Source organism: Leopardus geoffroyi, chromosome C2, assembly GCF_018350155.1.
Source record: "Leopardus geoffroyi isolate Oge1 chromosome C2, O.geoffroyi_Oge1_pat1.0, whole genome shotgun sequence".
NCBI classification, from domain to species: domain Eukaryota; kingdom Metazoa; phylum Chordata; class Mammalia; order Carnivora; family Felidae; genus Leopardus; species Leopardus geoffroyi.
This window is the reverse complement of record NC_059333.1, coordinates 21,172,056-21,460,413: the sequence shown is the minus strand read 5'-3', so window position 1 is coordinate 21,460,413 and position 288,358 is coordinate 21,172,056.

The following is a 288,358-nucleotide window of genomic DNA, read 5'->3' as shown; positions in this document are numbered from 1 at the left end:
ATGTTTTTATGGATTTACAAGTGGAGCCTCCAAAATGCTAGAATAATTAAGAGACAATGGAAACAGTGCACCACCAAGACAATGATACGTTTTTTTTTTTTTTATATGGAAAGAACTCTACATAATAAAAGGGATGATTTATCATGCTGCCATACAGATTTGTTGGGTAATGATACATATAACAAATTTGCAGAAATGTAGAATGCTATGAATGTTTCCATTGTCTAATTAGGTTTAAACATTAAATGACTTTTGCCAAATCCAGACCTCATTACTTTGTTTTTCTGCTTCACCTCTAATCTTTTCTAATATATAACACTTTAAGAATTAATGTTAATATTTTCCTGCTAGTATTTTCCCATACTATTTTGTGCCCGGATGGTCTAATTGAGAGTTTCGTGGTGGTATAGGTTTCCTCACAGTGACTGAGAGCACTCAGCATTCACTAAAATAGCATGTAATCCATTGCAGAATGGAATCTATTTTTCCTTTACCTTGACGATTTCTTTCCTTCTGACTAACAGCTTCAATGACATGCCATGATGAAACAGAATATTTATTTCTCAAAGATGTCTCTATTTCTGATTTTGTGTCAGAAAATCTTTGTCCATCTCTAATTACTAAGGAGTTCCACTTCAGAGGAGCATAATAGAGCCCGGTGGTATAAAGGTAATAATATCAGTAACACTGATAATAGTTGCCAAAGTAAATATTCACCAGGAATAAGCAGTAGAGATTTGTCTTTGTAATAGATAATCAGGTTCCCGTGATGTGCAGGAAAAAGTATCTGTCTCACAGTATCTAGAATGCTTGTATGATCAGCACTTGGCAAAACAGAGCTAAATTTCAAATTATGGTAACATTTCAAATATTAATGATGTGACAAATGCATAAAGGTGTAGAGTACTTGAGATTGGAAACTACAAAGAAAAGATAAAGTCCAAAGAGATGGACTTCTAATTTTTTTTTAATTTATGAAGGATATTAAAAAAGACAAATAAAATAAAAATAAAGATCATACCTATTATTTGTACACTAGTGATATTTGAATTTACATTTACATATTAACTTCAAGCTAAGACAATATAGTTTAATAGTTACAGCATTTACAAATGAATAAAAAATTACAAGACAATTCAGTAGATTTTTTTTTTGAAAAGCAGTGAGGGTATTATGTAGGTAACTAGCATAAAAGTCACCAGGGGACTAGAGCTAGCTCAAATCAGAGATATACATGATTTACTTCAGCCCTATTGAATCTATATCTTTCAATGTGGAAGTAAGATATCCAGGGGTGCCTGAGTGGCTCAGTCGGTTAAGTGTCTGACTTTGGCTCAGGTCATAATCTCATGGTTGGTGGTTTGAGCCATGTGTTGGGTTCTGTGTTCACAGCTCAGAACCTAGAGCCTGCCTCAGATTATGTGTCTTCATCTCTCTCTCTCTCTACCCCTCCCCTGCTGGTGCTCTGTCTCTCTCTCTCAAAAGCAAATAAGCATCAAAAAATTAAAAACAAAAAACTAATAAAAAAGATATCTAGATATTTACCTGTCCCAGATATTTGTATACCTGTCATTACTTGAACAACTATTGGGTTAAGAATTTAAAAGTTACCAAATTACAAAATATTGTCAAAGATTTTAGGAAATTACTATATATCACAATAAAATTAGAAAATGATAAGTAATGTAACAGCAATGAAACTATACTAGCAATTAAATTGTAAAAGTTAAATATATAGTACATGTAGTATGGCTAAAGGTGTGCTAAAAATCAGGCACACTAAATGAATAGGGAATTTTAACTGATACAAGCTGTCTCTATCCATTTAAAATATATATTAGGGGCACCTGGGTAGCTCAGTCAGTTAGGCTTTGCAATCTCCTAGCAGGTTGCCTGTGATGCACATTGCGTTCTAATGTAGTGCTTATTCAATAATAAAACTGATTTATTTATTTCCCTTCTACCTTTGTGGAGAGGCTTTATGGTTTGGGAGGACATTCTGATTTTAATTATACTTTCTGCAACATTTCCAATGGCTAATTAGTCTCAGCTATTTGCATTATGACATAATAATGGTGAGTTAGGGGTTTTGTTTTGTTTTGTTTTGTTTTGTTTTAATATCCTGAACCTGCTATTTATGGAAAACTCCAAAGTTTCAAACATTTCCAAAATGTGACCTGTAAAAACTATCAGAATCTGAATACGCATCATCTTAAGTTGCTTTCATTTTTATTTTTATTTTTATTTTTATTTTTATTTTTATTTTTTTTAGTACATTGGTTCATGTAAACATAAGGCAATGTCCTGGGAGGGGGTGGAAATGAAATTTCTTAATATCTTAATAATTCACAGAACCTAAAATATAATACTTTTTTTTCTTAATAGCTTAATAGCTACATAATTGTGATTCATTCTAATATTTTTCTCTGGATTTACTTTAATTTTTTGTACCATTGTTAGTAATCAGTGTATATAATTCACCAAGGCAGCAAATATAATGCCATCCTAAAAGATCAAGTGAAATAACTTGAGACATGACTTGATCTGGTAATTATTTGTCACTTTTCATTATATTTGAGATAATATTATAGCTCTTTAAAATTAATATTCACAAAGAATTAGGGACCACAGAGGCAATAACAAATAAGTTCTTTTTTTTTTTTTTTAATTTTTTTTTTTTTTTTTTTTTTTTTGGGACAGAGAGAGACAGAGCATGAACGGGGGAGGGGCAGCGAGAGAGGGAGACACAGAATCGGAAACAGGCTCCAGGCTCTGAGCCATCAGCCCAGAGCCCGAAGCGGGGCTCGAACTCACGGACCGCGAGATGGTGACCTGGCTGAAGTCGGACGCTTAACCGACTGCGCCACCCAGGCGACCCCAAATAAGTTCTTTAAAACAGAAAAAAGATGGAAGTCACAGAACTCTGGATATTAATTAAATGTGAAGGCCAAAATTATTTTGTTAGCATCATAAACCTAAGAATTTGGCAATTGCATAACCAGAACGGCATGGAGAAAAAACAATACTCTTCAATTATACACTTCATGTTTCTGCCTCTTACATATAACAATTCATAAAATATGTGCGAATGACCAATATTATTTCTAATCTATGAATGAAGTATATGCTAAAAGCAAAAAAGCGTATGTTTAAGAGTTAGAATGCTAATATTACGGGAATTAGTTCCATCTTTCCTCTGTTATAAATAACTGGATATTGTAGGAAAGACATGTTCAATCTCAGCTCTTCCCTTCCACCCGCTCCCCTGATCTTTAAATGACTTACCCAAAGAAGTTAGTTAGATTTAAGAAGAGAGTTTTAAATGGATATTTTTCAGGGTCCCTGGATGGCTCAGTAGGTTAAACATCAGACTTCGGCTCAGGTCATGATCTCAGGATTTGTGTTTGAGCTTTGCATTGGGCTCTGTGCTGAGTGCTCAGAGCCTGGAGCCTACTTCGGATTCTGTGTCTCCCTCTCTGTCTGCACTCCTTCACTTGTGATCTGTCTCTTTCAAAAATAAATAAACACTTAAAAATCCATAAAATGAATAAATGGGTATTTCTCCTTATAACCTTCTAAAGATGCTTTATGTATTGCTGAGAGAGTAAAATATAGTTGTATAAAAATGTTTTTAAAGATTTATCCACTAAATATATTTATCACCCAAGACATACCTCTCAATGATGTTTATTTTGTTGCTCACTGATGTTCACACGCAAATCGATGTTAATTGCTATTTGATGAAACTAATCATGTCAGAAATGAGTCTCTAAATTTGAGTTTGTGAACTTTTACAATATGGTAAGTAAAAGAATCTTCCGACAAAGTAATGAACTGATCAAAGAGGCAGTAACCCTAATAACAGCGATGATTAGATAAATTATATTTACCAAGGGACTATAAATAATGACACTCAATAAAAGTAGAAAATATTTAGTCACACATTTTTTTTTCTTTTCAGAAATAAATTACAGAATGGGATAGTTTGGAATTCATAAAACCATGGTATTAATTATGACCATAGTTTTTGATGGTTGAAGCAGAAACCCAAAATAAGAGTGGCTTAAACATGATATTTGTGTCCTCTCCCATTAGGTCATCTACATAGAGATATTCAAGACTCTTATGAAAGTTAAATTTCACAAGGTTGTCCAGGGATTCACACTCCTGCGATGGTTTTCCTCTGTCATTCCTAGTATGCTGCCCTCATTTGCCCAAAGTTGTCTTATTTGCATGTGCCATGTAGCAAGATAGAGGAGGGGAGGGAAGCCATTCTTCCTTGAGGAAAATACCAGCAAGTGAACCACAGTACAATCTCTTCTATACCACTGGCCAGGTCCTAATCATATTGCCATGTCTATGATCTCATGTAAGAGATAATACGGAACAAGATCTGATTTTTGTAGATAATAATATGGCAAGTGCTTCCCAACTGCAAATTTATATAAAAACAAAATAGGAAAGAAAGCAAAAACAAAAGCAAACGACCAAGAAGATCTCCCCAAAACAGGTCTCTCAATACCAAAAGGAAAAGGAGGGAAAACTGAAATTAAGCAAAAACTAGCAATCTCTAGGACCAGAACAAGTAGAGAAAATACTGAAATAAATTACTTGTAATTTATGTGAAAATTCAACAAAATTAATTTAATACAGTGCAATGGCTTACACTAAGTACCAACATATATTTCTCTTTCAATGAAAAATACTGAAAGAAATCCTAATTTACAGATAAATTCTAAATTACAAATATTCTGAAATGTCTTGTAATAAAAAAAATGTGACATATGGCTCAGAGGATCAGAAGATATTAGAAGATATTTTAGAAACAATAAAGATGAACAATTCAGGTAATATTGTTCAAGACGTGACATAATGATGCATTATGATTGTCAAAGTGATGACAATTTTCTTTACACTGATCACCAAAATGATGACTAAAAGTAGAATGCAACTGAACTTCATTATATGAGACATTTCAAAATATAGTATTATGTGTTTTAATGTAAGTATTATAAAATTGTTGAAGTAAATTAAAAGTAAAATTTTATATGAGGCATTTATTTAATCAATCGGCTTTGTAATAATAATAAATAAAACAGCTTTGTATAATTTTTGTCTCCTCTTTTGACAAATGTGTACATATGTGCAATTTGATTCTTTACCATAGCATAGGGGAAGAATACTTTGGAATAGTCATGCTGAGTTTTAAATCGTTATATCAAGATTATTGCCACATCAAGGTCACTTTCCCTCTAGTGCCTCTCTGGGAAAAGCAAAGGTAATTTTCAGGGTGAAATGCTGTGTGTTTTGATATGAAGTAGATTACAGGTTTTATTCATTTCTCAAAACTCATCGAAGCTTACATTTAAAATCTATTTAATTTACTTATGCAAACTAAAATTTAATACAATAATTGATTCAAGGGGGAGGAAACACAGTTTTATAAATAAAGAATTTGCTATCTCATTATATATATAATTTAACTCTAAAATTCTGAGGCACTTTTCTCTTAAATAATATTATGTGAAAGGTAATATATTATTAAATTTTATAAAACATGTGAAACAAAATGCTCAAAATCATTCCTTCATAATACATTCTATTTCATGAAAATATTATAATTTGAATGTTATTTATAAAAACAATAAACATTGCCAAAAACTTTTCAATATCATAAAGCACTATTATTATATAACAGTATACAAAGTTTTCTGGTTGTAACAAAAGTATTTTATAACAACAAATTTAAGCAAGAAGTGAACAAGTGGATTAAGTTTTCTGACATTGCTTATCAACAAACACCCCATGTAATGCTCATTATTCGAGGAAGTTCTGATATGCCTCAAGGATCTCAAGTTTCCAAACCTACCACACTCATATAGAAGAGATACATTTGGAAAGTGGTGTTATAATGTAAGAAAATCTTTAAAAGGAATATTCTACCCTTAAAAATGTCCTGACTAGGAAAATAAGAATCTGAGGTAATAGATTTATTTAATAAAGTTAATAAAATTTTACCAGGCATGATGTTATGAAGAATTACAATATAATGATAGTTCCACTTAATGGTTATATATAATTCTTGTTTTTTTTTATTGAATCAATAATCCTTTAAAATGTTTAAAACTATACTTACTTCGTTTTAATATTTATTATGGAATATAATGAATACAATATTTTATAAACTGGACCGTCATTAAAATCTGGTCTCTGGAGTTAATTTCATGCAGTTGCCATGTAGGTAAAGATAAACTATAATGAGGTCCTTAGGTAATTTCTGGAGCTAATTCTCTCTGGAGAGCCACAGGATAAATTGACCTCATACAGAAATATTCTCTATATTATATTGCATGTTAACACTACTGATGCTTAACCGCCCACAGAAAACACATTATATGAGAATAAACCATCAGTAATTTAGACCCCTTAATAGTCTACTTTACATAGGTCAACATTTTTCAGAGCACACTGGTCATTTTGGGCAGAAACATAGATGAAAACTCACACCAAATTAACATACTGTTAAGGACCACATATTTCATGTAAGTATTCAAAATATTTTAAGGACCTATCTACTAAGAGTCAGACAATGTTCTGATTGCTGTGAACAGACCAAAAAGCAAAAAAAAAAAAAAAAAAACAAAAACCACAAAAACATATCCCCTGTTTTCATAGGCATTGCATGCATGAGAGAGGGAACCAAGAAATTAAAAGAAATGAACAATAAATGTGCAATAAGTCAGATGTAGAAGTGTAAGCAAAAAAATCAAGATGAAAAATGTGGGAGAGTAGTGGAGGTATTATTTGTGAAAACGTGTCTGATTAAGCTAAGAAAGCAGGCGTGCAGATATCTCGCTTACAATAAAAATGTATTCTCACACTCAAGCATATGCAGGCTTCCTGGGGTTCAGCTGATCTAGTCACATCTAGTTTGGGGTTGACAGAGCAGTTCTACCTCAGGCTGAAGGCTGACTGAATTTGGCTTCTGTCTGTAAAATGGGTCTAGGTTGGCTTCATTACTTCCTCTTTGGACCAGGCATGTTCCCCTCAGGGCAAATGACAGATGGGAAGTCAGATGACAGGACATAATTTAGGCCTCTCTTCTTGTCAAATATGCTCAAATTCACTGGCTAAAGCATGTCACACAGGCAAATGTAATATTAATATGGGAAAGAAATATATTTAACCCACAATGGGAGAGCACTGCAAAGCAACACTGCAAAGGGTATGAGTTTATTATCCTGTTATACAGAGGTCATCATCTGTGGCTGAGAAAGGACAGGATCTTTGGACCATGGTCACCACTTTGTATTTCATTCTGAGTGAGATATGAAACTATGATAGAATTTTGAGCAAGAAAAGGCTGTCATCTGACTTATGTCTCAAGAAAATCACTCCGATCGTCTTTTGAGGAACAGACTGTCATGGAACAAGGGGAGAAGCTGGGAACCTTATATTAACCCATGTGAGAGGGGGACCAAGCCTAGGACCAGGGTGGGTAATGATATAATTAGTAAAAAAAAGTGACATTCAGGATATATTCATAAGGTGAAAATAACAGGATTTCATCAGTTTTCCACTCAACAAATATTTGAGTGTTAACTTTATGTGTCATTATCACAAGTACTTTGGAGACATCAATCAACAAAACGAACGATAATGACTAGTAACATAGAGCATTCTAGTGAAGAAAAAAATGTCAACAAGAAACAGAGTGGTATGTTAGAGAGTGGTAAGTAGGAAAATAAATCAGGCAAAATGTTACCTGGATATCTGGATAAAGAGTTCACAAGCAGGTGTAAAAGTGCTTTGGTAGGAACACACTGTGTTACTGTTGGGGGACAGATGGGAAAATCCCAATGAGCACAGTGAACAAATGGTAGAAGAGCCTGATAAAGAACAAGTTTTCATAAAACCAACCCATGGATGGCCATGCAGTTTGTGGTAAGTACTTTAATAGTCAGGGTTCGCCATAAAAAAGAACCAATATAAACAAGGATCTAATCTAAGGAATTGGCTCATATGATTACGGAGGCTGAGAAGTTCCACAATCTGACTTTGTAAGCTGGAGACCCAGGAAAGTCAGTGATGTAAATTCCAATCTGAGCTCAAGAATTAGAGAACTAGGAGTGTTCATGGCCTAGATTCCAGGCCAAGGGCAGGAGAAAACCAGTCTCAGCTCAGTGGTCAGGCAGAGAGATCACATACTCCTACCTTTTTCCTCTTTTCTATTCAGGTCAGAACAGACTGGATGATGACCATTCATACTGGGGAGGGCAATCTTTTTCAGCCAGGCTACTGATTCAAATGCTAATCTCTTCCAGAAACACCCTCACAGATCCATCTAGATAGAATAATATTTAGCTAAATATTTGGGTATCCTGTGGTCCAGTCAAGTTGATATAAAAAATTAATCATCACAAGCACATTAGCTTTTCATCTGTATGAGATGAGAAATCATAGAAAGTTTTTTTTTTTTTTTTTCCTAGAGGGTCCATCTGGGTGCTATTTTGGGAATAAAAGGATAGTTTGAACTTCTGTTTCAAACCAATTTGAACCAACCATCAAAAATAAACCGATTTGGAAAGTATGTATACAAAATATAGCCCATAGGTAAGAGGTTTGGACCAAAATGGTAACAGCGACTGTGGCTATACTGTGGATATATTCTGAAATAGCTGTGACAGAATTTTCAGAAAATATCATATGATCTATGAAAGAAAAAAGGAATTAATAATGACATCAATGTTTTCCTTCTGAGAAACCGGAAAGCTGATGTTACCATTTGATGACATGGGAGGAGGAGATTAATTGGATATTGCTTTGCTGTTTGTGGGTGAAGACAGAGAGCCATAGTTTTTATTTGGACTTGAAGTGATATCATTATTAGACGTCTAAATGAAGATGCTACTGTGCGAGATCATCTGCATAATGAGAAGTACATACAGAGGTAACAGAGTCTAACTGCTCAGTTCTGAAGTACCCCAAAATTTAGACATTAGGAAGACAGACAAGCTCTGCAAAAGGAGAGTTGTGGTGGGCCATTAAAAATTGATACCACATTTTATAACTTAGAAAAGTTTAGGTTAAAGTTTTGGACCTTTGAATTCACTCTAAAAAAAAGTGAGATTTTGTTTACTCTAATATCAAGTTCTGCACAATATATGACATAGATGTATCATGTCATCATTCAACATGCCACAGAAAGCATTTCCAGCACTGATTTCTGTCTTAACACCGTATTTTTACTTTGTGTTTTGCTTCTTTATACCTGATATTTGTAAGCTTTTCAGCAATATTCTATATAAAATCTGGAATTGGATTATTGGAAATGCACATCCCATTTTCAAATGCAAATGAATAGGAACTATTATTTGGTTAACATAAAAATACATCATAACCATTTCAAATTGACTATTCAGTCTTAACATTTTTATCTCTATCACTTTTATTACTATTAATTCATGTAAATTCATATGAGTTAATTAATTACTATAACATCCTACGTTTAACAAATGCCCACTTTCTACAAGGGTGGCCTGTAAACTTCAATCCTTCCAGAGTCCACTTTTTACAGAGAAAATAAATACTTATCTCATCCGTTGCCTTTAAAATCTCACACTTAGCCCTTTTTATTTGCAATTGGACTTTTTCAGTTTTTTATTGAGTCAATATTAACTAGTGTACAGTATTTTCTTTTTAACTTTACTGGCATTTCCATTACTTATTTCTGTGTAACAGAGCTTCCCAAAATTTAGCATCTTAAGACATTCATTTTAACGTACGCACAGATTTTGGAGTCTGGGATTTAAAAAAGGGCCAGTGTGAGGATCTCTTGCCTCTGTTCCATGAAGCTAGAGGCCTCACTGGGATTCCTTAAAATTCATTAACAACTCATCAGATGGGTGAGGACTTACCTGGGTGTATCCTGGATATATATCCATTCACGTGCCTGCCCTCTGGCACTTGTAGTTGCCTGGGACCTCAACTGAGGCTCTCAGTCAAAATACTAATACATGGCCTTTCCATGTGGCCTGAGCTTTATTGCTGTATGACAGCACAATCCTTCTTACAAGTTGGTTTAGGGCTCCAAATACAAGTATCCCCAGAAAACCAGGTGGCAGCTATATTTCCGTTTATGACCCAACCTGAGAAGTCATGCAGGACTTACTTCTGTAGTAACAAGACCCTCCAGCTTTACTGGTAGAGAACATAGGCCTCTTCTCTTTATGAAAATAATATCAAAGCCACATTTAATTTTTTTTTTAATGTTTATTTCTTTTTTGAGAGACAGAGAGAGAGTGCAAGCAGGGAAAGGACAGAGAGAGAGAGAGAGAGAGAGAGAGAGAGAGAGAGAGAGACACTGAGTCTGAAGCAGTCTCCAGGCTCTGAGCTGTCAGCACAGAGCCCAATTCTGGGCTCGAACTCACGGACCACGAGATCATGGCTTGAACTGAAGTCAGAGGCTTAACTGTCTGAACCACCCAGGTGCCCCTCAAAGTCACAGTTTAATAAGAACATGTGGCATGGGCGGTATGGCAGCCAGTTTTGAAAAATAAAATCTGCCAGTCTCCCCTCAGCTATAAAATTGTACGTCTCTCCTACGAAGCATATACTCATCTCCTCCTTCATTACAATCACTGTAGCATTAGTTCAAATTTGAGAATTAAACTAAGTTTTCAGGAACAGACAAATCCATTCAGGTGAGGTGTAACCGGGTGCAGCTCAGTTTCTCTTAATCTGTGGACTTACGAACCGAAAAGAAAAGGTATTTCTCTGCCCCACCACACACATCATACAACTGCGTCATAGGCCCTAGCCATCACTGCAGACATTCTCAGTTTAAAATGGGAAAACCAGGAGGCCCACAGAAACCACTAGTCCCTAGTAATCCTGGAATAAATTTGGGCACATATTTCATTCAGATTCGGGCGCAGTTGCAGTGTTTGGGAGTTGTTCCCTATGGCTTTGAATCTGCCTTTTAAGCTTCTGATTCCACCATCTGAGTTATCCTTCCTTTTCAATGAGAAGCGGCACATACATATATATGGGTAGCTTGTTCAGTGTCCCTTTTGCTTGTAGAAGTTTGAGAGTCAGAAATACTTCTTTGACTTGATCTCATTTTCCTTTGCATTTTTTTTTTTCAGGACTAGCTTGATGCAACCCCTTTAAAAACTTTTGTTTATGTCAATTTATAAATCACTCCATAGGTAAGAATCTCACTGTCACATCTCAATCAAGATAATCCCCTGTGGATTTGGTCTCCCAGTGGTACTGCTGTGAGACGAATCTCTTAAGATTCTTAGAGTCCTCTTTGTTTAACAAAGACCTATGAGATACCCCCTTATGATCCTTCGAGGGTCTTTTGTCTGTAGGAAACAACATTTTACATTTTTTTTTTTTTTTGAGAGAAAGAGAGAGAGTGAGAGCCCTCAAGCAGAGGAGGGGAAGAGAGAGAGGGAGAGAGTCTCCAGCAGGCCCTGCACTGTTAGTGCAAAGCCCGATGAGGGACTCCATCTCACAAACCGTGAGATCATGACCTGAACTGAAACCAGTAGCCAGATGGGTAACTGACTGAGCCATCCATGTGCCCCTCACCTTAGCTCCTTTAAGGTTTTAATGTAGAATCTTGTAGTTCTACAATGGATTTAATCTTTGCCTGGAAGCTATTTCTTAATCTGAGAATGGTTTGCCATCTGGAGTGGTTGGCAATAAGACGCAGTTTAATTTAGAATTCTACAAACTCTCACTCTTAAAATATTGAACAGTTCATACCTCTTTCTTTCACTTTCATTTAAAGGCAGATGAAAAAGCAGGTGGCGTCCTCAACCATTTGCCTAGCGATCTCCTAAGTTAGATGGTTAATTTCATTAGATATGTTTTCTATTTGCACATTAATTCAGGCAATAGTGATGCCAAATATCCTGGCACTGCATAACAAGTGCCCCCTTCCCTCTCATTCCCAATGCCATTTTCCTTAATATTCTTTAAACTTTTACCAGTAGGCTTCCTCAGGCCATTTAGATTTCACTAATACAATTCTGAAAACTCCTTAGGCTTTCATTAACAGGAATACCTCAGGGCCTCAAACATGTATTAGCGTTTGATTGTGGTAAATACTAATGGCAGTTTCATAACTGGCTAATTTATTTACAAGTTCATACCAAAGACTCCAAATTTCTCATCTGAAAACAATCACCTTATGCTTAAAGTTACTGTGGGTTAGCATTTTGGGGGAAAACAAACAAACAAAAAAAGCCATAGGAGTTTCCATCCATTCAATGATATTAGGAGGTACCCTTGAGAGGCTTCAATTTTGGTGCAAAGGAACCACGCAAGGGCATGTCCACTCTTTTGTCTGGTGGTTGATGCTGGCAGGAATTAGGGGTTCCTCTTGCTTTGTCAGCCAGAACACGATTTCACATATCCTGGGCCTCCTCATAGCATGGTAGCTTTGAACTTCTTTCAGTAACACTAGTGCTCAAAAAGTCTCTCGTGTCCCTTATGTAAACCCAGCCGAGATGACTAATGTGATATTGGCCATAATCAAAAGCCTCATACTCAGATTCAAAGGAAGAAATAGAGACCTTCATGTTTGGATTGGAAGAATGTCAAAGTCACATTGTAGGAAGGGCATGTGGGATGCGAGATATGCTTATGGTCATATATGTCCCATACATGCAATCTGTCACAGCTGCCCAGCTCCAATTCTGTCTTCTCACAGGGATTATATCACCTAAGCAAAGCTGCAGAAATTATTGTTTCTCGAACATGTGTATTAGTGAGGACATTTTCTCTGTCTTGCAACATTAAATTTGCTGTTATCTATAAGCTAGAAGTTTCTTGGCACATTCCATATCATACCACATAGAATGTGAAACACCAGGTGCATTTTTTAGTATTAACTTCTGAATTAGTTATGTCTTTGAAACTATTGATCAAAGTAAAATTGCTTTAGTCTTTATAAATTTGGTGGTTAATTTGATGTGTCAATTGATTGGACAATGGAGTATAGAGACATTTGGTCCGACATTATTAGGAGTGTCTGAAAGGATGTTTTGGAATGAGATTAACATTTGAATTGGTAGACTCAGTAGAGTGGGTTTGAAAACCAGAAATGAACAAAAGGGCTAAAGAGGGAAATTTATTGGCTTGGGCTGAGACATCTGTCTTCTGTTCTTGGACTGCAACTCACATGTTTGACTCTCCTGTTTCTCAAGCCTTCCAATGTAGACTGGAGCCTAAACCATTGGCTCTCCTGAGTTTCCAGCTTGCTGACTTCTGATCATGACTTCTCAGCCTCCATAGTCATGTGAGCAATTTTTTTTTTGTAGTAAATCTATCTCTGTCTTTGTTTCTCTATCCCCCCCACCCAGTTCAATGAATATAGACATAGATAGACATACAGATATGTATCTGTATGTAGATATCTGTATATAGAGATATAAATGTAGACAAATAGAGAAATAAATAGATCTGTTGGTTTTGTTTTGTTTTGTTTGTTTCTGGATAACCCTGACTAATACAGTAGGCTTGAATAATTCTAGGAGGAGAAATGAAATCTCTTAAAAGTAACTTATACTAAGTGTATTTTTAGAATCATGAAGAAAAATAGTCATCATATTTTTAATTGTCTTGAGGGAAATAAAACCCAGCCTTACACAAATTGAAAAATATTTCATTCCTGTCATTGTGAAACTGTTTTTTAAAAGCTATACTAGACTAAAATTGATATTTTTAGCATTGAAAACAAAGTGACATTCATTTTTCAGTTTTTTTTTTATTTTGGGAATGATACACAAAATAATTTAAAGAGAAATGTTATGAATGTACATTATTCCACATATGTTGCTCTCATTTGGAAGAGAAGACTATTTTTACACTTAGCAGCAGCTCACTGACTTACTCTATGAGTGACTAGTAATAGCTAAAAACTCAGAGTATATGATTACCATGTGAGATTCTACCCAAACTAGACAAAATAACAACACATAGACGAAGAACCAAATTTAGGAAATAGTGAATTTTTATACATAGGTCAATATAATAAATCAAAATTATAGAAATGAGAAGAAATTAAATAATATGTAGTTTTTATTTAGTATAATAGATTATATAATGTTAAGTATGTATTATTCACACTTTGTTAAGCTCTTTATAAATATAATACCACTTAGTTCATATTAGCCAGTGTTAGCAAGTGTTACTAGTATTATCTCCGTTTTACATATGAGAAACTGATACATTAGGAGTTTATTGAAATTGTCCAAAACAACACAAATAACAAGTAGCATTTTATCTTAAGTGCCCAGAATATACTCTATTCCTATAGTTGTATGGGAATCTTGATAATTGCTGAAATAACTTTTATTTCTAACAATTGAAAGAGAATATTCACAAAACTTGATCATGTTACCCATTGCTTGTAACATTTTAGTAGATCCTCATTGCTTACTGTGGATGCAAAGCCTGAGTGCCACGCCTGTTCCAAGTCTCAAGCTTCAGTTAATATGCTGCCATGCACTTCTCCTGACTCATGTATATTACTCTTTTAACATCTTTTTGCCTATAGTTCCAATACATATTTTATCCCCCAAATCAAATAAAAATTGAATGAATGAATGAATAAATGAAGCAACCCAGGGAATGAAGAAACTATGCAATTGAACCCTGAACAACATGGCTATGAATTGTGTGGAACCACATATATGTGGATTTTTTTTCCAATAAATACAATACAGACTATAAATGCACTTTCTCCTCCTTGTGATTTATGTAATAACATTTTCTTTTCTCTAACTTATTTTTTTAAATGTTTACTTATTTATTTTGAGAGAGACTGTGTGTGTGTGTGTGTGTGTGTGTGTGTGTGTGTGTACGTACACGCATGCAAGCTGGAAAGGGGCAGAGAGAGAGGGAAAGAGAGAATCCCAAGCAGGCTCCACAGTCTCTGTGCAGAGACCAAGACGGGGCTTGATCTCTTGACTCGTGAGATCATGACCTGAGCCAAAATCAAGAGTTGGCCACTTAACCAACTGAGCCACCCAGGCACCCCTTCTCCATTTTATTTTATTGTAAGAATACAGTATATAATCCATATAATGTAGAAACGTGTGTGTTCATTGATTATGTTATCAGGAAAGCTTCTGGTCAATAGGAGGCTATTAGTAGTTAAGTTTTGGTGGAATCAGAAGTTACACGTGGTGGGGAGGCTTAGTCAGTGAAGTGTCTTACTTTGGCTCAGCTCATGATCTCATGGCTAATGAGTTCGAGCCCTGCATCAGGCTGACAGCCCAGAGCCTGGAGCCTGCTTTGGATTCTGTGTCTCTGTCTCTCTGACCCTCCCCAGCTCATGCTCTGTCTCTGTCTCTCAAAAATAAAATAAAACATCCAGATGGCCAACAGACACATGAAAAGATGCTCAACGTCACTCCTCATCAAGGAAATACAAATCAAAACCACACTGAGATACCACCTCACGCCTGTCAGACTGGCTACAATGAACAAATCAGGAGACTATAGATGCTGGAGAGGATGTGGAGAAATAGGAACCCTCTTGCACTGTTGGTGGGAATGCAAACTGGTGCAGTCGTCTGGAAAAGAGTGTGGAGGTTCCTCAAAAAACTGAAAATAGATCTACCCTATGACCCAGCAATAGCACTGCTAGGAATTTACGCTAGGGATACAGGAGTGCTGATGCATAGGGCACTTGCACCCCAATTTTTATAGCAGCACTTTCAACCATAGCCAAAATATGGAAAGAGACTAAATGTTCATCAACTGACGAATGGATAAAAAAGATGTGGTTTATATATACAATGGAATACTACTTGTCACTGAGAAAGAATGAAATATGGCCATTTGTAGCAACATGGATGGAACTGGAGAGTATTATGCTGAGTGAAATAAGTCAGTCAGAGAAAGACAGAATACCATATGTTTTCACTCATATGTAGATCCTGAGAAACTTAACAGAAGACTGTGGGGGAGGGGAAGGGGGGAGGAAAGTTACAGAGAGGGAGGGAGGTAAACAATAAGAGACTCTTAAATACTAAGAACAAAGTGAGGGTTGATGGAGGCTGGGGGAGAGGGGAAAGTGGGTGATGGGCATTCAGGAGGGCACCTGTTGGGATGAGCATGGGGTGTTGTATGGAAACCAGTTGACATTGACAATAAATTACATTTAATATAAAAAAATAAAATAAAGTAAGAAATTACATTTTTTTTAAGTTATACATGGATTTTCACCTATGCAGGGCAATCAGCACTCTTAATTCCCATGGGTTGTTGTTGTTCAAGGGTCTACTATAGTTCAAAAAGAAATAAGTAGATTTCCAGTGCTGACGAGAATGAATCTCATTTGATTAGAATGTACCTCCCATCAGAACCTACTCAATCTTCCTCAAATGTGCATGCAACACACATAAAAACAGTTTCATATGTCCCTACCTTAATTTCAAATCTCAATATGTTAATTACTGAAATTATACACTTACATAGAAAGTTTTTAATTCAATTTAATTTTTAATTTCTTTTTGTTTTTAATTTGAGAGAGAGAGACACAGTGCACAAGCAGAGGACAGGGGCAGAAGGAGAGAGAGACAGAATCATAAGCTGTCTCCATACTGAGTGTGGAGCTCAACATGGGGTTCAATTCCATGACCCTGGGATCATAACCTGAGTCAAAATCAAGAGTTGGATGCTCAACCAACTGAGTCACCCAGGGGCTCCACAGATTTTTTTTTAATAAAACTTAATGTAAGTCTCCATTATTCTATGACAAATAGTTTATTCACAAAATGTACAAAAATCTTCAGACCTAAGATTATTTTGAAAATTAGCTGTATGAAATTTTAAGTACTTTTTATATGTAATTCGCTCTTGAGAAGGCTATCAGGAGCTGTGGTTAAGAACACATGGTCTTTGAAGTAGGTATACCAGGGTTTAAATCTATCTTTTCCACTTAATAGCAAGCAGTATGTTATTTGGCAATAAATAAATAGCAAGTAGTTATGTGGACAATAAACTATATGGACATTGTAGATTTCCATCATTAGATGAAGTATTTAAAAACCCACCAAAAATGAATTAAGATTGACAACTCTTTAGATGTTATAATTAAATATTGCTTGTAAACTAAAATTTTATTTGAAGACTTCATGTAAAAATCTGGCTTAAAATTTTCACACATATATAGCTGTTTTATTTTTTAAGGAACAATTTTATTTTTTAATTCTCAAAATCAATTAGAAAATTTGGAAGCATTAATCATTTTTAAATGTACTGTTTAGCATCCACAAACCATATTTATAACAAATGTAGTTATCTACTCTTCATTTCAATCATATCGTAACACATTTCCACTATTATCTTGTGCTTTAGGTTCTATTATTTACCCTTAAATACACATTAAAAAGATATGATTATTTATATATATGTATGTGTGGTAGTCTACCCAAAACACAGAAACACCAACCGCAACAACCAATGTGAAATCTTAATGTTAGAGTTGGAAGATTCCTGTCCTCACGCTCACCCTAAGATTTAGGACTGGTATTGCCTCTAGACTCATCTAATCAACATATGAGCCCCTAGATCATACCAGTCATTGTTCTAGATGATGGACAAAACTCACCTGTCTTCAGGCAGCTAATAGTCTAGTGGGAAAATACATATTGGAAGAAAATAGATAAAATAATTTATTAATTTATATGTTAATGATTAAAAAAAATCCAAGAACTGGATTTGGAAGCTTTTGGGGTTCAATCGTTGACATTTAATGAAGTAGTCAGGAAAGATCTTTTGAGATAAGGGAGCAAACCAATGGGATACCTGACAAAGAGTTTCTGAGACAGAGAGCACTAGAGTGATAGAGGCCCTAATGTGTGAATTTGCCTAGACCCTGCCTTAAGTAACCGAACGCGAATGGTAATCGTTATGGCTGGAGCAGGTTTGTAAAGAGATGTAGCAGTTGATAAAGAAAGAGAAAGACCAAGAGGTCACGTGATATTGAAAGTGGTATACTATTGCAATAACTGGTTTCCTTAGAGAAACAATAAGCTACTGGAACATTTTGATTAAAAAACTGGTGATAATCTGACTTAAGCTCTCCAGCCATTGGATTGAAGACAGATTGAAAAGGATCATGTACAAAAGCAAGGAGATCAATTAGGCAGATATGATAGTATTCCTAGGTGATGTGGGCCAGGTTGGTAGCAGTCAGGGAAGTGGGAATGATTCTGAACATATTCAAATGGATTAATGAGATGACAGTAGTCTCTAATAGTTTGGGGAGTATCAAAAGACATAATGTGCATAGAGCCCTTAGCACAGCGGTTGGCAATAACAATAGATTAATGAATATTTGTGAGTGGTGGTTAGTAATAATTTTGGATTGATAAGGCCACAAAATTTGGATCTGCCTCAGGAAAAGTTATAACAGTAATAGTAATAGAGGAAAAAAAGAGGAAAGGGAGGAGGAGTAAAAGAATAACACAGCTTGTGAATGATAGGGCATACTGGACATACTGTGCACCAAAGCAAAGTTTTTAAATGGCTCAAGAAAGATATGTGAGCTATAAAAATAAATATGCTTGTTTGCAGCTTCTCCAGATCATAAAACATTGCTGAGTAATGTTTAAATTATTATTAATCAATGTTTATGAAGATGAGAGTCCTCTGATGAATTTTGCTGAAAATTAGTTAATAATCTTTTTCAAGTTTAATGACATATAAAGACTTTTAAAGTCTACTAGTTTACAAGAATTAACGCAAGTACTCATGGTGGAATCTGCTTGATTGTCTAGTGAAATCATGGGCTGATCATTGGGGATCTCTTCAAAATTTTACATCTTTCTCAACTACTCAGTATGTGGATTAGCCTATCATCAAACACTTTTACAATATGTTAAATCGTCTTTCAGCCACAGATGGCAAACATTATTAGCAAACATACCATTGTAATGTGTCAAGAAGGTATTCGGAATAACTTTAAAGTGTATTGATGATGTTGGTATATAATATCTTATGCCAATTGATAAATAAAATTGAATTAAGGAGTACAAGGGAATTATATAAGCTGTTTTATACATAGCTTTTATTTTGTTTCCTTTTCATAACAACTGAAAGGGTAGCGGACATAACTAAGAATCTTCGATTGATTAAATGTTCAAGAAAGAATGTGGGAAATCCAGGAAAAGACACGATTATAAAAATTATAGTCTTATATCCTTTTCAGAAGATCATTTTTCTCTTTAAACTGTTATTTTATATCCTTTTATCTCTCACTGTCTCTCTTCTTAAAGGGAAGTCTTTTTTTTTTCCTTTAATTTTAGAATGAGAGTAAGAGAGCGCAAGTGGGGAAGAGGGAGAGAGATAGAGAATGTTAAGCAGCCTCCACAGTCAGCATGAAGCCGACACAACCCTAAGATCATGACCTGAGCCAAAATCTAGAATTGGATGCTCAACCAACTGAGCCACCCAGGCGCCCTCTCAGTGTCATTTTTAAATAAAGTATGGTTCACATAACATTTTAGTAATTTCAGGTATATAGTATAATGACCCTATTCTATATTTGTATATGTTGTGAAATGATGACCACAACGTCTAGTTAATATCTGTCAACATACTTAGTTACATTTTTTTTCTTGTGATAAAGACTTTCAAATAAACAACGCAGTATTATTAACTATAGTCATCATGCTGTATATTATTTTACTGTCGTCTTTAAGATGCTTCTTTTTTTAGGTGTTTAGCAATTTTGGTTTGTTTTAAATGATGTAGCTATCGTATTTTTCCTAAGAGGCTATTTTGTACAAGAGCATGTATTTTATACAACTCCTCTCAAAAAATGCCAAATCAAATTGTGACAGCCATTAATAATTTTTTAGTATTTGTGTTTATCTAAGAATCTAGTATCTTCATAGAATGTATATAAATTTTGGCTCCCTCAGGGTTGTTCTTTTTTACATCATTTCAATTCTCAGACCAGTTCACAATGAAGAATTTGCAAACAGGAATAAGTGTCATACCCTACACAAATTAAGAAAACTCAAAAATATAAGAAAGGACGAGGAATGTAAAATAACCTTGTCCCTCCTTAGTCCTATAGGGCTATCTGTTAAGATTTATATTAAAGCCTTGAGCTATTTTAATATATTCTCAAGTTTAGGAAATTTTACATGATATTTGTATCAGGTTGGTCATTTTACTAAATATATATCTGGGTATTTGCTGGCTATAAATTTAATGTATTTTGTGGCTCCCTTGATCCATCAATTGTACATGGTTTAGCAGGTTTATAATGAACAATTACACAGAATTTTTAAAACTTAGTTTCTATCAAAAAGAAAATGAAGGAATTTGAAAGCAAATGCATGCACAATTTATTTATTGGTCTTCATAATTCTCTCAAGTTTGTAATACACTTTCTGTAGCATGTTAAAGTAAAAAAAAAAAAATACAAACAGCTTTCCAACCAGTATTGGAATTAAAATTAGGCATAATTTAACCTGATGCTCTTCTATATTATTTGATAAACTTATCTACTGTGTCAAATCGATTGGAAAAAAAGGACTATAAAGGAACACTGGAGCCATCGTTCGGCTATTTCAACAATGATCTCAGTATCTTAAAGAAGTTAAAGCTACTCAGATTTGGAGGAGTAGAAATTGTGCCAAGCCTTGTTGAGGCAACTATTCCACTGAGTTATATGTACAATCAGTGAAATGTCCATTGTCACTAATTTTTTTTAAGTACATTACCACTATGTTTACTCATGAATTTTAGGAATTTGCCACACAAACCTTAAAAAAGTAAACATTCAATTAGACATCTCAATATTACTTTAACCTCTGCTTTCATTTTCTGAAGATAATGAAAAAAAAAACTATAATGGTCTAAATGTGTCAATTTGCTATGCCATCTGATAAATTAGACATATTTCCCATGACTATATAATCAGAGATATTCACTTTCTATACTACTTCCTGTAGGATACAGAAGAGGCAAGAATTAAGTAATTATATTAACAACTGTCTCTCCCTTCTGAAGTGTGGTCATATCTTATGGAGAGAAAAAGAGAGAGTTTTTGTAATATACGTTTTTATGTTAAGGTGCATGCCATGAATGGTAGGTAGCTCATAATTAACTCACTTATACGTATTGGTTGTCCTCTAAATTAAAATAATTAAAAATAAAGGTATAGCTGTAAGTAATCATTATTAAGTAGTAACTTTATTTTTTTTAAGTTTAAGGATTTTTATTTAAATCCCAGTTAGTTAACCTACAGTGCAATGTTAGTTTCAGGTGCAGAATTTAGTGATTCATCACTTACATACAAATCCAGTGCTCCTTACAAGTGCCCTCCTTAATACCCATCACTCATTTAGCCCATCCCCCCGCACTTCCCCTCCGGCAACTCTCAGTTTGTTCTCTCTAGTTAAGAGTCTGTGTTATGGTTTGCCTCTCTCTTCCCCGCCCCCCATGTTCAACTATTTTGTTTCTTAAATTCCACAAGTGAAATCACATGGTATTTTTCTTTATCTGACTTATTTCACTTAGCATAATACCCTCTAGATTCATCCATGTCATTGCAAATGGCAAGACTTTATTCTTGTTATGACTCAGTAATAATCCATTCTCTCTCTCTGTCTCTGTCTCTCTCTTCTTTCTCCATTCATGAATTGATCGACATTTGAACTATTTCCATAGTTTGGCTATTGTTGATAATGCTGCTATAAATATTGGGGCACATGTATCGCTTCAAATCAGTATTACCCTTTGGGTAAATACCTAGTAGTGCAATTACTGGGTCATAGGGTAGTTCTGCTTTTTGAGAAATTCTATACTATCTTCCAGAGAGGCTGCACCAGTTTTCATTCCCACCAACAGTGTGGGAATCTTCACCAACACCTATTGATTCCTCTGTTGTTAATTTCAGCTAATCTGACTGGTGTGAGGTAAAATCTTATTGTAGGTTTGATCTGTACTTTCCTTGATGAGTGATGTTGATCATCTTTTCATGTGTCTGTTACTCATCTTTATGTTTTCTTTGGAAAATGTCTATTCATGACTTCTGCCCATTTTATACCAGATTGATTTTTGGGTGTTGAGTTTTATAAGTTCATTATAGATTTTGGATATTAATCCTTCATCAGACATGCCATTTACAGATATCTTCCCCCATTCCATAGGATGCCTTTTAGTTTTGTTGATTGTATCCTTTGCTGTGCAGAAGCTTTTTATTTTGATGAAGTCCCAAAAGCTTATTTTTTCTTTTGTTTCCCTTGCCTCAGGAGACATACATGGCAAGGAGTTGCTATGGCTGATGTCAAAGAGGTTATTGCTTGTGTTCTCCTCTAGGATTTGTTATCTTATTAAGAAAACAACATAGCTCCAGAGATCTTGGTACTCAAGTCTACTATGCTTATTTGTTTCATGCTTTTAGTCTTCCTGTAAGCTAATTTATTTGCATACTATTTTTGTTTTTATTCTTGTAGGCAGCTTTCTGAAACAAGGATGAAAAGTATATGCACCATACACACATAGAGACATACATTCATGAATACATACATATACTTATTTAGCAAGTACTATGCAAAAATTAGCCATTTTAGGGGTGCCTGGGTGGCTCAGGCAATTCAGTGACTCTTGATTTCAGCTCAGGTCACGATCTCACAGTCATGAGATTGAGCCCTGCGTCAACTGAGCTCCACCCCAAGCAGGGAGCCTGCTTATGATTCTGTCTCTCCCTTTACCTCTTCCCTTTCCTCTCTCTCTCAAAAAAAAAACAAAAAAACAAAAAAACAAAAAAACAAAAAACAAAAAAAAAACCCAGCTACTTTTATTCAATCCACACAACTTATAATGAGTTAAGTATTACTAACTCCATTGTACATATGAGGAAATTGCAGCTTGGGAATGTAAAACAATCTGTTCAAAGTCATGCATGGAAGTAAATGGAAGTAAAATGGAAGCAAATGGGTTAATAAAAAAAAGTTCTGAATTTTTCAGGGACATTTTTATGCTTTACATTTTATTAATAATAGATAAAACCATTGTCTCAAGCTTAGGGAGATTTAAGGTTACATCTGAGATGGCTTTTTCTGTTCTTTTATTTTGAAGATTATTTGCTATGCATACTCAGGTATTTGAATAAAGAATAATTTGATTCTTGGGCTGCCTGGGTGGCTCAGTCACTTAAGTGTCCAACTCTTGATTCCAGCTCAGGTCATGATCCCAGGGTCATGGGATCAAACCCTGTGTCAGGCTCCATGCTGAGTGTGGAGCCTGCTTAATATTCTCTCTTTCTGGGGGGCGCCTGGGTGGCTCAGTCGGTTGAGCGTCCGACTTCGGCTCAGGTCATGATCTCACCGCTCCTGAGTTGGAGCCCCGCATCGGGCTCTGTGCTGACAACTCGGAGCCTGGAGCCTGCTTCGGATTCTGTGTCTCCCTCTCTCTCTGCCCCTAACCCACTCACATTCTGTCTCTGTCTCTCTCAAAAATAAATAAACATTAAAAAAAATTAAAAAAAAAATTCTCTCTCTCTCTCTACCCCTCCCCTGCTCGCAAGAACACTGTCTTTCAAAATTAATTAATTAAGAAAAGAATAATTTGATTCTTGTAAAAAGTACCTGAATATAATAAAGAAACTAAAATGGTGATCTAATATAATAATACGTATGAAACATTTTTCAGAGAAGAAATTTGAACAGAAGAGAACATGAAATCTCTGATGTATGACAGGAAGAAGAAGGAACTCAATGTTTATTGGGAAATGGGAAGAAGGTGCTTTTAATTGCACGAGAGCAAAGATATTTTTGTTTTAATTAAGCTGTGCCATGAGGCTTCACTTCCTCCAGATTGTATTGATGGTCCGTCCTGGCTGACTACTCCGGCTTATCATACTCATTGCTCTTTGAGTTTTCCCTGGATTTGCAATCACCTGGAATGGTGTTTGTTTTTCATGCTTCCATGTAAGAATGGAACCTTAGAATGTAACTAGGCTAAAGTGCGGTTACTAAGATCTCTCTCTCTCTTTTTTAGAGTTCTGTTAATTTACTTAAGACAATTAACATATTAGTTCTCAGCCCAAAGGACTGTAAGACATTAACACCAAAAGGAGATAAAACAAGGAGTCAAAAACCAGCTATTGGAACAGACCCCCAACCCTGTGGTCTGGGCCAGTGACACTTCCTGGGGGTCCTAGGAAGAGACAGGTCCCAGAAGCAAAGCTCTCCATCCTTGGGTCATCAGTCCACCTGGAGCCAAGCCAAAAGGGAAACCTGGACAATGAGATACATCTATGTGCTGTCTACAGCAGATCTGATGCCCAGAGGGAGCCGTGCAGTCATCACCAGGACTGAACACGTCATCCATGAGTAAATTAAATAACCTAGCCCTAAAATCACTAGCAAGCACAGCATTACTGCACCTCCCCCAGGAGCAGGCAGAGACCAAAATGTAGTGCTTAGAATAAACAGGTGACCCCACTTCTAATGCTCCATAAGGAGGAACACAAAGGAATGTCAGTTATTGCTTTAGGGGAGAAAGCAATTGTCTCACAAGAGGCTAAGATCTTAAAGGAAGAATGTTAATGTACCTGGTGTCGCCAAGTTCAGGAGTTTCTTCTCCACCTTTTCTGAAGGACACCTGCTGCTTTACCAAGGTCTTATTTCCAAGGCAGGTGTTGTGGAGAGGTTCACTCCTTTCTGAGATACGATTCTACCCTTAATACTCTGAAATCCTGCTTTTCTAGACTCCAGAAGCCTGGTTCTGGAAATCTAAGTAGAAGGGTCATGTAGGAAATCTTATCAGGAGAATAAAGTTCAGGAAATGATGAGGCAAAGTAGATCTTAAGAGTATTTACCTCATTTATATAAGTTGATTGTTACCATGAATTCACAATGTAATTAAATGTTTTAATATACTATGTTGGATTTTCAAATAAAGAAATCATAAAAAATTAAAGTAATTGACCAGACTAGGCAGAGGTATATTAGCAAATGTATTTAGTCCTCGTAGAAAAAAAGTAACTGGATTTCCGTTGTCTCAAAATTCTGTCCTCCAATGGCTCTGTTAATTTTACTATTACATGTTTAACACCTATGGACAATTTATCTTACACAAATTTATAGCAATTTTGGTAAATAAACAAAATCCTCCATTTAATCAGTGAATTATTGAGTCAAATATTTTGGCCATGTGTGACAGCGCACGTATTTTCTAATGCAGCAGCCTGACTTCACTAAAATAAACCAAATTATAGAAAATGAAGTTCTACATATACTGAAAAAAAACAAGCTGTACGTGACACACAATTTATTTTCAGCAAGAAAGCTTTTGGCCATTTTGTTCCTATAAAAAGTCCAGTGGGAGAAATTAAATTATTGACCCTGAGGCACTTATTTTTAAACGGAAGAGTGAATTTACCTTCCCAACCATTAATCAACGAGAAGAGGGTGGAACTTTAAAAGAAATAAATTTCCAAAGCAAACCTGAAGATTGAAGTACTCCCCAACCAGCACTATGATGTTAAAATAAAAATGGCCTTGCTTGTGTGTAGTCTGCCTTAAATACCAGCTCCAGTAAACTATTTTGGCAAGGCCATCATCATAAACAGTGACAGTAGGAAATGTGACTCTTCATCTTCTCTCCAGATTATTTTCCTGCAACAATCCACTGTCATCTGAAGGCATATTTCATCTCTTGGATGAAGAAAGAATTAGAAAGATGTTTCTCTCTTGCCCACATCAGAATCTATTTAAAATAACAAATGAGAGAGACAGAGATAAAGCCAGAGACAGAGAGAAACAGAGAAAGAGAGAGAGGAAGAAAGAAGGAAAGGAAAAAGGAAAAATGATAGTTTAAGAGGAAAAAGCTGAAGAATGAATGAAAGAGAACTGAAGTATCTGGAAATAAGTGTGTAAATAGAAAAAATTCATAATTTTGTATGGATGTACCATATTTCTAAATATAAATAAATAATATATGATATAGTATTGAATAGCAGGCAAAAACTCTGCAAGTTGAATAAACCAAAAGAAACAAATATGATACAAAAGAAATAGCCATATAACATTCAAATAATTAAAAGGAAACTGACAGAATTTCAGTTTTATTAGTTCTTGATTCACAATTTCCAGAAATTTCTGACTTCCACAAAAAAAGATCCTGATTCTTAATAGAAATACCCCTGATCATTTTCATTCTACTTTGAACAAATAAAACATTTCATATCTCTATTTAATTCTCTTTCCCCTTTTTCTCATTCTTTGTTAGTTCTTGACTGTGTTCTAGCTCTCCCCGCCCCTGCCCCCGCTCCCACTTAATTCAATTAAATTATTCTCTTTTCCAGTAAACAGAAGAACTAGCATCAAATTTGGTCAATGAGAAAATCCAGAACATCATGGAATACTAAGGCTGTGATGACCAATCATGTCAAATATATAGACTAGGTAATACTGTCCTAGCATATAATGATATGGTTACCTATTGTTAAGAGATTAGGAGATTAGGATGATTCAATCCAAAAGAAAAGTTAGGGGAACTAAAGGCTAGTTACAGGATTGTACTGTAGACCCTGAATGATGTAATTGAATATATCAGTAACTGGAAAATGTTTATACTGAAATGAAAAAAATGATACATATCAAATATACATACAAACGCACTTCAACACATTTAGCAGTATGGCATAAATATTTGTTAGTGGATAATTATTGAAATTCTGTCAGCAGAGACCCAATTCTTGACATTGTGTTTAAGAATTTGGATTTGCCTGTTAGCATCTAAAATAATATATTAAACTTGGTCTAATAAATAGAATGAGAATGCAGGAAGAGAGATGAAAACAAGATCATATATCTTATCAGTTGTTTTGAAAGAGTGAGTGAAAGCGATGTGACATATTAACATATTACCATTGAGTAAGGAACACAATAGCAGTAGGACACGAAGGTAAAACATTTGAAACATTAAATGTCACTGGTGATCCTAATCATAATCCACTACCAATGGCTTCATCATAATGCTTAATATGTATGGAACTAAAAAGGTTCAGCTTAACCCCAGCATTAATATCAAAACAGTCTTTCATTGTTTTGAATTTTCACAACCTTTGTACTAACGAGGTGGTTCAGTGCAGTGGCCTTAACTACAAAGAGAAGAATGAACAAGTACTCCACTGTTTTCACAGTCCCTATAAAAGATATGGGTATGCTGAGTCATTCATTTAGGTAAATCCATCCCGTCCTAGTTTTCTAAGGAGACTGTCCGTTGATTTATATAAAACACGGGTTTCTCCTGTTTCATTCCTGTTCAAGAATTTCTTACCGTAGCCTTTGTTTGATTCTATGAGCTATCCCATATCTTTCTCATAAATTACTTAGTTTTGCTAAAGATAGTCTGATCTGTTTCTGTAACTTGTAAACAAATAATTCAAAAAGACACAGACACTATTTATTAGTTATCATTGATCTAAGGACTGCTAGAAGAGTTGTCATCATAGCTCTGTATAAGCAATTTGCTTGGGGAAATCAATGCACTGCTTTGCCTCAGGCATAAAATCAGATTAAAAAGCAAGCTGGTGGGAAAGTGAATGATCTTTTTATCCTTTCTTGAATTATGATGGTAAACAAACAATCAATTTTCTTATCAAATGATTATATAGGACAGTTCCTATAAATCTGTTATTTTATTGATATGAATTACCTTGTAGAATACAGCAGTAAGCCACAACTATGAATACAATTTGTGAGCTCTTGGAAGGTGAATAGAAATACTGCACAGAATTCGTACCTAATACCTTCAGCTCTCACTTCAAGCCTTCAAAATTCTCTCACCTATCTTCATTCCCATCAGGCAACCATGTTTTTTATTTCACCATGAAAATAAAAGTGAAGAGAGGGCATTTCTATAATCTCTGGTTAGTCTATCTACCCATCTACTATCTGTCCCCATGTATTCTGCCATTTATTCACTGTTTTGGCTCATTTATTCATATTCTTCCTTTTATGTGTTAGACCTCTGACCCTCTCCTATCCCTCAGGTCACCACTCCAGCAATGCTTTTCTCTAGGCTGTAGCATTGATTTTCGCTTTCTTCTTTCTGCCAAATACAACCAAAACCAAAACCAAAAACATTCAATTGACTTGATTTTCCCCAGTAATCACTATTTCTTTACTTCACTTTACAGAAGTCTGCTCCAAAATAGTTTCTATTACTTGCTGTTCACATTGCTTTTCTTCAGTCCTTTCCTGAACCACTTCTGTTTAAGCTTTTGACCACACCCCTCCATGGACACTGTTCTTGTCAATGTCACCAATGATCATCTGTTTCTAATGCCTATTGAGCAGCTCTCCATGCTTCTCATTTGCAATCTGTCCACAGAATTTAACACAAATCATCAGTTTCTCAGCTATGCACTTTCTTCACCCATCTCATGAGAACCACTCACCTCCTTCAGTAACACTCCTTTCATCTCTCATTCTTAGATTTGTCTCCTTGCTTTGATTTGTTTACATTGGAAAGTTCCAGGACTGAGTCTTTGGATCCTTTATCTTTCCATACATACTTCTTTTGTGATATCAAACAGCTTCATTGTTTTATTTATATATAATTTTTTAATGTTTATTTATTTTTCAGAGTGAGAGAACATTCAAGGAGAGGAGGGGCAGAGAGAGAAGGGGGGCACAGAATCCAAAGCAGGCTCTAGGCTCTGAGCTGTCAGCACAGAGTCTGACATGGAGCTCAAACCCACGAACCCCAAGATCATGACCTGAGCCAAAGTCTGAAGTTTAACCAACTGAACCACACAGACAACCCACCCACTTCGCAGATGATTACCAAACATATATCTCTTATGTGGAACTTCACCCAGAACTCCAGTTGGCATGTCCAATTGCTTCTTGTGAATTTAAACCTGAATGTCTAATAAACATGTCAACCTAAAGACAACTAAAGAACTGTACCTGTGGACTTTATTCCCAAACCTGCCTCTTCACAGTCCTCCCTATTTCATTTAATACCAACTTTTTTTTTTTCTTAGTCCTCAGATTTTGAGAGACATAACTGGCTCATCTTCCTGTCATATCCCATATTTGATATTAATTTAATAATTAATATTAAGTTGTTCATATTTTACCACTTCACCTGCTATCAGCCAAGGCCAAGACTCCAAAATTTCTATATTACTTCAGTAGTTTGCAGATTACTTTCCCTATACCTATCTACCTTCTCTTTCTTTTCTCAACACAGCCACTGTAGTAAACGTGTTAAGACATATATCCAATGTCACAGGTTGGAACTCTTAATAAGCAAATTCTGAGAAGGAACTCACCATGCAGTATGATTATCAAGGTGTAGACTTCTCACTAATACCTGTGTCTGAGAGAGAAAAGCAGCAGGGTGGGCAGAGGGAGAAGGTCAAGTGTGAGGAAAACACAATGACAAAGATAGGCAACTCCTCTAGGAACTCTGGATCTGGAAAGACCTTTTAGAGTTATCCCAAAATGTCTCAAGTTGAAGCTAGAGGGAAATTCCTTTGGGCTGCACCTTGAGAAGGGCATGAATTTGGTCATGGAAGCATTCTGTAGCTCTGAAAAACTATAAGAATCTGCAAGGTAGAGGATGTCGGTATGTCAATAGTAGCCCTGTAGCTGGGGCAATAAGACCTTCCCTGAAGTGCGAAACGGTGTATGTATCACAATGGCCCAACACATTTGCGTCCAATGACTTTCACTTCCTTCAAAATTGAAACCATAGGATGTACAATGGTTTTCTATAGCCTACAAAATCTGGACCTGCATTGGACGTTGGTATCCTGTGTCATGGTTCATCTGATCACTCACACGACTGTAGGTTTATTGTCCTCTGCTCTTGTTCCAGCACACCAAACGCACTGCCACCTGAGGGGCGTTGCGATTCTTCTTCCCCCTGTCCTACTTGAACCGCTTTTCTAGTTCCTTATCTCCTTCACCATTTTACTCAAATATCATGCTCATTGTATTCAAGATTATGACCACCTGGCTTTAGTTCTCCCTCTACCATGTTTTATTTCTACACACACACACACACACACACACACACACACACACACGCTATTTTGTAAATTGTCTTTTTATACTAGAGTGTAAACTCTAGGAGGGCACACACTTGTTTGTTTCTTTCTTTTTTTTCTTTTTCCCATTACCCAGTCACTGTAATCGGGATTATTGGCACTAAGTCATCTTTCAATAAAATATTTGTTAAATTAATGTATAAACCCATTGAGGAAAAAAATCTAGCCCAAAATATCATGCATAGGATACAAAAAGAAATATGAAATGAGATTTTCCATATTCTCTTGTAAAAGTTCATTCTTTTCCACCACTTCATTTAGATGGATTAGTTTGTGTGGCATATTAAACAGTTAATTACCTTTGCGATTTTATTTTAAAAAAAATCATCACAAACTAATTCATGAACAACATTTTTTAATTCTTACTGTGAGCAAGGTACTTTGCAAGACACTCAGAAAGGGGGATATTATTGCCTCCTCCTGGTATCTTTATCATCAACAATAGTAGTTGTAGTAAGGTGGGGGAGCATATAAGTCACTGGTTCATAATACTGAGAAGTGTATTAATTAAGAAGTAGGATGAAGTATGGCTGGAAAGACAGGTTAAAAACTAGATGAGAGTGAGAGGGAAGATAGGTAGGTAGATAGATGATAAAAACGGAAATATATGTGTGATGGAAATGTTATTCCATCCAAGTTTTTACCATAAAATAAATTATTATACTTTCAAAATAAATAATAAGCAATTCAGTTTTTGAAATTAGTGAATGCACAGGTCCTAAAGAATAAAGGCAGGGGTGCCTGGGTGGCTCAGTCAGTTAAGCGTCTGACTTCAGCTCAGGTCATGATCATGGTTTGTGGGTTCAAGCCCTGCGTCCGGCTCTTTGTTGATAGCTCAGAGCCTGGAGCTGACCCTCTCTGGCTCTGCGCCTCCCTGGCTCTGTCTCTCTCTATCTCTCAAAGATAAATAAAACTGTTTAAATAAATGAAAAAAAAAAGAATGAAGGCAAATGATGATTTCTACAAAACTTCAAAAATTTAATTTCATGTTTAAACACTGACTATATTTATGATTATATTATATAATTGTGATTCCTGGTTGTACATGGAAATTACTATTAGCCTCCAGTAAGGATTACTCCAATAACTACTACAATATCTATGAATGTGAGAAATATGTGGCAAACTCACCACACACAAACACACACACATATGCACAAAAACTAAACTTTGTGTTTGACCTATATGTAGATTCTAGGATATAGTTTAACTAATTATAAAAGCCACAGAACTTGGAAGAACAATTTTGAGTTCACCATAGCTAAGCTTTTAAAAGCAAAGAAAAACAACAAATTTGCAGAATGAGAAATCTCATTGTCTTTCTCTCCAACTCTCTATTTTGAATTGGAAACTCTGGAGCTATAGCACTCGGGGAAAAAAAAAAGTATATAGGCATCACTCAGATATGTGGGAGCTTCTTTTTGAAGTGACCAGAATATGTTGAGCTCACTTCCTATAACAAATTGCTATGTAATGGCTCTCACATCTCTGGTATTGGTAAAGAAAATTGTGTAGTTCTGTGTTGAATGAATAAGTATTTTATATAGTAACGGAAGAACGGTCTCACTATTGAGCGAGGTGACCTGTATAACCATGCTTAAGGAGGACAAGCAGTCACTGAAATCACTCTTACTCCATAGACTAAATGTGTTGCATAATAAATTGTGGTTAATTATTCACCTTTTACGTGACCTCAGAAATGCAAAGCTAACTAGAAATAGTATTTTTTCCTTATTTTCCCTTTGTTTTATGGCTAAAAGTTGGTTAGGATTAAGGTTGAAGGACACAGCCTTGGAAAGGAGTGAAAGTGTAGTGATGAAAAACATGGCAGTCTGGAATAAGAGATCTTGTTCTAATTCCGGTGGCATCCTTTACTTCTTTACTTTCTTGTGTGAAAACATGTTAGCATCCTTGCAGCTCAGATTCCTCATCTGTGATACAAGCAAAAAAATTACATTTAGGTCTTTGGGATGTTAGGAGATTCAAGATATTAGTAAATGTCAAGTAAATTGCTGTGAACAATTTCTAGTAATTGATAAGCTCTCATCAAATGTTTATGTGCCAAATGTTAGATACCTTAGGGATGAAAAAGATTTCCTTGTCAGTTAAGTGGAGCTCCATGAGGAAGTGGGATAGGTTGCATGGACAAGAATCATGTTCCAGTTGTAGAAACAGGATGGCAAGTTAAGAAGCATCCATATAGATGAGAGTAGGAGTAAGGGAAAATGAGTCACTAGTTGATAGAACTATAAAAGGAGGGGAGAGGGGCGCCTGGGTGGCGCAGTCGGTTAAGCGTCCGACTTCAGCCAGGTCACGATCTCACGGTCCGTGAGTTCGAGCTCCGCGTCGGGCTCTGGGCTGATGGCTCAGGGCTGATGGCTCAGGGCCTGGAGCCTGTTTCCGATTCTGTGTCTCCCTCTCTCTCTGCCCCTCCCCCGTTCATGCTCTGTCTCTCTCTGTCCCAAAAATAAAAAAAATAAAAAAACGTTGAAAAAAAAAAAAAAAAAGGAGGGGAGAATGTGAGAATTCTGATGTCTCCTAGCATTTTGGCTTGAGGGGTACTAACAGAGATGACAGATATATGCAATTATCAAGGAGGAAAGTGGTCGGATATAAGGTTGGAGAAGTAAGCAAGGGTCAGAGTGAGACTTTGAATGTGCTAGTTTTCATGCATGTGGCCTCAAGTCAGTCCTATCAGTTTCCTTCAGTGAGTTTTAACTTCATAAGCTTATTCCTGCCACTGAGTCTTAGGATTTTCTCTTGCCACCCTCCAGAATCCTTCATTCTAACTCTTGGAATGGCTGCTTCTTGTCAGTTAGGTCTCAGGTCAAAATGTCCCTAACTGTGGCTGTGCCTGACCTTATTACATAATGATGTCTGTCTTTGCAGTATCTTCTCATCTTTTTAGATTTTCTGCCTTTAACTTATTGATATTTAATTTTTTTTTCACAGAACCATGGATAAAAAATAACCAGGCCAAGTAAAAGCATTAGTTTGTGATAAAGTCCGCATTCTTGTGGTACTACAAGATATATCCCATTCCATGACAAATTTGAAGCAGGCTATGAGGTCAACTGGTGATACTATGTCCTTTTTTTTCCTTTTTATAACAAACATAGATTTTTACTATGTGTGACTGGAATATTATAGAATCCGTGCATGTTTCACACAGTTTGAAAAATGTATATTATCTTCCCATGACTACCTTTCTGTCTTAAAAAAAAAAAAAGAAAAAGAAAAAAAAAAACTTACCTGACTAATTAGAATTTAACTTTAATATGTTTTTTTCATGGAAGAAAGAACAATTATATGTTTTTGACATTCTTATTTCAAAACGAACTTTTAAGGAGAGCAGCATACTGGTTCTTAATGATTTTGCACAGGTTTTAAAGAACTTCCTGTTAGGATAAAGATTTATAAATTTAAAATTTGTTCCCCTGATGTCTGCAGGAGTGGTCTTGTATTAACCTCATAATGCATTTTAAGGAGATATTTGTCCCCAAAATGTTGCTTTGGAATGTATAGAAATTTATTTTTGCGTTGCCTGTTTTTTGCCTCCAGAATAAAGCTTTATTAGTGAAATAACCTTACTTTATTTAATACTGCTTCCAATAAAATAGGAAATCCTCACACAGATTTTTAACGTTTATTTATTTATTTTGAGAGAGGGAAGGAGCAGAGAGGGAGGGAGAGAGAGAATCCCAAATGGGCTCTGCGCTGACAGTGCAGAATCTGACGTGGGCTCGAACTAAAGAGATCATGACCTGGGCCAAAATCAAGAGTTGGACATTTAACTGAGTCCCACATGTGTCCCAGACATACTTTTTGAATAAACAAATGAAGAAGTAGGGCAAACAAGCACGGCCTGTAATGCAGTAAAAATAAAATGGGAGAGAAATGCAAATGCCAGGAAAATGCAAATTCTATTAGATTTTGAATCATGTTCAAGACGCCGGCTTGCAAACATGATGGAATAATTCATGGAAGAAAAAGACTGTCCCTCACGATGCCTAGGAAAAGTTCAACTGCCCCTCTAAAGAGTGGCCTTGACAGAGGCGGCCCAGATCTACTTAAGAAGGAAGCCTAGAGGGATTAAACAATCTGAGAGCAAAGAACCTCGGAGAAGTCAGCTGGGAAGACTGCTGTCTTCACATTTGTGGAAGCTCAGATGCAGATCTGGTCCGGGAGGTTCTCTGGCTGCCCCTGTATCTCTCTAGCCAACCGCAGCTGAATTCTCCCTATGCTTTCTCTCCAAAGGGTGTTTGCCAGTGTGGAGGTCCGTGTTCGGATTATGCATTCTAACATATGTTTCAGACATGCTTATAGAGTTTTCCATTCTTACCATCTGAAAAAAGGAAACAATTGCTTTTCCTTGATTATCCCTATTTTCATCTGTTTGAAAACAATTTGGAATTATTTACTGCCAAGGAGAGAGAACTACGGAAGGCTCATTCTGTTTCTCGAATCCGGTTTTTCTTTTCTTTCAGAATGTTCCCATTAAAAATTATTTTCATAGTCTTAACTGCTATAATTTCATTTCATTACACTCCACCCATATGTTCAAGGTAATACATTCTGTAGACTATTGTCCATTGGAATAACCACCTTTCCCATTACTCCTGAGCATACCTAAAATATGAAACAGACTATATCATCCTAATTTTTTGCTACCTCTTTTAATGCAAGGATTCAAAAATATAAATGTATTCAAAAAATGAAGTTTTACATATATAGAATATGAACGTAACAATTCTCCTTTCTTCAAAATTCAATCTGGATCTCCTTTTTCCTTCATTACTTTGGCTTGAATCAGGTGGATATTCTTTTGCAGATTCCTGCCAGATTTCCCAGAGTATTCTCTGGGACCCAAGGACCAAAGTCCTCTCCTCTGGGTATGTATCAATCTTATTCAATTTCATCATCCCATAAATATCATCATAGGAGTGCAAAGGGTGCTCAGATAGGTAAGCATCTGACTCTTGATTTCCACTGAGGTCATGATCTCACAGATTCCTGAGATTGAGCCCCATGTCGGGCTCTACGCTGAGCATGGAGGCTGTTCCAGATTCTCTCTCTCTCTCTCTCTCTCTCTCTCTCTCTCTCTGTCCCTCCCCCACCACTCTCTGTCTCATAATAAATAAATAAATTTAAAAAAATCCTCACTTTATGTCAGCTCCTGATTTGTTTCGCAATGCACCACTCATACCTACGGTTTTAGCAAATGGAGATGGCAAGAAATAAAAGTCAACAAACAAACAAAAAAATAATTTCTCAAACACTCAGATTGCTTTTCTTTCCTTTTTTTAAGTGATAGTTTCAAACCCTTAGACTGTATTTTTCTAGATCCCCACAATTAAAGCTACAGTGTTTTATTCTATAAGTAGTATCTTCATGTAAATCAGACAAGCAGATTATAGTGAAGTATACACTATATCAGCAGGATAAATATGTGTTTAATCAAATTAAATTGCTTTGGATTGGGCTGAACCTATACTTATGGTAATGATTTGGAAGTTCCATGTGAAAGATAGGGAAACTAATTAATGAAAGGTTGTGTTTCCCCCTGAAAATTCATTTGATGTGTTCAATATTCTCAAACTTTAAAAATTTTTTTTTTCAACGTTTATTTATTTTTGGGACAGAGAGAGACAGAGCATGAACGGGGGAGGGGCAGAGAGAGAGGGAGACACAGAATCGGAAACAGGCTCCAGGCTCTGAGCCATCAGCCCAGAGCCCGACGCGGGGCTCGAACTCACGGACTGCGAGATGGTGACCTGGCTGAAGTCGGACGCTCAACCGACTGCGCCACCCAGGCGCCCCTCAAACTTTTAAATAGAGTCTGAATATTCAGTAAACTATATATTTGCTTAAGGAATCACTCATGTAAAACATCTTTTGTAATTTGATTTAGGAAAAAAAAAGTTTTCTAAAACCAAAAATATGTTACCAAAAATGTCTGCATTGTTTTTTGTTGAATTTGTAATTGTAAGCATCTGCAATATGTCAGTAGGATATGTTTGAATATTACTGCCAACTTTTCACAGCCTACTAATTTTGTGAGTAATAAATATCACACTATTAATTAAATCCTTCAAAATATGAAGATTTCCATCAATATCTTTATTTCCTACAATTTAAAATTTTAATTGAATCAGAGAGAATAATTATGATTTGTGGGAAACCCCAGTTTTATCATTTGCAAGACAAATGTATCTCACAAATGAATATGGGACTTTTTCTATGTCGAATAGCGGTATCTTCTCAATCTCTACATTTTTCTTATTTTGGGGAAGGATAAATTCTTCCAGAAAAATTTGATAACAGGTGTCACATCACTACCAGAATGTATACCTAGTAGTGTCTTGATCTGTCACTTGATCTATGCCACTTTCCTAACATCTGGTAAATCACTTTTGTGTGCTTGGTCAGGTTTCGTAGTCTACAGTTGCATCAGCTCAAGTCTCTCTGGAACTTGGTCAACTCATTCAACCATTCTGTGCTTTTATCCCCTTGCAAGAAAAAAAACAGAATAATGATAATACCCATTTTATTGTACTATTATGAAGATTAGATAATATGTGTGAAGCACTTAGAGCAGAGCCTCTAAAATAGCAAGTAATTTATGAGTATAGCTATCACCGTAATCTCTATCTCAATGTTCCAGGTCAGGCTTTATTGTGTCTTATTAAAGTTGCAACAATAATTGCTCAGTGGACCTCTATGCTCCCAGGATTAAGAAGTTCTGCTATATAAGTAACTCATAATTTAATATTTTAAAAATTAAAATTTAAGTACATTACTTAAATGCAAGTAAATGATTAGAAACTTCAAACATTTGATTGAAAAGAGTAATTTTTTTTCAACAAAGTCTTGGAATACATTTTTTTTTTAAAGAATTCTTTTTCTGTTATGTTACCAATGCATTAATTTTGTGTTATGTTACCAATGCAGTAATTGTTGTTACTAAATAGTTATGAGCCCACAAACAATTCCATGTCCTAAAGAAAAGTGTGTCTTTTTAAAGAATGGATAGTGAAGGCCTGCTTCCAAGATTTATGAGTATTAATAAATTTATGAATTTTCAAAATAAAACTCAAAGCAAGTTTTCTTTTAATCCGCACTTAGTGACTTTATGTAACTATTATTATTGTTGCAATCGTAGTGTTATTATATCAAGTGCACCTTCACCAAGTGCTATGTTAACTTTCTAGAACATGTTTGTTTATATATAAATTTGTATCAGGAAACTGGGTGTCTTGTGTTGCACAAGACCAACTCCCTGTGATATTAATATATCTATTAATATAGTTATATTTGTATAATATACATATGTCTTATATATGTGATTCTGGAAAAGATAATTGTGCATTAGGTACCATCATTTTAGTATACCACAAATGAACTGAAAAGAAAACTTAAAATGAAGGTCAATGATGGAAGATTTCTCTGAATAATTGTTTTTTTCTTTTTTAAGATTTATTTATTTTTGAGAGAGAGAGAGAGAGAGAACACACAAGTAAGGGAGGGGCAGAGACAGAAGGAGACACAGAATCCCAAGCAGGCTCCAGGCTCTGAGCTGTCAGCACAGAGCCTGACGCGGGGCTCCAGCCCACAAACCGTGAGATCATGACCTGAGTCGAAGTGGATGCTTCTCCCAGGCGTACCTGGAGAATTGCTTTTAAGGTAAATTATATCACAATTGTTTTGATTCACGCCACCTAAGTTTTTCACATCCATATTTTTTCAGTTCAACTCAACCTGTAATTGTATCTTCTGTATTTTAGAAATAAAGAAGATTGTTTAAGAATTATATTTATTGGTTAGGAGCCAAGATGGCGGAACAGGATGGAAGCTTTTTGTGTGTCTCGTGTCCATGAAATACAGCCAGACCAACACTTAAACCATCCTACACACCTAGAAAACCAATTGGAAGATTAACACAACAATCTGCACAACCTGAACCACAGAATTCAGCAGGTACGAGACATGAAGAGCTGAACGTGGGGAGCAAGAAACCCCAAAAGGTAAGGAACCTCTTTTGCGGACAGAGAGAGGACAGAGACTGGGGAGGGGGGGAGCATATGGGAAAAGCACCTCTCCCCAAAAGCAGCTGGAGAGAAAGTGGAAAATTGGAAAGAGCCACAGGGACTAAACTAAAAAGGGAGAAAGGAGAAAGGAGAAAGAAGAAAGGAGATGGCTTGAACTCCATTAAGACTGTAAACAAGGGGAGTACAAAGGCTGCGACTCCGCAGCTCCCTACCTGGTGGTGCTCTGGTGGGAAGAGCGAATCCCCAGGAGCAGAGTGGGGTCCGGGAGGTTCTCGGGCCACACGGGAAAAGCGGTTCCACTGCTGGAAGGACATTTGGTAGAGACTGTTGAAGCCACCTGGTCCCAGCAGACCCCGGAAGGCGGCCACATTCGCTGGTGCTGGGGCAAGGTCTTTAGGGTGAAGCCTGGTGCCAGATGTGTGTTGTGATTTTCCATAATCCCTGAAACGCTGGCTGCTACACTGTCTCCCGAACTTTTTCTGGGGCGGGCTGGCTCCTGGCCGCAGTCTCGGGGCACCGGCAGCAGCAGGGTCCAGCGGGCGTTCCTGGCTGCAGCCGACATGCGGCCAGTGCTGTTTCCGTCCGTGCTCCGTGAGACCCTCTCGCAGAGGGGCGGGACAGGTCAAAGCCGCAGTCCTTCAGAATTAAGGGGCCGGAGAAAACACCCACATCTGAGACAGAACTCGGGAGAGAGGTGCTGCCTGGGGCCTGGTCACGGAGAGTGGAAAAGTGGGGAATGGATGAGAGCTGAAGACGGAGGGCCGGTGCATGATTGCTGATCCAGGAGAACAGACTGGGTGGTGCCATTTTGCACAACTCCTGCGCATGCACACATGCACCTACAAGAACCTCAACACACCACCCCAGTAGGCTAGCAGCGCCATCTAGGGGAGAGAGGAGCTGTTACATCAAGCCCTGCCCAACTGGGCCAACTTCGCCCTTCAAGAACACAAACCGCACCACCAGCTTAGTTTATGGGCTATAAAGCGCTACATGGACTGACCTCTAGGGGAAAATAAAGCAATTTCAGTCCTACTTCAATCTATTAGCAGGATCATCTATTCAATTTTTTTCTCTCTCTTTTTCCTTTTTCTCTTTTACAATTCTTTTTCTTGAATACAGAAAGAGAAAAACCTCATGTTTATTTTCAATTTTTATTAAAAATATGTTTTTATTACTATATTTTTTACATTTGTGTAATTTTTTTCAAATTCTACCTTACTTCTATCATTTTATTTTAGTCTACTTCAGTGTACTCACCTTTTCAAATTTTCAAACAATTTCCTTTTTTCAAATTTCTTTTTCTTTTTTCTCTTTTTCATTTCTTTTCTTTTTCTTGAATGCAGAAAGAGAAAAACATCATTTTTACTTTCAATTTCTCTTAAAAATATTTTTATTTCATTTTTATTATTATATTTTTTGCTTTTATGTAAATTTTTTCAAATTCTATCTTAGTCCCATCATTTTATCTCAGTCTACTACAGTGTATTCACGTTTTCAAATTTTCAAACGATTTCTTTTTATTTTTTTCTTTTCTTTCCTTTTTTATCTTTTTTCTCTTTTTAATTTCTTTTCTTTTTTCTTAAATACAGAAAATGAAAAAAATCATATTTCTTTTTAATTTTTATTAAGAATATTTTTCTTTATTTTTTTCTACTTTATTCCTTACTTTTGTGTATGTTTTTTTTCAAATTCTATTTTACCCACATCATCTCATTTTAGTCCACTTTAGTGTATTCATTTTTTCAAATTCTCAAACGATTTCCTTTTTTTCCTTGCCCTCCCCTTTTTTTTCATTTTTCTAATCTGTCAAACCACTTTCAACACCTAGATCAAAACACACCTAGGATCTACCATCATCTATTCGATTTGTGTGTGGTGTGTTTAATTTTTATTTTTAATTTTAACATTTTTTTAATTTTAATTTTTTTAATTTCAATTTTTCTACCTCATTAATTCCTTTTCCCCCTTCAAAATGGCAAAATGAGAGATTTTCCCCAAAAGAAAGTATGAAGAAACGATAGCCAGGGATTTAACCAACATATATACAAGCAAGATGTCTGAACCAGAAATTAGAATCACGATAATAAGAATACTAGCTAGAGTTGAAAACAGATTAGAATCCCTTTCTTCAGAGATAAAAGAAGTAAAAAATAGCCAGAATGAAATTAAAAATGTTATAACTGAGCTGCAATCATGGATGGATGCAGTGGCAGCCAGGATGGACGAGCCAGAACAGAGAATCAGTGATATAGAGAACAAACTTATACAGAATAATGAAGCAGAAAAAAAGAGGGGGATTAAAGCAAAAGAGCATGATTTAAGAATTAGAGAAATCAGTGACTCATTAAAAAGGAACAAAATCAGTATCATAGGGGTCCCAGAGGAGGAAGAGAGAGAAATAGGGGTAGAAGGGTTATGTGAGCAAATCATAGCAGAAAACTTTCCTAACCTGGAGAAAGACACACACATCAAAATCCAGAAGCACAGAGGACCCCCATTAGATTCAACAAAAACTGACCATCAACAAGGCATATCATAGTCAAATTCACAAAATACTCAGGCAAGGAGAGAATCATGAAAGCAGCAAGGGAAAAAAAGTTCCTAACCTACAAGGGAAGACAGATCAGGTTTACAGCAGACCTATCCACAGAAACTTGGCAGGCCAGAAAGGAGTGGCAGGATATATTCAATGTGCTGAATCAGAAAAATATGCAGCCAAGAATTCTTTATCCAACAAGGCTGTCATTCAAAATAGAAGGAGAGATAAAAAGTTTCCTAGACAAACAAAAATCAAAGGAGTTTGTGACCACTAAACCAGCCCTGCAAGAAATATATGGATATATATATATATATATATATATATATATATATATATATGTGTGTATATATACATATATATATATATATACTTGTGTATATATATATATGTGTGTGTATATATATATATATATATATATATATATATAATCCGTTACTGATTATCAGGGATATTCACTCCTGGGTGTATATATACACAAGTATATACACAAGTATATATATATATATATATATATATATATATATATATACACACACATATATATATAACACACACATATATATATATTTTGAGTATTATAATTTTATTTTATTTATTTAATTGATTAATTTATTAATTTGAAAGAGAGAGAGAGAGAGAGAGAGCAGGGGAGGAGAAAGGAGAGAAGGAGACACAGAATCTGAAGCAGGCCCCAGGCTCTGAGCTGTCAGCACAGAGCCTGAGGCGAGGCTTGAACCCATGAACTATCAGACCATGACCTGAGCCAAAATCAGATGCTTAACCAAGCCACCCAGGTGCTCCATAGTATTATAATTTTAAATGCACCAAGAAACCATAAAAACAATTGATTCCAGAGAGGTGAGCACATTTCAGAAGTTAGATGATAATCTAAGGTAATTTCCCTCCTTTGTCTCATTATCAGAAAAGTGTTAGATATATACAAGTGTACTGGCAACTACAAAAAAATAGGACAACTCTTTGCAAAAGGCTGGAAGAATTTAATCCAACTACAATGGAGCTGGAACTGGTTTGAAAAATAGAGTTTGCAGAGTACCTGTATCCAATTATGAGAATGTGAAGAGCATTCTCATAGTCAAATAGTCAAAGATTAAGGTTAATGAAAAAAGAAGATAGCCATATGCATAGACTGAAGTATTAAGCTTGGAAATAAACATAGACTTAGCTCTTCTTCCTATTCTACCACCTCCATTTTTCTATATATATGATTTCTGTCACTTGATTTCCAGCCTGCCATGATGCTATAGGTAGAAAGAGATTTACAGAATGTCTAATCTTCTGTATGCCTAGTGAAATGCCGCAGATAAACGATTGCTCAGAGAGCAGAAGGAGAATAGATTGTGCATATGTTTTGAATGTTAAATGAAATAAATACCTGCAAAAAAGAGTAGCTAATCAATACTCTGTTGGAAAGAAGGAAGGAAAGAAGGAAGAAAGGCAGGCATGGAAGGAAGCAAGGGAAAGAGAGAGGGAGTGGGGAGAGGGAGGGGGAGAAGGTAAACAACTGTTTACAAAAAAAAAAAAAAAAACAAAGAAAAAAACCGGTTGAGTAGCATAAGCAGTACATCTAAGGATAGATTATAGGCTCTCTCTTCTTGCTAGTTGTATCCTTATGAAAGTCCAATGTTTGTTTTGATACATTATGTAAATTTGGTACAATATTTTGTACCAAAGAAGCAAAGAAGTTTAGCAGTTTTGAGGATCAATTATTTCTCTATGCAAATATACTCTGCATTCGTATATTGCATATATCGATGTGTATGAAAGTATATATTATTCATATACACATTTTTGTATAACCACTATGCAAAAAGTATTGCTATCATATCTTCATATGGGGTTCCGCATCATTGCATTGTTTGCATATCAAACTGTCATTAAAGTGAAAGTTTGATTTTAATATAATTGTGAATATATTTGGTCATAATTAAGGTGTCATTTTGTTGTTAGTGAGATGTTTTTTAATGCTGTTTTTGTATGCACAAGTATATTGATTGCCCCCAAATTTATTTATTTTCATTTAAAAAAAATTTTTTTAATCTTTATTTATTTTGAGAGAGAGACAGAGTGTGATCAGGGGAGAAGCTGAGGGGAGAGAGACACAGAATCAGAAGAAAGCTCCAGGCCCTAAGCTGTCAGCACAGAGCCCAACATGGGGCTTGAACTCAGGAACCATGAGATCATGACCTGAGCCGAAGTCGGACACCTAACCAACTGAGGCACCAGGCGCCCCTATTTCCAAAATAAATCTTCACTTAAAATACATTTATTTTTCCATGATATGTAAATGAAAATAGTAAAAACTCAAAAATAATCTGTTGTGCTCGAAATCAAAAGTAATTAAGAACAAGTAAAATAAGAAACATAATTATTAAAACAATTATGAAAACAATGCTGATTTGTTTTTATAAGTGAAACATAATCCACATATTCTTAAATGTGTTTAGAATAGCCTATATTGATTATTTAGAATTTTTTAAATGTTACCTTAAAAACATTGTTTTTTTTATAAATTTTTTTTTAACATTTATTTATTTTTGGGACAGAGAGAGACAGAGCATGAACGGGGGAGGGGCAGAGAGAGAGGGAGACACAGAATCGGAAGCAGGCTCCAGGCTCTGAGCCATCAGCCCAGAGCCTGATGCGGGGCTCAAACTCACGGACCGCGAGATCGTGACCTGAGCTGAAGTCGGATGCTTAACCGACTGAGCCACCCAGGCGCCCCTAAAAACATTGTTTTTAACATTTATTTATTTTTGAGACACAGAGAGAGACAGAGCATGAGCAGGGGAGGGGCAAAGAGAGAGGGAGACACAGAATCCGAAGCAGGCTCCCAGGTGTCAGCACAGAGCCTGAGGTGGGGCTCGAATTCACAAACCCCAAGTTCGTGACCTGAGCCGAAGTCAGAGGCTCAACCAACTGAGCCACCCAGGTGCCCCTAAATGTTACTTTTTTTTTTTTTTAACACTTATTTATTTTTGAGAGACAGAGAGACAGAGCATGAGCGGGGGAGGGGCAGAGAGAGGGAGACACAGAATCGAAGCTGTCTCCAGGATCTGAGCTGTCAGCACAGAGCCGGAAGCAGGGCTTGAACCATGAACCATGAGATCATGACCTGAGCCGAAGTCAGACACTTCACCTAAGCCACCCAGGCACCCCTGATTATGTAGAATTTTAATGTTAATTTATTCCTGCAAATGAATAAGCATTCCAAACATGAAGACGTAATACGTATTTTTATATTTTTCATGTAATGTGAAGATACTGAAAGTTATTTGGTGTGCATATGTATGTTGTTGTTTTCCTCTTAAAAACTGCTGCATTTGCAGCCTTTCTTTTCCAACCCTAGCTCATGTCAACACAGAGAAAGTCAGGCCACTACCAAGAGAGACATCAGAGAAGTAAATTTATGTTGTTTGGGTTCCAAGGGGTCCAGGACTTTTCATATACCATAGAGATGGGGAAAATTGGAGGTTGACAACTTTTCTGCAGCAAATATATTTTCTGCACACACACACACACACACACACACACACACACACACCCTGTCTATGGTAAATGAGGGATTTGAAAGAAACTCAGAAAAAAATTGGGTAGAAGATGGGCTTTGTGTCTTGTTTCTACCTTCACTCCTTTTTACGTGTGAGCAGAGAATAGTGTGTGCTTACATTCTCAGGCAAGAAGCTGGAATATTTGAGAAAGAAGTCATCGCATGGTGGTAAGATAGTGTGCCACAATATTAGTGGGTTCTCTTCCTCTGAGTTTCGGGAAAGTGGCTTATTCTCCAGCCACCATACCTTCAGATGTTAGACTAGAGATGGCTTTCAGGAGTCAGTCTGCAGATAGGGTAGGGTTACCGCATGAACGACCTACCCCGTTAGGGCAACTCTGACATCCAATTATATGAGGGGAAAAACTTAAACCTGCAAAAGGCTAATTTTAGTTGAATTTCATTTGAGACAACTAGAAAAAAACTTTTTTATTTACGGAATATTTGGCTCAAATTTTAAAAATTTGCTGCACATGTTTTAGGGAATAAATTTTGTTTCGTGATAACACTTTTGGAGGTTTATTTGGAATTGGAATATTTTACCTTTTTATTATGCAAACTAACAATAATTTTACTAATTTTTTTGCTTAATTTTACTAATTAAAAAAAAACTATTATCTTTGCTTGTACAATCTTAGCATTAAAATCGTGTTAGCTGATAATTGTTTTTATTGTTTGCCTTAAACTTTAATTTCTATCCTAAAGTTTTTAAAAATGTTTTGTTGAGGTCCACCTGGGTGACCCAGTCGGCTGGGCATCTGACTACGGCTCAGGTCATGATCTCACCCTTGTGAGTTTGAGCCCCGCTTTGGGCCCTGTGCTGACAGCTCAGAGCCTAGACCCTGCTTCAGATTCTGTGTCTCCCTCTCTTTCTGCTGCTCCCTAACTCGCACTCTGTTTCTGTCTCTCTCCAAAATAAATAAACATTAAAAAATTAGAAAAAGAATTACAGAAAGAACATGTTTTGTTGATATTTGATAGGTCAAATGTTTCACACCTTTATGTTCATATTATTCATTATATGTCTGGGTATTTTATGCTATAACTTACACTTTAAAGTCAAATTGACCCTGCACCTACACTCTAATGAGTACAAACATCCCTTGTGTTTCTATTACAATGAGGTAAATAGGAAAATCCATTTCTTCCTAACACCCCTTATTTTAAATGTGGTGATGGATTTTTTTTTTTTTTTTTTGCTTAAAGGCTTTTGTTTTACAAGATGGCTATGCCTATTGACCCTCAAATACTACATGTTGAATTGGTTTTCTATCTAGAGTATCATGCTTATGCCAGAACAATTATAAGCATTATGCTGGGTAATTTTCCGTCATCTATAGGCTCTAGACCACCAAAGATACATTGAGTTTGTGGACCTGATTAAGAAGCAAAAGGCTTCATTGGATGTCATTATGTTAGGAAAGAAAGAAACTGTTAATGGTTAAGTCATGGGAACAAAAATTAATATTGTCCCTATTGCTTGAGTTGTAAACCACTGGCCCAACTCCATCTAACCCGTAGAGTATTATGTATCCCTAAATGCAAATGTATTTGGTGTCAACAATTACAGACACTGTGAGAAATAATGTGAGAAGCATGAAAATATCATAGAAGATGCGTAAAGGCCCCAATTTTTAGTGGGTCTATAACCTTAGCTAGCCACCCGATCTGTTTATTTTCTAACATCTTTGAGAATCAACTTACATAAGTATGGAGGTCATTTATAGGTGAATACACCTTGCAGAATGGTGAAGCATCAGTATATCTCTTACTCCTGCTGAGTTTTCCATAGAGTCAACAGGTTAATGTCTCTCTGACTCAAGGTTGTGAATGCTCATCAGTAGACAAAGGATACTTGATTGTAAAGAAAATTGATGAATGAGCAAAATGTATTTCCTCAAGTACTGTATGTAAACCTAAACCCACTGGGATTTCCTTAGAAATATCTTGATTTTATTGACATTTGACGAAGATAATGCGATATTCAGATCAGTAGACTTCTTATCCCACAGCGAGTCAGTGAAATTGAGCTTTCTAGAAGGCAACTGCAGACTCAGGTAATTATTAGCCTAGCCTAATTGTTGCAGCTGAGAAAAGTCCCTGAAACTGAAATGATCTTTCTTTTTTAGTGTTAAACTGCCCTAATAATCACCTTGTCTCATAATAATATACCGTATTCTGTGCTATGGAAAACTGTTTTCTCAACAGTCAAATTAATGTGTATTGACTCAAACTATGTTTAATAAGACTTAATATCAAATTATAAACAGAGAATTTCAATCATGTAAACAAAAGCAATGTTATCTCTTTTTTCCATCAATGATGTTTTCATTATTCCAAGGCTAACCTCTAAATTTCTTAGCATAACTTACAAGGTCCTGGATAATACGTCCAGAACTCTCCTGTGTCTGCTAACCAGAGCTTCACTGACTGACCCTTAGGACTTTTGAACTTGATGACTTCTGCCTGCCTCAAGATTCTGGCCATGTTTTTTTTTTTTTTTTTAACCTAGAAGAACCATCTTTCCTCTTTGCATGCTTCATACTCATTGTTTAGGTTCCACTATATCTAGTTTTCTTGATGTCATACTTTCAAAGAAACTTGTCCACGCCCATGGGCTCTCTATTGTACATGTAATCAATACTCTAATTTTTTCAGAGCATTTTTACAATTACTTTGTGTGAAATATATCACTTGGAGGAAAAAAATCACTTGGGGGCAGATATACTTTAGCAAGTTGAATAAGCATCTATAGTATTTTTGTGAATATTGATTTCATACTTTTTATTCCCATAATACACTAAATTCTAGGAATCTAGGAGTAATGTTTGCTTTTTCCAGTGTATCTCTAGCTCCTAGAGCAGTGTCTTACACACAGACAACATTTAATAACATTTAATGGATTAATTCAATAAATCCATTGAAATACATTAAAATAGTATCACATCTTTCTAATTTGCTTATCATGAACGCTAATCAGAAATAAGAGAACCAAATTCTACTTAGTTTACCAGCATTCAGCCTGTTACATATTGAGTACTCCAATTTACTGACTAGCAGAGGTACCAAAATAATATTTCAATTACTCACAGCTTCAATATGAGTTTGTGATGAATGCTGATAGATGATATACACATTTTACTAACACCATGATTGGGCAAAAAATGACCAGAATGGCATTAATGCAAAATGTATCCAAAAGGTTAATGATTCTTTTGGAAACATAGGCATAGATTTTTAAATCAAGTACTCCAGATAGTTATTTTTGCCATTTATACCAATATTTAAACTTAAAATGTCTAACAGAGAATTATTTATCTTTTAAAATTTCCCTTATAGAAAAGTCATTATTAAATTTAAATGAAGATAAATATAGGTGTATGATTAATGTAGTAAATGTTTATTTTTTTTTCTAATGTAGCTAACTTCCATGGATAGAAACAATTGACCTAAGGCACTTTTAACATAATTTATATCCTGCAATCTAGATTGCAATTCAACATCATATTCTAAGCATCTTAAAGTATACACATCTTTCATTTTGTTGCCTTGTCCCTGATTAGAGGCCACGCCAATTTAACAGCTAAAATATAGTGGTGATCATGAATCACATGGTTATCAGACAGTTTTCTATACCTATTTGTCCAAAGGGGAATCCATTTCTCTTTGGGCTACATTCCGCACACATGGAAAAAAGCCAATCCACTGCCCACGTCTGTTAATGAATTTGAAAATTGCCAAAAAGAAAAATAAACAGATACAGAACTAGACAGAGACATTTATTCATTATAATTCATGGTGATAATTTCTGTAGCATTTTAATATCAGCTGCACAAAATCATGGGTGTATGTAATTTCCTTTAAGCTGGTTACTAAATATCATAATTAAATGTACATGTTTTGCTAATTTAAAGAGAGCAGTGTTATGTTTTCTATGGTAATGCATTTTGTTTCTTTTTTTTACAGCTATTTTTCTTTTTCCTTTTAAGTTTATTTATTTTGAGAAGGAATGAGAAGAAACAAGTGGGGGAGGGGCAGAGAGAGAAGGAGAGAGAGAATCCCAAACAGGCTCTGCACTGTCCGTGCAGAGCCCCACGTGGGGCTCGAACTTATGAGTCCTGAGATCATGACCTGAGCAGAAATCAAGAGTCAAATGCTTAATCGACTGAGCCATCCAGGAGCCCTATATAGCATTTTTTATTTGCTTTATGCATTGGTGCATCTTTTTTCCAGTTTTACATGGTGTGATGTTGAAATAGTATTCATTTAAATTCACCAACAGAGAGATCATAAAGTAACCTCTGTCAAAATTTCCTTGTAAAGTACTTTAAATATGAAAAGAAAATTGGCATATCTCAGGATATCTTATTTTAGTAAGAATATAGTTTTTCCCACATGTAAGTTTTAAGTTCCCACTTACATAAACACCTGTTCTGGCTGTTGTTTCCAGTTTAATGAGTTTGGGGAGGTTTATATCTCTAAACTGAGAGTAGTTTTATCATTTTGACATTTAATTTTGTTTCTCTTTTATAAATGTCTTGTAAAAAGAGAGTCATTTAGCATCTGTTTGGTTATCTACCAACATCTGTCCTGGTTACCCACTGTAACAAAAAGTACACCCTTCTTAAATCACAGATTGATTTAGTCTTTGAGGTGGTATTCTTAATATCACAAACTTTTAGTGAAATTAATGTAATATGTTTTTATGAAAAGAAATATTTTCTCTTATTATATGCATATAATATAGTGCATTATATATATATTATATATATAATTACAGAGAGAAAATGTTTATTTGTAGTGACATATATGTTATATATGCATATATATAAAGTATGAATTGACTTAGAGAAATGATTATATTTGAATCAATTACTCAGAACGCTTAGGTAAGATTCTTCCTTCTGAAAAAAAAAAAAAAGTAGAGTTGGACATAAATTTAGCAGTGATTAGTTTGAATACTCTAAAGATCAGGATCTTCCTATAAGATTCAGTTAAAGATGTTCAAAAATAGGAAACCATCAGACTAACTTCTTTTCCAAATGAGGTACTCAAAAAAATCACCTTCTATAAAATGCATTCAACCTTCCTCGAGCCAAACCTCTTTCACTGAGACTTATTTATAAGACACTCTGATTTAGAAGTGAGCAAATTGAGAAAGAAAGCTCTAAGGAGAAGGGAATTAATTTTTGGCTAATTTAAGAGGCATTTACATTTCAGGAGCAGCTGTGGTTTGAGTTTTGGGCACAGAAGAAGAGGCATCAAGAAGGCCAGGAGCATCAGGGACGGAAGCGCTTGTCTCTAGTGCTCAGTGAGGTAGTCTGGACATAGGGACACTTCCTTCCAGGGCAGTTTTGTTTTGTTTTGTTTTGTTTTGTTTTCCTCCATCGTGCTGTTGAGTTTGAGGCTGGTTCCCTGGCCCTATAAACAATTCCACGAGCTGTTGTTTAATGAACTATTTTTCTGCTTAATTTGCACATCCACTGCCTTTGGCTGCTATTGAAACCTTGAGAGATTTGGGAGAGATAAACAATGAACAAATACATAGGTCATGTACTGTCAGGTGTTTCTGTGTGTTGTGTAAAAATAAATCAGGAAAAAGAAACAGAAAGTGATGGGGTTGCAATTTCAAATAGGGAGGACCCAAAAATATTTGTATTTTTAGAAGCTTCAGTTTCATATAAGAAGGCAGTATTTGAAATGATTTGATAGAAGTTTGGGAGTGAGCTCTAAAATATCTGGAGAAAAAGCCTTCCACATTCAACTCACAGAAGTGGAAAGGCCCTGAGGCAGAAAGGCGTTTAGGGTACAGGAGAGGGTACATGCACATGGTGTTCAGACTACTTTTCAAATGATAAAAAAAAAAAGAGTAAAACAAAAATTATAGCTGTATTATGTATATTTAGTGTAATATTAACCTTTGTTCAATTAAAAAGTCATGACATCCTATGCAATAAATATTACTTCTGAATAACAAAACTAAAGAAGAAAATTAAAAGTATCAGCACTATATTTAGTATAAAGTATCTGTCATTTTATATAGCAAAACATATACATCTTTGACTTGTTTTTGATTATATACTAATTAGTGTTTACTGAGTCCTTTTTTATTTTTTTTTATTTAAAAAATTTTTTTTTTCAACGTTTATTTTATTTTTGGGACAGAGAAAGACAGAGCATGAACGGGGGAGGGGCAGAGAGAGAGGGAAACACAGAATCAGAAACAGGCTCCAGGCTCCGAGCCATCAGCCCAGAGCCTGACGTGGGGCTCGAACTCACGGACCGCGAGATCGTGACCTGGCTGAAGTCGGACGCTTAACCAACTACGCCACCCAGGCGCCCCACTGAGTCCTTTTTTTATTCATGAAACTCATTCTATTCTGGACCTGATTTACTTGTAAATTGATATAATATTCACACGAAATACTAAATTTGGTGTTAAACATTCCTTTTAATTGGTCCAGAACATACTTCAACAAAGGCTTAAAAAGCAAGTGTTAAAATGAAAAGTGATTTCTGGCGTTTTATACGACAAAAGAAGATATCTTGGAAATACTGTTTACTCCTGGGGAAATATCAGGCACAAGTGAAGAGCCTTCAAATGGTGAGATGTAGAAATTGATCGATGGTAGATGAGCAGATAGAGTTAATATACATGGTGTCATTGTTTAACGCTATTATTAAAATTTAGTAAGTCTACGATTTTACCCGTTTTTAAAAGAAACAGTGAAAGGCAAAACCCAATACAAAATTAGAAATATCATAACTGACAGCACATATGGAGTTTGGGGGTGGTCTTCATTTCTAAGTCTTGTGATATAGACAGGAACTGGTCGGGGGTGGGGGTGGATTCTCTTCTCCTCTCAGCCTAACTGCCCACTATCAGTGCTGTAGCTGCAGCTGAGACCGTGGCTAAACAACAACTACAGTAACATAAATACATTACAATTTCCAAGTTGAGAAAAACGTAAAACTAAAATCTGACTTGGGATTTTAGGATTTTAGGATTTTGGATTTTGGGAAAGCCCACACTTACTTGACTCCTAATTCCTCATGATCCTGTGCTGATAGTTCCAAAGTCCCAACTGCTGAGCTCCTGTCTTTCCAAACTTCTACAGAGAGACAAGTTGCTTGCTCATATATATATATAATATATATATATTATATATATATATATGTATATATGTATACATATACATATAATATATATATACCACATTTTATACTCATCCTTTTGAAACCTGAGGATAATCTTCCCAGTGAAATTGATGCAAACACATAGAAGCAAGCTTCTTATGAAATATATATCATGGCATTCACATTTAGTCTCTCTTATGATTGAATATAAAAATTAATATATACTTTTACTCCGTTATACTTCAAAACATTATAGAAAACTTGAGAAAAAGTTAAATTAGTCCTAATTAATCCCCTTATTTTTTTAAGGGCAGTTTTTTTGAGAGTATAATTTTTCTGTCATTTTTAAATGTCAAAATTTGAAACTATTTTTAATACAAGAAACGATGTTATATTAGCATCCCATATACTTTGAATTTTTATGATGATGGCAAAAAGAAAAATAACAAAAAAAAATAGTGCTGGATCAAGAAAGTGAGAAGATAAATTATAAACCAAGGGAAATATTTGTCAGTGATACATCTGATAAGGCATTGTTATCCAAAATATGCAACGACCTTTTCAAGGTTAAAAATAAGAAAACAGAAGCACCTGGGTGGCTTTGTCGATTAAGTATCTGACTTTGGCTCAGGTCCTTATCTCATAGTTCGTGAGTTCAAGCCCTGCATCAGACTCTCTGCTGTCATCACAGACCCTGTTTGGGATCCTCTGTCCCCCCTTCTATCCCTCTGCCCCTCACCTACTTCTAAAAATAAATAAACATTAAAAAATAAGAAAACATCAACCCAATTAAAAAAATAGGCCAACGATCTTAAATTTTTTTATGTTTATTTATTTTTGAGGCAGAGAGAAACAGAGCATGAGTTGGGGGAGGAGCAGAGCACAGCTGGGGAAGACACAGAATCCGAAGCAGGCTCCAGGCTCTGAGTTGTCAGCACAGAGCCTGACACGGGACTCAAACCCACCACCCCACCAACTGTGAGATCACGATCTGAGCTGAAGTCAGATGCTTAACCGACTGAGCCACCCAGGCGCCCCTTAAATAGTCCAACAATCTTAATAGACACTTCCCCAAAGGAGATATACAGAGGGCAATTAAGTATATGAAAAGATGCTCTATATCATATGCCATTTGGAAAATGCAAATTAAAACAACAATGAGATACCACTGTGTACTTACTGGAATGGCAAGTATCCAGAACACTGACAATACCAAAAGTTGGTGAGGATTTGGAGTAACAGGTGGGAATGCAAAATGGTGCAACCATTTTGGAAGACAGTTTGACAGTGTCTTATAAAACCAAGCATATCCTTCCCACATGATCTAGCAATCATGTATCTTGGTATTTACCCAAATGGGAGAAAACTTTTGTGCACATGAAAACCTGCATATGAGTGTTTAGAGTAGGTTTATTATAATTGCCCAGAGTTGGAAGCAATCAAGGTCCCTTGGTAGGTAAATGAATAAATAAACTGTGGTACATACAGACAATGGAATATTATTTAGCATTAAAAAAAAAAATGAACGATTAATCCACAATAAGACATGGAAGAAACTTAATTGCATTACTAGTAAGTAAAGAAGCCAATCTGAAGTTAAATTATATACATTATATACTATATAATTATAAATTATAAATTATATAAATTATATACTATATAATTCCAAGTATATAACACTCTGGAAAAGGCAAAACTATGGAAACAGTAAAAAATCAATTGTTTCCAGGAGTTAGGAGGGAGATAGGACTGAGTAGCTGGAGCACAGAGAATTTGTAGACCAGGGATACTATTCTGTATGATACAGCAGTGATGGATATATGTCATTACATATATATGTGTGTGTATATATGTATATATGTATATATACATGTATATATGTATATATACATGTATATATACATATATACATATATACATTGTCCAAACCCATGGAATCTACAATAAGAATGAGCTCCGATGTAAACAATGGACTTTGTGTGGTAATGATGTGTTAATTTGGGTTCATTGATTGTACGTGCACCAGTCTGATGGGTGATGTTGATAATGGAGGAGGCTATGCATGTAGGTGTGCAGGGGTTATAATGGTAAATCTCTATACCTTCAACATAATTTTGCTTTGGATCTCAAACTGCTCCAAAAAAGGCTACTAAAACATGGTGCAGAAGAAATAAATACTTTCTCAAACAAACAAACAAAGGTTAAACTAGAACCCTAAGTACCAGAACTGCTAAGTTATTTCATCACATGAGAAAAGAACTATGTTATATACCATTTTGCTGTTCACAGTTTGTGATTTTGAATTCATATTGCATATTTACTTTGCCCTTAAGTAAATAAGATTATTTTCAGCAATATATACTTTACTATTACTAGCTATAAGAGCAAGAAGAAAGCACTACAAATCATATTTTAAGTGTAGTGCTGTCTTCACAAAAGTATTAATAAAATAATGTAGTAGGTTTTCCAGCATCTTATGGTTTCTGCTTAACATGAAAGAGGGGAAAATTGTTTTCTGATATATCTAAAGAAGTATTTCCCACAAAATTAAAAACTTATTCCTCTGATCAAGTCTTATCTTTAGCCACAGTTTCGTAAAAACAGTTTTTAGCAACATACATAATAGTAACTTTAAATCTCTAAGTAAAATTTTTTACCAAATTATATTATTAAAAAATATCTGCTCAATGATCATTGCACTAACAAATCTACAATTTTTATTTTCCATTTCTTTAATCAAATGCCTTGAGCACATATATCTTTCAGAAATTCTACCACTTTTTTGTGTAAAAAAAAAAAAGAAAATAATTTCCTATTCTATCCTGTATTGTTACAAATCATTAAGGTCCTAAGCGATTAAAGATGATTCTAAGTCCTGCCTTTATTAAATACGATGGTTGATTTTCATGAAAACAGATAATGCTGGTTTTCTTTTTCAGTAGTGTTTATAGGTTAATTGTTGTCTATAAAATACACAGTTAGAAAAACAAGAGGCTATCCCTTGCTGATGTGGGAAGGTAGTTGCATTGCCAAGCATTGAACATGATCCATTTATTCCTCAAGACCATAGGCTTTCTCTGAGATAAATCTTTGCTTGGGAAGAGAGCTGCATCTTAAGATGTTGAAGACTTTGTCATTTTCAAACATACTTCACTGTGATCTCTCAGATCATGCTGACTTCATTACTTCACAATGTGGAAAGCAATCTAGTATGGTGATTCAAAGAAAGGTTATTACATTAGAGCTAAGCTACATTTCGGTAATGATATCACTGACATCTGAACCTCTTTTTTTGCCAAAGGAATATGCACTCAGATGCCTTTCAGAATGAACATAGGCAAATGTTATTTCCTCTCTATAGTTTTCTTTTTTATTTTTTTTTAAATTTTTTTTTCAACGTTTATTTATTTTTGGGACAGAGAGAGACAGAGCATGAATGAGGGAGGGGCAGAGAGAGAGGGAGACACAGAATCGGAAGCAGGCTCCAGGCTCTGAGCCATCAGCCCAGAGCCTGACATGGGGCTCGAACCCACGGACCGCGAGATCGTGACCTGGCTGAAGTCGGACGCTTAACCGACTGCGCCACCCAGGCGCCCCTATAGTTTTCAAATGTATCAACAATGAAGTCAGTTTTCTTCCATTCTTCTTGTGAACACCACCATCACCCCTGACCCCACTGACTTGATCTCGTGTTTCCTTACAGCTTTCAGTATGGATTTGATTCTAATATTCAGCTAAAACTTTTCTGTTGTCCTCCCTGTTCTGTAAAATAAACAGAAAATAAGGATTAGAAACAAAATTAAACCTGATGCATAGAGAAATACCACTGCTATACTGTCCATGTTTGTTAAAGTAAAACCAAAATATGTACATTAATATATATATATAATATATTAATTTTTTTCTCTTTGACATTTTCAAACATAATCTAGGTTTTATATGAACACAAAGAGCTGTCCACCATCTTAAATACAGGGCTTTTCTTTTTTTAGGCCCTATTAATGAAGAACTACAGTAGTACAGTGATACTGATTAAAATTTATGTGTCTGTTCTGTAGTGCTTTCCTTTATCAGACACTCCTTCATTGCTACAGGTCTCTTGACCTCACCTGTCTCTCATCCTGGCTACCACAGTGCATGGGGTCCAGTTAACTTTATGGGAGCACAACCTGATAGTTTTCTCCCTTCTCTTCTTTTCCTGATGCTTATCTTTGGTACCATATAGCCTCCCGTTCAGTGTCCACATGCACAATTTGGAAATGTGAGGGAGTTAATGAAAACCTTTGACGGATGGCAGCTTTTAGATAAGACATAAATCTCAGCCCTCCCCCACAACCCATGGACACTGTAGGTAATCAGTTTATTTAGTTTCTTGGATTGTCTTTGGGGATCATGCAATCAGTATTAATGATCAGGATTCTGGAATGACCATGGCTGTCCCACTTTTCCAACTCTGTTCCTCTTCTTCACTACTACTAGCTTGGAAATTGTACTCCTTATTAAAATAATAGCTTGTAAGTCACTGCCCAAATCTCTGCTTTCTGGATGATGCAAGCTATGCCTCTATTTATGCACGCCAAATCACTAAGTTGAAAACATTATTTGACTTTTTTTTTTTTTCTGACAGTACTTTCAGAAGTGAAATTAAAGGAAAGCTGTTTCTTTACTTCTTTTTTTATTTTGTTCGGTGTCTAGATTTTCCCAAGATAATTTAGAAATCTATATTAAATATATGTCTTTCTATGACTGAGCCACAATCTTTTGGCAAAGATGTACCTGATTATACAAGGGTCTCTATTTACTTTATACTTGTAAACAAAAGAAGTATGAGCAAAAATATTAAACATATCTTAATACAGGTATAACTTTATCAATACAGATTGTAATGTTGGAAAGAAGAAAGTTGAAAACTAACTTAAATTATTGATATATTAAGAAACACGAAAATAAACTGCTTAATTGTAACAGATGAAATGGTCTATGTCTTTGAATTTGAAAAATATTGTGTATTTCTAACAAAAGACAAAATGTTGGGGTGGTGGTAATCCTGTCTCAAGATCTGACCTTGCACACTATTTATTAAAATACATATTTTCCCATATTCTGAAAGCATTATTCATTTGCACACATTTCCAATTGGAATAAATGTTTTTGTTTTTGTTTTTGTTTTACCATACATGTGTTGGAATTAAAACCCATGAATCATTTTTCTGGAGTGGGGGAGTATAGCTAAAGAATGTAATATATTTTGAGAAATAGTTACTGATTTTGGTTTTTTCTTTCTAAAAAGTTAGGAATTTTTTTCCTAATTCTTTGTCTTCCCAGAAGTGAGCAGAGGTCAGACAGGTTTCAAATCTGTTACCAAGAAAGATGAAAACATTTATAATTTTCCCTATTTTATATAAGTTGACAATGAAAATTAAAACATTTCTCCCCATGGAATGAGATAACTTTTTCAAGATGGCCAGTTAATTAAATATCTTGAGGTCATTTGAAGAATTGGAAATCTCATTGGCCTTCCTCTCATGCTTCCATTTATTAATGATTCCATTTCTCACAATTTTCATCTTTTTTTCTTTCTTGCTTCTGTTGTGCTATATTCACATGGCCAATAATATATATGTTTTAGCTACATGAAACAAAACCAGGTCATTTTTTACCTCATTTATAGCCAATATCAGATAATACCATTCCTTTCAACTGTAAGTGGGCTACATGATCTCCATCATTAAGAGAAAAACGGAGTGAAATATCAAATCAGAACTGGCCATGCCTGTTATTCATATTGCATTCTGTTAAAAAGTATACTCAGTTTTAAATATTACTTCAATATGCTTTGCCGGATATTTCTCTGGAGAGAAAAATTATAATGCTTATTCAGTTCTTGGCACACCCTGTTTCCTAAAACTGAACTAAAGAAAAGAATTGTAGCGGCCGTGCATTTATTTGACAAGCTAATTGAAATTGCACAATAAGTCAGTCTGATTTCCAAGGACAGAGAGGTTAATGGAGTGTGCTTCTCTGTGCTGGTACAATAGCTCCGTTTTCTTTACTGAAATAACTGTGATTTCCTATATTAGTAGTTACATTATTCAAGCAGCAAGGATGTATTTGAAAGGAAAACTTAATCATTATAAATAAACCCATTTGGGGATATACAGTTCACAAACTTATTCTGAACACATAATGTCATGTCCTTGTCAAATAATACAAAATACACAGTTCTTATTTTCCCTGTTAAAGACTGTTGTGATTTGAACGTAAATGCATTTAGTGGGACAACACAACCAGAGAGTGTTTTAGACAAGTGGTATTTAGTCTATTACATTGCTGCCGTCACTGAAAAACACTAGACCTTTTTTTGAATACAGTTCAGCTCTGGTTGAAAATAAGCAGTTTTTCCATATGAGGATGCTGTTTGAAAATCAGGTGGCCAGAAAGTGAAGTTCAACTGAGAAATGAATTTGGGTCAGGAAAGGGCAATACATGAGCACAGACTTCACTCTGACTTTTTTAAGGTTGTGGTTTTTATGCTGAAATACGAAAAAAAGAAGACTTTAAAAAGTTGAGAGAAGAAGAAATGCAATCATTTTTGATAATCGATTTAGCGATGCCTAATGTACGTTTAAGTGTGTTTATAATGTCTGTAAATTTCTCATCACTCTTGGATTTATATAAACATTTAAAAATAATATTTACTATGTTTTCATTAAAGACTAATGCAAATGCTATCATGTATTTGTCACTGCAAACATTTATTGGGACCCATAGCGTGGCAGGAATTACTGTAGATCTTGCAGACTCATCACCGAACAAAATAAAGTTTCTCCTCTTATAGAACTTGAGAAGAGACTATAAGTGAAATGAATAAGCAAATTGAACCCCAATATGATGGTACCAGTTTAGTGCTAAAGAGAACAAATGAGAAGGAGAAGGAGATATGATAGATCAAAACTGCGAGGAGTTAGTCAGGTAGGTGAGTAGGTAGCTCCATAGTGAGTACTTTCTTTTTTTTCCCCCAATTTTTTAAAACCATTTATTCATTTTTTGAGAGAGCATGAGTAGGGAAGAAGCAGAGAGAGAGGAAGACACAGAATCTGAAGCAAGTTCCAGGTTCTGAGCTCTCAGCACAGCTTAAACTCACAGACCACGAGATCATGACCTGAGCTGAAGTCGGACACTTAGCCAACTGAGCCACTTAGGTGTCCTGTAGTCAGTCCTTTCTTTAGAACATCTAGAAATTGCCCCAAATCTCCTATTATGATTCATTTATGGTTTTTCGCACCCATACTGACAGATATGAAATACTTTAAACACAGCATTTGTTGAAATTTTTCACTGAAAAATGATATTTCTAGCCCTTCATTTTTTAAATTCACATTTAAAGATTGTATTGAATAATGTAACTTAATTTAAAGCATGCAATAAATTTCTGAGTTTCTATACATCGTTTCTAATTATATTCCATACATCTAAATACATAATACTACATCTATATTATACTATATCTATAACAATCTAGACTTAATCAACAATTTTATGATTAAGAATTAAAAGAAAAAATTTTGTGTAAATTTCTGATTAGGAAAAATAAAGTGATATGATTGGGGCAATGTATACAATAATTTTAATATTTTGGTACATATTTTCAAGTTGATCCACAGAAAATGTGTATCAGTTTTATTATTACCAACAGAGCATGGAAGTGTTTCAGTTTTTTCACCCTCAATAAGAGATAGATATGGAGCGACTGGGTGGCGCAGTCGGTTGAGCGTCCGACTTCAGCCAGGTCACGATCTCGCGGTCCGTGAGTTCGAGCCCCGCATCAGGCTCTGGGCTGATGGCTCAGAGCCTGGAGCCTGTTTCCGATTCTGTGTCTCCCTCTCTCTCTGCCCCTCCCCCGTTCATGCTCTGTCTCTCTCTGTCCCAAAAATAAATAAACGTTGAAAAAAAAATTAATAAGAGATAGATGGTACATGATATCCTCAATAGAATGAAGAACAATTTACTTGATTATACATGCTATCTGTTTTTTCATATTTTAAAATTTACTGATTAGTATCACTCACCTACAGAAAATCCATAAGACAAATGAATGGTTTAGTGAACTTTAATACTTTGAAAATCAAGGATAAGAGACAGAATTTTGTGTGCCCCCTTGGAAACCTTCAATATGCCCTTGCCAGTCTCCAGCCTTTTTCTGCTAAGAGTAATCGCAAACCTGGTTTCGCAGTAAATACTTCCTATCCTTTCTTTATAGTTTTACCATCCAAAAGTGCACCCTTTACCACTACAGTTTAACTCTGCTGTGCTTTTTCCTTAACATAATCTTAAACTGTCTAAAGAAATTATATTTAGGTTTCTTTGCAATTAATTCATTGAAAACCCATCATATTTGTTCCATATAGAGTTCCCCATTCTAGATTCCACAAATTTTATCTACACTATAAACTTTACTATGATTCTCTCTTTATAAATTGATAATTTTCTTGAGAGGCTTGTTCAGAATCAGGTTCAATATTTTAGCAAATCTGATTGCCAATTTTAGCAAATCAGTAAAGACAAGTTTGCGAGCTCAAAATTTCTTTAGGGTGACCCCGTCAGGAGAGACCTCACAATACAGTGAGATTTACCTCCAGGAACTCAACCAGGTTCCCACAATAAACATCAGAGGAAAATCTCCTTCTGCTTCCTGCAGAAAGCGAAGAAAAGGGACCATTTTGAAATATCCTAGAGCACTCTGTTTTTTCTTAATGAACTCAGTACTCAAGGGAAAATAGTTAATGGAGAGCCTAACCTTCTGGGATATTATCAAAGCCTAATCGACCTAGGGGAAGGGAAATACCCAACTCCAATCTGCTCTAGCTATCTTGTCCCACCTGAGAGGGGAGGAAAAATACTTGTGAAGTTTACAGCCCATGGATGCACACTCACTAAACAGTGGAGATGTAGTCACAGGAAAACAGAAGGCTCCCCTCCCCTCACAGCACACCATCACATGCTAAAGGCTTATTAGCAGCAGTTTCTTTTACCCACATTATACCTGGCTATGAAGAAAAAAAAAAATATATATATATATATATATATTTATTTATATTATTTATAATAATATAAATATAAAAATATAGTAATATATTTATATTTACTATATATATATATATACATATATATATATATATATATATATATATATATATATATATATTAAACTAAAAAGCAAAAAACACAATTTGGAGTGACAGAGCAAGCATCAGAACCAGAGATGGCAGGGATGTTGGAATCATCAGACCAGGAATTTAAATTGGTTAATATGCTAAGGGCTCTAGGGGTGCCTGGGTGGCTCAATCAGTTGAGTCGGTTTCTTGATTTCAGCTCAGGTCATGATCTCGCAGTTCGGTGGATTGACCAATCCACGTGGGACCCTGCACTGACAGTTGGGAGCCTGCTTGAGATTTTATCTCTGTCCCTCTCTTTGCCCTTCCAATGTTCTCTCTCTCTCAAAATAATAAACAAACAAACAAACATTAAAAAAATATGCTAAGGGCTGTAATGGATAAAGAGCATGCAAGAACAGATGGGCAATGTCAAAAGAGAGATGGAAAATCTAAGCAACAACCAAAAGGGAATGCTAGTAATCTAAAACACTGGAACAGAAATGCGGAATTCCTTTGATGTATTAATACACTAGACATGGCTGAGGAAAGAATCTCAGAGTTTGAGGATATCCCAAATGGGTGGTATCATTTCTTCAGCTTTGTTATTTTTCACAATCGCTACTAATCCAGATACTTTAAATTCTTTAAATTTCTATATAGTTTTAAAAATCATCTCTCCAATCTAAAAACAGTCCATTGAATTATTTATTTATTTATTTATTTTTAATAATTTATTTTAATGCTTATTTTTAAGAGAGAGAGAGAGAGTATGACCAGGGGAGGGGCAGAGAGAGAGAGAGAGGGAGACACAAAATCTGAAGCAGGCTCCAGGGTCAGAGCTGTCAGCACAGAGCCCGAAGCAGGGCTCCAACCCACAAACCAAGAGATCATGACCTGAGCCAAAGTCGGTCGCCTATGGGACTGAGTCACTCAGGTGCCCCAAGACTGTTGGGATTTTAATTAAGGCATTGTGATACCCAGAGATCATTTGTAAATAATTATTAACAACAGAATTATTTTCTAATCAATAAACATGTATCTATTCTTTCATCAATGTATTACAGTTTTGTTTTCAGAGAGAGAGAGAGAGAGAGAGCAAGGGAGGGGCAGAGGGGAAGAGATAGAGCATCTTAGGCAGGCTCCATGCTCGGTGCAGAGCCCCACATGGGGCTCGGTTTCACGACCCCGGGGTCAACACCTGAGCAGAAATCAGGAGGCAGATGCTCAACCGACTGAGCCACCCAGGTGTCCCAAAGTATTAGTTTTAATGCAATGTCTTAGATTGGTTTTGTTAGTTTTTACTTAATTTCCATATTTTAATGCTACCTTAAATAGCACAAATCTAATTCATCTCTAAATGCTTATTGCCAATATAATAGAAACAAAGTTGACATTTTTATATAGTGTATTTGTGTCCCATACTTATTTGTTCCAACACTCATTTGTATATTTCTTGCTATTATCTATGTATATAACCTCTATATTCTACAAATATATTTAATTACCTGATAGATTACTGAATATTTGATAATCTTACATTTATAGCAGATCCCACTTATTTTTCATTTATGTTTTTATACTTTTTTCCTTTTCTTTTATTACTTCATTTTTGCCAAATATGAGTATTTTTTAATATTGCACTTTTGTTTTCATTGAAACATAAGGTATATATTTATTTTATTTTTATCATGTTATCCCAGCCTACTTTTGAATATTATACTAATTGTATACTGTTAGGAAAATTACACTAGTATTTATTTTCTTTCCCTCCTACATTGTGCAATATATTCACGCAGTATGTATATATTATAAACTTCATGATGAAATAATATTTTTGCTTTCAATTCTAAAATGTCTTTTATAAATTTAATAATCATTTTACATTTTCTCTATATATTTAGAACTTTCTGTGTTTTTTATTTCCTTACAAAGTCGTGAGTTTCTACCTGTAATAGTTTTCTTTTGGCCTGAATAAACATACTTTATATTTTTTAAATAAGTTTCAGGTTGAGTAATTCGTTAAAATATTCTGTCTGAAAATGTCTTTAACTTTTATTTTTGATGGAGAGATTAACTTAATGTTCTAGAGTGATAGTGTAGTGTTTTTTCTTTTTCTTATGTCTTCTGTTTTCCCTTTTAGCACATCATGAAGCATTCCATTTTCCTAATATTGCATTTTTTGATGATAAATCTGTAATTAATTTTATATTTGTTGACTAAGATAATGTATATTTTTAAATCTTACTGTTATTAATATTTCTCCTTGGGGCGCCTGGGTGGCGCAGTCGGTTAAGCGTCCAACTTCAGCCAGGTCACGATCTCGCGGTCCGTGAGTTCGAGCCCCGCGTCAGGCTCTGGGCTGATGGCTCAGAGCCTGGAGCCTGTTTCCGATTCTGTGTCTCCCTCTCTCTGACCCTCCCCCGTTCATGCTCTGTCTCTCTCTGTCCCAAAAATAAATAAACGTTGAAAAAAAAAATTAAAAAAAAATATTTCTCCTTATCATTGAATTCAGTGGCCTAATTATTATGCACTTTTGTGTTATTTTCTTGGGTATATCTTATTTTGGTTTCTTTGAACTTGAGAAAATCATTGGCCATAATTTCTTGGACTTATTTGCCATGTTTTAAAATGTTGATGTTCAGGGGACACATGGGTAACTTAGTTGGTTAAGCATCCAACTTTGGCTCAGGTCATGATCTCATGACTCATGTCAGGCTCTGTGCTGAGAGCTTGGAACCTGGAGCCTGCTTCGGATTCTGTGTCTCCCTCTCTCTCTGCCCCTCCCACATTAATTCTGTATCTCTCTCTCTCTCTCTCTCTCTCTCTCTCTCTCAAAAATAAATAAACATTACAAAAATTTAAAATGTTGATTTTCAGGATAAGGTGACATGTTAATGGATATAAGTGGATAACTAACATTTACATAAGGATACAATGCAAAACCATAAATTTAACAATGAAATCTGAAACATATATTCTTATTGACCTATGGAAAACACAAGATGTGTTTTTTGCTAAAAAATGTAATTTAATAAGACAAGAATTTTAAGTGGAACATACCCTTATTTAATCAATTGTGTGCAAAATTAATAAATTTCAAACTGTCTTTGTTTAAAAGTATAAAACTCTCATAAGTAAAATAACTTGAGAATGTTGATCCTAGGTTAGTAAAACATCATTGCTGAAAGCTAGAAACTGGGTATATGCAGAAGGGACTGATAAACCTGATTGTCTTCCATTCATCCTCAATTAAATCTTATGTTAGGAAAAAACATTGCAGTTCTAAGATTCAAAATTTCCTCTTTAAATTCAAAAGAGCATTTTAAAAGACAGTTTTAATTGTATTACTACACAAATTATATAAAGTGTAATTCTGTACAGTGTTAGATGCTGTATTGATCAAATGATAAAACACAGTTAATGTCATGTGAAAATAAGGTTGCTATGACAACCATGCATTTTAGGAAAATCCTAAAGGATAAGTACTGCTACAAAACTCTGTGCAAACTAGATCTTAATTAGAAGCCTCTAGGAAGTCATAAAACTTTTGGGTTTTCTCATTTTAAATATTTATTTTATATATCTGTCATGAAAAACATTAGAAAAGATTTTCTGTCCTAGTTGATGATATTTATAAAGTATTTATTCTTCAAAAAAGAAGCCACTCAAAGATATCAGAATAAGGAAAAAAATTAGGCCCACTATGTTAAGGAAAAAAAAGGGTCTTTTAAGAAGACTAAGTTTTCTTTAAAAAAAATATTGCGTTTGTGAACGGTGTTTATTAAGCTTAAATAAAGTGGCATATCTATCCAGGTGAATACATGACTATAATCTTAAAAACTTTTGAAGGGAATAAGTAATATAATAAAATATATATCATAAATGTTTTTAATATAACATTTAAGCTCAAAATAAGCGTAACCTACACCATGTTAACTCTTATGAAAACATTACGGTAAGTGAAATAAGTCAGTCACACAAAGACAAATACTGTAGGATATCATTCATATGTAGAATTTACGAAAAGAAAAGCAGAGGAGAAAAAAATGGAAGAGAGACAAAGAAACAGAATCTTAACCCTAGAGAACAAACTGATGATTATCAGAAGTGGGGGGGGGGTGCAGGTTAAATAGTTGGTGGGGATTAAGGAGTGTACTTGTGCTGAGTACCAGGTTTTGTATGGAACTGTTGAATAACTATAGTGGATACCTAAGACTAATATTACATTGTATGTTAATCAGCTGGAATTGAATAAAACCTTAAAAAATTTTTATGACAGTATACAATAATCTAAATGATTTCTCCCTTGACTTAAAATCCTTAAGACTAACTGTTGTGTTAATGAACTAAATTAGGTAGGTCCAAGTAAAAATCATTGTGGTGTTAAAAATATGTATCAGACATTATTTAAGAACACATTAAATTAAAAAAAAATGTTTTTGTTTCTACCTATTACAAAAGCAACTTTTCAACATATTTTATAATGCTGAAATTAATTATTAAAGTATATGTATACATAAGTAGCTGCTTTTTAAAAAAACATGTTTACATACATTGTGCTATACAATTATCTATAGCATATTAATCAATCTACATTGTGTCCCTAAGAGTTTATGTTTAACTGATTTAACAAATTTTTGGCATTGAGCTATATATACTGTCAATTTGGAAAAATCAAAGATTTGTGTTCTCAGAGGTTCAGAATTGATAATTCTTGGGTAGAGACCTAAAGATTGGGTTTTTAACTAGTATCCTAAGTGATTTGATGCAGGTGATGAGCCGGTCACATTTTGGAAATCACAGCTAATACAAAACTGCCTCAGTGTTGTGGTTTTGTTTAAAAGTAACATAAGGGTTTTATTAACATTACAAAGTTTATTAAAAACAGAAAAGTAAGAATGTTATATAGCAAGATCCAAAGATAGGTAGAATTAAATAATTAACCTGTGGCTTATTATTTACTTACATAGTTTAAAAATTTGGGGCGCCTGGGTGGCGCAGTCGGTTAAGCGTCCGACTTCAGCCAGGTCACGATCTCGCGGTCCGTGAGCTCGAGCCCCGCGTCGGGCTCTGGGCTGATGGCTCAGAGCCTGGAGCCTGTTTCCCATTCTGTGTCTCCCTCTCTCTCTGCCCCTCCCCCGTTCATGCTCTGTCTCTCTCTGTCCCAAAAATAAATAAACGTTGAAAAAAAAATTTAAAAAAAAAATATATAATTTATAAGTTTTAGAAAATATATCTTATACACGTATTAGCAACATAGACAAATTGAGAATTATCTCTTCCTCACTCTGGTTAACAGAGAATGAGAAGAGGGGCACCTTGGTCTGATAACTGCAAGGAAATGAATTCTCTCAACATCTTAAGGGAGCCTATATATGGATCAATCCCCAGTTTAGATTCTTATGAAACTGCAGCCCTGAACGCCACTGAGTTTAGCACCCGTTGAAATCCCGAACGGAGAACCCAGCTAAGTCGTGCCAGATTCCTGAGCCACAGAAACTGTGAAATAATAAAGGGGTATTGAGTGAAGCCACTAAATTTGTGGCAATTTGCTCTGCAGCATAGAAAACTGATACACAGATACATATTTTTTTCTTTTTTCTTTTCCACTTTCCAGTGGGTTGTCTTTGTTGTCAATAACTCCAAGGTTACGTAGTATATGAAGTTTGAGAACACTCACTAAAAGTCTCTGATTAGCTTTGTTAGCGAAATAGGCCCAAATCAAAACTAATCACCATGCTCAAAAAGACTACTCTGAGAGGCTAACGTGTGTGTGTGTGTGCATGCGTGCACTTGTTTTTATTTTTATCACCATTGTTTTAAGGGAGGCATAGCCATGTGACTATATCAGCAGGTAGCACAGGTGCATTTTGTTAAAGGAAAGGTACTAGGAAGATAGATCAGGAAATTGTGCTCAATAAAGAGCATTTAAGATAAATATACTTAGCATTAAGTAAAATTATTATTTTTAATCAGTTTTATTAGAACCCAAATATGATAAAAATGAAAGGCAACTTATTGCTCTAGCTGGATTTAAGGAAATATGTTATTTCATTGTATCATTGTACCATGTAAGTGTATCATGTGTTTTTCATTCCTATTTTATCTTATTTTCAATTTAGGACAAAAAAAATTAGAAAAATACATGACATCTGCTTTTTTTGCAGCGGCTTCCTAATATAGAAATTTGGGGAAATAAACTAAATTGATGAAGCATATGACATATGCTTGCCATCCAATGTTTTCTTTATTATCAGTCTAGCATTTTAATTGGGACTATATATATATATATATGTATGTATATATATACATATATATATATACACATATATACATATATATATATATATATATATATATATATATACATATATACATATGTATATCTGAAGAAAGGCTTTTAATACAGAGATTCATATTGGCTACAAAAATAAATAAGGCAGTTACTAAGAAAGTGTTTTATTATGTTTTTAAGCATACTAGATTTTTTAAAGACTATACATCAGATTTGTTTTCATATTTGTGGGTCCTGAATGAACTCAAAACTGTTCAATAGTTGATGCTATGTCCTCACATCATTAACATTCACTAAAAAGCCAAAAAGAAGTGGTATTAAAATTAAGTTAGACAAGGGGCGCCTGGGTGGTTCAGTCGGTTAAGCGTCCGACTTCGGCTCAGGTCACGATCTCGCGGTCTGTGAGTTCGAGCCCCACGTCGGGCTCTGGGCTGATGGCTCGGAGCCTGGAGCCTGTTTCCAATTCTGTGTCTCCCTCTATCTCTGTCCCTCCCCCATTCGTGCTCTGTCTCTCCCTGTCTCAAAAGTAAATAAACGTTAAAAAAATAAAAATAAAAAAAATTAAGTTAGACAACAGAAATTTTGGAAAAGTCTATTAATATGTGAAACTGGGAAAACACCTGCATGGGACATGTAGATGAAGCAGAACAGCTTTTATAGAATTTATCCCATGTTTTGTGCTTTCCTAGGTATCAGTGTAGACAAAGTTATAATTTATCCTGATCCCTTTTCCCAAGATACACACATTATTCACTGACAATAGAAGGCATTATCCAAGTGGGTTACACTTAAGTAGTGTAAAGGGAAAAGAGGAGAATATTTCTTCTTCCATGAAGTTGAAGCAAACTTTACATTAAAATAAGAAGAAGAAGAACTATAACTGGATAGTTCTTCTTCATGACTTCAAAATACTCAGAGCCTTGTTTATTCCAACAGACTCTGGCAACCAGCTCTACCTATGCCCCAAGTTCAAGATACAACCAGATGTGCTTGGAATTAACATTCAACCAATTCTCAGTTAGTGGGCCAAAATGAATGCACAGCAGCAGACAATGGCAATGTGTTAGAGTCAATAGCACAACCGTCCAAAACTTACCCACAAAGGCGTGTTGTCATGAATGCTCAGAAAAATGGACTCAAAATCATGAGCTGGCTCTCACCCCAGAACAAAGAGATCCCTGCACCTTTTCTCAACACCTGGTGTTGGAACACAGACTCAAACGAAGGATGCCAATGTTTGGAGCTTAGGCCGCTTTTCTCATTAATATCTTTAGTAGAGCATATATATTTAATGGTGTATTCAGTATGGTCCTGGTATTATACTGGCTCCAGTTCTCTCATCATACATTTAATATGACTGAATCCCTGAAATAGATGCAGATTTATGAAGCCTACTGAAAGAAAGAAAGAAAGAAAGAAAGAAAGAAAGAAAGAAAGAAAGAAAGAACAATGAAATACGAGATTTGGACAGAACTTCAAAGCTAAAACTTAAAATAAGAGAAAAAGGAAGGCTGGCCAAAAGAATCTGTAGCATGAGATATATCAGAATATTCAAGAAAATAAAGACTCACCTGTGAAAAAAAATTACAAAGACAGGAGTAAAAACTTAAAAACTTATTGTTCTATGAGATATGAGATGGTAAGACAGATGAAAAGGAATCACACAGGGGTGCCTGTGTGGATCAGTTGATTAAGCATCAGAGTCTTGATTTCAGCTCAGGTCATGATCTCACAGTTCATGAGATAGAGCCTACATGGGGTTCTGTGCTGACAGTGCTGAGACTGCTTGGGATTCTTTCTCTCCCTCTGTCCCTCCGCCATTTGTGCTCTCTCTCTCTCTCAATATAAATACATAAACATACAAAAAAGAAAAAAAAAGAAAGGAGGGGAGCCTCCATGGTTCAGTTGGTTAGGTGTCCAACTCTTGATTTCAGCTCTGGTCATGATCTCACGGTTTTTGAGTTTGAGTCCTGCATCAGACTCTATGCTGACAGTGTGGAGCTGGCTCTAAGCTGACTCCTTGGGATCCTCTCTCTTTCTCTGTCTCAAAAATAAATAAACTTATGAGGGAGTGATATAAAAATTATGAGGGAACATACTCATGAGAAATTCTATAGAAATCAATAAACATAATCTAATGCAAAGTTAAAAATTACATTTTATCAGTTTCTACTTTAAGAAAATGTTAAAAAACAAAACTTAAAGTAATTAAAATAAAAAATAAGTGAGAGATTATTTGAGAGACATGGACTCAAACGATATAACAAAATTAAGTATTAACAGTGTCAGCAGATATATTCATGGAACAAAATATTTATTAAAGGACAACAAAAATGTGAGTGGTAATAATCTTGGTTTACAAAAAAGTAGATGGATTGGGCACCTGGGTGGCTCAGTTGGTTAAGTGTCCGACTTTGGCTCAGGTCATGATCTCACAGTTTGTGGGTTCGAGCCCCGCATCAGGCTCTGTGCTGACAGCTCAGAGCCTGGAGCCTGCTTGGGATTCTGTGTGTGTCTCTCTCTCTACCCCTCCCCCACTCACACTCTTATTCTTTTTCAAAAATAAACATTAAAAAAAATAAAAAGAAAAAAGAAAATGGGTCTTCTATTATTGACTGCAAAATAAAATAGGGAAGTTAAAGAGGAATGAGGAAGTAGAAATAAAAAGTATTAATTTTTATATGTCAAGTTATTAATATTCACTTGACTATTAGATTAAAGGATTATAAAAATACATGCTCACTTTTCTGTTTAAATGTAGATCTATACATGCAGGATAGAAAATGTCATACAGTAAATGGTATGACAGTAGGATAAATTGGTAAAAAGTTATTCAATTTCCATAAATAAATTCATATCCAACAACAAAGTAAAATATTTTATACTTCTAAATTATGTGTACTTTAGTTAGCAAAATAATTAAAGCAAAAATTTAAAAATCTATGTGAATAATGTGAGACAAAATAAATAATAATGGGAACTTTTAATATACTTCTCTAAAGCTTTGATGTGTATAAAAGGGAAGAAAAAGATATAAATGAAGTAATACCATCATCATCATTATTGTCATCATTGTTGATGACAGTTCTGCACAGATTGAACAGAACAAGCATAGCTCTGTGTCATCTGAACACATCATGTCGTATATGTCCAACGACCATCTTGTGAGGTCAGTGATATTAGCAATTACATATGATCATTTTACAGATGGGGATACTGAGACTTAGTGAGATTAAGCTTCATCTAAAGTAACACCATTTTGTGGTTAAGGTGCTTGCCCAGATTTAAAGGGAAATTTAAGTCAGGTCAGAGAGTATAATGCAGATGTCTATGATCTCTAGAATATGTTCACTTTTGTTCTAGTGTCAAAGAAAATTGTATGTTCTAACAGGACATAACACATTGCCTCATTTTTAGCATAATACCATAATTAGATTTATTTTAAAAACATACTTTGTGTCATAAAACACATAATTCAAGGTAAACAAGAGAAACATTTAATGATTTTAATAATTTTAAGTGGCTGTTTATTGAATAATCACAGCTTATAAGGACGTTTCTGTGGAAGGTCCTTAAGATGACACATATATCAGAAATTTATACCATATGGAAAACACATAGACTTTCAAGGTATTTTGAAATAAGTCGTTATAGAGAAACATCTTAGATTCAGTATTAGTATATTAGCTTCCTAGGGATGCTGTAACAAAGTATCACAAACTTGGTGGTTGAAAACAACAGACTTATTTTCTCACAGTTGTGAGAGCTAGATGTCTGAAATCGAGATATAGACAAATGCTCCCCACGAAGGTTAGAGAAGAATTTTCCTGGCCAGTTCTTAGCGTCTGATGATTACCCACAATCCTTGACACTCCTGACTTGAAGATGCAACACTCCAATCTCTGCCTCTTCTGTAGCATCGTGCTCTCCCTCTATGTCTCTCTGTCCTATCACATGACTTTCTTATAAACCATGAATATATACTACAGTGGACATAAAAACATTGCACAGGGACAATGGCTTGTAGGTCATTAGACTTAGGGCTCGTTCTAATCCAGTGTGACTTCATCTTAACTAATTACATGTTGCAAAGACCTTATTTCATTTCCAGTAAGTTCACATGAAATATTGAATGGACATGAATGGGGGGCAGGCCCTTCTTCTTTGTACACATGGTATTACCTTCTTTTGAGGAAAAATATTCAGACAATTATGCTCTTTACAACAATGATTTTTATTTTTTTCCACCTAAAATATTAATGACAATTAATGACAAGGAGTCATTAATTTATCAAAGAAAAACCAGTAATTAAGATGGAAACAGTCAAAGCTCATCCACTTGAAACAGGGTTCTGGGTCTGGAACCCTCACTCACAAAAGCTTACCTTCAGTTTGAAAGTCTTTACATATGATAACACAAAAAAGAAGATAAAGCAACAAAAAGATATAAGACATTTAGCTTGAATCTTAGCTTGTAGAAGATACAAGTACTTAGCACACAAAAAAGAAGATAAAGCAACAAAAATATATGAGACATTTAGCTTGAATCTAGCTTGTAGAAGGTACAAGTACTTAGCTTGAAACCCAGTGTGTTGTTAATTGGATTAATGTTAATCTGAGGAAGAGAAAATACTTCTGAAATATTGTAGAAACTGAGATTTTCTTTTAAAGTAGTGACCGATTTGCCAACAAGAATTCTGGCAAACACAAAATTAATAATGTTAGCTACTGTGTCTTTTTGGCATGAAATGATTCTAGATTATATTACAGACATTCAGTCGTACCTTGGGTATTTCTAGAAAGTAATGAGAAAAGTCATTCAAGGATATTTGAAGAACCAGAGATCAGAGAGCAAAAACCCCTTTGATCTTCCTTTGAGCAAACGAGATATCAACTTGGCAAATGTTGCTACAAAGTGCAATAGCAATCCCATTAACCAAAAAAGAAAATCATCTATGGGCATGATGCTCAATAGGAAAAATAGGGTTTATTATCATACAACCTTAATAACAAGTCAAGGTCTACCAGAAAGCTGAAAATCAAGTGGATCATACAGCCTTTCAAGTCACTATAGAATATAACTTCTGTCTGTCGGCTTTAAAGTTGTGTTACAAAATTAATGAAATAAGTTTTTAAAATGAAATGATCGATAATGTTTTATGTAGTTTAGTGACAGTCATTTGACATTAACTGATAATAAGAACATTGGAACACAATAATGGTTCATCAAAAACGGTCTTGTATCCCTTAATAGCCGTCAATGTGACAATAGCCAAGAACATAAGCACCATTTCCAAATGAATACACGGTGATGATCGAAGTCTCTGATTAACTCCAATCTCTTACATTTCAAAATCATGATGTATTTATTACAGCAAGGGAAACATGTACTATACCATTTTCAAAGTACAGATTAATTTGTTAGCTTGCTGTTTCAAAAAGTTCCATGTATTCATCCATTCATTCAGCAAATATTCTTTGAGTTCCTACCAGGTTCCAGTCAGTATTCTAAATGCCAGAGATACCTGAGTGAGGAGCACAGATAAAAATATCTGCCTCATGGAAACTACATTTCTGTATTGCAAGCAGGTGATAAAAACAAGATATAAATTGTATAGAATTATAGAGGTTTGAAGGACATTGAAAACACTGAATCAGAATTTGGGAGCTGGCTGCACAGCATAGGTTAATGTAAATTCCAATAAGGGAGAAAGCCTCACTGAGAAGATGACATTTGATCAAAGATACAAAATCGGTGAAGGAATGAGCTGTTTTATGAGACGTCTGTGGAGCAGCATTACAGGTGGCAGTAGAAGTCCTGAGTGCTTAGAACAAAGTCCATCCGTGGTGGAGGGGGGATGATAAAAGATGAGGTTGGGGAGATGGCAGAGTGCCAAGTCATGGAGATAAAGCTATGTGTTCACGGTCATCCAGCCAATGGCAAATACTGAATATACCAGGGTGTCATAAGTTATGCTACCCAAACAGCTTGTTTTCAATAAAATATTACATTTACTTCCAGATAATTCCATCTATAAATATATGAGTATAGAAAAGTAAGTACTCTAGGAGCGCTTGGGTGGCTCAGATGGTTGGGCATCCAACTCTTGATTTCGGCTCAGGTCATGATCTTGCCTTTTGTGAGATGCTTGGGATTCTTGCTCTCTCTCCCTCCCTCTCTCTCTCTCTCTCTCTCCCCACCCCTAACCTGCTTGTGCACTCTCTTTCAAAATAAATAAATAAACTTAAAAAAAGTAAGTGCTCTATAAACATGTTTCTTTCCTTTATGCTTGCAAATTTTTTACAACAAATTTACCTGTTCTATGCATACAATATGATTTCCTCTAACTCAGATACATAACAAAAGATATTTGATAGATGTAGACATTTTTGCATTGCTATAATTAAAAGTATTTTAAAAGGTTGTTATAGGGATACATAGGACTAAATTCTGGTGCAATAGTATCAAGTAACGTAGTTGGTAGTACCAGGCCTCCAACAGAGTCTTTGATGAGCTCAACTCTTTGCGTCAACACCCTGGTATAGTTTTCTCCACATCATACCAGGTTGATAGGTGTGGCAAGAAGCATATGGAAGATTTAACAGTATGTCACTCCTCAGGTTAAATTCTAACATTCTGAGACTTTCTTATCAGGCTTACTCTTGTTCTTGCTCTCACCAATCACTGTTGAGAAACAAGCTTCCATATTATAAGCAATCTTATGGAGAAACTTACATGAGGAAATAAAGCCTTCAACCAAGCACCAAAAAGGACCAACCCTGCTGAAAACCACATGAAGGACCTTGGAGATAGGTTCTTCATCTTCAGTTGAGTCTTGAGGTGACTGAATCACCAGCCAACAGTGTGGCTATAATCTCATGGGAAATCCAGGTCCAGAAGTCCTCAGCTAGGCCACTCCCAGAATCTTGACCCTCCGAAACTGTATGACAAACAAATGTTTACTATTTGAAGCTGCTGTTCCAATAAGCTACTGCTTGTGTCAAAACAAGGTAACATTAGTACATATTTTGGTATTGGAATTTGGGCACTAAAGGAGCATGCTTGAAATATGGGGGTGGCTTTGAAACTAGACAGTAGAATTTAAAGAGAATTAAATTAGTTGAATTAGGTTAGTCGACGCACTTAATAGAATTTGTATGGTCTTTGATAGGGCTGTAGGAGAGGATTTATAAGAAATTAAAAATAGAGAAAGGGGATTATTGTAGTGTGGTAGCAGAAAGTTTAGCATCACCATAGTCTACTATCAGATAGGAAGCATAAGACGTATTATCAGGCTAAGATAGTCAAATACTGAGAAAGGATTAAAGTTTTTAACCTGCTTTCAAGCTAATACATTGGCCTGCCACCATCTCAGTGAAAGTTGAAAACATCAAACTCATGTCCGAGACAATGGACTTATTTATTCAAATTACCGTGTATACCACAAGCTTCATATTTGCTTCAATTCTCCTTGCTTCTCGCATCCCAGGGGAAACAAAATGGCTCAGTGGCTGGGCAGAAGATTGCACGCGAATGGGATTTATGTCACAAATGAGGAATTACAAGCTTAAGAAACTCCAATCTTGCAAGAGGGCTAGATGCTAACCTCAGTAGACAGAATATTATCCTCCCTCTAAGAACTCCAGAACCTGTGAATACCTTGTGTTTTATGGCAAAAGGGCCTCTGCAGGTGAGGTTACATTAAACATTTTTAGATAGTTGAAAATATCCTGATGGGCCCAAAATAATTGGAAGGATCTGTATAAGTGAAAGACTTAAGCAGAAGACTCTGTGTCAGAGTGACGAAGCATGAGGAAGCCTGGTCTGGACATTGTTGGCTTTGAGGATGGAAGAGGTTCGTGAAGCCTGAAAGTCAAGAAAACAGATTCTCACCAGGAAATTCCAGGAAGAAGCACAGCTCTCCTAATACTTTGATTTTATCCCAGTGAGACTCAGTTCAGGTGTCTGACCTCTAGAAGTACAAGATATTATATTTATGTTGTTTCAAGCTACCAGATATGGTAATGTATTACAACAGCCAAAGGGAATTATTTGATTTTGGTGCCTGAAAGTGTTGTGTTGCTCTAGCAAATACCTAAAAATGTGGAAATGATTTTTGAATTAGATTAGGAGCTAGAAAAATTTTGAGAAGCATTCTAGAAACAGCATAGATTACCTTGAGCATACTGTTAGTAGAAATATGGAGATTTAAGACTCTGGTGAAGGTTCAGAAGAAAGTGATGAATGTGTTATAGAAAACATATATCACCTTATAGAATTTCTAAATCATTGTGAACAGACTGTTCATGGAAATATATGGACATTAAAGGGATTGCTGATAGAAACCAAGAAATGAGAACAATGTTATGGGAAACTGGAGAAAAAATATATTTGTTCCTCACAGAAAACCTGGCTGAATTATTTCTTGCAGTTAGGTGCAAAGCTAAATTTGTAAATAAAGAACTTGGATATTGAACTGAGAAGGTTTCCAAGTGAAGTGTTGAAGATGTGGCATGACCGCTTCTTTCTGTTTAGAGTAAAATGCAAGAGAAAAAAGATACATTGAGGGAGGGACTATTAGCAAAAGGAAACGGCACCTGATGACTTCAAAAATTATCAGCCTATCTAGATTGCAAAATATGCTAAATTAGGAGGTTCGCTCTGGGGAGAATGTGTTCTAAAAAGAATGCCATGAGTATGACCTAAAGGATCCGCTGGTGCTTAGGAAGGAACAAAGGTCAGAGTGCTAATTCCCACCTTCTCTGTGAAGGTGCCTGACTCATGGATCACCTCAGCTACTGGGACAGAAGCGAGGAATCAAAGATAAAATTTTCAGGAAATGTCTGCGGTGGAGCCTTTTGTCTAATAGAGTGAATCTCCATGATATACATGAAAAACTCACAAGGGTGGTCCAAAACCTTTTACCAGCAGAAACACTGCTAGCTTAGACCAGAAGAGACAGACAGAAGAGAAACCAATTAAAAGGAAGCTGTTAATCTCCCAAATTCTGTAGCAGGAAACAGACATATAAAATCACCCAGCTGCAAACTTGCGCTGCACTTCTAAGAAACAAAAGATAACTGAGAGGGCAGAGGAACAAAGATCCAGAGAGTAGAGCTGAGAGCCAAAGAGGACTCCTAAATTCTGAAAATGTGCTATTTACCTGGCTGGATTTCAATGTCATGTGAACTGGTGACTCCTTTTTTCCCCTTCCATTTCCTTTTATTCTGAATGGGATTGTCTTTGCCCCTCCCACCACTGAATTCTGAGAGGATATAATTTATAAAATAGAAGTAGAATCCTTGGGGGTCCAACATGTAGACAATGGTAGGCAGAATAAGTCGCCTTGAAAACATGCTCGTGGCCTAATCCTTAGAATTTGTGAATATGTTACCTTATGTAGCTGAAGTGACTTTGTAGATATAACCAAATTAAGCATTTCGAGATGGACAGATTATCTTGGATTATTCTGGATTATCTAGGTGGGCCCAGTGTAATCACATGAACTCTGGAGGCCAAACAGTCAGTGTTACAGTGATGGAACATGAGAAAATATACATATATATATATATATATATGTGTGTGTGTGTGTGTGTGTGTGTGTATGTATATTTATGTATATGTATATGTATATGTATGTATATGTATGTATATATGTATGTACGTATATTTATGTATATGTATATGTATATGTATATGTATATATATGTATATGTGTATATATATATGTGTAGGTATATATGTGTGTGTGTGTGTATATATATATATATATATATATATATATATATATATATAATTTAAGCAACCAAGTTTGTTTCAGCAAAAATAGGGAACTGATACGCAAACCTACAAAATATTTGCCACAGAGAGAGACATGATATTTATTACCCTGGACTGCAAATCTTGGAGGGAGAGACTATCTCTGTCTTCCAAGCACGGCTGCTATGCTTATATCCTTGAAAAGATGTTGGGGCACCTGGGCGGCTCAGTCAGTTTAAGCATCTGACTCTTGATTTTGACTCAGGTCGTGATCTCATGGTTCATGAGATCAAGCCTGCATCAGGCTCATGCTGACAGTGCAGAGCCTGCTTGGGATTCTCCCTCTCCCTCTCTCTCTGCCCCTCCCCCACTTGTGCTCTCCCTTTCTCTCTCCTTCTGTCTCAAAATAAATAAATAAACTTAAAAAAAAAAAGATGTCAAAGGTGCAGGAACACTCAGATCCATGAGGAATTTTCTCCCAATGGAGAGATTTCCACTCATGGTTTTGGAAAAATGCTGCCTGGTTTCCTCTTGTTGCTTATAGGAATATAGCAGAAGAATGAGATTTACAAAAAAATAAAATGCCATGAAGGTTTTGAAAATTGTCAGGATTTTCAGATGGCAAAGTATATGACACTTCTGAGGAAAGATCAAATTTAGGACACTGCTAGAAAAATACAGATCAAAGCTAAGGCTGAAGATGTGACTGAACACCTTTTGTTCAGACCTCTGAAAGATCAAAGGTTACATCACACCAACGACCCTCTAAAGAGATAAAACATATGCCACATATATCTCTTCAATCAAACATTCGAGCTGTTAAGAAACTAAGGGTCATTTTCCCTCAGCGTTCCCAGATGAAATGCAAAGGAGAGAAGAGATTGTCTCCCAGAGATCGTAAATGCAGCTTTTCTCTGATGGTATGAACTTCAGTAAGATTCACAACCTTTCAAAGGAATTACATATTGAGAAATAGTACCCACTCGTGACCGAAAAGTCCAGAGAAAGTACAAAATGAAAAGAAGCCTTCTGACCCACAGATGTTTTACTGATAGTTAACAGACTAAGAACCAACAACACATGCAACCTTTCCCGAGCAAGGAAAGAGGGTTTAGAGTGGAACCAAGAACTGAGAAAAATTATTTGGTGGCCTTGAGACTGATTCACAGAATGCACTGCATTTGCTTAGCTGAATTTTTGAAATGTTTTGGACCTAATGTCTACATGTTCCTGCCATTTTCTCCCTTTTTTGAAGATATTATCTTTGCTAATTCCAGCATTATAAACTGGGTGTACCGTGAGCAGATAATGTGTCACTTTAGTTTCACATGTCAAGAACTGTATTCGAGGGGCTACACTCAAGCAACCATACACAAGGAGCGCCATCACACTGGACCTGATTTAGATACAGGAGTCTGGGGGCAGCTGGGGTCTCCGTCGGTTAAACGACTGACAGGCTCAGGTCATGATCTCATGGCTCATGAGTTTGAGCCCCATGTCTGGCTCTGTGCTAACAGCTCAAAGCCTGGAACCTGCTTCTCAAAGCCTGGAGCCTGCTTCAGATTCTGTGTCTTCCTCTCTCTCTGCCTCTGCCCCACTCATGTTCTGTCTCTCTCAAAAATAAATAAACATGAAAACAATTAGACACAGGAGTCTGGATTTGAGCTGATGTTGTCGTGGGATAAGACTTCAATGGGGCGGGGAGGTGCTTGTGAGGAAGTGAGTGTATTTTGCCTGTGGGAGGCACATAAATCGTTGAAGGCCAGACAGGACTGTGGTAACCAGTGTCCAGTCTGGCCTTCCATGATCCCTGTGCTTTGGTCTCACACCCTTATAGAGTCCCCTCCCTGTTTTACTGGGGTTTGTCAATCTGCCAGATAGCATATAACAGAATATTGCACGTTCTGTCTCTTCCTCCTTCCCTCTCTCTCCTGTTGTACTCTACAGCAGAAATAGGCTATCATATTTCGAGCAGACATGTGCGGAGACCCATGTAGTAAAGAACTGAAACTTCCAGGCAGAGTGGCTGAGGAACTAAGGCCTAAACCCTCAGGTGAGTGAGCAGAAAAGCAGATTCTGAACCCCCAGCTGAGGCTGGAGACGGCTGGTGCCCCAGCTAAGAGTTTGGCAGGACCTTGTTCCAGACGTGGAGCTAAAACCAGCTCGGCAGCTGCTGGATTTCTGACTGTCAGAAAACTGCGGGAGATAATAAACATTTGCTATTTTAAGTAGCAAAGTTTCGAGATAATTTGTTATGCACCAATAAATAACTTAGGCAGTTTTGGTTTTGGTTTTCCAAATTACGCTGCTTCGAAACAGCAATTTTCACTTTGAGAGAGGTATTCTCAGACTTATGAAAAAAGTGAAAATTCAAAATACCTTTCAAATGATAATAGAAAATGTTATGCTAAATATGTTAGACCAATAAATATCAAATTATACCTATCCAGGGCAAAACTCGATCAAGCATACAGGCTATTAGAAAATGGGTTAGGGAAAACAATCATTCTAAATTGCACTGATTTCTTTTTCATTTTTGCTTTTTATTTGCAATCATTTGTTTTTGTATTGCTGATTTCATTCTTTTCTTATCTGTGAATTAAAAAGTAAATAAACACTAAACTGCTGAGTACATACATGAAAATGCGGCGTTTACCTGCCTTCACTTAGAGGAAAGTGATAAAACACACGTAAAGTTTTTTGGATACATTTTCAACTCATTGTTTGAATTTTAGGAAAAAGTGAAAGGTAAGTTCGTGTAAAATGGAGAATCATATCAATAATTAATGGTTGTATTAATTAAAAAATTCATCTGTAACCTAAAAATAAAATGATTATTTTGCCACAATTTATAATGTAGTTATAATAAAGAGAAAGTAAAGCAAGAATTTTAATATTAAAAATGTATTTTTTTCTCTGTGGTAATAATTTACTTGGACATTTCTAATACTATGTATAACTTTCAAAACACGGAATTTAGAAAAAAATTGCAGTTACTTTTCCTATTAGATGCCATGATTTCATTAAAGTTGTTTCAACTGCATCTTAAATTCACTATAATGCAATTCAACTGTCTTTTTTAAGATGGAAAAATGACATATGGAAATAGTTAAGTGATTGTCAAAGCACAAATGCTATTTAATGTCAGGGGGACAATTTGAAATATTACTTAGTTTTAAAGATTTCTGCTCTCTGCGGCACCTTAAGCGCCTACTTCGGCTCAGGTCATGATCTCATGGTTCATAGGTTCAAGCCCCGCATCGGGCTTTGTGCCGACAGCTCAGAGCCTGGAGCCTGGTTCGGATTCTGTGTCTCGCTCTCTCTCTGCCCCTCCCCTGCTCATGCTCTGTTTCTCTCTGGCTCTCAAAAACAAAATGTTAGGGGTGCCTGGATGGCTCAGGTGGTTAAGTGTCCGAATTCAGCTCAGGTCATAATCTCACAGCTTGTGAGTTTGAGCCCCACATCAGGCTCTGTGCTGACGGCTCAGAGCTTGGAGCCTGCTTCCGGTTCTGTGTCTCCCTCTCTCTCTGCCCCTCCCCTACTCACTCTCTCTCTCTCTCTCTCTCTCAAAAATAAATGAACTTTAAAAGAATGTTTTTAAGTAAAATAAATAAATAAACATTAAAAAATTAAAATATTTTTGCTTCCCTAAACTGTTTAATAACTTAGAAACTAATTCAGACAAACTCATAATTTTTTCTTTAAAATTTTTTTTTAATTCAAATTTCAGTAAGTTAACATAGAGTGTAATATTAGTTTCAGGTGTACAAGATAGTGATTCAACACTTCCATACAATACCCGGTGCTCATCACAAGTGCCCTCCTTTATTTCCATCACCTATTTTACCCATCTCCACATGTATCTCCCCTCTGTACCCATCGGTTTGTTCTCTATAGTTAAAAGTCTATTTTTTGGCTTGCCTCGCCCTTTATTTCCCCTTTGCTTATTTGTTTTGTTTCTTAAATTCCACTTATGATATATGGTATTTATCTTTCTCTGACTCATTTCACTGAACCTAATATAATCTAGCTCTATCCATGTCATTTCAAATGGCAATATTTCATTCTTTTATATGGCTGAGCAATATTCCATTGCGCATGTGTATTCCATTATATATGTGTAGGAATATATATTCATTTCACATCCTCTTTATCCCAGTGGATGGACACTTGGGCTGTTGTCATAATTTGGCTATTATTGATAATGCTGCAATGGCTAACAGACACATGAAAAGATGTTCAACATCACTCATCATCAGGGAAATAGAAGTCAACACTACAATGAGATATCACCCCGTACCTGTCAGAATGGTCAAAATCAACAACATGAGAAACAACAGGTGATGGTGAGGATTTGGAGAAAGGAGAACCCTCTTTCACTGCTGGTGGGAATGCAAACTGGTGCAGCCACTCTGGAGAACAGTATGAAGGTTCCACAAAAGTTAAAAATTGAGCTACCCTATGATCTAGCAATTGTACTACTAGATATTTACCAAAAGAATACAAAAATACTAATTGAAAGGGATAAATTCACCCCAATGTTTACATTCATACTTCTTTAGAAACCCTCTTTTAATAAGTTTCCAGGATTGTAAAAAATAATCCTTGCTTTGTACTTCCTTATATTTTAAGCAGTAGTGAGGTATTGAGTAGTGATGTATTATAATTAATACATTATAATTAATTAATTAATTCATACAATCTAATTAATAGTGATATAATATAATCCTTATATTTTAAGCAGTAGTGAGGTAGTGAGTAGTGATGTATTATAATAATTAATACATGTAAAAATACAAATGGAAAAGCAATTAAAAAGAATGAAATATTTAAGTCACATCATTTTAAATTAAGTTTCTGGTGCTTTTATAATGAAATTTCTATATTGATAAGTTAAAACTATAAATTTTTCCTTTGCTTATATCTATTATATGTAATTATGTGTAATTAATTTACTGATTCTATGAAATTATTTCTGTATTTGACAAAAGCAAAATGTTTATATATATATATGTATATATATATATATTTCTGTTGCATATGTGTTTATAGTTTCTATATTTCTTAATTAAATAATTAGTAATATGTTGTGCAGTGTAATTCTGCTGTTTTGTTTAAACTGTAACTAAATATCCACCTGCATATGTTAGGGGCACCTGGGTGGCTCAGTTGGTTAAGTGTCCATCTTTGGTTCAGGTTATGATTTCACAGTTCGTCAGTTCAAGCCCCACATCTGGCTCTGTGCTGACAGCTTACAGCCTGGAGTCTGCTTTGGTTCTGTCTCCCTCTCTCTCTGCCCCTCCCCCACTTGCTTTCTATCTCTCTCTCACTTTCTCTGTCAAAAATAAATAAAAATTAAAAAAAATATATCCACCTGTATATGTCAAATAATAGGTAAATTCCTCACTGCTCTAAAATGACAGCCATTTCCAGTTATAAATCCCTACATATAATCAGATTCTTGGTTTTGCTAATTACTTTTCCATTTGCAAAATGCCTATTTCAAATTCAAATTTTATAAATAAGTGTGTTTTAAAAATAGTTTCATTTGGCAGTGCAAGATCTATTCCACATCTTTGTTGTTGCCCTGGAAATCCTTTTATAAAGTTCTCCATTTACTTTTCTTATCTAAGTTTGGAAATACTTTCAAGTGGAAAATAAAATGACCCGAAAGGCTTTATCATAAAGGCTTTTAATGCTCCCTGGACCCAATGCTCCTCTTCCTCCAGGGTCATGGGTTGAGGGTAGCATGTGGCTAGATTTTTGCTCCTTGGAGTTAGAGCTTTGTTACTATTTCTTGCCAATCACCTTTGTCCAAAAATTAAAATAGTCAGACCTGGTTTGAAGCTTATAAGGTCATTGGTGAGTTCTACCCTGTCTTCTTCCCCTGTTGCGGTTCTTACATAAGACTTCATGTTGAGCAGAATGGACACAAGAGCAAAGACCAAATTGTTGGATTGTTATACATAGAATGGCTTCCCTGGATGGCTTGCCAAGCCCATATGATTGGTATGAGAAGATTTTAAACCTTTGTTATAGATAGTTTTGGTAATTCTCCATTTGTATAGTTTTGTTAACAATAGACAAAATGCCAATCAAACTGAGAAGAAAGTTTAGACAAAGAAAAAAAAAATACATGCCTTCCCAAAAAATAATGTTAGACCAACTAAATACTCAAATGAAGAAACAAAAACAAAACAAACAAGCAAACAAAAAATTTGAGCTTTATATCATACTATATACAAAAGTTACCTTGAAAATTATCATAGACCTAAGTATAAACACTCAAAAGTTAAGGTTTCTGGATAAAAACATGTAAGAAAAATCTTCACAAACTTGAGGTAGGCAAGAATTTATCAGACAATGGTAAAAAAGAATTAAGCAAGTAATTAATTAACTTTGAAATTAGTCTTCACTAAAATCATTTTTTAAGCATACTGTTAAGAAAATGCAATGGCAGGGGAGGAGTTAAGATGGCAGAGCAGCATGGAGACCCTGAGCTTGTGTTGTCCATGAAATGCAGCTAGATAAGCACCAAAACATTTTAAACACCTAGGAAACTGATCTGAGGATTAACACAATAATCTGCATAACTTCAGCCACAGAACTCAGCAGGAATTCACCCCAAAAGAAAGAACAAGAAGAAATGACAGCCAGGGACTTAATCAACACAGATATAAGCAAGACGTCTGAGGTAGAATTCACTTGATCTTCGCCAAAAGGCCAAGAAGCGATTGAGGTAGAATTCAGAACCACCATAATAACAAAACTAGCTGGGCTGGGCTTGAAGAAGGCTAGAATCCCTTGCTGTGGAGATAAAAGAAGTAAAATCTAATCAGGACAAATTTAAATATGCTAAACCTGAGATGCAAACTTGAATGAATGCCATGATGGCAAGGATGGATGAAACATAGCAGCAAATCAGCGATATAGAAGATAAAATTATGGAGAATAAGGAAACAGGAAAGAAAACGAGGGAAACAAAAGTAAAGGAGCACAATATAATATGTAGAGAATTCAATGACTTATTAAAAAGGAATAACATCTGAATCATAGGAGTCCCAGAAGATAAAGAGAGAGAAAAAGAAGTAGAATGTGTATGTGAGCAAATTATAGTGGAAAATTTTCCTAAACTGAGGAAGGACACAGATATTGAACTCCAAGAAGCACAGAGAACTCCCATTAGATTCAACAAAATAGACCATCAACAAGGCATATCTTGGTCAAATTCACAAAATACAGAGATAAGGAAAGAATTATGAAAGCAGCAAGGGAACAAAAAGCCTTTAACCTATAAGAGAAGATAAATTAGGATTGCAGTAGACCTATCCACAGACATTTGGCAGGCCAGAAAGGAGTGGTAGGATGTATTCAACTTGCTGAATTGGAAAAATATACAAGCAAGAATTCTTTATCCAACAAGGCTGTCATTCAACATGAAAGGAGAAATAGAGTTTCCCAGACAAACAAAAACTAAAGGAGTTTGTGACCACTAAACCAGCCCTGCAAGATATTTTAAGGAGGACTTTTGGGTGGAGAAAAGAAGAAAGAAAACAAAAAAGGCCCAAAGCAACAAAAACTAGGAAAGTACCAGAGAACATCACCAAAAACACCAACTCTATAGGCAATACAATGACACTAAATTTCTATCTTTTTCCGTACTCACTCTAAATGTCAATGGACTAAACGCTCCAATCAAAAGACATAGCGTATCAGAATGGATGAGAAAACAAGACCCATCTATATGCTGTTTACAAGAGATACATTTTAGATCTAAAGACACCTGCAGATTTAAAGTAAGGGGATAGAAAACCATCTATCATGCTAATGGTCATCAAAAGAAAGCTGGAGTAGTCATACCTATATCAGACGAACTAGATTTTAAAATAAAGACTGTAACAAGATGAAGAAGGGAATTATATCATAATTAAGGGGTCTATCCACTAAGAAGATTTAACAATTGTGAATATTTATGCCCACAATTTGAAGTACCAAATATATAAATCAATTAATCACAAACATAAAGAATCTCGTTCATAATAAGATCATAATAATAGGGCACTTCAACACCCCACTTACAGCAATGGAGAGATCATCTAAACAAAACATCAACAAGGAAACAATGGCTTTGAATGACACCTTGGACCAGATGGACTTAACAGATATACTCAGAACATTTCATCTTAAAGCAGCAGAATTCACATTCTTCCCGAGTGCACATGCAACATTCTCCAGAACTGATCACATACTAGGTTACAAATAAGCCCTAAACAAATACAAAACAGTTCAAGATCATACCTTGCATATATAAAGAACACAATGCTATGAAAATTGAAATCAATCACAAGAAAAAAAATTGGAAACTCAGCAAATACTTAGAAACTAAAGAACATCTTACTAAAGAATGAATGGGTTAATGAAGAAATTAAAGAAGAAACTTAAAAAGTATATGGAAGCCAATGAAAATGATAACACTAGAGTCCAAAACCTCTGGGATTCAGGAAATGCGGTCATAAAAGGGAAGTATACAGCAATCCAGGTCTTCCTAACGAAGAAAGAAAGATCTCAAATATACAATTAGCCTTACACCTAAAAGACCTGGAAAAAGAACAGCAAATAAATATGAAACCCAGAAGAAGAAGGGAAATAATAAAGATAAAGGAAAGAACAAAGAGCAGAAATCAATGATATCGAAATATAAAAACAAACAAACAAACAATAGAACAGATCAATGACACCAGGATTCTTTCTTTGAAAGAACTAACAAAATTGATAAACCCCTAGCCAAGAAATTGGGCAATCTGAAAGAAATGGACAAATTCCTAGAAACATATAGGATACCAAAACTGAAACAGAAAGAAATAGAAAATTTGAACACACCCATAGCCAGTAAAGAAATTCAATCAGTAATCAAAAGCCTCCCAACAAACAAGAGTCTAGGGCCAGATGGCTTTCCAGGGGAATTCTACCAAACATTTAAAGAAGAGTTAACATCTATTCTTTTGAAGCTGTTGCAAAAACGGAAATGGAAGGAAAACTTCCAAATTCATTCTACGAGGCCAGCATTACCTTGATTCCAAAAAGAGACAAATACCCCACTCAAAAGGAAAACTATAGATCAAATTCCCTGAGGAACATGGATGCAAAAATTCTCGACAAGATACTATTAAACCAGATCCAACAATACATTAAGAATTATTCACTACAAACAAATCGGATTTATTCCTGGGATGCAGGGCTGATTCAATATCTGCAAATCAATCAGTGTGATACGTCACATTAATAAAAGAAATGATAAGACCCACATGATCCTCTCAATAGATGCAGAGAAAGCGTTTGAGAAAATACAGCATCCTTTCTTGATAAAAACCCTCAAGAAAGTAGAGATAGAAGGAGCAAACCTGAAGATCAGAAGAGCCATATATGAAAGACCCACAGCTAATATCATCCTCAATGGGGAAAAACTGGGAGTTTCCCCCTAAGATCAGGAACATGACAAGGACATCCACTGTCACCGCTGTTATTCAACATATTGTTGGAAGCCCTAGCCTCAGCAATTGGGCAACATAAAGAAATAAGAGGCATCCAAATCGGCAGGAAGATGTCAAACTTTCACTCTTCTCAGATGACATGGTACTGAATATAGAAACACCAAAAGACTACCAAAAACCTGCTGGGACTGATACATGAGTTCAGCAAAGTCGCAGGATATAAAGTCAATTTACAGGAATCAGTTGAATTTCTCTATACCACTAATGAAGCAGCAGAAAGAAAAGTCAAAGAAAAATCAAGACAAATGAAGGAATCAAGTCCATTCACAATTGCACCAAAACCATAAAATAGATGGGAATAAATCTAACCAAAGAAGTGAAAAATCTTCTTTACACTGAAAACTATAAAAAGCTTATGAAATCAATTTAAGAAGTTACACACAAAAAGAAAAGAAAAGAAAAGAAAAGAAAAGAAAAGAAAAGAAAGGAAAAGAAAAGAAAAAAAGGAAAAACATTCCATGCCCATGGGTTGGAAGAACAAATGTTAAAATGTTGATTCTACACAAAGCAATCTTCAATGCATATTCAAAGCAATCCCTATCAAAATAACACCAGCATTCTTCACAGAGCTAGAAAAAAACAATCCTAAAATTTGTATGGAACTGGAAAAGACCCTAAATAGCCAAAGCAATTCTGAAAAAGAAAACCAAAGCTGGAGGTATCGTAATTCCGGACTTCAAGCCATATTACAAAGCTCTAATCATCAAGACAGCATGGTACTGGCACAAAAATAGACACTCAGATCAATGGAAGAGAATAGAGAACCCAGAAATGGGCTCACAAATTCATGGCCAACTAATCTTTGACAAAACAGGAAAGAATATCCAGTGGAAAGAAGACAGTCTCTTCAGCAAATGGTGCTGGGAAAACTGGATAGCGACATGCTGAAGAACGAATCTGAACCACTTACTGGCACCATACACAAAAATAAGCACAAAATGGATAGAAGCCTTAACCATAAGACAGGAAGCCTAGAGGAAAAAAATGGCAACAACCTCTTTGACCTCACCCATAGCAAATTCTTACTTGACATGTCTTCAGAGGGAAGGAAAACAAAAGCAAAAATCAATTATTGGGACTGCATCAAGATAAAAATCTTCTGCATAGTGAAGGAAACAATTAGCAAAACTAAAAGGCAACCAACGGAATGGGAGAAGATATTTGCAAATGACATATCAGATAAAGGGTTGGTACTCAAAATCTATAAAGAACTTATCAAACTCAACACTCCAAAAAACAAAGAATCCAGTGAAGAAATGGACAAAAGACATGAATAGACAATTTTCCAAAGAAGACATCCAGATGACTAACAGACACATGAAAAAATGTTCAACATCAGTCATCATCAGAGCAATACAAATCAAAACCACAATGAGATAACACCTCACATCTGTTAGAATGGCTGAAATGAACAACTCTGATAAAAACAGATGTTGGTGGGGATGTGGAGAAAGAGAAACCCTTTTGCAGTGTTGGTGGAAATGCAAACTGGTGCAGCCACTCTGGAAAGCAGTATGGAGGTTCCTCAAAAAATTAAAAATAGAACTACCTTACAACCCAGGATTTGCACAACTAGGTATCTATCCAAAGATACAGGAGTGCTGATTCAAAGGGGCACATGCACCCCAATATTTATAGCAGAACTATTGATAATAGCCAAAGTATAGAAAGAGTCCAAATGTCCATTGACTGATGAATGGATAAAGAAGATGTCATGTATGTATACACACACACACACACACACACACACACACACACAATGGAATATTACTCAGTAATCAAAATGAATGAAATCTTGTCATTTGCAACAATGCGGATGAAAATAGAGTGTGTTATGCTAAGTGAAATGAGTCAGTCAGAGAAAGACAAATATTATATGACTTCACTCATATGTGGAATTTAAGATACAAAACACATAACCATAAGGGAAGAGAAGCAAAAATAATATAAAAAACAGAGAGACAGAGAGGAAGACCAATAATTTAAAAACTGAGAGGGAGACAGAGAAAAAATAATATAAAACAAAGAGGGAGACAAACTGGGAACAAATAAGTATAATATAGAGAACAAACTGAGGATTGCTGGCAGGGTGTTGGGTGGGGGGATGGGCTAAATGGGTGATGGGAATTAAAGAGGTCACTTGTTGGGATGAGCACTGGGTGTTTCATGTAAGTGATGAATCACTAAATTCCTGAAATAATTAAAAAAATAAAAAAAGGAAAGAAAATGTAATGGCAAGACAGAGTGGAAGAAAATCATTGCAATACATAGATCTTGTAAAATATTTTTATTTATATTAAAAAAATAATAAGATAAAAACAGAGAGGGAGGCAAACCATAAGAGACTCTTAAATACAGAGAACAAACTGAGGATTGCTGGAGGGATGTGGCGGGGGGGAGGGGGTTAAATACATGATGGGCATTGAGGGTGCTTGTTGGGATGAGTGCTAAGTACTATATGTATGTGATGAATCACTAAATTCTACTCCTGAAACCAATACTAATTAACTTGAATTTAAATAAATGGGGAAAAGAGGGATAAAAAGGAGGTGTTTAAACTTAACCGTAAGAAGACATAAGAATCTGGTAAAACTGGCAAGAGATTCTAACCTTTAAAAATAAATTCAAATAGAGGCGTCTGGTTGGCTCAATCGATTAAGCACCCAACTTCAGATCAGGTCGTGATCTCATGGTTCCTGAGCTTGAACACCACATGGGGCTTGGGCTGACAGCGCAGAGCCCTTGTCAGATCCTCTTTTGCCCTCTCTCTCTCTGCCCCTCCCTTGCTCGCGTGACACACACACTCACTCTCTCTCTTTCTCTCCTTGTCTCTCAAAAATAAACATTAAAAAAATCCAAATCTCTTTATGTTGCCGAAAGACTACTCTTAACTCAACAATGTAAAAGAACAAATACTGATACATTAACAATATAGATGAAACTCAGAAACATGTTGAATGACAGAAGCAGGACTGTGTTTACATGAAATTCTAAGAAAACAAAGTAAGAGAAAGATGCAGATAAGTTATTGCCTGAAGCAGAGGATGAAAGTACTGACTTCAACTGGTAGGTAGCAACTTTTTTTTTTTTTTACTATTTTTTTTAATTTTATTTTTTATTTTTGTAGGTAGCAACTTTCTGTGATGAGTTGTTACGCATATGCTCATACTTGTCAAAACCCACTGAACTGTGCGTTTAACATGGGTGCACCTGTAAAGATTCCTAACAGAAAAAGGGTTTCATCTATCTTGTTAAGACCCGTTACCCCCAATATATCCTTGCTGAATGTATTTTTTCATGAATATTTCTTAGTCCTGCCATTAAGAGAAGCTTAAGCTTATTTCATATCAGAGAATGAGCTCTGTAACATACATTGTAACCCCTTCATTTCTAGAGCTTTGTTTTGCTCATGCAGGGTTTACTGTAAGGTCTTAGGCATCATATGTGAGAATTGTTTCTTCAAGGAAAGAACAGCAAAGATAGAAAGGAAACACTGACCCAAAGAATTTAGACATTGAAATCATTTTCCCATTAGCAGGAGAAAAAGAAAAGAAATCCCTATGTGAAATCCAGTGCAGTATATAATCAAAAGGAAAACTTTATTCAATGAGAAAAATGCTTTGTTTTTAATAACAAGTATTGTTATTGAGAAATATTAATATGTGTATTATACTTTAGAATTATTTTATCACAAATCCTTAAAATAATAAAAAGTTCTTTTTTTAATGTTTATTTATTTTTGAGACAGAGAGAGAGCAGGAGCAGGGAAGGGGCAGAGAGAGAGGAAGACACAGAATCTGAGGCAGGCTCCAGGCTCCGAGCTGTCAGCACAGAGCCTGATGTGGGGCTTGAACCCACAAACTGTGAGACCGTGACGTGAGCTGAAGTCAGAAGCATAATTGACTGAGCCACCCAGGCGCCCCAAATAATAAAATGTTCTATTTAAAGAGATATACTCTACACATCTGAGAGACTCAATTTTCGAGAAGAACTCATTCTAAAACAGTGACACACGTAAGTATAAAAATACATTTAAACATTTAAATATATTGTGGAAATCTTGGTTTATCAATGCATAAATATATTACTAAAGTAATGTTAACTTGTCTATGTGAAGTTCGTTTCCCTGTGTGTGGTCAGTAAACTCTGGAAAAATTAGCACCACGCAACTAATGGAAATGAAAGGTTGTATGTTTCAGCAAACTAAGTATAGCAGACAAGTCAGGTGACTGAAATTATCTACTTTATTAAAATAATGGATGCTTCATACACAATTAACCTTTTCAAAGTAAATGATATGATGATCCAAAGACAGATGATGACAAGTGAAATGTTAATCATAAACTCTTAGGATTTTGCTAGAACTCTCTTTGATGAATATGTAAAGAGCATTATCATTAATTAAGAACTAGTTTAAATGAGCTCTTATTTGAACAGACACTGGTTTTCTCAGACCTGGTGAAAAACATACCCTAATGCTTCTGTGCATGGTGTACATTTTCTTAATAAGGAAAATTAGAGAAGCCTAAAAGGATGACAGTAGCAAGACCCCCTGGAATTCCTTCCTTTCGACCAGGTGATTCTATTCCTAACAGGTGGCAGGAAAATAGTGTACATTGGAGTGTTTAATTCCTTCAGGCATGTGGGGAAAATAAGTGAGGCAAAAACTCATCGTCATGTAATCCCTGTTCCTTGTGTTATTATTTAGGGTGGAGCAGGAAAGGAGAATTTGCTTTTCAAATATTCCCTGTCAACTGCAATGCCAGATAAGAAAGAAATGGAATCAGTTAAAGAAGTATAGAGTTATTAGTTACTGTGTGTTTTTCAGTTTACATATAATCATCAGATATTTCCCAGGCTTTTAATATTTCTTATTTTATATTTTCAACGTGTTAAAGTTTGAAAATTTCAGAGTCAATATTGAAAATTGTTTTCTTTAATTTCAGAATGCAGTTATCCCTTTATTGAAGAAAATCGTCCTTCAAAAAACTGAACATATTGTGTTCTCAGTTGTTTCCCTGAGTAGGAATAAGCACCTTCCTACAGATGAGATGTGAGATGAAAAAAATTGAAACTCCCTTTAAAGGGGCAAGCTGGTTTCCTTAGGATATGAAGCTTGAAGTAAAGAGAGATTTCTACTTCTCTCCCTTCTCCGTCTTTTACATGGAAGTTACACAAATGGGGGAGGGACAGAGAGACAGAGAGAGACAGAGATAGAGACAGACAGAGACATTGAGAGACAGAGAGGGAGACACAGAATCTGAAGCAGGCTCCAGGCTCCAAGCTGTCAGCATAGAGCCTGATGCGGGGCTTGAACCCACAAACCGTGAGACCGTGACCTGAGCTGAAGTCAGAAGCATAACTGACTGAGCCACCCAGGCACCCCAAATAATAAAATGTTCTATTTAAAGAGGTTTATTCTAAACATCTGAGAGACTCAATTCCTGAGAAGCACTCCTTCTAAAACAGTGACCCGTAAGTATAAGTGAGGCAAAAACTAATCTTAATGTAATCCCTGCTCCTTGTGTTATTATTTAGCATGAAGCAGGAAGTTACTTGTGTCCAGAGCATAATCTGCCCCTACATCGTCCCTTTCCTAAAGGGACTCAGCCTCATAATTGAGATGTTAACACCACACTGCAGGCTTCACTCACTGGATTTCTCCTAAGATAGAACGAGTTGTTAAAGAGCCACTTGCCTTCTCTTCTGCTGAACACTAATGACCCCATCCTCATGTATGCAGAGGGCTCATTAGAGGGCTCATTAGAGGTAGAATAAATGGTCGATAACACATGTCTTATTTGTTTTATTAACATACAAAGAGAAGAACAGTATTTTTTTTAGTAACGAGATCCAAGTAGGTATTTTCGAAAGCCCATCATGATTTTACATAATTTATTTCTTGCAAAGTTTTTAAGGAGGATGCTAATACTTCTATTTGCTAGGAGATGAACTAGTTGTAGAAAAATGAAGGAAGAAGACCACAAATCGAACAACAGTTTGTAAGTGAAGGAGGGGGAACGTTGAACACTGTCCATCTGACTTTAAAAACCTCGTATTTTCAACTATGTAACAGATGAAGCTATAAAGTGTATCCTATAATGAAGATGATGCTAGCCTTAATGGAGTTTTCCTCCCTGTACAGAGAAGTGTCAGAGAAGATTTCAGAAAAGAAGTGAATTTCACTCATTCTCCAAGCTTATGAAAATTGAACCAAATGGAGAAGAAAAGCCTTATCTACATAACCTAAGAAACAGGTCAACCTTTCAAAGTACATTAAAGAAATTTGCAAAATCTCCTATCAGGAAAAGTTTGAAACCCTACAAAACACCCAAGGTAGTTTTTAATGTGGATAAATAGCCATAAAGCATGACTTATCATCATAACAGTTCTCCCTAAGTTAATTTACACATTTAATATGATCCTAATAAAAATACCATCAGTTTCATTTTCTGGAACTAGGAAATTGATGTTGAAGGTTTTATGAAATAATAAAAAGCAGAATAGCTAGGGAACTCTTGAAAATGAGGAACAAGGATAGGAGAATAATGCTATTAAAAAGATTCTATGAATAAAACAATGTATCACCTGGCACATGAATGGATAGTCAGCCTAGTGGAATAAAATAAAAATATCAGAAATTGATCCAAGCATATATGAAAATTTAGTTTGTGATAAAGGTAGTGTCTCAAGTCCCAGAGCAAAGAATGATTTTTCTTAATAAATGGCATTGATACAATTGCTAAGGCATTTAGGATACAATAAAATTAGATACATACCACATACCAAACAGAAATAAACTTCAAAAGGATGTCATACAAATATACAAAGTAAAACTATAGAAAGTACTGGAAGCAAACTGAAGTCATTTTTTGTAATTTGCATGTGAAATAAAACTTTTAAACAAACAACACTTCCAAAGCTGAATGCCATTAAAAATAAATTTGATTAATTCAAATGTTACCAAAAAACCCTCCAACTTTTACATGGCAAAATAAGAAAATCAGAAGTAATATCAAGGTCAAAATAACAAGCGACATATATCAGATAAAGATTTATCTTACCAATACCTAATAATTTTTCAAAGTCAAAAAATTAAAAACCTTTCCAAATGATATGAACAGATAATATAAAATATTATGATATGAAAACGGGTACAAAGGTTTAAACAATGGGATTTTAACCTACACTGAAATAGCATTTCTCATCTGAATTACAATAATTCGAAATTTGATGGAATGCTGTATTGGTGAAATTAAAATAAAAACAGCCACTCTTTTTTTTTTTTTTTTTAATTTTTTTTTTTCAACGTTTATTTATTTTTGAGACAGAGAGAGACAGAGCATGAACAGGGGAGGGGCAGAGAGAGAGGGAGACACAGGATCGGAAACAGGCTCCAGGCTCTGAGCCATCAGCCCAGAGCCCGACACGGGGCTCGAACTCATAGACTGCGAGATCGTGAGCTGGCTGAAGTCGGACGCTTAACCGACTGCGCCACCCAGGCGCCCCAAAACAGCCACTCTTATATATTGCTGCTAGGAATAAGGAATGGTACAATTCCTATACCTGGGAACATGGCAATATACATTAAAATTAACCCAGCAAAGCCACTTCTGGGAACTTTTTTGAAGATACACCTTAAAAAAAACCATGAAATAAAATCACAGTTTTTAATTGTCACCTTATATATAATGTCAAACTGTGGGAAACAGTCCTAATACTTACACGTAAAATGTAGCTAAATAAACTAAAATAGGGGCTCCTGGGTGGCTCTGTCATTTAACCAAACAGACCTACATCGGTTAAGCACCTGACTCTTGGTTTCGACTTGGGTCATGATTTCACCTGTCGTGGGATTGAGTTCCATCTTGGACTCCACGCTGACAGCGTGCAGCCTGCTTGGGACTCTCTCTCTCTCTCGTTCTCTCTGCTCCTGCCCTGCTCTTTCTTTCTGTCTCTCTTTACAACAACAACAACAACAAAAAATAAGTAAACTTGAAAAAGTAAACTAAAATACATCCACTTAATTGAGTACAATTCAGCGATTAAAGGAAAAGAATGAAAAAAGTCTCCAGTCACTGTTGAACGGTGGAATAAGCATGTATTTTTGGTAATAAAGAGGAAAGTGCAAAACAGTATATGTAGTGTGCTTTTTATTGCAAAGAACTTCTGTGGGGCAAATAAGCACAGGAATGATCAACCAGAAGTTATGAAACTTGATACCTAAAGTGGATGGTTCATGAGGTTGGAGATACAATGAAGTGGAAGAAGCTTCGAGTTCTGATATCATGTTGCTAATTTACATGTTTCAACAAATATAAATTAATAAGGAATGGAAAGAATATTTGAAACTGCAAAGAGAAACAAATGAACCAACTGTGTATCAAATTGATAACATAAAAACGGTGAAGAAAAAATAAACTAATACGAGGGGAGGGACGTTGACATGTATCCTCAGTCCCAAGACAAAAATAAAAATGAAGGGAACACCAAATATATTTTGGAGTTATATTCATTATATTATATTCATTAATTTGGAGTTGTAACACTTCTCAAGTTAGTGTTTTTTTTTAATTTTTTAATTTTATTTTTATTTTGAGAGAGAGAGAGAGAGAGAGGGAGAGACGGAGAGAGTGCGTTTGTGTGGGAGCCAGGGAGAGGGGCAGAGTTAATATATGTGGAATCGCTTTTTGTAAATGTTCTATGATTAAAACATAAAAGCCACACACCTGCTTAACCACATTTTGGTAATTTTTGTAACAGAATCATTTCAACCTAAAAGCAGGCATTTTGACACTGTTGTGTTTCACATTTTACCCATGGTGGAAATCAGTCTGTTTGCTTCCTGAAGAAATTTACTGACTGACTTTGTGTAAATGTTAAGGTTTTTTTTTCCCTCTGTCTCTCTCTTTCTGTGCAAATTTAGTTTATTTGAAGTCTTATTTTTTATGTACTCTGTCCTCACACACTTAAGTAGATCTGAAAGTGCAGGGAATTGGTATTAGGATGCCAAGTGACTTTTTTCTTTGATACACATTGAAATAGTTTCTAGGGGTGTGAAATTATAACCTTGATGGTTATTTTTTACTCACCATGAACATTCCAGAAAACTTAAGTTGAGGCTTATGGCTCCATCTGCCAGTGGACTGTTGACTCCCTGAAGGAGGGCATGGTGAGAATTGCTTCATTTCTCTTTTGATTAAAATGTTTCATATTTTCATCACTGAAGATTGAAATTTGGACATCCAGAAATCACACACTGTGATTTCTCTCAACAAAGAGGTCCAGTGGCAAAATATTCATTTCTCTTAAGAGTTAAAGGGGAAAATTTTCAAAGAACTTTGAAATTCAGATTAGCCTTACTGAGGCAAAGTGTTTTGAAGAAAGATCGAGTCCTCTCATTCCAAGGTTATAAGCCCTGTGATAGTAATACCAAAAACACGAGGAGTTTAAATGCAGCTGTCAATCAGTTCTGGTTTTAGATTGTCAAACCTATTTACACAGAAGCTAAATGTCTACTAACTGCAAATCAGCTAGGCTTCCCTTTTCTTTGAAGGCTTGTTGTGCTTTATCGTTTGTATCCTACTCTCTGTATTTACTTTTCTTTCTATATATCTTCCTGTTGCTTTTAAGTGTACAAAGAGACCTAACCTCTCCTAATTTGTAATTCATAATATTAACTGTTGAAGAGAAAATGTGCCCCAATTGTTTTCTTGGATAGACCTTGGTAATGATGCTTAATATATTTTCTAATCTAGGTTCATGGGATTAAGCCTGGGAAAAGTAGAGAATCTCATAGGATTTCTTTTGTGTTTGTATCTAGTCTCACAATGATTATAATAGCTATTTTGCTTTGCTATGGCAAGAACCTATCCCGTAAAATGTAGAATTGTCCTATAAAATGACTTTGCAGACATAATGTTAGTTAGTTTGGTCTGTCACAAGCCTTTCTCTTTAATTTCCCTTTTTTTCCCCCAAGTCTTTACCTTTAAATATTATAATACCCATTTAACAAATGCTAATAATCAAATCCGCCTGAAAATATTTTACACTATAATAGGGGCACCTGGCTGGCTCAGCTGGTTAAGCCTCTGACTCTTAATTTCAAGTCAGGTCATGATCTCATGGTTCATGGGATCAAGCCCCACTTCAGGTTCTATGCTGACAGCATGGATACTTAGTGCATTTATTTTTAAGTCACATTTCAGTATATAATATGAATACACCTCTTTCTCCAAAAGTGGCCTACCAGAGGGTCTTCCTATCACAATACTCTACAAGGTGTTTTATTTATCAGGCTGCATCTTTGGAGCTTTAGTGATTTTTTTTTTAACAATGAAAAACATAAGGAGAAGAATAGGAACTAGAAATCTGGAAAATGAAAGGAAGGGATGAATTTAAAATATCAAATATAGACATATGGTAAAAGTCCAGGAGAAATGGGAAAGCCACATAGCTAGGGGTTGGAAGAAACTGTGGGGCAAGGAAGACACAGGTGCCAGAGAATTGGGGGTGAGAGGGGAGGTGCATCGACTTCACCCCAGGAGAGTAATGGCATTTTTCATGACTTCAAAGAAATTCACGTAAGAAACATGAAACTTTTTTTTTTAAATGAGTGCGATGACAATAATGTTTCTGTCATCACTAAATTGGTTTATGTTCATTTCTGTGTATAAAGCAGGTTCAGCCCCGTGACCTTCACCTCAATTATTTCCTCAGAGCAGGAAAGGATAGCATAGGATTCATATAGGTCTAAATATAGATGTTGTTGGGAAGAAAAGGGATTTGTTAAATCACTTCACTATCTATTTAACTTGTCAAATAATAAACCTAGAAGATGGAAGCTTGAATCCTTTCAAGGGGTAAAGGATTTTCTATTTTTATCTAGAAACCTTTGCTATGAACCATCTCGCCATCATTGTCGAATGTTATCGTGTCATTATTAAATACATAAAAAAAGAAATATACTCAACCAGTTTGGCTCAGGATATTATGATTAAGAGAGGAGGAAAGAGGAGAGGAGAGGAGAGGAGAGGAGAGGAGAGGAGAGGAGGGGAGGGGAGGGGAGGGGAGGGGAGGGGAGGGGAGGGGAGGGGAGGAGACAAGAGAAGAAAGTGGTGTGATAATATGTGAAATATCCATGTTTCTGTGTACTTCCTGTGACTTCTCTGTATCACTAGAGTTATTATTGAATTAATTAGTTTAATGGAAGGAAGGATCTTCATTTAAAATGGAAAGAAGGGGCGCCTGGGTGGCGCAGTCGGTTAAGCGTCCGACTTCAGCCAGGTCACGATCTCACGGTCCGTGAGTTCGAGCCCCGCGTCAGGCTCTGGGCTGATGGCTCAGAGCCTGGAGCCTGTTTCCGATTCTGTGTCTCCCTCTCTCTCTGCCCCTCCCCCGTTCATGCTCTGTCTCTCTCTGTCCCAAAAATAAATAAACGTTGAAAAAAAAAAAATAAAATAAAATGGAAAGAAATACTTGATAACAGGTGGACTTGTGTAAATGTGTGTGTATATCCGTGTTTGTGTATACTTGTCTAAGTGATTTGATTTGGCACAATCTGAGGCTTTCCCATTTGAGTTTTTACATCATTGTTTACTTTGGGAAGTGATTATTATTATTTTTGCAAATATTTCTCTTCTACTTTTTAAAATAGAAAAATACTTTCTTGATATGGGTAATGATCACAATCCTGAAAGAAGCTGCACAATTATAGGGCATTGTAACACATCAAAGACAAAAAAACAAAATACAAAAAATGAATAAACAATAAAACTGTTAACTTTCCAGAGAGATAACCACTGATTATCTTAAAAGAAGTATGTATGAGGAACAAACACAGAAATGTTGACTACAAAAACACAACTAGAGTAATATTTAAAGTGTATCACAGAAAATAAAATTCAACTTAGAATTACATATGGCGTTAAATGATTACTTAAATTACAATGAAAAAAATAAAATTTCAAGTTAAAAGAAATACTTAGAAAATTTACATAAAAATTCCTTTTGAGTGGATTTTAGAATATTATAAGCAAAACAAAAAATAAACCTTGGGAGAAATCACTGTGATATGGGATAGTAAGAGAAAGTAAAATTCTTAGTGAAATGTGTGGTTACCTGGATAAGATTTATCAGAGAAGGTAGAAGAGAGAAGGGAAAAAAGGAAGAGGAATGTATCCATAAAACTAGAAATTCCAAAGGATACCAATAACTGGCAACTGCCTGGGAGTAGAAGGTAAAGAAAGCGTGTGCTAAAGAATGTGTGTGCTTTCTTGTTTTTTTTTTTTTTTTTTATTTATTATTAGTATTTTATTAGAGAGAGAGACAGAAAGAGAGAGAGAGTGCAAGTCGGGGAGAGGGGCAGAGGGAGAGAGACAGAGCATCTTAAGCAGTCTCCACACTTAGCACAGAGCCTAACAGAGGCCTCAATCCAGCACCCTGGGATCATGACCTGAGCCAAAATCAAGAGTCGGACACTCAACCGACTGAGCCACCCAGGCTCTCCAGGAAAGTGTGTGCTTTCTTGTTTGAGTATATTTAGATATTGAGTTAATTTGTTTTAGGCAAATATGCCAAGTCGCTGGTTTTCTTTTAGAGAAAATGCTGCACTAGACTTTTTATTTACAGAGCTATTATTATTTAAGTACTCTGTAGGGGAAGAGGTTAACGTATAGGTTTTTGTCCACTGGAGATGTAAATAATTTCCTTCTGGTGGAACAGATATTTCAAGAGGTTATGGTTTATAGTCCTATAATTCATGTTCTGTAAATCAGAATTTCATATAGTCAGGAAGCCTACAAACCCAATGATGGCTGATGCTTTACTTTGCCTTCCAAATATTGTGCAAAATTTCTCTTCAAGTCTAACCCAGATCTGTATAGAAAAGGAGATTCTGTGGAATATCTTTCTGACGTATATAAGCTGATACCATCAGGGAAGTAAACTAATTAACTTTATATCATTCACGAGTAAGCTATACTTAAAAAAATTTAATTCTAATATAGCTTGTTTATTTTAACGTAGGTGTGCAATTTCTGAAATGTCAATAGTATTTAATATTTAACTGTAGAACTGTGCTACTATTCATTAATTTAAAATATTTTCACAAGTACCCTGTGCTCTTTAAAGTGATTTATATTAATATTATGCACACTATTAGCTTTATTCATCTATCTACTATGGCTCAAAATAAGTATCTCAATTAATCAAGTGGGATGTGAATGAACATTGTGCGTCAAAGACAACAATCAGCTAATTATAATATTTCAAATGAATAGAATGTTATTTGATATCATTAGTAATTAGGGAAATGCAAATTAGCTCACGAGATACTACTTCCTATGTAGGAGGATGGCTATAATCAAAACGACAAACAATAACACATGTTGACGAGGATGTGGCTAAACCAGACATGTTGTAACAAGAGCGTAAAATAGTGCGACCATTTTCAAAAGCAGTTCGCAGATTTCTCTAAAAGCTAAAAGTAAAACTACCATATAATCTAATAATTCCATTCCTAGGTATCTGTCAAAGGTAAATGACAACGTGTCTACAAAAAGACTGGAGTGAAAATGCTTAGAGCAGCATTATTCATAAGAGAGAAAACCTGTGAACACAATATAGAGAATTTGCAAAGAATTAAATATCAGCTGGTTGATAGATAATATGTAGCATATCCATAGCAAGAAACATTATTCAAAATTGAAAAGAAAACGATTGCCTTAAGGATGAACTTCTAAACACATCATGCTAAGTAAAAGAAGCTGGATACAAGACCACATATTCTATAAATCCACTTACAGGAACTATTCACAAAATGTTTAATAAATTAGTGACTGCCTGGGTCTGGGGTGGAAGCAAGAATTAACTGCAAATGGGAAATCTTGGATAAAAACATTCTGAAATAGATTAATGGTGATGGTGTAATCATTCAGTAAAGTTACTGTAAATTCTTGAATTGTTCACAAGAAATGATTAATTGTATAATATATAAAATACACCTCAGTAAAGCTGTTTAAAAAAAAGAATTAAAAAATCATGCCTGGATGGGGTGCCTGGATGGCTCTGTTGGTTAAGGTTCCGATTCTTGGTTTTGGCTCAGATCATGATCTCACGTTTCGTGAGTTGGAGCCCCCGTGTCAGGCTCTGTGCTGACAGTGCGGAGCCTGCTTGGGATTCTCACTCTCCTGTTCTCTCTGCCCCCTCCCCTGCTCTTTCTCTCTTTCTCTCTCTTTCTCAAGATAAATAAGTAAACAAAAAAAAAATTATGCTGGGAATATTTTCATGTTATATTTCTTTTTCTTCTTTAACACCAGCCTACTCAAGGTGGAAATGTTAAAGTTTTGAAGAAACATCAAACTTGTTGCTCTAATCAACACTCATTACTACCTTGCTACATCATTTATACATTGACAAGAAGACACCACTATATATTCACCTAAATGAAAAACAAAAAGGACAAACCTCCAACAATACCACAATATTGCTATTGAAAATAGGTGGATTGTGTTGTATATAAATTATATTTCTATAAGGATGATAAAATTGCCTCCCCAAACGTCTTCACATTACCAGTTAGAATTTACAAGAAATTTTTAAAAATAAACAAGAGAAAAAAAACATATAGATCAAAGGAAAATAGGCAAAAAATATATATATAAACAGACTGATTACACACAGAAAAAAAATGAATAGTGAACAAGAATATGAAGACATACTTAACATGGATAGAAATCAAAGAAATGTATTTTAAAACAAAAGTGAGATTAAAGTTCACATTGATATGATTGGCAAAATTAATTCAAATATATTATGCAAACATATGGAGTGTTAAAGAAAGTAACAAAGGTGAAAGGAAGGTTTGATTATCTTAGAATGGTATAGTGTAATCATTATATAAAGTAATAGCAAATAATTTAGATAAATTATGAATTAATGTAACAGGTATATAATTAGTCCTGAGCTTGGATATTAATCACAATACTGTTTGCATTTGTGGAGAACCAAAGCTAACTGTAAGACTATCCCAGGAGGAAAGAAAAAGTGAAATATTCTGATACCTCATTGACTCCATGAACTATGTAAAATTTAAAAGCAGTAGCCTATGAACACAGATAAACATGTCACTGTTCAAATCTTGAGAGGCAATAAATTCATTTTTTTAAGTTTTTTTAATGTTATTATTTATTTTTAAGACAGAGAGAGACAGAGCATGAGCAGGGGAGGGGCAGAGAGAGAGGGAGACACAGAATCCGAAGCAGGCTCCAGGCTCTGAGCTGTCAGCACAGAGCCTGATGCAGGGCTTGAACTCACAGACTGTGAGATCATGACCTGAGCCTCATGACCTGAGCCGAAGCCAGATGCTCAACCGACTGAGCCACCCAGGCGCCCCGAATAAATTCATTTATATATTTATACAATTTATATAGCACAAGTTCATTTATACTAATTAAATGACCTGCACATATAAATATTACTTTTTTATATGACTAACTTACCAATTCAATGATCTATATTAAACACGTTAGAGCATCAACAATATGATGAGGGGTGGGAGAATGGACCTAGAAAGCAGTAACTATTAATTTTCTATTGCTCTGGTAAAAGTACCACAGTTTAGCAGCTTTAAACAAAGATCTGCCTAGGGTCTCCAAAGGCTGAAATCAAAGTGTCTGTAGGGCGCACTCCCTGCTGGCGTGCCTAGGATGGAATCTGTATTTCCTTGGTGACTCTTGGCTGGGGTTGCTTCTCACCTTCTCCAGGCTGCTGCTTGCAGTCCCAATCTTCAACTTGGAAGACAACAACCCTAGGCCTGAGTTTGTCCCAGGCTTTTTTAGGGATCAAGTGATTAGATTGGGCCACTTTGACAATTCAAGACAATCTCCCTGTTTCAAGGTCAAGAACTTTAATTCCAACCATGGAGTTGTTTCACAGCATACCTGGACTAGTGTTTTACTGAATGACCAGAGGACAGGGATTTGGGGGACACCTTTAGAATTCTGCCTATCACTGTAACCAATGAAATATTTTTTTTTTTTTTTCAACGTTTATTTATTTTGGGACAGAGAGAGACAGAGCATGAACGGGGGAGGGGCAGAGAGAGAGGGAGACACAGAATCGGAAACAGGCTCCAGGCTCTGAGCCATCAGCCCAGAGCCCGACGCGGGGCTCGAACTCAAGGACCACGAGATCGCGACCTGGCTGAAGTCGGACGCTCAACGGACTGCTCCACCCAGGCGCCCCGAAATAAATAAATTAGAGAGGATGCTTGTAGGAACCATTGCTGAGAGTGCACCGTGGTTCAGAATTAAAACAAACAAACAAACAAACAAACAAACAAACTAAAACTCTTCACATTTTATCTGGGTGTCTTATAAATTTTAAGAATAATTTTCATATTATAAGTAAAATATATTTTAAATATGTAAAATTTTAAATGAAATTTGGAAAATATAGAAAAATACAGGAATAGAATGTAAAAACTACAAGAATAGAATGTAAAATCTCCTATAATCCCATTCAGAAATCATACACTTATCCCAGTGAATCTACTGGCCTATCTCTTACCTCTTTCTCTCATAGTCTCTCTGTTTCCTTTTCACGCTTTATCATCAGTCTCACTCTTTTGCTCTCGCTTTTTATTCTCCATCAGTATACAGATGGAGATATACACAATTTGGTTTCCTGAGTTTTCAGCATATCAGAAACACTTCTCATGATGTTAGCTATTCCTTTATCTTTTTAGGAAGCACATAGCATTCCGTTGTATGGCCAGACAACATATTTTTAATAATCATGATTTAGCATTTTTATGTTTTCCATTGTTTTTGTAACTCCTCCAAAGAAAAGCCTTTCATACATATTTAAAAAATTAAAAAATATATTCCCTAGAATTATTTTTCATTTCACTCTTCATGAACAACCCTGGATATCCCCCTGCCCCCCATTATTGCTTACCTAATACAGGTAAAAACAGTATCTCTTTTATTTTAATGGTAATTTTTTATTCATTGCGATGTTTTACATGTTCAAAATCCTTTTTTGAATTGTTGCTTTTTCATATTTTATGTGTTTTTTTTTAACATGGGAAGTTTCTTTAGATATTTAGTGGAGTAATACCTTAGATTAGTGGATAGATACAAAGCTTCACTTAATTTATAAATCAAATTAAGTATATATGAAATGATTTTTGTTTTTGCCTGGAGTTTTCAAATGTCTGTAATGCTACCTAATTCCCACAATATAAAAACTTAGTATCTGTTCTCAAAATGCATGCAGACTTTTGTTAGTTTTGTTTTTTATACTTTGGACACGTTATAATATACAAATGTACTATTTTGTCAAATAAAAATTATGTGATAAGTAGCATTTAAGAAACTATCTGCCTCATAAACTAATTTAATATCTAACCAATAAAGTTTTAGGGCTTCAAAGAAACAACAATCAGAGATAAGGTATTGGGTTTTTTGTTGTTGTTGCTTTGTTTTTTAAAGTTTGTTTATTTTTGAGAGAGAGAGAGAGAGCAGGGGAGAGTCAGAAAGAAGAGATATACACAATTTGGTCCCTGAAAGAAGGAGAGAGAGAATCCCAAGAAGGCTCTTCACTGTCAGTGGGGAGCCCTATGTGGGGCTGGAACTCAAAACCATGATATCACGACCTGGGAGGAAACCAAGAGTTCCATGTTTAACTACCTAATTGACTGAGCCACCCAGGCGCCTCCCAGAGATAAAGTATTGTAATGATAAGACATAAGCACTGGAATCTGTCAGGTCTGAGTAGATTGTTCTTGCACCATTTCCTCTTAGAAACAAGTTATCCTCCCTTAGGCCTTAGTTACCTTATCTAAAAAAGAAGTGATGTTCCATTATCCAATTGTTTAAATGAGCTACATATGTGAGTGAATGATACATAAAGGAAATTAAATTATGTGAGTGATGAGCATGATACATAAAGGAAATGAAATAGTTTATACACATACATTCAGGATAGATAGATAGATAGATGATATGTATTGTCTAAATTCACTTACATTTCTTTCATTCAAACAAAAGCTACAGCAAAACAAAACAAAACAAAACAAAACAAAACAAAACAAAAAACTGGGATGTGACTATGTAAGACTATCAAGGCGACAAAGACAACACTAATCAGCATATCCTACCCTGGAATGCAGTACTCTCCAAAATATTTGGAAAACACATTAGGGGCAACCTGCCTGACTTTTTTTTTTTTTTTTTTTTTTCAAAGTTTATTTATTTTTGGGACAGAGAGAGACAGAGCATGAACGGGGGAGGGGCAGAGAGAGAGGGAGACACAGAATCGGAAACAGGCTCCAGGCTCTGAGCCATCAGCCCAGAGCCTGAGGCGGGGCTCGAACTCACCGACCGCGAGATCGTGACCTGGCTGAAGTCGGACGCTTAACCGACTGCGCCACCCAGGCGCCCCCCTGCCTGACTTTTCAATGAGCATAAAAGGCCCTTTAACCTCTGCAGGTTTCCTCTTCACACGTATTGAAAATGCTAGTGTATTTTTGGTCGCTTCATATGTAACATGTGTCTTTATGCTCTGCTATATCCCAAGCTGTATCCTGTGGGATCATCCCATTCCGGAGCAAAGAGCGCCATGATTCTAATCTGTGTGTATTTACTAACCCTCCCCATGGGTTTGCGTATGTTGGATACTATGGTGTTTTAGATACTGAGTGTATGGAAGCGGGAACACAAACAAAATATTGCTATTCATCAGGTTTGTTTGTGAAATTACTCAGATATAAAATAAATTACTGGACTGTGGGGGAAAAATGTAATTGAATAAAATGTAATACAGGTATGTATTTTGCCTGAAACTGGGGTCATGGCTTGGTATGTAGTACAGTAAGTAAATAGTCTTTAAATTAAATTTTGTCTAATTTTATTAGTTTTTGAAATTTGTTTATACATAAAATTTTTCCAGGAATGTTTCCCACTTGTGTTCATTCTCTAACATCATTTTTCTCATATTTATATCGCCTTTTTATTATGTTTTTAAAACAATATACATTACAACATTAGTAAGTTGATATACCATTGCCTACACTTACATTATGGAATTATATTGATATATTGCCAAAAATGCCTTTATATCCATGTCTATTCGGTTCATATTTATATATTGAAAAATCTTTTAGTATAAATCTTTTTCAACATGAATTTTCTTGTTAGAGTCTTCCCAGAGTAAGATATTTTAATCCTGCAAAATTGGTATTTTACATAAAGGTATCCTTCTGATAAAGCCATAGTTCTAGGTTATAACATCCCATCTTTGATGTAACTTTAAAGAAGAGATCATGCTGTGAAAAAATAAAATCCTTGAAAATGCTTCATTAATTTGTTCCTTTGAGGTCATTTATATTTGCAGTTTATACAATGGGGTTATCTTTTAAGCAGAAAGTTTGATAACACCTTCTGCCAGAATGACCTAATTCAAATCTGGAAGACAGTTTCTTTTAAAATGCCAAATGAGCCTTTAACCTTGACCCAGGACAGCAGCCCATTATTTTAAGTCTGACTGTTAGAGCCCGTGCACAGTATTAACTTCATGTTGTGACAGGTTTTTATGCTGCTTTAGTGAGAGTGGATAATATGTTAACACAAATCTTAAGTAAAAAGAAAAACCATAAATTTGGTATTACATACCTTACTTTATACATATTTACAAATATTTTATAAACATCAGTCACCTGTGAATTGTGGAAAATTACATTGCCTATCTTAGAGAGTAATTGGTGAGATTAATGAACAAATATCTAAGAAGTATCTAGAAGAATAAGAGTGTCCCCAAAACAATTTACTTGTTTAAATATTAACTTGTATATTTATGTTAATGAATTATGGGAATGAGGCAAAGTAGGTGTTACTGATCCCTCTCATATCATAGGTCCTAACTTATGATCATGATTAGGACCTATGATCCTAATATAATTTTTCATGTGATGTATTAACTCACAATAACCCTGTAGAATAACTATTTGACCTATTTTACAAATTAATAAACAATAATGACTTAGTCCTGATAAACAAACAACAGTAAGTAATAATGATGTTGGTCACCTGCCCTAGAACGTTGCAGGGTTTCCGCGTCTTGAAAGCTATGCATAATAATATTGAAAAGTTCTTTATCTTTGGGTCTTCTGAAAACAAACACAAATTAATTAGCAATAAAAGACTTCAAAAGCAGAATGAGAACCCTAAAATTATAACTTTGATTTTACCTCGCCAAACCAATTGCAAATCATACCCAGTGATTTCCAAATCAAAGCATCAGGCAGTCAATAAATTATGATGAGGAAAATTCTAATTAATTTAGCTTTACTGGAATATGCCAATTGTATAACATATACCATATATATCATCCCTAATGGCTTCTGAATTAGATCATAAAATCAGATCGACAATATTCCATGTAAAGGTAAAAAGTTCTCACATAAATTTGATCATGTTTATTGGAAAAAAGTTTCTTTTTTTTTTTTAAGTTTTATTTATTTCTGAAAGAAAGAGGCAGAGTGCGAGCAGGGGAGATTCAGAGAGAGAGAGGAAGACATAGAATATGAAACAGACTCAAGACTCCGAGCTGTCAGTACAGAGCCCAAGACAGGGCTTGAACTCACAAGCTGTGAAATCATGACCAAACCTGAAGTCCAACACTTAACCAGACTAAGCCACCCAGGCACCCCTTGGAAAATATTTTCTAATTAGACTTTACATTTGAATTTCAAATTTAATAATATTACATAAAAAGATAAATTGTCAGGACAAACGATAATTTCACCAAATTACAAAGTCATATGCAATAACATAATTTATTCCTATCTCATTATTTCTTAATCTGTTAGCTTTTTCTGCCTCTAACTCAAGGTGGCTCTTTACCATACTATCATGAAAAACAAAACAAACAAAAAACTTGACTTGCAAAAAGGAAAAAAAATAAATGTTCCATTGCTTGCTACTTAACCAATAGCTGAGAAAAAAATTTAATTTATGAGGGAGCACATTTTGGTGGTGTTAAATTTTCTCACCTTTGGTAATTCTATTCCACTCTACTCAATTAATTTGGTTTTGAAATCTTTTTAAACGTGTATTTATTAACATCTTTCCTGTGAATATTTCACCCTGGAATAGGAAATGTAACCAAGTAGCAGACTATGTATCAGAATGACTTAGCAAATACACATAGTTCATAAGTATCTCATAATAAAAAAAAGCCAAAAGAACATCTATCTAGATATTCAGGTATAACATATATTGTTTTGAATACATGCATTTGGAATAATATCTTATTTTATTTTTAAATGTTTGTTTTTGACAGAGAGAGAGAGAGAGAGAGAAAGGGAGAGAGAACAAGCAGAAGAGGGGCAGAGAGATAGGGAGACAGCGGGTTCAAAGCAGGCTCCCCCCTGCAGCAGCAAGCGTGATGTGGGCTTGAACTCACAAAGCATGGGATCTTTCCCTGAGCTGAAGTCAGATACTTAATGCACCGAGACACTCAGGAGCCCAGAGATAATATGTTAGTGGTTATTGAGCTCTGGGCATTGAAATCTTTGTTTCCATCTGTAAAATTCAGTTTATATTCAAGATAAATCACTCGCATCAAAGGTAATTGATCTATCCCCACCCTTTCCTTCACAGTGTTTCTTAGATGTACAAGTGTCAAAAGGAAACATAACACACATTTCTGATAGATGCGATTGATGAGAGGGATCAAAGAGGGGAAAAACATTTTCCAATGGACAAGAATATGGGTTGTTTTGTAGCCATAACGTGGTGGTGATGGAGTTGGCACAAAATGGTGAACACATGATCCGGGAGTACCCATTAGCAACACATTGGTCATCAGTTGTAACCAACCAAATAATGCAAATATTTTGACATTGTATCAAAATGGAGACAAGTGATGACAGGCAGTCGGTATCACTTCCAATACTGATTAATAAAAGCAGATGGAACAAATAGATCTGCTTTCTCTACTAAATATTCAATAATGAGTGAATAATTAGAAGCATCTATATAGATGGTAATGCAGAAATGTCATTAATCTGTCTCCTCCAATAAAAATACCTTTGTTTCTTCCAACCCTGATATACTTTCTTACTATGGGAATTATTTTATGATGATATTCATGGGAGGTTATATTGATTAGTATATTGATTAGTATATTCATTTTTTAAATGCTTCCTTTTAATTTTATTTTCTGGTGCTTTTAAAACCATTAAGCTCTGTGTTTGTATGTATATTTGTGCGTGCGTGTTTTCACAGATATGTAACTCGATAATCCTGCCTAGGACTCACAATAACACAAAGTAGCTAGGACCTGCTTAGAACTTTTATCTACAATGTCATGTTTCTATGCATTTGAAGTCATTATTTTCTATTGATAAGCCCCCTAAGCATATTCTTGCATTAAGAGCACTCCAGAATAATCATGCTTTCTACTTACAAGGTATCACATTTTTTCCCTGTATTTTCCAGCTTCATTTCTTTCCCTATATTCTTTGATTATCTCATATGTTTGCTGAACAGTTGGCCTCCAGGAGATGGGTGAAAGTCAAATGACTTTTGGAATTGACTCACATTGACATAAGTCTTCCCACATTGATGCCGACCAGATTAGTTCTGTATCATTAATTATGATATTTACAAGCTCATTGTGATGGATTCTGGTTACAAATTATTTTATACTTCTCACTAAGAGATGAAGTCTAATTTCCTTACCTGTTACCCTATGCTGGCCTTAGTAACTTGCTTGACCAATCATGTGGTAAAAGTCAACTCCAGGCCTTCTGAGTGTAAATCACACAAAACTGGAAACTACCATCTAGACCCCTAAAAAGCTTCAATTTACAAGCCAAGAGCAATCATGTAAGTTCAACTAACTTGATGGAGAGACTACCTAGAGAGGTCCTGAGGTGTCACAGACAGGGAGAGGGACCTATCTGAGTCTCGATTTCCGGGTAACTGCTCGGTAGTTGAGGAAAGTGGTTTTAGAGCCCAGAGGTCATCTTTAAATGAAGTGTCTCCTAGCAAAGCCCTATCTGAATTATTTGCCCACAAATACATGATATACAATAAAATGTTTTTAAGTTTTACAACAGTTGCTTATACAACTATCTGTGAACAAAATGGTCATAGTACCCATTCTATAGTTGCTGAAGGCTGTCTTTTCCAGTATTCAAATCTCTATGCTCTCAAATATTTGAACATCTATCTTTGTATAGTCTTGATTCCTTAAAATTTAAATACTTGACTTATTTTTCTAGTTTCTTAGAGCCCACATCCCATCTTGTCAACCACACACATTCTGTCAAATAAATTGAACACATCATCAGGGGACTGAACCAGGTTCAAATATAGATGTGTTCTTGGAACTGATCTAGTACTTTTATTTCTTTATGTCTTAAGGAATTGCATTCTTAATGACAAGTACTACCCATAGAGTGATGGAAGACTGTTGATAATTTTGAGGATATAGATGTCCACTTATATATATTCATTTATTATATTTTTTTCAGAATACTTATTGTACATTACTGGAAACAAAAGCCTGAGTTTTGCCCTGTGGTTTCAGACTCCTGTTTTCTTTTACCTTGTAAGATTCTCATGTGTGTTTGTGTGTGTGTGAGTGTGTCTGTGTGTGTGTGTGAGTGTGTGTGTATTCATACTTACACTTATGCACAATTCACACATACTCCTCAAAGATACAGGTGATCCAAATTGTACGTGTGAAATTCTGTGGAGAATAGGAGAAATGAGAAATAATCTGATGGTTAATTTCAAGTATCAATTTGACTGGCCGTGGGTGCCTAGATTAAACATTATTTCTGGGTGTGTCTGTGAAGATGTTGCCATATGGGATCAGCATCTGAATCAGTGGATTCTATAAAGTAGATGACTCTCTCCTGTGTGGGTGGAAACCATTCAATCCATTGATGACCTGAATAGAACAAAAGGGAGTGGAAGAAGGAATTTACTCTCTTTGTTTCTTGGCTGCCTATTGATCTGGGACATCAGTTTCCTGCTCATATACTAAGATTTTTAAAAATAAAGTTTATTTATTTATTTTGAGGAGAGAGAGAGTGAGTGGGGAGGGGCAGAGAGAGAGTGAGAGAGAGAGAGAGAGAGAGAGAGAGAATCCCAAGCAGGCTCCTCATTGAGCCGGACTCAGGGATTGAACTCACAAACCATGAGATCATGACCTGAGCCAGAATCAAGAGTTGGACTCTTAACCAATTGAGCCACCCAGGTGCCCCATCCTGTACTAGGACTTATATCTTCAGCTCTCCTGGTTCTCAGGCCTTTGAACTCAGACTAGAATTACACCACTGGTTTCCTGGTGTCTAACTTGGAGAAATTAGGTCATGGGACTTCAACGCCTCCATAATCATATGACATCATGTGCCTCCATATATATGGAAACTTATCTAATTCATATATATATATATATATATATATATATATATATATATACACACACACATATATATATAAATAGATATATATATATAAATAAATATATATAAATATAAATATATATGTATATATATGTATATATATATATATATATATATATATATATATATATCCTACTGGTTCTGTTTCTCTGCAGAACACTGACTCATGCAAAAATGTCCAAATTTAAGTGTAGCAAATGATACTTATATATTAGGATAGTAAAGATCAAACTTTAGAGATAGGAACAGGAAAGGTAGTGCATATATTTGAGAATAAAATGAGAATAAAAACACAAGATGAAGGTATTAATTCGAGATAACCATAAAAAAGGAAATATCCAAAATTTCTGTAATCTATCAAGATTCACACTTAGACACAAACACACACACACACACACACACACACACACACACACACATGTTTCATAGAACACTAAAAACAGAAACAAGTGAATATTGCTGGATGTGGTAAGCTATAACAGAAAGAGCAGAAGCTAAGGAGTCAGATGAAATTTACTAATCTCTGGGCCCCTGGGTGGCTCAGTTGGTTAAGCATCAGATTTCTGATGACTCAGATTACAGGTTATTACCCCGGGTCATGGGATCAAGCCCCCTTCCATTCACTGAGTAATGGAGCCCGTTTCAGATTCTCTCTCTTCCTTTGTCCCTTCCCTGCCCTCCCCATCTCTCTCTCCCTAAAATAAAAATTTAAAAGTAATAATTAAAAAAAAAGACGTATACTAGGCTCCTAGACGTATACTAGGTTAAAGGCTTGTTACCTTTTATTGTCTTCTTCCTTGTCTTGGAAATATGATATTTATAGCAAGTTTATTGAATTTTGAAAAGGATTAAATATTTGTATAATGTGCCTTTGATTTAAATTAATTAAATATGAATTGATTAGCGATTCCTACCATGTGCCTGGCATAAGAAATAGCGGAGGACCAGATAGTCATGTTTCCTGCCTCAGAACAGTGTATAATCCATGCTTACGAGTCATATAAGAATTAATGCTGGTTTATTTCCAGTCTTAAATCTTTATACGTATTTTATTCAGAAAAAATAAGTTATGCAATTAATTAAATCTCATTTTTCTCTGAAAGTATAGAGGGCAGGGTTTTACCTATTTTACAAAGTTGTTATAAGCCGGTCAGTGTCTCCTACTTACTCTTTCATAAGGGCAGATCTAGGGTATTTACTTATGAGTCAAAATAATTTTTAAAAGTAGAAGATATTCAAAAAGTGTATTTTGTATATGTTCTTATTTAAATTTCAATATAGGCTCTCATGACAAAGGATATCTCCAGGTATCTGAAATTTTTCTCTGCCAGATTTGATTTAGTTTATGTGATGGTATTTTATGGCTTCCCAACGTCGACTAGAAATCATTTTCAAAGTCATAGTAACTTATTCTAACTAATTCTGTCATTTATCATCATTTTAAGTCTCTCTTGAGTAAACTGCAATTTGTAACAAATTGTACAATATGGTTTGGGGATGTGTCGTATTGTCTAGTATTGTCTAGAGGAGGTTAAAACACAGGCTGTCAAACTCTTTTCAATTAGGATTTTGTGTAGGATATGAGTTACAGTAAAACCATAAAATAAAATTTTGCAATTGACTTGAGAGAAGAATAAGAATTATTGTGCAGGCAGTTTGCCTAATATGGTCAGGCTTCTATAGTTTCATACCAAAATATAAAATTCACCTGGAAATCTAATGTTTTAAGTTTATTTAACACCATAGAATTCTATCCTGGGTAAAAATAATAAATAATTTGATACTAGAATCAATAATTTGATTCAATCAGTTCAAAATTCCCCCTAGGTATTTTAAGTTATTCTTATCTTGTATGATTCTTAGAGTTAATATGGTATTTTCCTTTCCTCTTTTTTTTCACAAATAACAAATATCACATATGTAAGACTGCTGATTTTAGTTGCTTTTCTTAAAGTTTATTTATTTATTTGTTTATTTTGAGAGAGAGGCTGTGTGAGTGGGGGAGGGGCAGGAAGAGGGAGAGAGAGAATCCAAGCAGACTCTGCATTGTCAGCACAGAGCCCGATGCAGGGCTGGAACTCGTGAACTGTGAGATCTTGACATGACTGGAAATCAAGTTGGATGCTTAACTGACGGAGATACCCAGGCATCCCTCTGCTTTTAGTTTTAATGAAGATTGAGGTTTCTGATTAAAATGGAATAGGGTATGAGTAGAATGTTACTACCTCCAATAGCTGCAAGAAGACGTAGTAAATAGTAAAAGTATCATCTGCTTTTAAACAATAAAGAGCTTTATAAGGATCAGGACCCAGAGACGCTATGGACATAGATACAGGATGCTCTTAAAATTGAGCTGAAGGCAATACATCTCCCTAGGGGTATCTCCCAACCGGGGCTTGTGTTAGAGACTCAGAATGAGCAGTGGGTCTCAGTACATTCTTACCGAGGGAGAGAAGAACTTTTGGCAGTCTCACTAAATGGGAGTGGAAAAACTGAACTTAATGTGCCCAAATAATTGGCTGAATCCTGCTTTGTCCCGGCCTCAAGGATTTGTCAAATTCTGAAACTGTGCAAGGTAAGACTAAAAATTTAAGCACTAACATAAGTACTAAAGCGAGTTTTTCAAGCCAAAGATTAAAAAAAAAAGCCATTTTATAATGTAAACATTATCAACCCAACCGTAAGATATGACACTCCAAAGTCGATATAGACCCATTAATATAGTTTCAAAATACCTTTAGCAAAATTTGACGGTTAAAAGGAGGTACAGGCAAACCGTGATCAGGTAGCAATACATTAGCACACCTTTCTCAGTAGCGAAGATAACGAGACAGAAATGTCACTCACTACATTGTAGATCTGACCTGATTATCTAATTGAGCAAATTAGTATGTATGTATTCACACTCATACACACACATTCACACACACATGCATACAATGCTTTTATAGTACTACACAAGATAATGAAAGAATTCATATATACATTTTTAAATTGTATTGGGAACACTTACCAAAACATTTACCAAAATCTGTTACACAGGGGGCCATTAAACCTGCAATAAAATATTCCTAGTGTTTTCTCTGACCTCAATGAAATTAAGCTAGTAAACAAAACACAAAATATGCAAACTAAACAGTAAACTTCAATAATGTGGTAAGTTAAATTGTCACCTCCCAAAATTCATATATTTTAAGTCCCAAGCTCATAACTTTAGAATGTAACTACATTTGGAGATAAAATCTTCAAAGGGGTAATTAAGTTTAAATGAGGTCACATGAGTGGGTCATAGGGGTATGACTGCATTTGAAAATAGGGCATTTTAAGAGGCAAATTATTTAAAATGAGGCTAATAGAATGGGGCCTTAATTGAAACTGGCCGAGTCCTCAAAATATATCAACCAACTGGCACCTTGATTTTGGACTTCCAACTTCCTGAAGCATGAGAAAATAATGTTTTTGTTGTTTGACCCACCCAGGCTGTGGCAATTTGTTATGGCAACCCAGGCAAACTAACACAATGAGATTGAAAACCAAGAAGAAATAGTAATAAAATTAAAATAGAAAATTAAAATTAAATGATAATAGTAAAGATATGACATTAAAGATAATAAGATGATGGACATTTAGGCTCTTTCCATAATTTGGCTATTGTTGAAAGTGATGAATGGATAAACAAGATGTGGTTTACATATACAATGGAATACTACATGGCAATGAGAAAGAATGAAATCATGCCATTTGCAGCAATGATGGATGGTACTTAAAGGTATCATGCCAAGTGAAATAAATCAGTCAGAGAAAGACAGATACCATGTTTTCACTCATATGTGGATCCTGAGAACCTTAACAGAAGACCATGGGGTAGGGGAAGGGGAAAAAAAAAAGTTACAGAGAAGGAGGGAGGTAAACCATAAGAGACTCTTGGATACTGAGAACAAACTGAGGGTTGATTGGGGGTGGGGGAGAGGGGAAAGTGGGTGATGGGCATTGAGGAGGGCACTTGTTGGGATGAGCTCTGGGTGCTGTATGGAAACCAATTTGTCAATAAATTATATTAAAAAAAGATAAGAAGATGAAGCTAAAGCAGGTTTTTGAGGGAAATTCATAAGAAAAGTACATTTATTTAAAAACATAAAACTGAATATCAATAATCTAAGCATTTCAAATAAAAAACCTAGAGAAAGCATGTAATAAACAAAGAAAATAAGAAGCCACGAAGCAGAACAAATGGATATCTGTCTACCTACATATCTATTTATCCATTTATGTATTATCTGTCTATATCTATCTGTCATCTATCACCTATATTACAGATTAAACAACGTAAAAGTTCTTTGACCATATTGACACTGATAATACTTTATCAAGACTGATTAAGAGAAAAAATAAGTGAAAAAACTACTAGTTTCAGGAACTAGAAAGCAACTTCTTAATAGATCTAGATCCAAAGAGCATATTAATGGCTTATCTGAAAAATTTTAGGCTAAAACTAAGAATTTAGACAAAATAGACAAATTCTCAAAAATAATACTTAAAATCAATTGAAGTTGAAACGAAAATTGTGTAATCAAATGTTTGTTAAAGAAATGAAATCCATTTTATAAAAACTTACAAAAAGAAAACATTAGTAACAAATGTTACTATACATAGAAAAATACAACACAGACAAGGACATTACATGAAAGAAGATTCACAAACCTATTTGTCTATCATTAGAATAGATTTGAAATCTCAAATATTTGAAAATTTAATTTAGTGATGAGAAAATTTGATGTTACAATGGAAACTAAAGATGAGAGCATAAATGTTGGATTGAAAATACTAGATAGTACAGATATCAATTAATTATCTCCAATTGTTATAATGGGCTCAATAAAATCCCAATCAAAATACAACTGAGTATAGAAAGATTCAAGTTTGTTTCAAAACGTATAGGGAAATGCAAAGTGCTGCTAACAGCAATGACAGTGTTGAAAAACATAGAAGCAAGAAACTTCCATAGCCAGACATAAAGCTATACTAACTGAGATTTTCCATTAGGAAATATACAGACAAAACAATGGGGCAGAACATAGACCCACTATTATTAGATCTGCTAGTATGTCACTTGAATTAAAACGAGGATAATATTACAACCTCATGAGCAAATTATTTTTTTAAATAAATGGCAGTGTGACAACTAGATATCCATAGAGAAAAGAGAAATTCTTGAACTCTAGCCCACACTATACAGAAAATAAACTTGGATGGAATATAGACCTAATTATGCAACGTTAGTGATAAAACTTCAGATAAAATGATAGTGTGGTATCTTCACAATCTTGGGGTAGATTGTTTTTTAATGAAACCGAAGATACAATGTACATAGAAATTTCACATACATTTTTCAGAACACCTGCTGTGGGAGGGGCAGGGGGAGATGGAAAGAGGATCTAAGCAGGCTCCGTGGTGATGAGCTTAAACTCACGAACAGAGGGACCATGGCCTGAGCTGAAGTTAGACGCTCAACTGACCGAGCCATCCAGGAGACCCTAGACTTTTTTTTCTCCCCAATTCTATACCTTGATATTTTATTCCCATAGCAGGTGTTCTGAGAAACATATTTAAATTTCCATGTAGATTGTTTCTTCTTTGTCTCATTAAAAAATAATCTACCCCAACATAGTGAAGATACCCTACTATCATTTTATCTGAAGTTTTATCACTTACATTTTGTAATTAGGTCTACATTCCATACAATTTTATTTTATGCATACTTTCTACCTCTCAAAAATAAGCACTTAAAAAGAGTCTCATTCTCAGCAACAACAAAAAATTTACAAAGTGAAGAAGCAAACAGTATGGTCCCTAAGCCAGTCACAAAAGATCAAAAACTGTTATTCCACTATTTGAGGTACATAGACTAGTCAAATTCATAGAGATAGATAGATGATAGATAATAATAATAATAATAATAGATGATAGATAGATGATAGATAGATAGATAGATAGATAGGTAGATTGTAGAATGATAAATTTTAGGGGCTGAGGGAGAAAGGCAACTGGGTGATAGTGTTTAATGAGTACACAATTTTAGTTGCAGAAAATGAGACCACTTTGGAGCTGGAGAGGCGAGAATTGCACAACAATGTGAAAGTACTGAACACTATTCAACTGTCCAATTAGAAAGAGTTAAAATGATAAATTGTGTGTTATATATTTTACCCACAGTAACAAACAACAGAGCAAACAAACACACTAAACACATGCACATGCACACAGACACGCACACACTGACTCTCATTTGCTCTCTAATTAAAACCCAAACTCCTTTTGACATTCGAAGGAACAACACACCTCTCTAATATAACTTTGTAATTCTCTCTTTCCCTTCCTATTCTCTGTTTCTGATATGTGGGGAGTTCTGTCTCATGGTTTTGTTTCATTGTTTTCTCTTCCTCAAGTCTATTTTGGGGGTGGGGGGGAGGGTTTCTTTATTTGCCCCATTCTCAATCTTTAGTGCCAGCTAAAATACCATTTATAGAGGCACCACCCTGATAAACCCCCTCTCCTACTTCCACAAACACACACCGTTCTCCCACTTCGCATTAAAAAAACACACATGCAAAGAAAACAAAACAAAATAAAACACAAACAAACAAACAAAACCACAGCGCGTTAGGTATTGCCTAGCATTTTTTTCTTTACAGTGTTTACCACAATGCAAACTGGTTTTTGTTCATTTCCTTTTCACTGATTTTTTTTCTTCTGTAATCTGAATAATACCACTAAGCCTTGGAATCTTATTTATCGCCTTTAATACAATATCTTTACACTTAAAAAGAGACTGCTAAAGCATATTTCAGAAACTATATGTTGCACAAATGGCATTATTTGCCATAGGTTTTTATTATGTATCAAACCCATACTTGTTTGTTTTGGAAACAAACATATTCATTTCTTTGTTTCTGAAACTGAATATATCTAATATGTTTCTGTGTTTTAGCTCTTTGTTTTTAACTGACAGACTTTTAGTTATATATTTTTAACAAAAGTTTGATTTAATCAGCATTAATCTATCAATATGAATAATGAGATCTTAAAATTAATGTTAGCTTATATATTATATACATATACATATATAATATATATGCATATATATTATTTTTAATATATGTTCAATATTTTTAGTATTTATTTTTTTAGAGAAAGAGACAGAGTGTGAGCAGGTGAGGGGCAGAGAGAGAGAGGGAGACACAGAATCTGAAGTGGGCTCCAAGCTCTGAGCTGTTAACATAGAGCTCAATGCTGGGCTCGAACTCACCAGTGGTGAGATCATGAGCTCAGCCGAAGTGGGGCACCCAACCTCCTGAGCCACCCAGGCACCCCTATATACTTTTAAATGTTTATTTGTTTTGAGAGAGAGAAAGAGAGTGTGTGCCCACACATGTGGGGGGAGGGTCAGTGAGAGAGGAAGAGAGAGAATCCTCATCAGGCTCCACACCATCAGTGCAGAACCTGACGCGGGTCTTGAAAGCACAAATCATGAGATCATGACGAGATGGAATCGAGAATTGATCGCTTAATCAACTAACCACCCAGGTACCCCAATGCTAGATTATATTTTAAAGACAACCTGACTTAAAGTTCATATCTCTATCATTCCAATCTATAAAAGGTACTGGATACTCAGAATATATACTATATATATTACTATATACTATACTATACTATATACTATATATACTATATATATGCAGTATATATGCCCTATATATTATATACTATATATGTATATATCTTATTTTACTTAGTGTATATTTTTTTAAAACACATGAAAATTGATTTCCTCTGATCTTATATGTATATATACAATCTTCATAAAACTACTTTTCAGGAAGAAAAAATGTGAATGTCTTTTCAGAAAGGAAAAGTACTAAGAAATCACATTTTATGTTTGTCTTTTGAAATGGAACTGATTTGGCATGTTTTATATCGAGAATGGGGTCACAAACTCATGTGCCTTCAGATGTCATGTATATTTCTTCAATCTATGCATGTAATACACCAAATCATGACAACAGTAGTGATCTAATTGTAGAGAACTGAAGAGTACATAATTTACTGAAGTTATTTCTGTTTATTATGAATATTCTGCTAAGTAAAACATGTCTTGGGTGCCTGGGTGGTTCAGTCGGTTGAGCGTCCAACTTCAGCTTGGGTCATGATCTCACGGTTCGTGAGTTCGAGCCCTGTGTCGGGCTCTGTGATGACAGCTCAGAGCCTGGAGCCTGCTTCAGATTCTGTGTCTCCCTCTCTCTCTGACCCTCCCCGCTCACATTCTGTCTTTCTGTCTCAGAAATAAACATTTTTTTTAAAACGTTAAAAAAAAATGTCGATAATGTCTTCTATTACATCTTTACACCTATATGTATATATAGATTAACAGAAAAATTAACAAATTTTTGTATATAACTGCCACTTGGTGAATGTACTACATAGCCTGTCATATAGTAAATTGTAGGTACCAACCATTATTATGAATTGCAGAACTCATATTGGAAGAGTAAATACTCTTAAAACTTTGTTTTAAGCATATCTTAACAAAACTTTAGCTCATAATACATAAAGGCAGTACTAAACATGAAGTTTTCTTATACCTGAAATTCTGATAAGATGTTGCCCACACTGATATTAATTTTCCAAAATAATAACTACTTAGATATCAAATATAAGAATAAAAATAGTTGCAGTAACTTATTTTACTATCCTCAAACAGCATTTAGATACTACAACATGTTGTCATTCTTGAGACATGCTGGTAAATGAAAGCTATCTTATGAATGAGTATTTTCATGGATCAATCTTCCAAATTTGAAATGATTGCTAAATTATTTAACTGACAAGTAGGCCATTTGTTTATCTTGGAAAGTAGTTCATTTTTCTTTAATGCTTCTCGATTCATTTTTGTTCTAAAAATATTTCAAGAAAAATCAAATTTTGCCTCTTTATTCTGTCAAATTACTGAAATTTATCCAAGTTCCAGCTGCTTGTAATCAATCAAACTCCATTAAATGCTAAAAATAACACTTTAATACTGCTTATTTTCTCTCATAGATATTTGCTATAATAATGTCACTTTAAGAAAATATCTTCTAATTTTCCTTCTTATAAAAAAAAAAACCTCTTCATAATTCCTTTTTATTGATCTATGTGAGATTCATAAAGCAGCTGCCTATCATATTTGCCAGACCAAATGAAGGTTTATTTTTATTTTTTAAATGTTTATTTATTTATTTTTGAAAGATAGAGAGAGTGCAAGCAGGGGAGAGATGTGGAGGGGTGGGAGGGGAGTGGGAGGGGTGAGAGGGGTCGGAGGGGAGTGTAGTCAAGCAAGCTCTTCACTGTCAGCGTGGAGCCCCACATAGGGCTCATTAGCCTTGAGATCATGACCTGACCTGAAATCAAGAGTCAGGCACTTAACCAACTGAGCCACACAAGTGCCCCCAGATGAATGTTTAAATATCCTTTATACTGATATATTAATGGTTCAAAACATGATAAAGATTTATTGAGATTCTAATGAGTACTTTGATTTTTAAAGAAAATACTGCAAGTCCATAACTAACAAGACATGTGTATATCTATGTCTTGAGTTCTAATACATATATATACATATATGTATATATACGTATATATACGTATATATACATATATGTATATATATGTATATATACATATATACGTATATGTACATATATGTATATATATGTATATATACACACATATATAATTAAACTAAATATATATCTAAAATATATATGTATTTATTTATATATATATAAATATTTATTATATATAATATAATATATATAATATTTAACAAATAGCATAGTATAACAATGGCTCCTATCTGAAATGCATTACTTACCAAATATTAAGATATGTTTAAAATTAAGTATAGTATAGGAAAATATGTAGTAAAAGAGATCTTTAATATATTCTATTATATTTATATACCTATACATCAAGATTAACAAAAAAAAACAGGACACACACACATATAAAGTAAAATATGTTTATAATATATTGTTTACATAGATATAGCTAGACAGATCTACATTAACAGAAAAAGTTACATTATAAGAAGTCACAGTTGTTATTTGATAATTTAGATATTTAGTCTATTAATTAGGTAAAAGTCTGAAAACTACACAAAGCCAATAGATATGGTCTGGAGAAGAGACGTGGTGAAGACAAATTTTGGAGAGGGCATTTGGCTTCTATAGAGATTTGAATCTCTGTGGGGCTATCACTACCCACTTTGCTTCATACCTATTGAAACAAATTTAGGAAATCACCAAGAACTTGAAGTACCTATACATTGCCATCTGGAGAACACCATGGAATGATGCCTGACTCATGCCCAAGACAATCATAGGAGTAGCTGCTTTGGGTGGGTCTGCACATTCAGAGGATGTGGGGCACAGATAATGGGTCGTGAGAGGTAGAGACTCAGCTCAGACACTTTAAGAGGAGTCCAAGAGAACCACAAGGAAACGCAAGGAGACTTCAAGAGAGAGGGTCTATGTGGAGAGGATAATAGTGATGCTGGGGACAGGTGAAATGTTCCTTGATTTCATCACAGACATTGGGAACACAGGAGACTCTGAGAAGCATCTCCTTGAGTCCGTGAGAGAGGATAAATTTGGGGCATCTGCCAGTGCAGAGTATGAAGCAGATTACATAATCTCCCATTACACACTGGGAAAGAATGTCCCTTCAACCCTTTCTTAACCTTTAACACTGGCTATGTGTCAACATAATGTATGGTTTTTTACTCACCTTAAGTGACAAGTCCTAATCTTGATTTAGGAAATAAAAGTTCCAGTCAAAATTAGTAACTCATATTTCAATCTCTACTCAAAAATAAGAATTATTTCCCTCTCGATTGCTTACCAGTCGTCCATGTCTCCTGCTATCAAGATTTGGGCTGGAGCCAAAATAATGTCACAATAATGTCTGTACTTGGTTGCTTAGCTCATTGGGATGGGAGACAACTTCATATCCCCACTGTGACAGACAGAATAATCACCGTCCCAAAATGCCCACATCTAATCTTCAGGAACCTGTTAACTGGTTACGTTCTGTGGAAAATGGCCTTTGGAGATGCGATTAAGTTGAGGATCTTGAGATGGTAAGATTTTCCTGGATTAGTATGTAGTCACAAGGGTCCTTGTAAGAGGAAGATGGGAGGGTTAGAGTCAGAGAGGAGATGCGACAATGGAAGCACAGGTGACGGCCAAATAGGTAGATACAGATATTGCTATGTATGCACTTACAGAAAGAGAGAGAGAGAATAGATAGAGGTCAGGCTTTGAAAAGGCTGCGCTGTTTGAAGTGGAGTAAAGGGACATAAGCCAAGAAATCAGGTGGCCTCTAGATGTTGACAAGGCATGGAAATGGATTCTCCCCTAGAACCTCCAGAGGGAATGCAGTCCTGCTGACCCACTTTACACTTTTGACGTCCAGAAGTGTAATATGATCATTGTGTGCTGTTTTAAGCCCCTAAATTCATGGTAATTTATTATAGCATCACTGGGAAACTAATAGATCCGCCCACCAAATTTTAGAGTTTCAGTGGATGGTTAAGTGATAAGGGCAGAAATGAAGCCTGGAGCTAAGAGGGACACCGTCTGGTAGGGCCAACTCTAAATAGCTCTTTCCAGGCTTTCTAAATGTGAAGTGTCCTTGGATCAGTGTCCTGAGCTACAAAAACTCTAATTTTAGTCTAAATTCCAGCACACTTTCATCCATCTTCCAGTACAAATGTAAGGAACGTATCGTGAATATTTAGAGACTTCCATAGCTGCCAGAAACTTGTTTCAAAAGACGCAGAAATGCAGCCAGAATCACAGAAGCCTTGTTGGTTTTGAGTCCAAATGGCCTCAGAGGTTATTTTCTTTAGATTGTTCATTTGGCACTCCAGCTTCTGGTAATCAGGTGGCTGCCATTGCTGTAACATTTTCTAAAACAACCGGAGACATGTTGGCCCGGCTCCGATACAAATGTCTCTTCCCCTTGGGAGAGAATGGCGTCTTCTAAAATAACTTTCATCTTCTGCTTATGGCGACGCAGCACTTTTATACGGATCCTCCTTCCTTGGGCCAGTGACCATGCTAACACCTGTACAGGCATGTCCTATTATATAGTTTTATTTGGGACGGTCTGGACTCTCCTCTCCTGAAATAAGTTTTTTCTGGACAGTCCATTTTGTTTTGTCTTGCTTGAGACTGTACAGAGTGTGATACAAGCACGTTGCATTATCATTCTTGTCTGCCTCTTCTAAGGATTCTCTTAGTACTCCTAGAAGATTATAACATCATCCCTAGAGCATCGCTGGCTGCATTCATAAACTCTTACCTTCCTTTTGCTGGACACGCAGTTTGCAAACATTCTGGAGTTACCCCTCGAAAGCGACCTCGTCACCGTCCGTTGGAATTCAGCAAATGGACAGTGTGCTTTGGAATCCCACACTCCTCCCTGCAAACCATTTTCGACAGTGCCATCACCATCTGTCAAAATAAACTGACTGCAATTCCAAGAGTTTTAATGGGCTCATTATGCAGACCCTCCCTAGCCTGAAATTTTAGCAAGCCCAGATGCAGGCCCTATATTGAATGGGTACAAATCACAGTTTACAAACTATGGGAGATGAGATGTAGTGCATTATTTTCATTTTTATTTTTTTTCTGTTAGTCCATTTAATCTTGGCTCGAAAGCAAACACGACTCCAGCTGACAGTGAATTCAAACTCTGTCATTCTAGGGGCCGTCTCTGGGCTGAGTTTTGTTAATAAATCAAAATATTATATGGACACAATTACTTCCTTGAACAGAGCTCTTCCTCCTTCTAAGAGTTGTGGTTTTGTATTACAGCATAATGGTTCTATAAAAGGCTAATATCCGAAGCCTGTAATTATTCTAAACCTCTGTTACTAAACCTTTCATCTTTAGTTCAGTGAATTTGTTCCAGATGAGGGAAGGGCGTATATATCAACATGCTTTATACATTGTGGCACTTAAGATTTTATTTGAAGTTACCTATTTTAGACGACAAAATTAATTTCATAGGTGAATAAAGTGAGGCCATACTATTATGATTTTATGTGTCTATTGAATCCACAAAATCTCCTTTCGCTCCCCATAGGTATCATATGAACTAAAATTTAGCCACGAGAACATGCAATGCTATGTTCATCTCTGTCCCCCACTGGAAAATGTTTCCCAGGTTTCCTCATCTCTGTCTCCACTTGTGACACCCGTGCGCATTTTTTAGGCTAATGAACAAAATTTAAAAACACACTGAATTTGAAGTATATGGAAAAGCCCGTCCTTATCACTTTACCTTTTCCTTCTCTCTTACCTTCTAGTGATTCTACCCCCGCCCCAAATCGGTTCTTGTATTAGGCTCTGCTTCCTGGGGAGTGAGGTGAAGACACAGGGGTTTGGTATAAATATTTCAACTTGTTGCATTTTACAAAAATATTTACCATTCCACGGCCCGTAATCTTAATGCCAAAATTCCATTAGGTTATTAGCTCCCACTGTGAAAACTACAAGATTTCAAAGTGTGTCCATTCGAAAAAAATCTCTTCCCAGTATCATTGGATATGGCTGTGGGGGAGGAGAGGGTTGCTTAGAATATGTTCACTCTGCTGCTCACCCAGTGTCAGAAGGGCACTGTGCTTTTCTATTACCGCCGTAAACTGAGCCCTTAACACTCTGTTAACATAACAGATGTTACTGCTTTGATACATGCATACGTGGGAAAAATGCCCTACTCCAAAAATGGCTTCTCTAATTTCTCCCTCCACCCACTATGTAAAACTATTCTATGAATTAGCATTAGGTTCATTCAACAGAAACTCCAAATGATATGGCCTTAACAAGATTAAAGTGCCCTTCTCTTTTATATTTACAAAGGAAATCTAGTCCAGTTTTGCTAAGGACAGTTGAGACAAGTCATCTGAAAACCAGGACCCTTCTACCTCAATGCTCTACAGCCTTCATTCTTAGCAATAAGTTTTCCATCTCATAGTCCAGAATGGCTGCTTGAGTTCCAGCCATCGGAGAACATTCCAACCAACAGGAAAGAAATGAAAAAAGATACAATGTGTTTAATTCTACCACAAATATTCACTTCCCTTGAACTCCCTATGTGACCCTAGTCCTGGACTCTGTATCTTTTATGGGAAGTCGATTGTCTAAAATTTCAGACCTGGTCTGAGAAAAGAGTAGCAATTTCCGGACACTCACACCAGAATCTAAGTCTCATGATTCTGTCTTTGACTAGAATTGCATTCCCTATACCTGGTCTGGTACAGAAAAAGAGTAGTTGGGAGGTGAGTGGCAGGATGGAGAGGTACAAATAAAAGAAATTAAAAAAAAAAAACTTTCTCAGCAAATATTTTTAGGGCAAATATTTTATTTTACACTGGAACCAGATATTTTGGAAAAGTTCAGATATCGGTATAATAGTTTCACAGCTGTAATGTGTCATTGAACCACTTTAACGTCAGGATGTTCACGTTATTCAGGCAAGGGTTTCCCAGACTTGTGAAGAATGGGGTACATTGTCAGCTTAGATGATTGATTTATTGATTTACTTCTTACCACATATATTTCCTCATATATGTAACTTTATTGGGGTGCTGCTGAGTTAGTATAACTTAAGTCAGGCCAGGTTGGTAAGCTTTCGAAAATCTGAAGATAAAAACTCATCCAGCTCTAAATGTAATTGGTAATGTAAATGTAAATGTAAAATGTAATTTCTTGGTACTTAACGAGGGGTGCATTCGTTTTTTATTGCTCGTGTGCCTGCCTGAACTCCAGCTCCCAGAAAATTGTTTTCAATGGCACAATGATAGACCTTAGGCATTTTCCATGTTGAGAAACTCTAAAGGAAATTCTAAGCCCTTGAAGTTAACAACGGTGCAAAAGTTATGAGAACTGGTCCCTGACCAGAGCTATCGAGTGAACCTGGACTGAAAAAAGAGCAGAGATGTCTATGGGGTAAGCATTCATGGTGCTGAGGAATCACTGGGAAGTCCAGTTCCTGAAAAAAATGTGTTTGTGGAGGAAAGTAATGCAGGGGCTTAACTTCTGTGCACTCATTTTGCAATTATCTTTGCAGCATCCAACTCACACATAAAAGAATTTTGCTTTTCCGTAGAAAGCTATAAATTAAAAGATGGGAGTGTGTTCTAAATGGTCTTCTAGGAAACAGACTTTTTGTGATAACCTGGGTTTTGCATAGTTAGTTATGACAAATATTTTCCATAACATCAAGGCTTTAAAAATTCTCCTGTTGCCTTTATTGGGAAAAATAAAGCTGGCCTCAATATGCATGCACACATACAATAATATACAAGCAAACATTTGTTGCAGATGATCAGAATATCTTTTTCTCAGTTCTCATGTTAAGATAAAGAAGCTGGGAAACCCCAGACAATGATCTTTCACATATCTTGTCTGGGAAAAGAGAATCTATTTTTGCAAATATTCATGCATGGCGGGAAAGTATAAGGCAGATTCTATTCAGCTGAAGTTCTTTTATCTTACCAAAGTGCAAAAGAAATTACAAAAGGAGCCGTAAAAAAGTCTTAACGCCGTGCTTATATCAGGTCTAATGACTGCACCAAAGGGTTTCTCTGCGAAGCTCACCTTCCGTGATGCTCTTTCTTCCTGCTATGGACTATTGCAGAATACTGACACATAACAAAGAGGCTATGTGTATCAGAGGCTGGGAGGTAAGGTCACATAATATTTAAAAAGTAATGTTTTGACAAATTTCATAAAGCTTCTGGCAGGGGAGACTGGTCTTATCACACCCCTCTAAGAGATAATTAAAGATCTGATGCTGCGGAAACATTATGTCAAAAACAATGGAGACCTGGACGGGTTTGAATTCAGGTTCTGTTACTTACTAAGGGAAGCAAGTGGCAAGTTTTTCTCTGTTGTTTGTTTTTTGCTTCTTTATTTCATTGAATCTAACATTGTTGTCATTTGTAAAAGGAGCATAAGAGAATTAAATAATCTATTTAGAGTCCCTGTCATAGCTCTTCTTCCAAAATATTTCTTCAAGAAATTATGAATATTGTATTGTTGACTATTGTTACATTAAGTTTTTAAGTTTGAATTTAAGCTTGTCATCATTTTCTAGTTGGTAGAAATTAGGATAGAAGATGAATTGTTAGGATAGAAGATAGAAAATTGTGGGAAAATAGGTTCAAGAATTCCTTATGCTTACATAAATGGGTTAAAAAAACTTAGGGCAGAAAGCCTCCACCACGGGGTGAATACGCCCAAGGTTAGCTAGCGAGACATTATAATGGGAACATGAGTACCTCGTTATATCACCTGCAGGAACTTACTTTCCATCCGATGCCAAAATACTACTGTGCTTTGATCACAGACTGCGCTTACCCCCCAGACCCTTTGCTTCTTACATAAGTTAATGATTACTATCAGATTGTTTTCTTCACGTTCACCATGTGTGTGAGATCTTGATAGCTCAATAAACATGGAGACGAAACCCCTGTTCGGGGCTCTTGTCTTCTCCTGGACATTATCCTCTGTCATATTCATTTCTGCATCTGTTCTCTTGCTGGACAAGAGAGAACTCCAGACTCAGTCTGTGACAGAAAATGATCTATGAAAAGACTCCTTTACAACAACCATGAAGTAAGCTTTTAAATCTTTCACAAATTCCAAAATAATATCAACATGACACACATTAATTTTGCAGAATAGAAATATGGTCTTATAACTCAAAGGGATCTTTTTTTTTATTTTTTTTTAATTTTTTTTTCAACGTTTATTTATTTTTGGGACAGAGAGAGACAGAGCATGAACGGGGGAGGGGCAGAGAGAGAGGGAGACACAGAATCGGAAGCAGGCTCCAGGCTCTGAGCCATCAGCCCAGAGCCTGACGCCGGGCTCGAACTCCCGGACCGCGAGATCGTGACCTGGCTGAAGTCGGACGCTTAACCGACTGCGCCACCCAGGCGCCCCAAAGGGATCTTAAAGATAAATTATATTCTTCAAATGCTACACAACAGAAGAGGCATATGATGAGGAACATACCATCAATTCTGTCAACCAGCGTCGAGTAGGTTGGTGCCTAGTATTGTATTGTTTTGAAAATACAAAACTATATAGAATGTGACACTTTTCCTTAATTAGTTCATATAATTATTAAGAGAAAAATTCAGAAGTGTAGCCCATATGCTTCAACTGGACCCGATACTCTATTGCTCTCATAATATTGTATGAGGAAAATAATTATCTTAGTTGGTCTTTAAAGAATACTAACAGATTTTAATCTTTAGTATGCTCTTAGAGTAGACAAATATTTTGCTTATGACACCTATGAAAAACCACGTGTCCTTTTTCTCACGTGAAATAAAATAAAATATTTGTGTTTGTTTTAAAAATAGAATTATATTGAAAACACTTGTTTACAACACGGTAGAGATTTGTACTCTTCATAGGGGAAAAGATTTTCGAAGTTAAATTCTTTATTGTTACTTGTTGTTAATGAGCGTATACGATTTCTAGGTTAACTGTTTCGATTTTAATATATACTCAATTTGCCTATCTTGATGGAATGCAGTGTGGTTTTTCAGTATTGATGTGAAAGGAGTAAAATGATATAAAATTTATTTTTAAAAATCACTTGATTCAAGTGTGGTCTTTGTTAATACAACTTTATGTAAAATATAGGTAGAAGTTTACAAATGCCACTAACATTTATTTCAAATAAATAAATGTTAGAATATCTAATCGGTCAACTTAATGAAATTAATTAACTGTGTATAAATATTCTGCAGAATCTGTGCAGGAATTTTAAAAAGACTTCAATTATGGGCAAAAGATAAATTTTGAATAGATGGGAAGATATAGAATTTCCCTTGCGGGAAGTAGTATATATTTCAGATATGATAGTTCCTTACAGATTGAAGCATAAATATGGTAAACTCAAAATCGAATCATAAAATTATTTTTGCAAAAATTGATGAAATTATTATAAATATTATTCACAAAATTAGTGGGTGACACATAGTAAGAACATATTGGTAACAGGGTGGTAAGGAGGTCTTGCATTTCCAAACATTAAAATTCTTTATAAATCTAGAATCATTTTAAAGTGTTGGCATTTGTGGCATTTGATAAATAGATAGACAAATATAAACAAAATCATCCAGAATAGGTATTCATCTTTAATTTATTATGTTATACTTGGAACATCTATTATTCAAGAAATCTCACCAATACAACTTCTATACTTTTCTCCAAATTGAATGGAAATGTAATATTTATGTATAGTTAAAAATGGACTGTGTAGAAAACCTTTGTGAATAACACAATAGCAGTTTCTTCCTGTTTAATAAAGATGGTATTAAGATTTGCAAATTGTATTTGAAACAGTTAACAAATGGCGTATGACTGTGTTATACTCCAAAATAAAATTCAGTTGGGATTTACAATAATTAAAAATCTTGTAGCATAATTAAATAAAAATCATATTAAAGAAAAAGCCATACAAAAAATTATTATAGAACAAACAGTGGTGGAAGCTGGCAATAGATTTGGTTAGGGCTTTTAAGAAAGTATGTACATGTGTCTTTTTTTTTTTTAATTTTTTTAAATGTTTATTTAATTTTAGCAGAGTGTGGGCGGACGGGGGGGGGCGTTTAGAGAGAGAGGAAGGCTCAGAATCTGAAGCAGATTCTAGGCTCTGAGATGTCATCACAGAGCCCAACGCGGGGCTCGAACTCACCAACCCTGAGATCATGACCTGAGCTGAAGTCGGACACTTAACCAACTGAGCCACCCAGGCACCCAGTGTCTTTCTTGATATAAGAAACTGCTGAACCTGTAAGCACATTGATGACTCAAGTAGCATCACTCTTTTTTTTCTTTCCTTTTTCAAATTTTATTTAAATTCTAGCCAGTTAACATAGAGTGTAACATTGTTTTCAGGGGCTGAATTTAGTGATTTGTCACTTACATACGACACCCAGTGTTCATCACAACGTGTGGTAGTGGCATCTCTTGAATGTTGCCAGTACACAGATCTATTACAGGGCAAGCCTATGACTCAGTCACAACTATGGGTATCCCTGCAAAAGGTAGAATCAAACAGAGAGGAAAAGAATATCTGCCCCAGTATCACAAATACGTGTATGGAGATGAGAGAAAAAGTAAGGATGTGAGTTGCCTTCCAACCTCCACATCTGTTGTGATCCTGCATCCTAATTTGAAATTACATTTATCATCTCACCAGATTAAGATGTGATTAGAGGATCCCCACAAGGTGAGCACATTGTGGGGTCCAGAGGGAACCCATGGACCCGACTCCAGATCAAAAGCTTGCTCTCGGTAGACGTGACCTTATTAACAGAAGCTGGCTTAAGTACTCTTACTCTCACAAAATCAATCAGAAACTTTTTAAATCTTTTCTAGAAGAAGAAAATGTCATGAAGATAGAAAAAGTGACTAGTTTAGAAAAAATATTCACCTTCACAAGAATTCAGTGGCTATATGACTTCAATAAGAATTCAAAGCCTATTATTACTAGCAAATAAGCATGAGAAAAAAATTACCACTTTGAAATTGAGATTATAAGATTATAAATTAATGAGGAATAGTAAGTACATTATGATGTTAATACTGTGGGAAATTGAATCTGTTAAGTCTGTACAAACATTCAGAATGCAGAAGCAAAAGACAAAAAGTGAAAATAAAGATAAGGTAGATGATAGATACAGAGAAAAGATAATATAAAGATGTGTTCATTCTAAAAAAGAGCCTAAATGTCCAACAACTGATGAATGGATAAAGAAATTGTGGTTTATATACACAATGGAATACTACGTGGTAATGAGAAAGAATGAAATATGGCCTTTTGTAGCAACGTGGATGGAACTGGAGAGTGTTATGCTAAGTGAAATAAGTCATACAGAGAAAGACAGATACCATATGTTTTCACTCTTATGTGGGTCTTGAGAAACTTAACAAAAGACCATGGGGGAGGGGAAGGAAAAAAAATTAGAGAGGAAGGGAGCCAAACCATAAAAGACTCTTAAAAACTGAGAACAATCTGAGGGTTGATGGGGGGGTGGGAAGGGGGGTGGGTGATGGGTATTGAAGAGGGCACCTGTTGGGATGAGCACTGGGTGTTATATGGAAACCAATTTGACAATACATTTCATATTAAAAAAACAAAAAGATACCGGAATAGAATGAACAAAGACAAAGAATGAAAAAAGACAAAATAATAATTTGGGGGCTGTAGAGGAGACCATGAAAAGGTCTAAATCTGTATGTCAGAAAGGGTTATTGCAAACCAGGTGAAATTAGTAGAAGGAAATGAAAAGCTAGATATTTGCAGACACAGTTCTGGCATTCCAAAGATAAAGAAAAAAAAACCTTAAAAATATACATATTATGAATTACTTACAGCTGTTTCTTGTACACATACCTCTACTGAGAATTTTACGTTCTTCCTACTTGTTTTTCTTTTTTATTATTTTCTTCCCTATCCAGTTTACCTAGATTCTAACTACTAAATGTCTCCACCCCTGCCAGGGTCTTAAGTTAGCAAACTTCTCATTTGGAGAGCTACAAGCATCACAGGTGAGCTTGCCAGATCTTTGCAGGACCCATGAAAACCATCCTACATGTTATGACTAGATTACACATTTAAAATTCACCCGAAGAACCCAGTATACAGCTACTCAGTGACTCTCTGTGGTCTTAGGATAAAGTTAAGCATCCTTACCAATGGCCTCTGACCACTCTCCAACTCCTTTGCTTGGAATTGCCATGATGTCCTGTCCACATTTTCTTGTGTTACCATATTCTTTCTCTCCAGGGCTTTCCATACTCTGATCTTTCTACCTAGGACTTTTCCTTACCCCATTCTTCACACCTATCAGGTCAATTCCCCCTGAGATCCTTCCCGAACAATAAGTATTGGAATCTGTTCCTTCTGCATGCCCTGTCACACTTGTACCTACTTTTCAGTTGTTTTTCTTTCTTAACCTATTACAAACCCACTGTCTAGTTCACAAAAGACACAATGTTGAAAGAATGATTTATATTTGTATTAGTGTTGTGTTTATCTCTGGGTATATGTAGTTGTGTGTTTATATGTGTGAAAGAGACGGAGATAGAGACAGAGAGAGTATCGACCTACTATTTCATCTATGACTATTTCTGGGTAGTGAAATTAGGGATAATTTTTATCTTCTTTTGAAACCTTTCTGCATGTTCCTTATTTTCCATAGTTCATATGAATCACACTTTATTGAACAAATTACTAAAAGCTTTGGGGAGAAAAATGCAAGATAGTGTGACATTCTCTATTTCTTGAGGTCAGGTATTAGTTTTCTATTGCTGCTATAAAATCTTACCAAAATTTGATTGCTTAAAACTTTATTATTGTACTGTTCTGATGGTCAGAATTCTGAAGCATGTATCACTGCACTAACACCAAGGTGTAAGCAGCTTGCTAGTTTTCTGTACACTTTAAGAGGTAGTCCATTTCATTGCTCATTTGGGTTTGGGGGGAGAATTCCATTCACACAATTATAGGACTGACATCCTCATTTTTGTTGCTAACTGTAAACTGAGAACTATCCCCAGTTTCTAGAGGTCACCATATTCGTTGGCTCATAGCTATCTTGTTCACAACCAGCAATGGAAGATCAAGTCCATTCACAATGCATCTTTCTGATTCTTCTTCCATTGCCGTATCTGTTGATGATGACAGCAAAGAATGGTTCCCTGCCTTTTAGAATTTGTGAGATTGGATTGGCTCCACCTGGATAATCTAAGTTGAAGATCTAATTAGACAATCTAATCTAGTTGAAGATCCTTAACCATATTCACATCTGCAAACTCCCTTTATGCCAAGTAAGGTAACCTAGTTACAGAGTCTGGAGGTTAAATTATAGACATCATTGGGGGTCCGTTAATCTTCCCATCAAAGATGGCAAGTCAGTTATTCAAACTACATTACTTGCTTTCTCAGTTTTAGTTATTGAAGATCAAATAAAGGTTTTACTGAGTCTGTCATTGCACTTAAATTTTAACATTTATAACAGGGGAAATATGTAGTGAGATTCGATCAAAAATACATATATTGATTCCAGTTTTTAGTACCATCAAATCTTCTGAAGGCAAATTGGATCACCCATTTAACAAAAATATCATGTAAAAGTTAGTAAAAAAAAAAAAAAAAGGAAGCAATGCAATCTTTACTTATTAACATTGTTGTAAATCTATTAAGGAATTCTTGATTTAACACGTCAATGATTTACTATTTTTTGCTATCTCACTTTTCATTTCAGTTTGCAGTGATGCAATTTTTTCTTTATCTTTTATCATGATACTAATGAAAGATTGTTATAAATCATTAGAACAATCATGGTCAACAGCAGCTTGAAATCTTCCTTTTTCATTGGTTTTGCCCTTCTAGTTCCAATCGTTATTTTTTCTAGGTCTAATAAAATATGTTTATTTCATTTTTCTATAAGGAGAATTAATTTCTCTGAGTGTCTTATCTTATATTTCAGATTTATTCATTATTTTCTAAAGTTTTTCATAACTTACATATGAAATTTAGTGTCAAGGTGACTAATATCTATAATAATAAAATCAGACATCTTTTTGCCAAGAATAAAGAGGTTTCTTTTCTTTGTTAGTGTTAAAGCAGTGCCAAATATTATTGTGAGTTCAAGCTACACGCAGTGTAATTATCCTTTAATACCATTTTGTCACAAATGGCAAGAGAGTAGTTTATATGGTTATTTTTCTGGTGATGTGCTGGGGAAATGAATTATAACATAAATCAATATCTACTTAGAAAATACTCAGTTACATTGTTGTACACATAATACTATAACATATGGAAGAGAAGCAAGATGTAACAGACCTAGGTTTTAATATTTCTCAGGTCTGTCAATTCCTACTCATTTTTACCATTCCATTCTTAGTTTCTTTATCAGGTAACTATTGATATTAAGTGACAGTGTCTTTTTATATATGTGTAGTTTCATTCCTGCTAGGTTTTCTCTTCCCACCTCTTCCATGTTACCAAGGTGTCTCCTGTCCTTTGCTGATAGATGGTGGACAACCCACTTCTCTTCCTTCTCTGTACTCTTCATAGTCTTGCCCTCAGTAACTTCATCCTCCTCTCTAACTTCAATCATATTATGTCAATGATTCTGTAATTTGTATCTCCCAGACTTGTAGTTGTCCTGATCCACATGTTCAACTGCTATGTTGACATTTCCACTCTAACTTGAAGTCCCAGGAATACCTTAGACTCAAAAATTATGAAATAGAGCCTATTTTCCTCTTCCCTAAACTGATTTCAGTGATGCTAATAACAGTCAAGGGCACCAGCAGCCATTGGTACAGCATGCAGACACATAAATCATTCTTGGAAAATCCCTCTCCCCTGTGTTTTTGAAGTCTGTAAGATATTTTCAATTGTATTTCCTAAATTTGTTTGAATTTATCCACTTTTTTTTAGATTTTCGTTTAATCTCCATTACCACCACCTCTTACTTGTACTCTGGAAGATTCTGCAAAATAATCTCCCTCCATTCATCTGGAGCCTCTTCCAATCCTTTGTCTCCACTCCTGATAGGGTTTCATGTTTTTGTTGTTGTTTTTTAAATAAATTAAATTGGATTAGGTGTTACCTTTCCTTCAAAACCCAGTTCATCCTCTTAGGTTCTTAACATGACCTCCAGGTGCAGATGATTTTCCAGACTCAACTTTGGCTATTTTCTTTTTCAGTTTTTGGATCCTAGCCCAGGTTGCCTTTGCTTTTCGGATCTTGTAACATTTTGCACACTTTCCGCATAGCAAAGCTATAAATTTCAATTTGTTAATTTCTCTTTGTCCTTCAGCTCTTTGCTCAAAACTCACTACTTCAGGGAATAAATCAAGTCAGTAAGGTAAAATGTTTACACCAAAACTTGCAGGGATTTAGAGGTAGGGCAAAATTTTATCAAAATGACAACAGTAACAACATGATTAACATGAACAACCACTCACAACCATGCCATGTGGTGGGCAAAAATGTTATCAGATTTCATAGATGTGGACAATGAGTTTTCTGTAAATTGCTCAATGTAACACAGACAATAAGGGGTGAAGGCATGAGATAATCTAAGTAATTCGTTAGGAGGGTCATATAATTAATCATAATATTGCCTCAGAATCAGGGTTCTCTTCCATGTTAATCTATTTCAACTTAAAAAAAAAAAAAAAAAAAAAGAGGCATGACCGAAGTCATGAGAGTGTTTGGATTATTATGGAAATGGTGACTCTGCCTGATCTAAAATGTAGTCTAGAGAGTTCCTAAATTGTCTGTATTTCACAATGATTTTCCCCTGATTTTGATGAGAAATATTTTATTGTACAGATTTATCATCATTACTGTGTATCATAGTTGAAAATGTTAACTTAATCTGATAAAAGACATTCACTGTAAAAAATTGTTTTCAATATTTTATCGAGTGATGAAATAAAATACAGTGTGCCTTTAACTCTCATGTAGTTCTTGTGGTTTGGGCATCTTTAAATTCAATTTACATACAAAATAATTTATGAGGGACAAATTTTGGAATTGAAGATTTTATTGCTGCTGATATTTCAGAATTATTTATCACTAAATATGGTATTACACTAGGCTAGAGTTGTATATAATGATTCATAAAATAATTACTATACATCAGACAATAAGGACAAGAACATTTTATTTTTATTTATTTTTTTTTAATTTTTTTTTCAACGTTTTTATTTATTTTTGGGACAGAGAGAGACAGAGCATGAACGGGGGAGGGGCAGAGAGAGAGGGAGACACAGAATCGGAAACAGACTCCAGGCTCTGAGCCATCAGCCCAGAGCCTGACGCCGGGCTTGAACTCACGGACCGCGAGATCGTGACCTGGCTGAAGTCAGACGCTTAACCGACTGCGCCACCCAGGCGCCCGACAAGAACATTTTAAAAAGTGAAACATGACCTTGGAAGTGGACAGCTGAGATCTAGACTATAGTGTTTTCTATTGACATAAACTGTTCCATATAACATTACCACCAAAAAAGAACATTCCGCGATCACTATGGAAATAAAAACAAGACTACTCTGGATTCACATCTGCACACAGGAGAAAGAGAAGGAGCTTTGCTACTACAAAAATAACCAAAAACACTCTCTGGCTACCATGCCTGGAAACTGCCTCTTTGCCAACGACACCTCTAGCCCTCCTTCATTTCTCTCACCTTCTAGAGCCCCAGTTCTTGAGTCATCCCTGTTTCTTGGCAGCCTGAAAACCAAAGTAAATGGTTGCATATAAACAAACGAATCCTTTCCAAAATCACTAAAGCAGTGTAAGCCCTAGAGAAAGACCTTCATAATTCCCTCTTAAACATTCACAATTCCTTTGTGTTGTCTCCTTTGCTGCAATAAACTAATAAACCTAAGTTATTTTTTTTAAACACAATCATCTTCAAAGTAGTCTTCTAGAGCCAGACTTTAACAGTGCTGTGCAAGGAAATTAGATCCAGTTTGGTTGGAACTTAATTGTCAATGAGGAGTGATATGTAACAATTTTGAAAAACTTGCAAAGGCCAAGTTATGCAAAGTTAAATATGTGTCATTAATGTTTCTTATTTTATTTTATAATTATTCAATGAACAAATTAATTTACACGGGTCCGACAATTAATATTTATAATATATAAATATGTAGCTTATATTTTATTGCAAAAGGTGTGTGTATACGTGTATACATATGAATGTGAGATCTACTTTTCTTTTAACTTCATTAGGATTCGGTATGTTGCCTTAAATAAAGCCTTTATGTGGATTTGGTTTTATTATTTCAATGGTAGTTCATTGCAGCCCTATGTGTTTATATCAAAGTGTTTTTGCTTTTTTTTTTAACGAAAGCATAATAACATTTAATGTAATGATGCTGCTGCTTTATGAATTTCAAACAGAACCTTTTCTGTTATCTTGGCCCCAAGTTGAAAACGATGCATTCCTGTTACCAGCGGGGCACTGTCGCAGAACAATGTGGAACTTTCATATTACCAGTCTGTGAGGAAATAAATCACAACCATCCTTAGTATATTATAAAATTCTGCAGAAATAGGAAATACACAAAAGTACTATTTTCTTACTTCAGTTTATCTCAAAAATGAAAGTAAAAGGAGTATAAATTTTTACCTTCATCAATATCATTAAGGGGAATATTCTGGAAATTGCTTTTCAGGAGAAAATAATGTTGGTTGTCCCTTTCCATGAGAAAACAGTTTCCTAGATTCTTACTGAATATCTATAAAGTCTTAATAGATAAAGGTCAGGAGATTTCCAGTGATCTAGCTAAAGTGAGGCTATTATTTAATACTACAAACTGTGCCAAAGGCATTAAATAATCCGTATCATCATCGAGCTCTTTCTTCTATTGCCCCAATACTGGGTTTGGAAAATGAAAGTACTAAACAAATAATTTCAAGACAGATTTATAGAGGAGAAAGAAATCAGAAAGCAGATTAGTTGCTCCTTTCTTTCAAGATATTTAGGACAATTATAGCTGTTATTACTTTAAAAAAAATAAAGCCTCATCCTGCTGTAAAGCCATCGGTCTCTAAGAAAATCAAATCTCTAGAGAGTCAACTAGGATTCACACCAGCTGAGTATGCAACCAAAACGACATAATTATGCTTCCATTAGTTGTGCTGATTTCCAAATAAAAAATGACCACTAATCAGATTTTGGATGAGTTTCTTACTGTTCAGGAAAAGTATACCTGAGTGGAGAGCTAAAAATCTATCTCTGCTACAACACCAATCAACAAATTCCATTTTTTCCCAAGGACAGCTGTCTGAAATACATCTTTAGCCCACGTTTTCTGAGCCTAAAACCATCAGGAACACTACAGAGTATCTTTTCCCAAGGACTGCATGCTCCCCTTATCAAGAACACTTTTCATGGGTGCCTGTGTGGTTCACTCGGTTAAGCATCCGACTTGGGCTCAGGTCATGATCTCGCAGTTCGTGAGTTGAAGCCCCACATTGGGCTCTGCGCTAACAGCTCAGAGCCTGGAGCCTGCTTTGGATCCTGTGTTTTCCTTCTCTGACCTTCCCCCTTCCCTCTCCTTCTCTCTCTCTCTCTCTCTTTCAAATAACATTAATGAAAAAAATTAAAACAAAAAAAAAAAAAAGAAAACTCTTCAGAGAGATAGAGACTCCATCCTTTCAGAACTAGTTCTAGGAACAAGACTTCACCTGGATTAGAACTCTCTCAGATGGACAATCATTTATGCTATGGATGCTTCTCTCTAGAAGCTAAAAGTCTTCTTAAACTATTTTTTTAAGTATTGACCTAAACCCCAATGCCATAGACCCTGTTCCTGGTAATCATCATTATGTAATCCTTTCTTTTTTTCTCTCTCTGTTCTTGTCTAGTCTACTTTGGTTCCCCAGTGCTTTTTAATTTCACTAGCTTAACTGAATGTTGAAGTCCTCCTTCCTAAATTCAAACTCAACATTTCAAAGGATCTGCAATCCATTGTATATAGGAGGATTTTCTGATTCAGTGTTTCAGTACAACCCCATGAAAAGGGGAAAATGGAGGCAAGGGAAATAAAAGCAAAAATGATCCTCATCAAAATAAAAAACTTCTGCACAGCAAAGGAAACAATCAACAAAACTAAAAGGCAACCACAGAATGAGAGAAGATATTTGCAAATGACATATTAGATAAAGGGTCAGTATCCAAAATCTATAAAGAACTTCACCAAACTCAACACCCAAAAAACAAATAATCCGGCGAAGAAAGGGGCGGAAGCCACTAATAGACACTTCTGCAAAGAAGACGTCCAGATGGCTGACAGACACATGAAGAAATGTTCAACATTACTCATTATCAGGGAAATACAAATCAAAACCACAATGAGATATCACCTCACACTCATCAGAATGGCTAAAATTAACAGTTCAGGAAACAACAGATGTTGGTGAGGATGTGGAGAAAGAAACCCTTTTGCACTGTTTGTGGGAATGCAACTTGATGCAGCGACTCTGGAAAACAGTATGGAGGGTCCTTAAAAATTAAAAATAGAACTACCTTATTGTTATGACCAGCAATTGCACTACCAGGAATTTATCCAAAGGATACAAAAATGCTGATTTGAAGGCACACATGCACCCCAATGGTTATAGCAGCGCTTTCAACAATAGCCAAATTATGGAAAGAGCCCAAATGCCCATGAACTGGTAAATGTGTGAAGAAGACACAGTACCCCCCCACACACACACGTGTACACACACACACACACACACACACACACACACACACACACACTGGAATACTACTCGGTGATGAAAAAGAATGAAATCTTGCCATTTGCAACAACGTGGATGGAACTGGAGGGTATTGTGCTAAGTGAAATAAGTCAGTCAGAGAAAGACTGATACATGATCTCACTCACATGTGGAATCTGAGAAACTCAAAAGATGAACACAGCAGTAGGAAAGGAAAAATAAGATAAAAACAGAGAGGGAGGCAAACCACAAGAGACTCTTAAATACAGAGAACAAACTGAGGATTGCTGGAGGGGGATACTGTGGGGTGCGTTAAATGGGTGACAGACATTAAGGAGGGAACTTTTCGGGATGACCAAGGGGTGTCATATGTAAGAGATGAATCACTGGGTTCTACACCTGAAGCCAAGAGTACACTGTATATTAACTAACTTGAAAATGAAATAAATAAATATAAATAAATAAATAAATAAATAAATAAATAAATAAAATTTAAAAATAAGAATTAAAAAAAAAGGGGGGGAATGGGTTACAGCAATCTACAGACATGACACATTCAGAAGATGAATAGGAATCTGCCAGACCCGAAGAGGTCCTAAGAAGGAGTTGATCACATCTGAATTTTTCCAATGTTGGCACCAAAAAAAGAAAAAAAAGAGTCGGGACAAAATTATAAAATTTATTTCAGCTAGATTATTAGGTCAAAATGTACTATCAGTTCACTTAATCTAAATCAGTTGCCAATTCTATATTTTATAATAAGTTTTCTATTATCTTGAGGAAGTCATATATTAATATGCTAAAGCAAATCTAATAATACTAAAAGTCAAGAGAAAATAAGACAAAACCTTACTTATTAAAGTAGTGGTTGACATACTCAGTTTGTGAGCAAAATCCAAGTTGTTGCCCTTATTTTGTTTTTATTCTTAAATAAACTTATTTAAACACAGCTGTGCCCATTAATTTATGTATTATTTATGGTTGCTTTCATACTATCATAGCAGACTTTCCTAATCTTAACAAAGACCTTCTGCAGTCAAAAGCTAAAATACTTGCTGTCTGAACTTTTACTGAAAAAAAATATTTTTGACCTCTGAATTAAAGGAATATTTTATTGGAATCCCAAATCCAAAGTATTTTAAATAACATGCCAACATTTTAGCTATAGAGAGGACTTGTTAAGTTTGTAGAATTTAATTTATTATACTAATTCTATGACTCAAGTAGTTGTATGGTAAAAACTAAAAATGTATATACTTTGGGGCAATAACGTTCCCATTTCAAATCATTATTGGTATATTTTTTATGATTTTGTATGAACATAGAATGTGCTCATTCCATATACCCCTGCCCTCCCCCGTCCCCCCACCCCCACCCCGCCAGGCAAAACCAGCCTAGGGTTACGAACAGGGAAAAAAGCTCCATCAAGTCTCTTAAGGTTTATAGTCCACTAATACATTTTTTTCCCCATGATTTTCAGATTCCTCCATGCATAGTGCTAATAGTTGCTATCAAAGGTCCATATAATTGTGTCTTGGTACCTTTCTCTCATTCCTCTCAAAATAGCTGGACGTTCCTTCTTGTCTTAACTGTCTCTGCTTCTCCCTCATGCCGAAACTTTTGGAGCTGTCTGATAGTTCTTGCACCTTTTACAACCACATCACTGAATTCTGCAGCCTGGGATGTCGCACCTTTGGGGATCAGCGCTGATCCAAAACAGGTTTTAACTAACAGGATTCACTTCCCTGGAGCTCTATTATAAACTGAATATTTGCCTTCCCTCAAATTCACAGGTTGAAACTTAATCCCCAAGTTGATGGTATTTGGCTGCCAAGAGCTTTTGGGAGGTGATTAGGTTATGAAGGTGAAATCCTTATGAATGGGATTAGTGCTCTTATGGGAAAGATCCCAGAGAACTCTCTTGCCTTTTCCATGGGAAGGCAAAGCAAAAAGATCACAATCTATGAACCAGGAAGTGGGCTGTATTCAGCCAAGCGATCAATCTGTAAGTGCCTTGCACTTGGACTTCCCAGTCCCCAGAAATGTGAGAAATACATTTCCGTTGTTTATAAGCCACATGGTTTGTGGTATTTCTATTATAGCAGCACAAACTGACTAAAACAAGCTCCAATGAGTTAGAGTTTGCCTCGATTTCAGTGATTAATAGGGAAAGTCCTAATTTTCCTTCTCTGTGTTAGAATATTCCATTTTCTCAAATCAATCTTAGATTTTGAAATCGAATATTGCAATATTCATGTTGAATGGATGCTGAATATCTCATAGTTATTTCAGATTTTGCGCCCACTCCTACTTCTCACCCTGACACTTAGATACAGATCATCTACCAGGGTTGATCTTTGAGATACCAATAACAGACACTTTGATAAATTCCAATATGCTTCCCTCCTCTGCTTTCTAAGCCAATTTTACATGAAGTTAACTTATCTAATTCATTTTTATCCTAAAATGAGCTAATTCTCAGAAGATTTTTTCCCTTTTAGAATTAAGATTCCAATAAACTGCTGTCACTAATTCTCCAGTAATTCTCAGAGTTTTGATTATCAGTGATAAACTTAATTTAGGCTCAAGTAAAACACCTGCCATATTGTCACTCTGGAAGGCAAGATAATTGACATTTAAATTGTGGGATTATACAACTGTAAAACACACACAAAATTCCCAAACCCTGGAGGAAAGCATAATATAAGGGGTTATACAAAATAGTAGGAAAAAATTATAAGAGTCACAACATATTCTCTGAATACAGTGTAATATTCACACGTGAAATTAGTTCAATAGTTATTAACATTAATAGTTTCTCTTGTTCACAGTTGGATGCGATTCAATTTAATCAATAAATATTTATGGAAGATCTATTTTACAATGCTTGGCAAAGCATTTTTTAAAGTAAGAAAGATCCAGCTTTGCTTTTAAGACATCTGATCTCTCTTACAATTATTATAGTATATAATATAGGAGAGAAACAAATTATTACATGAGACCCAAAGGAGATTGTATCTGTTTGAAGATCCTGAGGATGACTTCATGTAGAAACTTATATTTGAACTATCATGTGAAAAATACATAGCATCGTGAAAACCAGCCTTGGAAGAGAAATAGCTAGGCTTTAAAGACACTGATCCATGTAGATAAACGTTTGGTGTTTGAGATTACAGGGTAAGTTTAAAATGAGTGAGTAGTTCACTTTGGCTAAAATATCCAAAAATAAAGAGCTAAAAATCAAAAATACATAGCATAGAATACCTTGAATACCAGGAGATTTTTTTTTAATGTGTAATGAAATATGGAGTCACTAAAACATTTCTAGACGGAAAATGACATAATCAGAAGTTTTAACCTTGTCATACATGCCTTTATATTGTGTTGATTGTGGGGAGGGGTTGATGGTTTGAAATTATTAAAAAGGAACCCTAAATCAATAGAGTGAGGAAAATATTTCTGGGCTATCTCCACGTCTAAAATTTTATGCACTATGATATATTTATACAATACAATAAATAGCAGCACTGTTTTGTGCTCCATAAATAGGTCTATGCCTCTGCACTTCATAAATTGGCTCATATCTCCATGCCATAACCAACCAAATGGCATATTTCATGGAATTGTTCTTCTAAGAGGAAAATAAAAGTGATAGTGGAAGCAATTGGGTAGAGAACAGAATTTAAGACTTCAAACATGTTTAGAGTTCAAATAAATTTATTCATTTTTGTCTACTGATGGTGCTAAAAAACTATTCTAGCCATTAAATTGAATAGTTGGACAAATGTCTTATGACATTATGTTATGAAAGATATTTTATCTTAATATAAAATGTAGTCAAGGTAAAGATGGAATTCTGCAGCCCTTATTTACATGCATCTCTAAAGTTTTTTTTTCAGCATCTCTTTCTTCCTGTGTGTTAGATTATAGATGGGAAGTTGATCATTTTATAACTTTTACTTCTTTTCAGAAGGCAGAATTTCTCATTTATTATATCATGAAGTTATGATTTACCAGTTTCTTAATGAAAAATATGACTTCCAAGTATCTCTTTATTCAAATGTAAAAATTTGGATTAGTGTTGAAATTTCCTAAGTGCATAGTCAACAGAATCAAATGCCACCTTCTGAAAAAGATTGTGTGCGTGTGCGTGTGTGTGTGTGTGTGTGTGTGTATGCGACTGTGTATAAAACATGCTTCATATTGAGTATCACACATAGAAAACTTTATTATTTTGGGTAATATATTAGAAACCTCTTTGTGCTCAGATCTTCTGCAATTTTTTTTTCTTTTTGTTGTTTTTGTTCTTTGTTGCTGAAGTTTCTGCTTATTCTCACTCTCTCTTTCTCTTTTAAACCTGGATTTTTGGGGTTTACCCTTAATGGTCAACCAAAGACTGATCAAAGTTTCAGATAATTTTCTTATAAGGCTAGAGCCAGTAAGTCTTCAATGTTTTCAAATACATATATATCTAGATAGATAGATAGATAGATAGACAGATAAATAGATAATGATGATGATGATAGATGGATAGACAGATAGATAAATAGATAGATGATGATAGATAGATAGATAGATAAATGATTGATAGATATATAATACATGGCTTATAGATAGATAAATAGATAGGTGATAGATACTAGATAGATAGATAGATAGATAGATAGATAGATAGATTAGATGGATAGATAATAGGTAGATAGATAGATGATAGATATATAGACAGATAGATAGATACCTTAAACAACCAACCAGTTTACACACATATCAGAGCTATACTTCCTGCTTTGCATAAGCTTCAAAGTTAGTAAGAGCTGAGTAACTGATGCCTTGTCAGGTCTTTTCTGCGCATGCACACAGTCTCCTACATCCCTAGGAATATGTCAGAGCTTTTCAAAGTCCTCTATCAACATCTCCTTCCACAGATCTTCCTTTAAAATTTTGGGCTTGGATCTCATTTGTCCACACTCATATTGCAACTTTACATGGCATGTAACATTAAACAATTACTTCTGATAATTTCTAACAAGCATGGAGATAATAAGGCTTTTCCCAGGGAAAAAGTTTTGATTCACATCAAAATGGGACCATGCCCTACAAAATGGGGCTTTTCCAGGGAGCTTCTAGACAAGTCAAATGGTGTCAATTTATCAGAATGAAATATGTTAGAAGGTTCCACACTAGGTCCGTTCCCCTGTAGTGGCTGCAAGTATTCTGGTTGCCCCACTGCGGCGTTCAAGGCCATCGCAGAGCCTGGGAATGGAAGTAATTTAAGTTTTAATGCTAGAAATCCTGTCATTATTATCAAGGTCAGATTATTTTTCTTGAGCAAACAATCTTGTTAAGGAGATATTTTTAAAAATGAGTATAAAGCAATACCCATCAGAAAATTTGGCCAGGAAAAATATTAAATAATTTAAATAAAGACTGCAAATATTCAGGAAAGGTTATGGTGAGCCATTAGAGAAATTAGGTCAAAGGTGCTAGAACACAATAAAGAATAGATTTTTTTTTAACGACTGAAAATGTTAGGTTCATTTCTATTGCACAAACTAACATAGTATGACAGACACAAAGATTAAAAACAAAATGTTAATTATAGGAGATATAAAAAAGGGACCCAAAATCATATCCCAGGAGAAAGGAAACAAACACAACAAGGGTAGAGACAAACATTTAAGAAATACTTAAGAAAAGTACACCGAAATGTGAAATAAGAAAAATGGAGATTGGTGCACAGACTAAAATGAGTAGGACAATTTGATCCATTGTGTCAACATAGAAATATGTTCTTTAAAAAAAAATCCAAGTTTATTTTACTTAAGGAGCATTATCATAGAAAATTTTAAGCAATATTTGACATATAGCAGCTATTCAAATGTAAAAAATGGGTACATAAATGGATGGAAGAATGGACATTTCCTCATTTTGTATTATGTGCATAATTTAATGGCTGCTTATTATTAAAAAGGGTTGCTTTATCATTTTTTACTCAGCCTAGTCCCTTTAATAGAATATTTAGGTTGCGCTTTTTTCTAATTTTTATTTAAATTCTAGTTAGTTAACATACAGTGCAATATTGGTTTCGGAAGTATAATTCAGTGGTCCATCAATTACATACAATACCCAGTACTCATCATAACAAGTGCCCTTCTTAATACCATCACCCATCTAGCCCATCCCTCACCCACCTCTCTCCATCAACCATCTATTTGTTCTGTATCTTTGAGAGGGTCTCATGGTTTGTTTCCCTCTCTCTTTTCCCCCTCCCATATGTGTATCTGTTTTATGTCTTAAATTCCACATGAGTGAAATCATCTGGTATTTGTCTTTCTCTGACTAACTTATTTCACTTAGCACAATATAATCTATCTATATACCACATCTTTATACATTCATCCGTCAGTAGACATTTGCACTCTCTCCATAGCTTGGCTATTGTTGATAATGCTGCTTTAAACCTCGGGGTGCATGGATCCCTTCTAATAAGTATTTTTGTAGCCTTTAGGTAAATACCTAGTAGTTCAATTGCTGGATCATTGGACGGTTCTTCTTTTTTTTTTTTTTTTTTTTTTTTTTTTTTTTAACTTTCTGAGGAACCTCCTTACTGTTTTAAGTGGCTGCACCAGTTTACATTCCCATCAACAATGTAAGAGGGTTCCCCTTTCTCCGCAACCTTGCCAACAAATTATTTGACCTAAACGATGAATTTTTTGAAGACCAGGAAAAAAAGCAAAGCAAAACATAAAGCAAATCACTTCTAAAGATTAAAAACACATGTTAGTCGATTTCAGATGCAATAATTTAACATTATGTCTCCTATTATTGATATTTTGGACCACCTACACTGAGAAGGAAAACTTACAGATGAATTTCTCTTCACTTCAGGAGACACACCCTGACCCTGATCAGACACCTTGACAAGGGCAAACTAAGCTTACTGGACGTATCTGATTTTACATCCCTCTTGGAGTGGGAAATGAGACAGCCCAATGTCATCAGCTTAAGATAGTCAGTGGAACTGGAAAGCTGTTTGAATCACTAACGGAGAGAAGAAGAAAAGAAAACAAAAGCGTCCAAGGTCAGAACTTTAGGGCACATCTACATTGTGGGGTGAGGAAGAGGGAAAACAGTAAACAGCAGAGACAAAATGAGATATCAGAAAGTAGGAAAAGATAATAATGAGGAGGAAATCAAGAATGATGGATAGTCAATATGGTTAGGTATTATAATGAACATTAAGAAAGTTGAAGGCCCACACATGTGTTTGATTGTTTTTATTTTCTTTTAAGTGATTTATTGTAATGCTAGGAATTGAATGTGGCCAAAGAGCACAATAAAGGAAATTGAGGGAGAAAACAAAGCAAAACAACAACAATAACAACAACAACAACAACAACAACAACAACAAAAACAGCGTAAGTGGGGTGCAGTGATCAAAAAAATAGAATTCCAAGGATTCTAATCCTATTTACATTTCTATTACAAAATACCCCTGGGCTAATATTATTTTGAAACTATATTACTAGTTAACATGATAAAATATTTCAAGTAAAAATAATGGAATAAGCTGTGCTTTTTTTTTTCATCTGATATTAAGGATGCATTGTACTCTCCCAATTTGCTAAGCTATTTGAGGAACTCATTTCTGTTCTCTATCCCCCAAACATTAAAAAAAAAAGGAATGAATAAAAGTAGGTTGTGCTATGCATGGAGATCACTATAAAACATTTTTCTCATTAAAGTTGCTTCATACATGACAGCTATTTTGACAACCACACTTATTATCTCTCTGTGTATTATTGTCGGTCCTTCCCCTTGCTAACATCTACTGATCATTGTTGTAATCAGTTCCTCTGTTCCTGACCATCTACCCAGCAAGCCTCTTGCAATCACAGGCAAAACAAAACCCTTTGCTGCATAGCTGAAGAATTAATTAGACATCGGTAAGTCCGTTCCACTGTTCTTATTGAAATTGAAAGGACGATATCTTTATCTGTAATAATATTATTCCAGAACAGACAAGGACTACATATAAATGAACATTAGTGGCAAGGTGAGATACACTCTCCTTGCCTGCTAGCAAAGGGCTGATGTTATTGTGGGGGAAGAAAAACACTGCCCTTTGAATTTTTATCATCGTCATGTAGGATTTATTAAACACTGATATAGTTTTATTGAGCTAGGTTTTTCCCAGGCAAGTTTTACAAGCCCTGACATTTAAGAGCTAGGATTTTAAACCAACCAATGTTGATAAAGTTGATTGTAAAATGCTGGCACTTAAAAGAGAGAAATTAAAAAATTGGATGAGGTAAGGGAAGTAACACGGAGGGCAGAACAGTTAAAAAAAAATAACCTCTGCAGTTTATCTCTAGGAGAGATAAAGCTGAGCTAAAACAAGAACTTTGAGCCCAAAAAATGTCTAAACCTGTTCTTATTTGCTAGGAACTAAAAAAACAATTAAAGTATAGTTTGTGGGAAAAGATGATGAATCCAGGTTAGAATGAAAGAAGGTAGGTAAATTGAAGCCACTCTCTGACATAAGGTTATTCTGTGAAGCAGTAAAATTGTGTAACTATTTGTATGTGGAGATGAATTGAAGGAACTTCCTAAGACTTATCTGGAATTTTTCGCCTTTGATCATCAGTCCTTAGTGATAATTACTTTAATTACTTTAATTACAACACATTTTTCTTTCACAGGCATTCAATCTCTTCTTTCAGCCGAGAATCTTCATGAATGGCATGGTAGAATAGAAAGCAAGTAAAATTTTTAAAATTAACTTAGGAGGCACTACGTCTCTACCTAAAATTGTACCCAGCTTAGTAATCATACACTGTTTTGCATAACAAATTGTTTACACAAATGAGGAGAAAAGCAACTAGCCAGTAACAACTAAGACAAATAAGTCAAAGAGGAATGTATAGAGAGTTCCTTCCCTTTCTTTTTCTCACCCAGTCACTTCTATTCCCACCACTATCCAACTGAGACTGAAATACCTTCAGTGATCCGTGAAAATTTTCTTTTCAAAAAGCACCTCGGGGGCTCAGTCAGATGAGCATCCAACTTTGGCTTAGGTCATGATCTCATGGATCTCATGGATCTCAGTTTAAGCCCCTCACCGGGTTCTGTGCTGACAGCTTGGAGCCTGGAACCCGCTTCAGATTCTGTGCCTCCCTTTCTCTCTGCCTTTCCACACTGTGTTCTCTTTCTCTCTCTCTCTCTCTCTCTCTCTCTCTCTCTCTCTGTCCTTCTCTCTCTCTGAAAATTAAATGTTCAAAAATAAAAATTAAAAAAAGCTCATATGGAGCTCCTTGATGGCTCAGTTGTTAAAGCATCTGACTCTTGATTTTGGCTCAGGTCATGATATCCTGCTTCACAAGATCAAGCCCCACGTGGGGCTCTGTGCTGACAGCGTGGAGCCTGCTTGGGAATTTCTCTGCCTCTCTCTCTGCCCCTCCCCTCCTCAAAATAAATACATAAAACAAAAAAAGCCCATGCAACCTTACATCTTTTGACTGAAGCTCAACCTATATCAATGTTTCCATGTCAACTCTCTTACAGGAATGAATGTGTAATAAACTCCTATAAAAACAAAACGTTTATAAAATAGTTTATTTGGCTTTCCTTAATTGTGCTGGTCCTCAGAACTACTTTTGAAATACTCACTGCCTGTAAGTCGCAGGCATTAAAGATTTGAAGGAGCTGTAAGATAAGACTGTTTTCACTTGAAGAATATTTGCAAAATTATTTCAGGAAATCTTAAGTTTCTTTTTTTAAATTGTTTAAATGAAGCCATTACTAACCATGGATCTGATAGCTAATGTCCTAGCTATGTTAGTACTCAGAGAGGGTCACTCTTACAGGAGGTAGATCATATTACAAAAACTTACAAAGTCTAATTAAAGACCAAAATTTCAGGGCCTCCTAGGTGGCTCAGTCGATTAAGTGTCTGACTCTTGATTTCAGGTAACGTCATGATCTCTCAGTTCATGAGTTCGAGCCCTGCATGAGACTCTGTGCTGACAGAGCAGAGCCTGCCTGGGATTCTCTCTCTCCCCTCTCTCTGCCCACCCCCTACTCCTTTTCTAGCTCTCCTTGTGTCTCTCAAAATAGAAAAAAGCCAAAATTTCAAAATTTTCCTGGTCATAATGAGAGCAAAGTTCTTTGGAACAAGTCATGTTGAATTACAAGCATTTTTTCCACTGTAAGAAATCTATTTTGAAATTTAAGTTTTAGTAAGCAAGCTGTTGGTAAGTATGGACTGCAAATAAGAGGGGATGGAATTTATTTCTATTGTGCATATTTCAATGACATCCAGCTGCCTATGGTGCAAAATACCTCCACCTTCACAGGGAGAATATATATACCTGCTAAGTAGATCCCCTCTTACATCTAATGAAGAGTGCATTTTTTTCCTTTTGATATTTGTAAACGTGAAGTGGGAATGCCAGATTTTGCTTCTAATACTTCTGTTCTTTCTTTTCATGCGGAATATATCTCGTCTTTAAATAGTCTATTATAAATTGTTAGAGAGAGGCTGCCTTTAAATCCACTGCCTCATGCCAGATTACTCTTAAGGATATATTTTCATAGGGAAATATTTTATTTTAGTCAACGTACTGTAAGTGCTAGCTCATTCATTCTGTGAAGAGGAAAACTGGGCCAGAAATGGCAGTAGAATTATCCATAGTTGTTCTTCCATTCTACCGCATTTAGACTAAACATATATTACAGAATCCCCTGGGCTGAAAGACTTAAAAGAGAAAATCTTCTATCCATTAGGATATTCTGATTTCTGGCTCTACCTATAAATTCAAAGATATTTATGTATTTAAGCTTGTTACATGAGCAAACTCTCAAATAAAGCCTATAAATGGGGCCCATTGGTGAAATAAGAAATGCAATTTCCTTTCCTTTCCCAATCCAACCTTTCATCAGGAGAAGTGTGTACATGGCTAGGACTCTGCCTGGAATGTCTTACTAGAGAATTCCTCTGCTTTACTTGATTGAACGAGGTGCACCTTTTATCGAAGCCAGAGAGGCCATCTAAGTCTGATGGTTGCATATTTCCAATTTACTATTTCTTAAATTAAAAGGAGAGTATGAAAATAAACAATGAGCCTTAAAATTGAGGGGCATGGCTAGCAGAGTTAGAAGAGTCATCATAAAGACCAGAGACCGTATGTGAGAAAGATCACCAAGCCTGGGCTTCTAATTGCGGAGTTCAGGAGAAGGAGTCATCAAAACTGGACTAACAAATGTGTGAGATAATTGGCCTAGAAGAAAGGTCAGCATATATTGATCATGATTTCCATATTTAACTTTATTATGAGCACTAAAAGTTTTCTTCACTTTAGGTGTGGTGATGATAGTTGAGAAGAGGAAGAAAAACACATTAGATCTCTTCGCGAATCTTAAAAGAATATAGTTGAATATTCTCTTAAATTTGGTAATAGGAAAGGCCTGAAGGAATTTGATGATACCAGGACTAAAATGTTTGGTTCACAAGCATATACTATTAATCTCCTGACTTATAAGAAATTGGCAAGCATGCCATATTCAAATATAAAATTCTTATTCTATCAACCACACTATCTATCTACACTTTTATGTTTACATCAGGCAATGAGGGAGACACAATTAAAATGAAAGATGATGTGGCTTATTAAAGAGAAAGCCAAAAGAAATAAAAAGTTAATTATACTTCTAATGACCCAGAAATATAAAAGTAGAAATATATTTAGTTAAAAAGTAAAGGGACACATTTAAATATATTGAATTGGGGGAAATCAAAATATTTAAATATTCAGCAGTTTAAAAAAGTTTTAGATTATTGAAATATATTTCTAGATTTTTTAAAAAGATTGTTAGATAAATTTGAAATGAAAAAAATCTGGTTTGGATGATATACTATAATTCAAAAATCTATGAGGGAAAATATATTCTTAGGAATAGATTTGATCATTGATGGTTAGAACAGCAGATTATAACTTATTATAAAATATAATTTTCCTTTTCTATAACTAAAATTTTGTTGTAGTTGTTTTGCTACAAATGTAATTGGCTTCATAAAATATGTAATTTTTTGGGTAGTGACACTATAGCATTTTAACACACAACAAAATATTTTGATAGATTTCTAGGAATAGAAATAGAAATGTCTATATTTTCAAATTTAATAGTGAGGAAAACCTCAAAACTTATTTTCAATGTTTAGAAAGAAGATTTAAGTAGAATCTGGGGCACCTGGGTGTCTCAGTTGATTAAGCACCTGACTTCAGCTCAGGTCATTATCTCTTGGTCCATGAGTTCAAGACCACATACGGGCTATATACTGATAGCTCAGAGCCATCAGCCTGCTTCAGATTCTGTGTCTCCCTCTCTCTCTGCCCCTTCCCCGCTGGCACTCTGTCTCTCTCTCCCTAAAATAAATAAACATTTAAAAAAAATTAAGTAGAATTCAAGCATGTAGTAGTAGAAATATATTTGTAATGTGTACATAGTCAATATAGGCCTCTCTGCTCTCAGGTGCTCTTATATTTTCAACATTTTAGAAAGCTGGTGTCAGAACATCACTTTAAAGATTAAGTACATGAAATAGGAAGTTATTCGTCACTCAAGAGCTACATGTAGAAAAGTTTTTGGGGAAATACCCAGCTACAGTGGACATCTTTTTTCATTGACTGATAGCTTTAGAGTTAAGATACGTCATCATTCCTTCAAAGCTTTTGATTTCTTCCTGTGACTGTTGAAAGATATGTATTTGACTGTCCATCTCCTCCTTTAACAGATTCCAACGGAAATCAATCAAATATTTTAACAACAACAACAACAACAACAACAAAGCATTCCTATACCCATCTGAACACAAAGGAAGACTGAAATTTAAGAAGCAAAACACAACATTTCTTCCTACTGTAAATCAGATCAAATTTAAGGAAAGGAGGATTGCACTCAACTGGAATGCTGTGATTTTGACTGGGATTGCATTGACTCCATAGATCAAATTGAGAACTGACATCTTGACAAAGCACTTACTCAAAACGTCCATTTATTTAAGTATAGAAGCTGAGGTCTAGCCTAATAAAACGAGTTGACCAGGGTCACAGAATTAACATGACTGAGTTACTCCTGTTCCTAATTCAAAATATTTTCCCATCCTTCAACCGTACAGCAAAAGCCCATTCTCAAAAAGTATAAATCAATTAGTAAGAGTTATTATTTGCTTGACACTGAACCCAGAGAATAATAGTTGAATGGGCATGTGGAAACAGGCCCTCCTACCCGTAATAAATCAAAGGTTGTAAAGCTTCACCACAGCCCCTGCCGTATAAATTATAGTTATTGCCCATCAGCTTTTTCTATTTTATTTCTCTTCCTTTAGCCTTACCTTGTCCCTTCCTTCTCTGCAAGTCTTGGAGATATTTCTATTCTTTTTCCAGTTCTATTGGCCGCACCCTGTCAGAAAATTCTGCCCAAGGAAACTGTATAAGTTGGATGTACGGATTTAGTTTCTTCCATTTCAGCTGTTTTCCTTCCTGTTTAAGAAGCACACATATTACTATCATTAATCTCCAAACACTCCATTTGTACATGTGCCTTTTTCTTTAGGTCCCTACAACTTCTAGTATAATAATAGGTGTATCTTTCTCCCCAGCTATGAAAAGAATATACTTAGGGTTTATAAAATTGTTTTCACTCATAAAAGATATTTTATTGTCTCAGGGTTTTAACAATTCCCACCACCTCTGCATCATATGACTAAACATTGTGAATGAAAAGTACTGATGCTAGAATGTTATGTAGACGTTCTTGTCTATTTGACTCCCTTTCTGATCCTACTTACCAATCATTCTCCTATCCTAGTATTGATGGATAATTGGGTAAGACTAAAAAGGGACAAAAACTAGTTTAATCAGTTCAAAACTGTTAGAAGTCCCAAGCAAACACAAACTAAATAAACTAACAAATAAATACCAAAAATGACAGAAGCAAGGTTTATCCTATTGTTAGCGTCAACTGATTTTCATAGAAAGAACAGGAACAACGAAAGTCTACTTCTAAAATGAACATGTACTGTTAATAAATGTAATTGCAAATCAGTATATACTTGGGAGAACTTTTTTTTTTTTTAGTGTTCATGTAACTTTCTTTTGGCATTTATAATATGTGTTTCTGAATGAATTATGTGAGTAATTTGAATTTTTACATTTTGAACAAAAAGCCAAATTACATTTTTCAAGTAATATCAAACATAGGGAAATATGAATTTATCAGTTCTATTATTTTAAAAAAATGTGGACATTTAAATTTATTTCTGTAGAGAGTTATTCTTTTATTTTTACAGGTGATTCAGCTCAATCATCTCCTCTCCAGGGACTTCACGATGTCCCACTTCTCTGCTTCCATAATGTCATGGCTACTTGGTATTCATTTTATATATCACATATTTATGAATAAATAATTGTCTTCATATCTACCTATCAGACTATGATACACTTTTTTATTATTTTTTTATTTTTTTTATTTTTTTTTAATTTTTTTTTAACGTTTATTTATTTTTGAGACAGAGAGAGACAGAGCATGAACGGGGGAGGGGCAGAGAGAGAGAGGGAGACACAGAATCGGAAGCAGGCTCCAGGCTCTGAGCCATCAGCCCAGAGCCCGATGCGGGGCTCGAACTCACGGACCGCGAGATTGTGACCCGAGCTGAAGTCGGACGCCTAACAGACTGAGCCACCCAGGCGCCCCCACTTTTTTATTATTAATTTTTGAAAATCTGTGATCTATCCCAATAGGTTTAGTCACTTTCAGATAAATCTTTGTTGATTCGATGAATAGATGTTATCTTTGGACTAGGAATAAGTTTAAAAGAATTAGTTTAAAAGGATGTGTGTTTAATACATCTAAATTCTAGCTATAACAATTGTAAATTGTGAAACCTTGAAGAAAATAGTTGGTGTTTTAAAATTTAGGTTTCCTTACTGGCAGATTGTGATAATTGAACTCTCCCCGGTATACACTGTTGGGGTTTACTCTCTTCTATGGATCCAAATGCTTGGGGAAGTAAAATCCCTTTCAGCCCTAGAAAGGTTGACCTTATTTGGGCTATTCCATAAGATAAATTCCTTTTTCTTTACCAGACATACAAAGGAACATTTTGCTCCTTTCTTTCAATTAAGATTTCAGTGGAAATCTGTTTGTGAGTAAGGAACAGTGATTTTGAGAAAAATTTTCAAAGCCTCTGTATTCAGTGCACAAGGGGTTGCCTGGAGCTACTGTAGTGTGCCCAACCAGGTATCCTGCATCTAGTAAACACTCAAACACCTGTGGTTTCAGAATTATAGATAACGACTCAAAGGATGAAAATTTACCTTGTTAACTAAGGAATACAAAATAAAAATGCTATAATATGTATTCTGTCCAAAATATTTTTTTAACTTATTTATTCTAAGAGAGAGAAAGAGGGGCAGGGAGGGGCAGAGAGAGAGGGAGAGAGAGAATCCCAAGCAGGCTCTGCATTGTCCGTGTAGAGCCAGATTCAGCGCTTGAACTCATGAACCGCGAGATCATGACCTTCACCAAAATCAAGAGTTGGATGCTTAACTCACTGAGCCACCAGATATTCCCAAAATATTTTAAAATATGCATGCAAAGCAGAAAGTCACAGTATATTCTTAACATCTCTATATCTGGCCATTCATAAATGTCAGAAAAAAATACATGAAGCAACCATCATTACATAAAAGATGAAAAGGTTGTTTACATTTATTTCACACTCTGAAAAAATATCAGTTTTAAAATTCTTCCAAATCCTTAACCTAAACTGATAGGAGACTGAATTAAGAAGAGTTTTTCTTAGTATGGTAGAGTTAAGTAAACAAGCCATTAAATATCATCATTTGGATATCAAAAATGTATCGCATATACATCTAATATCTATCTATCTATCTATCTATCTATCTATATATATCTCAAATATATCATTTGATATCATTTGGAACTGATGGACTGTTTTTGCAGTTGGAATGAATTCTAATGGAATATCTTATTATCTCATGCTTTGAGTGCTCTTGATTTTTATTTTTCATCCTCTATACTCAAAGAGGTACCAACACCTATTTCTTTATGTAATAAATTAATGACAAGTACTTTGTTTCTGATTTATATTACTTTCCCTTTTATTACCTCTTTCTTTTTGTAGAAGGAGTTAACATCAAGCTCTCTCTTTTTTACTTTCTTTCTTTTTTGTGGGGAAACATTCTTTTACATCTAATTATTACCTTGAAAAATGCCATGCCATACTGCATGCTTAATTTTCCTACCAGTTCCATTTTCCTGTATCTATCCTCATCAACTGGAAAAATGTGAAGGCAAAGAGACCATGCTAGAGATGTGTTTGGGGTTAACAGCCAATGATCAGATTCAAGAGAGAGAATGCATGCATACTATAGGTCAGCCTGTAGTAAACTTTCAAAACAGGAAGAAAGAAGTCCTCTTTGATCACTCTACAGTTAGACCAATGTGTGTAGCTGATCCTTATGGATCATGATTTCCATGAACAGGCTAGGCTGACTTAAAGGACCAGGGGCAGGGTAGACATTGGAAAAAAAACATTCATATAATGAAGACCATGGTAGACATTGGAAAAAAAACATTCATATAATGAAGACCATGGAATGTACATTTTCTATCATCACCATGAATTACATTTAATAGCATTTGTTTAGCCTTACTGTGTATCCAATTTATCAATGTACTCCCTCTTCCACCAAGGCCTAGTATAATAATTTATTCTTGCCCAAACTGAATTTAACTAAATTCCTATTCTCAAAAAGCTAATAGATCATCAACAATCAAAAAAAAATCAGGTAAATAAAAAGGATAGTGAGATATTAAAAGGTGAATGAAGAAGTTAATTTTTTATAAAAATCTCGTCTACAGGAGCTGAAGTAATGAAAAGTCTTCTAATAACACAAGTAGTTTTTACTCCTGAGCTAAGGACAAACTGCGCTTCTTGTTTTTACTAGCATTTGCTTTACTCTTCTAAATCTGCCCACTTTTAATGAGATCTGTTTTATTGTAGGTAAGCCCAAGAAAAGCAAGTCCCATTTTTTGTAATTTTCAGGATGTTTGATCCATAAAACTATCCACGAGGAGCAAGCAAATAACATGACCACGTATTTAGTTGCAAGAACTTACCATGTCTTGTGACATAGTGAAATTAGGTTTACTTTCTTAGATTTTTTTGGGCAAGAAGTGAGGAATCACTATCTTTGCATCCATCAACCAGCTAAAACCATTGTAACATAAGATCTTTGACATCTTGAGTATAATGCAGTGGGATGAAATCAGAAAGGGATAAACATTATTTAGTTTTTTGTTTCAACTTTGTATTTGAAGTCTAGTTAGTTAGCATATAGTGTAATATTGGTTTCAGGAGTAGAATTTAGTGATTCATCACTTACCTTTAACACCCAGTGCTCTACAAGAAGTGCCCGCCTTAATACCCATCACCTTTCTAGCCCATCCCCCACCCACCTCCCCTCCATCAACCCTCAGTTGAATAAACATTTTTTTTAATGTTTATATTTAACATGAGGCCCTCAACTGTTATTATTACTAATTTGGTAATTTCTATTCAGTCTGAGCAGTGATTGTGATTCTTAAAAATTATATTCCATATGAGATATCTTTTTCACTACGTTATACTTCACAAATGCTACCCTTCTTTATTATGCAAATAGGTAGACTTTTTCATTCACGTATTACCCTGTTCTCAGGAAAAATAAATAATCACATCATAGTCATCTTCTGAAATGTCCTTTATGTCTGTCCCTTCTTCTCTAGTCTTACTGATGCTGTGTTAGCCTACGCTTTCTCATTTATTCTGAGGAAGATTGGTATATTGTATTTCCAGTTATCACCTGTATTGCTGGTTTTTGACTCTCACACTAAATGATTAATCTTCTCTAGAATTTAAGGTTTCCTATCATGTCAATGCTACAGTTCCAAACATTCAATGATTTTAATGAGAGACATTGCTGAGGTCTGAATGTTCTGTCTGCATGTTCAGGTCTTTAACAATTTTTATCACCCTTTTCTCCAAACTCTATCCATCCCTAATTTTTTGACATACAGTCCTAAGTTTTAAAGAACTACTTTTAGAGGGGTTACTTCTCAGAACACATAACATACAATGGCTTTCTGTATTTTCTCAACTTCATTTCACTTCCTGCTGCTTGAAATCCTCTGTTATTATCCCCCTGCCAACTATCTCATCAATTACAGCTGAACTCAGAGTCAAGCTTCCTTACAAAATATACATGAAATCTTTATTCTATAAAATCTTTACAGTAACTCCTGTCAGCATCACTCATTTGAGTGGTTTATTGTGTGTATCTTTCTTTCCCAGTTTGATTGTGCGTACAAAGGCCAAGACTGGGAAGTAAGAGAGAGGACGGGGGGTACATTTATTTCCCCAAGCTCCATGTATTTCCCCTCCTAGAATCCATGCTCGTGCAGAAAACATATCTTGTGCCCTGTTTTTATTTGTTTGAAATAGTAGGATGTTTGGATAAATGCAATTTAAAGAAGATTATGGGGGCAATAAACCATGTCTACTCCATCACATTTGAGCTGTAACCACTCATTGCCTGTCTGTGCAGTATCTGATGGCATGAATCATATCTCCTCCTCAAGGACTACAAGCAAGAAACCGTGCTGTTTGTAGCCTAATGCAACTGCACTGAAATGTGATCTTATTAGAGCTAATGTCAGTGAACCTGTCAGATTCAACATCAAGTTCTGTCATTGTCTCAGGAGTATTGAGGTATTACTTTGATTGATCTGCATAGTTGCCAACTGCTTGGCATCACTCAGCTTTTCCCTGGGTTTTGAATAAGTTCATGGCTATCAATCAACAGATATATATGAAATTATTTATCTGGAATATGTGTGGTGTTAATACCAATGAATCCCTTGTGATTTGAGTCAGATATATGGCTTAAAATCTGTGTAATTGCAAGGGATATTTGCATTTCCAGGTATATCTCCACATCCTGTAGAGCCACAGTGTACTAGCTCATGCTTTAACTAACAAAATTTTAAAATAACTGTATTTTCACTGCATGTTATAAAAATTTTTCAATTTGCTTTTAAATTTTAAAAAGAAAAGTGACAATTATAAAAGCATGACAGAATAAAAACTTTAGGGATAACATATAGGGTGTAACATTAGTGATTCTATATGCAAGTGAGTTTTTAATGTCTTAGTCATTTCTAACCAAACTTCATGAATGACTTTTTGTAAAAAAAATAAATAAATAAAAATAAAAATAAAAATAAGTGCTGTCCTGAAGGAACCTAGTTCATTTGATTTCATTTTTTTAATATCTAAACAAAAATAATAATCATTCAAATCATTGAATTTATTATTTTTATTATTGTTTTCAAATCTTATGATTTCAGCCTCTCTAAAACACACCGTTATTTTATGCATCATGACTAAAAGAAAAATAAAAGCTTCTAACTGAACCAAGATAGAATTTTTTTTATAACATTCTAAAACCCGTGCACTTGTTGAAATATCCATCTGAGTCCTAATTAGTAAAAATTTTAATATATACTATCCCTGAGATTACTAACAAGAAAATTATGTGTGAAGCTAATTAAAGTATTCCTAAAGTTCTTTATGTTGGCAGTTAAACTTTTCTGAATCTCTTTTTGACTCAGAGTTATTAACATTAGTGTTTTTCTTTTTTATGTTTATTTATTTTTAAGAATGAGAGAGACAGAATGTGAGCAGAGAAGGGGCTGAGAGAAAGACACACACAGAATCTGAAGCAGGATCCAAGCTCCAAGCTGTCAGCACAGAGACCGACGTGGGGCTCAAACTCATGGAATGAAAAATCATGACCTGAGCCCAAGTCAGATGCCCAACCCACTGAGCCACCCAGGCGCCCCTAACATTTGCATTTTTCATGTAATGTCCTCTGCGCCTTCAAAAGTTCTGTTGATGCCAAACTCTTAAAGGAGTGTCTATTGTCCCTGAGGTTTCTTCCCAACATTTCGCCATTTTTTTGTGCATATAAGCAGGATAGGACATCCACAAAATCCTTAACAGCCAACTGTGACTGTAAGATGAATTCTGATGTCACAGATGTGGAAATGTGACAAAATGTGTGTCTTTAAAAGAATGAAATAGGGGCGCCTGGGTGGCGCAGTCGGTTAAGCGTCCGACTTCAGCCAGGTCACGATCTCGCGGTCCGTGAGTTCAAGCCCCGCGTCAGGCTCTGGGCTGATGGCTCAGAGCCTGGAGCCTGTTTCCGATTCTGTGTCTCCCTCTCTCTCTGCCCCTCCCCCGTTCATGCTCTGTCTCTCTCTGTCCCAAAAAAAATAAACGTTGGAAAAAAAATTAAAATAAAATAAAATAAAATAAAATAAAAGAATGAAATAATGCATAATAGTGCTTTCCTTCCCCTTACAAAAAATGCTAGTCAAATCATTCAAAGTCATGCTAGTTTGCAAAAGTGCATGTGTTAAGGGACTGTTTGGGGATTGTTCCCAGAAATGACTTGCCACTGTTATCTTTCTTAGTCTTCACTGCAAAAGCATTCATTATCACAACTTACTGCACAAAAATTTTGTGAAGATGTTATGGCCTTAAATCATCCCTTGCAACTAGCGTGAGGTCATGTGACTAGTTCTGGCCAATGGGTTGTAAACAAAGACGAGGTGTATCACTCTGGATTAAGACTATTAAGATGCAGGGTGCCTCCTACTTCTTTCTTTTTCATAGAGACTTGAAATTCATATGGGAAGACAAATAATACAATAGTGAGGGTGCCTGCATTCCTAAATTGCATGATGGATGAAAACTCCCTTAGTGGAAAACTTGTTTTGCTAAGCTATTGAAGTTTAGTGTTTTATTCTTGGTGTAGCTTAATCTTGGTAATGACCTCAATGTCAAATTTCTAGGAAAATTGAACCCTCATAGGTTTTAATTTCTCAGTGGCATCATTTAAAAATGGAGTTAATATAGATTTTTTTAATCTTCTTTTTGTAGATGTTTCAACCTAACTTATGAGCTAAAAAAGTTTCAGTTGTGAAGGAAGATAAATTATCACCTGATATTTGGATCCAAGAATGGCTAATTACCTCAAAGTTGCTACAAATACAATCCCTCCTGATTCTACTTCTAAGTCAATGAGTGAAGACATAAAATAATAAATAACATTATTGACAAAATTTTAAATATAAAACATTTACACTTTGGAAAGGTGACAAAGCATCCATAAACATGACAAAAACATTTTATTTACTAGTTTGTTTATCCTAAATCTCAAAAGGTTAACAAATATATAATATAATGGAATTTTACAACATTCCATTTCTTTTCTTAAGAGATCTAAATGAAATTCTTCCTTTCTTATAACTTCGTAGTTGATGGTGCTACAGGTAGAATCCATCTGAAATGGATGACAAATACATTCTCACTAGTAGGTTGTCCTTAGGCCTTAGTCCTGCTCCTGCTTCAGGCTGACTTCCATGCTCTAAACCAGAAAGTATAAATACCAAGCCATGCCAAGAGTTGAATGTCTGTTACTGGTCTTAAGTCATTCCCTCATAGTCAATCAAAACTAAGCACATACCTAAAACACACACACACACAGACACACACACACAGAGCCTAAATGGATATTTAGATTTTAAATCTATCTTTCATATATTACTTAGTATTGGCGTACAGAATTTGAATTCTTTTTAGGCAACACAGGTTTCGCCAATGATTTAAAAACACTCATTATATGGATATCTAAGGATATCTAAGGATATATCTAAGGATAGTTGTCCATTAGATTTAAATTTTAAACCTTTAAATTTATGTCAGTGAATCATTTACTGTACATAGATCATTTATTATTGATTTAATGACTGTGAGAAGTTTGGGGATGCACTTGAAGTTGATAATAAGTTGGCAATAGACTCAGAGTACGATTTATGAAATATTCTTTCTAATATTAACCATGCTACATTATACCAAAAAATATTTGGCTTGGCAACAATTTTTACAAATATAAATAGTCATTAAATGCAGATAGTATAGTACTCATTTTAAGAAGGTTACAACTCGGGGAACCTAAGTGGCTGTCGGTTGAGCATCTGACTTTTGATTTTGGCTAAGGTCATGATCCCAGGGTTGTGGTATCTACCCCTGCTTCAGGCTCTGCACTGAGCAAAGAGCCTGCTTAAGATTTGCCCTCCCCCCAATCTCCCTCACTCCTTCTGGCTCTTTTTGCCACTCAAACTCTCTCAAAAAAAAAAAAAAAAAAGAAGAAAGAAAGAAAAGAAAAAAAAGAAAAGAAAAAAAAAAACAGAAGGTTACAACTTTGGGCCATTTCTGAATTTTGTACAAAATAACATTATTTTGTACAAAAAATCTAAAATGAAATTCCCCATTGTGTGTGTGTATGGGTGATACACACACACACACACACACACACTCGAATATTAGTCAGCCATTAAAAAGAATGAAATCTTGCCATTGGCAACAAAACAGATGGAGCTAGAGAGTATTAAGCGAAACAAAATAAATCAGCCAGAAAAAGACAAATACCATATGAGTTTACTCATACGTGTAATTTCAGAAATAGAACAAATGAGCATAGGGATAAAAATAAGGGAGGGAAACCAAGAAACAGACCCTCAACTATAGACAACAAACTGCTGGTTACCAGATGGAAGGTGGGTGGGAGAATGGGTTAAATAGGTGATGGAGATTAAGGAGGGCAGTTGTGATGAGCAAGCCGTGTTGTATGGGAGTGATGAATTTCTGAATTATACACCTGAAACCAATATTACACTTTATGTTAAGTAACTGGAATTTAAATAAAAACTTAAATAAATAAAATAAAATAAAATAAAATAAAATATAAAATAAAAATCCCCAACCTGTATTGGTAGCCATTAATTTTATACTGGGAAGATTAACTCTCTTTGTCTCAGTTTGTAAGATACAACGTTATGAATAATTTGCAATTGCTATTTCAAACTTAGGTGAAATAAAAAGGCTATTCTTTCATAATGTCTGAGACTAATAGAGAAAAACTTCCTTAAATCATATCAATATTTCTATAATGATAAAAAGTATTTTAGTACCTTAAAGAAATTATATAATTTTCATAGGGACCACCAAAATCACATTTAGATGATATTTTAATATCTAAATCGGGTTATAAGTTATTTATTGAAGGAAATTTTGAGGTGTAGTGAAATTATTAATAGAACAGATGACAATTTCCTTAAAATACAGAGTTTGAAAATGCTATATATATTATCAGTTTTCCATGTGTAACCTTATGTTTTTCACAAAAGCCTAGGAACTTAAAACAATTTTTAGAAATATCCTATAATTTGTGAAAATATTTTTAAATCCTCTGAACTACCAAACATTGTTTCCATATAATCTCTCATTATTTGGGAGCAAAGTCTGTAACTGTCTGAACATAGGCAAACTGAATAGATTAGCATTATCTAGTTGATTAATCATCTAATCATTCATTTAACTATTGAAAAATTACTTACTATTATCCAAGTCACTCATTATATTTACATACAAAATCATATCACATGCATGTATAATCCTCCTGTATACTGACAAATTTTTCTTAATGTTTATTTATTTTTGAGGAAGAGAGACAGAGCATGAGCAGGGGAGGGGCAGAGAGAGAGGGAGACGGAATCTGAAACAGGCTCTAGGCTCTGTGTTGTCAGCACAGAGCCCGACGTGGGGTTTGATCTTGGGATCTGAGAGATCATGACCTGAGCTGAAGGCAGATGCTTAACCAACTGAGCTACGCAGGCACCCATACGCTGACAAATATTTAAATAATGTTATATAAAAGTCAGATTTTTAAGTGATAACAAACTCCTCCGGCTTGTGGTAAAAGACTGAATATTAACGGGATGCCATCCTGGTTTGGGTTTAATTAAGACCTGCCCATTATCCATAAATATTAGTCATATTCACAAAATTAAGTTTTACTTGTGTTTCTAATCACCTGATTCACACCTGAATTTCCTGCTATCACAGAAAAACCCAATCCTTGTATAACACTTTTGTTGTAATTACATCTCTCCATTTTTCCTAATTCTTTACTTCTGTATTCACCGTTTTTCCAGTGGAGGTGAATTCTTTCCTGCCAGGCTTCGATTTGCAGCTCTGGGTTTTCTACGTTCTCCAGTACTTCTTAGATTATTATAGACACTGAAGGCTTCATGTGGCCAGTACAGTTTTATATAGCATTTTTTAATTAAAAAAATCAATGTGTGTTAATTATAAAAAGCTTGGCATATATAGGTAAGACAAAATAAAAATGACCCCCTGCCTTTGAACAATGATCCAGGTTTAGCTAAACTTTCTGGTATCTGTTTCTCCTCTTCTTGCTGTCTTGATTTATAAATGTACCTCACCTTGGGGTGGCTGGGTGGCTCAATTGGTTGAGTGTCCAGCTCTTGATTTCCACTCAGGTCATGATCTCACAGTTCGTGAGAGGAAGCCCCACATTCGGCTCTGCGCTGAACGCTGAGTGTGGGGCCTGCTTGAGATTCTCTCTTGCCCTCTCCCTATGCCCCTCCCCCACTCATGTGCTTTCTCTCTCTCCCAATAAATAAATAATAAACAAATAAACATTTTAAACAAATAAATAAATAAATAAATCTACCTCACCTCTAAAGGATCAAATACAACCTTGTAACTGTCATCTATTCAGTTCATATAATCTAATTTAAATATAAAAGGTTAAACTGTATTCCATTTTATAAATATTTACGCAGTATTTAGTCAACCCTAGTTGTGAGCACTTAGATTATCTGTAAATGTTAAGTATATAAAAAGTGTTGTGATGAATTTGCATCTTCCTGAGTTTGTTTTGCTCAATTCTTAGGATTCTGTATCAAAAGGTATGAACATTTCTGAAGCATTTTTAAAAACCACAATTTAGCGTATGCTCAATGCTGAAAACATAAAAACAAAGTAGACACAGAAAAGCTCAATAAGGGGGAAAATTACCTAGTCACATCTCCCAAGGATAATTACCTTTTAACTCTTTCTCTGTGCCTTTTCATCTTCTTCCCCATACTATTCACATACTCATTAGACAAATGTTGTCCTTCTGTATGTGGGTTTATGTGCCATTTCATTTGTAATTTTTCACATTGCACCATTTATTATACATCACATGCCAATCAATATTTCTTACAATTATATTCTAAATGCATAGTATCATATTATTATATCATATTGAGATAACAAACGTATCTAACCATCAACTCTAGGTTCTTTTCAACTTATTGTGGTTAACATGCTAATACTTTTTAAACATTTATGATTAAATCATAAAGGTATAATAAATGTTCTTGTGGTTGTCCAGTGGCTGTAACACAATTAACATTATGTATTGGGTGTAGATTGTCCGGATCAATATTTAGCATATATTTAAATATCTTAATAAGTACTCAGTAAAGTATATTAAAAATTATAATTTATGTACCCACTATCAGATGGTTTTCCTGCTTTATCAGCAACACTGGCTAGCATAAAAGGTTTAAATGTGTAGCACCTAAAGGTGGAATAATTCATTATAAATTAACTTGCCATATACGAATATTTGATTACTAGATTGCAGTTTAATTTTTGAGGTGTTTCTTCATTGTTGATTTTTGTTAGTATCCTAGACAAAAACACAGGACGTATCACAAATGGATATTTGAAATAAATTTAATAAAGGAGAATTTTACAAAATAAGGGGCGGTGTGTACGAGAACCACCACCAAGTTGGACGGTGCCCAACTTGTGGACTAGTAATTCAGGGGAGCCGTTGCTGACCCCAGCCGGAAGGAACAAGGAGAGAGTTGTCCCCAGAACCCAGATGCACAGAGCTGTGTGAAGAGGCCCCCTGGTGGAGGCTGTGGCCTCATGCTCAGGGATGACCTGAAGAGAAAGAGAATAAGGAACTGCAGCCACACTTTCTGCCTCGTGTCTCCTCCCAGTTATACCACTACACCCAGTCACAGGCAGTGGGTACGAAAGTCCAGAGCATGGAATCCCACAGCACGATGACCTTCCTTCACTCTCGTATTGATGGTTTTGTCTTTTTTCTAAGTGTTTATTATAGTTATTTGTACATCAAATGTAATAGTCTTTTCCAATACGTGATGTGTGATGTGAATATATTTTCCAAATGTCACCTTTTAGTTTTGTTGCTCTGTCATGGGCAGAAGTTACTCTTACTTATGTCATCAAGCTGGTCTTTTTCTTCTTGATGGCTTTCTTTGACAGAGATAAAAAAAATAGAAAACAAAAATATGCAAATGCACACAACCACCAACCCACACATATACATATACACGCATCCTACTCCATTGCCAATGTAGTTCTACATATAAATAATATATAAATAATTATTTCTGAAATACATATGGTATACGTTCTAAAGTAGAGTTTTCCCTCAAATTTGTGATTTAGATATGTATATCTGCATCCATATGTATATATCTACCTGTATCTAAAACTATATCTTTATATCTATCTATCATCTATCTATCTAATCTACTTATCTATTTATCAGGTTATAAATACACACTTTTTTCTTTCTTTTCTCTTATCCTTTGTTCGCCTTAACTATGATCTATTAGCAAAATATACATCTTAGTGTTTTTCTATCATCTATTAAGTCAGATTTTCCCACAATACTATATTTTTTTACTAATTTTAATATAGATTTCAAGATTTTATTACTTTAATTTCCACTTTCCCTGTAGCAATTGTGGATTTGCCTACCATCAGCCTCCCACTTTATTTATTTTCATTGCATACATTGCCTTTTAATCTTGACTGTCCACTTATATTAGCATTCTACTGTTAGTTTTGAAATGCCAACTTTTCATTTATTAATTCAATTGTTTACATATTTTGCATTGTGAATTTCACAGAATTTTCTATTGTGTCTTTATTCTCCCACAAGAATAATTATTAACATTTATTTAATACAATACTCGCATCTCTGATCTGTATGTTCAGCATCCTTTTTCATCTATCAGGAGGAAATAATAAATAATAGATATTGTAATGGAATATTTTATATGCAAAGTGTATGAAGGAATACTATATTGAACCTAAGTTACCTGTGACTCAACTTAAAGAGGTGTTGAGTCATACCTCAAATAATATAGATGAAGTCTAAGTCCTTGTTGATAGTTTATTGTTGGAAAATTTATTTTCAGATGATTTTTACTCCTCAGGTTTTACTCTGTCACATTTTACCCCTTTTGGAGTGATCTGTGATTTTTTTTTCTTTACAGACTGTGTTTTCTAATGATCATATGTAATTTTCTTTTACCTTCTGCCTTTCCACTTCATCTATTGACAGACAATATCTTCTTAGGTCTACTTGTCTACAGATTAGATCAAACACTAGTTCAAATTCTGTTCTCTGCTTAGTATTTATTTAAAGCACAATAATCTGTCTTCATTCAATGTAAAATGTACTTTTTAGATTATAATCTTTATTAGTCTTTGTCTGTTTATTTGTTTCTGAACGTATATGTGAATAGGTGTGGAATGGTTATGCTTGTGGCATTCCTATCCCATGTCCTCTGTCAATCTCAGGAAGCAGAAACTTCACAGCAGAGGGATAGGTCTTCAACTCAGATTAGAAACTCATGACCTTGGATCCAGGTCTCTACTGGAATGCAAATTGTCTCCTTGTTTTCCTTTGGGAAGATAACATTGGGACAATACATGCTGGTAAACCTGGAGAGTTTTATAACTTCTGCTACCTTTTGGAGGAAAGTTGGGAAATATTCTGGAAAGGCATTATTTTAATGTATCTAAATGAATTTTTTGTTTTGAACATTCAAAACAAATTTTAAGTCAAATAATTTCTAAATACATTTAAAAGTGATAAAATATGCAGTAGTAATACTTTTTAGATGCCACCCACTTCTATAATCACCTGTGGGTAAAGAAACATGACCACACAGATATATTCCCTACAATATCTGAACAGTATCATCTCTGAAGTTAAACTGCTGACTCATTAAAATCAATTTACCCCATGACTGCAAGATGTGGTAATAGACTTCTGATCCAATATCCAGTAATTAGAAATGGTTAGGCCTATTTTACCCTTTACCAAGAGATGCCATAAATTAAATTTTTTGTGGTGCTATATTTTTTTAACTGCTAATCTAATTTGTACTACTGTTATAGCTCTTTAGTCAATGTTTTGATTTTAGCATTTTATCAGTGATAATTTATCTTCAGATTGTCTTCTCAAAACAACCATACTAATTACAACCATGTCAAATTTAAAATTATCAAACTAGCTTCATGTTAATAATTCCTCACATTATTTTGACCTTACTATCAGATAGTCAATATCATAGTAAAAAAAAAAAAAAAAAAACCTTTCATATATAAAGAAATTTAATCTTCTGGACAATCTGTTGAGTTTGGCACTTGTGGTCTCTACATATAAATAAATTAAAGTCCCAAGAAGTCAAGTGACTTATCTTAATGCAAAAGCCTACCGAGTGACAGAATGCTGAATGTGCTTCTAGATCCCATTTTTCTCAAAATACTATACTATCATTCCAACAAAAGTCTTCTTCTAAGTTGAATCATTTGTGTGTGGTATGTCCATATTTCTATGCTGTTGATTATTCTTTTTTTCCCGAATGGGGTACTTCCCCCCCACCCCTTGCCCCTCTACCAACGTATGTTAACCATGACCTCATATTAATATTCTTCAATAATCTCATGTTATTACAATCATTTCTTAAATTTCCATTGCAAGTCTAGCATATATTTTATGATATATCATTTTGTGCTTAGAAAAAATTGGCTAACTCATTCATTCAATAGATATTTATTGAACATCTACTATTTTGTAAACACAGCAGGCAGTACTAAAGAGGACATTCCAAGATTCAATACAGAAATGCCTGCCTGTGGAGCTTATTTTTAGGGCAAAAGTTATACAAATATAATTGGTTTATTTACTGCTTCAAAATATTATAAGATGTGCTTTAATAAATTAAATATCTCCAAGAATAATTTTACTTCTTCAGAGACTGTGGAGGCTTATTGAATTATTTTATAACTAACAGTTTGTCAGTTTCTTACAAAGTTTGAAATACACATGTAATTTGACTCAACAATTTTAGTCATTTACCAAAGTGAAACTAAACCTTATGTGGACACAAAACTTGTAAATGTTTATATGGGGTTTATTAGTAATTACCACAACTGAAATTGCTTTCAACTGATGAATGTAAAAGCAAACTGCAGTATATTCACACAATGGTGACTACTTGGTAAGTAAAAGGAACAGAGGCAAGACCAAGGACAAAGGCAAGAATATGGATGAAACTCTAATATATAATGTTAAGTGACAAAAGTCAAACTCGAAAGCATATAAACAATTCCATTAAAAGCACAGTTTTAGGGAAAGAAAGCTGATCAGTGGTTTCTAAGGGCGGAGGCAAGAGGAGAGGTGGGATTTTTGGGGTGATTTTTTGGGGTGACAGAAATGTTCTATATCCTTATTGTGATAGTGGCTGCATAACTGTGGAATTGTACACATACACACAAAAGAGTGAGTTTATACTGCAGTGAAAACAAAAAAATAATCATTAAGTGAGTTAAAAGTAGACTGAACATGAGAGAAGATAGGATTAGTGAGGAAGAGGTCAATAGAATAGGGATTCTGAAATGCAGAGAATGTATACCTATACCTACACCTCTATCTACACCAAATCAAACAAAACAGAGTGTAAGAGCCACACACAGTTAAAAGTCTAATGATATATGGCAATTTTAGTCCCTATCAGATAGGATAAAATGTGGGATGGGAACCATACTCAATAAGAAAATGACTAAGAATCTTTCAGAACTGATGAAAATAAAATTAAAATACATGCTTAAAAAGCTCATCAAATACCATGCAGGAGGAAATCTAGGTACATCATAAACAAACTTATGGGAAGCAAAGAAAAATATTACAAAGAAACAAACAAAATCCCACATTAGCCAGGTAAAATGACACATGCCTTGTAAAGAACACAAATAAGACTGAGGACTCTCAAGGAGAAACTATGAAAATAAAATACAATCAGATGATATCTAAAGTGCTGAAATTTTTTTTAAAAGCCAGCCAAGAACTCTAAAACCAGTGAAAATATTCTTCAACAAAGAAAGCAAAAATAAAGATAATTTTGGGCATTTAAAGGATGAAATAATTTATTGCTAGCATCTTGCAATATAAAAAGTACTGAATTATGTTCTTCAATATAAAGGAAATGATCTCACATGAAATCTGGAACTCTAATAAGGTATAAAAATTAGTGGAACAAATAACTGTGCCTAGTATAAAACAATACGGACTATTTGAAACCAAAAATTATATTGTCTTATATGACTATTCCATGAGGGATAAAATTTATTTATTTGTTGATTGATTTATGTACTTTTAATGTTTATTTATTTTGAGAGAGACAGAGAGACCACGAGTCAAGGAGAGACAGAGATAAAGGGAGAGAGAGAATCCTAAGCAGGCTCTGCACTCAGAGGGGAAACTGTGTGGGGCTCAATCTCATGAATGTGAGACCATGACCCGAGCCAAAATCAAAAGTTAGATGCAGCCAAGCCACCTAGGTGCCCAGGATGAGATTAATTCAAATAGTTAAACAGTTATAAAGTTCTTACATTATTTCTTAAGTGCAAATAATTTACTGTTGATTGCAATAAGTCAAGACTATATAATATAATTTTTCAGGTGAGCATGGAAAGGAATAAAATGAATAGTATATTCATATTAATAGTATATTAATGATATAACAAATACAAGTAAACAATGACAAAAGCAATCAAGATAGACATATTTTGTGCAGAAATTTAAACATTCTTAGCTATTTAAAACAGAGAAAAGTGCATGATATATTCTGAGCAACTTATAGGTGATAGAGGCATTGCTAAATCCGTGTATATCATAAGGATACATTTGCTTATATTTTACAAACCTATGAATTATTGTATATCATTTATTTATCTTAAATGTGATACTCTCTGTAAGCTCCTTGAGTGAAATGAATTTACTAAAGATAAATAAACCTTTAAAATAGGTACCCTACTGCCAGCAATGGTCCACTGATGTGCATTACAATTCCGTTTTGTTCATTGTTTCAAAAGTATTTATGATATAAACACTTAATATTTGTGGCAAATGTTGAACTATTTAATATATTCTGCATTGGTTTAACTATATGTGGGTGAAAATTTATGCCTTTAATTATCTACATTTTCAATTGATAAGAAAGACAAATTATGAAGTAATAACTGAAATCAATGCAGTTGGAAATGAAAGCGAAGCTCTGTATCTTTTGCTATTTAAGCTTCTAAGTTTTCTATCTATTTTTTATTACAGTGGCTCTTGATGTATTGTGTTTCTTGGACACTTACTCAAAACAAAAACATATGAGAAAAATTAAATATTGATGTTCACAGTAGGATAGTTGCAATATTTCATGGAGTTTTACCAAATAAGCAATATTTCTACTTGCTAGGACATTCTTTGTTGATGAAAGATTATTTTTCTTTCCACTCAAAGGAAATCAGAAAAGTCATTTTAAACTATATTTAGCTGTTATGGAACTATTTACTTCTTTTTCTCAGAGGCAAATAGACATGAAATATGATAGAATTGTTGACCAAGATGGCTTTTCCTGTGACAAATCTGATGATCTCTGTGTTTTAAAAACAAGCCATGCTGTATCTTAGAAACATGGCTGTATTCTATTGGAAATGTTTGAAATATTTTTCCTTTAAAAAAATGTTGACCTTTCTACAAATAAATTCTTCTTTCCACTGAAGTGTAAAAATTTTATATACATATACAGAAATACTTGGATCTTTTCATAATATTGAAATCAACAATAAACAGATAAAATATATAGCTCTACAACTCACAAATCCAATTTCTCAATATCTTTTATTTGGTCACAGATGATATAAATATAAATATATATATTTCTATAACATGTAAATATAAATATATTATATTTAAAATATAATTTGAAAGTTTCTGTCAATATCTAAGTAGATATGCTCTGGGATTCAGCATTATTGACTTAGAAACAATTCAACTAAACAATCCAAATCTCTTGCAGATTCTCTACTATATTATAGGTCATTATGGCCGAGTTAAGCAGACACAAATAAATGCAGGCAGTACCATTTATTTTTCTCACTTATTGGCATAGTAAATCTCAAATGATTTTCTATAATAATAATAATAATAATAATAACAGTAATAACAATGTTAATCTAGAAGTGAAAATGGAAATCAAATGAAAAATTATATTAAGACTATATTGAAATTAAATTAAAATTTTTAAATGAAAAAAGGCATGTCTTAAGACAAAATTAACTGAAATTCTTCAGGGCACTGGAGATTTACAAATTAATGAAATCATAGTTTCAGGAATGCTGGACGGAAGGAATTGAGCACCATGCAGTGAATGACAGTATGCTGCACAGTATTCACCTTCTGTCCTTGACCTCTGGGAGCTTCCTGACTATGCAAGATGAGAAATATGCATATTTTAAAGAGATAAAATATGAATTTTTAAATATGTATAAATAATTTTATAAAAAGTAAGGGAAATAGGTTTCAGGAAAGCAAACTTTCAAAAATATCTAGGAAAAACATCCTGAGATTAATCTGAGATAACCTATGAGTAAGAATTCAAATTGCATTGAATAGCAAACTTGTGCAGCAACTCTGGAAGACAAAATGCAGTTGCCTCAAACTTAAAAATAGAACTACTCTATGATCCAGCAATCACCCAAAATATACATAAACACTATTTCAAAGCGATATATACACCCCTATGTTTATTGCAGCATTATTTACGCTAGCCAAGGTGTGGAAGGAGCTCAAGTGTCCATCAATTAATGAATGGTTAAAGAAGATGTGGTGTGTATGTATACAATGGAATATTATTTAGCCCTAAAAATGAATGAAATCTTGCCATTTACAACAACGTGGATGGGGTTAGAGAGTGTTACGCTAAGTGAAATAAGTCAGAGAAAGACACTACCATATTATTTCACTTGTATGTGGAATTTCAGAAACAAAACAAGCAAACATAGGGGGAAAAAAGACAGAGGAAAACCAAGAACAGACTCTTAACTACAGGAAAGTGAACTGATGGTCACTAGAGGGAAGGTGGATGAGAGGATGGGTGAAATAAGTAACAGGGATTAAGTGGCGCGTTTGTTGTGATGGGCACTGGGTGTTTTATTGAAGTGTTGAATCACTACGCTGTACACTGTATCTTAACTATAATTTAAATAAAAACTAAAGAGTAAAATAAAATAAAATTTGTCAGTGAAAATGATTGCATTGAATAAGAAAATGTACAGAGAGGTCACTAAAACTGGGTAAATAAATATATTAAGTATGTACAATATAGTAGGTGTTTCTGTAGGCACTTTCCATTTATTATCATCCCCAACATTTTAATTTTAATCATCATTAGGGGCCTGAACTTTTATTGTTTTATTTTTAAAATAAGAAAGCAGAAGTCTGGGATAAAATAACGCGCCCCTAAGTCATAGAGCTATTAAATAATAGATCCAGAATTCAAACTTGGGCTAATATCTGAGACTGCTTTACAAACCACACTGTTGTATTGCTTAGACCCTCCAATGGAGGATACAAAGACATAAGTTTAATATGTGAGCTAAAAGCATATTTTTGGTTATTAACATTTATATTAGAGAGAGAAAATCGGACGTGAAGAACATGCTGGATCAGATTTGAAAGAGTCATGTAATATGTACAAGGTAAGAAATTTGAATTGGAATCTGTAGTCAATGATAGACATCTTTTCATAAATAAATACATAGACATATAAATAGGTAAGTTAATAGCAGATGTACTAAGGATCTCTAATGTCACTAACATTCATTTACCTATTTGTTTACTCAACCAGTGCTTACTAAGTGTAAAAACTGTTTACAGAAATGCTTATTATATGTCAGACACCATACTACACATAAGGATCCTGATACAATTAGAAACATTTACTGCTATAAAAAATTTATAAAAATATTTTTAAAGTCAGGAGAATATTAAAGTTTAATATGATAATAACACTTTGGGGTATGCTATTCTATGATGTATATAGATTTGTGCAATATATTAAATTATTTATATCATAATATATAATGAAAATACATGGATGTACAAATGCACACATATTTAAATTCCCACACAATATATAAATATATACTTGATTTATCATATAAAGTGTCAGAAATATGCATAATTTATACATAGTTTCATGTAGCATATTACTACCATACGTATGGAAATAGAAAACATAATGACATAAATTAATAATGTTTATAGTGTTCAATATTAAGCTCAACATAACCCAGAGGATAAATCAATATACAAAAAAAAAGAGTTTAATGAAAATTATCCAAATTGAAGCACAAGAAGAAAAAAAATCACAAATGAAGAAAAACAAAATACAGTTTGAAAACAGACCAGTTTTGAGAGAATATCAAATGGTCCAGCATAGTTGAACTTGACATTTAAGTAGGAGAAGAGAGAAAAAAAAGTCATAAGAAATATTTAAAGATACAATGACCAAGAATTTTGCAAAAATAATGAAATACTTTCAAGCTCATAGGCAAGCTCATATTTTCAGATATTTCTGAAAATCCTGTACTGGAGAAGAAAGGAATTTAAAAAAAAATACTAAAACCTAAATATCAATTCATATATTCAGTGCTAAAAAAGGAAAATCATGAAGGTAGCCAGAGAAGATTGCAATATGTTTTACAAATAAAGATAGCAAATAATTTATCTTCCTCATCACATATATTCATACACACATACAAAGATGCATATAAACATGCATATTAAATATCTACATGTTTTAGAAATTTTGTGTTTGCATTGACACTTCCAATTCTGTTGTATCTCAATTGGACTCTTTTTTGCCTTCACCCATTCTGTGTTTTCATCTTCTATCTTTCACAATGAGATCTCTGGTGCCCAATAATATCAACGCATGTACTTATTTCCTCAACAACTCTAAAATACAGATAAAATAGTTTCAGAGTTGTTTTATTCATCCTGTCAATAATGAAACTCATTTAAAAAAAAAAACAGTTTAGGCTACCTTTTGCCATTTTTCACCTACCTCACAAAGACCTGGTCAAGACCAAAGGTTGCATTGAAATAACTTTGTAGGACCAAGATGTCAGCAAACTGAAACTTAGATTAACGTCCATGGCTGTGTAAATGCTCCACTTGACCAAACATCAGCAGTAGATCGAGTCAGCTGATCCACAAACACGAAGCTTGCTCTGGTCCTTCTCACCCCCAAACAAGGTTGATAAAGTGGCCCCAGACAATCAGATATTTTTATCTTTTCCTCTATCCTATTCTTCCTTGTTCTTTATTCTTTATCCTATAAAAGCTTTCTACCGTCTTCTCCTTTTGTATTTCTTCAAAAAGAGACTGCCTACTTTATGAAGTGTTAAATAACGTTTATTTGTATTGCCTAAATTATCTTCATTAATCATTTTTTAACAGTTTTTGGTAGCTAGGAATGGGATCTGAAGCTAACCGCTAATAACCCAAAAGAAGAGACTCATAGACGAGGGGCTGGCCACTGAAATGGTGAACCTTTGAGTTCACTGTTCTTCTTGTTGTTATCCAGTGCTATTGGTAAATCACTCAGATTTGAACTCCACTTCTATGCATACGGTTCTTCAATCCAAACAAACTTAAATACACACACGCATGCACACACACACACACATGTGCATGTGTTTATTTTATGTGTGTATGTATACATACAAACTCTAACTGAAATATATATGTATCATATGTATTGTATTGTACTGTAGTACTGTACATAGTACTGTATATATACATTGTACTTTGTGTGTGTGTGTGTGTGTGTGTGTGTGTGCATGTGTGTACACATAGTCCCTAGAAACGTGTCAGGGTAGTTATAATGGGAGTCTGAAAAAGATGGTGGTTATTAAGGGACTTAAAAACCTTGAAGTAAGTTCACAGCATAAACTCTTGGGGGACTTAGAAAAATGGATTTAGACAAGAAATTCAAACTGTTTTGACCATCAAAATAAAAATCTAAGTGGGCATAAGTTGGCTTACTAAAAGACATTAGAGCACCTGCCGCCATAAAAGACATCTTCCCATGAAAGAAATAAGAGATCTATTGCTAATGGGGATCTAAGAAGCCCAACCTGAAAAACCGATGTGCATGATACAGCACTTAAAAGCTGTTAGAGTGCTCACCACCTAACTCTATGACTCCAGTGTTGGGGTAAGTTAGTCACAGAATGTGTTAGATTGACCCTGCTGGGTCTCCCCAGTGTTTAACGTCACTTTTAAACCCTTTCATGGCTCATTAATGAACATGGGATTCTAGTCAGTTTTATAAGTTACTTTAGCATAGCATTCAAAGAAAAAGACTTTGTTTCTGAGCCCATCATTACAAATAACCAGATATCTTCATGAATCCTTACCATGCACATGAATTTTCAGTTCCATATTAGATCTGAACTTAAATCTAACTGATTTAAGGAATATCTGGGTCACCATGAAGAAGGGTTTTAGTTACCTCCTTGTGAAATAATGCAACCTTTCATTAATCGATAATTCTGCTTTCATAAATAAAATAGTTGCCTGATTCCTATCATCTGAAAACATGAAGAATAATTATGAAAAAATGTAATTTGCCCCTCCATGCTACTATATAGAGTTCAAATTAAGTCATAAATCAAGGAATTCCTAAATTATTCCAAACTTGCAGTGTTTACTTACATTGTTTTACACTCTCTAAAATGAAAAAAAAAATCTCTTAACTGCTATTTTCTAGATTTTACTCTGAAAATCCTGTTGGTTAGCTGGGTTATTAGTCTGTGACCATTGTATAAAACTAGTTCTCTAAGTTCAACCTCAAACACCTAAGTTTACCTGATGTTAATACATTAAATAAAAATAACATCTACTTTTGAAATATTCTTAAATTGAGCAGCATATTTTTTTGCTCTTATATACATTAACGTTCATTCATTCACAACACTCTCAAGGGAGTGAATTTTAAAATATATGTGCACATGTTTTTACTCTTTGCTATACAAAGATAAAGTCACACTGCCCTCTTTTGGTCAAATTCAGTTTATTTTATGGGGGGAATTGATTTCTATGGAGCAAAATCAGGACCCAGAAAGAAATAAACATGAGTTAGATAGTAAACAAAACTTCTTGCAAATGGTAAACAAAGAAATGTTTGCCGTATTTCAATTTTACCCTCAATGCCACTCATTTTGGATTGTTTATCTGCTTGTTTGATTAATTTTAATTTTCACCATGTATTTCTCTGACTTACTTATATAACAATTTTGCTCATTTAAAATAATTTTGTTTATATATATGTAAATAGTTACAGTTATTTTTTAACTGTGGTTTTATGTGCATAAGTTCCATAATTGTTATGAAGTCCCTTTATCTGTACATTTTAAAATTGTGCTGTCATTCTATCCTATGTATGATTTATCTTAAAAATATGTGGCAATAGCTTTAGGTCAGTAATAAACTAGAGGGTGTAAAGCACAATGTGTATACAAGTCCACGACATGATCTCTGTGAGAGCTGTCTAAACTTGCTTTCTTAACCATCACAAGTATTGTAACTATTGTCATTATTATGTAAGCATTAACTTTTTGGACTTCCTAGATTAAAGCTAAATAAACATGATTTTTTTTTATTAATACTTATTTCCAGGCCCAGTATTTTCATAGGCAAAACTGAACTTCACACTGGCATTACCATTTAGAATTAGCCAAAGATCCTGCTAATTGTCTGAAGGTTTATATCCCCTCAAAATTCATATAATGAAATACCAACACCAAAAGACTATAGTATTAGGATATGGGGTCTTGAGAGGTGCTTAGGTCATGAGGGTGGGGCCCTCATGAATAGGGGCAGTGTTATATAAAGGATGCTCCAGAAAGATCCATAGTCCCTCTGACCATGAAAACACACATAGAGAAGGTAGTATATACGGATGAACCAGAAAGTAGGCTTTTGCCAAAAAGGCACCATGACCCTTCCATGGAAGGGAAGTCCCACCATGAGGACTTCCTAGCCTCCAGAACCACAAAAAGTATTTTTTTGTTGTTGTTTATAAGCTACCCAGACTTTGGGTAGCAGCCCAAAAATACTAAGAACTTAAAACTTAACATTAGCATATTAATCACTAATACTTCACATGAAAACAGATAAATAAAAGATTGGGTAACATACTAACTAGCTGTATTGTAATTACTATCTTAACTGGAGAGAATACACATTGAAATTGATTTAAAGATGGGTTCCTCACATAGTCATGAAGTCATACTCTCTTTCTATCCAAGATAATTGACCTTTTCCAGAAATAGAAGGAGAAAGAATTTTCCTTTGCCCTATCTCATTTCATCCCTTTCTATTTCAAAGAACCAGTCATGAGATGATATAATCTTTATCATGGTCAAAAAATAATCATTCAAAAAGGATTCAGACAAATTTGGAATACCAGTATAATGCATAGTATATGGTACTGTGTAGAAAGTAAGTGTCTATTAGCTACAGGATATTGGAAGAGAGTACAGTAGGGAGAATCACCAGTGGCTGAAAGGTCAGCCAAATCCTGGATGGTGGAAAGAGAATGAGTACACCTGGCTGAATGAAATAGCTGAGAAAATGAAAGACTGACTTAGCTAGCCCAGACTAACATCTTGGATTTATTCTTTGAAGTTCTGTGCTCAGAATTTAAAAACCTAACTGTGGACAGAAGTAGAAGGTAATCACACTCCCATCTCTCTTCTGTACTCAAAATAGGATGAATTCATTACCACACCTCACCCCCAATTCGACACATAACCCTAACGATTTCCCTAAAGGATAAAGTGTATTTTGCTACAGTTAAAATAAAATAAGTAATCTACATTTTTGGAGGGTATGAACAGGGTGTTCGTCACCTGTAATTGAAGGATTTAAGTCTAGCATTCAATTAATCTTCTGTAATAACAGATCATAAAGTGTTTCTCAAAATTCAATACACATTACAATCACTTGGAGAAGTTAAAATACAGAATCTTGGATCCCATCCAGGTCAGGAGGTGTGAGATACAGCCTTATGATCAACAACCTCCAAAGTGATACTAATTATGGCAGTTTGTGGACCACGTTTCGGAGAGAAAAATCTCAGAAGACAGTAGATGGAATTATCCTCATAAGAAAGTGCTTTAGGTCTTACTTATTTTAATAATTGTATTCTGATATTATTTTCAAATTTTCATTTTGTTTATTAAGAAATTAAAGAAATCAATTGGCTTGAGATTACTATTTTTATTTCCAGCAATCTTGTTAAAATATATTAGCAAATTAATATATTACTATATTCTCTAAATAATTATATCATTGTCAAACATTTGTAAAGATTACATTTTTATTCTGACATCTATATTGACTTCATCACTTGTCTCAGTATAATAAGCCAAGACATTTTTACAAAATGCATGCATTTTTTTAATTAATTAGAGAAGAGGGATGGTGTGAAATGGCAGAGATGAAAGTCTTAAAAGGGAAAAAGTTTCAGATGATACAAAAACCACCCAGCACCATGTGGCTTATTTTTATAATTAAGACTTTTATTATATATTTCCAAACAGTCTGTACTACTGAACAGAAACAAATGAAAATATATACAATATCAGTGGTCCTGTATCAAAGAACACAGGTACTCTATGATCCTGCCATCATTTGTTTTCATAACATGAATTTATTTTGACGGCCTTAAGGGTACAAAGTATTGTAAGGATTGAAACTTCTTATATAAAGTTTCCTCTTATTCTAATAAATTTTCTAAGAGTATGGGTATTAACTAGATCATTCAAAAATAACTTGTCTCTGTTGCATGAAGATTTTATCTCTCGCACAAACTACCTGTTTTCTAGGTACATCGAATTCATTTATATCTTAGGTTTCAAGGACCAGTAAAGTACTTAAAAATATATGTTGATCCCTTTTGTGATTCAGAGAAAAGTTTAAACCCACAATTGTATGCAATCTCTTAAAGCATGTCGACATTATTGATTAAATCATCATTACAATAAAGTTCTCTATATTTTGCAAAACCATCAGTTAAATATACTTCCCTTCTCCTTTTTCTTATCTTCCTTATATTTTATCTCTTTTTCTGAAACCTCTCTCTCCTGCTACCCATCTCTTTCGCCTGCTAATCAACCACATGAGTTCTTTTATATATTGCTTTTTATGAAATGTTAATGCTTTCCATGTGGCAATAGACTTGAATACACTAACTCAAACCTCAAATTTCTTTTAATGTATCCATGGAACATTTACCATTTCAATAATAGGCTTCCTTATATGTACAAAAAACTGGAAGTGTTATTTCTAACTTGTTGGTGATAAAAGTTTGCCTCAAAGGATAATTTTATCAGTAATTGCATACACTAGACTTCAAGTGAAGTCTTCCCAAAATAATGTCCTTTTTGTATTATTAAAGCTAAAAGAACCCCTAGAATAATCACACTACTGGGTATTTACCAAAAAGTTTAAAAGACAGTAATTCAAAGGGATAGTCACATCCCTATGTTTATAGCAGCATTTTTACAATAGGCAAATTATGGAAGCAGCCCAAGTGGTGTCTACTGACAGATGAATGGAGAAAGAAGAAGATGTGATATACATGTGTATATCACGTATACCACATATAGATAGTTGTAGATAGATATAGATATAGATGATAGATATAGATATAGATATAGATATAGATATAGATATAGATATAGATAGCTGAAACTAATAGAACACTGTATGTATGTTAACTATTAACTATACTGGAATTAAAATTTAAAAAACTGAATAAAAATAAAAATTAAAAAAAGATAAAATCATCTCTAGAGACGTATTTTCCAGAACAAATAATGTGCTCACTACAACTATTATTACAGTCTTGAAATCCCATTCCTCAATATCTGATATCCCAATATCAATATCTGATTGAAATTTAACTATGGAAGCTTAATTATACATATATTTATTGCATGTCTAATAGATATTTTACACAAGAAAATCTCAACATCCAAAAACCAAATAATCCAGTTTAAAAATGGGCAGAACACGAATAGACAGTTTTCCAAAGAAGACATACAGATGGCTAACATACATGTAAAGATGCTCAACCTCATTCATTATCAGGGAAATACAAATCAAAACTACAATGATATCTGCTCACTCCCGTTAGAATGACTAAAATTAACAACCCTGAAACAACAGATGTTGGCCACGATGTGGGGAAAGAGGAATCCTCTTTCACTGTTAGTGGGAGAGTAAACTGGTGTAGCTTCTCTGGAAAACAGTATACAGGTTCCTCAAAAAGATAAAAATAGAACTACGCTCTAATCCAGCAATTGCATTAGTAGCTATTTACTCAAAAGATATAAAAATACTGATCCAAAGGGACACATAAATCCCTCAGGTTTATAGTAGCATTATCGACAATAGCCAAATTATGGAAAGAGCCCAATTGTCCATCGACTGCTGAATGGATAAAGATGTCGTATATATTTATATACACAGTGGAATATCACTCATCCATCAACAAGAATGAAATTTTGCCATTTGCAAAAACATGGGTGGAGCTAGAGTGTATTATGGTAAGCTAAATCAGTCGGTAAAAGACAAATATGATTTCACTCATATGTAGAATTTAGGAAATGAAACAGATGAACGTAAGGGAAAAACAGAGTTAGGCAAACCATAAAGCATACTCTTAACAACAGAGAGAAATCTGGGGAGTATTGGAGGGAATGGTGGGGTGATGGGTTAAATGGATGATGGGTATTAAGAAGGGCACTTGTGATGAGCACCGGGTGTTATATCACTGGGGTGCCTGTGACCTCAGTCATTTAAATGTCTGACTCTTGATTTCAGCTCAGTTCATGACCTCAAAGTTCATTAGTTTGAGCCTCATGTTGGGCTCTGAGCTTGCAGTGCGGAGCTTGCTTGGTATTCTCTCTCTCTGTGCCCCGCCCCCCCCCCCCCCCCGCTTGCGTTCCCTCTGTCTCTCAAAATAAACTTTTTCAAAAAAGTAATGAATCACTAAATTCTACTCCTGAAACTAATATTACACTATATATTAACTAATAGGAATTTAAATAGAAACTTGAAACAAAGAAAAAAAGAAAGAAAAGAAAAGAAAAGAAAAGAAAAGAGAATTTTCTCTTGCCCCAATTTATTCAGGTTCCAAGGCTCTTTATTTCTTTGTGTAGAATCTAGCTTCTGAATGCCATTATCTTTCTTGTGCTTTAGGAACTTCTTTTAATATCCGTTGTAGAGTACATCATATCTGCTAGCTGTAAATTTCCTCAAATGTTGTTTGAACACTTTTTTTTTCTTTATTGAAAAATACTTTTGAGGTGCCTGGGTGGCTCAGGCGGTTAAGTGCCTGACTCTTGGTTTTGACTCAGGTCATGATCTCCCAGTTCGTGGGTTCAAGCCCCATGTCGGGCTCCATGCTAACAGCTCAAAATAAATGAATAAACATAAACCAAAAGAAAAATATATTTGATTACCTATGGATGAGTTGATAGTTCTTCGTTGTTTTTCTCTTTTATATTTTATCACTTTAAATATGTCTTTCCACTGTAAAAGACAAAATAACTTGCAAATTTGATGAAAAATCTGTTATAGATTTCATTTTTTAAAATGTATTTGTATCTATCTTTTTTTCTGTCTTTGAGCTATTACAGCAGTTTTTCCCAACTGTTCCAATACGATATGCCTAGGTGTAACTTTTGTCACTGTTTGTTGTTGTTTTGTGTTTTTTGTTGGTTTGGCATTACTTATTTTGTTTTTGTTGGTTTCTGTTTTTCTTATTTGGTACTCTCTAAGCTTCCTGGATATGTGCCTAAGTGTCATTAATTTTGAAAAACTATTTTGATAAAGTCTCAGCTATTATTTCTGTAACTATTCTTTCTTCTTTGTCCTCTTCTCATTTTGGAATTCCAGTTGTACACATTTAGATTATTTGATAGGGCATGGCAGTATTTGGGTGATTCTTTTTCCTCCTTTGTCTTTATCATATTTCAGTTTGACTGTTTTCTCTGGTTTTGTCTTCAAGTTCACGGACTCCTCAGCTGTGATGGGTCTATCAATGAGGCCATCAAAGGCATTATTTATCTGTTACTGCTTTCTTCTACCCTTTGTATTTGATTTTCGCTAAAAGTTTCTTTCCCATATCTCTGATAAAATTACCCATCTACTCTTACATTGTCCATCTTTCCTACTAGAGCCTTTAATAAGTCAACCATAGTTATTTTAAATTCCTTGTTGGATAATTTTGTCTGTGTCATGTCTGCATCTGTTTCTGCTGATTGTTTTGCCTCTTGGCTATCTTTTTTTTGTTTCTTTTTTTTTTCTTTTTTTGTATGTATCATAGTTTTTTGTTGAAAGTCAACCAAGCTGTGTAAGACTCTAGGGTTGAGACAATTAGTGGAGGTAAGCACAGTTTTCTTATACTAAGCCTGTATTGAGGGAGTTTTGGATGAAACCATTAGAAATTGCATTGAGTTTAAAGTTTGTTGTCTCTATAGTCCCTTTCACTGCATCACAGACTTCAAATTGTTCTATTTTAGTGTTTCTCAAACTTGGCACCATTTATAGTTTTGACTGGATAAAGATTTTTGTGGAGATATTTCCTGTACATTCCAGGATATTTATCAGCATCACTGGTTTCTAGATGGTAGAGGCAAATCATGAAAAAAAATAAAATTGTCTGCAGTTATGGTTAACTGTCCCCTGGGGAATGATAAAGTGACCTGTAGCTGAGAACCACAGTTCTTGCTGTAATCGTGTGTTTCAGTGGAAACTGGGTTTTTCAGAAGTAGTTTTAAATGTCTGTTACCACCTCTGCTTTAGATTATTCCTTTTGTGCTGTATTCAGAGTGGATCTCTTTGTCACACTCACTCTTCTACTGTCCCTCTCCCTGAAGTACCCTGCTGTTACCTGTTATTTGATATTATGTAGTCTGCAGGTGTGGGGAGCAGTATACAAAGTGAAGTTAGACAGGCACCATGCTCCTGGGTCTTGTGGGTATGGCTTTTTCAGGGTTCCGGAACCTCCACTGGCTGTCATGCTGAGACCAACATATAGTACTTCCCTTTCTCCGAGGTGTGGAGTATGTGCCTGTGCACGTCCGTGTGTGTATGTGCGTGGGCATGCATGTGTATGTTTCCCTGATTCCGTCTTCTGGATTTCAATGGCTTTCCACCAGCATCATAATTCCATTAGTATTTGTTGTCCTTTTTCTACAGATTAAGCCTTCCATTTCATAGAGTGGTTGAAGGGTCCAAATGTAATGTCATGCCCCTCATGAGGCTGCCACTGCTCTACTCCCTTTGTCTGAACTACAAGCGACACTTTTCTCAGGGTACTGGTCATTCTTTGTGTTAGCACATGTTGGGGTTTATTTTAAAAATGTAAGTTGGTATCGAATCCCACAATATGAGTATTTCATAGGGGTTAGATGCTTTTTTGCCAGTGCACATTCATTTTCCATCTATTCATCAAAACATCCTCGCCGATTTATACAAACTGTACACAATCGTATGTACCCATGTGAACCAACACTCATGCCTCACTTCTCTGCAAGTACTTGTCATCTCCTCGAAATTGACCCATTTTTGTTTGCCCTGCAGCCCCTCTTTGCCTCACGGGGTCAAGAAAAGTCATGAATTTGCAGTCTGTACAGACTTTTTGTTGAGTGGTTAGGAGCAACGTTCTTTCCAGCTCTTTACCCCCTGAGAAGAAACTAGAAGTCTGTCCAATAACTTAAGAAACATGACTTGCAATTTGATAAAAATCACTTGAATAATGGATGGTAATATCAAAAGCGTTTTGAGATCAAGGTTCCCACATTTCTTAACTGTGTGATCTTCACTAATTGACTTTCCCCATCTATGACTGAACGTACTCATCTGGAAACTGGGAAAAATTATCATATGTGTCTGTAAAGAGTTCAGGAACTTCAGAAAAGTTACTAATCAATAGTAGGTTCTCAATAAATATTGAAAGTAATTATTATCTAAGCTGGGCACCTAACATTGGACATCTAACCTTATTTAAGCTCTTCTAGTTACACATATTGGTTATCAATATTTTGAAAATTAATTCATGTTCCTAAATAAGGTCACATAATAAATCTATAGCTTGCATTTTCTGTGTTGCATTTAATAAATAATTATAAATAATTCTTATAAGTTATTATCAAGATTATCAAAAATAGAAAGGAGAAAATATTCATAACTATAATTTGAAAGGTGAGAGTTTATGTTTTTTACTAGCTATATTAAAGTAATTTTGAAACCACATATATCTTTTAAATCTAGCACTTGAATCAGTTAGCAAAGCCTCCACAGAACAAGGGTAATATTGTTCAAAAGTTACTTTCTCCATTTCTTTAATTTACGTTCATTTTCTTTTTGTATTTTTATGCCAAATACATATCCCACCTTTTCAACGAATCCAGAATGAAAAATAAAGTAGATTTTAATACAATGCATCTTACTTTTAATCTGTGCATTTTATCTCCATTCTTTGCAAGCTCTAAGTATTACGTAGAAGTCTTTGAAACTACCTATATGAAAATAATTTTGGAAAACTGATTTCGTTTTCACATAGTAATTATTGGCCATCATCACACACAGTATTTTTCTTGACCAAAAATTCATCTCTTAAAAGCAGAATAAAGCATTTTTGTGTATATTTGGAACTCATCATACTATTGAAGATTTTTATAATAAATTGACATTATTATGCCCATATAAAAACAGTCTTTTGGTACTTAACAAATAGAAATCAAGAGTTATAAGTATACTCATACTTTTATTCATTCGTTTGGTTGCTAGCTGCTACTTTGTACACACTGCTAAATATATCTAGGTTGACGGCATGAAATGAATTAATAAGAATTGTTGGTTGCTAAGCTGATCTCTAATGTGCTACATTAAATGCAGAAAGTTAGGACTTTTTTTCTATTTCATACCTTTTTTTTATGTGGATAAGCCTTATTATTTGCTTTGCTGCACAGTAATCAAGAGTATGAATTAAGGAAAGGATAAGACACAGTAAAATCGTAGGCCTTTATGAAAACCTTTAGCAGAATTTGCTTACAAGTAAAACCCAGGGTAAACTAATCTCTAAAATAAAAACTGGCACTCGATTTTTATTTCTTATCCCCCAGTATTCCTGATGGTTTGAAGTAACACCTTTCCTAAGGGTCATGCCTTTAGATCGTAATTTTTAATGAATTATAATTTCCAACTAATATTATCTAGTTCCACGGAGTTGAATTCCATGGAGTTTTCAAAATAAATCGAATTTATTTTTCATGTAAATATACAGTTGTACACCTTGGAGAGTAGTTACATTTGTGAGACATATTATGAAACAGGTAGAAGTCAGGCAATCCCAGGTGCAGCATTTTTTTTTTAAATCATCTAAAATGAAACAGATGGTGCCTACTTTTGCTTGAGAGATCCTTTAAATTCTCATGTGCATGTATACTTCAATTAAAAAAAAAGGAGTAAAACATTGCATAACAACAGTGTCTCTATTTCTGTTAGTAAAAACTCAATTTTCCACTACAATTTTAACTACTGAACATTATAACAACCACATTTTCAAGAGTCATGGTCCAATTTTATCCAGTTCAAGCATAATTTATTAGCTGCCATTTATAGGCCACTAAGAGTCTGACGTGGATAAGTGTACTAAAAGCATTTTCAAGTTGCTGAAAGCAATATACTGTGCCCACCATATATTTTATTGTAGCCCCAAAATAACAGGTTTCTTGTGGTAGCAATAATAGTCAAAATAAAATACATTGATAAGGATGTTATCGTTTTCATTAGGAAAAATAACTTACTGTGGATTTAAGTAAGAACGTAACAGTACTCTATTTCCATTGTTCCATAATTTTTCCAAATATCACTGCACAGACATGTGAATGTTATTTCACATAAAATAATATATTTTATTCTCTCACGTACATTTGGTGTTTTGGTTCCTATAAATAGAGAAAATGTACTACACAATCATAACGAAGGGCATTTCCACTTTCCTTGAGGAGACGTGGTCTGACCCTCTGCTGATTTTTAATCATCTGAAAAACTATTTATGAATAAAATCTTTCTGGGGTGCCTGGGTGGCTCAGTTGGTTGAGGCTCTCACTTTGGCTCAGGTTATGATCTCACGGTTCATGAGTTCAAGCCCTGAATCAGGTTCATTGCTGTCAGCGCAGAGCTCACTTCATTTTTTTTTTTTTTTTTTTTTTTATTTCTGAGAAAGAGAGAGACAGAGTGAGAGCAGGGGAGGAACAGAGAGAGAGGGAGACACATAATCCAAAGCAGGCTCCCAGCTCTGAGCTGTCAGCACAGAGCCCGATGCAGGGCTCGAACCCACGAACTGGGAGATCATGACCTAAGCCAAAGTCAGATGCTTAACCAACTGAGCCACCCAGGAGCCATGGAGCCCACTTCAAATCCTCTGTCCCTCTGCCCTTCCCCCTGCTCATGCTCTCTGTCTCAAAAATAAGAAAAACACATTTAAAAATAAATAAATTAATTAATTAACCAAAATTTTTCCTCACCAAGCTTAGAGTCATTGGAGTGATTCCACTCATGAATAAAATAGGTAAGGACCAAGATGTAATTACTCAGACTTCTTGTTTATGTTAGTAATTAGTGACTTTTTGTTTAAATTTCAGGAAAGCTTACTCTATAACTATTGTATTTGACATATTCGTGGATTAGAACCATTATTACTTTTATTCAAAGGAAGAATACTTTTATTGCTCTAAGTTTATTCTTAATGTCTGTTTATATACACTGATTTGAAATTTCCCTAATTCCTTCTCATAAAGAGCTCAACTATATTCAGATATGCATATCTGAAAAGTTCATATTGGAATCATAATGATACCTAATGTTATTTGTGAAAATTACATGAGTTCTCTGTTCATGAGTTTCCCGGATACTGAATTTGAAAAGATGATTAAATATCATTCCACTAATATTCCAGTAATAATAATGCCACTAATAATCATTTCATGTGTGATTATAGATTGCAATTTGTAAATTACAATTGAGAAAAAAACAATTTGTGTAATCACCAACAATTTTTATGAGCCATTATGATTTCAGAGAAATTGTCTTGCATAATGAATATTTTTATTATAGAAATCATAAATATGCAAGAAAATAATATAATGTAATTAAAGCAAACACAATATTTACATGGTTTTCAAACAAGAAATATTAGATTAATAGATTCTCAAAGTATCCCATGATTTCTGGAGAGACCTTATGTCATTGACATTTAGTGGTCACCTGAAGAACATTTAATTTTTACCCAATCTAGATGTATCTTTTGACGAAATGGCTGATGGTTGTTAAAGCTATTGATTTCCCATTGAAGTGAGCAATTCAGCATTTTCTCTTCTGGAGCATTCTGGGAAAAGTGATTTCCTCCTCTTGTATTTCCTAACAAAGAAATTTTGCTAGGATGTTTTCACTGTGTCTTTCTTAATATTTTCCAAGTTTTGTGGTTCTGTGACACAGGCAATAAAGAAGATCACGTAGGGCCATGGTCAGTTTGACAGCCATACATGATCATGAACATACCAACATGACTAGTCACCACATGAACTCTCAGAAAATGGACTAAATCTAGAGAAAGAAGGTTTCCAGATCAGTGATGTATTTGTTTCTTGGTATCTTTATGGTGTTGGTCTTTACAGATTTATGGGAGAATGATCATTGTTGCAGAAAGGGCAGACTGGTTAATCTCAGATTTTAGGTGTCTTTGTGACTTCCTCCACTTAATTTCACTACTATATTTTGCTGTTTGGAATCTTTTTGATAACATCAAAACAAATATTTTTCTCTCTATTAAAATATGCTAGTAATTTGGAAGGATATAAAAGTGAAAATAAAACATAGGCATAGCATGTGACATAGCTCCCTCTCACATGAATTTAGAAGCATGGGAATTTCTAATGCATGCTTAACTTACTTTTCACCTAGAGTTTATTACTTCTCCAATTCATATCTTCATACGTGACCTCAATACTGAGCCCTCCGTCTTCATTTCGTATACCTGTTGGATGAATCCACATAGTTGTCTAACGCTTCAAAATTAACATTTTGACTCTTTGAATCACATATACTCTATTTTGGAATATTCCCCACATAGCTGATGGACAGGTATAAAGATCATGAGTTTGGATTCTGAACTGAGACTTTATTCATCTGAATCTCACTTTTTCATTACATGACACTCTAGTTACACTATTAAGCCTTGCTTTTTTTTCATACTTAAAATAGTATCGTCTTAACTATCAAAAAATATAATTTTCTTAATACGGACCACAGTAAGGCTCAATTATCATTCATATTAAGTGCCTTACTCTAGAAAATACATAGAAAATTTAAATGCGATGCCTGTTGTTTATAAATAATAGATTTATGTGGTGCTTATAGATTGTTCTTTTCACACTTTTTGGACCAACAATGGTAATTCTTTTGTAACCGCAAAACCATAATGACCAAAAACAGCGTCTTAGGCAGCCCTCACACACCTACATCTAAGATTTGATGACATTATAGAGACAATTCTCAAGAGGAAGTTAGAAATCCAGTTGTTAGATTTTTTTTCTCCCTCTCCTCGCCCTCCCCCCCCCCCCAACAGGTGAAGTCAGTTTTAATGTTAGTTATCATCCGGGTGGGCAGGGGAAAGGCGGAAGGGGCAGAGGTGGGCCCTGGCCTGAAAGACTCAGAAGCGCCAGGTCCTGAAACTGCAGTCATGCAATCAGCCTGGAGGAGGCGCTAGTCTACACAGACAGCTCCAGGGTCAGCGGTCTGTGGCTGGGAGCTGGGAGTCTGTTAGTGATTTCAGAGGACCCCACGACTAGCCTTCCCTACAGGGCTGGTGGCTCCGGAGACCCCAACTCATTTCGTTTATTTTTTCTTAGGTAATACTTTAGGACAAGAGTCATGCCTTTATCATTTTATAGGCATTTATTCATCGTTCCTATCTTGGGATCATCATTTTATCCTAATTGGTTGTTCATCTACTGCTCTCTCTGAGGATTAAATGAAATCACAAATGTGAATTCATTATATATAAATAGGTATATCATATAGAACATAAATATTTAAATCTTTCTATGTATGTGCCTTTACACGTAATGGATTTACATTCATGTGTGCATATATATGTATATATATACATAAATATGTATATATAGTTACATTTAATACATATTAAATAGTATCAAAATTATAGTACTTATATTAATTTCAAAAAGTGTCTGAGTACTGCCTACAACAAAGCTTGTATTGCATTAATTTCCCTCCACGACTTGGCATATATATAAATTTATTGCAAAACTTCTAAATAACATTAGACCATTATATTAAGCTCAAGACATCTATCATTTCACTTCCAAATTGTCCAATGTTTTATTTTTCCTTTAGCTTAAGTGTAACTGAGATTTGCAGATAAATAGGACTTTGGAGCTGCAAAGCCAAGTTGAAAAGCAAATCCTATCTTAATCAAAGATCTATCTTAGAAAGTAAAAGCAAAGGACAATGAAAATATGCACTAGCTGAGTACTGGAAATTAAAATGTCATATTTTTGCTACTGTATTCTTGATTACATCTATTAGGCATATTGAATACATATGTGTCAATCCAGTTTTTCACTAACAATCCTTTTATCCATGTATCTGTTCTGTTCTTTGGAATATGACCACCTCTCTATAGATAGTTAGATAGAATGATCAATCTATCTATCTCTATATCTCTATGGAAGTTTTTTTTCTTATTTTTCTTTTCCGTTTTTTAACCATCATCAAAGTAAATATCTTTGTTAAAATTTGGAAAGAACAGGGAAATGCAAAGGAACAGCACAAATACTGGATTTTATAAGCTATAAATATTATATTCATTCCAAATAAAAGACATGCCATATCAAAATATATCCTCAATCTATTTAAGAATTAAGAAAATTATGTATTAAAAGAAGGATTTGGGTGATTCTGAGATTTAATTTATACCTGGGAAGTGTGCATTACAGGTATAAATGTAATTTTGAATTTGTGGCATAAAGCATACTAATAAAGATAGTAAAGTTTCCCACTTGTATTCCTCGATAAATGATAACTGTAGTTTCTAGATGTCTGGCTCTCAGGACACGTCCTGGATAAGCTTTCGTGTTTTGACCATGCAATGACTATATCTTCTTTAGTTACAGTAAAAATTAAGATGTTAACAACAAAATTAACAACAAAATTATGACAATCAAATAAACCTTTTATTTATAACTCCTGAGGCACATGTGCTCTGTGAGCATAACCATCTTTATCATTAGCAAGAGTCAACAGTGGTTTTTGTTTTTAATGTTTTTTTTTTTTTATTTTTGAGAGAGAGAGAGAGAGAGAGAGCGTGAGCAAGGGGGGAGGGGCAGAGAGAGAGGGAGACACAGACTCCAAAGCAGGCTCCAGGCTCTGACCTGTCAGCACAGAGCCCAATGCGGGGCTCGAACTCACGAACTGTGAGATCATGAGCTGAGCCAAAGTGGGACGTTCAACTAACTGAGCCACCCAGGCCCCCCAAGAGTCAATAGTGTTAAAAAATATTTCCTTTAGGGGCGCCTGGGTGGCGCAGTCGGTTAAGCGTCCGACTTCAGCCAGGTCACAATCTAGCGGTCTGTGAGTTCGAGCCCCGCGTCAGGCTCTGGACTGATGGCTCAGAGCCTGGAGCCTGTTTCCGATTCTGTGTCTCCCTCTCTCTCTGCCCCTCCCCCGTTCATGCTTTGTCTCTCTCTGTCCCAAAAATAAATAAACGTTGAAAAAAAAATATTTCCTTTAAACTAATAAATAATTCCGCAATTAAAGTCTGTAGTTTCACTTTAAACTTATGGAATTTTATTAGATACTTACTAGATATTTCTGTACCTCCTTGTTTAAATGCAAAATAGTATTTCATTACATTGAGAGGACTCCCAAATTTCAGATACTAAAATAAATATAATGCATACAGTATGCATATTGGAATTAAAGCATGAAGTCATAAAGCCTTTTGTATGTCAAAAAATAAAAAAATAAATAAATGAAAGAATTAAGATAATAGCAAACTCTATGTGTATAAGTTAGGAAGTTTGAAAGGTTTCTATAACATATATGTATATACATATATGTATATGTATATACATATATGTATATATATATACATATACATATATGTATATACATACATATAATATGTATACATATTATATATACATATTATATACAATATTATACATATATATAATATATATATTATATATCATATATATACATATATTATAACCTTTATATACTATAAAGTAGTAAAACTACTTTGGCTTAGGTATCATGTGATCATCATTTGATTTGATTTTATTAAAAAATTTTATGTGGTTATAATTTTAAATTTAAAATTAGTAGAGTACGAGTTAAAGAAAATCATTAAATTCCCTAAGTTAACACAGCAAGGTAAAGGAAGAAATGTGAGTCAGAATTCACATTTCCTGTTTGTTAAAAAAAATACTTCTTTTTACTTTTCAGCTTTTTCTTTCTAAAGCACGCATTTTTGTATAGTTACTGGAGCACTGATGTTAACTTGAGACAGTGCTCCGTTATTTCTGGTTTTGTCTACAGAATATCTACTGAGATAATATTAGAGATGATTACTGGAAATAAAAAGATATGTTTATTCCATGCATGTTTGATATCATAGACATATTGGCTTACATGTCATTGTGCCCAGAAGCACATTACATTTTTGGCTTTGTGTTAATGACCAGCATGTGTTATTTAGCAGAAAATTGCTTTGATTTTTTTCCCAGAAAAAAATAATAAAACTATATAAATGAACAATACCAGTCTAGTTGGCTTATAAAGTCTCAAAAGAGCCCATATTGGGTGTTCTAATTATTATTTCCACACACACACACACAAAATTGAAATGTGCATCAGCATTTTCCTGGGCCAAGACCATTAAGATCTGTTCAATTTTGTCCTTGCCTCAATATGTGATTAAAGCTAGATTTACTTTCTTTCAGCTGGTCACATTTCTGAGTCAGTGCAATTTTTCGAATGAATAATGCATCAACTTAAATTAGTTACATTTAAAAAAATCATTTAAAGAATGCAAACTAAACATCACCTTAAACAGGTTCACAATTCTGGAATACTTTGGAATGCATATCGTAATGGAAATGCACGGCAGTTCTTGCAAACAAACTTACCCAAAATGCCTTCTTGAAACTTTGCTTCTTCTCTTACTATCTTTTGTTAAGGTTTATTTATTTATTTTGACAGAGAGCACAAGCGGGGGAGGGGCAGAGTGACAGAATCCTAAGCAGGCTCCACATTCAGCATAGAGAGATCATGACCTGAGCCAAAATCAAGAGGCTGATGCTCAACTGACTGAGCCACCCAGGGGCCCTTGCTTCTTCTCTTAAAGAAATGGGTTGAGTTTCAACTCATTATCAAAGAAGCTTTAGTTGATTTGTGATCTTCCGATCTAATTTTTGACCACTTTTAAATTTCCGTATTTTAAATACTGTGGCAACGATAAGCACAGCATCTGATGATATTTTAGTTTGTTTTTATTTTAACTTTAATGAAGTGATGTCACACCTTAATCTTTTTTTACTTCTTTTCTCAGAAAAATAAATATTAAACAAGATAAGTGAGTTATGGTCTAAAAATAAGCTTTAATATTAATATTGTACAGTAGGAAAGGGACTGCGTAGGATGCTAGGTGTCTCTATGGTATTTTTTTGTCTGTGACATAAGTTAGGCTTGAATCAGTCTGATGTTATATCAGGCAGGCAAGTAAAGCTTCTAAATGAATAGAAAAGCTATTAGATAAGCAGAATGAACTAGAATACGAGAAGTATAAATCTAGAAAACAGCAACTTCTCTTTTTTTTTTTTTGGATATTGTAGTAACTGGATAAAAAAATTAGTTTGAAGCTATTAAAAGTCTCTAAGCCTTTAAACTAAGTAAACTAAGTAAAACTAAGTAAGTAAATATAAACTAAGTAAATATATTTAGTATTAAAATACCAAGTCCTGAATCCTATCCTATTTGTATGCAGACAGTATCCATATTCAAATATTGTAAATTGGATATATTACTGTTTCCTATGTTATGGAGAATTTATAAGCACATACTGGTATGATTCAGCAATCAGCAATGAGTCAATTAGACATACATAAACTTACAGAGAAATACATGAATATCCATCTCTGGTTGAAGAAGGTTATATAATGGATTAAGTTATGTTTGTAAGGACTATTTGAAAATTTATTGTTTATAAAATTATAAGATTATTTGAAAGGATTATATGCCCTCCAGGAATTCTCCTCAGGATAGAATGACCATATCACCCTGCATTCTCACTAAGCAAACACGTACAGAGGAGATGAAAAAATATATTGTTATTCCATTTGATCCCAAGGTCCATAGTGTTTTGGTTCTCTCGGAAGGATCAGCTAAATTTTGTTATTTAAATGATACTATTTGCAATGATAGCTGAAAAGACTGAACTGTGATTGGTGGAACCATTAGAAAGACATTGTATCTTAAGGTTTTAAAGCCTCTGGTTCACTTAGTGAAATAGCAGGAAAGTTCAGCTGCTAAAGTCAAGGAGATGGCATGAAACTGCTAAGGGAAACTGGAAAGCCACCATTAATATTCTCTGAAATTTAATCAGAAATAGGGCTTGAGGGCCGCCTGGATGGCTCAGTGGGTTAAGCGTCTGACTCTTGATTAAAACTCAGGTCATGACCTCGTAGTTTGTGAATTTGAGCCCCACATGTGGCTCTGCACTGACAGTACAGAGCCTTCTTGGGATTCTCTCTCTCCCTCTCCCTCTGCCTCTCTCGCTCTCTCTCTCAAAATAAATAAATAAACTTTAAAAAAGGAACAAAATAGGGCTAAGGAGCTTATTATGCTATGTTTGCCAAGTTGAATATTACTTAAGACCCAATTACTATGATAATAAGTAAGCAAGGAAGGAAAAAAGGAAGGGAGGGGAGAAAGAGAGAGAAAGGCCAAAGAATTTGTTGCTTTTCCCTTCTTCTCAAACAGTTTAGTCTCCTGAAACCTACATTTCCTGGTATTAAAAAGTGAATTATTCCATGAGGGAAAAAAAATTCCCTCCCCAAAGCATTATGGCAAACCTGAAACAATTTTAAGTCTGACATTGCCTGCAGCTGAATCTGATGAGATACAGATCAAAGTCAAGGTGAATGCTATTCCTTTCTTCTCCCTTAGTGAACAAGGTAAGCTTTCTCAAGATTTGCTTGAGAAAATAGTCTCCAAGATAACTAACCATAAGGAGGATGTAAGATCTCATTTACTTAATGGGTGCTTGGGTGGCTCAGTTGGTTGGGCATCTGACCTTGGCTCCGGTTGTATTCTTTTGGCTCATGAGTTCAAGCCTCACATCAGGCTCTATGCTGACAGCTCAGAGCCTGGAGCCTGCTCGGGATTCTGTGTCTCCCTCTCTCTCTGCCCCTCTCCCACTCACACTGTCTTTCTCTCTCAAAAATAAATTTAAATTTTTAAAAAAAAAATTTCTCATTTTCATAACATCCCTTGGTATTTCCCTCACCCAGTGTTAGTTTTTTTGTTAGTTGTCAAGTTGGAAATAATGTAATTGACTCTTTAATTTAATATGTTCATAGTATACATGTATGTCTTAGATCATCTGTCTAGTGCATGTTTACCTTTTTTTAAGAGACAAAAAAAAAAAAAAAAAAAAGAAAATCAATCTCCAGCTACGTAAATTGTGATACTGATACTGGGTATACAAATTAAGAAATTTAACTATGTATGTCTCCTCATGAACTTGAAATAATATCCTGGATTAATTATCTAATTATATAGTTAGATATACCCTTGATCTTGTATACTACCTTGGTATCTGTGGCAGTAAAGGATTTTCACTTAAAAGATAATAGCCTACTGTTTCAGATGAAGGAATCCCAGAAATAGATCACTATAAAATTGCCACATTATGGACAAAATATGAAAATGTGGATAACTTAAAATGACTATTTCCCTATTTCTAGATTTCTTCCAACAGGTAAATTAAAGTATATACACACAAACTATAAATATGTAGGTGTTTTAGTTTTATTTTTTTACTGTTTTTAATTATTTTTGAGAGACAGAGTGCAAGCGGGGGAGAAGCAGAGCGAAAGGTAGACACAGAATCAGAAGCAGGCTCTGGGATCTGAGTCAGCACAGAGCCGGAAGCCAGGCTCGAACTCGGTAATGGTGAGATCATGACCTGAGCCAAAGTCGGACACCCAACCAACTGAGCCACCCAGGTGCCCCATATGTGGGTATTTTAAAGAAACTGAATCTTTAAATGATAAGTTATTATAAAATATTGAATTACATATAATGTTAAAAGTAATACATATTTACAAGAGTTTGTTTGTTTTGCCTCAGTTAAATTTAGGCAGTGAGCCCATGACTTCTAGCTCTTAGAAACGGGTATGATGAAGTCCATTTCAACTATATCCTAGAAGTGTAAAGAAAACTTGGAAATCTAAAGTTAAGAGCCTTTGACAGATGTTTTCCAGAATTCTTTAATGGTGTAAGAAATGTTTAAATGACAAAGGTTAGCCATTTATTTTTATTTTTGCACATTTTGAAATAAACAATAGTATTAGAACATGACATACTTTTACATTTGGCATTAGATTGGAAATAAGCTGTATACATTAAGACACATAACTACAAAGAATGTCATTCATCTAGGACGATACAACAGAAACAATAAAGGGAAAACGATGTCTGTAGGAGGAGATATGGAGTTCCTAATTTGAAACCGTCAATAGTTTAACAATATACATTCAATGGACGTTAGTAAACCCATACATTAAAAAAAATATGTATTTTAATGTAATGAAATTGGTTGATTTAATTGGTTAAATAATTGCTTGTTTAAAAAAGTGGACCATTTAATCATATTTTTCTTACCGTTCAGTTTTTAATCAGTGATTATGTCGACAAGAAAACAAAATCATCTTCTTCGTGGAGACTTTGCAATGTGCCTACTTGGCTAGAATAAACTATATTTCTCAGAATTCCCTTTCCCTGTATGTTTCTGGTAGTGTGGGCAACAAGGGAGATTTTTTCAAGAGCTGGGGAGCAGAAGGGAGTCCCCAACCATTTTAAACAACTCACTTGTTTCTGATTTGCTGAATCAACATGTGGTCTTGAAGTAGCATCTATATCTGCATTGTTCTCTCTCCTGGATTTTCCTTCAGTTTCTTTGACTCATGGGTTCTATGTTTTTGTTCAGTTTCATCTGAAAGAGCCCAGAATTCTTCAGGAATTTTGGTGACATAGGTCACCAAAGTCAGAGGTTAAAAATAATATGGGGCCAAAAAAGATCAGTTGTTTACAGGGACTGAGAGTGGGTGAAGGGATATTTTGAAATGGATTATGAATAAATTTTTCACAACGATGAGAATATTCTGTATACTAATGTGGCAATGGTTATATGACTTCTATATTTTTCAGTCATCAATTTGCTTTTTAAAAAGTGGTGAGTTTCATGGTATGTAAATTATAACTTAATAATACTCACCATAAAAGAAGAAAACACATAGCAGTAAGTTATTTGACTCTTCTGGGAAATACGAAATCAAAGTAATGTAATTGTGAATGGTATAACAAAAATTTTGTAGGGCAGACTATATCAGTATGTCATTTATTTGGTATACTTCCTAGTTTTTATGTCATGTAACTGGGTATAAAAAAAAAAAGTAACCATGGGTGATTTCATTTTCAAAGCTTCATGTCTTGAATTCAGGTATCTCAAATCAATAACAAGCTACCATATATATATATATATATATATATATATATATATATATACACACATATATATATACATATATATATATGCATGCATACACATATACTTATATATTTGATACATAAATATAGGCACACAAACATATATAAAATATATTTTTGTATAAGTTTGTGTGCTTATACATATGCATACATACATATGTATTATGCAATGTATATATACATATGTTTAATTTCAAATTTACGACATAAAATAAATCTATCAGTATTTTGACTATTAATTTCTTACTTGAAAAGATAAAATACTATAAAATTACATATAACAAACTTGTTATTATATTGAGTGGTGATTATGTGTTCTAACAATGACGATGATTATAAAGCATTTAATATTTGTCAATCCACTAGGTACTTTACTTATTATATTCATTATTTAAATTAACCCAAACTAAGAGAGTCATTTGCTTTCTGAATTTGAAAATCGTACCACATCTCAATGCTATCGTCTGTATAATGAGAGATTTACTAAAAAATATGTAAAATCTCTTACCACCCTCAAATTTGGAGAGTTAATGAAAATATAACATGAATAACTCTTTTTCTCTCAACTTTTAATAGTTTTATAGTAGGTATTTAACACATTTCTTATGTCAAAATTAATTTGTTTTCTTCCATTGAGTAAACAGTTTTAAATTAGGTATTCCTGAAAAAGTTCTGATACTTTGATCTTATAGTTAACTATTTCCCTTTTGAATGTATTTCCAGCAACTAGACTGATCATTTCTGCTATATTTTGCTTAATATTTCACTAGTTTTATTCTGTATTTAATATTAAATTCTCTCTACTTTGTTCTATGATTAGCATACCTTTTAAATTTATCATAGTCTACCTTCTATTAATGTACCATTTGTGTAAGAACTTCAGAATAATATGCTTTTTTGTCTCCCCTACTGAAAATTATTTTGTCATAACCTTCACTTTTAATATGTTATAAACCCCATTCTACATCTTTGCTATTTTTGTTCTAAAAATTACCCTTTAAAAAGATTGAAATAATTAACAAAACTCTTATATGTTTAACCTTGTAGTTACCATTTTTAATGTTCATAATTTATTATGTGGGTCTATATTTTCATCTGGTATCTTTTTGGTTTGTTTGCTTGAGGAATTTCTTTAGACATTTATTGTACTGCCACAAGTCTGGTGATAATGAATTCTTTCATTTTTTATGTATTCTGATAATGTCATGTTTATTTTTTTAAAGTATTTTCTATAGATAGATTCTAGATTGACAGTTTTATTTTTCCATTCAGTACTTTAAGCACAGAGCTCTATTGTCATCTGTTTTGAAATCTTTCTCATTAGACATCTGCTGTCATCCTTTTTTTTCCGCTCTGCACGTAGTGAGTCCTTTTTTCCCTATATTTTAAGAATTTTTCCTTATTATTACTTTTCACAGTTTATTTTGATGTGCCCTCCTATAGTTTTTTTTTTTTTTTTTCTTCTTCATGTTTTCTTGGCATTGGAGATCTTTAAGCTTTTGAAGCTTTGAGCTTGTAGTTTTCATCAAATTTGGAACATTTTCTGCCATTATTTCTTCAAATTCTTTTTCTGTTGTATCTTCTCTCTTTTCTTTAGGAGCTCTAGTTTCACTCTGATTTCAGCTTACTGACGCTTTGTTTATTTTTTTAAATTCTCTTTTTCTTTGTATTTCATTTTGGATAATTTATGCTGATGTTTTCAGGTTCTTTTCTTTTCTCCTGCCCCCCCCCCCGGCCCCCCAGCAATTCTTAAATGACTGCTAATTCAGTTTGGTGCATTGTGGTTTTCTTTCTATTAGTGTACATAACTCACCATTATGAGACATGATACATTTTCCTGGATTTTTTTGTATGTCTAGTATTTTTTTATAGAAAAACATGTTTTTAAAGGTTTTCTTTATTGTATGATAGATATTATTCATTTGTATAAACTTTCTGAAACTAGTATATAGTTAATTTACTTCAGAAAAATTTTGTTCTCTTGGGCTTTGCCTTTAAGGTCTGTTTGATGAACGCAGTCTGTGCCCAAACTGTGGAGGTAAGATCTTTCTCTGTGTCCTTATGCAAGATTCAACGACTTGAGTTTTTCCATTCTGTTTGGTGGTATATTTAGCTGTGGTATACATAGGCACTCTGACTTCTAATCCCTTGAAGTGGTTCTTTCCCAGGCCTGAGATATTTTCCTTAAATTCATCAGCAAATTAATACAGCTGAATACTCAAGGATACCCTCTCCTCTCTGGCAATCTTTTTTTTTTTTTTGCAGATTCTTGTCACTTGAATCTCCATGGTTCATCAAAGCTGAATTCATAACCTAGGTCAATTATAGACTTACCTTGTTTGTTTTCTCATCTCTCTGAGGTTACTGTCTTACAGTGCCTAATGTCCAGTGAATATTCAACTGATTTGTCTTATTTGTGGTTGTTTCAAGTAGGAAATTGGATCTCGTTTTCTTACTTCATCTTGGTTAGAAGCAGAAACCTATAAATCCATATGTGGTTGTTGAACATGTTTCATTAAAGTGAATTTCTCTTTCATGGAGGAATCTAATTAATATGATCAAACTTTCTGCCAAGGGCCACAGTATGTATACATTGCTACATTTATGTTTCATAAACACAGTATTGAAACAAAGCAGAAACTGATACATATGATCAGAATACCCATACATATTGAGAGAAAAGATTCTTGGTTCATAACCTGGCTCAGTTGGCACTTTCTTGAATATTAAAAGAAAACAAATATTCCACACATCAGTATTTTGTACACATGGCTTTTTTTAATTGTATGTATAATTTTACCTTGTATGTATCCATTTTCTTGTCTACAAGTTTGAAAATTCTGGAAATTCTCTACTTCAAATATCAGAAAATATTTTGAGGAAATTAAAATGGAAAGCCTAGAATATTGTTTATTCACATCTTAACTACTGCCTGATTTTATGCAAATAATTTTGCTTTGTAATGTTGGGTGACTGAAAATAAGTCACTTACTAATCAAAATTTTCAGATAAATTCTTATAATCCAAGGGATGCCTGGGTGGCTCAGTTAGTTAAGCGCCTGACTCTTGATTTTGGTTCAGGCATGACCTCGCAGTTTGTGAGACTGAGCCCAGCTTTGGGCTCCCTGGTGTCAGTGTAGAGTCTGCTTGGAATTTTCTTTTTCTCCCTCTCTCTCTCTCTCTCTCTGCCCATTTGTGCTCTCTCTTTCTCTCTATCTCCCAAAATAAATTTAAAAACTGAAAAAAAAAAAAAAGTTCCTATTGTGGTATATTATTTAAAGATTGTCCTTTAGCTCATTGGATTGGCAATGAAATGTCGTTTGCTTGGATTGCTCATATAGTAAGACAAAAGTCAAACAATTGAAACAAATACAAATTCTTTTTTCCCCTACATTAAAAATTCCATTTTCAACAAAGTGTTCCTACTTCTTGGTTTACTATATGCATATCTTCAAGCAAAAGTACTAAAATAAGATTTCTAGTTTTTCTTTTTTCTTTTTTTTTTTTTTTTTTTTGATTCCTAGTTTTTCTTAAAACGGTGTTGACTATGCCTAATACAGTATCTTGGCAGTCTATTTCAAACTTACTGATGTTGTGTCTTCTGTGAGTGAGTGATAGCAAGAATCCCAATAATGCCTTTACAGTATGGGACACCATGATTTGTTTTTAGGTAAAGGAATGAGAGTAATGTGTAAAATTGACTGGAAGTTTTTTTTTTAAAGAATCATCAATTTAAACAGGTAAATATTCTTTTAAGAATTTCAAATATATTTATAAACATATTGTGTATCATATAAAAATTCATATATGGACGACTTATCTGTTGGGAGGTCCTATGCATTTATTTCTATAAAGTATAGGAGGTTGAATGACTGATCAAATTTTGTCCCAGAATATCTGATGGACTGTGGTATTGTCATGCCAGGAATAACAGTGGAGAGTTTTTTTCTTTGTACCAGGCCCTCCAACTGAAGGTGATAGACTTCCAAGGAAGCAGGAGACCAGAATCAGCACTAAATTGCCAAAGTCAGGATGGATATGACTACTATAATGAAAAGAAGATCACAGCTATAATCAGAATGTTTTTACCTACAGAGATTTTTAACACTGGCTCATAGATCACAGGAAACTTGAGAGATGATCATCATCATTGTTATCATTGTCAAAAATAGCAGCACTAACAACATGAAAAAGTTCTTGATTTATGATATAAAAAGTTTCTAGGACTCCTGAACAGAAATCTGGCTTGAATCAAAACCAGTTCCCACACTAAGGACTTATCAAAGAAATCTATGAATGAAGAGAGAGCTGAGTGGTGCTGAGGAAGAACACTACCCCACCTATGAATTGTAACACATATCTTCCTCTCAACTTTTCCCAAAGCAGTCTGCCTATTTACTTTGTAAAGGGGAAGGGAGTATAACTAGAACTTGGTGGGAGTACTGGTCACTGATACTTAATTGATAGTAATTTCTGTAGACTCAGGAAGAGTATGGACTTACAGAATGGAGGCAATTAATGGAGTTTTGGTTCCTGGTGAGAACAAGAGACCCTAAATCCACTCTGTGCTTGATTGCCCAATTTCAGAATGTGTAGTTGAAACAGCCATACTGAACAACAGTCATAGTCTCCACACTGGTTTCCTAACCCATGGAGTGTGAGCTTTGTAGGAACAAGGCCAAGTGGAAGCCATTAGAATTATTTCTGCTGAACAAAATAATATACTAAAATCAATATCACATTTCTTTAAGGATTTGTAGAGATTATTGCTATACTTCAGTAAGGTCAACCACATATTTGATGGCAGATTTTTAAGGTTTTTATCATGGAAGGTGTAGTCGTCTGTGCTCACTGGAAAATAACCTAGCTGTGGATTTCTGTTTCACTGCCTGTAAATATTTTGCCAAAACCGTCCATGGTTTATATAATGCCTTGCTCACTTTCATATTATACAACAGGACGTTGCTTCTGACTAGGGAATTCCTTTATAGTGTGTGAAATGCAACACTCAGCTCCCACTCTTGGAGTTCACTGGTCTTATTTTTTATTACCTAAAATAGGATGACTAATAACAGAATTCCTGATAGAATAGCATGCCTTTAGCTGGCAATGCAGTGTGTGGCCATGTTAATATCTACTAGAACATGGTATTTGCTTTGAATTAGTAACCACAATATGTTACTGTTTCCACAGGCCAGGATTCACATGTCTTGCTATCAGAGAGAGAGAATGTAGGCAACTCCTCTCTTTACTGCCTCTTATGATGTACCAGTAAGAGTTTTCTTACCGGTTGGGTTGACTAATTCTGACCCCAAATGGGATAAGAGGAGGATTTTGTGGGACACTTCTTTGTACTCTCATTTACTTTTATGTGTTTTGATGGGAATCACATCAAATATTTAAAGCTGAAAGAAGTGTTAATTACTCAGATACTTCTGGAAAGAGGCTTTGGGTGTCCCACAAGCAAGCTGCCATGACCAACAGAAGTGCTTACCTAGGGCAAAGTGAATATGAATTGGATGGTAGAAGAAAAAAATTATAAATACCCATTAAGACTATGTTATCTGATGCAAAAATGAAGACCACAATAGTTTATAGACTTTTCTTCCTTAAGTTGATATTATTTTATCTCCATCTTTTATATGTAAATATTGCCAGTCTTTTTCTTCTCTCTTATTCTCTTACTATCTAGGGGATACACAAATGGGTTAATACTGTATCTCAGTATTGAAGTTATAGGAAATCAAAGAAGAATGTGACTTAGAAGAATTAAAATATGTCAAAAATGGATAAAGTGGTGTACGAGTAGTGATGTGATGGTATAATTCTTTAACAGCTATCTCTGATTTAAAAGAAAAAAAGGCATCTGTAACATTTTCTCATTTTCAAATGTCAATACTCTGATATCCAAATGCAGAGTTGCGAAGAGATACACAAAATCAACCCTCATGGGCCGATGCAAGAGAGCTCCAACACAATAGTGAATATTGGACTTTGCAGATTATATTCTCCAAAGATGGCCAAGAGAAGATCATCTCTCCCACAATTCATTTTATGATGGGACTTCCATATTCCTTTCACTGAAGATTAGGATCCCTTTTATCTGTGGGCTCATGACTATGACAGAAGTGTTACTATGTGATATGTGAGGCTAGGTCATAAAGGCAGTTCAGCTTCTCTCTGGATCTCTTCATTTTCTGGCTGTTCAGTTGCAGGAACCACATTGTGAAGACCAGGCAACCACATAGACAGGCTCCAGGTAGGTTTTCTCATGGGCTTCCCCACCTGGGTTCCCAACTGATAGCATCAACAACAATCGTGTGAGTAATTGAGCCTTTGGATGAATCCAGCTCTCAGTTATCAAGTCCACTCTGGCCTTTTAATGAAAAAACCTAGAATGGGCTTCTACACAGCTAAATACATAAGAAAGAATTGTATTTTGGGGGAGAATTTACATAAACTTGAGTTATACCAAATTAGCTAATATTAACTTTTGTTCAGTAACAACTCTTACGTTCCAGAAACTTTTGGCTTTTATGAGATGTGCAGCATGCATGGGTCTCACATTTGGCCATTCAGACAATGTCTGTTTGAGAATGGCAGGACTCTTTCAATAGCCTTCTTCAACTGCCTCTGCTCCCTCCAGTATTCATTTGTTCTCTATTAAATAGGCATGATTTATGCTTCTACCAGTAATATTCCCTTAGATGACCATCACAGAAAGAGTGGATATGTGCAACAAGTAGGACTTGATAGCCGTTAGTATAGTTAAGTGAAATTAAGAAGTGGTACCAAGGTAAAAAGGAGAGAACATTTAGAGAAGAAAGAGATAGCTCTCCTGCTCAGGCAACCACTTAGGTTTTCCCTGATTTTAGAACTGGATCTGGTGTCACGGTGAAGATCACTTGTACTGAGAGAATATATTCCATGGTCTCTTACATTTCTGTACATTTTGCAGAGCAAGGAATGTGTTGCCTTTTGTTGTGCACCATCTTTTTAAAGATGTCTGTGTAGCAAAAAAAAAAAAAAAAATCTTGAAGGATAGAGGCAGTGTCTTCCTCCAGAACAAAAGGCATATTTGTTTACTATCTATTATAAAATACTTAGGTTCCCTATATCCACTGGGAGCCATTCTGTGAATTGTCATACACCTAACCTCATCTGCATGACCCCTGTGGAAGCTGAGAAAAGGAGAGGTAAAGTATTCTTCCTGTGGTGGTTGTTGGTGACTATTGCACTGAGCATAATGCAATCATTTTCTCTGATTCAGGAGTCTTGTGTTTTCTGCCATCTTCTATGCAACTGTGCAGCCGGTCTTGTTGGCTTGAAAGCAGAGTGAAATCACAGACCCTTCACCATTCTTGACAATCTGCAGTCTAGAATGAGAAGAAAATTTGAGCAGATAATATTTTTTCCCAATTAGCTTACAACAGAAGTTTTTGAAAATTCCTCAAATGTTGCATTGTAGGAATTTAGTAGACTAGTTTTTAAATGTTGAGAGGGCACTTTTTTCAAACTGAGATTCTCGCTGATGTTTATCTTCCCTGAGCATGTCTACTAAGATGTTGTTAGATACATACTTGCCTAAAAATCACTGAAGTGGAGCGCCTAGGTGGCTCAGTGGGTTAAGCGTCTGACTCGAGTTCAACTTTGGTAATGATCTTGCGGATTGTGCAATCAAGCCTCTCATCAGCCCCTGGACCAACAGTGAAGAATCTGCTTTGCATTCTCTCTTTTTCTCTCTCTGTCCCTCCCCTGCTCATGCATGTGTGCGCTTTCCCTTTCTGTCTCAAAATAAATAAATAAACTTTAAAAAATAAAGATCCCCGAAGACGAAATAAAAAATAACGGTCTTCCACATTCTAATACTTTGTTGTCTAGGCAAAGCCAATTATTGTTTATCATTCTAATTGGTTTCCATCAAGATTATTTTTGCTTTTTCTTTGATTTTAATTATGCTTCCAATCCATTCCATTTTATTTAAAATTTACTTTACATCAATGTTTGTCTACCATTTAAAATTGCACATTTTAAAACATCTGTTTCAATTAAGCTTTCTCTCTTATTATCATATTTGCTGCAGCTGTTTCTACCATTGCCTGTCTGATGCCAGAAGTTTATTTTGCTTGATTTTTCAATTTGTTTTTGTTTATCTTAGGAGGAAATGCTTTTTAAAAACATTTAGATTAGGGCAACCATTTTCTTATTATTTTCTTTGTATCCCTGTACAGGAGTTCTTTCTTTGCTCTAAAGAAGGTAAACTGTTGAAGCTAGTCCATGGGGAAACCCCAGCCATGAGTAGAGCCACCTGGGAAAAGTTTTGCAGGCTCAGTTGTGAGCAGTGCACCTGGCTGTGTCTTATGACACCAGACAATATCACCACAGGCAGGACTCCAAGAGCAGAGTAACTGAAGCTAGAAACATAAAAACTGAAGCAATAGTCATCTGACAGTGTCCTCCACCAGGCTCTTTTTTTTTTTTTTCTGTAAGATTGTTAAGAAAGATTTCAGGAACAGGTAAACATGCATGTTAAGCCAAGAATTTTTCACTTTGAATCATTGTAACAGTTTAGAACTAAAGGAGAAGTAAATAAATCCATGTGTAGGGATGTATATATCTGAATATTCAGATAGTTCCGACCCATAAAATGGATTTTAAACCCATTAATTTCTGGTAGTTATTGTACATATTATACCATTATTTTTATCCAGTAGATATCCAATATATATCGTATATGTTACACTATTGTTTGAATCACCAAAAATGAAAATACCTTGAATTAAACGAGACAAATATTTACAGCTCTTCTGCATTTGTAACTTTCAATTAGGAACATTCACAGTGAGAGAATGTTAATGACACTTAAATAATGTTGTTTAACAGGCTAGAGAACCTTAAAGTGATTTCATACATTATATACCTAAGCTCTTTACAAAAGTACAAAGGGTCTCCTATGGTCTCCATTTTATGGAAGAAAAAAGATGAAATTCAAAAAATCTTAGGTAATGTATGTATTGCAAGTCACAGGCATACTAAGTGACCAAAGTGTAACAAGGAAACTGGTGCTTTGACTTATTTTAGCTTCCTTTCCCTGTATGTGGAAGTAATGGGAATGTCACTGGTCAGGACATTTGTGTGTAATTCCTGGAATTATAACATTTGTTTCTAATTCTAATTCAATCAATAACAGTATATTTGTTAATGGACAGGTGATTTTGACTCTCAGTTATTCATTTTTTCAGTTTGATCAAAAATTAAGAATTCTGAGTCAATAGTTTCCTAATGCTTTCTGGTTTATATATTATTTCCTATAATTCCAAGTTTCCTAAAAATTATGGTGTGAATCAGATGCTCACATATTAAATATATTACTCACACACACTTTGTGTGTGTGTGTGTGTGTGTGTGTGTGTGTTACTTCTGATACTTGGGAAGAAACAATATCAAAATCTAGGCATTTTCAGGGCACCTGGGTGGCTCAGTTGGCTCTTGATTTTGGCTCAGCTCATGATCCCAGGGTTGTGGGATCAAGCCCTGTGTGGGGTTCTGTGCTGACTATGGAGCCTGCTTGGGATTCTCTCTCTCTCTCTCTCTCTCTCTCTCTGCCCCCCTGCCCCCCCGCGCTCCCACTCTCTGTCTCCCTAAAATAATTTAAAAATATCTAGGCATTTTCATAGAAATAATCCATATTTCTAGAATTAATTTTATTTTTATCAGCCAATTTTCTTTTATTAACAATATTAATTACATGAAATGAAATATGTAACTTTATATTAAGACATTCAAATGTATAGTGGTAAATTTTTACTTATGTCATCATTTTAAACCAATCTAAGAAGTATTATCCTTCTAATAATGGATTTTTTTCATGATAGTGTATATTCGTTCCGTTTAGTTATCAGATGGAGTTTGGTAAGGATTATTTTGAAGATAGTGACTGATCTGAAATGGCAATCATCTTGTTTTCTCTTATTTTCTTTTTTCTTTAAAAATTGCCCATCTTTTCTTTGCCATGGTAGTGATATCATTATCATGGTAGTGATATCCAACCAAACTTGGAAGAGCAGAAATAAAAAAAAAAAGTTTTAATTGTTGGGGTGTACATGATAAGGGAGAAGATAAAAAAATGCTTTTGAAATTCTCTGAGTTGGTCAATTAGCATAAAATACGGACAAATTATATTTGAAACATATAGCCTCCCATTTATCTTAACAGTTTAGGAGTCTTGTTAGGAATGAGGTAATTGCTTCCTTTTAGATAGTTTATAATTCCCCTGGAAACATATTTGAGGTTTATAGTCATGAAATATGAAATGAAAAATTCCTCTTATGAAATTAAGAAAGGGAATAACGGAAATTCATCATACTAAGATATCAAAATGATACTTGAAAAATTTTACATGAATAGCTACACTAATTGCTAAGGCCATTCCTTGCTCAGATAGCTATTTATCAAAGACAGAATGATAAATATAAGCTGTGGTTTTTAAAATCCTTTTGAAAATATTAAATGATTCATATTGTGCACAGATGGCTAAATGCAAAAGTACTACATTATGTATTCAGAGATTTTTTTTTCTTTATGAATTGGGTAGGATTTCAGTGAACTAAATAAGCAAAGTACCTTTAAATGAATTATTGGTATGATTAAGTTTTAGAAGACTTTTAGAGTGTGAATATCCTGAGACACCATCATAATAAATTGCAGTAGGGATTTTAGAGTTAGTTTAAACGTGTAATTCACAAAACTATGGAATTTTAGTCTATGAGGTTGCAATTCTATAGAAGAAAAAATGATGAATGCTGATAGTTAAACATCAAAACATCTTATTTTCTCATTGTGTGAGATCTCTACACAAGTTGTTACTGTTGTCAGCATGAAGGTTGTTAAGTGATTTTATTTCTTTTTTACTTCTTGATGCTGTGCATAGCACTTATCTAAAGGTACTTGGAACAGAATATTTCATAGAAAAATGACTCCCCTTTTTATTATCATTTTTTATTTTATATTACCTAACAAAATATTATAGTTTTTTGCCTATATACTCTCTAATAACATGAAGATTGGTAAGATTATGTTTCTGGAATTAATTGAGTATGATGGGAAGAAATAATTGCATTGAGGAAAATGGTTTCAACATTCATACAAATCTCAGCTATCCTGAAATTTGTTTGGGGCAAGTCACTTGCAATATTACCTCTGCATAATTTTCTTAATCCATTATCATAGTAATTCCTATTTTTGTTCCCCATCAACAGCATAATTACAAATTAACTTTTAAACCTGGGAAATATGTTTATTTTAGAGCAAGTATCAGCAAAATTTTTCTGTGAATAGCCAGCTAGCAAATATTTTAGTCTTTGTGGACAACACACTCTTTGTAGGTAGTTTTCAGTACTCAACGTTGTAACACAAAAGTAGCCACTGACAATGCCTAAATGAGCTGGAATGGCTGAATTCCAGTAGAAAATTTATTCAGCAAAACGGGTGGTCATATTTTTCCTGCAGAAGGTGGTTTGCTAACCCATGTGAAATGGAATATAAAAGAAACATTCAAGCATGGTGGAAAGACTGAACATGCCAGAGGTATGTAGTCCCTGAAATGGTTCCTGGATGCCTTGTCTTCCATTGAGACATTTTAGCAGAAAATTCTCAAGGAAGTGTTGGGATTGTTACTTGGGCAGAGTGGACAGGAAGATGTGTTGATAGTTTTCAGAACAGTTGAGAGTGTCACAGAAGGTATAACCTGCCTTTTTTCCAAGTGAATTATAAGGGAAATTTCATCAAATCCTGAGAGAATCCTCTGATGCTTTGCCAATGTCACATGGCCACAAAGAACCTCCCTGGGGATTTGAGGTGCCCACATGATTGTTCCACCAGTGGGAGAATGTTGAAAAATGTCCTTTTCTATTTAGTCATCTGTTAATGTCACGTTTATCCTCATTAAATAAAGGGTTGTGAATGCCTCCAGAATCTGTTTGCCTCCTTTGTCTACCTCAAAGCTTAGTATCTTGAGTGTCTAAATCAAATTACCTGGCTGTGAAGTCTTGTGTGGTGGGGCATGATCTCACATAATTGGGAATAATGACTCAGATATTATCCATAGCTGTATATCAGGCTAAAGAAAAGGTAGAAGAAGAATCAAACTTAAAAAAAATCAAGCTACTGTAAATAGTATATTTCTCATAGTAAATCATCTATTCAATGAAAAATGAAATATATCAATGAATTTAATGTGATTTATTAATTAAATTATGTGTCATTTAAGTAGGTTTTTTTCATCATTTGGACTATGAGGAATTTGTGTCCTTGATAAACCACCTCCTGCAATAGTCACTGAAATAGCTCAATAATAGCTGACTTTTTTCAACACATTTATTTTTGGAAGGCTGCCCTGTCTGTACAGTGAAACTCCAAAATGTCTTTGTTTGGGAGAAATGTTATTGGTCTACTCCCTCTCATTTTACATCATCTAGTAAATAGAATTATCTAAGTGTTATTTGGAGATAGAAATTAGGTGTCATTACCCAAAACCAGACTTACTATCCATATTTAGAGATTTATTGACATCCTTTGTGCATATCAATGTATTTCATGATACAAAATATATTTTTTAATGAACACTTTAAATAAGTGGGCCTTGACTGTTATACTTTGGTTCATGCCATGGTAGAATGAAACATTTTAAATCAAATGGATGATGTAAAAAAAAAATGGATGATGTCAGCACCACTGAATCATACTCTTAGGCTAATTGTTTTCTATTTCCTTGGGCAGGCTATTTATCTGATAGATAGTCAAATATGCTTCTTTGATTGTATAATTATACCTTATTGTATGAATTAGCATTCAGAAGGTGAGGATATCCACGCATACATTTAAATCGATTTTACACATGTACTTTACTCAGGCATATATTTATTTATTCATTCCCCATTCATTAACTTGCACATACTTTTATGTCCTTCCTGGTTATAAAGAACTATCATTTACAGAGTTTAGGTCTTTAGTATTTTTTGTGGTGATTATCCACAATTTTATTTTCCTAGGAAAGTTTAAACAAAAGATCTATATAACATAGCTAGCATATTATAATAATAATGATAAGAATTGAAATTGATTCACGTTACTAAAAAAGAAAAGGGAGAAGAAATTAATATTACTAACCAACTACTGAATACAGACAAAATAAATCTCACCGATTCCAATCAGCAAGGCATTGTTTGGTCTACGTTCCTAGTTAAGGAAACAGAAAATGGATGCACTTTCCCCCAAAGCAACCCTAAGCTGGACAATGCCTAAGGATTGTATTGCATTTATTAAGGGAAACCAGAAAAGAAGTTTAAGAGCAGTTAAGGAATTGGACCTTAGGCATAATGGTATCTTTCACTTTCTGTTCTGTGTTCCACAATGAAGCCTTTAGCACACTATGAGATTTTATTTTTAGGGTAGCATTAAATTTCTTTTAAATTTTTTTTATGTTTATTTATTTCTGACAGAGAGAGAGACAGAGCATGAGTGGGGGGGGGGGGGCAGAGAGAGAGGGAGACACAGAATCTGAAACAGGCCACAGACTCTGAGCTGTCAGCACAGAGCCCGATGCGTGGCCAGAACTCACAGACCGCGAAATCATGACCTGAGCCGGAGTCGGATGCTAAACCAACTGATCCACCCAGGCGCCCCGGCATTAAACTTCTTTTGATTCTTATTCCCTTTATCTATCTAAAGAGAGTGATTAGTTTTGGTCAAACAATGTGTTCATATGTTGAAATGCCCTTTGAACAACCACTTCTTTTGCTTTGAATAACCAACCCAATTCAGCTGTTTCTTTTCATTTCAATTATAGGTTTTTATAAACCATAATTTCACTCCTGCACATAAAAATCAAGGATACTGTTCTAGTTCTTCACTCTCCAAACTTGGACCTAAAGAAATCCTCTTTCTCCCTTGGATGGAGAGAAGTAGGGAGATAGAAAGCAACCAAATAATGTGGTTAACAATGTGGTCTTTCCTAAACCAATACAGAATTATTCTAGAATAATGCATTCTCAAATTTGGAAGATATATAGTATTAAGATTTCAGATTAAAGTGGAGAACAAGTTCATATCAGGGAAATAGAAACATAAGAACCTAAAAATTCAGAAATGAGTTACAGGACCTCAACCTTATTGCCAAGGTTAATCTTATCTAATTTAAGTCTCATTTATTCACATTACTCTCTGATATAGTTTTTGCAACAATGAGGACACTTTCCTTATTTTCTCTCCTAAAGAGAGAACATATTTACATTGACCTGCTTCTGATGAAAGCACTTCATTTCTCTGAAAGCAATTAGCAAATACATTTCTGAGCACTGACTATGTGCCAGACGTTGTGTTGGATACATTAGAAATGAAATATATCAGCATTGCCAATCTTTCAGTGCCAAGAGTAACACCAGAGAAATGTCTCTGACTACTTCTAAAATTTAAATTATTTTCCTCTTTCTGAATAGCAATGGGCCTTAGTAATACAGTTGATTGTTTTTCTTTTGTTTCTTGTCCTTCATTGCATCCAGCCATGAGGATGTATTAGAAACTGACCTCATCTCAGTGTGTTCTGAAACATTTAGTACTTTTATGGCTCTGTAGCAACATCTATATATTCTTTTATAGAAGCACTTTTAATTGCACTTTCTTAACTGATCCCATGAGCTAAATTGGTCAGATAGTATTATTTCCATTTTACTCTTAAAGAAAATAAGTCTTACCGTGATTAAATGGCTTTTTAATGTAATTGATATTTTGGAACGGAATATTTATATGCTATTTGCTCTGATCCAAAATCCCATACCCTTTTCAGTGTTTCATGTGATTCATTTTGAAAGATTAGATTTACAAGAAGGGCTTCCAACTGAACTGCTTATATTGTTCTACACATACAGAATTTTCTTCTACCTAATGTAATTTTTTTTGACGTACTATGATTCCAAGTTAAATCTAGAACAGCCTGGAGAATAATTCCATTTGAAGAAACTGGGAGTAGTTTCTGTCAATATGTAATACTTTAAGATTTTTAACTTTACCATAAAACTGTATTTGTGATACCATATATCTCATTGATTTCATTAGACTAGTGCAAAGCTCACAGAACCTAAGTACCAAACATAATACAAGTGAATGATTTTGTAGTTTATAAATTCTATCATTATTCTTTTACATTTTAAGTGAAGCATTCAAAGATACAGTTTCTAAATCAGAGTAAGAGAAAAGTAAGATACTAGTTGAAAAAGTTGATGAAGTCTTTGAAGTAGATGAAGTCATCTGAAGTAGATGAAGTGTTTTTAGGAAGCATAATTAGGAAGTGTTTGTGAGAAAATCTTTCTATCACTTTGTATTCAATGCCTTGGATAGTACTCGCCACATAGTTAATACACACTGTATGGGTTTTTCTTCATGAAGACTAGAAAGAATAAAAGAAAGTAGGGGACCAACAGAGATAATTTAATAAGTGATATTTAGGGTAACAGTTACCTGGAAGGTAGTGTATGTGACAGTATTCATCCCATTACTGCTAGCCAGTGCATCAATAGATATGTTCATATGTTGCATTGTAGTGTTTGGTAAATATTGTGGCAGTATGTGAGATTCAGCTGGAAATGAACACCAACAGTGCAGACTTCTGTTTGAAATAATATGGAATATATCACATAATATATGCAGGAGCACATTCCAGGTTGTGAGGGGGCAATAATATCCTGGCTAAAATAAATAACTTTTATTACGTTTAACATTAAACTGGCAAAAGGGTCAAGATGCTTTGGAGCCTACCAAGAAAGATAAAGCAAAAATCATGTGCCAGAAACAAGCAGCAGGCCTATTTTCACACTAAGTGCCTCCGCCAACCGCTGTAAAATTGAAATTCTGAAATGACAATTGCACTGAGCAGAAGGGAGAAAGAAATCCCATGGCTACCAGAAAGTTAGGAAGATAATAGGAGAATCTCACATACTGCATTGACCACGAGAATAGCAATCACAGTGGGGACACGATTGGAAAATAAACCTAACTATACAGAAAAGGACAGCAAAAACAATTACCTGCATGTGTTACTAGGTAGAAGACACACACACACACACACACACACACACACACACACACCATTTATAACCACACAGAAGAAATCAACCCAAAAATGTTCCTAGGAATAAACTTATACCAAAAAATATGAAAAGACAGAGGAAATCCATATATTTGTAACAATAAATAGAAGATAAAAATTGACTCAGGAAGAAATAGAATAACTGAATGGTTCCAAAACCATTAATGTAACCTAATTAGAAATTTAAGAAACCCTTTACACAAAGTGATATATATGTATGATATAGAATGCTTTTCAGGTGAGTTCTATCACTTAATAAACATAATTCTAATATTACAGGAACTCTTTAAGAAAAAATAAAAGTGGACATTCTTCACCTGATTTTATAAACCATGCATAGTCTTTATACCAAAGCAATTGGAATACATTAAAAGAATGAAAAAAAAATGCATGTTCATTTCGCTGAAAAAGTAGTCATAAGTGTCATAAATTAATTTCTGAGTAATGCATGAATACATTAATGCATATTAAAAAGTTTCGTTTATCCCACAAGTAAACTAAATGGTTAAGATTAGAACATTGTGGGGCTCCTGAGTGTCCCAGTCTATTAAGCATCTGACTTTGACTTAGGTCGTTATCTCTTTGAGCCCTGCATTGGGCTCTGCACAGAGCATCCCTGGGATTCTCTATCTCTCCCTCTTATTCTGCACCCCCCTTCAATGAGAAATGAAAGGTCTTTAGAAAGCAATATAAGAAAATACATTTTGAATTTGGGTAAGAAATTATAAAAGAAAATTACAAACCATTTGGAAAAAATTTATAAGGTTGACTTATCCAGTATAAAATGTTATTTACTTAAAAGTCCATAATTAGAGTGAAAATACAGGTCACACACTGCCAGAAGAATACTTATTACCAACCAAGAATTTTCATTCTAGATATATAAACAATACTTGTGAATCAATAAAAATAATTTCCAAATGAAACCACTTGAAAAACAGCAACAGATATTTCTTATACAAATAAGCCAGAAGCCTATTTAAAGACGCTTAATCCCATGAGCATCAGACAGAAGAACTTTAAATTCATAATAAAATTCATTTTTATATTCATCAGTTTGATAAGTAAAATTAAATTAAAATCTATCTATATTAAGTGTATTGTGAGACGATAGGAGTTTCCATCCTACCACTAGTGGGAGTGTATTCGATACATTCATATATGGGTTTTTTTAAGGGGGGGGGGGTAATTCTCAAAAAGATGAATATTTTTTGTCATTTTCAGGAATGCTACTCTCATATTCAAAGGAAATATTTCTTAATGTGAGCAATCAATGTATATATTTAAATTTTATTATGATTTTCCAAACCAAAAAGATGAATTTTACTCCATTTTATTTTTACATACAGTAAAACCTTGGTTTGCGAGCATAATTCACTCAGGAAAAATGCTTGTAATCCAAAGCACTTGTATATCAAAGCAAATTTCCCTATAAGAAATAATGGAAACTCAGGGGCGCCTGGGTGGCTCAGTCGGTTAAGTGTCTGACTTCGGCTCAGGTCATGATCTCATGGTACACGAGTTCGAGCCCCGTGTCGGGCTCTGTGCTAACAGCTCAGAGTCTGGAGCCTGCTTCCGATTCTGTGTCTCCCTCTCTCTCTGACCCTCCCCCCATTCATGCTGTCTCTCTCTGTCTCAAAAATAAATAAACATTAAAAAAAATTTTTTTAAAAAGAAATAATGGAAACTCAGATGATTCGTTCCACAGCCCAAAAATATTCATATAAAAAAGACAACAATACTGTAATAGAATGTAAAATAATAAAAAAATTACAAAATAAAAGAAAAATAAACTAATCTACACTTGCCTTTGAAAACCTTCGTGGCTGATGTGAGGGAAACAAGAGAGAAGGAGGGTTATTGTAGTAGGATGACTTTCACTATCACTAATGGAATCACTGCTATCGATTGGCTCAATGGAATCTTATTTCTTTTCCTGCAACTTTAACAAGGAACCTATCCAATAACACTTGCTTTTGCCTCCTTTTGAGGATTCCACGGAAATGTGACATTGCACTGTAGTTACACAGATTCATCACTCGCACTCCTACAGCCTTATTCAAGTGGAGCTTTTCTACAGAATTTTGCAGTTTCCCACATTTTACACATCTTCTTAATCTCATTTTCAATGAGGGATTCCTCAGCCTTTTTCTCTTCCTCTGCAGACAAGACGCAGAAGTAGACTTCTTGTAAAATCTTGCAATTTCAGCCACTCATGTATCTCATTCATACTTCTCTATTATTACCTTCCTAGTTTCCACTCTAAGCATTTCCTTCTTACCACCTTTCTTTTCAACCTTTTTCTGCGTGGGCTCCTTCATATATGCTGGCACAAGTTTGGACTACAGTACAGTAATAATAAACTCTGGTCATATACTATATTTAATGTAACTGGCAATAAGACAGCAGAGGAAAGGGTCTACATCTGCAGGCAGCCTGACCTTCAATGAAGCAAAGCATTCCTAAGCTTACTCTTGTATGGAAAAGCAAACACCTTCCAACGTTCTGAAGAGTCATTGACTTCTGCCAAACACCACGGCCTGACCCTGAGCATCTGAGTATGGGAGGCAATCACCCACAATTCTGCAGAGAGAGAGAGAGAGAGAACCATTAGCTCAGTTGTAATTGTGTGACGTTTCGTATCACATACTACTCAGTATTGCCAGATATCACTCGTTTATCAAGTTCAAATTTATTGGAAATGCTTGCTCATCTTGCAGAGCACTTACAGAACAAGTTACTCACAATTCAAGGCTTTACTGTACTTCACAATAAAAATGTTCAAGAAAAATAGGTGAAAAAATATTGCCAATGAAGTTGCTGTGGTAGACCACTGTTGTTAACATGAAGTACGTTTTATTTTTTTATGTTTTATTATTTTTTTAAGTTTTACTTATTTTGAGAGAGAGAGAATGAGTGAGGGAGGGGCAGAGAGAAAGAATCCCAAGCAGGCTCTGCACTGTCAGCACAGAGCCCAACACGGGGCATGAACCCACGAACCCACGAACCCACGAACCGTGAGATCATGACCTGAGCCAAAATTAAGAGGCAGTCGCTTAACTGACTGAGCCACCCAGATGCCCCAACATGCAGTACATTTTATATGTTCTATACATTTGTTCCAGTTATTTTAACATAGTGAGTTGTAAGACATCTTATTCAAAAAGAAGTCACAAATTCAATTTAAATATCCCACTAATATTCAAGTTATACTGACAGTTCACTGAGTTTAATTCACTGTGTATATACAGTCAGCTAGTAGTCTGCTGTCACATTTTATAAAAAGAGTTTTGACAAGGCCACACATCCATAGTAATTTAATACAGTGATGTGAAATGTAAATTAACTAGAAAATAATGCATTACGATCTCCATAATATCTAAATTAGGATGGATATATTAATTACCCTCATTTTTGGTAGCTGCTGGCATTTTTGAATAGATAATTGCATGTATGATTATTTTCTACATGAACCAGAAAGAAATGAAACTTAAAAAAAAAGAAGAAATACATAGTAAAACTGATTATAAATATAAATATATCCAACACCCCCAAGGATACTTTCAGAGGATCTTGGCATTAAACTTATATTTCAAATATTTAAAACATGTTTCTCAGTGTGTTATAGCTTTTAAGTTTATGAAATAAAATATATTATTTTTTTCTCAGTGAGCTCTTGAATTATTTTTATTCCTAAAAGGACCCTCTAACATTAGAATTGTTTTAATATTCCACAGCATCAGTCTTTATCCTTGGTGTCTCGTTCATGCCTTTTGTTTTTCCATAAATATATATGTTTTACATGGCTTTCAACCAAACTCTTTGCTTTCTTCTATTTTTATTTAGGTTATTTCAATTAAACTTAACATTTTGATTTGGTAACATTTTATATATGTTTAATTATTCTTTTGTAGCGCCATAACAGTTCAATTGATCACTTACTAAAAATATATGTGTTGGATACTGTCACTGTTATTGTAGAAGAAGCAACTTCTTGCTTCCATTAAGCTTGCATTCTAGTGGGAGGAGACAGAAATACAATTAATAAGAAAATATCAGAGATTAAACAGGTACATTAGAAAACTCAGGTAGCAAATCATTACATAGTTAAAATAGTAAATGATGGCCTGATTTAGAGGTCATGTAACATCTGTAAGCACAGTCCGTGAAAGCTTTAGCCAATTTTGAAGTGGATTTCGTGGGTCACAGCCAGCATTGAAAAGTGTAGAATAAAATAGCGGACTATGGTGCAAATGTCATAGCATAGCATTCAGTGAAAAAAACCAGGTGCTCTATGCATAGAAAGCATAAATCTTCTGAGATTTCTTTCGTGTGTTGTGTATGTGTGAACCTGCATGAGTCTACGCATGTTTATTTGTTTGTGTACCCAATCACAATATCAAATGCATTTCTTATGATTGGTCAAAAATATTTGGAAAGCACTGAGATATGTAAACATCCTCTTATTCTATTTCTATGGAAATAGAGGCGTGGGGGGCACCTCAGTGGCTCAGTTGGTTGACCATCTGACTCTTCGTTTTGGCCCAGGTCATGATTTCAGGGTTCATGAGAGTGAGCCCCATATCAGGCTCTGTGTTAACAGTGCAGATCCTGCTTGGGATTCTAGCTCTTCCCTCTCTCTGCCTCTCTCTCTCACTCTCTCTCTCTCTCAAAATAAATAAATAAATAAATAAATAAATAAATAAATAAAAAAGAAATAGAGGGTTGGAAGATAACAGTTATTTAGTAATTACTATATAGCAATTTCACTGCTAAGTGCTTCCCATTTAATCCCTGCCATAGTATTAGATTGTGTTAACATTATTCTCTTTTCCAGATGCAGACATTGAGGCAACAGACGGGTTAAGTGCCTTCTTAAGTGTGGTTTGAAACTAACATTATATTTGAATGTATATGGAAAAATACTAAATACACTTTAAAATGGGGTTTACAGAATTGTTTTTCATGATTGAGAGAGATAACAACCATCTTTCTCTTTTGGACACTTTGCTGCTTTATTGCTCATTTTTTTTTACTCATAAAAATGCTGCAGTAATCTTTTATAGATAAAATAAATGCATGTCTGGCCATTTCCTTCACAATTTTCTTGGATGTATTTGAAGCCCCAGATGTATTTTGACGAAATCCTATCTAGAAAGATCACTGAAATGTATGCACCAATCGAAAGTAAGAGCGTCTTGAAGGCGGAGGTTCTCCTGTAGGAAGACCCAGGTTCTCTGATTAACCTAGATACTTGAACTTCTTTGTGCTGTTGTTCTTTGCACAGCTCTTGAAATTAATTTGTTATTCTTCCCATCTCTGCTCTGGTTCACAGAGCTACTGCTGAGATTTCTACGTATGCTAAGATCCAGTGAGCTTCTGTAATTTTTTTCAACATTTTAATGCCATATTGCCTTATTGCTTACAGGAAGTCAGGGTTTTGTTTTGTTCGTGCAGTCACATTTGTTTGTTTTAGTTTTCCCCTGATACACAGAAAATGAAATAAATTAGTAGCAAGCCATGATATTGGCTTTGGCTCATGGTTGACACACAGACAGGTCATGACCACTGTGACCACTGGTTTTTCTGTTGAAAAAAGATCCCATAAAACAGAGTAGGACACATAGATTTCAAATGATTAAAACTATTTCCCTATGTCTTTGGGGCCATCTGACCTTTCCAAGCTCAGATGATAGATTGTCCTTTGTACTTAATGTGTTTCTCATCTCAGGCAATTTTCAAGCTGACAGTTTTGTTTGGTTCAGCTACCAGCCTTAAAAATAGAGTGAACTGGGCTCTGCTCCCTATTAACCTAAAGATAGTATATCCTGATAGAGAGTATGTGCAGAAGAAATGACAGTAAGTCTATTGGATGACCAAAGAGTTTCTTTGAAAGCAATATCATCTGGGATGGGGGCTGCTGTGTTGCTGTTGGATATAAGATATTTAGGATTTTAAGATGTGAATGAAGTTCCTTCAACGTCCTTCAAATTACATAACCCTGCAATGTTCCGTGATGTTATCAGATATGATGGATAGATAGAAAATGCTTAGGAATACATTATTAGTACCGTAGTCATGTAGGGATATAGGATTAGTCACGTGATTAGTCATCCTTCGACAGTCTTAGAGGTCAGCCCATGAGCCAAGGTGCTCAGTGCTGAAAGTCTAAGTTCTATGGCATTGAATTGCCTGTAAGAACAAGGAGCAGTCTAAAGTAATTAATAGAGGTAGGGCATGGAGCTGGGATTTCTAGCATGGTGAACACTGGCTCTAGAAGATTGTAGAAGCAGGGATGCTTTGGTTGGGCTCAGGTAGACAGTTCTGTAGCACATGATGCCAACTGGGACTGCAGGTATCTTCACTGGTCTGGACTTGTATGGCCCAAATGAATCACTCTCTTGACTAGAAGTTGGTGCTACTTTTGGCTGGGAGTTCATCTGCAGCAGTTTACTTGAGTGATGCCTGTGGCCTCTCCATGCAGCACGGACTTCTCAGTGCATGATGGCTGAGATCCAAGAGAAAGCAAGTGGAAGACGCCAGATATTTTCAAAATTTGGTAAAATCCCAGAATGTCACTCTTGCTGTTTTCTAATAAATTCAATTCCTCATTAAAGAGTGAAATGCACAGGGGCGCCTGGGTGGTGCAGTCGGTTAAGCGTCCGACTTCAGCCAGGTCACGATCTCACGGTCCGTGAGTTCGAGCCCCGCGTCAGGCTCTGGGCTGATGGCTCAGAGCCTGGAGCCTGTTTCCGATTCTGTGTCTCCTCTCTCTCTGCCCCTCCCCCGTTCATGCTCTGTCTCTCTCTGTCCCAAAAATAAATAAACGTTGAAAAAAAAAATTAAAAAAAAAAAAAGAGTGAAATGCACATATGAGAAGAGAGAGAATTGAATATAATCATTTATAAAGCTTTTTACGATAAAAACCTTTTATACTAATTAATTATATCCATCACTCCTGATGATCTATTCATTTAAATATTCTACTGAGATGTCTTCAAATTTACTAATCTTTTTTTTTTTTTGTGGGAGGGCCGTGTATAATCTGTTGCTAAGTCTATCCAGTAAAATTTTCATTTTACATATTGCTCTTTTCAATTCTAGAATCTCCATCTGGTTCTCTTTTAGAGTTTCTATTCTTCCACTGAGGTCCCTCATGTTTTCTGTTATTATACCATTTTTTTTCTCTAAGTTCTGAAAATATGAGGGCAATGGTTATGTTAAAGTCCTCGCTTGCTAATTTCAATTATTGAAATTTCTGTTTTCACATATTTTTATATTTCTGCTTTCACAAATTACCACAGTTTGGGTGACTTAAAACAACAGAAATTTGTCATCTTACAGATTTGTGGGTCAGGAGTGTGGCATGTATCTATCTCCCTAGGCTAAAATTGAGGTGTTTGGGAGCCATGTTCCTTTCTTGGGTTCAGGGGAGAATCCATTTTCTCGACTTTTCCAGCTTCTGGAGGCTGCCCCATTTGATGCCTCATGCCCTGCTCCTCCTCCAACTTCAAAGCCAGAAAAGGCAGGTTGAATCATCATGTCACATAACTTAAAACTTCTCTTCTATTTCCTGATCCAGTTTTAAGGATTCTTATGATTACCATAGCTTCATTGGAAAATCCAGTATAATCTCTCTATTTTCATGGTCATTTAATTCTGTCTGCAACCTTAGTTTTCATAATCTAACATTCATATGTTCTACAGATTATGATGGGGACATCTTTTTTATTCAGGTTAGGGGACATGATTATTCTGCTTATTCACATACCAAGTGAAAATTTCATTTCAGATATTGACTTTTTCAGTTTAGAATTCCCATTTGACTTCCTATATAATTTCCATTTTCCATTGATATTCCCCATAATTTCATTACGTCAGTCTTTTTCTCTATGTCTTTGAAACACTTGTGTAATTGTATTAAATTCTCATTTTCTAATGTTAGTTTTCTAGATTATTTTTTCATATAACGCAGGATATACTTAGTCTAGACCACATTTTAACCAGGACTTTTTAAGGTGTCAGTAATAGGTTTTGATTATAATCAACGTGTGCTCTTTAATACCTGCTTATAGGCATTTATGCAATTAATTTATGGAATACCTTTAAGCCAATCCACTCTAAAATATTTAAAGCATGTTTTGAAATTTCTCTTCTCATTGCTTTGTCATTGAATCTTTTCTAATGTTTGATAGTATGTCCTTAACTTTGATGTTTTCCAAGCCCCACTTATATATATTGGTCCATCTACAGATCCTGCTTTGGTTCATCTGGCCCACATATTTTTCATTTATACATTGTCTCTGTTACTTAAATTCCAGCCCTTAAATGTTTGTTTCATGGGCCAATTTTTGACCTCTGATTCATTAATATAGGTGTATGGAATAGGAGGGATGTTAGATTCAGACAACAGGGAAAATGAGTATCTTTTTTTACAGTTCTGAAATTGTCTAATTGTCATTTCCAGATGCTTCAAAGTAAAATGTGAAATCCAAGAAGATCAAAAATAAATGTATGTGTGAATGTGTGCGTGTGTGTGTGTGTGTGTGTGTGTGTGTGTATGGGTGTGTGGGTGAGTGTGTTCCTTTTGGCATGAAGGAGAATTCAAGAAATTTTATCTTTTCCTGAAAATAAAAGAAAATGAGGAACCTAAGAATCCACTTCCACCATACTATTTCTATTTCTATTATTTATTTACATTTGCTCAAAAGTCAATATGGTTACTTATTTTTCTAATCTCAAAGATAGGTTCCTTTTTATGCGTGCCATTCCTGTATGTGAATTTGAAATCTTTGTTGGTGACTTTTTTTTTTTTTTAATTTTTTTTTCAACGTTTATTTATTTTTGGGACAGAGAGAGACAGAGCATGAACGGGGGAGGGGCAGAGAGAGAGGGAGACACAGAATCGGAAACAGGCTCCAAGCTCTGAGCCATCAGCCCAGAGCCCGACGCGGGGCTCGAACTCACGGACCGCGAGATCGTGACCTGGCTGAAGTCGGACGCTTAACCGACTGCGCCACCCAGGCGCCCCTGTTGGTGACTTTTGTGTGTTTGAGCATGTGTAAGTATATGAGGATATGGATGTGTGTGTGTGTGTGTGTGTGTGTGTGTGTGTGTGCTTTAAGCGTTTAGTAGATGCAAGCTTTGGGTTTCTTCTAGAGGATAAAATGTGTGATTTATACCTGAAGACTCAATTAGCTACCTTTTTTGTATGCCTCTATAACACCTTTCACTCTCTCCTACCAGGATTTAATTCTCCATTGTAGAGCAATGCTTACCTTGTCTATATTATTAATTTTCATTTATTTGTTGTTATATTTCTAGGACCTAGCACCAAAGAGCACTTCCTGGGATATGCTTATGAGTGACTTATTATTGAGGGAGAAATTTGATTTATGAAGGAATATCTGTAAATACAACCATGTCAACAAAATGAAAATCTTTGAAAAAATCAACTTACTGTATATTTTTTACAAATTACTAAAGTAAGTTGTTTAATTTTTATCATATTTATTACAGTGCAAACTCAAAGTTTGTAACATCAGTGTGAGTGGCACTTGTCAAAGTTTGCTGCTAGCTAGAAAACATTAGGAAAATCACTCCTACTTAACGTCGATGTGAAAGATTTCTTTTTTTTTTATTTTTTTTAACGTTTATTTATTTTTGAGACAGAGAGAGACAGAGCATGAATGGCGGAGGGTCAGAGAGAGGGAGACACAGAATCTGAAACAGGCTCCAGGCTCTGAGCTGTCAGCACAGAGCCCGACTCGGGGCTCGAACTCACGAACCGTGAGATCGTGACCTGAGCCGAAGTCGGCCGCTTAACCGACTGAGCCACCCAGGTGCCCTGAAAGATTTCTTTGTAAGAAAACACGTAATAACATCAACATTTTCCTCGAGAAATTATTGTGTCTATTTTGCTCATTTTCTCACTCTAAAGTGCACATTTTATTTACGGATTCATTTTTATCACCTCTTAAAGCAAACTTCTGTATTGTGTGGCCTCTGGTTCTGGCCAAGGATCAGTGGTGTGTCAACAACTGTATGCTTAGCCCGTGTGAAACAGGAACATGGAAAGTCATGCACGCCAAACAAAATGACCTCATGTGTAGAAGTTGAACATATAATTACCTTAAGAGCTACATTAGGCAGTTTTCTTACAGGAATAGTATTAATAGGTAAGGTAGCAAAATAGTAAACAGAAGGGAAAATGAAAACCAGATTCTAGAACACGTTGGCATGTTCTCTTATCAGCCAGTTCTTTTTTTATTTCTGTCATTGAACTCTAACAGGTGCTTTTATGAAGCATAAGTAAATTAGTGGCTAACCTACAGCTATCACGTTCACTTTGCTTCTTGTCAGAGGGTGACTGTGATTGTATGACAGCCAACGACTCAGAAGAGAACATGAGGTTTCAATTCAGGTGATTTGGTTGACGGCTTGCCAGACAATGACCATATATTTTGGCTATGCCCTTTATGATGTGGGTCACAAATAGGCCGAATTAAGGTAGGACAGTATGACAAAGAATTCAAGCAGCAAGGAGTTGAATGAATGACAGGTACTGGATGTTGAAGCCAGCAGACTGAACCGTGGGGCAGAGAGAAGCCCACATGAAATCAAGCAAAAAATATATCCACTAAATAGGATGTAGGCAGAGCAGACAGACAAGGCAAGAGTGAGGAGTAAATTTTGCCCGAGATTATAGTGCAACAAGTCAAGGTTCTAGACCTTCTGCCTTGAGTGCCCCAAGATTGTTAATGAGTATTTGTTTTGTTTAAGCATTGATGAATGTAATATTAAAAACATATTCATGGGGCGCCTGGGTGGCTCATTCGGTTAAGCGGCCGACTCCGGCTCAGGTCATGATCTCGTGGTTCGTGAGTTCCAGCTCCGTGTCAGGCTCTGTGCTGATGGCTCAGAGCCTGGAGCCTGCTTCTGATTCTATGTCTCCCTCTCTCTCTGACCCTCCCCCGTTCATGCTCTCTCTCTGTCTCAAAAATAAATAAACATTAAAAAAATTAAAAAAAAACATATTTGTTTAATTTGGTATGTACTATACGCCAGGAAATTTACAAATACTTGTGTTGACCTTGTGATAACTTCAAAGGGTAATAGTGTCACGTTACTGATGAGAATTTAGACTCAAAAAGTTTGAGAGATTTACACAATAGCAAACAAAGTAATTAGCAACAGAAACAAATAAAATCTGTCCCTGTAATGCTTCATGTAATTAGGCAAATTTGGAAGAGTGACTATCTGAGAACTACAATCTGTGATCCTTGCCTTTTTATGCGTTTTTCTCATTATTCTGTCTCAGTGTTACATCCATTTTCTGTTTCTGTTTCTGTTTCCTCTGTTTCTAGTTCGCTCAATCCCTAATACTGTGGTTTGGAAAATGAGAGTATGTGTGGTCCAGCACGGGACAGGTGTCAGCCATAGTCCAAACTCCGTCATCAGGTAAGCAGAACCATATGGGAAGAGGGTGGTGGTATAGTTTGCCAAGGCTGGCATTGCAAAGCACCATAACCTGAGTGGCTTAAACAGAAATATATTGTCTCCCAGGTCTGGAGGCTGAAAGTCTGAAGTTAAGCTGTCAGCAGGGTTGATTCCTTCTGAGGACTGCAAGCGATGGATCTGTTCCAGTCTGTTCTTCTTGGCTTGTACGAGGCCATCTTCTCTTTATGGCCCTTCACTTGGCATGCACATCTCGGTCTGCATGTTTCTGCTCAAAGTTCCCATTTTTACAGGAACATGTCTTCCTCACTTTAACTGAATAACTTCTGGGAAGACCCTCTCTCTAGATAAGATCACGTTCTGAGGTACTTGGAGTGAAGAATTCGGTACATGAATTTTGATACAATTCAACTCATAATTGTGGTTCTCATTTGGACAACATGGTTGAGGTTTCACAGAAGAACATAAGATGCATTCCCTGAATTACAACCCATGTTATTTATAGTATATTAACCATGATGCAGAATCACACCTAGTAGCTCCAACTGGATCTTATATCATCAGGAAAATTTGTACATTTGAGGTCCACACAATCTAAAGATCTGGTAAGTTCAGTCCCCTTGCTATTTTCTGCTGTTGCCACAATTTTTATTTCTGTGTTATTTGCTTATTTACTTTTATTTTATTTTTAACGATTTTTAATTTATTTTTGAGAAAGAGAGACGGAGATACAGAGTGTGAGTGGGGGAGGAACAGAGAGAGACAGAGACAGAATCCAAAGTAGGCTCCAGGCTCTGAAATGTCAGTTCAGACACGGGGCTCGAACCCACGAACCGTGAGATCATAACCTGAGCTGATTTCGGACGCTGAGCTGACTGAGCCACCCAGGCACCCCTCTGTGTGATTACTATTTTTTTAATGTCCCTGCCTTTCAAAATCTTTACATTAATCATAATACATTACACTTTTTTTTAACTTTCCTAACTCTAAAGTAATAGGGATAATTATGCATGTACAATTTTGACCACAGTATATAGAAATATTTACTTGAAAAATAACTTGTTCCACCTGTACTGTTTACATTATGTAACAAGGCACCTGCAGATGAGACTGGTTGATAGTGTTTAATTAATTTGCAGAGTCAGCACAATGTTTTGGATGGATGACCAAGCTAAATGAGTCTGATATCACCAACCAGCCAGCACGAGAGAAACAGATCATTAAGCTTGTAATTTTCACAGGTAATAAAGATCTGAAAATAGTCACTGAATGCTTGGCCCCATCCTACGATTATATATTTAACTCCCAAAGAGGTAGACTGAAGCCATAAAGCTACCAAATATTTCGAGAGATATACTCAAATATACTATCAACTTCCATTCGTCAAGTGATTGCATTAATAAACTAACCAGTTAGTGGCTTTGAAACTGGATTTTTTTTTTTTTTTTAGTATGACTGCATGAACATGAATTTTGTGATTAAATGGCAAGGCAAGATTAGCAGAACAGATTAAAATGAAACCAATGTGCCGATGTCAAATATTGCTAGCTAATGCTTGACTGATAAACAGTGTTACACAAAGCAAGTGCTGTACAATGAAGTCAAGTAGGAAGCCGGTCAGCTGACTGATGCAAGGCAGGTTCTAATAATATCCTAATATAGAACCCAAAACAAAGCGGCACATGCGGGTCTGCTCAGACACTTCAGGTAGAATGCCTCCGCCTAGTTTCAGCCAGATAAGGTCACTCTGAGCAGAGGCAGGGATGCTAAACTTTACCTTATATTGTATCTTGACTCCAACTATGACTAATAGATTTGCAAAGCAAAAACCAAAACAAACCAGAGCAAACCCTAAACTCTCTCTTCTGATGTGAATTTACATTTTGTTTCATAAAGTATATTTTTTTCCCTTTAAGAAACTGTCTTGTTAAATTTGTGCACTGACAGTGTATTCTTATATGGTTGGTCTATCTGCCTGCATAGTTATAAGCCATCTGTCTACCTGTCTACCGTCAGTCACTTGCCTATCCCTACCTTAGCTAACTTGGGAACAAAGCCAATTTCTTGGTCTATGCCCGTGGCTATATCTCTTTATCTCTGAAAGCCTTAGTTCTCACACTTATAGAGCAAAAGGAACAATAGTTTTTACCTTTAACTGTTGTAAGATTGAAGAAGTTAATTTAAGTAAAGCAACCAAAATGTGATTTTGCATGATTTTATATTTGCCCATACAATAGATATTATTTCAAATACATTTTTCCCTAACGCAAATTAATTAATTAATTCGCTGGATCAATAAATCTACTGTGAATATATGCTGTTGGGAAATTCCCAAGTCTCTAGAGATATAAATAAGTCTTAAGTATCTAGTATGCAATAAGCTTTTCTAGTAACAGGATATATCAGAAGGTACCCCAAACACCTTGGGCTAATGGAGTGGATAATCTAGTGGGGAGACAGAGAATGAATGTTAAAAACATTCTCGATTAGTAAGGGGTGTTAAAGTGCTCCTAAAAAAAGGGCAATTCCAGTCAGAGAGAAATGTGGAGATACATCAGAGAATGAGCGGTCCCTACAGGCCTTTCTGACAAGTGGACCGTCATGTAGAGACCTTAATGGGATGAGGCAGCACTGTCTTGCTTGAGAAGGTGAGTTGGGGTTGAGGGAGTTTGAAAAGCAACAGATGGGAGGCATGGGCAAGTTTTGAGCGTTCCAGGAAGATACTCAGGCCCGTAAAGTTAAAAGCCATTCGGGGCGCCTGGGTGGCGCAGTCGGTTAAGCGTCCGACTTCAGCCAGGTCACGATCTCGCGGTCCGTGAGTTCAAGCCCCGCGTCAGGCTCTGGGCTGATGGCTCAGAGCCTGGAGCCTGTTTCCGATTCTGTGTCTCCCTCTCTCTCTGCCCCTCCCCCGTTCATGCTCTGTCTCTCTCTGTCCCAAAAAAAAATAAACGTTGAAAAAAAAAATTAAAAAAAAAAGCCATTCACAAAGCCTTGTGTGTGGTAGGTAACACAGTGTCCGAGGAAGTGAGGACTCAGACCAATTAGGACCCAATTTACAGCAGGGCAGGGAGTTTGGAGATGGGAATTTGGAAACGTGACGTGTCTCAGAATAACGAACAAGTAAAACAAATCGTGTCTTTCTTTTGCTGCTTTTAAATCTGGGAGAACATTAACTGATTAAGGACTTCAAAGGAACTCAGAATATTAAAATGGAGATAGAAATAAAATCTACTTGCTAACATGCTATCCATTTAGAACTGAATGCCCAGAATCTATATGTATTTAAAACTTTATCATAGGTTTTATCATATTATATTTATAATTTTAATTGTTAAGTGCAAACCAATCTGTCATTCACTTTCTATTAAAGGGTCGCAGTATATCGATATCCTTATTTTTCATAAATTGGATTAAATTTACCTTTAACGTGTATCCTTATGCTAATCACAAAGCAACACAAAACAGCACATATTTTGTTCGAAAATAACACATAACACGGGAAGCAAAATAAGAAGGTTTTCAACTCAGAAGTAGTACATTCAAGCCACTTTGATTTCTTACAGCAAAATGGGTTCCTCCCTGAATACTCGGTCCTCAAATCATTAGCTTCAGCTATGTATATAATTTTCTGCCAAGATTATTTAATGGGCATACCACACTGGTCCCCTGGCCTCCCAGAAGGAGGGCAGTAACAGTGACGGGGCTCTGAGGAGAAGGTTGACAAAAACACAAACTAGATTCTAAATCTGCTATAATCAAGAGGCTGAACTTTGGTTCAGAAGATTTGTGTTTCTAAAACAGAAAATAATTCATGCCATGTATGTTTTGTTATCTTTTGCAGAAGGCAGTATATATCACCTAATACAAAACGTCCCTAACATTTCAAAATATGTTAACACTACCACGCAGCTAAGACAATCACCCTCAGATATCTGTACTCACCCCTGTTTCTGGTTCCCACTGTGGTTAGGTTGTTGTCGTAACTATTTCTGGCCAGGAGGCTGTAAATTGACGTGAACATGTCATGGCTGTTCTTGGATGAGAAGCCATTTATCCAGATACACAGCTTGGAGGTAGAACAGATCCACCCGCCTTTCCTGAACTCTGAATGAATAAAGACTGAAACATGTGATGTTTAGTTTCTGCAGGGCGTTGATTCTAACATCTTGCTTAAAAATAGAGTAATCAGCCCCTGGGTGGAATAATGTTTAAAAAATAAATAAACAGGGGCGCCTGGGTGGTTCAGTCGGTTGGGCGTCCGACTGCGGCTCAGGTCATGATCTCACCGTCCGTGGGTTTGAGCCCCGCATCGGGCTCTGTGCTGACAGCTCGGAGCCTGGAGCCTGCTTCGGATTCTGTGTCTCCCTCTCTCTCTCCACCCCTCTCCTGCTCAAGCTCTGTCTCTGTGTCTCTCAAAAATAAATATTAATTTTTTTTTAAATAAACAAGGAAACGAGAACAAAATTATATGGTATTGGCTTAGGAGTAGTTGGGTGGGGGTGAGATAAGGAAACTGATAATCCAAGTATAAAGAGATGCAGGGAATTCTTATTAACAGTAGCTAAATATGTGGATAATTATTGCCTGAAATCATTTGGCAAGCAAATCCTAGACCTTGTAGCTTGTAGCTCTGGAGGAAAAAGTTAGAACCATTTTAATAGTACGTAGGCATGGGTAGCTATCACCTGCATTTATCAAGGCCACAGAAAAAAGTGGCAATCTCTAAATCTGATTGTTAAATTTAATACCAAATTTAATTTGATATTAAAAACAGATTCAGACTTAGTAGATTATTTGGAAAGTTGATTGCAAGAGACAGGAAGGGGGTTGTTACAACAGGAGGTAGGACACTCCAATAACAGGTTGAATATTCCAACCAAGAGACAAGCCAACAACTCAGAAGTCAGGCAGAAAAAGGCTTTTCTTTTATCAGGAGGAGTAAACAAGACTAAAACGAATAAAGTGCGGGAGAGTAAGATGATCAGGAAATACTTTTCCCTGAGGTCAGTAAATTCTTAAAATTTTGAACAGCGTCTTTAAGAAGGGGCTATATGTTTGCTGTCAATGTTTTATTTTTTTAATTTTTAATTTTTTTAATTTTTAATTTTATTTTTTTTAATTTTTTAATGTTTATTTATTTTTTGAGAGACATAGAGAGACAGAGCACAAGTTGGGGCAGAGAGAGGAGACACAGCATCCGAAGTAGGCTTCAGGCTCCTAGCTGTCAGCACAAATCCCGACACGGGCCTCGAACTCACAAACCGTGAGATCATGACCTGAGCCGAAGTCAGAAGCTTAACTGACTGAGCCACCCAGGTGCCCCGAGGAGGGAAACTTAACTACAGTTTGGGTAAGTCACTTAATAAGCACTCAGGCTGATAGGCCATGATAGACAAGTTCCACTCATCTTTCATGAGGCAGAGTGGTATTTGGAAGGTCTGGCTTTGATACCATAAGTAAACACAGGGAACTTTTCTAAGTCTTACAGGAAGTTATGGGGCGGGGGGGGGGGTTGGGGGGGGGAGAGCATTCTTTTTAGCAGAAGTTTCTTTTTCTTATTCTCTTATCCCAAAATGGTACTGGCAATTTTTTAACCATGACAGTTTTCTAGGAGTACAGGTATCAGATAAAGTTTAATACTGTAACAAGCAGAACTTGGGACAAATTTTGCGACTGACAGAAAGTCAACCACTGTCCGATCCCCAAAAGTAAGACATAATGTCACCAAAAAAACTTTTAACCAAAAGCCCGGTAAAATTTCTCAACCAGTGGCACAGCTTAAGTATTCATTATAAAAGATTCTATTAAGTGAGATGGAATCAGGTAGGGCAAGGAAGCGAAATTTCCAGGAAATAAAACAGGTTTTAGAAACATGTCTCCAGAGAATTTTAGGTGTGGTAATTAGAGCATGAAAATGACTAGAATCAAATAGATGAGAAGACAACTAAAATGCTAAGTAAATTTTTCTGGTAAAGAAGCTAAGGGATTGGACTAGAAAACTTGGAAAATTAAAAAAAAAAAAAGAACAGGGGTGTCTGGGTGGCTCAGTGGGTTAAGCATCTGACGCTTGATTTGGCTCAGGTCATGATCTCATGGTTCCTGAGAGCGGCCCCGTGTCAGGCTCCTGCTTGGGATTCTCACACTCTTGCTGTACGCTCCCGCAAAATAAATAAATAAATTGAAAAATAAATTGAAAAAAGAAAATACTTAAGAGAAGTAAAAATAGAAGAAACAAACCATGCTTGGTCCCATAACCTGACTCATAGGTCGATAAGGAATACAAGCTACGGATACTCACAAGAGCAGAACAAGGCAGGAGCCAGGAGAAAAAGGAGTTCTGAGAGAAAGGACTATGGGATTTCAGTTATGAGCCCCACCCCGAGACTTACAGTAGGGAATCCTTCAAAGTGTCTTGTCAGTTGCAGTCACTGACTGGACAGGACTTGAAGTCTATCCTTAGGAAAAGGGATGTGTGTGTTCTGTGTGCAGGAAGAAGGAATCAATGAGATGCATGGTGAATAGGACAGATTTTATCCTCTTTCTACCATTCTTACTCTCTCCTATGGCAGCTTCTGTTGACCGCTTACGTAGGAAGTACGAATATTCTATGGGCCACATGTCTTTAATTCCTTCAGACCATATAAGAGTGAGGGTTGAACTCTTATTGTGCTAAGCACGTAAATATTTTTTTTCTTTTGCTCTATTGTTATTGCATCATAGCTGAACATTTTATTATTTAATGTGAATTATAAGCCATATTTGTTATATTTTCATTATTCCCAAACCAGCATCACCATTTGTCTCTGATTTCTGTTTTATAAAGTTTGTGTAACATTTACACACATTCTATACACTTGTATTACCTTTACCCCACCTAACACGTTTCCCTCATCAAAAGATCCCTTGTTTATAGTACACTCTCACTGCAATAATAGCTATTAACTCTTGTTTTATTTTCAAATGCAAAAGAAATACCGATTTTATGCTATGTTATGGACAGTGTTCCTTTTTTAAAGGCTCTCTAGCACACTACAAACTCCAAAATTTATAATCTACTCAGATTTCTTGCAAAGATGTTAAGGGTATTAAATTCCAAATAAATTTTTTCTAATGTAGTATCAAATGATAAACTTAATAACTAGTTATTAATATTTTTATTTGGTCCAACATTTGTGATGTAAATATTATTTTTTATAGGAAGTATAAAATATTCAATTAATCCTTTACTATTTCTAAAATAATATTTCTTGCACATAGTCATGATTATATATGGTCAAATCTATTCAATATGCAATGGAAATCATATCTGGTTGCAAATAATGTTAATAATTTGTGGAATTTAATGTATATCAGTGAACATTAACACATTCACTTTTACATAATAAAAGTCAAGCCCTTTTGCATATTCAACGTTTAGACAGTTGTAAAACTCCATTGGATGCCCTGTAGTTAAGAATAATATCTCCATACTTGAATTACTTTAGAATAATTATTGTCTTGTTCTGTTATTGTTTAGATTATATGACCTAGGTCATAAATTCAGATATATCACACACAGTCATTCTGGTAGCAGATTCCTCAATTCTATAATGCTTTCTCTACAATAGATTATTCATTTTTAATTTTCAGTTTCACCAAAGGAACACTACTGATTTATAACTAAACATTAACCTTGTGACTCCCCAGGAACTATAAGCCCTAAAAATCTTTGCAAATCTAGTGATGTAAAAAACAAACAAATTAAAATTAAAAAATAAAAAAGGGAATAGGTTCATTTTCTATTTCCTTGATATCCAAAATGTGGCTTATATATCGGGCACATTAGCATGCCTTTGTGTAGCTTCTTAGAAATGCAGAATCTTAGGCCCTACCCAGAACTTATCAAACCAGAAACCATACTTTTGTAAGATACCCTTGTGATTTCTATAGGTGCATTAAAGTTGGGAACACACTACTCTTTACCCCAGGGTACGATGCGTGTTTTTTTCTTTGACATAACTGAGAAGAAAATAGGTAGTAATGAACTTGGTTCTGCAATCGACATTCCCTTACATAAATTTGTAGAAAGAAAAAGAATGTTGGGACACCTGGGTGGCTCAGTCCTTTGTGTCCAACTCTTGGTTTCGGTTCAGGTCATGATCTCACCGTTTGTGAGTTCGAGCCCCACATCAGGCTCTGCACTGGCAGGGTGGAGTCTGCTTGGGATTCTCTGTCTTCTCTCTCCTCTTGTCCCTCCCTTTATCTCTCTCTTTCTTTCTCTCAAAAGAAATACTAAAAAAAAAAAAAAAAAAAAAAAAGTGTCTTTAAAAAAAGGAAAAAAGAATGTCAATGGAACTTCAATAAAAACAGAAGCTTCTGCCCACCACCCTCCCACTCTTTTCTTTGCTGGTCACAAAAACTAACACAGTCCCTCTTCATCACCTATTAATACTCTTTGTGGAAATACACTGCACATTGACTCGGAGTTTCCGACATAATAACTAACTTCCTATCTCTTAAGTAATGATTTTCGACTTGATCATAACTTTGAAAAGGCATTTATGATCTCACATTAGGAATGCGAAAAAGGAAGAAGTGATATCTTCTTCTTCTTAAGTTGAGTGTTCATATTTACGATGCAGAAGCAAACGGAAGGATGATAAGTGTACAATATTATGGGAATATATTGTGTACAATATGATGTTCATTCTATTACTCTCTTTTCTAATCATTCATAGAAATCTAAATTTTGTTCTTTGTAGAGGCAATGATTTGTATAAGATTATTTTTTTTATAAAAAAGTTGGAGAAACTGTTTATGTAAAGCAATTAGGAACTTGCCTCAATACAAATTCATTGAACTGAAAAATATGTTCTGATTGCCATTCAAGCTTGAAAACAGCAAAACATCAGTTTGCAGAACCAGAAAAGGGCCTCAGAGAGCAATAGGAGAAGATGAAAATCATCATTCTGAGTGCACTAAAGAAATTAGCCCTAAGATAGCCCCTCCCTTTTGAGGCTCATTTACATCTTAAAAGGAGTCCTAAAACTGGTTTATAGATGAATACTTTTTTTTGACACAATTCAGTAAAAAAGAAAATATTGGATTATACTTGACTTTCTGCAAGTATTTCATTTTATTTTTAGAAACACTCCTTTTATTGTTACCCAGTTTAAATTAAGCAAAATACGTCATTGTGACTATTAAGTTCTTTGCCTGTAATGTATGTTTGTGAGATAATGAACCATATTTTCCCACTGTGTAAACTACGCCATGGGGACTAAAAGGCACTTTTAAAAGTTGTACAAACTCTTTTAGGTCACCGGGATACCACTTAGGAAATTAGCACTCATTACACTAAATGATACCCTAGTGGCTTGGAAAGGTCAACATAGCTTTCAAAAAATTATGACTCTTTGAGAGTGTATTGCTCAACTGTGATCATATTATTTGCAGTGCATTTGGCTAGAAGTTTGTAAATAAAGATCTTGTTGTATAATAATTGATGGGGTATTTTTGCTGTATATGAAAATAAGCTAATTCAGATTTAAAGGAATATACGTTTATATAAATAAACCAAATGTAGTTGATCTCTTTCCTTGCAAAGATAAATATTTGATATGTTCTATAAATGATGACAGCTAATAGATTCATCAGATCTCAATTCTGTACTTTACTCATAGGATAGTTCATGTATATAGAATAACAATATGCATTTGTAAGTACTATATGAAGGCATTACAATGTGATTCAGACAAATTATCTCCAACCTTATGAAAATATTTAGTATACATTAAAGTGACAGAATCTATGGGTTATGGTGTATAATATGCATAACTAACATTTATTGAGATTTTAATATGTTCCAAGTACTTTCTAAGCACCTTGCATGACTGAACTTACTTATTCCTCCTAATCATTCTATAACACTGGGATATTGCTTGGATATTGAAAGACAAAGAAGAAAACTTGCCTGTGAGAGATTGGCTTGAAGGTCTAAGGTCACATAGAAAATTAATTGCTAGCTTCCAAAGCCAGGTCTGTCTTAAAGTTTGTTTGGATTTTTCTACACTATATTACAAAGAAGTGGACAATTTCTGATAAACATTTTTATTCCCTATTTATTACCATAGCATTTTAAAAAATCAATGCTTAAATTTCCAATGCTGCTGTTATCTTAGTTCAGGACACCAGCCTCTCTTATTTGGATTACAACAGTAACTACCTAGCTGATCTCACTGACCACTCCCTTGCTCTAACTGACACCCTATTCCATTTCTCTGTCAAAGACATAATTTAAGAATTCAGACTGAAGATTTCGTCACCCCTTGAAGCACCTTTGAGTGCATTTAAAATATGTCTAAACAAGGTCAAATTCTCTATGTCTTTGCCTTAGGGTCCTTAATTATTTCCAAACTTATTTTCCATCCAGTCAAATTACCAATCGGCTGCAGAAGTAGAATAAATACGTTTTCAAACATACACTTAAAAAGCACCCAAAAGAATAAAATAAACCCTCACATATAGGGACAAATGATCTCTGACGAGGAAATAAGACCACTCAATGGGGAAAGGAAAATCTCTTCAGCAAGTGGTGGTGGGAAAACTCAACATCCCATGTAAAAGAATGAAGTTGAATTCTTTACCTTATGCTACATACAAATAACTCAAAAGGGACTAAAGACCTAGACATAATACAAAAATCTATAAAACTTTAAAAGAAAACATAGAAAATTTAATGACATTGGATTTAGCAATGATTTCCTGGAAATGACACCAAAAGCATAGACAACACAAGAAAAAGAGAGAGAGAGAGAGAGAGAGAGAGAAAGGGAAATGGAAGTACATTAAACCTAAATTTCTGTGTACCAAAGGTCAAAGCCAACACACTGAAAAAGCAGCATACAGAATGAAAAAAAAAATTGCAAACATAGGTTTGACAAAGGGTTACAATCCACAACATATTAAGAACAGTTGAGTGTCCCAGTGTCTGACGCTTGATTTTGATCATGTCATGATCTTGCAGTCATGGGATCAAGCCCCACGTTGGGCTCTGTGCTGGGTGTGGAGCCTGCTTGGGATTCATTCCCCCTCTCTCTGCCTCTCTCTCTCTCTCAAAAACAGAATTAAAAAAAATAAAGTAAGAAAAAACTCTAATATATGTATTTCCATTGAAAGAAAAGCAAAGTAAATGAACAAGTAGGCAAGGATGGTAAAGTAGCACCAGAAATCCATTTTTCTATAAAAACAACAAAACCACTCAAAAATTATCAAAATTAACATTTCAGAACTCTGGAAACTAACCAATGGCTTGCAACAGTCTTGGGAGCAGTCAGTAAAAATGGAAGAATTGGTATACTATATGGCACATTAACTTGCCCCATTGCTAGCCCCCTCTATCCAGTGCTGCAGAAAATATGAAAAAGAGCAATCTCATAATCACAGTAGAAACTAGAAGCCTAGCAGCCACTAGAAGGGGCAAAATGGCATTAGTATTCCTCAAAAGCAACATTCTTAGAGAACTGCAATTATTTGATTTGTCTGGCAAATCCCAGAAACGATCAATGCAGGGATTATTTTTATTTGATCCGACTCAGAACTTTCCCAGCGTGAACAACCATTCCCCAAAGGTGTTTGTTAAGAATAATCAGTGCAATGTTTTTTTCCAAAACGGAAAGTATGAGAACAATGTTTCACTAAATGAAGGATGACAATAAAGAAATTGAAATTAAAAAAATAGAAAGTCTGTAGAGTTGAAAAATAAAACAGAAATGTAAAATTCATGAGTGGCACACAGCAGATTTCAGCTGGCATAAAGAATAATTTGGGTCTGAGGATAAGCCATTGATATTACCCAGTTTGAGAAAGAGAATTAAAAAAAGAATAAATGCCTCAGAGATCTGAAGGACAGAATCAAAGTATGAACATAAGCACAATGGGAGTACCAGATTAAGACAGAAAGAGGTAGAAATATATATGAACATTTTTTTTTTTTTTTGCTAGCAGATCAGACCTATAAGAAATACTTCACTGTGAAGGAATCCTTCACTGTGAAAGGAAAAGACACTTGACAGTAACATGAGTTCACACAACAGAATAAAGTACACTGATAAAAATAACTACATAAGTATATTTCACAGAGAGCACAATGCATTTTTGTTTGTAACTTTTTGCATAAACCAATAATTGTAAAATATGTCGACAATGTTAAAATGTGTAAAGATGTAATTTGGATGACAATAAATCACAAACAACGGCTTTGAAATCAGTTATGTTGGTAAAACAATCGTATACTCTTGAAATTAAGTACATAGTAATGTGAATTAGATTATTTTAAATGAAATGTTAATTGTAATCTCGTGAAGCACTAAGAATAATTCAAACAATATATAGTTTTTTTTAATTTTTTAACGTTTATTCATTTTTTGATAGAGAGAGACAGAATGTGAGTGGGGGAGGGGCAGAGAGAGAGTGGGAGACACAGAATCTGAAACAGGCTCCAGGATCTGAGCTGTCAGCACAGAGCCCGATGCGGGGCTCAAACTCATGGACCATAGATCATGACCTGAGCTGAAGTCAGATGCTTAACCGACTGAGCCATGCAGGTGCCCTCAAACAAAATATAGTTAAAGAATCATTGAGGAGATTGAAATAGTCCAGTGGAAAATATCTTTTGGGCACAAAATAAGTCAGTAATGGAAAAATGGAGCCAAAAAAAAAATTAGACATATGATAAATAGCATGATGTCAAACACAAATCATAGCTCATCCATAATTACATCAAATGCAAAGGGCTTAAAACTTTAGCTAGAAAGCGTAGATTTACAGAGTAGAATTTTTAAAATATGACCAGTTTTTCGCTGTCTCTCAAAGACACGGTTCAGATTTAAAGCACAAATAGGTTAAAAGGAAAAAACGGAAACATATATGCCATTCAAATAGTAAACAATGAAAAATGGAATGGATATATTGATATAAGGTAACATAAATTTTGAAAGAAAAAAACTGTTACTAGAGACAAAAGGGATTTTTGTTATAATAAAGTCAGAAGTCTTTTAGAAAAGCATAACAATGATCAACAAATATGTAGCTGAAAAGAACCCCAAAATACGTGATGTAAAAACAAAATAGTTGAAAGGAAAAATAGACAAGTCAACAATAATTGTTGCAGACTACTGACTTACTTTGAATAATGAATGGAACAACTGAGCACAAGATCATAAAATAGCCTAAGACTTAAACAACACTGTAAACTAACTATACCTAACACATCTATAGAACACTCCAACCAATGACATCACAAAATAGTTTTTTTCTGAAATGAATCTGGAATATTTTCTAGGAATAACATTTGATAGTTCATGAAATAAGCCTCAATAAATTAGACTTCATCAAGGAAATATTTTTACTTTAAAAAACAAATTATGAAGAGATATGCAGATAATGGGAGAAAACATTTTATATCATTTATCTGATATGAGATATGTATCTAGACTATATAAGGAATTCTTTTTTTTAAATATTTATTTCTGAGGGAGAGAGTGAGAGGAAGAGAGCAAACAGGGAGGTACAAGGAGATGGAGACAGAGAAACCCAAGCCAGCCCTGCTCTGTCAGCACAGACCCCGATGAGGGGCTCAAATTCACAAACCGTAAGATCGTGACCAAGCCACCTTCAAGAGTTGGACTCTTAATAGACTGAGACTTCCAGGCGCTCCTGTAAAGAATTTTTAGGGGCACTTGGGTGGCTCAGTCATTTGAGCATCTGACTTTGGCTCAGGTCATGATCTAGCAGTTCATGAGTTTGAGCCCCATATGGGGCTTGCTGCTGTCAGTGCACAGCCTACTTTGGATCCTCTGTCCCTCTCTACCCTTCCCCAAATTGTGTGCACGTGCAAGCACACACACTCTTCTCACTCTCTCTCAAAAGTAAACATTAAAAAAATTCTTAAAACTCAACAATTAAAAGACAAAAAAGGTAATTTACAAATGGGCAAAAGTATTTAATAGATATTTATCAAAAACACAAAAAAGATTACAAACCTCAGGGATATCTGTAGATATTTCTTTACGGTTCTTAAATACATTCCCCTACATCTCAGAGCCAGCAATGGCATATCAAATTATCTCAAGTGGAATAAATCTGATTACCGTATTTGCAACATTTCTCTTTCTCATCTTCTGTGGCATCTCTCTCACCCTACCCAGAGAAAATTTTCTGTTTTTAAAAGTTTTGTGATATTGGACTCTACCTCCCAACTCCCATATAATCTGAGATATCTCTCCATTGTAAGACTATAATTTTAATAACATTGGCAAAATTCCCTTTGCCATGTAAGGTAACATATTTGTAGATTAAGGATATGGATATCTCTGGAAGGACTTGCTATTTACTACATATAGCGCACCACCATCACTGTGGGTTCCAAGAGGTTAACCAAGGAACTGATCTCCCATTTCACCCTGCACCTTGCTCCACAGAATCAGGCAGTGGAACTCTGGACTACCCGACTTGGTAGTTTTGGTGGAGTCCAGCAAAGAATTTATCACCTATCCCTGGCTCATGGAAATAAGTATGTTCTGATTCTTTCACCAAGGTAGCATTGGTAGGTCTGAGAGAGAAGCTGGTATACCATTTCCTGTCTTAGGGAAACAGGTAGTGCTCCCAGTTTCTCAGCCAGGGTAGTTTCAGTGAGATTTGGTGGTAAGATAAGCCTCTACTCCCACCTGGCAGTAAGGAAACTTAACAGGGCACCACAAGGAGCTAGTAACCACTCTGAATTATACTTTTCCACATCACTATCTAATGTCAGGAAGATTAAACAAAGCAGGGAGAGTCTAAGCTAATTAGCATCTTACTACACGCACTTGGGACCCATAGGGTCCAGTGAGTAGGGGACCCTCAACACCCACAGGGTAGCAGTGACACTGAATGAGGCAGTGTGAGCTGGGACTATTGGGCACTTCGGTATCTCCACTTTAGAACGGTAAGGCCCAGTGGGGAGCTGAGCCTCCACCATGGGCCTTCAATGAAGAAGATAGAATAAGGTGGTACAAGGAAGGACTGATTGGCACTTAGCTTCTTCCTTTCTAAGTCTCAGCGCAAACCATGAGGAGCTAAGCTTATACCCCTATCATGCAGAGAGAAGGTAGTATGTATCAGTTCTATGGTTCCCTTTCTCTCAAGTTTGTGAGGCTAGCAGAGAAGTAAGCATACTCTCCCACTTGGAGGTAGCAAGATGGTATGAATCAGTGCTCAGTTTTTTTCCAGGATAGTGTTGGTGGGGTCCAGTGGGAAGTTGAACATGAACACCCAAGCAACCTTAGTACTACAACTTAACAGCATTACCAGCTTCAAGAGAAAAAAAAAGATCCATAGTTTTATATAGAATATCAAAATATCCTGAATATAATTGAAAATCACTATTCATACCAAGACCCAGAAAAATCACCAGTGGAATGAAAAACAAAACAAAACAAAACAAAACAAAAATCAACTTGGAAGTGAGTTAAATGTAGCAATTATCTATTCTATACCTGGCTAAAGTATATTTTGGGAATTAAAGGGAAAAAATACATTCTGAGACAAGGAAAACTAAGAGAATGTATTGCTAGTAAATATAATCTTAAGAATAGCTGAAGTAAGTTCTCAAAACAGAAAGATGTTATAGAAAAGGGCTCATGGGGTGCCTGGATGGCTCACTCTGTTAAGTGTCAGACTCATGGTTTTGGCTCAGGTCATGATCTCATGGTTCCTGAGATTTAGCCCCCTAACGTGATCTCTGTTCTGACAACATGGAAACTGCTTGGGATTCTCTCTCTACTCTCTTTTTGCCTCTCCTCTTGCTTGCATGCTCTCTCCCTCTCTCTCTCAAAATAAATAAATAAAACTTAAAAAAAAAATAAAGCCTTGAAACTTTATAAAGGCATTAAAGAAACTTATGAATAAGATGGTATAGACCAGTTTCTTCCTCCTCTTCCCTACTAAGTAAACCATAAACTCTTAAAATAATGTGAGAGACAACCAAAGGAGAACCTAAGGTATGGGGAAGGAGGACTGGTGTGAGATGGCACTACTGGAGGAAAATCAAAGCAGTAGGGAATCTTAAGTTCCCTTTCTCCCCAACAGAAAAGGTGAGCCAGAACTGGGATTTTCCATCTCCAAGTTAGTAGCAGAAGGAAGCCAGGTAGGCTTATTTCCCTTCAAATCAAACATGATTCTTTCTCACAGTAAGTCTGACATCACTGGCAAGGGGGATCAATCACAAATTCCACTTACAAAAGTCAGCAGGGGAACAATTATCCTTCCCTTCCAGGTCTGAAACACCTCCTGTCTATGCTGAGACATGGGAGTAGCTGGGGAAGGTACAATGGGGATCCTGACCTAATAAACACCTAGTCTAGAATGGATTTTACATCTCCCTCAAATGATTAAGGATACTGCCACAACAAGTACCCATAAGGGAAGCATCTTCATCTTTATATTTAATAGGTGAGAAAAAATACATGATACAAGTAAGATTTCTACACTGTACATGAGGTAATTGTTTACTTTATTTTTTGAGGTACAATTTAATATACCATGATAAGTTATACCTGTATGCTCTAATAGTTAATGCGACCACTAGAAAATTTTGCAAAGCAATATATTAATATGAAAATAACAACATAAAAGTTTAAATACATCAAGATAGAATTTTAAATAAAAATTTAAATTCTTCACAGGAAGATAGAAACAAATAAAAATAAAAAAAGAAGCAGGGGAATTAGAAGTAGAGCAAACAGAAAGAATAATAAAATGGCAGACTTATGTACCAACATATTAATTAGTACTTTCAATATAATCATTTAAATACACTAGATAAAAGACAGAGGTTAAGTGGGAAAAAATGTTCCAAGTATATGCTTCTTATCAGGAAATTAATTCAAATCCAACAACATAGACAGATTAACCATAAAAGAGAAGAAAATGATATACCATAGCTACATTAATTTTAAATATAAGCAAGAATGATCATGTAAATATCTGATTAAATAGATTGTAGAGCAAAGAAAATTACAAGAGACAAAGAGGCAATTTGTAATTATAAAATGAAAACTCCACCATAACGATGTGAAAACGCTAGATGTATAAAAGAACCAAAGAACAGAGTTGGAAAAAACATTAAGGAAAAAATAGTAGAGCTAAAAGAAGAAATAGACAAATCCACCATTCTAGTTGGGGACATCAACACTCCTCTCTCGTGCTATTTGATAGAACTGCTAGGCAGAGCATCAGCAGGAATGTAGAAGAACTGAATCATACTGTCAGCAGAATTGAATTGCCGTTTATAAAACACTCCACAATAAAAACATAAAAATTTCAACAATGATAGAGTATCCACTTTTCAAACACCCATGGAACATTGATCAAGTATATACTGGGACCTAAAACAAACCTTAACAGAATTAAAGAGTTGAAATCATGCAGAGTTTTTATTTTCTGACTAAAATAGAATCAAACTATAAATAAAAACAGAAGGAAAATCTTTGAATCTTGAGATTAACAACATACTTCTATATAATGGGGGGAGGGAGACAAAGAGGAAATGGAGCTGCAGGAAGATGGAAATAAAAAATTTAAAAAATATTGTACAACCTAAGGTAGAGCTGAAAGGGTAATGTATAGCACTAAAGGCTTACACTAGAAAAGGGTGAATATCTTAAATCAATAATTTTCTACCTTAAGAAATGAGAATAAGGAGAACAAAATGAACCCAAAGCAAATGGAAGGAAGAAATAATAAACATCAGAACAGAGGGATGCATGGGTGGTTCTGTTGGTTAAGCATCTGACTTTGGCTCAGGTCACTATCTTGTGGTTTACAAGTTTAAGCCCCATATCGGGTTCACTGATGTCAGCACAGAGCCTGATTTTGGTCCTCTGTCCCCTCTCTCTGTCCCTCCTCCACTTACATTCTTTCTAAATTATTATTATTTCAAAAATATTATTATATTATTTCAAAAATAAATAAACATTTAATTAAAAAACAAACAAACAAAACAGCAACACCAGAACAGAAATCAATGTAATTGAAAACAGAAACCCAATATAAAAAATTAATGCAAGGCAATCAATAAGGCAAAAATCTGGAATGGTTACCCACAGTTTTTTGCATCATTGTTGATAGCCTTTATTCCATCCCCGCCAAAAATGACACATTCTTTTTGAGACAGAGAGCTCATAACTTGTAATGGGCAAATAAAACAGCACTGTCCGTATTTGTGTGAATGCATACAGGAAACTGAAGTGTAATTCTCCATAGACAAAACAATAGAAGTAGCAGAAAGGAGCTTTTGATGACTAAAGATGCCAAGTAGGGCTGCCAGGTTTTTATTGTTCACCCTTACCACAAGAGTTCAATGAACAACAAAAATTCTTAATACCTTGATCTGCAGAGGTTAACTGTCTGTCTCTCAGGCCATCATGTGCATACATCGGTTCACATTATTATTTTATGGGATTATCGAATGGCAAATACGTTGGCACTTGGAAGGGAAATAAGCCAAGTCCACTATTTAGCGATAATATTCTTAAACTTAGATTCATAATTAATCACAAAACAGTTAAAATCATTATCCTTTTCACTCGTTTTAGTATCATAATTTTTCCAATGTTTTATTTTAAGGCATTTCTTCATTTAGTAATGTAAGTGAACTTCTCAGTCCAGCAGTTAGAAAGGAATTATTTATGACATTTATTAGCAATGTAGAACAAATAAATTTTATTAGATGCATGTTGTTGGTAATTAAATAAAATAGAAATTGCAAACTGTGTAATTTTATGTACCTAATGCATTTTTTTCTCAATTTGTGTTTCATTTTGAAAATAGGGATAAAAGAGAGTGGACATAATTAACCATATATGGGATATTAATGTGTGCTTGTAATAAGGATAACAGCTTTTATAGAGTGGGATGATTACTTTTATAACCCAATTAAAATTTAAGAGTTACTGTTCCTTCATTACATAGATTGGATTTTCTTTAATCCAGAAGTTTCATATATTTTGCTTCAGAGTTTATGTATGTGAAGTGCACATTTGGAAAATGGAGGCATAATACTAGTGATTTAATTTCTGTGTGATCAGATGAAATTTAACATTGTCTTTCCCATTTTTTTTAACCTTGTGAAAATTTATTTCCTTGCTCATTATTTGCTTCTTAATAGAAAAGAAAAAAAATAATATCTCCATGGCTGAAGGCCATGTCTACATAACAGCAGGTTTATTCAGACACACTGAATGAACTAAAAGTCTGCCAAAATTAGTTTTATTTATTTAGCATGATTTTGCAACTTGGTAAGGAATTCAGAAACTATGTTATGGGTCATGAATATCAAAGTAACTGAACCTATCTCTCTTCATGTGCATTGACTTTTAGCTACTAACCAGTCTCGTTTCTTGCAAAATTTAAAAAAATTTTTTTTTATGTGTTTCTTGTTATTTTGGCTCATGTTAGAAATTAAAGTAACTAAACTACATTCATTATTTTATTTAAAAAGCTTAATAGGGATTAATATTTCAGGCAAAACACAGTTATAATGTTCACTTGGAAAAACAATGTCAAAAACTTGGTAGAGAGAGATTTATGAAGGATAAAAGGACCTAGATTCTGGAGGATATGTAGTTGTATCACTATGTGTTATATCACTAATAATTATAGCTATGATATTATATGGCTATGAAACATCCACATGTACACACATAAACATATGCATCAAACCTACATAGCTGTGAAAGAAAATAGGTCATATTTAATTCAGTTGGAAGAGGGTAGTCTTCAACTTGGAGACACATAAAACTAAACAGTCTGGCACTCTTATACTTTTATAAAGCTATATTTTAAATGTCTAATTTTTAGGGGTGCTTGGGTGGCTCAGCTGGTTAAGCGTCTGACTTTGGCTCAGGTCATGATCTCATGGTTTGTGAGTTTGAGCCACACATCAGGCTCTGTGCTGACAGCTCAGAGCCTGGAGCCTGCTCTGGATTCTGTCTCCCTTTCTCTCTGCCCCTCCCATGCTCATGCTCGGTCTCTCTCTGTCTCTCAATAATAAATAAACATTAAAAAAAATTAAATGTCTAATATTTAAAGATGTCAGTAACATGACAAAAATGGAATCTTAATTGGATGAGAACATATTGCCAAACTTGCCACAATTCTTATTTTTTAATGTTTTTATTTATTTTTGAGAGAGACAGAGAGAGACAGAGACAGAGAGAGAGAGAGAGAGAATGAGCAGGGAAAGGGCAGAGGGAAAGGGAGACACAGAATCTAAAGCAGGATCCAGGTTCTGAGGTGTCAGCACAGAGCCCCATGCAGGGCCCAAACCCATGAACCAGTAGACCAAGACCTGAGCCAAACTCAGAAGCTTAACCAACTGAGCCACCCAGCTGCCATGCAAAAATGGCCACAATTCTTCATTCTTCCCTTTATCCTAAGCATTTGCAAAGCTGCTTTAAGCTCCTCCTATCAGGAGTTTATTTCAATTTATTTCACTATCGCTGTATGTAAGTTGCCTTGTGTCCTACTTTGGTCAATGGAATTCAACGTTCTTCCAGTCTTGCTTGGAACTGCACCAGTACATACCCATGGCTGGCGGTTTGAAGACAACGTGTGGACGAGAACTAACATGGCTCAGCCGACCTTCAGAGGTCGAGTCTCTTAGCTGACCCACAGCTGGCACACAGGAGTTCTGCTGAAATCTGAATAGACAACTGGCTTGTTTAACCTTTATTGCTGACTGGCACAATCATGAACTAAAATAATGGTGTTTTGTTTTAAGCTACCAAATTAGAAGTGAACTGTTACACAGCAATAGCTATGTGATAAATCTTACATTTTAGGTAAAGCTTACATTTTAACACATTACTTTAAATATGACTTTAACAGAAGCTTTCTAACACTCAATCTAAAATATAAAAAAGATACAAAATATTTGAAAAAATGCTAAAATATAAACCATATCATATTTCATTTCAGACAATGCAAATGTTTGGAGTGCCTGGGTGGGTCAGTTGGTTAAATGCCTGATCTCAGGATCACACAGTTCATGGGTTCAAGCCCCACATCGGGCTCTGCATTGACCGTGCGGAGACTGTTTGGGATTCTCTCTCTTTTCCTCTCTCTTTCTGTCCCTCCTCTGCTCTCCCGCTCTCTCTCTCTCTCTCTCTCTCTCTCAAAAATACACTTAAAAAAAAAAAGAAAATACAGATTTTTTTTTTTACTAAAAGCATTCAAAATAATTTGAATTCATTCTTCAGATATGGAAACACTCTGGATTAGACTTATCTTCTCTCTCTAATTTTTCCTCTTCATATATTTAATATTCAGAATATTCTAAACTATGTTTTTAAGTTTTTTTAATTTATTTTTGGAAACTTTAATTATCAAATATTTGATTTTGTTGTATTTCTGTTTCCTATTTGTCCATGCAAAACTTCCTTGACTCTCTATGATAACACATATTTCCCCCATTTGTGTTTTCACTATACTTTTCATTTATGCTACTAGATTTACTCATCTGTCATTTGTCATTTGTCCCTGTTCAAAATTAATTACTGATATGAGAGTTTAAGATTATAATAAATTAATTTGTTATAATGTGAGTGATGGATATAAGTTAAATTAAATCTACATTAAAGAGATAAATAATCGACACTGGTGGATCCTAATGAGAAATCCACACTCCTGTGTGCTTATTTAGTTGTAGAACTCCAATCCCTAGAATTGAGAATTCACATTTTAGAGGTGGCTATAAAATGATCAGTATACCTTGCTCTAAATTTTCACTGGAGGATGCATTAATCGCCAATAATAACAATTTAGTTTTGCCTTGGAAATGCCTATTAGGTTTCCGTTCTCATATCAATCAACTCGGCTTTTTCAAACTTTCTTTTTAGAATTGTTTATTTCAATCAAGTACATGCTTTTGCTTATGTGCAACTTTGTAGGTACGCTACCAGAAACAAGAAGTTAAGAATGCACATTTTCATTTATACTAGCCTTACTCTTATAAATACTGCTATAAATCACAGGAAAAACTTTTCTCTGACATAACAAACTAGCTTTCCAGAGAAGACCCATTATTGGCAGTAGATGAAAGAACAATTCATTTAACAGATTTTTTTTATCATCCTAAATATTCACCTAGAGATATGTATTACTTACTCGTAAATATTAGAATCCTCAGTACAAAATGTGTCCTCAGCAACTACATATGATTGCACCCCAAATACCAAACCATATGCTTTTTATCATCATGGTTGTTATTTTCTGATTTAGGTTTAACTTTCTCTAGAGGCTATTAAAGAATACATACATTTTTTGCTGACATTTTATCACAGCAATAAAATGAGATGGGGATCCATACTCAAAAGGCCACTAAAATCAGTCAGGATGTTTACTGCAGAAAACAATTGCTTGCCAAACACTCTGAAAAAATTCAGTCAAGTGTGACCAGATTTATGGCTAAATGCATTGTCACACAAAGCTTTCAACTGTAACCTATTTTACAATATTGTAACTATATATCTATGAAAGACAGCATCACTTAGTACCATTATTTTAATGGTATACTTACCTTAACATGTGAGAAATTATCCATGAGAAGTCAGGAGAAATTGAATTTATTTTTAAATTTTCGCTTATCAAATCATGCAGAAATCTGCACATGTAAGTCAATTTTCTTGATTATATTCTTTCAGTTTATGCTAACCTATGTTTTCATTGGTAAGAGTCATTGTACCTGTCAACGTTAGTGCAGATTCTGATACGATCGCTTTTACAAGTTCCAGGAAATGATTGGCAATGCTTTTAATCCTATATAATTGAATCCATCCACAGGAGGGAAAAAGAAAAAAAATCATTCAGAAAGCGTCTTGGTAAGTGTAGCACTTTGTGAACAGAGCTGAAATACTTCTGTAGCAAGTGCATTGTATAATTTTGGGCGAGCTTTTTAAAATATGTTTTCTCCTAGGAATTTTAGATTTTTCTCTTTAATCCATTTTCAATTAATTTTTTGAGTGCTATAAATTAGGGTTTCAATTTCAATTTCCCTCTCTTGCATTTGAATATACAGTTTTCCAAATAGCATTAGTTGAAGAGACTATCTATTCCCGATTGAATATTGTTGACAATTTTGTCAAATGTTAGTTGACAATATATGTAGAGGTTTATTTCTGGGCTGTCAATTCTATTCTATTGGTCCATGTGTCTTTTTATGCCACTACCATACTGTATTGATAACTATAGCTTTGTAATATAGTTAGAAATTAGGAAGTGTGATACCTCCAGCTTTGTTTTTCTATCTCAATATTGCTTTGGCTATTCAGGGTCTTTTATGGTTCTCTAGGAATTTTAGGATTGTTTTTTCTATTTCTGTGAAAAATGCTACTGAATCTTGATAGGCACGGCATTGAATGTATAGACGGCTTTGGATGGTATGGGCATTTTAACAATATTAATTCTTCTGATCCATGGACACTGGATTTCTTTCCATTTATTTGTACCTTTTCCCGTTTCTTAAAAGAAAAGGTCCTATTGGGGCGCCTAGGTGGCTCAGCCGGTTAAGCGTCCGACTTCAGCTCAGGTCATGATCTCATGGTCCGTGAGTTCGAGCCCCGCATCGGGCTCTGGGCTGATGGCTCAGAGCCTGGAGCCTGCTTCCGATTCTGTGTCTCCCTTTCTCTCTGCCCCTCCCCCGTTTATGCTCTGTCTCTGTCTCAAAAATAAATAAACGTTAAAAAAAAAAAAAGAAAATGTCCTATAGATTTCAGTGTACAGATTTTTCACCTCCTTGGTTAAATTTATTTCTAAGGCCTTTGTTGTTTTTGATGCTGTTGTGAATGGTAGTATATTAAAAAATGATGTATTTAAAATGCTAAATTTTCCACTTCATGAACAACTTAGGTCTCTAAATTGAGTAGATTCCTTTAAATAATCTCAGAATGTTTGATATGTTTATTGTAGAAGTCTTGCATATCTTTCATTAGATTTATTCTTAAGTATTTAGTGTTTTGATGCCTTTATAAATGGTTTCAATGAGTTTAAAAATCTATTTCTCCACCTCTAGTATTAACAGAGATTAATAATTTTTTATTGGATTTGTATCCAAACAACTTTGTAAATACACTTAACTCTTATTTAATCTGCAGGTGCTTTTGATATATATATATATATATATATATATATATATATATATATATATAATGTGACGATTACCACAATTTTGTCTCCATTCCCAAATCTTACCACTTTACTTTGTTTGTCTTATTTCACTAAGAATATTGACAAAAGTTACTGCGGGGCGCCTGGGTGGCTCAGTCGGTTAAGCGTCCGACTTCAGCTCAGGTCACGATCTCGCGGTCCGTGGGTTCGAGCCCCGCGTGGGGCTCTGGGCTGATGGCTCAGAGCCTGGAGCCTGCTTCCGATTCTGTGTCTCCCTCTCTCTCTGCCCCTCCCCCATTCATGCTCTGTCTCTCTCTGTCTCAAAAATAAATAAAGGTTAAAAAAAATTTAAAAAAAAGTTGTTGGATAGAATTAATGTTTAATTAATTAATGTTTAATTAATGTTTAATTAATTTAATTAATAGAATTAATGTTTAATCAATAGAAAAGTATTGATTTTTCTAAATGTTTAGATGATCATAGTTGTCCTATTTATTCTATTGATGCAGTAAAATGCATTTTATGAATGCCAAATATTAAATTTTGATGTATCTGTTTATATGTAAGTAAAATGGATTGACTTGTTTATAATATGTTGTTGCCTTTATTCTTTTATTTACTTATTTATTTTATTCTATTTATTTATTTTGAGAGAGAGAGAGAGAGAGAACACAAGTTGTGTAGGGGCAGAGAGAGAAGGAAAAAGAGTTTCAAGAAGGCTCCGTGCTGACAGGGCAGAACCCGAGGCAGGGCTCAAACCCAGGAACCGTGAGATCATGACATGAGCCATCCAAGTGATCAAGAGTCAAATGCTTAACTGACTAAACCACCTTGTTACCTATATTCTTGAGAGATGTTAGTTTATGATATTGTTTTTTGCGATATCTTTGTCTGAATTTTGTGTCAAGGTTATCCTGGGGCAATGGAACAAGTGGGTTTGGTGTTATGTCAGATTCTTGAGCACTGGAGCCGATAGATTTTGGGCAGGGGGGGATTCTCTCAGAAAGAGACCAGAGTACTTATTTAGGCAAGAATGTGATCTTGGCTGAACAAACTTCAGTCTGATACCATAGGGAAGTTTTGGAGTATACACTGCACCACGAAGGAAAACACTGTACTAATTTTATGGAGAAGGCACCAGCTGAAAATTTCATTAGCCAGCAGTGCCTGAAATTGAGGAGTGGCTATGCCATTTGGCAAAGGACACTCTGGATGATCGTACCCAACAAAGTCTAACTCCTTGGACCATGCAGATTCAATTGCTTCTTCCAACTTTTTACTCTTCTAGGCTAAGCCTCACTAAAATTCCATTTAATTATAACTTTTGGGAAAATTAACAGAGGAGGGTTAATGGGAGAAACCTTAGGTCCTGTTGCTGCAGTTGATTGTGGGGCCATAACTGATCATCATACACACCATTTTCTACTCTCCAGTGCAGTTTCATTTCCCCTTTATTTAACATTTCTCACGGTTGAAATTGACTTGCCATCTTGGTTGACTTAAAACTTCATATCTGATAGCCTGTTTATCATATTCTCATTGGACTTTTATTTTTACTTATTCATTTACAAATAACTTCAGGCATGGGAAAAAACAAGCATTGCTTTAATGAGCTGCAGTATATTCCTCTCTGCTCCCTTTGCATAAAAGCTGACCATAGTGATTACAGCCAATTATTCTCTCTCTGCTGGTCTAGAAGCAGGCGTCACCCCAAATGGTCAGGTAGCAGATGTAGCTTTAAGTTTACCTGGTGTGATTTATTTTTTAAATGTTTTATTTATTTTTAGAGAGATAGAGCATGAGTGGGTAGTGGCAGAGAGAGAGAGAGAGAGAGAGAGAGAGAGGATCCGAAGCAGGCTCCAGGCCCCAAGCCGTCAGCCCGATGCAAGGCTCAAACTCACGAGCCATGAGATCATGACCTGAGCCAAAGTCAGATGCTTAACCAACTGAGCTATCCAGCCACCCCTATGTGGTGTAATTTCTTATCTTGCTATTCATTGTTTTGATCTTATTTAAATGTACTAATCAGATTTGTTTTAAATTTCATGCCCGATGACTTAGTTTTCTGGGTCACCTGTGGATCGGTTTCATTTGTAAGATTTTCTTCCCGGTATTTAGTCTTTCAATTTTGGTCTTATGTTAACACTAGGCAGATTTTATTGCATATTACACCGTGTATATGAAAAATTCGAACAGTTCTAGATAGTTGTATTTTCCTTCAGGGAAGAATTGCTCTTTGCCAAAAGTTAGATTAAGGGTATATTACTGGGTCTCAATAAACAACTTCAAGTTTTTGAGCCTGTGTTGTAAGGTTTGTCTTTATCTGGTTCACATTTTATTTTAGGGCATAGCTCTTTAGAAGTCTCAACTGAACGTATGGGGTGTTTATTGCTATCCTTTCTCCTCACCCACCTTGCAATCCAATTTTGTCTCCCCAGCAACATAAGACTATTGAAAGGTCTTAGCTTTTAGTCACTTAACAATTTCTTTCTGATTGATTTCTTGGCCTCTTGCCCCTATGCTTTTTAGGATTTACCAGTGACCTATAGTATTAAAGCACTCGGAATTCTGGGATCACTTCTCTGGGTCATTTTTCTTCCAAGATTTCTGTTTCTCACATCTTGAGTGCCTTATTACTTCTAGAAACAAAAATTTGCCTCCCACATAACAATATCTCAAACTCAAAGTGTCTGCTTTCTGCCAGGCCTTTATGCCTTACTCTGAGATTTAGGGAAAAAAATCCCCAACATAAAAAGTAGTATAATTCTGGCCCCCTGCGATTTGTCTATTTTCTCTTCACAATCTCGTTGCTTCAAGTTTCAGTTACTTGTGCTCTCTGATAGTGTGTACCAGATGTTTTTGGTACTTCTTCAATTTTATGGATGTGCTTTTCTGATTTATGCTACTCAATGGTAATCAGTTGTGGAATACCACTTTTTATGATTTCGATACAATGAAATCCTTTGAGATTCTTTTTTAATGGGCCAACATAGGATGTGTGTGTGTGTGGGGGGGGTATAACTATTGGGGAAAAAATACCGTATTCTTTGAAAAAAAAGACTATTCTACAATTACTACATACTCGTTTTCACAAAATTAAATCCTTAGTCCTACTTACATATTAAACAAGTGGAATTAGACTTAATTTCTTTAGCCATTATTTCATCACTGCCTATAACTTTAGAGTGTATAACTGCATAATTGGAGGTTTCATGTTAACAGCAATTCCTAGGTTATGATAATATTAACAATTCTTTTTTTTTTTTTTTAGAAACAGGAAATAATCATTAAGTAAAATCTTTGTAATAGATTGCTATTATGGGAAAAAAAAATTGTGTCCCCTTCCAAAAGATGATGAAGTCCTGATACTTAGTGCCTGTTAATATGACCTTATTTGGAAATAAGGATTTTGCACGTGATCAAGTTAAGATGAGGTGATTAGGCTCTTACCCAATTTGGTGTCCTTATAAGGACAAGAAATGTGCAGAGACAGACACATGGGAAGATGGTGCAAATACACAGAGAGCATGCTATCGACAAAGCACCGAAAGCCTAAAGCTACCAGGAATTAGAATAGGAGCACAGAATAGATCCTCCCTTGCACCCTTCAGAAGGAACTACTGACCCTAGCAACATCCTGATGTCGTGTTCTAGACTATGGTACTGGATTGCATAATCCACCTAGTTTGTGCTACTTTGTTCAAGTAGCCCCGGAGAACTAATACAATAGATGAACCACCTGGAAGGTATAATTTCTAAACCTAGAACCTAGAACCATAGAACCTAGAACCCAGGTTCTATGCAAAGACTATGGATCCAAATCTCCCTTTACTCATTCACTCCAGGATTCAAATAGAAGAAGCCATTAATTGGTCTTGGCATCAGCCTCTAAAGGCAAGGCTTGTAGTTTGGGATGAAATACTGGAGTTTTGAATCCATTTTTTTTTTCAACGTGTATTTATTTTTGGGACAGAGAGAGACAGAGCATGAACGGGGGAGGGGCAGAGAGAGAGGGAGACACAGAATCGGAAACAGGCTCCAGGCTCTGAGCCATCAGCCCAGACAGAGCCTGACGCGGGGCTCGAACTCACGGACCGCGAGATTGTGACCTGGCTGAAGTCGGACGCTTAACCGACTGCGCCACCCAGGCGCCGCTGAATCCATTTTTTTTAAAAAATGGAAATAATTATAGGGATGTTAATAGACTATAGTTAATAATTTTTAAAACTTAACAGGATTTGAAGCAGCTTATATCAACAGGTAAATCAGAGTAAGAATATAAATATATTTAATTATAGTTAAAAATAGGTGAAGTAAGCCAGCCTTCCCTCTTCCACCTCCTAGCATTCCCATGCACAAAAGGAGATATTCTGAGCTAGTGAAAAATGTTTCAATATAGGGGGCCAATATTCGCCTACTGTAGGTGAGGATACTGATTAAATGATATTAAGTTTCTAAGGTCATACAGATTTTGCTAGAGATATTCGCCTCAAATCCAGTACTTGCTAGCTCAAATAATATAATAATTTTTTAGCTTCCAAGAAAGTCAGGCTGACCATCCAATTTTGCAAACCGCCATATTATCAATTTCTTCTGTATTGAATTATGTTCCTAGTTATGCATACGTAGTTTCTATGGTCCTTGACATTAGGAATTGAACTCTAACTGCTATAAATATATAATGTGAAACAAATGTCTTTCATTATCCAATTATACTTGAATATATAATGAGTATTTCAAGTACCAGAGATTTTAATAACTAATTAAATATATCTCTCCATTAGGAAAAGCTACCATAACCATTCATTATGGTTGAACATTTGAACATTTCTAAGTGATCAAGAAGTTTTAGCCAGAGGAGAAGGAATTAAAGAATTTTCTAAGAAAAGGTAACAGCAATGTTATGCCCCAGATTCTGGGAAAAGTTTAGAATTTAAGAGAAATTTAGGCAGGCAAGAATGGAAAAATTTGGGAGGGAGATGGAAAATCACATAATATGAAGCTGAAAGAATTACAGAGGACATATAACACACAGAGCCATGCATAGTGATGACCATATGGAGAGACATAGGAGTACTCTACATTATGGATAAAAAAGATAGGTCAGAATTTACTTAATTAAAGCAAATTACAGGATACTTATAGGTCTCTAATTTTCAATTATTAAAAGTAGCTGATCTTTTATAGTCTTGTCCACTTTATTGAAAGTTGAAAAAGTAAAAAAGATATGCTGGAGAAATAATATTCTAATTTCTTATTAAATTATGTTCCCAGTTTGTCTGAGTAGTTTGGGACCCTTGATATTTTAAACACTTTTCTATACGAATCTCCAGAATTATGTATATGCAGTTTCTACAGCATATATATATATATTAGAAGGCGGGTTTTCATATCTAATGACACATATAGTTACATTTCTCTTTAGAAAATGGAGCCCAGTGCAGGGCTCCATCTCAAGAATGGTGAAATCGTAACGTGAGCAGAAACCAAGAGTCAGACCTTAGCTAACTGAGCCACCCAGGCACCCCAATAGGAGTAACTTTGTTTCTAAAACCTCTTTTATCATGTTATTTTTAAAGTGCCTATAGCCTATGAAGTTGTTTTTTTTTTCCTCTTATGGCTTGATGCCATTCCATTTTTATATTGGGTTATTTTGGTTTTTAAACTTTGTTAAGTGTAGTTTTGGGTTATAATAACATTATGAGGAAAGTACAGAGATTTCCCATGGGCCCTCTGCCCCTGCACATGTACAGCCTCCCTCATTACCAACATCCCCTACGACAGTGTTTCTTTTATTACAACTGACGAAACTACATTGACACATTAAAATCATCCAAAGTCCATAGTTCACTTTAGGGTTCACGCTTGGTGTTATGCATTCTTTGAAATTTGGACAAATGTATAATGGCATGTATCCACTGTTATGATTTCATATAGAGTATTTTCAGTACCCTAAAAATCTTCTTGTGTTCTGTTTATTCATTCCTCTTTCCCAACCTTGAGAAACCACTTATCTTTTTATTGTTTCCATAGTTTGGCATTTCCCAAATGCTATATCGTAGAAATCATACCATATGTAGACTTTTCAGATTGGCTAATTTCATATAATAATCTGCATTTCCATTTCCTCTGTGTCTTTTCCTGGCTTGTTGGCTCATTTATTTTTATTGCAGAAGAATATTCCATTGTCTGGATCAACCAGCTCATCCATTTGCTTACTGAAGGGCATTTTGGTTGCTTCTGGGTTTTGAAAATTATGAATAAAGTTACTACAAACATCTGTGCAAAGGTTTTGTGTGGGCATGAGTTTTCCGTTTCTTTTAATAAACACCAAGGGGTGAGGCTGCTGGATTGCTTGGTAAAACTATACTCAGTTTTGTAAGAAATAGCCAAACTATTTTTCAAAGAGTCTGTATCATTTTACATTATCATAGGCAATGAATGAGGTTCGTGTCACTCCATATCCTCAGTAACATTTAGTGTTTTCAGCATTCTGGATTTGGGCCTTCTAATGGGCGGGTAGTAGTATCTCATTGGTGTTTTAATTTGCATTTGCCTGATGAGGATGAGGAGTATTTTTTCATGTGCTTATTTGCCATTTGTGTATCTTCTTTATGGAGGTATCAAAGTCTCCAGATGTTTCTTCAATGTTTATTCATTTATTCTGAGAGTGAGAGAGCACGAATGGGGAACAGACAGACAGAGAAGGAGAGAAAATCCGAAGCAGACTCTATGCCCAATGCGGAGCCTAATGTAGAGCTAGATCCCATGACCGTGAGATCGTGACCTTAGCCTAAATCAAGAGTTGCACACTTAAGGGACTAAGACACTCAGGCGACCTGTCCAACTTTCTTTTTTTTTTTTTTTTTTTTTTTTTTTTTTTTAATTTTTTTCAACGTTTATTTATTTTTGGGACAGAGAGAGACAGAACATGAACGGGGGAGGGGCAGAGAGAGAGGGAGACACAGAATCTGAAGCAGGGTCCAGGCTCTGAGCCATCAGCCCAGAGCCTGATGCGGGGCTCGAACTCACGGACCGCGAGATCGTGACCTGGCTGAAGTCGGACGCTCAACCGACTGCGCCACCCAGGCGCCCCTCCAACTTTCTTTTTAATCAGGCTGTTTGTTTTCTTATTAGGGTTATTTTTTCTAAAGTTTTTGCTAGAAACCTGACTAGAGAGCAGATTACTGCTTCATCATAGACATAACAAAATTTTCCTTTTAAAATTATATTTATGTTTATTGTTTGTTAATAGCACATTAAATTTGTACGATCTAGTGACCGTCATGTCTATGATTTCAGATATTAAAACTGTGTTTAGACAGGCTTCCTTCACCCAGACCTAATTTTGTCTAATTTATTTTATTATAATACTATTATGGTTTTATTTCTTATATGTAAATATTTGGTCCATCTACACATTTTGTAATAATATGTAAAAAACTGTATAGTTTAATTGTATTCCAAATGTTTATTCAATTGGTATAATGTCAATCACTAGAAAAATTATATATATTCATTTATTTTCAATATTATCCATATCAAATAATTATATATAAATATAAATAAATATAAACTTATAATTATACATACATTTTTATATAATTATAAATATATATATATATATATATACATTTATTGTTTGTTTTGTTTACTATACTTCAGGTGTAGATAAGTGTGTCCATTTTGTATCAGTCTCATAAAGTTTATTTTGATCTGTGTTATGGGCTGTATGTCTTTCTTCCTCTCCCAACCCAAAATTCACGTGTTGAAGATTAATCCCCAATCGGATGGTATTTGGAGATGCATCCTTTAGGAGGTAGTAAGGACTTGAGAGTGAGGGCCTCCTGAATGGGATTAATGCCTTCAGAAGAAGGAAAAGAGATCAGATTTCTCTCACCCCCCGTCTTTCCCATATGAAGATACAAGCAGGTGCCTGTCTCCACACAGAAAACCTGCCAGTGCCATCACGTATGCTTCGCAGCCTCCAGGATTGTGAGACACAAATGCTTCTCATCTAAGTCATCCAGCTTATGGTATTCTTGTTACAGAGATCCTAAGTGACTAATGCAATCTAGTTGGATTTTTTTTTCTCCAAATGTTATGAAATACACGATGATTAATTTCATCTGCCGGGATGCCCAGATATTTGTTCAAACATTTTTGTGGGTGTGTCTGTAAGAGTATTTCTGGTTGAGATTAACATCAGCCAAAGTACAGCGAATGAAGCAGGTTGCCCTCCCTAAGGAGGATGGGGCCCCGTCAGATCATTTCAGCATCTGAATAGGACAAAAAGACTGAACAGAACAGTGTACCATGCCCAACTGACTGCCTTCAAGGTGGGGCATAAGTTTTTTCCTGTTTTCATATTCAGGCTACGCCTTTAGCTCTTTCTGAGTCTTGAGCCCACAGGCTTTCAGACTAGAACTGCACCATCAGCTCTCCTGGTCTTTCAGGAGCTGAAAGCTCTCCTAGTCTTTCAGACTAGAACTGCACCCCAGCTTTCCAACTGCAGATCTTGGGACATGACAGCCTCCATAATTGCATGAACTTATTTCTTACAGTAAATGTCTCTCTCTCTCTCTCTCTCTCTCTCTCTCTCAAAATAGATGAAACTTTAAAACAAAACAAAACACAAATACATACTTCAAATTCTACTCACATCTGGAAAGAAGTAATTTTATTATTATATGTGCTTTTATGCAATCATTTATAAAGAAAGGCAACAAGAAAAAGACTTCTTTTTTTTAATGTTTATTTTTGAGAGAGAAAGTGAGAAAGAGAGAGAGAGAGAGATAGCAAGCAGGGGAGGGGCAGAGAGAGAGAGAGGGACAGAGGATCCGAAGCAGGTTCTACACTAAAAGCAGAGAGCCCGATGGGGGCTCAAACTCACTGTGGCCCTAACTCACTAACCATGAGATCATGACCTGAGCTGAAGTCAGATGCTTAACCCACTGAGCCACCCAGGTGCCCCGAAAAAGACAGACTTCTTAAATTATTTTGGTGCATACCTTAGATACATATAAAATAAATAGAAATATTTTTTAAACTTTAGTGCATGCCTAAAATAATTTTAGATTTCTTAACAATCAAGCATGGGACAATAATCATAAAGTGATTCATATGAAATGCTGTTCTTAAATATATCAAAAATATTACATTTGCAATACTATGCCTTTTAAAAAATTATATGGCAGTCACTTTAACTTTTCCTAAATTATATTACAGTTTAATTTGGGATAATTTTTACCTTTCTCTCTTTTTTTTTTGGTAAAATTTATTTGTTTTGAGAGAGAGACAGAGAGAGAGACAGAGAGAGAGAGAGTTCATGCACACAGGTGCATGAGTGGGGGTGGGGCACAGAGAGAATCCCAAGCAGGCTCCGTGGTGTCAGCACAGAGCCCAGCTTGGGGACACAAAAGGTGAGATCATGACCTGGACGGAAATCAAGAGGGGGACACTCAACCCACTAAGCCACCCAGGCTCCCCTACCTTTCTGTTTTAAATAAAGAGAATATTTCAAATACAATATATTATATCTACTCCAAAGCTAGGAAACCAAAACAATTTAGATTTAATTTGCCTTTTATTGTTCTTTTTCCAACACAAGAATGTTGGGCAGCCATTAAATTCTAGAATAAACTATTAATCCCGAATAGCTATTAATTTCATTAACATGCGGTGAAGAACCTTGAATCTTTCCTAGACTGAATGATTGTTTTCTCTTCCCTTTATGTTAATATGAAAGACTAAGCTGTTCTTCTTGACTTTGTATATTTTTGTCATTAGCAGTCCAACAAGCAACTCTGTTAAGTGCACTTAGTCTTGGAACATTGGGTTTTGACTTTGAAGAAATCCAGTTTCATTTTTTCCACTCTTAGAAGAGGAACAGTCATCTAATCTTTTTTGCTTTAAAATTTAGATAATTACTTTTAAGTAACCATTTTATTTTCAGTTGCAGAAAGACATAATCCTTCAGTTACACATTATATTTCATTTTGCATCATCACATTTTAAACTGTCTTATACGTGAAAAACAATACATCTATGCAATAAGAACAGTGTAACATATAATCTGAGTCTCCCCCAAACAGGTAGGATACTTTGTATCTTACACAATAATTGCTCTTCCCAAACCCTTTTATTACTGAAGAAGAGGTATTGATTTTACAATATGTGCTGCTTCGAAAAACACATATTTTTAAATAAAATGATGGAGCCATGTCCTAATCTTTATATTACCATTAACAACCTTTGTTCCCCGAGTCACAGTTCTTGTACTTTTAGAAAAGGCATCAAATCATAAATATTCTTGATAGACTTGTGAGGGATCAATGACATGTGTGACATATAATTTACTTTTTACATTCTTAGTTTCTTATCCATTTCACTAGATCATTGTTCTCTAAGATGCTGGATTTTTTTTTTTCAGCATGGCATTTTCCACATTTCCTATCATCTATCACATTCATCATTGGCAAATAATGGCCAATTGATAATTATTACCTAAATATATTTGATTTGAGAAAATTATATTCTTAAAATTTGCTGCTCAAATATGCCTTAGAATCATTACCACACCAAATTGATTACCTAGATACTGGAGATTATGAAGTAATTCAAATCCCTATTTATCAACTAGGAGAAAAATGATTTTCAACAATTCCAGTGGTGCTGTACCTTCTTTTAGAACACTAACCTGGAGTACCTGGATGGCTCAGTTGGTTGAGTTGCTGACTCTTGATTTCAGCTCAGGTCATGATCTCACAGTTGCTTGACTTCCAGCCTTGTAGGGTTGTGCACTGACAGCATGGAGCCTGCTTGGGATTCTCCACCCCGCCCCCCCCCCCGCCCCGTCTTCCCTTGTTCACATGCGTGCGCACACACACACACTCTCTCTCTCTCTCTCTCTCTCTCAAAATAAATAAATAAATAAACTCAAAAAAAAAAAAAAAAAAAAAAAAAGAGAGAGAGAGAGAGAACGAGAATACTAACCAAACTAAATTCCACGTTTCTGAATGACTTTATTTTAACTAGTCACTCAACATTAAAATTACTTTTGGTAAACTACTACTTTCCCAATTTAAACACATACATTTAAACACATACCAAAAAAAAAATTATACTCTGATCAAAGTCATTGCTTCTTTCAGAAATACTGGATTAGGGGCGCCTGGGTGGCGCAGTCGGTTGGGCGTCCGACTTCAGCCGGGTCACGATCTCGCGGTCCGTGAGTTCGGGCCCCGCGTCGGGCTCTGGGCTGATGGCTCAGAGCCTGGAGCCTGTTTCCGATTCTGTGTCTCCCTCTCTCTCTGCCCCTCCCCCGTTCATGCTCTGTCTCTCTCTGTCCCAAAAATGAATAAACGTTGAAAAAAAAAAATTAAAAAAAAAAAAAAAAAAAAAAAGAAATACTGGATTAATTTTTTTGCAACATTTTAAATGTACTAAATTTTTTGAGACAACAATATTAACAGAATGAGAGATAAAGAGATATAATGCATTGGAAGAGAACTCTGCGACACTTTAACTTACATATGTATGTGTTTGAGTGTTTATTGTCATTCCCTTTTAGAATATTTACTCCTTGAGTTCCAGGACTTTGTTTATTTCAGTCATGTACTTTGAGCACTTAGGACATTGTTTGGTACACAATATGAACTTAGTAAATGAAATAATAAAACAAATATTGAATGAATTAATGAATATTGCAAATGACAGAAGACAAGAGATTACAAGGGAGGAAACGATGGTTTGCACTTTACCTACAGAGTCCTTAAAAGTGCTATACTTATGCTTTGCAGTTTAAAAAATATATGCATATAATACAAAATTATTATATGTATGTATATAAAAACTCTATATATTTATTATTATCCTCATTGTATAGTTACTAAAACTATCAGGTGAATAAATTAGCTTGTTCAAGGTTAAATGATTAGTAAATGGTAGAATGATGATACTTTGTGCATATTTCTAATCCTCTATAGTCAATTTTCTCTAATTCTCCCAATATGTAATTAAATTGTTGCACAAGTCCCAACCTTTGGAAGTTAAGAAGTCCAGTTTATTGTTCGATTTCTAAGGGATTTAAGTTGATGTTTCAACCTGATAGAAATAGATTTCGGTATGCAGGTCAGATGGTTTTTCCTAGGTTAGAACTTGTCATAAAGGAAGGAGCCAATCATGGTCACGTAACTGGTAATGTCCACTGCTCAGGATAATAAGCCATGCCTGGCCAATACTGTGAAGTAGACAGGAAAAACCACATCTAACAGGGCTGCAACATGGGGCACCTGGGTGGCTCCATTGGTTGAGCATCCAACTCTTGACTTCAGCTCAGGTCATGATCTCACGGTTAGTAAGTTCAAGCCCCACATTGAGGTCTGTGCTAGCAGTGTAGAGCCTGCTTGGGATTCTCTGTCTCTCTTTCTCTCTGCCCCTCTCCCCTCTCTGTGTCTCTCTCGAAGTAAATAAATAAAAACTTTAAAAAAACACAAATAAACAGCATCTTAACAGTCACTCTCAGCATAAGCCTGTTTACTGCAGAAGAATGGGAAAGCTCATATTCCTATGTGCATGTGTAATGTTCCTTTGGGGGTCCTAGAAATGCTTGTTTGAAGTTGGAGGGGGAGATATTTTATGTATGGACTGGAGTTCCTTCTCAGGCAAATACGATTGATTAGGGTAATTTCAGTTTCAATATTTCATGAAATATGCAACTCAGTCTAATGTCCTGACAGAGAATGGGTAAGACAGTTTTAAATGGAGTTTTTTGGGGCCACCTGGGTGGCTCAGTCACTTAAGCGTCTGACTTCAGCTCAGGTAATGATCTCATGGCTGGTGGGTTTGAACCCTGTGTCTGACTCTGTGCTGACAGTCTGGAGACCGCTTCAGATTCCTCCCTTGTTCTGCTCTGTCTCTGTCTCTCAAAAATAAATAACTTTAATTATTTTTTTCATCATGATCAGGGTCAGGTTTAGCATGGATATTCTGTACACTAAATATGGTGAGGAAATCCCGACATAAAAATCAGGGTGATTGTTGAGATGGTGGGGGTAGGGAGGTTGGTCCCCAAATTTATTATTAGCCTGTAAGTCATGAGATTCAGTTGGTGCTGTCACAGAAATAGAGGCTACACAATGGATAGATATTTGACTCATAATAATGGCAGACCACAGTGTCCCTTAGTTTCTGCGTGCAAGAGATATGACAAAACTGGCAAAAGTAAACTGTTAGAGCTGAGGATTTCTATAGAGGTCCAGGGGTTATAGAAGCAATGGACTGGAAGAAAATACTTGCAAAATATGTGCATGATAATACTGGTATCCAAAATATACAACAAATTCTTAAAATACAACAGTAAACAAAAAGAATTTGAGTAAAAAATGGGCATTTCACAGATTCAACCAGAATTTAGAACTTCGTATTGGTCTTTCTGAATTCACTACACCCTAGACAGGGGCTCTTTGACTCGTCTTTGTGCAATGTCTATCACATTCTCTGATCCAGAGTAGATACGGAACAGGAACTGTTGAACCTAAAATATTTGCTAATTTCTTGTTTGAAATGGAAAAATGATATTTAATACACCTTAGGAATATAGACTCTTCTATACCAAGTAGAGTCTTTGAAAATACTTTGAAAATTCTAAGTCCTAAATTAATCTCTATTCTCAGTAAGCAGGAGAGGACACTGAAGAACATTTACATATTAGTAATTACAGGCGCCAAGAGCAAAGACAGAAGACGGATAGGGAAAGATGTTATTTAAGTGAAGGACAAATGAGAATCTCTTAGTATATTTCACACTAGTGTTTCTTTTATTCAGTAATAAACATAAAGCCCTTTTTAAATTTCCTTGGAATATAATTTTAATAAAATATGTAAACTATTATAATTTGTATTTAATCGATAGAATATTTTTTATGTTAGAGAATGTAATGGGCTGACCTGTTATATACTAATTTTATTAAGCTCACTCTTCACAATATAAATCTTGCAGTTACCTTATTAGAAAAATATATCCCATGTCTATTCTTTTTAATTTCAGTGATAGAAGTAAACATGATAACTTCACCAGTTTTGAGAATTCAAACTCAACACAAATCCTCTTGCCTTCAATAGGGATAATCACTTATAATAATCAAATGAGTAAATCAAATAATTAAGGACACTAATAAGCCACTGTCACTGTCAGAGTCTATTCTGAATTTGATTACAATCCTAACTGATACAATTTCAGAAGTAAGGCCATGGTGCCCTTTATAGACCCTCAGCTCTGATGACTTTATTTTTGTAATGAGGAGACTATGGCATACAAATAAATAAGAGTTTCCTTCTGTCCTTTAATTGTGATTTCCACTTGCTCTGTTTGTTGTTTGTAGTATACTTTGAGTTTAGTTTAGGTCAGGATAGTCCTCTACTCCATGACCTATTACTGCTTAATTTGTAGTACTGGAAAACAGTTTCCTATTTATAACACAAAGCTATTTACTCCCTAGGGAGTACTGACTCTCTGGGAAATGAACCACTGCTAAGGTAATTACCATTTTAAAGACCCAAATATCTTTTAAAGAATTCCAATTATATTTGGAATAGGATATAACAGTTTAAAAAAAAAAAAAAACAACTATGTACAATTGGGGCTCCTGGGTGGCTCAGTCAGCCGGGCGTCCAACTTTGCCTCAGGTCATGATCTCCCCATTTGGGAGTTCCAACCAGGTGTTGGGCTCTGTGCTGACAGCTCCGAGCCTGGGGTCTGCTTCAGATTCTGTGTCTCCCCCTCTCTCTGCCCCTTCCCATGTTCATGCTCTGTCACCCCGTGTCTCTCAATAATAAATAAACGTTAAAAAAATGTACAATTGCCATTGATCCAGTCTCAAAAAAATAATTGATTAAAACATTAGGTAATTCTTTATTTATACTAGATGATATTGCTTCTTCTGCTTTTAGGAAATCATCACCTTTTTTCATGTTTTTTTAAAGTGTAGTTGACATATAATATTATATTAGTTTCAGGTGTACAATGTAATCATTCAACATTAACATAAATTAGGAACAGATAACCAGTCTAACCTGTCACCATACAGAGTTATTATTATATTATATTATATTATATTATATTATATTATATTACATTATATTATATGTAGCAACCAGCAATTCTCTGTATTTGTGGCTCTGATTCTGTTTGGTTTTTCATTTCTTTTTTTATGTTCCACATATAAATGACATCATATGGTATTTTGCTTTATCTGTCTGATTTATGTCACTTAGCATAAAACCCTTTCATTCCATCCATGTTGCTTGCAAATGACAAGATGTCATTCTTTATTATGGCTGAGTATATTCTTCTGTATATATTGACCGTATTATCTTTATCCATTTGTTTATCAATGGACATAAGTTTTTCCAAATCTTGACTATTGTAACTAATGCTACAATGAACATAGAGGTACATATATCTTTTCAAATTAGTGTTTTTGCTTTCTTCAGATAAATACTCAGAAATTGAAATGTTAGATTGTATGTTACTTCTATTTTTAAGTTTTTGAGGAAACTTCATGCTGCTTTTCATAGTGGCTGCACCAATTTCACATCCCACGAGCAATGCACAAGTGTTCACTTTTCTCCTCGTTTTCATCAACACATTTCTTGTCTTTCTGACAGATGTGAGGTGATAACCAGTTGCGGTTTTAATTTTCTCTTCCTTGATGATTAATCATGTTGAAACCCTTTAATTTATCTGATGGCATTTCTGTATGCACCTGTCGGCATTTTTCTGGAAACAATGTCTATTCAGGTCCTCTGCGCATTTTGTAATTAGAGTGTTTCTTCTTTTGGTGTTTGAGTTGTATGAGTTCCTTATATATTTTGGATAGTAACCACTTAATAGATACATCATTTGCATACATATTCTCTCATTCAGTAGACTGCCTTTTCATCTTGTTGATGGTTTCCTTAACCGTGCTAAAGGTTTTTAGTTTCTTCTAGTTCCATCTGTTTATTTCTGTTTTTGTTCCCCTTGCCTGAGGAGACAGACCCAAAAAACAAAACAACAAAACATATTTCTAAGACTAATGCTCAAGAGTATTTACTGCCTGTATTTTCTTTTAAGAGTTTGGTTTCAAGTGTCACATTTAGGTTTTCAATTCATTTTGAGTTTATTTTTGTATATGCTGTAAGACAGTGGTACAATTTTATTTTTCTGTATGTACCTTTCCAGTTTTCCTAACATTATTTACATAAGAGACTGTATTTTCCCCATTGTATTTCTTTCTTCGTTTTTTGTAGATTAATTGACCATATAAGGATGGGTTTATATCTGGAACATTATTCTGTTCAGTTGATCTATATCTGTTTTTATGCCAGTACCATACTGGTTTGATTTCCGTGGCTTTGTAGTATAGTTTGAAATCAGGAAGCATGATACCTCCAGCTTTGCTCTTCTTTTTCAAGACTGTTTTGTATTGAAACAGTTTTGTATTGAAACAGTTTTGTATTGAAACAGACCCTGTTTTGCAGGGTCTTTTGTGGTTTTTATGCAAATTTTAAGATTATTTGTTCTAGTTCTGTGAAAAATGCAGTGATATTTTCATAGGGATTGCATTGAAATCTGCAGATTACCTTGGGTAATATGGTCATCTTGATATTAATTCTTCTAATTCATGAGCATGATGTATCTTTCCATTTGATTATGTCATCTTCAATTTGTTTTATCAATGTCTTATAGTTTTAAGAATGCAGGTCTTTTACCACCTTGGTTAAATTTATTCCTAGGTATCTTACTCTTTTGATGCAGTGTAATTGGGATTGTTTTCTTAATGTCTCTTCCTGGCATTTTATTATTAATGTATTTAATATATAGAAATGCAGTAGGTTTCTGTACATTCATTTTGTGTCCTGAAACTTTACTGAATTAGTTTTAATATTTTTTTGTGTGTGGTAGGGTCTTTAGGTTTTCTCTGTATGGTACTGTATCATATGTATATAGTGACAGTTTTTCTTCTTCCTTACCAATGTGGATGCATTTTATTTCTTTTTCTTGTCTGATTGCTGTGGCTAAGACTTTCAGTACTACATTGAAAACAAGTTGGGAGTTTGGGCATTCTTGTCTTATTCCTGATGTTAGAGGAAGAGCTTTGAGCTTTTCAGAGTTGAATATGACGTTAGTTGTGGGTTTGTCATATATGGCCTTTATTATGTTGTGGCATGTTCCTCTATACCCACTTTGTTGAAAGTTTTTATCATGAATGGATGTTGAATCTTAAATGCCTTTTCTGCATCAATTGAGATGATCATACGATTTTTATCCTTTATTTTGTTGAGGTGGTGTATTGCATTAATTGATTTCCAGATATTAAATCATTCTTGCTTTCCTGAAGTAAATCCCACCTGATCATGTTGTATGATCTGTTTAATGTATTGACGAATTCAGTTTGCTATTATTTTGTTGAGGATTTCTGCATCTGTATTAGGGATTTTGGACTGCAATCTTCTTTTTATTTTTGGAGTGTCTTTGTCTCATTTTGGTGTCAGGGTAATACTGTCCTTGCAGAATGAATTTGGAAACATTCCATCCTCTGTAATGTTTAAAATAGTGTGAGGGCACCTGGGCGGCTCAGTCAGTTAAGCATCCAACTTTGGTTCAGGTCATGATCTCGCAGTTCATGGGTATGAGCCCACAGTGGGCAGGAGTGCTATAAGAGAGAAGGGCTATAAGGGCACCTGGATATCTCAATTAAGTGTCTGACTTTAGCTCAGGTTATGATCTCATGGTTCATGAGTTCAAGCCCCACATCAGGTTTTGTGCCGATAGGTCAGAGCCTGGAACCTGGAGCCTGCTTCGGATTCTGTCTCCCTCTCTCTCTCTGCCCCTCCCCACTCATGCTCTGTCTCTCTCAAAATAAATAAACATTAAAACAATTAAAATAGTATGAAGAGGATAGATATTAACTCTTTAAATCTTTGGTATAATTTGCCTGTGAAGTTGTCTGATCTTGGGCATTTGTTTGTTGTGAAGTCTGTTATTATAATTCAATTTAATTACTAGTAATTGGTATATTCAGATGTTTTATTTCTTCCTGATTTGTGCCTGGAAGATTGTCTGTTTCTAGGAATTACACATTTCTTTTAAATTTTCCAATTTGTTGGGACGTAATTATTTGTACTAGTCTCTTATGATGCTTTGTATTTCTGTGGTGTCAGTTGTAGCTTCTTCTCTTTAATTTCTGATTTTATTTATTTAGGTGCTCTCCGTCTCTCTACTTTATGAGTTTGAGTAGAGCTTTATTGATTTGATCTTTTCTCAAAGAACCACCTCTCAGTTTCATTGATCTTTTTTATTGTTTATTTAGTCTCTATTTAATTTATTTATGCTTAAACTTTTTTATTTCTTTCCTTCGAATAACTTTGGACTTCATTTGTTCTTTTTCGGGTTCCTTGAGGTGTGAGATTAGATTCTTTATTTGAGAGTTTTCTAGTTGCTTTCTTTTTCTTTCTTTTTTTTAAGGTGAGTCTATATTACTCTAAATTTCCTTCTAAAAACTGCTTTTCTGTGTCCCATTGATTTTAGAATGTTGTGTTTTTTCATTTTCATTTGTCTTAAGGTATGTTTTGACTTCCATTTTGTTATCTTCATCGACCTACTGGTTGTTTAGTAACACACTGTTTAGTCTTTACGTATTTGTGTTTTTTTTTCTTTTTATTCATTCATTCATTCATTCGTTCACTTAAATTTTAACTAGTTAATATACAGTGGAATATTGGTTTCGAGAGTAGAATTCAGTGACTCACCGCTTACATACAATAACTAGTGCCCATCACAAGTGCCCTCCTTAATACCCATCACCTATCTAGTCCATCTTCTACCCACCTCCCTCCATTAACCTTCAGTTGGTTCTTTATCATTAAGAGTCTCTTGTAGTGTGTTTCCCTCTCTTCTCTTTTTCCTATGCTTCCTATATGTTTATCTGTTTTGTTTTTTAACTTCCACATATGAGTGACATCATATGGTATTTGTCTTTCTCTGATTGACTTATTTTGCTTAGTATAATATATTATGGCTCCGTTCGCATAATGCAAATGGCAAAATTTCATTATTTTTGATGGCTAAGTAATTCGTCTTCCATCATAGATAGGTATCACATCTTCTTTATCCGTTCATCAATCAATGGACATTTGGGATCTCTCATTTCAGACATTTGGCTATTGTTGATAATGCTGCTCTAAACATTGGGGTGCACGTCCCCCTTTCAAGCAATATTTTTGTCTCCTTTGGGAAATTCCTAATTGTGCAAGTGCTGGATGGTAGAGTTACATTTTATGTTTTCTTTATTTTTCTTCTTGTAATTGATTTCTATTTTCATTACATTGTGTTTGGAAAAGATGCTTGATATGATTTCAAGATTCTTAAATTCATTAAGACTTATTTTGTGGCCTAACACGTGATCTATCTTTGAGAAAGCTTCATGTGCACTTCAAAAAATGTATATTCTGCTGTTGTCTGATGTAATGTTTTATATATATCTATTAAGTCCATCTGGTCTAATGTGTCATTTAAGGCCACTGTTTCCATATGGATTTTTGGTCTGGATGATTTATCTATTGATGTAAGTGGGTGTTAACTTCTCCTGTGACTGTTGTATTACTGTCATTTTCTCTCTTTATATCTGTAAATATTTGCTTTATATATGTGAGTACTCCCTTGTTGGGTACAAAGATATTTACCAATGTTATATCCTTTTGTGGAATTAATCCTTTTATCATTATACAATTTCCTTATTTGTCTCTTGTTATAGTCTGTCTATTATTTTGCTCTGTAGTAACTATTTTAATTACTCTATCTCTGCCCCCTCCTCAGGAAGTTAAGGTTGTACCTGAGGCAAATTGGAATTAAGATCACGGAAAAAGAAATGCACATGAGATAAATGCATTAATATATGCCATGGCTATGCATTACCGTCCCTCAAATCAGTACCTTGAATCAAACAATTAAGCAAGAGTAATCAAAACATAGAAAATAAAGTTCAGTGGGAGTTTAAAAAACAGAAAGACAAGTTGGTAGAACAGGTTTATGATAGAGAAATAGCTCACCATGTGCCCAGTGTTTCCTGGTTGCAACAGAACAGTGAACAAATCCTCATCATGCGGTTTAAGAGATTAATTAAAAGGATGTACAGAGAAACTGCAGTGGAATATGTTAAAAGGTAGTGATTTAAAATATGAACTAAGAATTCAAGTCTGAAGAGAATGATGAAAACAAAATGTGTGTGTGCGGGGGAGCGAGGGGAGGGGGGTGGCGGGGAGGAGGACAGTGATGAGCATTTCCAAACCAGAGATCTTGAAAAGTCCAGGGCAGCTGAGTATGCCAGGAATATCACCCAAGGAGTCCATTCAGCAAGAATGCACATTTCTCTAAAACAGAAAGCCTTTGTTTGAACCATAATTTCTATGAAGTAGAAACACTTATCATATTATTGAGTAGCAGGGGAGGGCTATAATTTGACATTGTTTTTAGCAGTTGTCTGAGAAGCGGCTAATACAGTTTTCACAGCATCTTTTGTTCCAAGTGAAATTCTGCCATTATCTTGCTATTCAGTAAGCTCCGCTCAGTTCCCAATGAGGATTTTTTTTTTATTTAACAACTTTATTGAAGTGTAATTCATAAACCATATGATTTAACAGTTTTTTGCATATTCAAAGAGTTGTGCAAACCATCGTGACAATCAGTCCTAAAATATTTTCGAAAAATTTACAATGTCACCTCTAAAAGGAATCCCACACCTATTAGCAATTCTTGGCATTTCCCACCAAATCTCTCAACCATAGGCAGCCATTAAGTTCCTATCCATCTTTATAAATTTGCTATTCTGGGCATTTCCCATAAATGAAATCATATAACAGGTGGTCTTTTGTGACTTTTTTTTTTTCACTTAGCATTACGTTTGCAGAGGTAATTTTAGTGTAGAATGAGAGTATTTGATTCCTCTTTATTGATGAAATAAGATTTCGTATATTGAACAACTACCAGACTATTTTACAAAATGAGTTCATTCCACCATCTTTAGTGCATGAACATCTCAGTTTCTCTACAACCTCACCAACGTTTGTTGTTGCCTGTCTTTTTCGTTGTAACCATTTCATAATAGATGCGAAGTTACATGTCACTGGGGTATTGATTTACATTTCCCTGAGAGCTACTGATTTTTCGCCTATCTGTATGTCCATAATGGCCACTTGTATGTCTTCTTTGGAGAAATGTCTGTTCAGATTCTTTGTCAGATTCAGCTTCATTTTTTAATGGAGTTATTTGCCCTGTTATTGAGTATACAATATACTCTAGGATAGCTTCCTTAAAGTAATTTAACAAACAATTTTTTCCAGTTTCATAGGTGGGTCTTTCACTTTCTCCAAAGGGTTTATTAAAATGCTCTTTAAAAAAATTAGATAAAATTCAGCTTATCTATTTCTCTTGTTGTTGTTTATGCTTTTGTTGCCCTGAGAAAGCTTTGTCTATCCATGTCCAGGAAGATTAACTTCTCTATTTTATCCTAAGAGTATTATAACTTAGCCCTTGTATTTAGGTGTGGATCCACTTTGAATGTAATTTGTGTGTACAGTGTGAAAAAAATGGTCTATCTTCATCCATTTACACATGGCTATTCAATGATTCCAACACAACGTATCAAAAATACTATTATTACCAGAAAGAGGATTAAGAGCACATTTATCATGACGAACACTGAATAATGTATAGAATTGTTCACTCATTATATTTACATCTGAAACTAGTATAGCGTGGCATGTTAATTATACTTCAATCAAAAGCACCGCTCTTTTCCCATTGACTTGTCTAGCATCCTGTTTGAGGTAAATGGGCTGTAAACATAATGGTTAATTGCAGAACTCTCAATTCTATTCCACTGACATATATGGAATCTATAAATCTGTATGTCTGCATTATGCTAGTGCCACACAGTCTTATTTACAATAGCTTTGTAGCATATTTGAAGTTTTCAAGTTTGTTTCTGTTCTCATTCAAGTTTTGTCAGTGCCCCTTCAATTTCCCCATGAATTTTAGGATCAACTTGTCAATTTTTCTGCAAAAACTAGTTGACATTTTGATAGAGATTACTTTGAAGCAATAGAACGATTTGAGGAATATTGCCATTTTAACAATATTAAGTCCCATAACTCATGAACACGGGGTATTCTCCCATTTATCCATGGGTGTTTTAATTTCTTTATAAATATTTTGTAGTTGTCAGCGTCTATGTTCGTACTTAAGTAATTTATTCTTTTTGTTTCTATGACAAACGGAACTGTTTTATTTATTTTATTTTTGGATGGCTTAATGTTAATGTGTAACAATACAATTACTCTACGTATACCGTTCTTGTATTTTTTGTGTGGATTCCTTAGGATTTTTTATTTCAAGATCATGTCTTCTGCAAATGAAGAGGTTTACTTCTTCTTTTACGGTCTTGATGTCTTTCGTTTTATTTTCTTGCATAATGTCCCTGAATAGGATCTCCATGTGGAATATAAGTGGCAAGAGTGGACATCCTGTGTTACTGCTGATTCGAGGGGAAACACGGTCAGTCTTTTATCATTATGTATGATATTAACTGTGTAGTTTTTGTAGATGTTCATTATCACATTCAGGAAGCTTCCTCTAGTCTTAGTTTTGGAGCATGTGTGTGTGTTTTAACCATGAACGAGCGTTTAGTTTTATCCCGTGATTTTTCTGTGCCTATGGAGATAATTGATGCTTTTCACCAGTTGAAATTTACTGTTTGACCCTCTCTGGTGGATTTTTCATTTCAACACCAGAATTACCAATTGGTTCTCTTGGGCAATTTCTACCAATTTATTGATACTCTGTATGTGATCATCATCACCATCATCACCACATGATACTGTATATTGTTTAACATGGCTTCCTTCAGTTTTATTTTTTATTATTTTTCTTCACATATCCATAATGGCTAATTAGTCCTTTTTGTTAAGTGTCACACCTGGGCCCTCTCACGATTTTGTTGCCTTCTCTCCCTCACCCATACATGGCTCACACTTTTTTGTTTATATATGTATCTCGTCATTTCTTTTCAAACCTGGATATTTTATAGAGAATATTATAGTAACTCTGGCAGCTTTCTTCCAGTTCTTTCTTCCAGTTCTATTGTTTCTGTTGTTTGCTTGTATATTTGTTTAATGTCTTGGCTGTATTAACTAGCAAAATCTACTTCCCCTGCTTTATGAGGCCCCTGACCTGCTCCTCAGAAAGCTCACCTTTGAGTCTGCAAACAGTCATCTTGGGAGAGCAGTGAGAGAGAGAGAGAGAACAAGGTTCCCTTTGGGCATCTCTTTCTCTCTTTTAAGCCTGCTGCTTCTGTTGTTAACCCACAAGCAGCAGTTGGGCTCCAAGGGCTGCCTGATGACTGCTGTGCTCGTTTTTTCAACAATGTCCTCCTTCCTTGGCGTTCTCTGGGAATGTCAAATGGGTCTGTGGTTACCTGGTTGCTCTCTTGGAGCTACCAGCCTCCTTTTAGTTGCTCAGAACAGAAATCTCCACTGTTCTTGAGAGTTTCCTTAGACTTAAGTGGCACACACAGTACAATAAATAAAGTTTTATTTGGGGGGGAGCTTAAGAGCTTCTCCTTATGTTCTGTTGATCACCTTTCCGAAATGTCTGGAGACGACGCTCCAGAGCTGGCAGTGGATACAGTTGGGTCTCTTCTCTCAAAGTGACATTCTATTTTATAATCAGGACACTGAGCAGGTGCTGTTATGATCTGAATGCTTATGGTCTTTCCAAAATTCATATGTCGAAATTCCAATCCCCAGTGAGACAGTAGTAGGAAGTGGGGCCTGTGGGACATGCTTAGGTCACAAGGGCGGAGACCTCATGAGTGAGATTATTGTCTTTTTTTTTTTTTTAGTGATATTATTATTCTTATAAGAGACTCTGTAGAGCTCTCTAGCTGCTTCTACAATGTGAGGATGCAGCAAGAAGTAGGCAGTCTGTACCCCAGAGGAAGACTTTCTCCAGAAACTGAGCATTCTGGCACCCTGAATTTGGACTTCCAGCTTCCAGAACTGTGAAAAATATGCTCGCTGTTGAGAAGCCACCCAGTCATTTCATTTAGCATTCATTTAGCATTCATTTAGCATTCATTTAGCATTTCATTGTAGTCGCCTGAATGGACTAAGACAAGTGTGGTAGCCCATAGTATTCTCAGCTTGCCTTTCCTAGCATGGAACCTCATTCTGTGAATGAGCTTAGGCAAGGGCAGTTGGAATTCTAGGGTTTCTTGCTTTTGGAACCTCACCTAGGGCCTTTGTTTGGCACAAGGGGGTTTCATGGAGAAACGGAGATGTAAAGTCTTAGCCACTCTTGCTTGAAGTTTAGTCTCTGCAGTGTGTAGCTGGGGATGATGAGTATGGTGGCTGGCTGTCTGTCCCGTGGGGAAACCATGGCCCTTCATTCAGAGCTGGGCATAGTGGGACCCCTACCTTCTTAGCCATAAATACTTGGAATGAGACCCTTTTCTCACTGAGCTAGGGTTAGTGGGGAAGGAGCGGATTATGGCTCCAAAGCTACAGACTTGTCTTGATCTTCATGAAATTATGTAAATATACGTGAAAACACGTGTCCCCAGACACTTCAGATACTTTTCAAAAATACTTTTTGCTCATTATGGTTATATCACTACGGAATATGTTTGTAGAGCATTTCCTCCACCATTCCAAAAGTGCATATCCTCCCTGGTGATGACTCTTCTAATGGTTTTACATATATACGAAACTACTTTTCAAACTTATAAACAAAACACTTCTACTTAGATTATATGGAACTACTTTTCAAACTTATAGACAAAGGTAATGTTCTAAATAAAATCATTTTTACTCGAAAAATTGGTGTCTCATCACTCTGAAGTTAAGTGAAAAGTAAAAACATTCAAAAAGAGAAAAAAAAAACTATGATTCTACCTTATTTCCATTTTTATTCTACTTTATTTTGCTCATTGTTATTTTGGGAGATTCATTTGTATTTCTGAAGTAGCCATTCATTATTGTTACTGGTTAAGTACCCCTTGCTTAGACTGCATCATGATATATATTTTTCCATTCGTACTGTTGATGAGTTGTTTCCTGTTTTGTGTCATTAGGACTATAGTGATGCTGTAAATCCCTTGTGTATATTTTGTTGGAATATGTATATTCCTTTTGTGTAAAAGTCAAGGGTCAAATTCCTTTATCAGAAGTATAGGTATGGGCAGCTTTATACACACAACCAAGTGTTTTACAAAATAATTATACCATTGTATACCAAATTAGAATTCCACAGAGTATGTATTCCAGATGGTTGATATTCTTGCCAATGCTGATTATTTCCCATATTTTTAAATAATACAGTTTTTAAAAAGTTTATTCTGGTGGATATTTAGCTGTTTTATATAAGTGTTTAATTTGAATTTCTTTTATGACTAATATAATTGATCGCATTTTAATGTTCATGAACAATTTAGGTAGACTGTTACGAACTACCTATTACAAAAATTTGCCTGACTCTGTTGGATTTCTGTATTTTGGAAATTAGTTTCTTTTCAGATATATGAATTACATTGTTTTTCCTGTTCTGTAAGTTTCTTTTGACCTTACGACAGATACTACTTTTTAAAAATATTTTAAACATTTTTGAACAAATATTCTTAATTTAAATGTGTCTGATTTATCAATTTCTCCTATGATCAGCACTTTTTGAGTATAATTTAAAAATAACTGTTTATATAAATATCATATTTTCCCATATTTTAACCTAAAAATTTTATTGATTTTTCATATTTAAATCACAATCTATCTGAACTTGTTTTTTGTGCATATGACGAGTTAGGAATAAGTTTTATTTATTTTTCCACGTGAATATGCTATTGACCTAACACAACTTATCAGAAAGACTATCCTTTATGCATTGCATGTCAGTGTCACAAATGTCAAATATAAGGACATGGTTAATGTAAGACTATTTCTAGACTATCTCCCAGGGTCTAGTTTTCTGTCATTGTGGCAACACTCATTGTATTAATTAGTATAGCTTTAGAGTAGGTCTCAGCAACAGGTAGTCCAAGTCCTGTAGACTATTCTTCTCTGGGTATTTGTTCTTTATATTTTCATACAAATTATAGTATCAGCCTGTCAATTTCGACACCATCTTTCTTGTGATATGATTGGGATTACAATGAATATGTATACCTCAAAGGCAATAAAAAGGCATAGGTAAGTGCTGAAGGTAGTCTAAATAAGAGAGATACCTTCATAAAGATACTCACGAGTTTTCCTTTATAACATAACAGAGGTTTGGGCATAATTAATAAGAAAAGAAAGAACACCATGAAATGGAGAAGACCAGCCATGATCTTGAATAGTGGTTTTATGCCACAAGTAAAAATGGTCTGGAGACCTGAGATTGATATTAAGGAGGCTTGATTGAAAGAGATGGCTTATTGGTGCCTCACTGGAAGAGAAGATTATAATAGTGAAGGGCTGGTTGCAGGATCCCAGTGGCTGTGTAGGTAGCAACAGCAGAATGAATAATATCACAAATGAGCTTAGGCAAAGGTGATATGGATCATATGAGACTTCCAACATTTAAAACAAATCTGAATTTTATCACACCTTTTGCACTAAAGATTTTTATCTTAAAATTGTACTCTTTCTTTATTTTTATTTCTATTAAATAATCTGTCAGTTCCTCTAGCAAGACTATGTGTGCATAGAGCAGCCGGTACAACTATCACAGATTTCTGGATTGCAATTATCTATTTATATAATGTATAAATTTATAAATGTATAGATTGCAATTATCTAAGTAATGTATAAATCCTATTATATACCACTTTTTGTGTGTATGAAAAAAAATAAGTTCTGTTATTCTTACTGCTACATCCTTCGTGCTTAAAATAGTACTAATAAGCATACGATAACTAGCAAATAAGAAGTAACATTTATTGAGAGCTTAAATCTTCAAATTACAAAAATTTTATTGTTTTAAAAAAAATTAATGTTTATTTATTTTTGAGAGAGAGAGAGGGCGAGCAGGGGAGGAGCAGAGAGAAAAGGATACACAGAATCAGAAATAGGCTCCAGGCTCGGAGCTGTCAGCACAGAGCCTGACTTGGGGCTCGAACCCACGAACTGGTAGATCATGACCTGAGCCAAAGTTGGATGCTTAACCAACTGAGCCACCCAAGTGCCCCCAAATTTTATTTGTTAATATGATGTTGATGAATTCTATTGATGTGACATTCAAGTATAATGCCATTTATATATCTGTAGTCACACTGTTTCAAAGAGTGAAGCAATGAATGTAACTTAAATATTGCTTTTTAATGAAAATTAGCAAAAACAAGAAAAAAATTTTTATTGCTATTACTACCTTTCTATTTTCCTGAAGGCTCATGCCATTTTTAAATTTGGTGTGTGTGAACTGAGTGTTAATAGGAATATTAACTCCTCTGAGCATATTCACACTGAATATGCTATAAGTTTTATCAATTATTTTCCTGTATAACTTTTTTAAAAAAATCATCATTGGCATTTTTAGTCATTTTTCTATTATACATACAATATCTCCACATCCTATTTGTTTCAGTAATTGAGCAGGCCATCCAGCAGTATGGGGAGCAGGTTGGGCAGTGTGGTTTGAAAGGTGTAAGAGAGGAAGGGGGATGGAATAAAAATGTTTTGCATTAGAGGAGAGAGCATTTGTACCCCTATGGATGATGAAATTAGGAAGCCTTTTCATTGAACGATTACTGACCTGCAGAAGAGAAACAAATTGTGATATAACTGCAGCTTTCTCATTTGTAAAACCTTTTACTATCCAAACATTTTATGCCCACAGTAATCTTCTGAGTTATGAATACAAATGCTGTTATTCTTGAATTACTGCTATTCTCGAAGTAAGTTACATAGAAACAAAAGACAAGTAGTAAAATATGGAAAGAACAAAGGTTGCAAGAAAAGAAAAGAAAGAAGGAGAGCCAAGAAATACTGACTCTGCATTTTAGATAGATGTTATTAGCTCTGCTTTTGTCTGCTACTCTCACATAGTGACTACATGAACCCAGGGATTAGACACAGGAGAAATTATGGCTAGAGTTCTTCCAGTTCAACAGTTAGCAGATCTATAACATGTTTCCATTTTTAATCTCTAGTATTAATTCTAGCCATTATAACTCCTCTCTCATGAAAATAGTTTGATTATAATTGCAATAAATCATTCTGAAAGATAATTTATTTATCCTACATATTTTGATAGAGTTTACAAATTCTTTCATAGGCTGAAAGTTTTAATAGGACGCTAGGTTTAAGTATATTTTAGAGAAAAAAAGAAACAGCATGGCTGAAATATTTGAAAGTAATGTTTTAAAAACAGTTTTCAGGGAAGCAAAGATTCATATAGTCTACATATGTCTGTATTCACGAGAAAACTTTGTTTTCTGTGAGTAATGAAGACATAATACACTGGTCACCAAACGTGGGAGAAATCTATGCAGGAAAATCAACTCATGGCTGCCTGAGAAAACCAATGCATTTCTTTGGTACAGTTTTTTAAGTTATTCATGGATAATCTGAAATCCACTAAAACGTCTTAATTTCAAATGATACTAGGGTTTTATTGCCTCCTAAATATACCCCTGGAATCAATATTAGCAGTTGTTTTTTTTGTTTTTTTTTTTCAACGTTTATTTATTTTTGGGACAGAGAGGGACAGAGCATGAATGGGGGAGGGGCAGAGAGAGAGGGAGACACAGAATCGGAAACAGGCTCCAGGCTCTGAGCCATCAGCCCAGAGCCTGACACGGGGCTCGAACTCACCGACCGCGAGATCGTGACCTGGCTGAAGTCGGACGCTCGACCGACTGCGCCACCCAGGCGCCCCAGTTAGCAGTTGTTTCTAATGATTACATGAGCAATTAGCTTTAATTAAATTGTATTTTTAAAATAGTTTATTAAAGGTGTCGGTAATAAGAATGGATTCAGAAACTGGGTTTAAAAGGCTCCTTTGAACTCTCTGTGTTGGAAAACTTTGGCAAGCAGGAGATAATATTTTGTAATAAGCACATTTTGGGGGACAGAATTTCTCCCAGGGAAAAAAAAAAGGGCAACAGCCAAGAACAACAAAAATCTCATGCAAATAAATGTATTTGCAAAGACACTTCACATTTAAATTTTTTTTTTTTAAAAAAAGCACCTTGGGGCACAATTAAGCTGCAAATATCATAATAGTGACGGCAAAGATATTTTATTTTCCTCACTATCCTTTCATTTGATTAAAATATTCAAACTTTAGACTCACATATTTCTTCAGGCATTAGATAACTATTCTGTGAGAAGCACTGACCCCTTTATATCCTTCAGATGGTGATGTTTCTCAACAAGTAAGGCTGCAAAGATATAGCTCCTCATTCGCATAATAAAATCCGTAATCATGCACCTTGGAGGATCTTGCTTTCCAATTCTCTTCTCTCCTATAAACAGGCTAGAATAGACTATGTTTGATACATAGCACATCAGAGCAAATGCTAAGTTTCTTTTTTTTTTTTTAGGTGATTATTTTTTTAATTTATCATCTTAAAGATGCCTAAAAAATATAAAAATACATAGCAAAGTAGCATAATAGTATTGCATATATGCCTAATTTACTAAGATTTCATTCTTCTTTTATGTAGTTATCCATTCGTTCAACCATTATTTATGGGAAATCCCTTCATGAGATAGGAATTAATAGGCTCAGAAAAGTCAAAGATACACAATCCCTGAAGTCTCACTGCCTAGAAAGTAAAATAACGAACACAGTAAAGTATTTTGGTGTAGTGGCAACACTGTACCAACGTAGTGATGTTAGTTTTGTTTTTGTTTTTTTTTTTAATGTTTATTTATTTATTTTGAGAATGGGGGGAAGGGGCTGAGAGAGAGGGAGAATCCCAAGCAGGCTCTACTTTGTCAGCGCAGAGCCTAATACAGGGCTTGATTTCAGGAACCGTGAGATCCTGACCTGAGCCGAAATTACGAGTTGGACGCTGAATTGCCTGAGCCACACAGGTGCCCTTAGTTTTGCTTTTTATATTATCATTTAAATATATATAACACAGGCAGATCTCAGATTTATTGATCATAAGTTGGATACCTTTTTAACTACTCTTTCCCAGTAGTCAACATCAAAATATTCATTAAATCCTTCAAGCATTTGTCTTCGTTTGTTGGACAACAATACAACATTGCATAGAGTTGGGTGGTTTACATTTAATGCAAATTTATTTTTCACAATTACAACAGCTGGGAAATCCAAGATGAAGGTACCAGTAGGTTGGTTCAGAGACAATGGTCCTCTTGCTATGTCCTCAGAGAACAGAAAGGGAAAGAGAGTTCCCTGGGGTCTCTTTAATAAGGTCCCAAATCCCACCAAGGAGGGCTGTATCCTCAATGATTTAATCACCTCCCAAGGTTCTACCTCCTAATACTATCACCTTTTGGAGTAGGATTTCGCATATGAATTTTGCGGGGGGTATAAAAATTCAATCCCTCGTAGCCTTGCTAATATTTCCTTTTTCCATTCATATTTTTGTCACCTCAATCTCTCAAAAGTATTTATTTCAGTGATTTTTCTATATTCCTTTTAGTTGCTTTTTGCTCTGTCCAATTTCTACTCAACTTTACAAATGGAGTTGCCTTGCTTTAAAAAAAAATGTTCTATTTTTATTTATTTTGAAAGGGAGAATATGTGAGCAGGGGATGGGCAGAGAGAGAAGGAGAGAGAATCCCAAGCAGGCTCCATGCTGACAATGCAGAACCTGACGTAGGGTTTGATAACACCAACTGAGAGATCATGACCTGTGTGGAAATCAAGAGTTCGATGCTTAACCAACTGAGCCATTCAGGCACCCCTGGAGTTGCCTTTTCAAAAGAATGATTTCTAATAGAAATTATGCGATGATATAAATGTTTTATATCTGCACTGCCCAATATGGTAGCCACCAGGCATATACTGCTCTGGAACACGTACAGTGCTGCTATTACAATGGAGAGCCTAATTTTAAATTTTAATCAAGTTAAACTAGCTAACATATTAAATAGCACAATTCTAGAGCAAAAATGTGATTCCTTACATGCTAATAAACTATGAATTCAAATTATTCAACATGAATACAAATCAATATCAATGATGGCCTTTGGTTATATATTCCCCTAATATCTACTTTTTTCCCCTCATTCCACACAATGAAGTTCCAGCCAGACTTAACGTTGTTTCCTGAATACACTATACACTTTTCTGTACTCGATAATCTACATGTCATTTTGTCTGCTTGGAATGTTTCCCCTTCATTCACAAAGGACCAGGAGCCAGACAGTGGATTCTGCACAGTATAATAATTTCAGTGAATTGTAAAGATGGGAAGAAAGTCACTACATTAGTTTTCTCTTGGTTGGAAGCCAGCCACAGGTTCTGGCTGCGCTCAAGGAGAGGGATTCTACTAAGGTGACAGCCAGTGAGTCAGAAGGGTCAGAAATAAAGATGTGACTTGTTAGTAGTCCCCTTAGTTCACCTTAAGTCGCATTCTGCCTTCTGGCCCCCAATGTTTCATAATCAAATGCAAAATACATTCACCTCACGTCAAAGTCTCCAAAAGCTCATCCTATTTAGCATTAGTACAAAGTTCAAAATTCGGTCATCTAACTCGGGGTCCAGGTACAGATGAGGTTGTTGTTTGTAATCTTAAACACAGCTTCCGAGGCCCAACCTCACTGTATCGCTGGACGTGTAAAACTAAACAGACAAATTTATCTACCGCAAACACACCCAACATACAATGGTGGCACAAGAGTAGGACTCCAGCTAGAGACATTCCAGTTCAAAAAGGAAGGAAAAGGTGGGAGTCCCTGATCCTGGCAGTTTTGAAAAACAGCTGGACTGACTGTAGTTGGAATTTCTTTTTTTTTTTTTAATTTTTTTCAACGTTTATTTATTTTTGGGACAGAGAGAGACAGAGCATGAACGGGGGAGGGGCAGAGAGAGAGGGAGACACAGAATCGGAAACAGGCTCCAGGCTCTGAGCCATCAGCCCAGAGCCTGACGCGGGGCTCGAACTCACGGACCGCGAGATCGTGACCTGGCTGAAGTCGGACGCTTAACTGACTGCGCCACCCAGGCGCCCCAATGTAGTTGGAATTTCTTGACTAGGTTTCAGTACCTGAAAAATCTTCCATGGCTCTCAGCTGTGCTCTCAGTGGTTTTAGTTCCATCTGTTGAGTAATTCTTCCTATCAATATGGAAGTTAACACACGTGGGTATCTTAGTCGTATTAGCTGATCTCCTACCATTAGATTGTTGGAGATCTTGCAATTTACTTTTTTTTTTTAATTGTGTGTTTTCTGTCCATTTTGGTCCATGTTGGTGATGTTTCTGCTGAAATGATTTTTAAGGAAGTGTGTGGGCCTTCTGTAGATTTCACTGGTTTTCCCTACATTGCACAGAAAATACACACACACACACACACACAAAACCCCACATGATCACAGATACTTCTGAGATAATGCTTTCTGTATCTTGGCCTCTTGCTGAGATGAATGAGGAGCAATGCCCTTAAGCTTCCTGGAGACTGACTTGATCGAGACCTACAAGCCACACTCCTAATCTCTTGAAAAGACATTTGTGTAACAGGATTCTATTTCCTTTTTATCCTTCTGAAGCTTTGGTAAAAGGTGGAATAGTCATATAATCTTACTGTCAGTCTTGACTCTAGAGCTGTTTTCCAGTGAATCTTAATTCTAATGTCTTTTGGTGTCTGTTCTAGAAAGGCTGATAATTCTCAAAATCATCGAGTTCTGGTTATTATTACTTTTTGTTTAGCAATCCTTCCTTCCATTGATTTCTCATTTCTGGAATTTCACTGTAAGCAGCAAGAAAAAATCAAGCCCAACCTTCAGTGCTTTGTTTGGAAATCTCTTCATTGCACGACCAAATTCCTTACTTCCAAGTTCTGCTTTCCACATGTAGGCAACATTTGGTTAAAGGCTCTGCCATTACATCATAAGAATATCTTTTCATACAGATTCTAATAACATACTCCTCACTTCCTTCTAAGCTCTCACCAGCAGCACTTTAATATCTGAATTTCAACAGTCTGTTCATGTGATTTACACTTTATCATGCTCCTCAAAATTATTACAACCTCAGCCCACTTCCTAGTTCCAAAACTGCCTCCATATTTCAGACATCTGTTCAGCAGCAACCCCCTCTCCTGTATCAATATCTGTATTAGTTTTTATACAGATTAGAAACAAGTCCCAAGTTTCACCTACACTGAAGGTTTTGACTCATTGGGATTCACTTTAAGGAGCTTCCACCATGCCATATTCCTGTTTGTACAAATGCCATTTGAACACGTGCTAGTAGGAATACGTTTGAGGAATAGATAATGTTAAGACATTACACTGTAATGTCATATGATGTTTTACATGCATTTTTTTTATCTAAGGACATGAACAATGAGGAGAAATTATACCAGTGAGTTTGCTGGAGCAGTTGATGCATAAACTAAGGATTATATAAACTCTGATATGCTTTGAAATGTGTCATGGTGAAAAGTCAACTAGATGTTAATATATGATAAACTGTTTACCCTGATGGAAAAGACAGTGGTCTTTTATTCTCATAGACCTTAACAAATATTGCTTTTTTCTGTATAACAAAATAAAAATAAAGGAAATATTAGTATTTATATGTAAATGTAGAGTATGTCAAAAAAATGTTCTATAAGGATAAGATACTCTGAATCAAAATCAGTTATGTAAACATTTTTAGAGTGGCCAATCACTGTGCTAGGGAAAACAGGTGATTAAGTTTTTGTATTGTCTTATAGGAGACAATAGTCAAATCAAAGAGATATGAAAAAATAAAATGTCACACGTCAGACATAAAGAGGGTAAAGAAAAGACACATTGGGCATGGAAGATCACATAGAAAGCAAAATAGATTATTTCTCTTCTATGAAGAAATATGTGTAGAAAATACAACTGCCTGATACAATCAGGACCCATAGGAACTGCATGAGAACTTGGGTGAAGCAATTTTACAAAGTTAATAAACTACCAAGTCACTTATTTATGAATTCTGTGAGAGCACTTGACAGGGATGCAATTCCGGATTATATAACTGCTAGGTAATTGATTCATACAAATCCTTCTAGAATAGCCCATGTCTTCCTCTCTTTAAATGAACCAATACCAAGAGCAAGCATATCTTAAATCCTTACCAACTATCCTCTTATTTGTCTAATAATCCAACAGCATTTTGTCTGGTTGTAAGGGAATATAGAATCTACTGCAGTTTGCATTAAGATAGAGAAAATGAGGAAGAAAAAAACTAGGAGAGCACCCTGGTTGTTGAGAACCGGGAAATTGATGCTAAAATGGAGTTTGAGTTCATCCAAGTCTAAAAGAATTATATTGTAAACACCATTGCCAATGTTTCTTTAGCATTAATAAAATGCTAGACAATTCAATTTTTTTGTATATAATCTCACTTTAATCTCACAGTAGTTTTGTTTCATAAATGTTATTTTCATTTTCCCTATTTTACAGGTGAAGAAATAAAAAAATACAGAGGTTAAATAATTTGCTAAATGTTGTGCATGAGGTAAAGGACGAACAGGCTTTGACTCTAGCAATTAGACTCTAAGTTATTCAGGGCTCATTGCAGAGTATATTTTCTAAGTGTGGACCAAGTTTAATTGAACTCTTTATTCTATCTCTGGAAGACAGCCTAGAATTTCATCTAAAATCGAGGTATGCCTGGATCTCAGTAGTAGATGTCTTTGGCTGAAAGCAAACACAGGAAAATAGTAGAGCTTATTAGAACTATTGGTCTGAAATGAATTCCTTAGCAATTATCAAGTCCCATCCCATAATCTTAACTCAGGGGGAAAAAACTATGATCATAATGATTACTTGATAAAGGATTAACATTTTTACAAAGTATGAAAATACATTTGTTTGGTATACATATTTGAAATGAGAGTTATTTGTATTCTAAAGGGTTATAAACTATCTTTGGACACTGAGAATCCACATAAACTACATACCTGTATTTTTTAGGGACACTGTTTAAGTCTTAAGTCTCCTAGTGTTATAAGTGGTAAATACTTAATGCAACAGCAATCATGTGAAACAAACATTGAAGTTTCTGGAAAAAAAAAAGAAATCTGTTTTCACAGAAAAGTTAAACTATAACCACATAATCTCTCAGATTAAAATATATTGTCTATTATTTAACAAAGATAAAATTCAAGGATAATTATTTTTATATTGTTATGCATTTATTCATTCATTTGGGAAAATTTAGGAAACACCTATAACCCAAAGATTTACCTAATTTTAATCTGTATTATTCAGCTGTACAATTATTCTTACACTGAAAAAAGAATTTGCATTTAGTCTACCTACGAGGTTTGTGTTTATAATCATGTACTGGGTGCTTCAAACCTAATGGAAAATTGGTAATGAGTGTCATGCAAAATATTTATAGGACATAAATGTATGTCCTATACATTTTTCACACTCTAAAACTTCTTTAATTTTGAAACATAAAAAATAAATTTTGTGTATTGTTTTCTTGTAGACATACATTCTTTTTTAATAAATGCTAACAATTAAAATGAAAGCTCCCCAACAAAATGCTAAGTTCTTTAAAAAATTCTTTTCAATTTATGGATTAAAAATTCAATTTATGGATTAAATTCAATTTATGTCTATATTAGCAATTTAGTCAGATATATTATATGCCCATATTTGACAAATATATATGAATAGAGGGCTTACAATGAGATATCTAGTTATTTTGTCCCATGGTGTTAGCATTTACATTTACACCAACTTTGATTACTTCCTTTCCATGATTTGTCAATGTCATCAGTTCAATAGATTTTATATTGAAAATCATTTTATATTTTTTACACAATTATTTGTAGAATTAACAAAATTTGAAAAAATCAAATTGAATAATTTCAATATACAACATTTCATAAGTTTTCAAATAAATACAAACATTGAGAAGTATATTAAGATCTGACATATCTCTAATTCCCCAGAAAACATATTCTCCTCTTCTGAAATGTGAAAGGAGAAAATTTGTTGGGAGGTGGTCTCAGGAATAACCACCACAAACATCAGGCAGAGGAAGAATTTGAATTATTAAAATTCTATGGGAAGATTCTATGGGGCTGGGAAGGACATTCAAAGCTAGTCCAACTGATGCAAAGAGATTGGGACTTTGAATCCCCATGCTTTGTCCAATCCTTGGATGAAGGCAATCATTAGACATTCAATCCTTGTATAGCAACCTTGTATGAAGAAGGTTCATGCAGCTGATAGAAATTATAGAAGGGTTCAGCTCATCAGCAGGCAACATTCTCAACAAGTAGAATGAGAGCCTCTATTATACAGAGGTATCTAGACAGCACACTATTGTAGACCACCACATGTGCTGCTCAGAAATTCTAGCTGCATGTGTTGAAGTCAACATTTTGTGGAATTGTTTATTTCAATGTCTGGTCAATGTCTTTATTGGAGAATGTCACAAGAGGAAAATGAATGGAATAACACTTCTGCCGCTGAATTTTGTCTTAAGCTCATGACTGCTACTTCCTCTCTGAAGTTACCTTCCCCCTTCGCTAGTATCACTGTTGTTATTAAATGCTGAACAGGAGAGATGATCTAGATTATCATCCTTGAGTATTGTGAGCACCTGGGCACCATGTGCTTCTCAAGCTATATGCTGCTGTACCACTCCATTGGCTATCAAGATTCAACAGGTGACTAAGGAGATACATCATCAGATCACCTCAGTACTAACTGTATTATTCCATGGCTCCATGATATAACAAAAAAGTTAACTTCTTCTTAATAAGGCAAATTGCCCCTTCAAGGGTTTTGTGATTTATTTTCTTGATCACTTCCCACCTTGACATACGAAGGTGCAAGTTACCAGTCAGTAAATGTACCACATAGTTTAATGGGAATGTCCTTAATGGAAGTGATCCACTATTGGAAACCAAGGTATCTAAGATACGAAAACCTAAAATTTTAGATTTGGGATATATTTATTCTCCAAGAGCATCATCAGGGATAGTGATAAATTGACTCATTCATACATCTACTCCTTGTTTTTCTGACACATTTACTCAGTCTATTGAGTACAGAGCACCATGCTTATTGATTTAGGCTGTGAGATTCTTTCTGGAGGAGGGCACCTCATCATGTAGTGTATTACTTTTATGATGGTTCCTCAGATATGCTCTTAACAGGCATTTTCATCTCCATTACAGACCAGCAATCTCTTAGTAGCATGGCATGTGATAAAATTGGGAGATCCAGTTCTGTCTTAATAAATGTATATCCATTGATACTTTGTTGTGGGAGAAAGTCCTGGTTTGTAGCATTTGTCAGTTTCCACATTATACATCCTCCCACCATGGCAATTTCAAGCTACCAAAGTAACATCATTTAGCTTGCAATTTTCCTTAACTTTCAAGTATTCGCTCTGTAATGAGGGAGCCTGGGCCAGTTTCACATACCATTGAATGGATCCCAACAATATGTGTCCACTTCCACACTCCTTTTTCTGTCAGTTGTGTCTCTCGGCCAATGCAGTATTATGCAGGATATTGTGTCAATAAATAAACACTGTATACCCATGGAGAGTGGTATGGGCTTAAGTCTCGGGTCAAGAAAGGCAAATCTATTCCTGAATGTATGTCAATTTTAAGCATGAAGAATCACTGCCATTTCTTGCCAAATGCTATTCTAGTTGAATATTTCAGTGATCCAAAGTAGCTGGTTAATCTCTTTGAGGAATGGTGTCCTATAAGGATCTCAGGAATAGTGACTATCAATGGCCAGTTTGACATCCATCAGTCGTAGCAGCTAGAGCAACCTTGCTGAGTAAAACCCAGGCTGTTGTCCTCATGCAGAACCTCCATTATTAACATCTATTTTCTTTAAAGATAAGTCCTGGGTGCCTTACTGTATCAGTCAATGTCCAGCTGACATCCCTTTGCCTATTTTATTATTTAGTGACTCTTCCATTTAGGAAGCTAAGTTTTTGTTAAAAGGCAATAAAAGATTTTTACATTTTGTTCCCACATGCATAGGTCCATCCACATGCTTCTTATACAGATATCCTTGTCTCTGGTAGTTTTTTATCTTTGTGCTTCCATGCCTTTAGTAATCCAAGAATTGCATTCAAGATTGCCCAAGTTTGTATATATGTTAAGCTTGGCCCACTTTTTTTAATCTCAGAAGCTCTGTCCATTGGAGGTGTTTGCCCCCAGTGTTACCTTACAAGGCCACCTGGGCTTGCGCCCACACATTGAATCAACATATCCGTGAGCAAGTTTGAATTTTATCCTTCTCTCTTGGTTATAAAACTCAACAAATCTCTCTGAACCCCATTAACTATCACCACGGCAGCTTTAGATATGAGTTAAAGGAGACATAGTGGGCAGGGCTGTAGATGATATCGTGGTCTGAACAATCTGCTTGAACAGCTTAATTGTAAAATCTAGCCAACTGATGCCATGTTAACATGGGTTATCACTGGGCCAGCCCAATATGTGACTTGGTGGGACTGACCATACCCAAGTGATGAGAAGTTCCTGCTAGTGGTCACTCATATGCCATTGTCAGATATTCTATCTCTACCAGGACACTGTAGCACTACTGAAACTATACATAAATCTCTGTTGCAGATGACATGACCTTCTTTCAGAACTAAGGATCTACATTATAAAGATGACATTAAGGTTTTCTATAAACCTTGCATAGGATATTTTCTCACCACAGATAACTAACTCAAAGATCATATGATTCCCTGGACCCTATGATTTCCATGGCCTGAAATACAGAGCCATTTGCATCATACCATGGACCCTCTGCAGAGGGTTTCTTGCTCTGGGTCCCAACAAATCTGATAACCTTCTTCATGACTCAATAAATACATCTAAAGAGTACTCTGAAATGTGGAATATGCTATCTCCGGAACCTAATAAGGCCTATGAGATGTCGTGAGTCTCTTCTTAGGAGAGAAGTTCTGCAGTGCAAGTATTTTCTTTTTACTCTGCAAGAAATAAACCAGCATCCCCCCGATAACTGAATTCTTAAAAACTTAAGCAATGTATTGGGCATCTGAATATTTATAAGGTTATCTCCAGGCTTTAGGGGAACATGCATCTTACCAAGGCCTCTGAGGTGTTTGCCATATCTTGCTTTTCTGGTCCAATTATAATGATGTCAAAAATAG